Here is a 288,358-nt window from a genome sequence, read left to right as displayed (position 1 = left end):
AATAACATGATACTTCTGAGGAATTTATTTTCAGTTATCGTTAGTGAGTTGATTTTGCTATGCCCCCAAAGTTCCGCCCCGTACAAGGCCGCAGAGCGAGCTTGTACTTTGTAAATCTCCAGCTGGGGACTAATTGTCTTCAGTGAACAACCATTTTGGACTTTCCTTAAACCACCTATTGTCTGAGTTAACCTCAGAATTGCCTTCTCAATTTGGGGGACCCAGGTCATTTTGTCATTCAGGGTCAATCCCAGGTATTCAAACACGTTAACTCGTCCCAGTGGAATATCATCCATGACTGGATGAGGATAGGTGGAATGCTTGGCGCTGTAGACCATATATTTTGTTTTGGTGGCATTAACCTGCAATTTCCTCTTTTTGCAAAAATCTGTGAATTCTCTGAATACTCTCTGCATCCCCATAGGTGACTTCGAGAGGAGCAGGGTATCATTTGCAAACATTAATGCAGGACATTTACAGGGACCTATTTTTGGGGAATCAAGATCTTTTGCATGATATAGGTCTTCCACTAAGCCATTAAGGAAAAGTGAAAAGAGGGTTGGTGCCAGTACACAACCCTGACAAACCCCCTTGTCAACCGAAAAGGGGGCTGTCAGTTGTGCATCTTTTCAATACCGCACTCTAGCATAAGTGCCCTCATGAAGTCGCTGCAGTTGTTAACAGAGGTATGGTGGAACCCCCATAGAACCCAGGATATTCCACAGGTGGTCTCGATCAACCATATCAAAAGATGGCTTTAGGTCAACAAACGTGACATATAAGCTCCCCTGTTCAAGTAGAACATGCTTCCAGTGGATCAGCTGTAACCTATACAATTGTTCCATTGTAGACATCTTGGCCCTAAAGCCTGCTTGCAATGGGGTTAGTATGGCCTGATCTTCCATCCATTCCTGGAGTCTCCCCAGCAATAGTCTCCCATATAATTTTTGGGGCACATCAATAAGGCTAATAGGCCTGTAATTCGATGGTTCCAGTTGGGATCCCTTCGCCATTACCTATGCTAACTGGATCGATCAGGCCTGTACTATATTGGCCCCACCTAAAAGTTGGCGCCCTTCTCGTACAGTTCCATCAGCCCCCTGGTTTACAGAGGAACTCAGGGAACTAAAGCTCGAGTGCAAAAAATCAGTACGAGCCTGGCGCAAAAATTACAGCGAAGCAGAGAAAAAGAAATATAGAGCCAGTCAGGGAATCTACAAAGAGAGGATAAGACAACTTAAGCAATCCTACCTTACAGACCGTATCCTTTGGGCTAAAAGCTCTTCTAAGGAACTCTTTCATACGGCTGTAAGCCTGGCTACACCTAAATCAGCAAGTGAACAACCAGGAACGCCACCAAGCCAGGAACTCTGAGAGAGCCTAGCTCAGTTCTTTTCGAGCAAGGCGGAAAAGATTTTTGTATCGTTGGAAGCCCAGGTGTCACAGAGCCTGCAGGTGTCCAGGTCTAGGAGCCGGACGGCGACCACATAGAGCATTAAACTGCTTGGCTTTGCCCCAGTTGAGGGAGAAGAGGTCAAGAGCCATCTGCTGAGTTTAAAATCTGGTTCACCCCACGACCCCTGCCCAGTAAGGGTTGCAAAGCTGACAGTAGCCCCCATTGCCGATGCCCTAGCTGTATTATTTAACCAGCTATTTGAGAAGGGGGATTTTCCATTGAGCTGGAAGTGGGCCTCTATTAAGCCCCTATTAAAAAAGCCTAACTTAGATATTTCGGACCCCAACAACTATCGGCCGATCGCAAGATTACATTTACCGGTCAAGATCCTAGAAAGAAATATGAACATCCAGCTTAGCGCACACCTAGGAACTACTCAAGGGCTAGACACTTCACAGCACGGGTTTAGACCCGGCCATAGCACGGAGTCCGCCCTGATTAAGTCAACGGAAGAGATCAGGAAAGTGATGGACTCTGGGGGCCGGGCGGCCCTGGTTATGCTGGACTTATCTACGGCCTTTGATACGGTCCACCATACCATCTTGGTGGACCGGATGGAAGAACGTGGGGTACAGGGGAAGGCCCTAGACATTTTGAGATCTTTTCTGACCAACAGGGTCCAGGTAGTCACGCTCGGAGACTTTGAGTCTAAATCCTTTCAACCACCTTGTGGGGTTCCTCAGGGCTCCTCACTATGTCTCGTCCTTGGCCCCGGTCATCAGCTCCCATGGGTTTGAACTAACATCTTACGCAGACGACACACAGATTGTGGTGTCGTTGCTACCAAGGAGAGAGGATGACGTGGCCAGTAAGTTCCAGGAATGCATGACGGCGGTGAGCACATGGATGGTCGGGAATTGCTTAAAACTTAATTCGGCCAAAACCGAAGTGATACTGTTTGGTTCTACGGTCAACTTTTGGGGACCGAGGTGGTGGCAGAAGAGATGGGGACCCTCCCCACCCCGGTCAATAAGGTTAAGAATTTGGGGGTCGTTATAGATGATAGACTCTCTTATAGACCCCAGGTAAACGCCTTAGCCTCATCTATCCACTGGACGCTGAAAATCCTTCGGAAGGTTCTCCGGTTTCTTCCAGCGGACTGCAAAAAAAAACAGTGGTGACGGCCCTGGTGCTTTCACGTTTAGACTACTGCAACAGTTTACTCCTTGAAGCCCAGCAAGGAGTACTAAATAAGTTACAGATATTACAGAATGCAGCAGCTCGTCTTCTTACAGCTTGCCCAAGTTTGCTTCCATCTCGCATGAACCTGTGAAGCTGCATTGGCTACCAGTACGGAAGCGGATCCTATTTAAGAGCATGTGCATTGTTTTCAAGGCAGTCCATGGCATAGGTCCATCATTCCTAGGTCAATAATTTCATTGGTACAAACCAGGTAGAGCTCTGAGGTCAGCTACTCAAGGACTGATTAATACCCCACGCACCAGGAAAGTGTGCTGGGGAGGCAGGAGTTTTATCCGAGGGGCTGCAGTGGCCTGGAATGCCCTTCCGGTGGCACTCCGATTGTCCCCCGAGTTGATGATCTTTCGCAGAGATCTAAAAACATGGCATATATAACCCACTGTCAGAAATAGAAATGACGACAACCGATGTAACGGCCATCCGTCCTCAAAGCTCTCCGTTTTAAGAGTTCGCGGAGACTGTGGCGGTTTGATCGACACCAAGGAAGGACGAATGTAGACGGGTGGGTCGTTCGGTCGGTCTGTACGGGGGGTTATTTATGCCCCCAGTGCGCTTTGAGGACGGAGGGCCATTACATCGGTTGTCGTCATTTCTATTTCTGTCAGTGGGTTATATTTGCCATTTGAACAAAAAGGACTACGGGCTCACTCAAACTTAGTATTGTGATTACCTGAGGTCTAACTCGAAACATACTGCTTTCCCAAGTGTATTCCCGAATATAGAGGTACATGTGCCAAGACTATGGGCCACTAGGACCTCCTCTGATACTGCAGGAATAAGGTTGTCAGTCTTTTTAACAACATAATATCCTATTCTCCACTGTAGAGGACTCCGGCGGGGAGGAACCCTTTGGAAAAAGTGAGTGTAATGCGTGACTAACTTGGGTATAGCAAAAATGTTCAGTGTCAGCTAGCTGGAGTTGGCGTTGGAGAGCAGCAAATGTTTTCACACCTCCCTTTTCCCACATGTCCACAATCTGCGAGATACCAATCAGGTCCCATCTATCAAACCCCTTCGACTTCACATATTACCCAGTCGCTCAGAGTCCCACAAGGGGGTAACTAGCGTCAGTCTATTTCCCCACCCGAGGGATCTGTTCGTTGTATGCCACGCATGTACTGAATGCCCAGTGAAGCCCGTTAAGTGATAGTGGACAGGTTTCAAATAAAGTGATCTATTGTAATTTCCTCCCGGGAGGAGCCACCTGTCCATACGGTATACATAGTCTTCCGGGTCACCGTAGGTGCCATGATTGATAGCTGTCAGATGTGCAGCCCAATAATATTTCTTTATATCAGGGAGGATAATGCCTCCATCATACTAATTTAAGGGGAGTTTGCCGAAAGCAATACGCAGCGTTCCAGTCCACAATAAATCTCACTGGAGACTTTCAATTCTTTAAAGTATGTCATTGGGACTGGTTCCATTGATTTTTCCTGGGCATAAAGGAAACGGGGAAGGGACATCATTTTAAAAAGAGCGGCCTTGCCCAGGAGAGAGAGGGTAAGCGATTTCCAGCTGGCTATATCTCGCTTTAGAGAATCTGATCTAAAGAGAGAAAGATTCCTAAGTATTTGAATCCCGTAGTGCTGATCTGGATCGGGCAATCTCGGGGTAGGGCAAATGGCTCTCCCTGAAGGACATACAAGTGGGACTTGGTCCAATTGAATGTGAACCCGGAATATCTGCCGAATATTGCCAATATATCCAACACGACATTAGGGATTTCTTAGGAGAAATCAAATAGAGAAATAGGTCGTCCACGTAGAGCGAAAAGCAGTCCTCCCATTCAGGAGACCAACGCAGACCCCGTATTACCGGATCTCTTCGAATCCATGCCACCAGCGGTTCCAGTGCAAAGGCAAACAGGAGGGCGGGGGGGGGGGGGGCGGGGGGCATCCCTGACTAGTTCCCCGACTAAGAGTAGATGTGTCTGACTTTTTATTATTAACCACAACTTGCGCCAAGGGCATCGTATACAGGAGACGCACCCATTGGATAAACATGGACCAAACCCCATTTTCTGGAGCACAGCCATGAGATACGGTCATTCAATAGTATTGAATGCCATGGTTGCGTCTAGGGACACAAGAATGGCTGGTTCTAGTATTGTTGTACCTAAAACACCGTGGACACGGTCTAGGTTTAGTGCCGTGTTCCGCTGTGGAATAAAGCCGGATCGGTCCGGGTGCATTAGGCTTGATATAATTTTAACTAAGCGATTGGCTAGAACCTTAGCGAGAATCTTGGGTTCCGCGTTCGGCCGATTTCTCTCCCTATATGAGGCACAGTCCGTTTACGGACCTGCTTTTGAAAGTGAAGCCTGAGCTGCTTCTCTCCTCATTTATGCTCCTGCTTGGCCCTCACGTGCGTTGCTGCACTCATCTTGATGCCAAACAGAACCATATCTAAACATTACCCGCCAAATGCTTCTGTATCAAGCAGCATGGAGTGGCTGCAACATTATTCATTGCAGAGCCAGAGGTCACATCTGACCTTGAAATAACACAGTCAAACTGGGCTGTTCTATTAATCGCCCATTGAAGCTTTTTGCAGGTGAGTGGTTAGGTCAAGCTTAGAAGACAGTACATGCGCAGTCAGCTGTGAGACAGTGTGGCTTACCAAGAACACAGAGGAGCTTGGAGCTGCCCATTGCTTATCAATGATTGGCTTTTCCTTCTCATGCTCATTTGCCTGCTTCTTATTCATGCTCCAGCTTGTAAATATTTCAGTTGTCCCTCCCATGGAGCATTGCATCTTTTACAGTCTCTTTGACTAGCATCCATTTCAGATTACACGGTTTGTGATTCAAGCACTACTTTCTTTTGTGTCAAGCATTCTGTGAGAGAGCATGTATTTCATTCATCTGCCTTGTGTAACGACCCCTCTGAACTCAACATTGCTCGGTCGATCGTTGCTCTGTCAATGCTTCTTCTTGTCCTTTCCCTCTTGCGGTCGCCCATGTACTTCTTCTCAAAGCATCCCACAACCCCGCTCTCGGTGTTGATTCCGTGTCCTTCCTGGCCTCCCTGTGTTAGGTGCTCATCCCCCTGTTGCTTTTGCGTCCCCTTCTCAAATTCTCCTTCGGTACTTCACGTTCTGCCCCATCATCCCACTTGTTGCTTCCAGTTCTCCCTGCCTTTCACAGTGTTGGTTCTTCTCAACCTGCCCACCTGCTTTTAAAAAAGAAAACACGTTTGCATTTTCTTTTTAGGTGCCCGTCCACCTGGATTGGTAAATAAAAAGAAAATAAAAACACAACACCCATATCATTGTGTATGTGCCCGCTGGTCTACCAAATGACGTGAGCGACCAAGTTAAAGGCTTTTTCTTTTTACTTTAGCCACGCGGTACGTCATCCTGAATGCTCTGCAGTGTGGCTAAAAGCCATTGGCAAAGTCAATAGGTCACAAAGGCAAGACCTATTGGCTTTGATAGTGCTTGTCCCTTCCCCTTTCTGATAGTCAGTCCTGTGGGTTTATCTGGGCTGGTGTCAGCGACGCCCTGACATGTCCTCCCACAACACTCTGGCTGCCATCCAAAATCATCTTACTTCTTAAGCATGGAGGGTTACGTAACACCCTCTGCTTAAGCAGAAAGGTGTTTTTTATAGCAACTGCTTGAGTTTGGCTATTAATGAGTAATAGGGTGGAGCTCTGTGTACACTGAAGTAGTACCTCACAATCATGTACTCTTAGTAATACAATAAATTCAATACTATTTTAAACCCTTCCCCATCTCTCACAGTAAACTCAAATAACAATGCAGTTCTTCTTCCTCTTTCCATGACTGTGAACTGATTTAAGAGTACATGAACATTCACTTTCCTTTTCCAGTGTGAACCAGACCACTGTGAGCCTTCTGCATCCCTTCCCTTTTTCTTTACTATACTTAATTATCTTCTTTATTAATGAAAAACAATTACATAAAGCGTTATCATCCTCTCTTCCTGGGTGAACTGAATAATCACTGCACAAGCCTTTAACTCCTCAATAGTGTGAGTGTGGATAAGTAAATCTCACGAAGCTTCACCTCTGTCTGCTTGAGATCTGAAATATCACCCTCCAGGCCTTGCTTTTCTTACTGCCTGGGACAAGTAGAGGTCCTTGTGTTGAAATTCCATCTTTACCGTAATGATTTATATGGGACATTTTGAATGCAGCCCGTGGGGCTTTTGTTTGCTGTTAAAATTTCTTTCCCAGCTTCTGCATTCTATTCAGTTCTGCTGAACACACTGTAATATTACAACAAGCATTTGCAATGCAATCTGTCTCGCCTTTGGGACATTATATGTATTTAGCTGTGCAGCACATTAGCCTGGGTGCTGAAACATCTACTGTTCTTAAACATGTAGGAAAAATAAGCACCAAACTGCGTGACACGCTAGGTATGGGAACACATGGAGAGAAATATTGCCTTTCAGCGGGAAATGGTATAGTCCAAAGCTCTGTTTTTAATATAAAATCAGGGCCTTCGGTGGTCATATCACTGAATACAAGATTTAAAAAAAAATATTATTCTCTACAGGTGCTCATGTAAGACAATTTCTATGGACTGGAATATAGAGAATGCTAAAGTGATTATGGTATTTTACCGACCTCTGCTGGTCGTTTTCTATCAAGAAAGTTAAATAGAGGCAGTTGAACAGAAGAAAAGTCCCTAAGCGGAAGCAGACAAGTCCTAGGACTGATCTCCAGAGCCCACAAAGTACATACACATATAAGTATATATTAAAGTATAAACAAGTGGTCTTGAATGCTCAACCTACAAACAATATCTGCATACCTTACCCCACAATGATATCACCATCCTCTAGCCGAGAGAGGCAGCAACGTCCCTTCAGTACCCCATGACTGGCTTGGCATAGAAGGACAACTTCCGAAGTGTTTCTGAGTTCTGCGGGGCACCAGTCGCACAACTGAAAAGAAGAAAAACGTGATATCACATAGGAAAAACACTATGCTTTAGCATCTCTGTGTGATCAAGTCTTATCCAGGAGCAGAGAGATTCCTATTGCACAGTTTCATGGGTTTGAACAGAGATTTCCAATGCAGCCAGTTTGGAAAAACGCTTCCTTCTTTTGTTTATCCAACACAAAAAGTTACTTAATTGCACCATCAAAAAGCCATAATGTTAGAAAGGAGGTCTATGGCCTCATCAAAAGTTTCAATTGTTAGGGACTCCCGCCATGTATAAAGGACTTAGGAGTTGTAGCGTATATTGAACAGTATTCATCTTGGGTAATAACTTGGGTCAGAAAGAGGCTTGGGACAGAGTTTAAAATGAATGAGCTTTATCTAGCATTGTGGACTAATAATGTAGCACAAATGCCTTAGACCCCTTGGATTCTGCCAGAGGGACATGAATATCAATCTCCTATCCCTCTCCCCCACCTCCATGTGCTACTTACTATATTACATACAGAAAGGAAACATTTGTGTGATATACCCGGCATAGATCAACCACTAGTTTCTAAGTCCATCAGAGCTGTATTTATAATAAGTACCTTAGGGAAATCAGGCCAAAGGCTTCAGAATAATGCTGCATACCCTGCATATGCTACACACTGGCCTCTTTCCACCTACCACACCTTGCTAACATGGTCAAAACCCTTGATCTGCTCTCACTATAAAAGATCCTCTTGTTTTGATTATGTTCAGAAGACAGCTGTGCGTTGAAAGCAAGAAACGCCATCACATACAAGGAAATTATTTAATATGTTGGTTTTCACAACCCTTGGATCAGCTAATGTGCATCTCAAACATGTGTCACCCAGCCTCAACCTGCAATTGAATACTTAAAAGGTTTCCCTAATCAGACCCGCTTCCCCATATGCTTGTACATTATCAGATCAAGGACTCAACTATTCGATTTGGATGCTGTTTAATACCTATCAACATCTGGAGCTCCTAACTAGTTTACAGATGCTCAGGGAAAACCTGACTAATCCTAGGCGACTTTGCCCCTCCCCCCTCTTCTATACTGGAGTGGGAGAGCTTCCAGTGTACAAAAGATTGTCATGGCCATCTTCATAGGCAAAAATATGCAGAGCTCAGAGCATGAGTGTCATTTTTGGTAAATACATTTGATCCAATAGTGGAAAACACCAGCCAATAATAATCAGCTTTCTCGATAGTCATCAACATCCACTATACATTCTGCTCAAATACAGAACGTCTGATTCACAAAAAGCATTTTGTAGCACATAAAGCAGTACTATTCTAGTACCGTTTACTTAATACAAGTTGCTATTAACAAAACTACGGTTGTAAACCTGTACTATTCTAGTACCGTTTACTTAATACAAGTTACTATTAACAAAACTACGGTTGTAAACCTCCATCTCTATCATTTCCACTGAGAGATCTTCACACAGCTTTACTTTTTTTAAAACGAAATGAAATATCATTTAGTATTGTTTATTAAATAACAATTTAACTTAGTGTTTTGAAAATAAATTGTGAAAAAAATATTCTAACTTAATATATTTAAATAATTTAAATATGCAATTTAAAATTAATAGCATGGTACGTACCTTCGTGTTGTACATTTTAAACATAAAATTTAACTTACATAATATTTACCACCAAAATATTGTTCGTATTTTTTCCAAGTTTAATCAAATTTTTACATTAACCCTGCCCTTTAGCATAGAGGGATCTCTATCCCGGTGGCAGAGAAAGGCTATAGGCAGAAACTTTACACTCACAAATTAAGCTCCACCCCTCAATTCAGGATGGGAGAGACATGCAAGTCTACACTTTGTAGTAAATATACTACTTTGGATAGTCGCCATTTAAAAGTGTAAATTTACCACAGATTGCAAGAGTAAATTTACATGTTGACGTGTATTTGTACCATTGTCTGAAGGGGATGCGTGGGGTGGCATCAGGTTCCTTTTTAACCGTATACGCACAGAGAGACTGTGCTCACTTCTCTCATTTTATATGAAGACAACTGTAGCCCAAAAATGTTCTGCGCTTTCAAAATTTGTGTGATCACCTTGGATTTGACACAGCAGCACATCATTATGCAGGAGAACTGGCTAGCCACCTAAATCTTCCACAAATAAAACCTACCCCTAACATGACAAGAAAGGGGCTCTATAGCTGGGGCAAATATAAGGAGGCATCCCTGTCTGGACCCCTTACATTCTGCCCACTGTCTAGATATCACATAGTTCATCACAATTCTTGCCCTTGGACTCCCGTATAGTGACGGGATTCGCCTCGTGCATTACCTACAGTAAATCTTTTCAAAGCTTCAGGTGTATAACAAATACAAACATTATCTATGCTATTGAATGCTCAGTGCTAGACTATGCTGGTCACTGCATAAATGTACTTGCTGTAACGGACATGCCCTGCAACATTAAGGGTCTACAGAAACCCTTTATCCGCCTGAACTAACAAGTCTTTAGCCTTCACCTCCTGGTATGCCAGTATGTTTTGAAGAAGCTTTAAGTCAGCAAATCATAAAGAGAGGCTTGCTGGACCCACAAGCGAAATGGATTATTTCATGGCGTGGGCAGTAAGACAATAGTTGCCTTTCTGGGACGATGCGGTTATATGCAGTTTCTCTTTCACTAATGCTTTATCATAAATCACTTACTAGCCCCTAGAACCATCATGTCTCTCCATTTGCTGTAAACGTCTACTGGGAATCTATTTCCACCTGGCGTTTCACTGCTGCTCATATTTTCAATGGCCCTCAATATCTAAGGTAGCTCAGTGTGGGCTTCTGCATCGTCAACTGAAATGCGCTGGAACACCACCAATCTGCTTACTGCAGAGATCAGAGTCGCAGGTCTCAAATGCTTGGTTGATACTCTGTGGATCAATTTCCCTAGATGTATGATGTTAAACCACTCGTTGCCGCTCATCTAGCGGCTTCCTGACATATACATTGCACAACACATGCCATGAAATGGACATTGTAGTATTCAAAACAATCAGGCATGATATCCACCACCCCCTTCCTAAAAGATACATCTGACACTAGACTTTTTCAAGTCCTTTTCTTTCTTCTCATGGTTATTACCTCCCCTGGTAATCACCTGCCCCACATCAGAGGAAGTAAACATCATATTTTAAGAAGCACCATGTCGGCATCAGAAAACATCAACACTATATTGTATCATTATCAGAAGGGAACTCACCCTTGTCCAGTAAGCTGTACTCCTGACTAAATTAAATGATTCTCTATTGAAAGTTCCACATTCTATTCAACTGGGTGAGTTATGAATCATCAAGTGGATCAAGTAACCACTTTCCTAATGGTGATGGGTTGTCCGAGCATGTAAATCTGCAGGCCTCTGGTATCACTAACCAGCAGTCCACTGCTACCTCTCTTGCCTTTGATGCACATTAGTTTGCTAGCCTATATAAAAGAGTAACATAGAGTAACATTGATACTCCCCCACATTAAGTTAGGAATACAAAAAAAAAAAAAAAAACAAGCAAAACACGAGTGCATCAATATTTGATGCATGTGAAGAGTACGGGTCTAACACATACCCTAGCAACATCCCAACACATTGTCAGGAAAGAATTTAACAAACTGCATTTAAAAGGCCGACTTAAACCACAATTAAAGTAGGAGTGCACTATCTGATCACCCGAGTTCCTGGCCAACTTAACATGTTCCTCTTTGTTTGTTGCGTCTCTTTTGACACTTGGTCGTTTGCATCCCCCATGCGCCAGATACAAAGGTACTCTGCTTTTTACAACTTTGTGACCCTCAGATAGCAGATGAATATTAGGTGTTAAACCTCAGTCACATACTACCACAAGATCTCACCAACCGGTTATGATTTTCATACTGGTGCCTTTACACAGAAGATTGTGCACAAGAGCACAAGGGGTTCCTTAACATGCATCCCACCTGCAGCCATTGAGCAACACAAATACTCTCAAATTACCCAGCAGCAATCTGAGCTCGACTAACACAAACTGAATGTATCTCATCTAACACACAGCCTCGAGCAACATGTCAAAACTTACAGGCATTTCTGCAAAAAATGCCTTCATTAACAATAAAGTGCAAATGCTTGGTCAAATGACTCAATTAGCTTGAAAGAGGTTCACAAATTAGTAAACTAGTGGGAAGCTCAAGTGGGGGGGGGGTCTAATGACTCCCAAGAAAGGATGCAAGATCGATATCCTTTCTTACCCAAAGAATAAACTGACTGCATCCACAAATAGGTAAAGAATAAATGTGTTATATTATATCCTTGCGGCTCCCTACAATTTCGCAGCTATCACCTCCAAACACAGCACCTGTCATCATGGAACAGATTCAACAAATCAGAAAGCAACAAAAGGAACTAGAACTATAACAAGCATTTACAATGCAATGGTTTTGCCTTTGTTAAAGTTAGAGCTATTGGCATTGCTCTTGACAATTTTTTTTATGTTTTTTTAACATAAATAAATGGCATTGTCATTTACAATGCCACTAGCTTTATCTCTCGCAAATGACACACACAAACACACACAGAGCCCCCCCACACACACACCCACACACAGCCCCCCTACACACAGCGCCCCCCACACACACAGCCACACAGAGCCCCCCACACACACAGAGCCCCCCCCACACACACCCACACAAAGCCTTCCACAGACACCCACACAGCACAAGCAGGCAACAGTGGCACACGGAGGCACAAGCAGGCAACAGGGGCACACGGAGGCAGAAGCAGGCAACAGGGGCACACAGAAGCACAAGCAGGCAACAGGGGCACACGGAGGCACAAGCAGGCAACAGGGGCACACGGAGGCACAAGCAGGCAACAGGGGCACACGGAGGCACAAGCAGGCAACAGGGGCACACGGAGGCACAAGCAGGTAACAGGGGCACACGGAGGCACAAGCAGGCAACAGGGGCACACGGAGGCACAAGCAGGCAACAGGGGCACAAGCAGGCGACAGGGGCACACGGAGGCACAAGCAGGCGACAGGGGCACGAAAACTGAGGCACAAGCAGGCGACAGGGGCACGAAAACTGAGGCACAAGCAGGCAACAGGGGCACACGGAGGCACAAGCAGGCAACAGGGGCACACGGAGGCACAAGCAGGCAACAGGGGCACACGGAGGCACAAGCAGGCAACAGGGGCACACGGAGGCACAAGCAGGCAACAGGGTCACGAAAACAAGCACAAGCAGGCAAAAGAGTCACAAGCAGGAATTGTAATTTAGACCGGGCTGAAGTGGAGAACGGTCCGTAGGGAAGTAGTGCGGCTGGTGCAGTGGTACCAGGCCGAAAGGTGAGAGGGGCTGTCTGCACCCCAGTTTGGACAGTTTCCACTACCTAACAGGGATTGGTGGGAGGGGGGCGTACTTCTTGCTTTAGGACTGTTACTTCGGGGACGCAGTGCACGCTCTTGTCTGCTGCCACCGGGGCACAACAACAGGCAGGGAGAGGACAGGCTGGGAGAGGGCAGGGGTGGGACAGGCTAGGAGAGAGCAGGTTGGGAGAGGGCAGGTTGGGAGAGGACAAGCTGAGAGAGGACAGGCTGGGAAAGGTCATGGAGGGGACAGGCTGGGAGGGGACAGGCTGGGAGAGGGCAGGCTGGGAAAGGGCAGGGAGGTGGCAGGCTGGGAGTGGGCATGCTGGGAGTGGGCAGGCTGGGAGATTTGGATAAGAATAAAAGATTTGGTCAAGTTGGGGAGTTTTGCTTTGAAGCTAGTTTTTCTGGTTATAAATAGCTCTATTTCTCCAGTGGATTAATATGTCCTTCTCTGGTACTTTAGCATGAAATGAAAAATGCTTAGTGTTCAACTATTTATTGACCCAATTTGGAACATACAGCTCAATAAATGGAAATATCACATGTTAAAACGTATTGTTGAGATCAGTTCCCTTCTGCAGTAGATATTTACCTGTATGTCTGATGTGATTTTAAAGATGTTTCAAAGCCTGGGCAGGATGAGTGGGTTTCTTTTAGCTGGGACTTTTGTTACAGGAAGCTTGTCAGTATGCTGTATTCTCTGCATGCTTCAAGTAGGAGTGCTGGAGGTTCATGTTCTGAGGGTAAAGGAACTCAACAGCCAGCAAAGGGATTGTGTCATTCAAAACATCAAGGTGTGTAAAAGCCTACGTTAATTAAATCAATGTCCTCAGAACTGGACTATCGAGACAACAGCTGGTCTTACTTGGCTGACAGGTAGGACAGCTTGGTTGGGTGAAGAGGGGCAGTGGAGTAGCCGGCTGTATATTGCAGGTGTCCGGCGTGCATGGGTGCATTCCTACACTGAGCGGTCTGTCCCGCTGGTATTAGGTCGTGTGATCTGCCTGCGACACTCCGATGTGTTCAGCAGGCGCATGCCCCCGCTGAGCTGTCTGCGATGCATCGTTTGGGCAGGCTGTGCTAAAAAGCTTGTTCTTTCGTGGAGTGGGCGTGGGGACAGAGGCGCGGTATGAGGTGATGCTTGTGGGAGAAAGTTCCTGACACTTGCAGAAGAGCGCTTCCAGCTGTGATGACAGAGCCGTGAGGAGGGAGGGAGACCCAGCAATCCTTTCCAGATGTGTGCAGTAGGCAGCGCCAAGCCTTGGAGTAGGCCGCGTACTGCGGCTCCCAGGCTCGCCTGCAGCGACAGCCTGGGCCCGGGGCCAGGCTCGCAGCTGCCTCGCCCCTCCCTACGGACCTTCTAGCGCTGTCTGTGCCGCCTCGGTCTTCTAGCGCTGTCCGTGCCGCCTCGGTCCTTCTAGCGGTGTCCGTGGAGCCTCGGTCCTTCTAGCGGTGTCCGTGGAGCCTCGGTCCTTCTAATGGTGTCCGTGGAGCCTAGGACCTTCTAGCACATTCCTCGCCGCCGTGGCTGCGTGCATTAGCCGGTGCAGTGCATTGCTCCGGTGTCCTGCATGTCTGCAGGCAGGTTTGCAGCCCCGTGCTTGCAGCCTCTCCGGGGCTCCGGTTTTTGCTGCTGTTTTTAAGCCCAAAGGCCGCGTTTTTCCGCTGCAGCGCACTGCCGTGTCTGGCACTCTGGGTTTTCAGCAGTCCTGGCACAATGCCGTAAAATGCAATTTTCTCCTGTGGTACTTCTGATGCATAAGAATAATTTGTTGTGCCTTCTGCTGTTATGTGATGCCTTCTGGGTCTGGTGTGCAGGGCTCGCAGCCCACGAAGTTAATTAACCCTCTTGTGGGTTCTCCGTGCAGCGCTCATTGTAGCAAATAAGTTTCGGTGACAACCTGGCTAACAACCCTGTTTGAATATGGCACGAGGTAAACGGAGGGGGGGGGGCGGAAAGGCACAGAGAGCGGGAGGGGGGTCGGGAACGGCCACACACTGACAAAGCAATAAACAAAAAAACAAAGCACTCACCTGGACATCTTCCAGCAGATCTCTTGCTTCCTGCTCTCCACTCCTCCTCCCGATGACGTGGCGGAGGCTCGGCCGGCTGGGCCAATCCCAGCGCGGCCCTGGCTGGAGGCGGACGGCTGCTTCATTCGGCTGGCCGGCCTGAGGAGAGGGAGGGAAACGGGCTGCCACGGAGCGGGAGGGAGGGGCTATCGAGCGACTTTTGTACAATCGTCCCGAGCAGGAAGGCAGGTGCCGGCAATGCCGGACCAGATTCAGGGGCGTTCCCGGCTTTTGGCTGACGTAGCATGACGTCGCCAAAAGCCAAAAATTCTCGGGAACGCCCCCGAATCTGGTCCGGCATTGACGGACAGGCCCGTCTTCCAATGGCTAGCCTCCATTTATGGAGCTAGCCAATGAAAGACGGAGGCCGTTCCTGTCTCCCGTATACATCTCAATAGGTTTTCGCCAGGCAAAACCTAAAAAGGAAGGTTTTGCAATGTAAAACGTTAGCTTAAAGGATGGCAAGTGGCTCTGGATGACCATCTGCACAGGCCACATCAACAACCTGCTACTTCATGATTCAGATGCTCCGTCCATCACCACCCCCTTTTGTACCGCTTTTGGCCGCCATAAGTGTGGCAGGGTATGCTTAGACGCGAGTCCCTTGCTCACTTTGCCACTGGATTCAAGCAAGCCAGGCTGAAGACGGCTGGAATGACAGAAACCTCTCCTCTGAAGCTTGTTTCCGGTCCAGGGAAGACATGGCTTAGCAGTTCGGGCTGGACTGTTCCCATGAGGCACAGGGTCAGACTGATTTGCATATAGCCATGTCTGAACTGGGGTGGCAGAGTGGGCTAAAGAACGGTGATGGATTAAACCCAGATCTTTTGACTGGGTGTGAGTGTTTGATTGATTCAGATGCTCCGTCCATCACCACCCCCTTTTTGTACCACTTCCTGACCACCGGCAGAGAGAACAATACCTGCTCCTATTACAGACAGCTCGGGAATGTTCAAAGCGGAGATTCCGGCAGTCCAGGACCGTTTGACCTTACTCCCCACTCATACCAGTCTGAGGGCTCCTAATATGGGGCCGCACCCGAGAGATCTGGGTGGCAGCCGGCATTTGCACGTTTGACGACATTTTAGCCAACAGGCCACTCATGTCCCTCCAGGAGCACCACGACCTCTCTGGCGGGGCCGTCCTGACTTATGGGGTGCTCAAAGCAACACTACGACATTGGAATATCGGGGAGCAGAACCAGCCCAAGACCCATGATTATATGTTTTAGAATCCTGCACAGGGCCTACCCGACCACCCAGCTCTTAAACATGATCAACTCCCTGGTTCCAGATGAATGTCCCTACTGCAAATCAGACTCAGAACATGTGTTACAAATGTTCTGGACATGCGGAGCGCTAGCGGTTTACTGGGACACTGTATTGTCAGATATATCCCAAGCAACAGGAAAGAAGAAAACTTGATATGGCACAGCACCGCCTTCTTGGCCTGTTCCCACACTCTAAAAACAACAAGGCATTGACATGCTTTATGGACCTTGTCCTTCCTGCTAAACATGTTGTGGCGATGAAATAGAAATGATCACAACCACTCATCCCTATGGCAATGGTTAGCGGAGGTATACAGATGGGCACAAGAGGCCCACCAGGTATGTAGAGGTTTTTCTGTATCAATGATTTTAGAAATGTGCAAGAAAACTGGGTGAGGGGTTCTTAGATTAAATCTACCCCTGCAACTATTGGTCGACCTGGTGGCAGTCTCCTGTCTTTGTGGATTTCAGGAGAGCGTAAAAGAATGGTATAGTTGGATTCTTGTTCTTCAGGAGATCCTTTTTGCTCTGTTTTAACCATCCCATTGTTTCAGATTCCTCGATCAGGTTTCCAATTTCAACACAGAATCTAGGAGTTGGATCTATGCTTATTTTCTGATAATTCAATTGGTCTCCCAACAATTCTCTGCATGCCCTTCTGTATGCTTCCTTAGTTTGCAGGACGATGGACTCACCTTGGTCTGCTTTTTTTTATCACCAACTCATTATCTCCATTTAGTTCTCGCAAGGCGGCCTTATCTTCCTGTGACACATTATGAAAAATGATTTTGTGTTTTTTCCAGTTAGGTCCACCTCTTTTCAGACCGCTAGCTCAAAAGGCCAGTACTTCTACTAGGAAGCTCCAGTCCTTTGTTCAGCACTCAACTGCACAGCACTCAATTGCTTAGAAGGCACGTTAACTACTAGATTGTACTTGTGCTTGTTCCTGGAGTCTTGTCTGTTGCTCGGCTTCCCACTGCACTTTGGATGCCTCCTCTTTTCTTCCCTCACTCTCTGGGGTCCTTGTCCCCTTCCTAGAAAAAGGAAACCCATTTGGTTGCTGTAAAAATGGGGCACATATTGATCCTATGGATTACCCGATCCAGGGTGATGTAGGGAATGGAAAGGAGGGTGATATGGATGTTGAAAGAAGTGTAGGGGGAAGCTATTGTAGTTCTACCATTGTTTGTTCCCTGGTCTGCACCTTTGTCTAACCCTTCTTTTGCCTCCTGCTTGCTCTTCTTCCCCACTACAAGAATCTACTTCTCTGATGCTGTATCTGCGGACAGTGAATCGGACATTTCTTCCCTTGGGCTTCAGGGGCAACATAATCATTGGCGGAATAAGGGTACACCTTCTCATGTGCAAATCTTTAAATGTCTTTTAGTAATTTCTGAATCTTTGTGTTAGGAACTCTGAGTTCTGACATTTCCTGATAGATCTCATTTAACCTTTTCTCGAACATAGTTATTTGGATAGTAGTGTTTAGATGGTTCGCACTAGTCTGCATCTCAATAGCTAAGGCATCGGATAGACTTTTAGCTGTCTTTATAAATCAAGACTAACCAATCCCAAGCATAACACAACACTATCAAGGATCAGACTTGTCTGAAAGTTGAGTCCACAAGAAACACTTTAGTGGCATTAGATAACAGTATCCCCCATGAGGCGGCAAGTATTCAGGCATAATGACCCCATGTAAACCAGTCTTAATTTTTTGTCCGTTTCAATTCTGTAAGTCTATCCTAATTCTCATCTTGGGCAATCACCTGGGTGTCGTCGGCGTAGGAGATGATGTTGAGTGCATGCAATCTGATGGTGTCGGCTAAAGGAATCATGTATGTGTTGAAGAAGGTGGGCCTAAGGGATGATCCGTGGGTGAAGCTGCACAGGATCTTCATCGGTTTTGAGGTGAAGGAAGGGAGACTGATTCTCTGGGTTCTTTAGGCGAGGTAAGAAGTGATCCATTTGATGGAGTCTCCCTGAATACCAATGTGGTGGAGTCTGTTGCTTAAGATGTGATGGGCGTGGCTTGGACGGCAGTGGCAATGACCGCTTAACCGAGAGCTCCGCACTACAGGAGAGCGACTAATGTAAATGTACAGGAATTTATATAGCGCAAATCACCGAGCGGTTTCTAAGCGCTTGCTTAGGGAACCCGTCCTGGTATTCCCCTGTGAGATAACCCCAGCAGGGTATCCGCAAGGTGAAAGCCAGGCATCCCGCCGCGAGGGGCCGTTGTGGAGATTAAGCAAGCTATTGCCCAGAGTCGCAGAGTGTGAACCCGTGAATCGAGTAGGCACCGGAGCGAGAATTATCGAGTCCATGGACATTTTAGGACTCAAGACCCAGCCGAGCTGGGAATTGAACCCTGGTCCCGGGCTGACCTCTGCTTCCAGGTCTGCCTCCTCTAACCAGTGAGCCACACTTCTCCACTAATGCCTTTTTCTCAACGATTCCCCGCACCAACTCGAGCGGAAAGCAGTGTTTTTGGGTCCTAATGTCATGCGGTGACCTCCTGCTTCCTGACCTGGGACCCAGCTCGGCTATCTACGGTCCTTTCAGCTATTTTTGTCTGCCCGCGCTCCGGCGCGAAGAAGGCTCCAAAACGGCGGCGCCCTGTCTTGGACACACTGCCTGACCACGAGGGTTGGTTACAACGCCCACGGCCGACCTCTACTCCCCACAGGGCCCGGAGAGGGAAGAAAACACCAAGACACTCCACCGGACCCCTACCAAGGTCTGTTGACCCTGCGCAGAGGCCGCTGCAATGGAAAATCGGCCCGTTGTGCCTGACTTTAAAATGGCGGCACCACCGGATTTTCGATTTTCGATTCACCAGTGAATATTGTCCCTGACTAAGTGCCTCACGACACGGTGCAGCTGAATACCGCCACAAGCACCTACTTTCGACCCCACATGTAGAGGGATGTCCTGGGTGCCGCACGGAGGGGGTTAAAAGCAGCTTAGCGTTAGACTTACCCCATGGTGGTTTCATTAAATCCTGAAAGAGGTCCACAATAGCCCCCTGCTGCCTCCACACTGAGGGTGATGTTGCTCCAGATCCAGCATCTTTGGCCACCCATGGGATGAGGACCAGCCCTACACCTCGTGTCCTTCGCCGCACGTCTGAGTGCCCCTGACCCTCACTGGTTTGTCTCCAAAGGCAAGAAGTGCACTGACCAGTCTTCCTAGTGAGCTGTGTGTGGTTCCTGCCTCCACTTCGCTGTGCAGTGTCCTACTCACTACCTACCTGCGACCGCTGCGCCCATTAATACTGGCTTCCAGCTAAAATCTCCACGCCATCTCTGGGCACTGCTGAATCTCAAACTCCTCTGTTCAACTCGCTCCGACTCCAGGCGGAGACCTGCTAGTGAGCTGGTGTCTCGGCCACACAGTATAACTTTAGCCGAATCAAACCCAACCACGTCTGGTTAAACCACAAAGTGCGGAAACCGCGGCCAGAAGACTTGACTATAACTTCAGTTACATCTCTTGTTGTGACCATCATTCTAGTCTGCAGCGATGTCGCACAGAGATGGCCAGACCCTACGATCTCGGAATCACCCATTAAGAACAAACCAGACATGGCAGCGACGATGGAAATGATCCTTAAGAAACTAGTTGACCTCCATGATCTCACTAAATCCACCAAAGCAAACACCAAATCCATGCAGCTCGAACTTACAGCGATCAGGGCAGACATGAGCGCATTGAACGCAGGATTGGGGGTGGCCGAGCAACGCATTAGCGATGTGGAAGACCTGTCGCAACAGTCAACGAAGAAAATCCAACGCCTAGAGAACACAACTGAAGCTCTGAGACGTCACAACACTGAGTTGGAAGACCGAAATAGGAGGGGGAACATCAGAATTTTCGGCGTACCAGAGAACTCTGAAAAGGACGCAGTCTCATTTGTGGCCTTCTTGGAATCATGGATCCCCATGATCACTAAAATAGACTTTCCACACATCCTCGAACTGGACAGGGCGCACAGGATCCCCACCTTCGCTAGTAAGCACGCCAAAGGTCCTAGACTGCTGATATGCAAACCGCTCAGGTTCCAGCACGTCAAACTGATCCTCCAATATGCAAGGAAGAACCACTCCATCCTTTGGGAGGGCCAAAGAACCATCTTCACACAGGATTACTCAAAGGACACAGTGGAACTGCGCAAAGGTTTTCTAGACCTACGTGTCAAGCTCAGATCCAAAAACATCACCTTCTCTTTCGCAGGACCCGCGAAATTCAAAATCATGATAGACGGCCGCCCCAGATTCGTCACGGATCCCAAAGCTCTAGCACACCTCCTCGATGATCACACTGCTCAGGAAATGGATCAATCATCCGGTCTCTCCAACAAAAGAAAGACGGCGGCTCTATCCCCTCATGATGCAGCCCTTCTGACTCACTGACTCCTTGCTCTATCAGGGTTGAGGTTTGCTGTCTAAGAAATGAAGTTGCGCCTGGCGATATGGACCTAGATCCAGGACCCACCATCCCTTCATTAAAGAACTGCAACAACCTTTCTGTGGGATCTCCTGTTCCGTGAGTTTTTTCATCGAAGTTGGTAGGACCTTGCCAATGACTTTAAGATCCAAGTTAATTGGGTTCACCGGGGCTCGCACCCCACTTGCTCTACATAGGCTAATTAGGCTACTCTGGTCCCAAAACTATATACCCTTGTGCCATACATTACGCATATCGCAACTCAGGCGAATCCATACCTACCCAGCCCTATAGTTAAATACCAAAGCCATGTTGGCTCCTAGTTCTGAGTATTCTTACCATCTCAGTTTGTTTGGTTGCTAACCAAGAACATATGGGCTCACACAATGGGTTTCCAATCTTTGCCCATCATGCCGATCCCTATACGGGATCAGTTGGTTTAATATATTCTACTCTGACCTTTGAAGCGGGACTGTATTCTCCAAATTGCATCTAACTCTGGGAATGTTACTTTATTATTGTTAATGTTACTCCTGTTCTGCCTAGCGCGGTACTGTCGTCGTACTCCCTACGTACGTATTTGGGGGAGGGGTGGAAGGAGGAGGGGGGGGTGGGGGGAGTTACTGGGGGCTAAGATGTCCCAGATGTCTAGAGCTTCTACCTATTTTTTGTACAGTTTTTTGCTTATGTTTTTTCTTTGCAGGTACAACACTCACTTTTTATCGGAGCGTAAACCTTTTGATACATGTGGTAACCTCTACACTTTACTTATACCAGCATCTCATACACTGAATTATGCAGGCTATCACGCTCTACGCACAATAAGTCAAAGATACTTCCATTTCCCGACCCGCGTGGACAACCACGACACCACACCCACCATGCACTTTTGATGCCAGACCAACTCATAGCGAACACGGCACACACCGATGTCTAGCGTCAAATCGTTAGCAGACGACCTTAACATAATCTCCCTGAATGTCAAAGGTCTTAATCACCCGGTAAAAAGACGAAAACATTTTGAATACCTTGCCAAAACAAAAGGGGACGTTATCTTACTCCAGGAGACCAAGCTGTCAGAGGAGGACTTACGCTTCTTGAACATACACTGGGTGTCACATATTCTGAGTTCCTCCGCGACACACAAAAAAGGTGGAGTACTCACCTTGCTGGCGAAAAAATCCAATTTAACTCTAATCTCACACACACATGACGCAATGGGTAGATTATCGGTGACACACCTCCTAAGAGAAGACGACCCTATACACGTGCTGAATATTTATGGCCCCAATGCTGACGACCCAGAATTCTGGGACTCAGTCTCTCGCTCGATGGAACACATTCCACTAGACGACTTACTAATAGTGGGGGGCGACTTCAATCTCCCCCTTGACCCAATCTTGGACAGACAATCCAAATGCATATTCCACCCTTCCCGCTCACACGAAGCCCTCTTACGCCTTTGTGGACGTTACTGCTTAAAAGACTCGTGGCGTCTCCAAAATCCAGATGGTAGGGACTATACCTTCTTTTCGGCCCCACATAAATCATATTCACGCGTTGATTTCATCCTGATATCAAGCCCCTTTATACACCTGATAGAGGAAACGGAAATAGCCCCTAAATTAGTTTCCAACCATGCCTGTATCCGCACCAAACTTGCGGGCTCTCGCTCGATTCTGCCCCCTAAGAGATGGAGATTTAACGAAGAAACCTTATCTGATCCCGCTAACAAACTGCTCATTACCAACGCCATTGAAGAGTATTTATTACTAAACGATGTCCCAGACACTACGCCTAATACCTTATGGGATGCACTTAAAGCTACGGTCCGTGGGGTCATTATCGGTATTAGAGCAAAAACTAACAAGGCACTAAACAAGGACCTAGAACAATGAACATATCGGGCTCCTAGAATCCAACCACAAATCCAATCCCCCGATTCCAAATGTTTAGAACTACTGACTCAAAAGAAATATGAATACAACACCATCACTAGTAAAAAGAGCAGGTGTATGGATAAATCGCTTCAACGCACTAAAATTATGTGAGGGAAACAAAGCAGGCAAACTCCTTGCTTCATATCTAAAACATAAGCAGAAGCTATCTTCCATTTCTTTGATAAAAGGACTCCACAATCAACACACATACTAAACAACCCAAAATCCTAGAAACTTTTAAATCCTTCTACGAAGACCTTTACAAAAATGATAAAACACTTGACACGGCTGCTTGTTCTGACTATCTCGCTTCCCTACAACTCCAAGTTATCAGAAGCCGATAAATCTCAACTAGGCTCCCCCTTCACGAGTGCAGAAATCACAACGGCCATCAAGTCACTAAAAAGCAATAAGGCCCCCGGGCCTGACTGCTTCTCTGCGGCCTTTTATAAAGCCTTCACTAACCAACTCAACCCTGCACTCCAAAACCTTTTCAACTCCACAGCGATCAGTGGAAACATCTCCCCCTCGATGAGCGAAGCCACAATTATAGTCATCCCCAAGGAGGGGAAAGACCCTCTCCTAACTAAGAATTATCGCCCCATTTCTTTGATAAATCTTGATTGCAAGATTTACGGTAAAGTCTTAGCGTCTAGATTAAATTCCTTCCTCCCAAAACTAATTAGCCCATCACAGGTTGGCTTCTTGAAACATCGGATGTCGAACGACAACACCAGACTACTATGTCATATACTAGAGAAAGCTAAGACCGCTACCTCCCCAATGGTGGCGATAACCTTAGATGCGGAAAAGGCCTTTGATAAGGTCTCATGGTCTTTTCTCCAACAATGTATGCACAACTTCAACCTTGGTCCTTCCTTTATCAAAATGGGGATGGCCCTTTACTCCTCCCCGTCAGCAAGAATAGCAATCAACGGCAACCTCTCCAACCCGTTCCGTCTCTATCAGGGCACCAGGCAAGTCTGCCCACTCTCCCCAGCACTCTTCCTCCTAGCCCTTGAACCCTTCCTGACTGATAATAAGCGCAATGAAGATATCGCCGGAGTTTCTTTCGGCGACACCCGGGTAAAGTTAGCAGCCTACGCTGATGACATCTTTATAGCTACAGAAGACCCTGCTAACTCTATCTCGGGACTCATGTACTCAATCGGTAAATACTCAGCACTATCAGGCTACAAACGAAATAAAGACAAATCTGAAGTCAAGCCCCTAAATGTCCACACCACCAAGGAGGTCCTGGGAAACTCGGGACTAGCATGGCAAAGGATGGCATCAAATACTTGGGAATGGAATTTACTGACTCCCTTCAGAGCACACTCAGACACAATGAATCTACTACCCTTACCAAAATTAAACGCCTCCTTGATGGTTGGTCTCCCCGGTTCATCACCTGGTGGGGTCAGGTGGAAACCATGAAAATGATGGTGTCCCCGCTAGTCCACTACCTCAGCACGATGCTACCCCTCACCCTCTCCAAAGATTTCCATGCTAGGCTTGACAAAATGATTTCCTCCTTCCTCTGGCAAGACAAAAAAGCCAGAATTAGCCTAAAAAAGCTACGATTGGAGAAAAACCTGGGGGGCGTTAATCTAGCGGACTTTAAGCTATACCAAACTGCCTTTCTGGCCAGACGGGGCTCGTTCTGGATAACGCCACAGACGGACTACACCCCGGTGTGGCTATCCGTGGAAAAATTACTTCTACAAGGCCTAGACACCTCCTCTTTTTTTACCATTAAAATTCAACCCAACCTAAGCTCAGGCCCCATCTTTAAAAATACCAAGTTAGCCTTGCTCCAAGTGAGCAAACACCTACAACACCAATTTCGTAAATCAAGGTGGGAATCGCTTTGGCAGAACAACACTTTAACATATAAAGGGAAACCTTTCCACTTTGACACATGGATATCCAAGGGGATACACTTCCCACACCAACTCTACGAGGGTTCATCACTGCTCCCCTTTAGTGCACTATCCAATAGATTTCAGCTCCAACCCATGGAATTCTATAACTTTCTACACATCAAAATGGCAGTAGCAAAGGCAGTCCTAACCGATCACACCCCCTCCCTCCCCAACTTCCTCAATACGCTCAATAGACTAGGCCATCAAGTTTCAAGAATCTACAAACTAATCAGCCCACAAAGCTCCGCCTTGAATGAATCCCTGAGATTGTTCTGGGAATCTTATTCGTCCACACCAACCTCGGAAAGTGGAGTGGGCCAGAACTTGGGAATCCACCACACGTCACAAAATCAGCCCTACTCTGTCCCAAACTATGTTCTGGCTTCTCCACAGAGCCTTCTGGACTCCTAGGAGGCTATTCCTACACAACATCAGGGACAACGACACTTGCTGGAACTGCAAGGAAGATAGTGGAGATCTCGAACACCTTATTCTTAAATGTCCATGTGTTACCTCATACTGGGACAAAATCTTTGATTTCGTCAACAAAGTCCTACACGTCCAGCTGCAGAGAGAATTCTCAACCCTCGTGTTGGGATTTGCCAAAGCCACCTCACTCAACGATAATGACAAAGCCCTACTTGACCTACTTCTGACGGCGGTGATTAAGATCATACTAAATAACTGGAAGGACACAACGAAAGCCTCCTTTCCCCATTGGCTTAACTGGGTCTCCAATCTCAGGGGAGCCGACAATATAGCCCTATCCTCTACCCCTTGGCGCCCCCCATATAGGAAACTATGGTCCTCACTGGATGCATACTTTGACTTACATAAACCACCTTGATTACATAATCCTACTACATTGTTATACATGGTCGTTAAACCATTCATATACCTTGTGTGCCCACTTGTAGACCTATCTCCATATCAGTGAACTGTTGTAACACTCCTAGACTTTATTTCTATTTCTTATTTCTCATATGTAATTCTGTATGTATAATTTATATGCACTTCACCTGCTCCTCGAGCTCGCCTCCACTATGTATTCTGGATTTCCTTCATGTATTATTTTTCTTTTTTTTGTACTTATGTTTGTTTTACATGCTGATCAAGTCTTAAACTCCCAATAAAAATTTGTGAATTTTAAGATGTGATGGGAGATGGTGTCAAAGGCAGCTGACAGACCCAGAAGGGGGAGGGCTACTGGTTTACCACAGTCCAGAAGGTTGTCTCGAAATTCGGATTGTGAGGGTCCAGGAGGTTGTTGTGTTCCAGGTGTTCTGTCAACTGCTGGTTGCCTTCTCAAGAACCTGCTCTGGAAAGGGTGGCAAGAAGATGGGTCGGTAGTTCTTCTATTTGGCTGGGTCAGTGGATGGTTTCTTCAGGAGGCGTCTCACTTCAGCATATTCCCAATCCTTAGGGAAGGTGGACGAAATGATGGAAGCGTTAAGGACCTCCTTGAGCTTGTTGGCAATCATCCTGTTCCAGAGATTGAAGACACGGTGGAGACAGGGGTCCGTGGGTACTCCAGAGTGCACGGAGTTCAAGATGGAGATTGTTGCTGGAGTTGTGAGGGGGTCCCAGTGGGTGAGCAGGTGTTTGGTTCTAGTGTTCAAATCTCTTGGATGAGTAAACATATTCGGCCGATTGACTTTCATAGACAAATTGGACTCATCTTTTTGCCATTGTTTTTGTGTGCTAAAACTCTTTTCTCATTGATTTGGATTTTTCTAAATGGCCTTGACTGAGTTATGACAATATAAATGTTCATATTTTAGATTCACATATATTGAGTGTTTCTCTTTTGTTGTGTTATCCTAATCACAGTGGGCCTCTTTTTGACATCACAGTGGCTTGTTTTGACAGGTCTATTGGGTTCACATATAACAATGGGGGGCACTTCAAAGGGCACAGACAACAAGTGAAAACAATTCTTGTGTATAATGTTTGATTGTTGAAAATGTTGCTTTGTTGTACCAGATTTCTGTCTCTGAGATTGCTGTTGGTACAGGACCTATCTCAAACTGAATTGTATTTTTAAATGTGGGAAGACACTAGGGTTACCATAATACACTACTTCCCCTCCCCTCTTGCTTCCCCCTCACACACAAACAAGAGTGTGGCCAAAGTGGGTAAGGTCAGCCTCTGGATTTCTCACACCATTGGTTAGGGATTCTACGGGGGTCATTCCCTCCCGCTAACTTCTGCCAGACGCACAAATGATACGCCTCCAGGCACCCACTTCAGAACACTTTCTGGACCTGTGGAAAGTCAGAAGACGAGTGGACCTGCTTGCTGTGTGGCCTAAGAATAGCCCTGAAGGATGGACCTGTTCTCTCTCTTGTATCCATGACAAAGAAGTGGACTCCAAGGGTCAGCAGCCTGGCCTCCTGTTAAAGCTGAAGGGACACAACAACTTACAAGACACCTTTTCCTGCAACTGCCCAGTGGCAACTGGACTCTCCTATTGGCCTCTTCCATGCCATCCTGTGAGTCCCAAAGTGCTTCCCCTGTGGTTCTAGGGAGCTTTAGAGGTGTACCTGCCTGGGCGAGCTCCCCAGCCCTAAGCAGGAGATCAAGAGCTTGGGGGTTTGGTTGGAGCAAGACCTCTCTTAAGACTCAGGCTAAGAAACCGGCAGGGGTCTGTTTCGGGCTCCTCCGTTCAGCTCGTAAAGTCTTGCCTCTCCTCCCTTTGACATCGAGCAAGCTCGTCTGCGCTCGTCCGCGCCGAGGCCGGGCCTAGGGCCACCCCCCCTGTACCACCATGCTCTCGGCCCATCACCAACTCATCGCCACTTTCCTACTCCTTCGCTGAACTCCTTAGTATCAAACCTAATGCTGAGAAAGCCCACTCCTTACCCCTCCTCAACTATAACAACCCTTGTATAGGACCGCTCAAAATGTTCCACTTGCACTGAGACTCTGCCTGCACATCCCACAATCCCCCCCCCCCGTTCAGTGTCAGCAGCACTCATAAATGTACGTTCCTTACCAAAACACAAATTCGAAATCGCTGATTTCATAGACTCACATAAATTAGACATACTATTTATTACCGAGACATGGGGAGACGATTCCTCTGGCACTGACTTCAGAGACGCCACACCTAATAACTACGGTGTAAGCAAGTTAGACAGACCAATAAGAAAAGGCGGAGGAATAGCGATTATCCATAAAGACCATCTTAAACTAACTACTACAGAGACAGCCTTCTCTGAGTGCGAGGCTCTCCTTTTTGCCATATGCCTCTCCAGTAAAACAACTTTTAAAGGCATGTTAATCTACCGCCCCCCAGGATCCAGATCGAAATTTCTCTCACTCTTAGATAAAATCACTGAGTCGTCAATTGGATCCCCACACTTTACCATCTTGGGTCATTTCAATTTTCATCTAGAATCTCTTGAAGACCCCGATACTGCAACAATACTCGGTGACCTAGAGGCAGCTGGCCTGCTTCAAATTGTTAAACTACCCACCCATACAGCAGGACATACTCTGGACGGTCTCTTCACTAACAACCTTGAGATCTCTATCACTAAGGTTATCCCTTTAATTTGGACAGATCATTCTGCAATATGCTTCTACGTTCCCATTAATTCCGGTCCCCCCCCCCCAGACAAATTCTCGGTCTACGAATTTCAGAGACTGGAAGAACATTAATCTCGACCAGCTCACTCAGATGATACATGACAGCCCTTTGTCAAACGAACAGGACCCCACAGCAGCTTCGGCTACTTACCTGGAGAATCTGAATGAAGCATGCAACAGGCTAGCACCCACAAAAACCTCGCACCGGAACAGAAAACTCCCATCAGCCCCTTGGTTCTCTGAGTCGCTCAGATTACAGCGTCAATACTGCAGAAACTTAGAAAGGCAGTGGCGCCGCCACTTCAATAACTCTGACAAAATCACCTACAAAAATGCCCTTTCTAACTACAAAAAACTCATAACAGCTGAACAAACCACCTATTACACCAACCAAATCAATCAGGCCAAAAACTCATCAGGGAAACTATTCCAGGTGGTAACATATCTGTCCAATCCTCTGGCACCCCGTTCAGAAGGATCTCAGGCCCTCTCAGACGCACTGGCCAAATTTTTTGAAGATAAGGTCAGAGCAATTTTTACTACTTTCTCGCCTGACCCTTCTTTAACCTCTATCGGGCAATCCACCGCCGATAATGCCCCAAAATTCGCAGCCTTCGAAAACACTACGGAAGAAATCATCCAACCCTTGATGGCCCGAACCAGATCTGGTTCACCTTTTGGTCCGTGCCCTCCAGGCGTTCTCAATCTCATCTCAGAAGCTATTGCCCCGTCACTAACTACCATTTGCAACGCAATGTTTACATCCGGCACCTACCCCTCGGTATGGAAGGAAGCCATTATCAAACCTTTACTCAAAAAGCCCAGTCTAGACCCTTCCCTTCCGGCCAGCTACAGGCCCATTGCATGCCTCCCATTCCCGGCCAAGATTTTTGAAAAAATCATGAACCATCAGTTGTCAACCTATATTCACAACAACAACCTACTGGATGACACCCAGTTCGGGTTCCGTCAGGGACACGGCACGGAGACTGCGCTCCTAAAAGCTGCAGACGAGATACGGTCCACAATGGACAATGGAGGAACCGCAATCCTGATACTTTTAGGTCTGTCCGCAGCCTTCGACACGGTCGATCATGCCACCCTGATCGACCGTGTCGCGGCCATAGGAATAAAAGACAAACCTAAGGAGCTTCTCGCCTCATTTTTGTCCAACCGCCCACAAACGGTAAAGCTAGGCCAATACACTTCCCAGACCTTTCTTCCTGCCTTGCGGTGTACCACAGGGATCCTCGCTAAGCCTGACACTGTTCAATATATACGTGTCCGACTTAGCGAGGGTCATCAAATCCCACGGAATCTCCCTCCTTACATATGCAGACGACACACAACTGTTGTTGTCCGTGTACGACGATTGCACAGCTGTAGCTGCTAATTTCCAAACTGGAATGAAGGCAATAAGCTCCTGAATGTCATCAAATTGTCTTAAACTAAATTCTGATAAAACAGAAGTGATGACATTCGGGAGACTGCAACCAACCTGGTCTCCACAATGGTGGCCCCATCAGATGGGACAACCTCCAGAACCAGTATCTAAGGTACGAAACCTAGGGGTTATCTTTGATAACAAATTGTCATTCCAGCAGCATGCCAACTCGGTGGTTTCATCCTTCTTCCACATTTTAAAAAGGATCAAAAAACTAATCCCTTACCTACCATCTTCTGCAGGCAAAACCTTAGTCAGTACATTAGTTTTCTCGAAAACTGACTATTGTAATGCCTTGCTGCTAAACGCACAACAAAAGGCCCTTAACAAATTACAGACAGTACAAAATGCAGCAGCCAGGACCCTGCTATCCATTCCCAAATTTGCATCCGTCTCCCCCTACATCCGACAGCTACACTGGCTGCCGGTGAGGAGCCGCATCAAATTTAAAGCTTTATGCATAGCTTACAAAGCTATCCACAACCACGGCCCCCTATTCCTAAGACAAGCCTTCCGCCCGCTCGAACACCCAAGAACATTACGTTCATCCTCGGCTCACCTGCTAAGAGTCCCCCGCACAAGAAGGGCTAACTGGGGAGACAAACGTTTCACTGTTGCCACAGCCAAATTGTGGAACACACTCCCTCTCCACATCAAATGTGCGCCAACTTTGCTCTACTTCAGAAAAAAACTGAAAACATGGTTGTTTCCAACCTAATACCCCCCTTATCCGCCAGAGAGCTCTGCAACAATAGCGCCGAGACACCCTCGGGTATTTGCGCGCTCTAAAAATCGATAAAATAAATAAATAAATAAATAAATACTTATTCAGGGGCTGATTATTTCAAGGCTCGACTATTGCAATGCTATTTTTCTTGGCGCCCCTGAAGGAACGTTCAGTAAGCTTCAGCGGGTCCAAAACGCCGCGGCTAGGATGCTGACGAACGTGCCAAGGAGGCAGTCAGCTAAACCCGCTCTGAAGACACTGCACTGGCTTCCAGTGCGGGAGAGGGTTAAATTCAAAGCTCTTTGCACAGCACATAGAATCCTCCAGGGGAAGGGACCTTCCATCCTAAGGAATTTAGTGGTGCCCTATAAAGCTAACAGAGCTTTGCGCTCCGACCAGAAACATCTGCTTCAGGTTCCTAGGGTTAATAAGGCCCATACTGGTGGTAGAAGATTTTCGGTTCACACAGCCAACCTCTGGAACGCGCTTCCGCTGAGGGTGCGCTTAGAGACTTGCTCTCTTCGTTTTCGGAAGCTTCTGAAAACACATCTTTTTCCTATGTGATGTGACTGATCTGGCTCTGTGGTTATTGTTGCTGCCTGGACAAGCGCTGGGATGCCCGAGGGTAACTACGCGCTATACAAAATTCCAAATAAATAAATAAATAAAATACTTCTCTGGTGTATTAAGACATAAGGGTCTAAAGTCAGAAGGTAAAATCTTTCACTAGGACAAACCTGATTAGTGTATCCGACCCACAATCTAGCGTGGTCAGTGTTAAATTGTGGCTAGGTTTTGTTCTACCGCAACCATAGACTATCACTGGCACTGTGTGCTTATAAGTGTAAAATTTTTTTTTTTTTTAAACTCTTGTCCTTTTGGGTATTATATTTCACTCTATTTTCTAAATTATTTTAGGATTTTTATTGTTCTGCATTTCAAATGTATTACAGTTTTAGTACAACAAAAATACCATTCATATTGGCTCTAGATTAAGCCCTTAAACAACAGCTACCAAGTTGGTGAGTAAAGGTTTATTTAGGGACTTTAGTGATTAATCCTGACATGGATTGTGTTTACTACTTGAGGTGGGTACCTAATAAACCAATTTCTTACACCCATGATAAAATAAGAGCTCAGTTTAAAGAAATAAAAATAAAATATTTCTCTCAAAGAAAAATATACAGCAAATGCTCTTAAGAAACTTTCAAAATCAGACGCCAATTAAGTTGTAAATACAAGGTCCAGAGCACACGTAATGATAGTAATTGTAGCACATATACTGTGTGATTAAGAAAGTCCCTTCAATTGCAAGAACACGAGTAAGAAAACAAGAACGACAAGCAATGGTTCAAGCTTAAGGTTTTATAAGTGGTTGTGGTCTTCCTTCAATAGGAGATACAAAGACTTTCCTTTCCCTTGACTCTTCAGGGCTGGGGGTGAAACAAAAGGAAAAGGTACAAAATATGGTAAAGAAGAAAAGGAAAATGGTAACTCCAAACGTGTTGAAAATGTGGTCGGAAAAAAACGTGGTAGGAAAAAAACACCTCCATGTGAGTGGAAACCATAAAAAAGGTAAGTGCAAGGAGCAACAAAAGTGAAGCAAAATTATTAGCTAGATAGAAACCACAGTGTGTGTATACATCATCAATGGCCAGCTGTCTGGCAGAACATTAATTTACAACATTTTTGGCAAAACCAAGGCAAAGATAATAGGGGAAGAAAGAAAAAAGGAGGAAGAAACTGTCATTTAGAACAAATGAGAAAGTATATAAAACATGTCCTGCCATTCCTAAGGGAAAATTCCTGGACATTAATTCCTAAAATCAGAAGATCAAAGTGAGAGACGTGAAGGTGGGTGATGCTAACTGTTAGACCCGGCCCTTTTGGCAGGTTCACCCCGAGACTTTTTCCTTTTTCCTAGCCTGTTTCTGGAACCTGGTGGTGGTGATTTTAGGCCTCTGCGCACTCTTTCACTGTGGTACAGTGTAAAGTGCTTGAGCTCTCTGTGTATGTGTGGTGAGTGACCTGCCCTCCCATAGGAATGAATGGGGAATATGTATGCCCATGGTAGTTCCTGATGTGTGGGGAGTGCAGGGGCAAGTTTGATATGTACGAACTCGTGAGAGTGAATGCTGCGTAATGATATATGCGGCATGACTGTGTCTAGTCTAGAAGTGCCACTTTTAGAAGTTGGCATATTTGTGTAATTTGTGTCTGGCATGTGATTGGCTGGTGAGCCTGGTCCAGGAGTGCCTGGGCCTGCTTGTGGATTGACTGTCTGGTTTGAGGGTGACAGGGGCTGGAGAGCCCAGGATGTTGTCCAAGTCAGCCGGTGGATGAAAGGCAGCATCTGCTGCCAGGGAAGTGGGAGGAGATAGCACCTGATAGTGAAGGGCTGTGCCTGCCTGACCACAATGCTGGCTCCACCTCCCGCTGGGCGACTGTCACCTCTGTCCCTGACACTGGAGAGAGTTCCCTAAAACCAGTTCTAGCTGGTTCTCACACTGCCTGCACAAAGACTTCTTATACAGAAAAAAGTCTTTGAAGGGGCTGTGTCCCCTTCCAATTTGTTTTTTTTTGGGACTTGAATCTGCCAGGGGCGTGCTGCTGCTTGGGCTCAGGGGAATCCCTGGGCGCTGCCCAGCCCCTGGACCTCTGATGGACTTTCCTGGACTCCAGGGGGGACCCCTCTGCCTTGCTTGGGCTGATGGGGGTGGACTTGGCTTTGCCCCCTGGGAATCTCTGGGACCTTTGCAGCATGGAGAAGCTGCATTTTCCTGTGGAGAGCGCTTGAGTTGTAATTCTAGCGCCTGGAAGCGCTGTGCTTCCCCCTGAGCGCCTGGGAGCGCTCTGCCTGTCTTTGAGCGCTTTATTTCCCCCAAGCGCTTGAGAGCGCTTTATTTTTTGTCCTAGCGCTGGGGGAGCGCTTTTGTGTATGGCCCGATCGAGTGGCCACCTCGATTGTTAAATGACTGAAGAGCCGGTGCCCACTCGGCATTGCCCCGTGTTCTCACCGCTGCAGCCCGGGGGCCTGAAAGTGATCAGAAGCCGCGGAGAGAGAAACGAAGGGGCCGCGACCTGATTGGCTGTTGCAGTATGCCTGTCCCCGAGAGCGGCGCTCCGATTGGATGCTTTGCCCGCAGAAGCTGGGATATCAGGGAGGCTCGTCCGTGGAGCCGCGACCTCATTGGTCTACCCCAAGGAAGCCTGTTCGTCCTTCGTTCATTGCCGGTCTCACGTGTGGAGAGGGAGACCGGAAATGCAGCCTCGCCGAGGGAGACCGGGGAAGAAGGAAGCCGCCTGCCATGTCCGCCCCGGGGCCCCTGAGTGAAGGGAGAGCCCCGGGGAGAGAGAGAAGACCGGCCGCCCGAGCCGCGAGGCCTCCGTACTACGAGGAGAGCCCCGCAGCAGGTCCGCGATCATTCGGTTAGTCTGGGTCGAGCAGAGTGGGGCAGAGGAGAAGGGAGGGGCGCTGGGACACATTGTCGGTGTGTCCCCCCCCCCCAGTAGCGCGAGCTCGCGCCAATTGTCAGTATGAAGCCACGAGGGCTTCAAGGGCGGCCCCGGTTGGCAGTGGGTTGCCCCAACGTGTGTAGAGCCCTGAGAGGCTCCGGCCCTCATTTTCAGTGATACCGAGCCCACGGAGGCTCTAGGGGGCCATTTTTGATTTACGAGCCCAGCGAGGCTCGAGGGCCATATTAGTTAGAGGGGGCGTCGGGGCACATTGTCGGTGCCCGCCCCCTCCTGCCTGCAAGGGATCTGTTCAGAGGCTCGAGGGCTCCATAGGCAATATTTGTTTACGAGCCTGTGTGGCTCCAACGGTTGACTATGCGCAGTTTTCTAACAGTGGGCGCAGTTTGCTCCGGAGGGCTAGTGAGAGCCCTGCCGCAGTTCTGCTTCACAGCTGCCCAGCAATTAGTGGGCAGCTGCACTGTTTAGGTTTTGGGATTGTCCTCAGGTGCCCAGCAAGTAGTGGGCACCTGCAACGTTTAGGTTTTGCGCCAGTGGCGCACCCTGACTGGCGCTGCTTGGCAGCGCGCCCTGACATTTGGACACAGGGCTTCTGAGCCCCAACAAGGCCAGTTGGCCTAGGGACAGCCACAGGTGGTGGCTTATGTAAGTTGTACGCAATGTGGTTATCTGCTATGTCTAGGATGGTAACTGCCTACTGTGTGTTTTTGCGCTATTGTATTGTTCTGGCACCTCTGAATGTTTTTAGGCATCATGGGTCTTCCTTTTCCCTGCGCTGCACCTCTGAATGTTTTAGGCATCATGTGTCTTCTCGCGCTGCACCTCTGAATGTATTTTATTGCATCATGTGCCTTGTTCTTAACACCGCTGAATGTGTAGGTTTATGCATCATGTCTTTCTCTTTACTACTCCTCTGAATGTATATTCATGCATCATGGGTACTGTGTTCTTGTTTATACCCCTAAATGTATTTTATTCTTAGGTGGTTGTTCTTTTAGTACAGGTGGTCCTAGTGAGGTCCTTGTACCTGTTCCCAGTAGTTACTGGATGTGATCTATAATTGTTATTTTGTGCTATACTTATTCTAATTTCTACTAAGTGCTGATTCTGACAGTGGCCCCTGTGGCCCTGTCCTGTACATAATCCCTTGTGAATACTGCCCGTGCCAGTTGGACCATTTAATTTGTGTGATACTATCTGATGTGTTTTTACAATACAAAAGTTATTTTATAATAACCTTGTGTGGAATTCCTTTTGTGGTGTGCCTAGTTTGTTGTTGCTGTTGTGTGCTGGCGCAAATGCTTTACACACTGCCTCCGAGTTTAGCCTTACTGCTTGTGCCAGGCTACCAAGGGGGTGAGCAGGGGTTATCTTGGCGTGTGACTTCCTTGCCCTGACTAGAATGGTGGTTTCTGCCTGGCTTTGGCGTCAGCCTTAGCCTACCAGAAATAGCCAGTTCTATCACTAACCAGGAAAGGAAAAAGGGAAAATAAAACATTGAAGTGTTTAGTGAAAAACAGGCTAATAACAATTTTGTCGCGTAAAAGAAACAATAATACCTCATTGTATGTAAACAATAATAACTCATTTTATGTCCAAGTTTCAGACCTGAAACAATAAAGTGGGAGACAAAACGGAGAGACACAGAGAGTACGCTTCCACTTTGAGCTAAAATAAAACGTCTCAACTTCCATAGCTAATTAAATGCGACATCGGTATGTTATTCAGTTGATTTGAGAAAAAGTATAATAGCGAATTCTAGAGTTGTTGCGCCTAAAATAACTTGTTATTGCACACGTTATAGCTAGTAGAAAACTCGAGACATTAGAAGAAAATAAGTAGTAAAGCTGAAAAAAGGGAAAGATTAGAGCACAGCGAGGGTAGGTGAAACGTGCATCAATGAGAGAAATACCTGAAAAAAGTCTATGGAGCGGTTTCTGTGAAAGGAGGTAAAACGAAATACTAATAAATGTCAGAGGGAAAAACCTTATAGACACTACAGCAAGTCTGCTAACAATCGGGGAAAACTAACACAAGGTCAAAACCACATACCGGGGGACCGGTGATATTTCCAACCCGGTCCTAATCGGGGTGTAAAGTTGCGCAATGGCAGGATCAGCCGAGAGGGTTTCGTGCAATACCATGAGATAATTAAATCTAGAAATGACGAGCAGGTAATGCAGTCATGGTGATAATGGTCAAAAGCTGTGGGCAAAAACAAAGTGGGATGCGTTAACCAGTAAGTAACACAAAGCCTATAGCTATTGCCAGTTTCTGCAAAGTAAAAAATATAATAGATAGAGAGGGGCACCTACCTGAAATGCAGCATGGAGTGGTTCGTGTTTTGCTGTAACCGGATACGGAAAGAGCAAATCCCCAGGGGCCTCCTTATAGGTGACATGGGGAAAGAGAAAAGAGACTAGACCGCTAAAGTCGCAGTCTTGGAACGGCGAATAAAATGGAAACTGAGGAGGGGAAGCGAAACGTCCTGAAAGCGAAAAGCCTTTCCCGAACCAAAATGTGTAAATGAAAGGAAAGAATAATACAAGAACTGTAAAACTTTCCCAGACACGCACGCGCTTAATTATTCTGTCCGAAGTTAAAAGGCAAGTGTGTGGCCCATATCATGGAAAGGACGACAAAGAGAGAGGTCATAGAAAAAAGGAAGAGACAGGACAGCAGGATGTCATTGAAAAGATAGTGACCATACAAGAAAAGGGAAGAGTATGTACAAAAAATTAATCATAAATACTCAGGGTCCTAAATTACTCCTCGGTAAGAATGAAAACCAGGGCATATCACCAGTATATTAACACTGCAGTATAAGTCATTGGCAAATTCACAAAACCGGAGAAACTATCCATACATCGTAATGGTTAGTGGTTACAGGAAAATACATTGAAAGTGTTAAATTTAAAGTTCTCTATACTCAGAACAGTTGCATAATGAGCGATGAACAATTAATAGTTGTTATTCCAAGAAAATCGCAAAAGAAAAGGAAACAGAAAATGAAAATGGATTGAAAAACAAAGAGCATAAATCAACACATCCTAGCCCAAAATTTGCTCCAAAATACTATACAAAATGTCTTCAAGTTTCATTCGGCTGTGTCCCATTAGTTCCAGACAGGTATTGGTAAAGTACTCTGGAAGAGAGTACAGAAAAGTGTGTACAGGGTTTATGTAATGGGTCATGGACCCAAGAAATAATGAAGCTCATGATCGGAATTCTGGCAGAGCTTCACTGTGTTCAGACGCATGATCCAGGTGGCTGCTTGTCGTCTAAGTTTCAGTTCACGATTCGCCTCAGTAACGTCAATTCCAAAGAAATGAAAAGTCTTGTGATGACCTTGTGATGGACATGTCGCCATATGTAGTGCCATTGGGTAACGTGCATCCTGTAGATGAATGGCTCTAAGATGCTCCCTAATTGGTTCTTTGAGGGGCCTTATGGTGCTGCCCACATACTGGCTTTTGCATGCACACTGTAGGATGTAGACTACATATCCGGTGTTGCAGTTGATATTTTTGTTGATAGAGAATAGACGTCTATGAAATCCTTTAAAGGTTTTGGTACCATTGTTGGCCCATTTACACACCCGCAGCATCAAAATTTGAACAAACATTTGCAATGCAATAGGTCTCGCATTAGGAAAGTGTGAGCTATTGGTATTGTAAATGACCCCTTTTTTAATATGTGTTGGCTTTGAAAATATCTAAATTAATAGCATTGTTATTCACAAAGCCAATAGCTTACACTTTCCTAATGCGAGTCCTATTGGCTATGGCAATGCTTGTTGGTAGCAAGCAAGGACAGTGCTATTGTGGTGCTGAGTGATGATGTGGTTGGGCTGAGTGATGCGGTGGTGTCCCCGAGTGATGCGGTGGTGTCCCCGAGTGATGCGGTGGTGTCCCCGAGTGATGCGGTGGTGTCCCAGAGTGATGCGGTGGTGTCCCAGAGTGATGCGGTGGTGTCCCAGAGTGATGTGGTGGTGTCCCAGAGTGGTGCCCCTGAGTGGTGTTCCTAAGTGATGTGGTGGTGTCCCCAAGTGATGTGGTGGTGTCCCTGAGTGAAGTATCCTCTTAATAGATATGTACACAAAACCCTCGTTATGTATATAACATTGATGAACAAAGCATGGGATGTGTTATGAAGAGAGACGAGTAGGCACAGATCAATACTGCAATGATTTTCTTAGCCAAGAATGGAAGTATGTATGCGAGATGAAGAGAGGGTGGTAAATTGGATGAGGAAGATGAATGAATAGGAGACAGGAACAGTAAGCGCGGTAGAGGCAAGGGAGAGAGGAAAGAGGAGGAGGGGGCCGAGATCCAAGTTGAGCGAGGGAGGAGGTTGGAGATAGAACAAAATTCATAGGAGCTAAGGCAGCGAGCAACAGAAGTGAGCCTGTATGGAAGAAAAGAGCCAGTGCAAACAATATGAAAACAACAAGGTTGAAAGCGAGACAGAGGGGAAGAAACAGAGGTAAGGAGAGAGAGAGCTGGATGAAGAACAGACCATGAAAACAAGTAAATAAAGGCTCACGAGAGCGAGGCCAGCAAGTTCGGGAGTGCATTCCTTTGAAGTCTGATGGGGGTGGGGGCGGGGGAGCGGCTTTCTTTGAAATCTGATGCAGAGACACAGACAAATGGTGGTGCGCGATGTGCACGTGGGGGGGGGCGGATGAGCGGCAGCCTTTGAAGTCGGATGCCGAGGCACAGACAAATGGTGGTGTGTTATGTGGCTGGCGATGGTGTGCACGCACATAGATCACATGAACTGTATGCGAACCGCAGCCGTTTTGGTAGACTTTTCTTTTCCACTTACTATAATCTCGCCGGAGCAGTGTGCAAGCGCATTGGCTCAGGCGAGACCAAAAAAGCCTTTGGAGCGTTCAGTTCACCATGTGTGTGTTTTGGTGACATAAGGAACAGTGGGACTGAGTCTATTTTTAAGGTTCTTACCACGACGGTATGTGATTTGAGGACAGGATGTGATGGCTTCCCTCAGGGATCTGTCAGCCAGGAGGATATTCCAATGTTTGTGAATGCTCTTCTTGACGCAAAGGCTCATATCATTGTAGTCCATAATGAGCCTTTTAGACTGTTTGGTTTCATTTTTGATTCATGAAAGTGGATTCCCTTTTGACTGTCTTGATTCTTGTCACAGCCTTGCGTAGAACTTGCAGTTTATATTCCGTTCTAGAGAAACGTTCTGTCATGTCACTGATGCAGCTCTCAAACTCACTATCTTCACTGCAATTTCTCCTTGCACGTACAAATTCTCCATAAGGGATGGTGTCTATTTGATGAGTGGGGTGTGAGCTCTTCGCATGCAAGACCGAATTGCAGGATGTCCCCTTGCCATATGAGCGGCTGTGCAGAGCATTGTTTTTAATGTATAACTCTACGTCAAGGAATGTGACATTGGTGGTACTGATGTGGCAAGTAAATCTCATGTCCATATCATTTGTATTTAAAAACTCACAGAAGTCACACAGTGTTTCTTGGCTACCAGACCAGATCAGTAGGCAGTCATCGATGTACCGCCCCCCGTATACAATGTCATCAATCCATGGTATTCCTTTGCTTCCCCAGATCCAATCAGCCTCAAGTGCCCCCATGTAGAGGTTAGCAAAGGATGGAGAGAATCTAGACCCCATGGCAACACCTTTCGTTTGCCTGTACCACTGTTTGTCATAGATGAAGAAGTTGTTTTTGAGAATAATGTCCATCATTGAGATAAGCATGTTAGTGTGCTCCCATAATGTGATAGGTCTATTGTGCAGGCATTTGGTAATTGCTATTAAGCCCAAGTCTGGTTTGATAGACTTGTACAGAGAAACAACGTCCAGGGTGGCCATGACAAGGCCTGGTTGCCACTGGATGTCTGCCAGGATACTTAAGATGTGCTTTGTGTCCTGTATAAATGAGGGGAAATTCCTGACCAGAGGGTTCAAAAAAATGTTGACATATTGGGAACGTTTTTCTGTTGCACCGCCCATGCCCGAAACTATGGGTCTACCGGGGGGAATTGTGCTGGTTTATGAATTTTAGGCAGGGTGTACAGCTAGGGATGTGATGGTCTAACTACTCTCATGTATAGAAACTCATCTTCATCAATAAGTCCTTGGGTGTGCCATTCATTAAGCTGTTTATTTAGGGTTATAGTCAACTGCTTCGTAGCAAGTAGAGTACGAGAGTTGCGTCAATATCTCTTGATGGTAGTCATCCCTGTTCATGACTACCACGTTCCCACCCTTATCCGCCTCTCTAATGATGATGTCTTGATCCATACTCAAGGATTTGAGTGCCAATCTCTCATTTCTAGTTAAGTTGTCCCATGATCTATGTTTGTGGGGATTGAGTTTGTTCTCATGATTATCAATGTCTTCTAAGCCTGGATTTTAAAAAACGTCAACAGGATTTCCACCTGGTAAAGTGGGAGTCCATCTGGATTTATTTTTTAGACCACTGGCTAGTGTCTGGTTGGTCTCTATCTCTAGGTCATTTAAGAGACTTTCAAAACAGTTGGGAGGGTCATCAAAGTCAGTCAATGAGAGTTGTAGGTGTGTGGCTTTCACATCATTAATGCTCTGTGTGTTGGAGTGGTCGTCATGGTGTATGTTCCTAATGCTAACATCTTTTTCGGGAAAGCCAGAGAAGTGTTTTTTAAGTTTCAGTCCTCGGATAAACATAAAGAGATCTATTTTAGCCCTACAAGGATCCCCTTGTTCATGAGGGTTAAAATTGAGGCCTCTGCTCAGAAGCGAGATCATGTCCTGATCTAATGGTTTGGAGGAGAGATTGACCACCTGGACCTCCTTATTGTCTCATAATCTTTCTTCTCGTTCCCTGATCTGAGTTTCTTTCTGTAGTCGTCCTTTCCCGGCTCTCTTCCCTCTCAAAGTTTTCTGTCTTAACTTAAGTTGTTATCATTTAGATGGCTTCTTTGGAATGTGTTTCACCTTCCCACAATCCAAATGTTTCCATACAATTGAATGTACTCACCCATACAGGAAAACGGTTCTCCTTAGTTATCATCAATTGCTTTTAATAAGATCAACCCTCGAAATCACATGACTTGATCTTACTTTGAGATATTCTAATTTTCTGCCTCGAGTGGTGCCCTCAGGGAAGCGCTTTCTACAGTGCATTACTACTTTTAAACCCTTTCATAACATGATTGGTGAATTTGTAACTGTCCCCCCAAAACATCTCCAGTTAAGTTAGAATAGTAAATAAGCCTCCTGGACTAATAAGGGGCTGGAGGCTGTACTTTCACAAAATATGCTATGACTGGAATTAGAAAGGTAACATTTCACCTCACAGTATGTGGCACACACAATGTTGCCCTGGGGACGCATGTCAAGGAAAAATCAATCCAAAAGGTATTCTAAGAGGAATCTCCCACCTAGTTACTTCCAACATACTTTTCACATGCAACTAAAAAAAAGACAGGGTTTTCACAAATACCATTACAAACCTGAAGCATGGGCCAAAGCATTTCATAACACTCCCAACATGTCATGGTGGGTGAGTGGTCGCAGCTCATGGCCTACACTATTTTCCATGTTTGTATCTGGGAATTAACTAGTTGATTATTTTTATCAATTACAAGTATGACTGAAGGTAGCAGCATGCAAGTGCTGTTGGCTAACAAGACAGGGCTAGTAATAATGCCTAAATTAATTAAAGAACTTGAAAACGAAATTAACAGTCTTGCTAAAATGAATCACATTTGTGAAACTAATTTTGTCTCTAAGTAGAGACATTTGACTAATCAATTTCGATTGAGAAACCAAGTGTATGAGTCACTTTTGAAATATTTATTTCTAAGGAATTAAGAAAGAGATGACCTTGATCCCTTGTTAAAGAATTGCCTTAGTGTTGCAGTGCGGAGGTACCATGGGGAAGCCTCCTTTGTGCTGGGCAAATATTTGTGTTACACACACACCCTACATACCCTACATATTCAAATAGAAGTAAAAAGTTATCTATTAAGAGCGTCTCTGACTGAAGACGATGTTTAGCAAGAGAGACGCTCTTCAGCCATTCAAGGCCCTCTGTGGTGTAAATGAAATAGCATAGTGATTTCTGATTCTGTCGTCTGGATTACTCTCACTGTTACCTCCCATCCTGCGTCCACCTATAATCTACTTCCCTCTCTTTCCAGAACTCTTAAATACTTATCTTATCCTCAGTCTGACTAAATGCTGGCTGCCCGACGGGCTCTCTTTCCAGTTGGTAAAATAAATTCTATACAACTCCACCCACAAGGCACTTCCATCTTTCTTTCACCCCACCCCATCTCACTTTCCCAAATCTCAGTCCCTTTCAGTACTTTGAGGAAACCATAAGTGGACATAATGCTTTATATAATTAATGAACAACTACAGCTACACTTTCTACGCTGGAATCTCCAAACATCACCAGATCATCCAAAACGCTGCTACAAGACCCATACTCGACCTATCACACACACCGCATCCCAGGAAGCTTCACTGACTTCCGATTCAAACTTTTCAAGCACACATAGAAAACCCTTTACTCACAGTAACTAAATACCTAAAAAGCTGCATGCATTTTTTATTAACCCTGCATCCATAAAAGCAAAACTGGAGGTCGCCTATTCCCCTATGTCGCAAAAAAAGACATGGAATGACCTCCCTCAACACATTAGAGACTCCTCCTCACTTCTTTGGGTTCCACAAGAAGCTGAAAACCTGGCTCTTTATATAAACAACTTGGGACCACACACCTTGCCCAAGCGCCTGAATACACTCAGGTGCACTATGCAAATCAACAGAACATCCTTCTAGCTTTTAAGCGTATCGTAGGGTTACTGATTTTGGCCTTAATGCTGCTGAGTTTTATGTTGCTGACACACATTACTCACCTCTACTATATCAGCTATGCTATCAAAAACATCTAAACATTTTATGAAAATGCAGTATTTATAGTGTATGCGCAAACATGCTCAGCTGTACACTACGATAGTGAGTTTATGCCGGATTGTTTGTTGCAAATATTCACAGTAGAGAATATGAACACATCAGCTGTGCTGTAGACAATTACCTCTGTAAAATGTATGAAAATGTTGCATTTATCCCGTGTGCACAAAAAGTGCTTAGTTATAAGCTACCACAGTTTGTTTATGCTTCTTTTTATCATTTTAAATAATCACAGAGGAGTGCAACGTTCTGAAACCCAAGGATGGAGTTGCGCGAACTAAAACAATAAATATATCGGCATGTTTCAAGTTCACTTCTTGGATCAGAAAGTTGGTTTTCTCTTTACGCCGCACTATTGTATTTCAAATCATATGCTTCCTTTCAGCTCTTATTACCCTCTGCGGTGTCACCTGGTATTACCCAATCTCTGTGGCGGAGACAAGGCCGCGGGGCCCTGCATTACAACGGCAGCCGCTCTCACCTGCTCCCCGGAGCTCCGAACCTCGGGGAGGCCGTCCACCGCTGCCAGGGCGAGCAGCACGGGGCAGAGACACCACCGCAGGATCCTTCCGCCGCTGGCAGCCATTTTCCGGGTTTGGATAGATCACGTGACTGCCAGCGTCACGTGACTTCTGTAGGACCGCCTCTTCCACGCTGGCAGTCATCCACCGACTCCGCGCGAGTCACGTGACCCCGTCAGTTCATCACATGACCCGGATGCAGCATATGAGAGAGTGACAGAGTGTGATTGTGTTCAATGCTGGTTTTCGGCACTGGGGAGGTGGGCCCAGGCCGGGGCCTCAGGACAATCTTCAGATAGGCTCAGTGTGTACTGCCCTGTACTGAGCACCTGAGCTTCTTTAATTTGAAGGGGAGAGTACCTGCACTTCTCAGCACTGCTGTAATACATTTCATGGGAGAGTACCAGCCCTTCTTGAGAGCAAACAGGCCTGCCAAGTACCACGCATCGTCAGACTAACATTTTAATGTGGTGGTCCGCAGCACCGCGCTGAAATGCATGAATCGAGTTCTTTTAGTGCCTTGACCACCTGCGCAGTGAGGTAGAATATAATATTCTGGTCTTTAGTGTAATGCACCTTTCCTGCTTCTCTGTCTGAAGACCTATTCTATATTTGATTCTGTTCTGCTCTATGCTTGATTCCAATCTACATCTAAGAACAGTATCACTAAAGCATTCATCTTTATACTACACCTCGACTACATGGACTTGTTACATTTGGTGACGATCTGGAAAGAATCTACGTGTGCCAGCTTTTGGATTACTAATTTTTGAATTCTAAAGAAGCTACAAGATATAGAATTTTTTTGAAACTACGGACTTAAAAAGCATACTGGCACCCCTGAGCAAGCCCCACCAGTGACCTTCCATCGGTCGCCCTTACGTAAGTGTGCCAGTTAATGTTCATCCTGCTTCCTACCTTGAAGAGTTGTTCTTCCACTTCCAGCTGCATTAGGAGAGTGCATTTTGGAAGAGAGTAATAATATTAACTCTCTTATTTATATTCCCCAAATTTTGCCCCGAGAACGGGTGAAAAAATCCAGAATCGGTGCCGGGACAAAGATCCCAGAGTCTGGACAGAGAACCCAGGTCTGGGACGAAGAGCCCAAAGTCAGCGAGGGAGAGCTGGAGCTGGAGAAGGGGGCCCAGAACCGGAGAAAAAGGACGAGATTCGGGTAGTGTTTACCAGGCTTTGATAGTGCAGGGAACCGAGCGTGACGCTCAAGAGCCTAGCTGAAGTGATAATTTAATCACTTTTCTACATTTCAAGCAAACTTTACCGATCTTACCGCTGTTTTTGTTTGTGCTCTGAGGAGTTCACTTCTCCTATTTTTTGAGGAAGAATCACCAGTTGGGGGTAATTACTGTTGGTTTACAAAAAAAAAAGTCACCTACCTTCATCACTCGTTGCCAGCGCGAGCCTGCCTCCAGTGCGAGTCTGCCTGCAGTATGTGTGAAGTTTCTTACAGTTTGCACTCTAGCCTGCAGAGTGACGCCTTCTGCACAAACGCGCCTGGAGCCACCTGGCACGACGTTGATAATGTGCCTCCATTTTAGGATGTCAGGTGTTTCAAGCATTAACAGTCTCCTATTTACCAACCACGTTCACATCACTACTGCGGCGTTTGTTTCACGAGTAAGTGACTTTTTACTCAGGCCAATGCACGGGTGTCAAGGTTGCTGCTTCGAGATCTTGTGGTGAGTTTGCTATGAAATTGACTTGCTGCAACTTTACTTGGAGTCCGGCTTACATTTATCCTTGTTGGAAGTTTGTCATTACGTTCCCGGTAATAGACTTAACATGGACTGTGTGGACTTCTGAATTACATCAGACTTTGGAGGTACATTCTATTGTTATCCAACAAACGAAGTAAACAAAGTTGAACACTCCATAAAACGCCAATACTGGAGGAGAACTCTATAACTGGGTCATACATCAAGGCTTTTTACAGTCATCTGTGCGGCGAAGTTAAGAAAGAGTTATATTTAACAATTCGCTACAAAGTGCTTTCTCATTCAATGTCGTGAGAGTTTTGCTGTTTTAGTCACCTATGTTCTTTATACTGTGCTTAGAGCACCATTTACTGGGCATGTTATTCAATAACAAAGTTCTTTATTTCTAACATGCATTTTTCCTCTTCAGGAATTAATTTGGGAATTCGGTTTGTTTGTATTCTAAACTATTGTTATGCTAAAACTGGTAGTGACTGGTAGTGACTTTACAGGTACTGCTCTGCCAAACGATCTAGAAAATGTTATTCATCTCGAGGATCTCCTGTTTCACCATGCTGACTCTCAGAAATGCCCTACAGTACCTGGGTCTTCAGTGGAAACTCGGGTGAGAAGTCTGTTGTATTCTACATAATTATAACAGGTATTCTAGCCCTGCTGCCTCTAGCTGCTCAGCCAGAGTGTGTCTTAGTATTAGAATGTTGGTGTGCCTGTGATGCGTGGAATGCCTGGGTGACTGAGTGGGATGAATGTGGCAGTTGGAGATGGGCTGAGCAGCTGGGGAGGCTGCTCCTGGTGGGGCTGGTACCACACTAGGCTGGCTGGAGTACAGAGATGTTGTTACCTTACCTGAAGACTGAATAAACAAGTCTAGAATACATCCTGGCTCCTGGTGTCATTTCCACGAACGACACAACATTATTTTTGGCGACGAGGACAATCTTGAACCCCACAAGCTCTTGGTACGGCTAAGCAACAAGGAAACTTTGAAACTGAGGAAGTAACAGAACTAGTGATTCAGCGAAGCGTCATTTGTGCGTCAACTCTCGTCTTTGCAGCAGAGAAAGTAAAGTAGGACTGCGGGAAGAGAGGGGCTGTGGTGGACAGGCGATGTGGAGAAGCGACGTTGCAGTGAGGAAGCAAGCTGGTAGTTCAATATAGTAAGGATGTCATTGAATTTAGACATTTAGCAGCACATAGCAAACGAAGTGCACAGCGCGTCTTTGGAAGAAACTGTGGTGTTGTAATTACAGCAATAAGAAAATTCAATTCAAAAATAGTCGTCGCGGTACCAAGCTTTTCTCGAAGAAGTGTAGGTGTGCTATTTAAGTGTGAAGTCGTGTTTCCATGCACATTTTATTTCTCTGCTTCATGTTACACTGCCATCTAGTGACATTTGTCAGTACTGGACTTGGAATGGAGATCTTTCATGTACGTCGTAGGAAATGTATTTTATGCATTTTAGGTTGTTCTTTTCTTGGTCTTCTGTAAACGTTTTTGGTAACACTAGTCATTTCTGCTCAAGTACTATTAGTCATTACACATCGTACTGTTTGGTATAACTTTGGGTGTAGGTTCACTTGTCACAACATTATTGTTTACACTGCAATGGGTCTTGCAATTTTGGTTTGTCCTGTTTTGTTTTCTCTTTTACAGGGAAAGTGATCTTCACTACAACCCGGGTGAGACATCGCTCACCGGTGTTTTCCAGAGTGCTTATTGTTTTGAGCTTAAAAGCAGTAGTATAAATTCTATTTTGAGTTTATGGTGTTTTCAGACAGCCTTTTAATGTTGTGATGCCACGGGTTAAAGTTTCTAGAGGGTGGTTTTCACTGTTCCCTTACATGAGGGATGGTCATAAGTGGTCTTTAGTTTAGTTACTACCACTTATTGGTTTGTAACCTTGTAACCTCTTCAAGGTGTTTGATACATGGGTCATCTCCCATGTTGCATCTTCAGTCCGTTCCCATTTTGTAAGATTTTCAATGGGAAAATGTGTTACTCCTCAGGAGTATGTAACTTCCACGAGGGGGTTGCTTCAAGAGTTTGTTTTCACAAGTTTGTACTTTAGTGTTCTCCTACGCGGGGTTGGTTGTGGGATTTAAATCCCTGTTATAGTTGTGCACAGTACCTTTATGGTTAAAAAAGTATGGGTGACGACCCATTTGTTTGGTTTTCCCTACTAGTGGGATTATGTTCAAGGTCTTTTTATCTTTAGCACTATTCTTGGTTATCCTTTGGGGTCATAGTGCTTTTCATTTACAGAGTATGTGGAAGATAAAGCTATGTTCTGAACTGAGTTAAAATGCAATGTTCTGATATGAATTAAATAATCTCGTTTAAAGGGGGATGGGGATTTTGCACTTATGTTGTATTTATCTTTTCCATCTTTCCTTTTCAGAAAGTTTTTCTCTTGTGATGTATTTTTTGTCATCGCTGCATCCTAGCGTTTAAATACGTTCTAGTAAAGATTTCTTATCGCTGCATTCTAGAGATTCGCAAATTGTTCTATTGTTGATTTTCACCTCTTTTATTGATTCCATCTTCTTTGATGCTTTTTCCATTTGCTGCATCTTTGAGATTAGTAATGTGATTGTATTGCAATGTAATTGTTTTCTTTTGTTTAAAGAAAAAGAGGTAATGTTGTATTCTACATAATTATAACAGGTATTCTAGCCCTGCTGCCTCTAGCTGCTCAGCCAGAGTGTGTCTTAGTATTAGAATGTTGGTGTGCCTGTGATGCGTGGAATTCCTGGGTGACTGAGTGGGATGAATGTGGCAGTTGGAGATGGGCTGAGCAGCTGGGGAGACTGCTCCTGGTGAGGCTGGTACCACATTAGGCTGGCTGGAGTACAGAGATGTTGTTACCTAAATTGAAGACTGAATAAACTAGTCTAGAATACATCCTGGCTCCTGGTGTCTTTTCTACCAACGACACAACAAAGTCGTTCACCGGAGAGAAGTATCTTTTATTTAAAATTGTTTTGTTCCTTATCCCCAATGCTTTGCTTATTGGATTGCATGTTTCGCAGAATATTTTATTCTCATGTCTATTTTAAAATTTAACAGTTTGCATTTCCACCTCGAAACAAATATTTGTATGTGGAATTTTTCACTGTTTCTTTCATGGATGTTGGAACTTATTTATTTTTACTCCACCTGTGCATATTTACTGTGCATGGATTCGTTCAAGGTTTATGTTGTAATAGCCTTCTGGCTATGTGACTTTCCACTGGTACGTGGATTTGTCACCTATATTGTTCTACAAGGTTTATGTTGTAATTGTGTTTTGGCTATGTGACCTTCCACCGGCACGTGGATTTGTCACCTATTTTGTTTTTATATGATTCCTTACAGTGCTTTGTCTGCAAGTTTTAGTAAGGGAACTGTCATTGATTGAAGTATACGTTTTGATAACCTACTGGCTATGTGATATTCACTTGTGTGTGGAAATATCACCTGCAGTGTTTCTACTTGTTACTTTGCTTTACGGTGCTGGATTTACAAACACAGTAGGATGTACTGCTATGATTTGCTGACTGTGTGTTTTTCACTTTTTCACATGGTACCTGTGCGTGATTTCACACCTATTTTCTGTCATGTTGGATTTATTTTCAATATCCAACAGGGTGTAGTTTTCACCCCTCTTTTACTTCTCTCTAGTTTCCTTCTCTAGGGATTATGTGGTGGATCATAACCAACCTTTTCCTCGTATGTGTGAGTAAGAGAGTCCTTCTTAGTGTCTCCCGTTTGGGAGTGCTTTTTCTTGTCCATCTCATTGTTACGCTAATTCTTTTCATTGGTTGACGTTCACTGCTTATCATCTTCATGCTAGTCTGGCCAACTGGTGTGTCTTGCTGGTAGCCTTGATGTCAAGTTCATGTTTTTATTCTAGGTTTGTTTTAGTTTTTCCGCACGTATAGTGGGACATACCCTTTTTCTCACATTCTCTTCTTTATTTTCGTGAATTCCTTGATCTATTCTGTTTCTTCTTCAGACCTTTGTTGCAAGATCTATCCGTTATTGAAATTTATTAGCATCTTGCATTTACTATTACAATTATTCATTTTCTCCGTAAAAAGGGAAAGAGACATGTTATGTCATTTTTTGTTAATTAATGCAATGTCTTCTCTCTTATGGATTATTGTATGTCTTTTCTCTAAATGCTTTGGCAGCAATATTACTTCTACGTTTATTTATGCTATTACTATGCTTACTTCTTACTTAATTCTTTTGTTGCTGTTCATTAAAGGGAGAAGGTGTGTAGTATACTGGTCTTTAGTGTAATGCACCTTGACTGCTTCTCTGCCTTGCGGCTCAGCCAGTGTGGATGTACTATGGAATGTTGTGTGTGATGAGGTAATGGAATGTTGGAATGCCTGAGTGTGGTGTGTCAGTTGAGAGGATGGGCTGAGCAGCAAGGATGTTGCTCCTGGTGGGGCTCTGTACTGAAGACCTATATTTGATTCTGTTCTGCTCTATGCTTGATACCTATCTACTTCTAAGAACTGTATCAATAAAGCATTGATCTTTATACTAAACCTCAACTACATGGCCTTATTACAGAGAATCAGAAAGTGACCGCGACCGATGGAGCTGCATGTACCGCAGCGCAGTGTCCGAGTGCAGTCTGCAAGATTCATACTGGTCGCTCAGGTCTGTGTGTGTTAATAAATATTGGCCGAAACATGTTGATAAAAGAATAATAATATAATTTTAGCAGCCTGCAACTCAGAGATGCTCACGTCCTTGGGCTCGTGCCATGGCAGGCTGGGCTCAGCTGACTGTATTCATTAGCAGCTGAGACCCTGCCACGGCTGACTGTCTGTCACACAGCCTGTAGTAGTTCCGTCCATGCTAGTCAGTAGACTACATGATTTATCCAGAGGTGGCACCTTCCCTGTTGCTATTATTCCAGCAACTGGTGCCGCTCCCAGTGTCCCTAAAAGTGACCTTTCCATTTAGCGGCTTCGGGTATGATTTTAAATACCATTGGAGAATCATGAGCGCCAGCATGATGATCACCACTGTAATACCGTATGTACTAGTTTTTCCTATCTAAGGTGTCAGACTGAGAAGCTAAAAACAGAGCACTTCGGCAATGACACACCAGTGTCCGACAATCTGATGGAAGGGTAGGTATCAGAAAAGCATGAGTAAAGGAGGCATGGAAGCACCTGACAAAGAGGCACATTCTGTCTTTGTGCTGAAAGTCTGCCGGAACCAAAGCAAGACTTCAAAGAAAAAGTGTCACTTCCTTTGTTTACATTTTGATTGAGCCAGACACTTTTAAAGAAAGTCACTACAAAACAGAGGCCTTTACGCCTCTTCATTTCTGCATGCAAATCTGCTTGACCTTTTTACTAAATTGAAAGGAAAACCCATTGCTGCACTTGCTGTTCAATTGCTACAAGCAAGCTTAAAACTCCCTTTCCTCCCCCTTCTGATTACTTTTCAACAAAAGTGGCAGCTGTGTACAGAGTCTAATTCCTGGATGATGCGATAGGTGGGTGTACGTGACGTCACGTGATTACGCCACACTGTGCTTGGTCTCAGATTAGAGCTAGTAGCTGGCGTCTTTAAAATAACTGGCAGTGGTAGACAGGCTTCTTTTCTTGACGCGCTAGGTCATTAGAGTAAGCACACAAAGCCACTGCGATGCTATGTGCTCCTCCTGCTTTCACCCGGTTCGTCCATCAAGCCTTCCAGCCAGCTGCTTCAGGCAGCAAGCAGGTGGTGTGGAAGGGGTGCTAATTCTTGACTATGCACTTTAGTGCTGTGATGCGGACCAACACACTAAAATGCGTTAGGTTAACCCCTGATGCGTGGTACTTGGCAAGGCTGCTTAGAAAACGTGGCATCTATGCATGAATGCTGCAGAGCATAGTTTTTAGCCCTTTCACGATGATGATGCAGCCTTTCTGCTTGTCACTATGGCTGCTTAGCCTGGCCTCTTGGTCTCACCCCCTCGCATTGTGTACCTAGCCTGGTTTGAGTTCTAGTTTTCCGGGTGGAAGGATGGCAGGGGGGAAAGGGGGGAATGTGGGGGGAGAGGGGTTGTAATTCCAGAATGAACCTGTTGGGAAAGTGACGCACGTTAGTGATTTAAAAAAATTTTTGGGCACTAAGGGAGTTTTAGAGACATTTTAAGGCTATTTATAGACTGTCAATCTATAGATAAGCATACATTCAACCGAACTGATTCAGGTGGAAGACGCCCAATTTCTTTAAGCCAAAATCTGCTTTATTTCTGCTGTGTCCCACCTACACTTCAACAGAAGTCAATGGGGAAAATACATTCCCCCTATTATTTTTTCAAAACCTTCCATTTTACTGCTCTGAAATGTTGCCATGTATGCATAAGGAATTGAAAGGCATTGTACTGTTACACATAAGCACACTGTAAACATGGAAATGTCACCCAAAACCAAACTGAAAACATTTGGGTTCTGGGGTGGCATGGTGCTTGCTGCAAAGGTTAGCCGGGAATAGTAATGCGATATGAACAACAATCAGAGCCGGCCCTTGCTCGTAAAGCCCCTGCGCAGAAAGAAATTTGGTACCCTCGCGGCAGTTGATGAATACAAAATGTGGCAGAAGGAGAATCATTTTTCACAGGTCAGTCACACATCAAAGCAGTGTCTGGCCTCTGAGCACAAACGTCTTGGCACCTCCCCAAAATATTATGATTCATTAACTCGATGACACTAGTGCTAAGTTGTTGGTGGTGTGAACGGTGATGTTGGTGTGTGTTGGCAGGAGGGGTGAAAAAGAGACATGTGGGAAAGAGAAGGGGTTAGTCAGGTGTAAAACAGCATCTGCGGCCAGTAAAAATGATGACAAGTAGATTAGTCTGAATCATTTGAGTCAAGTAAGAGAGACGCTGTTGTCTGCAGAACTGTAATGCAGACAGCTTTTTGAGCCTATTTGGTGCTTTAAATGGAAATGTAAAAGTGCAGGTACTCCCTAGACGGAGCACCTGTTCATAGCTGCCAAGGTTTCAGATTGCTTATGTATTACATTTTCATAATTTAGGTGTAACTATGAGTGTCATACAACGACTATGAGTGACAATTTCTCACGAGCAAAATCAAGCAATGAAGACGAGGGAAACATATAATTTTTTTAAATCGCACTCATTTGAGCAACAAGAAACTCTGAGAGCTTAAAACTGCTGCAAAGCACCATAAATGGAAGGGCACTGTGGTGTTTGACTGTTCCAAAGAGGTTGTGAGCTGCCCCAGTGAGGATGATCTCAGCTGCCTGCTAAATAATGATCATAATTCATAGCTTCCATGTTTTCAGTTTGCCAATGTTACATTTTCAAAGTGCTTATATGTGACATTTCCTGCACTATGTGTGATGCTTTGAGTGACACTTTACTAGAGCACAGTGGAAGAACAGAATGACAGGGAAAGACATAACAAAATCAGAGAGAAGAGATGACACAGATCAAAGTGGGCAAAGATACATGGAGGGAGCTCATAAAGGCGAAAAAGGATATTGGACAAGAGCATGGTGTGCATGAAGGAGACCGGGCTTCTTACGAAATGTAGGAGGGACATTGTGTTAGGAGCAGTATGCAAATCACCCTTACTGAGCACATTTGGGTGATGGTAAGTGAGAAGGGGGTCGGGATTTGGGAAGAGGGAATCTTCTGGCAGGGCCAGACCCATTGACTCACCCCAGAATTATACTCCAGAAGGCTGATGACAACCAGGTGAGGAGTCTTCAAACTTTATTGCGCTCATATTTTGTGTTCTGCAGTTTAAGACAGCATCACCTTCAACAAAGGCTGTGTCTACTCTGCAGAGCGAGAAGGTGCTTTTGAAAGGCAGCCGCTTCAGACTTGTTCAAGAATACTGACAGCAGAATCAACATCCCTGTCTAGAAATTCACTGTTTAAACGGGACCCAAACGATCCCACTTGGTTCTAAAACAACATTTTTCATAAGATGCTCCACAGAGTGCTTACAGAGCTACTGACATACAGGGCAGGTATTCTTAACAGCCAGATTCCTAGAGATGAAGGGACATCACCAGAAGTGTGCACCATTTTGCTAGGCATGCTGTGGGTCTGCCTGGAAGGCTGCGTGGCTTGCTAAGAGAGGGTGCCAACTGCAACAACAAGTTGATGGATAAAATGCTTGAATGAATCCCGATCACTGGCCGCTGCTTAGGCCGCAACACAATGCGTTGTTTTAGCCCACTGTGCCACCTCAGTTTTGACCCAGCTATATGCAAATCAGTCTTGACCCTGCTCAAATGGGAACAGTCCAGCCCGAACTGCCAAACCAGGTCCTCCCTGAAACAGAATACAAGCAACCTAGGAGCAGTTTTGCCCTTATTAGGGGCTCTTCAGCCAGGTATAGCTTGATTCCAGTGGCACAGTGAGCATGGGATCCACTTCTGGGCGTACCAGTCGCACTTAGGGCATCAACTGCAACAACAACAAGATGATGGATGGAATGCTTGAATTAATCTCAGCCTCTGGCAATGGCTCAGGCCTCATCCCAATCCATCATTTTTTGCCCACCATGCCACCTCAGTTTGGAACCAGTCATATGCAAATATCAGTCTTGGTCCTGCTTCAATAAGAAAGGTCCAGCCCAAACTGCCAAGCCAGGTCCTCCCTGACCTTGAATACAAACAACCCATGACTGATTTAGCCCTTATAATGGGCTCTTCAGCCAGGTATACCCTAATTTTAGTGGCAGTGAGCACGGGACCCATGTCTGGGCATACCCGTCGTACTTAGCGCATCAACTGCAACAAAAACTAGGTGACTGATGGAATGCTTGAATTAATCAAAGCCACTGGCAATCCCTTGGGCCTCATCCAAATCCAACATTTTTCGCCCACCATGTCACCTCGGATTGGCTCATATTTGGGTGAACTGCGGGAGTAACTCCTATGTGGTTAGGGCCACCGCTTGGATGTGTCTCATACGACATTGGCATTATTGAGCATCCATCTTCCACAAAGGGTTGTTCGACTTCACCATACAGTGGGCTATGTATTGTATTCGAGCTCATAATATGGATCTGGCTATTGGACATCACCTCTTTTGGTGATACAGCATGATTGATTAGGATTTATCATTTGGTTATAATGCTATAGACCAAATGTGACATTCATGTTGTATAGTATATTATGTTTGTATTACTTTTTACTTCATGTACAATTTTGTATCAGAAAAATGTATATGTTTCATGGTATTGGCAGTTTACATGTGACCATCGTTATCTAGAAGCATTCGATTCGTCGTGGAACACTGGTCCAGGTATTTAGTCTGGTGGGTGTTGAATTATTATCTGTTACTTGAACATTTTGGTGTCTTGTGCATCACACTTTCCGTGGTATTTGGCGCTACAAGAATTATCTTGTTGTCACTGTATGAAATAACAATGGTGGAGGTCTATCGGTTCTATGTTCTTTCTCTCCTTTACTTGATCACACACTATGGGGTCGATTCCGATTCGGTAAAATCCCCTACGAATCGCCGTACGGAGCATTTTTCCCGTACGATTCGTACAGCTTCAACGTTCCCGTACGTACGATCAAGTAAGATCCAAACTCAAAGCAGATCTCCGTACGAATCGTATCAAACACCGTACGACCAAAAAATACATACGATTTGTACTCGGTTCACGCAGTACGCGACGTCCGGACTTAAACAAGCAGCAGTTTCCGGCCGAGCAATTACGATTCGTCTCTGCGACACTCCGTACGACCCTTTTTCTACGGGAGCTGAAAACAGCCGTAAAAGCAGAGTCCGGCTCGAACCGCACCCCGGTACGCGACATACACGCCATGAACCCCATCGTCTGTGTCATCCCAGTCCTGTACTCCTACGACCTGGTGCATAGAACCGACGCAGACGGTGAGTACAAAGTACCGCAACAATGGAAGTCTACTTGTACGGTGCGTCTTACACGTTCGCCTATACCACCATTGCAATAGTGATATGAGCTGCACATACGCCATCAATGTTGGGGTACGGTGCGTTTCACGCGCTTGTGTATGGCACCATTGCAATAGTGATACAAGCTGCACACACGCCATGAATGTTGGGGTACGGTGCGTTTCACGCTCGCGTATGGCACCAGTGTAATAGTGATACGACCCGCACACACACCATGAACGTTGGGGTACAGTGCGTTTTACGCTCGAGTATGGCACCAGTCTAATAGTGATACAACCCACACACACGCCATGAATGTTGGTGTACGGTGCGTGACATCTGAGGGGTGGGTGTATATGACTCCCAGCAGTGTCCAGACAGATGAGGGGTGGGTCTATATGACTCCCAGTAGTGTCCAGACAGATGAGGGGTGGGTGTATATGACTCCCAGCAGTGTCCAGACAGATGAGGGGTGGGTGCAGAGGACTCCCAGCATAGGCCAACAGTACGGGGGTGGGTGTATATGAATCCCAACAGTGTCCAGACAGATGAGGGGTGGGTGCAGAGGACTCCCAGCATAGGCCAACAGTATGGGGGTGGGTGTATATGACTCCCAGCAGTGTCCACACATATGAGGGGTGGGTGCAGAGGACTCCCAACACTGCTCAGATATAGGGGGTGTACATCATCATCAGCATACCACAACTACATGGGGTATGTGCACATCGCTAACTTGTGACTTTCATGACAGTGCCATAGCAACACATCACTTACAGCAGTGTCCCCCTCCCTGGAGGATGGATTACTGTCACACACTGCGTGACACACCACATGTGGGTGTGATGTCAAATTCCACATGCATACCCACCCATAGAGTTTGCTGGCTAAATACACACCCGACCATCATGACACTATAGTGTCTAGTGATGTAATAGCCCACCAAACAAAGAGAGCGAAATGGAACACACACTGTCACGTACATCCCTGGGCTGATATGAATGTCCAGGTGGTGGGCAGACCACCAAGATGTAGGCTATCATGGAAGGAATAGGGTTCAAAACCCTTAAGTACAATGCTCAGATTTGTGAATCATGTGCCCAAATACCCTGCAGAACAATTTCCAACATAGGGGTAGGCTGTGATAACACACATGCATAGTGCCAAAAAGGGTGAATGTGTCCATGAAGGCATTTGTACATACTCAAAACACAAGTACAGTGAGTGTACAAAAACGTAATACCCATGCACACTCCAAATTAAATATACAGTCGTATCGTTGACGTCACGTAAAATGTTTGTTGAGACAAAGGCTAGTAACACACACGGTAACAGTTATGTAACTAGACAAATCAGGCGTTGATGTGTTATGTCTTTAATTGTTCGGACATGAAGAACAAGCCAACACGTGTTTCGTCGCGTGTGGCACAGTCTGCCTGCGACTCTTCAGGGCTGTACTAAGCAAGTATAAAACAAAAGGTCGAGAAATATGATGGGTGCGTCCGAAAGTGGAATCCCTTGTGTGCGCCGGATAACCTCACCTGGCTGTTACCGTGTGTGTTACTAGCCTTTGTCTCAACGAACATTTTACGTGACGTCAACGATACTACTGTATATTTAATTTGGAGTGTGCATGGGTATTACGTTTTTGTATACTTTCTAGTACTAACATCTGTTAGTACTTTTGCTGGGGGGTTATAGGGCTTATCCCCTCACCCTTTTTCACCTCAAACACACAAAGAACCTACAGCTGGACTCATTAGCGTTATTTCTTAGCCGTGCGCCTTCCTCTAGAGAGAAAAAACCTTTGCTCCGACCCACAGACACAAGTACAGTGAGTAGCATGGATGGCACAGACAAATGAGCAGTAGACATCTGTGAGCAGGCATGGCCCTTGCTGAAGGGAACCATCATCAAAACAGGAAATGTGCACACATGTCAGCACAACAATTGTGCAACTGTCTGCAGTGAAGATCTCAGGTGTCATAGAGGAAGGAACACTTTTTGGGACAATGTTTGTAGCCAAACTGAACATACACAACCAATGATTAATTGCAGAGACATTGTGAAGACACACAAATACCATGGTCCACCTCATGACCATCATCAAAAAATATAGTTCACAACCCCAAAACATTACCATGATACCAACTCCAGGCCCCTCATCAACGACATCAAGTACCTGAAATGCAGTAGTGTAGAATGCAAAATAAAAGGCTTTATTCAGCTTCAAAATCAAATAAGTGGAAAAATGAGTCCAAGCTCTAAAGAGTCCAATTGGCAGTCCATAACTAAGTCCTTTGGGGGACGTAGGGGAGGTTGTCTACCCCAAACTTGCCTGCACAGGAATGGACTAATGGTCTGTTGACCCGTGGGGGGCATCATCGGGTTCAGGACCAGGCACCAAAGGGACAGTAGTGGCAAGGGTAGGTGTGGTGGGTGCAGGGTGGGACGTATCGTCCTCAGTGGCTTGTGCAGCGCCAAAGGTGGAAAGGTACTCAGCGCTGCACACGGCTGTCAAGACTACCCCGTGCACCCGGGGACACTATGGGATTGGAGCTTGAGGGCTGTGCGGGTTGCGGACTGTGAGTTTGGCTGCGTGTCTGTAGTCTGACCCCAGTCCCTGTGGGTGTGCCTGCCGCCCTCTGAGATTGCGTGCCAGGAGGTGTGCGCTTTGACTTTCTTTGGGGTGTGCTGCATGTGTCCGTTGGTGTGCATGATCGTGCCTTCCTGCGTGTGCTTTGGACAGGTATGGGAGAGGGGAGTGTGGATGGGTCCGAAGGAGGGGGGGGGGGAGGGCCGCTGCAGGAGGGCAACTGCTGCTGTCAGTGAGGAGTCCATAAATGTGAGAATCCGACGTTGGTCAAACATCATAGCTGACATGCCCTCCATGAAAGACAACAACTGTGTCAGTATTTTAGACTGGCCATGGAGGACTGTCAGCATTGATGTCTGACCAACCTGAATCTGCAGGAGTAGTTCCACAGACTCCGCACTGAGGGCAGCAGGGGAGACAGGAGCAGGGGGTGCGGTGCCTGGGCCGATGGAGACATGGGGGCTGCACGGACAGAAGGGACTGGAGCAACTGGGAGATTGGAGATGGTACTGGAGGAGGTGGGGACAGACGCAGTGCTGCTGTCGGGTGTTGCGGCGTATTCCCCCTCCTCCAGGGAGTCAGAGGCGGACCCATCTGCATGGTAGGAAGTGTCGCCTTCCTAAAGGTCCGCAGGCCGACTCCCCTCACCCTCCGTGCCACTGGCTCCCTCCTACTCCACAGCGATGGTGGCACTTTTGCTGGGTCCCTCCTCTTGGTCCGTGCATGTGTCTCCTTCTGTCTCTGTTGATGATGCTGTGGGCAAGTAGAAGAAACAGAAAGGCATCAGTCACCTGTACACATCTGACACATGAGCACAAAAACAGTAGGTCACACTGCAAATCATGGCCTGCATCATGAGTAACATCCAGATAGCCCTGCACATATTTGAGACTTGTACTGCCCAGTTGGTATGGACACAATGTTACTTGGACACAAGGACCGAAAAAACACACCAGGCCACAACTTGAATGAAAATTACACATAGAGGCTACTGTTTGTTTACAGGAGAGCTGATCAATACAATGAAGTGAATGCACCTCAAATACACAAAAAAAGTAACAGTAGTGGTGACCCTCAGGGAACAATAACCCACCTCACTCCCCAATGTGATACACCACTCAGAGCCCTGTAAGTACATTGTTTAAAAAATCAATTTAAAGAAATGTTAGCATCTTGGGACTCACCACACTTTACACAATCGACATGTATTGAATGTGGTAATTCACCATCTTGTGAAGGCAACACGTATGTGCCTGCATGACAGATGTCTCACAATGAAATGCACACAAAAAAGATTTACACATTCTTGGAAATAGCTGGCACCATGTAGGATAAAACACTTAGAAACAAATGGAATTGCAGATTTGCCACATACATGGTCCAACGGAGTTCTGGATGTCTTGACACTCATTACTTTGTACAATTGACAACAAACACGTTTTATGACCTCAAGACCACTGTGGGGACATGTATATGGAGATCAAGGCACACCATTAATCACTAACACTGGACTCTTTGAAAAGCTGCCTGCTTCTTTGACGAAAGTGGAAATGTCATTTTGTGTGCACTACCTTGTGAGACAACTATCATGCGGGCACATAAGTGTCATTTACACAATTCATCATATTAACACATCCAAAACATGAACAATGTTTTACAAGTCTTGTGAGTGCCAAGGTACAATCATTTTTGTGGAGAAGTGTGGCTCAATGGTTAGAGCGGCAGACCCTGATGCAGAGGTCTGGCCCGGGACCAGGGTTCAATTCCCCGCCTCGGCGGGTCTTGGGCTCAAAAATTCTACGGTCCTGATAATTCTCGCCTCGGTGCCTATTCCAATCATGGAGTCCCACTCTGCAACTCTGGGCAATAGCTTGTTTAATCTCCGCAACGGCCCCCACAACGCTAAGGATGCCTGGCCTCCACCTTGGGGGTGCCCAGGAGTGGACGCCTCACAGGGAAAGCCAGGATGGGTTCCACAGCGGTATTCGTACAAGCGCCTTGAGACCCTTGCGGGTGAGTAGTGCGCTATACAAGTATCAATTTACATTTATGTGACACTACTTGAAATATAACAGTCCTCACATGGGTTTCCATTCCCCGATGACACAGTTGCTTGCACATAAGACCTACTGGCTGTCATGTGAAGTGACACACATGTCCCAACTCAGGACAATGCTTCAGCTAATGGGCCTGCAAATGTGATGAACAAAATCATTGCTGCATTGTGGACACACCGTTATCCCCAGGCAAAATGTCAAGGCAGAAGTGTGCGCACTAACACAATACAACATAGCATCTGAACTACATACATGTGGCAAAATTGTATGAGGCACAATCATGTCTGGAACCAAATGACATCGGCTGCCAAGCCCCAAATGAAATCACTGGCCAACATCACAGGAGCAGTGCATGGTGAAACATTGATCAGCCAATTCACACCCACAGGTCAGACCTGGCAAGGCTAAATCAGACAGGCCCATGTAGACCTCTCCTGCACAACTCCCCCATACCTCAGTCAATGTGACTGCCACAGCTCAAGAAGTGAGACCTCATAATCAGGGTAACAAAAACTGTGCAGCAACAATTCAAAAAGTAACAGTAGCTCCCCTCGTGGGGCTGGCAATACATATTACTCACAAACAACCAACAACAGATTGTTGTGAATAGGCACACAGGCACTGCCCAGTGTGAGTATGCACAAGCCAAATCTTGTATCCATGTCCAGTGGACACACGTAGCAGACACAGGAAAAATACAAACTATTCCAGTGACCAATACCACAGAGGCAGACCCATGCTGAAGCTACATAGAATGGGCATAGTGTTGGATGACACACATGATTAGGAGGCCAGGGTGTCTCAGGGGACTGTAGTGGGCACACTGATTTGTGGGTCTGGAATGAGCTGACTGTAGTATGAGTAACCGTCATGGCACTATGCATATCTCACACTGATGTACATCATGTCTGAGAACCCAACATGGGTCTTGCATGCTGCAAGGGTGTGCAGTAGAAACCTCACACTCCTATGTTGAGACTCATCATCAGTGCAAACAAATATTAAGCCAAAACACAGTGCACAGGTCATGGCACAGGCAAGGTCCCAACTCATGTCACAGACCACCCTCCCACATGATGCGGAAATCAATGTGCAGTCTTATTCCCTTGCACTCTAGATGAGCATGATGCAAATGTGATTACACACAGACCAGGGGACACATATGAAGGAGGGGAAGGGATGAAAATGAGTACCAGGTGACTATGAGTATGAGTACCAGGTACATATGGTGAACAGAAAAGACACTGCACATATAACCTGTCTGACCAGACACCACAACTGTGGGAGTGTAGCCAGGCTTCAGAGCACTTCGAAATGCAGGTGACACACTACACAACAAACATCCATGTACCTACCCCCTCCTTGCTGCTGTCTCTCCTGCAACTGCCTATCGAGGTCTGGAAAGACGACTGCCAGGACCCGGAGCATGTGGGGGGTGAGGTGACGGCTTCCACCATGCTGGCGTGGGGGCTCCAGGTCCAGCTGGACCCGGGCGATACGCCGGGTCCAGCACCGGATGTCCTGCCACTGCTTCTGGATGTTGCGCAGCAGCCGGCGATGGCCCCCCGCAGACCTGACGGCCCTGACAATCTCCAACCAGATTTTCCCCTTCTCTTAGGCAGTTACCTGTCAGGAAGACAAAGTGAAACAACATCACTACACCTGCTCCATGTCCCCGACACACACACTTGCACACCATTGATAATGTGAACAGGGCATAGGATGGTGACAGGACTTGCATTATTGTCCATGTGAATTATGCCTGTGTGCAAGCCACAATGCACTACATGGCATTGAAAGCCTACGGATGGCGTAACATGTGCAACAGACTCACAGATCATGGCACACACTGGGCAACACATGCAACTGCAGGGTTAGTGACAGCATGTGACAAGCACTCACATATCCCACTCCACTTGAGAACCCTCAGCAGACAAGACAGACACACCCTGGCAAAGATCACTTGTCTGTCACTGACAACAGCGGAAACAACCCTCACTTTGCACATGTGCCAGTTGACAATGGGGTGTCACAGGTGTCGTGTTAGCTTTGCAATTCAGGCACACAGAACTGCTTACATGTCACATCAGATGGCTGAGCAGCTGCATACGCGATGCAACAGTGGTGCAAGACATCACATACACACTCAGCCAGATGACAAGGAACATTCACACACTTCAATGTTCATGAGGTCTAACACATCATTTGGACAAAATCACCACAGGTCCCCTCAAGTCATACACATCTGTGAGTACAGTCACCTGTCACTCCTGGGGGAACACTGTTCTACCTCAGGACATTTGAGAATAAAGCCACCAAGGTCTGGCATGGCTGAAAGTGTCAGTCACTATGCAGTGAAGGTCACAGTAAGCACAATGCAAGTGAGGAGTGAACACACATGAACTACATCATGCTCTGCATGAGGGACACCACCATGTACACCCCCGGGACTCACTCACAACCACATTGCATGTCTGTCCCACCAATACACAATGCCCGTTGTGACACTCACACAACAGGTGCACACTCAAAGGTTGTGCAGTCAGCACTCACCTGCTCCTCTGGTCTCCCATACAGCTTGCTGTACTGTGGTAGAAGTGCATCCAGCAGGGCCTTGTTTTCCTCCTCACTGAAGGCTGGGGCCCCATCCACAGTACGAGCCATCATGATATGCCAGAGGATGCAGAGACAGCAGCAGTGTGGTCCACTCCAATGTTGTGCAGGCAAGTGCTCTCTCAGGGCTACATGCAGGCTTAAATCAGTGCTGCTGAGGGGATCTCAGTTTCAGGAGTACAGTGTGATAGGCCAGTTTAGTTTGCATCCTACGTTTCATCCAATCCCTTCACATATAAGGCCCTGACACACATTTGCATGGTTTAAAATTTGAGCTTCAGCTCCACAATCATTTTGCAACATTGTATATTTATGACCAACTGACTTTTGCAGGGCACCTGTAGCACACACTCAAATCTCAGTATCCATGACGACCAGGATGCATTCAGGGCCTACTACTCATCCCCTAGGTGTCCCCTAATTATTTTTTGACATACACACACGTGGTGTGTTTCACGTGCTCGCCTATGGCACGATTACAATATTGATACAATGCGCACACACGCACAGAAAGCAGGGGTACGGTGCGCTCGCGTATGACACGATAACAATAGTGATACAATGCGCACACACGCGCGGAAAGCAGGGGTACGGTGCGCTCGCGTATGGCACGATTACAATAGTGATACGATGCACACACACGCACGGAATGCAGGGGTACGGTGTGCTCGCGTATGGCATGATTACAATAGTGATACGATGCGCACACACGCACGGAATGCAGCGGAACGGTGCGTTTCAGACGGTACGTTTCACACGCTGTAGTGAATGCAGGGGTACGGTGCGCTTCAGATGGTACGCTTCACACGCTGTAGTAAATGCAGGGGTACGGTGCGTTTCAGACGGTATGTTTCACACACTGTAGTGAATACAGGGGTACGGTGCGTGTCAGACGGTACGGTTCACACGCTCACGTATGGCACCATTACAATAGTGATACGAGGCGCACACATGGCAGGGATGTAGGGGTACGTTTCAAAGAAGGATGTCTATCAAGTTCTTGTCATTGCTTACTTACATGAGCAGGCCCTAGGTGTGGCAGGCAGTGATATAGCACAGGGCATGTGATAATGTTGCACAATCGATGTGTGATGACCTGTTCACACATGTCATGTGTGATGGGGCACTATGTGGTACACATCACCTTTACACTTGTCCCATACGTATCATTATGCAGATATTGTCATGCACATCAACACCAGGATGGCACATTCATCACTACGGGCACCTGTCTCATGATGCCAGGGACTGGGGCACTTAGTCACTTGACATTTCATGCTCAGCATGACCCTATAAGACTATGTCCGGTGTGTAATGTTAAAGATTGAGCTTGCTGTTTGTGTTCCGTAAACTGCATCTGCTGTTGGTGCATCTAACATGGGTCTGTGTTGAGATGGGAATGGTTTCACATGTACGCACACCATGCCACGTGCATTCTCACGGCTTTTGGCTCTGATGGCATCAGACATCAATTTTTCCCCAGGCATACATGTCTGCATCGTGACAATGGCTGTGTTGTTTTGTTGTCACATGCACACCTTAATTGCAATGTGTTTGATATGTACATTAGACATTCCATGTGACCTGTGCGTGTGCCTTGCAGTCAGCTGTCTGGATGGGATGACAACCTTAAACTGCAGGTATCGTGACGTGTGTCACTCCCGTGATATCTTGAGCTGTTCATTCAGACCAGCCCAGCAGCTCATTTGAGGTCATGTCATGTTTATTTGTAAATCAACTGTTGTATCTGTGTTGTTGTAGGAGTGTCAGGATCTGACGGATGTGCCTGCCTGAGATGAAAGAACTACGTATCCCAGAATGCTTAGGGGAGAGGAACGGGCCACAGAAAGCATAAAGAGTCATGGGAGTCAACAACAGTTGCACGTGATTTGTCATTTCCGAGAGATAGGTAGCGGACGCCCTGTCCCCGCGGAGTTTTGTGGTATTGTCTTAGTTCCTGCTCCCTGATTGATCTGTTCCCGTTGCTTGTTTCGTGGTTGTGGAGCAAGGCGTTGCTGCGTGGTTCGGCTGAACTACGATTCCTTCTCGGCAGGTACCGGCTGGGCTGCCATCATCTGTTGTGGTGAGTGGTGGGGTGAGACGCCGGATTTGCCCCCTCTGCACCGTCTCTGATTGTCGAGTCTCGGCAGCACCGGCTGGTGCTGTCTTTCTTGAGTTGAGGTTGGCTAGACGCATGAGACGCTGGATTTGCCCCCTCGTGTCCTGGCCAGCCTACTGGTTCCTGTGGGTGATGCGAGAGACGCCGGATAGCCCCCTCCGCGCTCCCACGCAAAGACCCCTTGACAGATACCGGCGGGTTCTGTCCTCTGGTGTGGTGTGTGTTGTGTGAGACGCCGGATTGCCCCCTCCGCGCTTGCACCAGGAAGCTCTCTTTGTTGTTTACGGCAATACCGGCTGGTATTGCCATCCTTAGCATTGGGGGGTGACGTGAGACGCAAGAGACGCAGGATTGCACCCTCGGCGTTCTCACACACTCTATGCCCTCATGTTTGGCGCTCGGCTGAGCGCTCACTCCATTGCTTTTGGAGTTCTTCTCTGTTAGAGTCAAGAGACGCTGGATATGCCCCCTCTTGAAACTCTTACCTGCTCTTTGTTGTTGTTATTGAGCTCTAGACTAGCAGGGGTGCCTTTTTGCTTTCCTTGATTAATTCGGATCTTTGATCACCACGTTGGTGATTACCCAAGTGGGAGGATATTGTTTGTTTTTCTTTTCTTCTTTTTTTGAACTGAGGAATCAGCAGTTCCCATTCTCATGGAGGTCGTTATTTCCCAACGTCCCTGAGTCATTAGCTGGAGTTGAGAAGGGAAGGGGTCACCTCCTGAAAGATATCAGGTACCGTTCTGTATCTATTCCATGCATTAGTTGTCAATGTAGAGAGGGAGTGTTTCTGATACGTGTCCTCTTTTCATTACAGGACCTGATTCCCAGGGGTTGTTTAACCCCGACTTTTCCCTCGCTTGACTGCCTTCGCACTCTGTATGTGTGCGTATACCAGAGCGCCGGGACGTCTGGAGGTGGACCCCTTTAGAGAGCATCTCTCCGATCCCGAGGAGCTACAACCGTGACAGAATCACGTGCCCAAGTTACACATACTCCTCTTGGTCGGAAGGATCCTCTAACATGGCTGACATGGATGCTGTGCTTCAGGCCCTGCTGTTGGTACAGCAGGAACTTGCGACATCCAAGGCAGAGACAACAGCCCTACGGGAAAGATTAGATCGACAACAGGGGAACCTGCTAGATGCGGCAGGGGCACGGTCAATACAGGTAACAGTTCCCCCTCCTATCCCTTTGGCCAGTCCCGAAAGGTACTCAGGAGATCCACAGAAAATACAGGCTTTCCTAACGCAGGTAACTCTTCATTTCTCTTGACGTCCGGCCTCGTTTCCCTCAAACCTGTCCCGGGTGGCCTTTGCGATTTCCTATTTATCTGGTGATGCGGCCAATTGGGCGGTTCCTTATGTAAAAAACGACGATCCAATCCTGTCTGATTGGTCAGCGTTCCGTAAGGAATTCAAGAGGGTGTTCGATCGTAGAGCCACCACACTTAGCGCAGACCGAGAACTTTTGGAGCTCCGCCAGGGAGGAAGGACTTAGTCACCTATATGACTACGTTTAATCGGTTGGTGGCCGAAACTGCATGGCCAGAGGAAAAACGGATGGCTTTGTATTACCAGGGCCTCTCGGACGACCTCAAAGACGTCATAGCCCAGATCGACCCCCAACCGACAACTTGTGTAGATTTGATCAACCTCACTCTGCGCCTTGATCACAGGTTGGGAGAGAGAGGTGGTGACCGCAGGAGACATGACCGACCTTCTGGTGGAGTGGGACCGGTGTCCCAATCCATCACTAAAACCAGTGACAGCACCCCGGAGCCCATGGATGTGGGAGCAATTCGATCACCATTAACCAGGGCGGAAAGAGAAAGCCGCCGTGCCTTGGGTCTATGCATGTATTGTGGGAAGAAGGGGCATTATGTTAAAGACTGTCCCCACAAACCCAAAAAGCCCAGAAGTTTTCTTCCGGAAAGAAGGTGGCCCTTACCACCGTAGAAACCGCGAAGACAACAGACACCGACTCCTCCGGAAAAGAGCCAGAAGTGAAGGAGTGGAGACTCACCACGTTGGCATCAGCGGTGAAGAAAGAGCCTGCCACTCACCTAGTTTTATCCACATTGTTGCACGCTAAAGAACGATGCCATGCCGTGTGGAGCATGATTGATTCCGGGGCTACCGGGAACTTTGTAGATGAGGGACTGGTGCGCAGATTGGGATTGGGCCGAGTCCCCAATACAAAGCCGGAGCCAGTGTTGGCCGTAGATGGCACTCCTTTAACCTCGGGTCCCATAACTGAACATACAGAAGAATTGATGTTGGTGCTCGAGAACGAAGCCGTCAAACACGTTGAGAGCATTATTCTGAACATCATTGAGGCACCCCAATACGAAATAATCCTTGGGATACCATGGCTGGAACAACACAATCCATCCATTGATTGGCGAGCGAGAACCGTGAGTTTTACTTTAGAGGCATGTTTATCTAAATGCATGACCTCATCGATCCCACACACCATAGCTTTGGCACAGGTTATGCAGATAGCCACGGCCGCTGAAAAAGATACCATATTGCCTGCTGCTTACGAGAAATACAGAGAGGTGTTTAGTGAGGCCAAGGCAGAAGTACTCCCTCCCCATCGGGAGTACGATTGTAGGATTGACCTAGTAGAGGGGGCCGTTGTTCCCTCTTGCAGAGTGTACGCCTTATCGGAACCTGAGACTAAACACTTGCAAGAGTACCTGACCCATTTTAGCAAGATAGGTTTCATCAGACCTTCCAGGTCGCCAGCGGCCTCCCCTTTGTTTTTCACGTCGAAGGCCAATGGTGAGCTGCGCACGTGCATAGACTATCGCCAGCTGAACAAACAAACTGTACGGAATCGCTATCCCCTTCCGCTCATCCCCGTTCTACTGGACCAGGTGAGGGAGGCCGTGATTTATACTCGGTTGGATCTTAGGGGGGCCTATCATCTGGTCCGAATCCGTAGGGGGGATGAGTGGAAGACCGCTTTTAAAACCCGATATGGGCTTTATGAGTACCTGGTAATGCCGTTCGGGTTGTGCAACGCCCCAGCGGCGTTCCAATACTTCCTTAACGACGTGCTGAAAGAATACATCGATCAGTTCGTCGTAGTATACATAGATGACATTTTGGTTTACTCGACGTCCCAGGCACAACATGTCAGCCAAGTCATCCTAATCCTTAAGAAACTGCTGGAGAATGGACTATACTGTAAACTCAGCAAGTGCGAGTTCAGTGTGGAAATGGTCGAGTTCCTCGGGGTTATTTTGACGCCAAAAGGTTTTCGCATGGCGGAACGAAAAATAGAAGCAGTACGAGCATGGCCGGTGCCCACCAATGTGCGAGAAGTACAGTGCTTCCTTGGTTTCGCTAATTATTACATGCGATTCATATCACAGTTCTCTCTCTTGGCCTCCCCAATTACCAGATTGCTGAGGAAGGGAGCTCCCTTCAGTTGGACTTCCGAAGCCATGGAAGCGTTCGAACATCTGAAGAAGGCGTTCGTTACTGCTCCCATCCTAAAACACCCACAGTTGGACCTGCCGTTTGTAGTAGAGGCGGATGCTTCTGATGCAGCAGTGGGGGCGGTGTTGTCCCAAAGAGATAAGGAAACAGGACAACTACACCCAGTTGCCTTTTTGTCCAAAAAACTCAACACCGCCGAGACTAATTACACGATCTCCGAGAAAGAATTGCTAGCTATACAAAGAGCATTCCAGGAATGGAGACATTATCTGTGGGGAACGCAGCACCCGATAACCGTGTACTCCGACCACCGGAACTTACAATTCATGAAGACCGCACGTCACCTATCCCAACGACAAATGCGGTGGATGCAGTTTTTTGCAGAGTACAACTTTATTGTTACTTTTCGGCCGGGGTCGGAGAACAGGAAAGCTGATTCACTCTCCAGACAGGGGGGTGGAGCAGTCTCGCCACAAGAAGTACCACGAGCCATCATCACCCCCGACAAGGTAGTGTGCTCAGTAAAGGTGGATCAGTTTATCGAACTAGTGCAGAACGATCGGAGCCCTGCACTATGGCAGGAATGGGCTGGACAAAGCAGACTCCGAACACTAAAGCACGGTATTCCACTGCATGCGGGCAAACTGTTTTTGCCCACTCATGCCTTACGCATGAAGGCATTCAACTGGTGCCACAATGATGTATTGGCCGGACATCCAGGAAACACGAAAACTCTCCACCTGGTCAAGCGTCATTTTTGGTGGGAAAATATGAGCACAGATGTTGAGGGGTGGATCAAACAATGTGACACTTGTGCTAGGGCTAAGGGGGACCATACCATGAGTCGAGGGAAACTCATGCCACTACCTACCCCATCAAGTCCCTGGCATACCATCAGTCTGGACTTTATAGTTGGCCTTCCCATGGATCAAGGATGCAACGCAATCATGGTAGTAGTTGATAGCTTAAACAAGATGGGACACTTCATCCCCTGTAAAAACTTGCCAACAGCCAGTCAGACAGCACACTTACTGTTGACCAATATCGTGCGGCTGCGCGGCATACCCCGAGTGATAATATCGGACAGAGGACCACAATTTGTAGCACGATTCTGGCACATGTGGTGCAAAGCCCTTCGGGTGGAAGATGCCCTTTCCACCAGCTTCCACCCACAGACTGATGGACAAACGGAGAGGCTCAATCAAACACTCAAGCAGTATCTGAGGTGCTATGCGGATGAAGCCAGTCAATCCTGGGTCTCTTTACTATGGCTTGCAGAACTCTCATACAACAATGCTTGGCATAGCTCGATAGGGGAAACCCCCTTCAAGGCCAACACTGGTTTTCATGCGAACACTCTGCCATTAACCATACCCGGAGAGGTCCAGAATCATCCTACGGTGGCCTCTCATGTAAAAGCCCTGTTGCCCACTCATCGGCGGATACAGAAGGCCCTGGTTCAAGCAAAAACTACGTACAAAAGGTGGGCCGATAAACATCACCAGGAGGGCCCGCAATACAAAGTGGGTGATAAGGTTTGGCTCTCAACAAAGAACATTCGATTCCGATATCGCAGCATCTTTCACCCACGCTTCATTGGCCCGTTCGTCATCCTCCGCCAAATCAACCCTGTGGCGTATAAACTCAAGTTGCCGGGTTCCATGAGAATCCATCCTGTGTTCCACTGCAGTTTACTGAAGCCAGCTGGTCCTGCGCGGCGTAAGGCGACACCTCCTATCCTGTGGGATGGACAGTCCGAATACGAGGTACGTCGGATCGTGGACACCAGGTACCGGCAAGGGAAGCTATGGTTTCTTGTCTCTTGGAAGGGTTATGGTTCGGAGGACGATACTTGGGAGCCCAGCGAGGAGGTCCATGCCCTGCGTTTGGTCCGTCTTTTCTACGCCCGTAACCCGCATAAGCCGGGTGTTAGGAGGCACAGGGAAGGGGGGCGTACTGTCAGGATCTGACGGATGTGCCTGCCTGAGATGAAAGAACTACGTATCCCAGAATGCTTAGGGGAGAGGGACGGGCCACAGAAAGCATAAAGAGTCATGGGAGTCAACAACAGTTGCACGTGATTTGTCATTTCCGAGAGACAGGTAGCGGACGCCCTGTCCCCGCGGAGTTTTGTGGTATTGTCGGAGTTCCTGCTCCCTGATTGATCTGTTCCCGTTGCTTGTTCCGTGGTTGTGGAGCAAGGCGTTGCTGCGTGGTTCGGCTGAACTACGATTCCTTCTCGGCAGGTACCGGCTGGGCTGCCATCATCTGTTGCGGTGAGTGGTGGCGTGAGACGCCGGATTTGCCCCCTCCGCACCGTCTCTGATTGTCGAGTCTCGGCAGCACCGGCTGGTGCTGTCTTTCTTGAGTTGAGGTTGGCTAGACGCGTGAGACGCTGGATTTGCCCCCTCCGTGTCCTGGCCAGCCTACTGGTTCCTGTGGGTGACGCGAGAGACGCCGGATTGCCCCCTCCGTGCTCCCACGCAAAGACCCCTTGACAGATACCGGCGGGTTCTGTCCTCTGGTGTGGTGTGTGTTGTGTGAGACGCCGGATTGCCCCCTCCGCGCTCGCACCAGGAAGCTCTCTTTGTTTTTTACGGCAATACCGGCTGGTATTGCCATCCTTAGCATTGGGGGGTGACGTGAGACGCAAGAGACGCAGGATTGCACCCTCGGCGTTCTCACACACTCTATGCCCTCATGTTTGGCGCTCGGCTGAGCGCTCACTCCATTGCTTTTGGAGTTCTTCTCTGTTAGAGTCAAGAGACGCTGGATTTGCCCCCTCTTGAAACTCTTACCTGCTCTTTGTTGTTGTTATTGAGCTCTAGACTAGCAGGGGTGCCTTTTTGCTTTCCTTGATTAATTCGGATCTTTGATCACCACGTTGGTGATTACCCAAGTGGGAGGATATTGTTTGTTTTTCTTTTCTTCTTTTTTTGAACTGAGGAATCAGCAGTTCCCGTTCTCATGGAGGTCGTTATTTCCCAACGTCCCTGAGTCATTAGCTGGAGTTGAGACGGGAAGGGGTCACCTCCTGAAAGATATCAGGTACCGTTCTGTATCTATTCCATGCATTAGTTGTCAATGTAGAGAGGGAGTGTTTCTGATACGTGTCCTCTTTTCATTACAGGACCTGATTCCCAGGGGTTGTTTAACCCCGACTTTTCCCTCGCCTGACTGCCTTCGCACTCTGTATGTGTGCGTACACCAGAGCGCCGGGACGTCTGGAGGTGGACCCCTTTAGAGCATCTCTCCGATCCCGAGGAGCTACAACCGTGACAAGGAGTGCCAGCAAGCTGCAATATGCGTCCTGGATGTATTGCACACGCCACACTCCATAGTGACCTGATGTGTACTACCAGTTTTGCATGTGCTATGTACATTGCTATTGATGTTGGCTGACAGTTATTCTCCATTCTTCCCAAATATGTCCTGCAGGGCACCGCCTCTACCAAGGCTATTTCCAGACTTGGCTACCATGAGGGAACGTGACTGCATCCAACGTTACAGATTCACTCGACAGTTGATTCAGGACTTGACGAACAGGCTGGAACCACATCTCCAACCGCAACACAGGTATCCAACTGCGCTGAGCCCCAAGCTACAGGTGATGGCAGCCCTCCATTTCTTTGCAACAAGTACGTTTCAATTAACCATAGGGGATGTCGGGGGAATGTCCCAAACAATGTTCAGCCGTGTTCTGCGTGATGTTTTAGCTGCCATGTTGGAGCACATTGATGAATTCATCAGATTTCCAACTCCGGAAGAGTTGACAGATGTCAAGGGTGAATTCTATGCCCTGGGAGGGATGCCACATGTAATTGGGTCCATTGATGGGACACATGTGGCTTTGGTGCCACCACAGGCTCAGGAGTAGACTTACCGCAACAGGAAACATTACCATTCAATAAATGCCCTGGTGGTGTGTCTTGCTAACATGCAGATTTCCCAGGTCTGTGCACGTTTTCCAGGACCGTGTCATGATCCATTCATCATGAGGCGTAGCAGGGTGCCAACATGCCATGGCTAATGACACCTCTCCGCAACCCAAGAACAGCTGCAGATCAGCGGTACAATAATGCACACGGGCAGACCAGGCGAGTGATTGAGCAGACGTTTGGCCTCCTGAAGAGCCGATTCCGGTGCCTCGATAAGACCGGTGGATCCCTCCTATATGCCCCGGCCAAGGTCTATAATATCTTCATCGTGTGCTGCATGCTGCACAACATGGCAGTTGAGAAGGCAGTGCCACTCATCCTGGATCCTGAGGAGCAGGAACATCCACCCGTTGAGGATGAAGGGCTTGGTCACGATGCAAGTGATGAGGAGGAGGAGGAGGATGATATCCGGAGTCAGCTCATACGCAACTTCTTCTCATAATGGTGAGTCACTGGGAATGAGTGTGCAAGCTTGTAGCATTGAGTCACATGTGTTGCAATGTGTGTGTCCAGCAGACTGTATGCAATGTAACTTTAATGTGTGTGTTCTGATGTGTCAGGCAAGTGCTGATGTCATGCCACACTAAAATGTGCAATGACTGAGCTAGAAATTTACATGTGTACTACATTGTTCCAGTGTTTTACATGCCCATGTCCTTGTCAATGAATTGAAACGGTGAGCCCTTGTGTGTCTGTCATTCCCAGGTTGCTGTGCCTGTTGTCTGTTTGTGTCATCTTCATCCTCCTGCCATTCCTCATGATGATTGCAACGTGGTCCGAATCAGCATTCCATGCACGGACATGTGTAAATGTCAGTTCGGGTAAGAGATCCAAACAGGCTGTTTATGGTTTGTGTGGGAACTGTTTCTGTGCATGTTGTAGGACCATACATACATGTCTCATCACCATGGATCAAATTTCATGTTGCACCACTCCCATGACAGGACAGTCACCCTTCTTGACAGTCATCTGTTGTGGAGGTTTTTACTCTGGTGAAGCATCAAAGTCTGTAAACCTTGACACTGACACATTGCGGATACCACCAGTTGACATTGTGTGGGACATCACAACCACAGGCTCTATGGGGAATTGCAGCATCACTGTGTGCAGCTGGATGTGTTTGGCTCATCCACTTAATCTTGTGTGTCAGTACAATTGGATTTCCAATCAAACATGTTGTGAAGGTGTGGGCCAGCGTATGTCCCACATGTTCTGTCAAATGTCCAGTGAGTATGTTTGTATGGATGCATTGTTCCTTGTGCCAGTATGTCATGTCACTGTCACGTCGCTTCCTCTGGGCCAGTGTAGGACACTGCTTTGAAAGCCTTCTCGGTAAGTTGATGTTAACTTTCTATTCCCATGATGGCAGGAATGTTGCGCTGATGACGTCACAACGTTGTGCTGTAGCAAATGTAAATGCTTCCGTGGCACCAGTCGGGTGACGTGAATCCCAGGATTGTCTTGTGCCGTGCTGCATATCCTGGTCATGGTAGGGGTGGTTTTGTGCCATTGTTCATCATTACTCTCTGTTGAGTTCTGGACCAGCAGCTTGTTATGTAAGGCATTTCAAAGCCCAGTTGGACGAGCCAATGACTGTCTCTTGCGGGGCATCCTTGTGTTTACCTAATTTACTCCCTCGTTGGATGAGGTTCTTAAGGCTCATGCTGATGATGTGTCATTTCCCTTCTTGAGCCACACTGATTCCCAGGGGTAACTACGGATTGTTGTCTTTCTGTGAGTAGCACTGCAGCGCATTAGAATTTCGGTTTATTGGAGCCATATTCATACACTGTGATTTCTTGATATCCGCATGGCACTAATTGCATAGAAGCAGCCTGCAGAGCGTTATCCCCCCTTCATTTAGCTGCCAAACTCTGCTACCTTTTATGTGTCTGTGTTCAATCCTCAGATCTACTTTCATTATTACTGTGATCCCAACTAGGATACAGTGGCTTTTGTTTTCCTTTACAGGTGTAACTGTTACAGTGTAGGTCCTGAGGGATTCTGTGATTCAGTGACAAGTGTTGAATCCTTATGCTTGTTTACCTTTGTTTCAGATCTCACTCCATGCTGTTCCCTTCCTTTCCTTCCCTCGCCTGATCACTCTTTTGAGTCAGTCATTTATACTCAGACCAAGGGGCTATCGGGAGATGGACCACTTTGTGTAGCACACGTTTCTGAGGATTCAAGGATCCGACAGTCCCAGGCAGTCGTGTGCAGATTGTTTCACCAGCATTACAGGTAACCTGTTTGGATGACTGTTATTTTCTTCAGAGCAATGCCACTGGCCATGGACATTGGCTATAGCAGCATGGCCTCAACACAAACTTGATCAATTTGTGTAGTAAAAGTGTTCCCCACAGTACAATGTGCCTCATTACTATCACCGCAGATCTCTTGCCAGTTTGCATGCGTCATCTATGGCATACTTTACGATGATTGTCCATATGGGAGTATGTGTACTGTGGCAACATGCATGCAGTTTATCATGGCTAATGATCCATAATGTGCATGAGGTACATGTTTGTGAATGTATTTGTGCAGCTTGCAACCACATTGGGCAGGCAACACCTGCTGACTCTGTGTGTCCTGGGCGCAGCTTGACCTTTTGGTGCCTGATCCTGTGACCGTCATATTTGGTGATTGATCATCCATTTTCTTTCAGTGACCCATGAGTAACCAGACACTCCTTCCTTTCCATACACCTGTTACATTGTGCCTTTCAAACCTCATTGTCTTTGTGTGCTACTTTCTGCATGGTGTCTCACCCCGTTCGCCGTCATGTGTTCACTCATTCCTGCTGCTGCCTCCCCTGAGGCACCGCACCACCGAGTGCCCTGATTCTGCAACACACACGCCTCCAAGATGCTCCTCTCTCCCTCCACCCATTCTTATTGCAGGCAGCAGCTTGTCAGTGCCACTGTTGCGCCACCTCTGTGCCATAGGCAGGACCGTCAGCGCATACAAAGTCCACAGTGCCAAACCATCTGGTCCTTCCATGACGCAGGTAACACAACAGACTCATGCTCCAGCCCCTGAGGGAAAGGTTCCAGATGGCGGTTAAATGGTGATTGTGAATCTTAGAAAGGATGTTGTATTGCTTGGCGGGCAAGGGGTCAGTAGGGGAACCGGATTTACACATCTGCAATTCGAGCAGAGAGGCATCCTATGAAATTGTGGCAAAATCGGAGACCACAGAGCTGGGAAACGGATTTACTGATTGGTCCTCAGACATTGGACAACTACATCAGCATGCAGACCCTCACCTACACAGACTACATGGATCAGGGGGACAGCAACTCCTGGCTGGAGGACAACCACACCACCATCCTGCATTGGTACATCAACATTTGCATCCAGTTGTCCAAAAACAACACACTGCAACAGACTCCGCTTCAGATGCACCAGGAAAGCTTGACCAGAGTCAACACAAACTAGCTGGGTGGCACCCTCCCACAGGACACTCCAGCCAACTTCACCGCCACACCCTGTAACCGCATACATTGTATCAGCGACTGATCCAACACTCTTGCCACATTGGCTGACTTTCGTGTGAAGCACAACAACAGTTAAGCCACCAGGGAGAAGGCAGACCTACTGGACTCATACAGGTCTAGCCAGACTCATGTGCACACCTTGTAAAACAAACAACCATCTGTTACCTTTCAGCCCTGAAATACTCCACACACAGACATCACCATATCATCAGCATGGACAAGAGGACAACCTTCAGGTATGGCCTAGGCACCAACTACCACAACATGAAAGACATCATCGGCATTGTGAGTGAACAATATAACCCCAGCACTCCATCCAAAATACATCACACCCTTGCAAGGCCAAGGGGATCCCTTGCAACTTACTACCACTTAAAGCTTGTGGACGTACACAAAGTCCTCGCCACACAGAGGCAGACAGTGCTATTTTCCACAGGACATACCCCCCCCTCAGGTCCTGAACTCCCATCAGCAGCAAAGACACCACCCGGCTCATGTGTACCATCCACTGCAGCTCTCCATCAGGAGCCTTCCCACACAACATCTCAATCACAGCATACACCATCCTTGAAGCCTACATCCAGAATGTTTCCTTTGAGTATACCACTTTCCATGGGAGCTGGAGGCATTCCGATACCCAGGCCCTTCTTTGACAACGGACGTCAGTAACGCAGAATGTCCTGGATCATCACCCTGCTTCCCTACCCGGCAAATGTCATCAATAAGACAGTAACGGAGCAACTGACCATCTGCCTCCAAGCAAACATCTCCAGCCAACCTGCCCCAGAGCATCTTCCACAGTAATCACCCCACTGCAACAGCCCTCATTGCCGCCACCAACGACATCTTGGACCCTGCTCAACAATGGTGAGGCCACCACCCTCACCCCATCGACTGCTCAACGGCATTCAAAACAATGTGCTAACACACTGTCAGATCACTCATCGTCAACACTGGGATCCACAGGAAGACCCAGGATGAAATTACCAAGTACCTTCCCAGCAAGGCCCAGGGAGTCCGCATCCCCCCTTCGTCGCATAGTACACTGGGGTCATCGGTCCCATGGCCCAGGCCACATCTCTCAACGTGACAATCTACAATGTCTCCTTGACCCCCCTCTCCACCATCACATGCACACACGACCTCCTCATCATGTCCTATGCCATGGACACGCAGCTGCTCCTCACCCTCACCAAAGACCAGCCACACCCAGATCCAACATTCAAGAAGGCATGAGGTGCATTGACAAATGGATGAACATCAGCCACCTGAGGCTGGACTTGGACAAGACTGAGCTCATCATCTGAGGAATGTCCCCTTACGGCTGGGACAACTCCTTGTGTCCCACCGGCCTGGACAGCGCACTAGCACACAGTGGCCACGCACGCAAGCAGGTGCTCATCGTACACTCCTCGTTCACAATGACTATGCAACTCAACACCATCACTACCTCATGCTGCAAGTCCCTCCGCATGCTGCAAATGATCTTCAGATAGATCCACTCCTAGTCAAGACCGACAGTCACCCAGGTCCAGGACACCAGCCGGCTAAACTACGGAAAAACCCTCTACGCAGGAACAAGAGCCAGACTGCAGGGGGACTTGTGCACATCCAGGGTGCATACACACACCTCATCCTCAACATCCCCTGCCACAGCCACATGACTGTCCACCAGAGATACCTACAATTGTCTCACTGTCAACTGCAGGATCACCTTCATACTCCTCAGCCACGGGCTTGGACGCCGATCGGGATGGCGGCGTGAGCTCGCAGCTCCGCGCGGAATCCCGCTAATTCTCCTGTTTTCGGTACCCTGGGCGACCCAGAGACGACGCTCCTGCCCTCTGAAGTGTAAGGGGACAGCCGGGCACGATCGGAGAGTCGCTGGGGGACTGCTGGCCCCGAGGAGACCGAGTCGAGGAGGCGACCGAGGTGTTGCTGAGAGTGCGAAGAAAATGGCGGTGAGGAGGTCGGGCGGCCCCGAACTTCAGCCTTGAGCCGAGTTGTCGCCGACTGGCAAGAGATCCTGCAATCGGCTGATCGAGGCACTAGGATCGGCGGTGCTGTGTCCAGAGACCAGGGGACGCTGACTTGCCTCACCCGGACCTTGGGGACCCTCGCTGGCCGCCGCCCCGAGACCCATCCTTCCCCACTCAGGCTTCCGAGGGGGTCAGCTGAACGGAGTTCGTCAAGCTGGTCATTGCTCCCGAGGGCATCGGTGGCGACATTGCACTCCCCGGTGCCAGGGGGCTGGCACTGAACTACGAGCGCAGACACCAAACGGGCTCCTGGGCCTGTGACGCAGCACCCTGGAATGGCGGCGACCGGAGGGCCGATGGCCGAGGAGCGCGCTGAGGGGGACCTGGCGACATCAACTCGGCTGGGCGAGATTCCCTCCCCGGAGCTGGGCCAGGAACAGCGGCTGAACCGGCGTTTGGATGCCATACTCGATGCGATCACCTCGACCAAGGAGGCGCTGCACCAAGACATCGCCCAAGTGGCCACGGGCCTGGGGCTGCTACGCGCGGATCACACGAAGCTGGCGGACAGGGTCAAGGACCATGACCAACTGTTGCTGGACCTGAAGCCATCGGTGGTGACCGCGGAACACAGGATCACGGATATATTGGCCCGGTTGGACTCGCTGGAGCGACGGGCGGAGGATGCCGAAGGCCGCAATAGACGGAACAACGTGCGGGTCGTAGGCCTGCCGGAAAGGATTGAGGGGGAGGATGCGGTGGCCTATATGGAGAACTGGTTCCGCACTGTGGTAGCGCCGGAGGGGCTTACTCCTTTTTTCACTCTGGAGCGAGCTCACCGGGTACCTGCTCGCCCGCCGGGGCTTGGCCGCCCCCCCCGACCGATGGTGGTGCGGCTCCTCCACTACAAGGACCGGGATCTCCTCATCCAGCGGGCCAGGATGTCGGGCCCATATGAGGTGGAGAACAGTAAGGTCACGATATTCCCGGACTACACCCAAGCGGTCCAGAAGAACAGGGCATCGTTCCTAGCGGTGAAGAAGGAGCTCAGGGAGGAAGGCATCCAGTACTCCTTGCTCTACCCGGCCCAGCTGCGGATCATAATGGATGGCACTACGCACTTTTTTCAGACTCCGGATGAAGTTTGGCAATGGCTGGAGTCGTATAGAGCGGGGACGGACAGATCGCATAAAAGTAGGCGAGACCAACCTAAGCCGCCCCGGGTGAGGCAATCGCAGCGCATCAGGTCCCGCAACAGGCGCCAGCGGGAGAAACGGGAGGCTCAAATGGTGGCGGAGAAGAGGGATGCACTCGCAGCGACGGCGGCCATTACGGGGTCGCAACAGACTAGTGAACTGGCAGAATCGGACTCAGGCGGGGAAGGCAGCAGGACGGGAGAAGAACTCTCAGAGGCGGAAAGCTCGAAGGGGCCGATAGTGACCCCACAGACATCGGATGGCATATTTTGCGGCTGAGACTGTTTTGGGACTTGATCGAGACTTCATGGTAGGGTGGTATCCTGTTGGTGGAGGGCGGGTTGCCGGGTGGGGGGGCTGAGTGCTTAGTAGGGGATGAAGGCGCGGGGCGCGGGCTCCGCTAGCTGGGGTCGGCGGTAACTCACCCCCCTTGGGCCCTTAAGGCCGACTGTGGTGGAGACCACAGGGTAAGAGTGTGGGAAGTTGGTTCAAGGTTTGGATGGGGGCTGACATTGGGTTTGTGTGCTCTGTCCTGGGGAGTGGGGTTTGGGGAGTTTTTCTGTTCTGGGTATGTTCGGGGGGGGCAACTGCATTGGGGGGGCTATGAACCTTCGTTATTTGAATCGGACAGTTCGAAGTTGGAATGGGGACATTACCTAATTTGAAATGCCTGACGTGGAATGTCCGGGGGCTGCGAACTATGGTGAAACGTCACAAAGTCCATGCATACCTAGTGCGTAGGGGGGTTCAGATCGCTATGCTACAGGAGACTCATCTCACCAAAAAAGAGTGCGCTGCTTTGCAGAAAAGATGGCGGGGCCAGGTGTTTGGCACCACTTACTCAGCGTATGCCAGGGGGGTGTTGATCTGGGTGAGGGCGGAGATACCCTTTCAAGTGCTGAATCAAGTGGTGGATCCAGATGGCCGGTTTGTGGCGGTGGAGGGGAGGTTATATGGAAGGGATGTGGTTTTCTGCTGTGTGTATGCGCCGAACACTGATCAAGCTCGATACTTTGATGGCCTCTCGGGGTCCTTGGCCTCTTTCCTGGCGGGCCCGATAGTGTTAGGGGGGGACTTCAATTCGATCACGGATGTGGCTCTGGATAGGTCCCATCCCCCTCTGGTGGACTCCCCGGTGCGCAGGTTGGCCGCGCACAGGAAGGATTGGCAGGATAGATGGGGGTTACTGGATGTCTGGAGGGAGCGGCACGGGGAAGCCAGGGATTATTCCTTTTACTCTGCTCTCCATGATCTGCATGTCAGGATTGATTCGGTGCTCTGCGGTGGATCCCTAGCCCCATTGATTTCTCATGCGGAGTACCTGGCTAGAACCATCTCAGTTCATAACCCCCTATTGGTACACATTCAGTGGCAGCGGGAGCGCTCAGTGATACCAACATGGCGGCTTCGGCCGGAGACGCTTGAGGATTCTGTGTTCAGCGACGCGGTCCAGCAAGGCATTGATAGCTATTTTGAAGTGAATGAGGGCACGGCCACGAGTAGGTCCACTGAATGGGATGCAATGAAAGTGGTGGTGAGAGGGGTGTGTTTGGGTAGGTTTTCGAATGCTCGCACGACTGTGTTGAACGCACTCATGAAAGCGGAAGAGACTTTGAGGGACTTGGAGCGCCGCAGGCCGGCTAGGCCGGATTTGCAGACCCAGTTATTGGAAGCGAAGGAAGTGGTTGCCACCGAGACGGAACGTTTAAGGTGCTACGACTACAGGCAGTATATCATCAGAGCACATGCGGAAAGGGACAAGGTGGGCACCCTCTTGGCCAGACTAGCTAACCCGGAACTTAGGGGCTGCCCGGTCCTCAGCATTAGTAATGCGCGGGGGGAGATGGTGTACTCCCAGGCAGCGGTATTGGAACGTTTTAGGGGGTACTATGAGGAATTGTACCAGAGTCAGCTGGGAGTGGGGGTTCAGGACATTGCGGAATACCTGGGGGAGAGGCAGCTTCCGGTCCTGGACGAAGAGGACGCGAAGGAGCTGGGTGGCCCGATCACGCTCACAGAAATACGGGTGGCCATCAAACATATGGCCCGTAACAAAACGCCCGGGGTGGACGGACTGCCGATTGAATTTTACCAACAGTATGTGGACAGCTTGGCTCCCAGGCTGCTGGTGGTGTATATGGAAGCTTTTGCGGCTGGGGAATTGCCTGGGTCCATGCGAGAGGCCTTGATTGTACCGCTCCTAAAGCCTGGCCGGGATGCAACGGATGTAAGGTCCTATCGCCCGCTATCCATGCTGATGGTGGATTACAAGATTCTGAGCCGAATCCTAGCCACCAGGCTGGCCCCACACATGACGGGCTTGGTACACGGGGACCAGGCCGGGTTTATACCCACGAGGAGCACGGCGCTGAATATTCGCCGTCTAGTGGGTATAATGGACTCCATCTTGGACCGGGAGGGAGCTCCGGCGGTCCTGTCCGTGGACATCGAGAAGGCCTTTGATAGTTTAGAATGGTCTTTCCTGGATGGAGTGTTAGAGAGGTTTGGCATGGGCGAGGGGTTCCGCAGGTGGACGAGGGTCTTATATACCTCGGCGACGGCGAGGGTGCGTTTGGGCGGCCTGGTGTCTGCGGCGTACCCGGTGGGCAGGGGCACGCGACAGGGGTGTTCCCTATCCCCCCTATTGTTTGCTCTGGCGATGGAACCTTTGGCGGTCCATGCGAGGTCGGGTGACAGGTACGCGGGGATAGCCAACGGCGGGCAGTGGCATTATATATCGCTATATGCGGATGACTTGCTCCTGTACCTCGCTGACACGGCGCGGGCATTGGACGGAGCGATGGATCTGTTGTCGGAGTTTGGCCGGCTATCGGGCCTTAAGGTCAATTGGGCGAAGACTTGTGTGTTTCCGCTGAGAGCGGGATCGCCCGACCCCGGCGGCGATTTGGGCGTGGTATGGGAGCCATCTTGTTTCACCTATCTGGGAGTCCGCATCTACCACGCAACTGCGGACCTATTGGAGGGCAACATTGGTCGATGTGTCCGGGCACTGAGGGGCAGCTTGTCTTTCTGGTCGACCCTCCCGCTGACGGTTCTGGGTAGGATCGCACTTTTAAAAATGGTGGCGCTCCCCCGCTTCCTCTACTATTTCCGGACGCTGCCTGTCTGGATTCCTCAGGGGGTCTTTAGAGACCTGAGGTCAATGATTATTGGCTTCCTATGGGGGCATGGCCGCCGTAGAGTGGCCCTGAGCACGCTACTTCGCCCCAAGATAGAAGGGGGCATGGCTGTGCCCGATTTCGAGCAGTATTATCTAGCGGCGCAGTTGCAGGTCCTTACGCAGAACGTGGCTAGGGTGTTTCGGGGTCCAGAGGAGGACCGGGATCGGGGGATACAACACCACGTACTGTCCTATATTATCATGCAACAGAGGCTCGAGTTGCGGGGTCTCACTATGGAGGAACGGACGCTCCGGCTGTGCTGGCAGAGGAGCCTTCGGAGAGCGAAGGCGTCGCGGCCTTATGCACCGGAGATCCCGATCGGCATGCTGACGGCCTTGCCGCACGGGGGAGATTGGTCCCCATTGCTGGATTGGGAAGAGGCGGGACTACAGGTAGTAGGCGACCTATACATAGACGGGGCTTTGGCACCGTTCGAAGCGCTCCGGGACCAGTTTGGGCTGCCCGACGGGGGGTTCCTCCTGCACGCGGCGGTGGTGGCTGCCATACAGAAGCACTGGAAAGGGGGGCTCATGGAACCGACAACGACTATGGCGTGCCAGTATGTGGTAATGGCGGCAGGTACGTTCAAAGCTGTGACGTGCCTCCATAATAGGATGCTGAATGAGGGACTGGAACCGCTCCAGGGGCTCAAGACTAAATGGGAGGAGAGTGTGGGCCGGCCCATACCGGACACGGCATGGGGCCACATCCTGCGGCGCACGTGGAAGGGCACGAGAAATGCGCGCTTTCAGCAAGTACATTTCTATGTGCTTCATAGGGCCTACTTAACCCCTGAGAAATTACAGCGGTACTTTCAGGTGCCGTATGCCCGATGCCCACGGTGTTCGTCTCTGGGAGCGGACATGGACCATTTGTTTTGGGGGTGCTCGCACTTGGCGGCCTACTGGGCGGAGGTAGGGGACCTCCTGAACGAAGTGACTGACAGGGAGGTGGAATTCGATATGGCGGCATGCCTGCTGCTCTGGTTCCCGCACACCAAACACACCAAGGTGACGAGCAAATTCATTGATCTGGGTCTGATATTGGCGCAAAGGGAAATATCGTGGCATTGGAAGTCCAGGGGGGGACCCTCACTGCGTAGATGGAAGAATGAATTGCTGCGGTGGTCTGACTGCGAGAGTGTGCTCCGGATGAAGCAGGCCGTCAAGATGGGGAATGAGAAGGCATTGGATGCGGCGCGTGCATGGGAGTTAGTGGTGCAGGCCTTGCGTGATTCTTTGGTAGAGAATGAGGACGGTGAGAATTAAGCCGGTGGACACCGCGGGGCGAACACAAAAAGTATCATAACCCGCACTGTAGTGGATCCATCCAACTCGACGGGACGAGGCATACACCTTAGCAGTTGCCAGGGGGGGGGGGGGGGGCTTTGGGGGGGTTGGTTAATGGGAGTTTGGGGTGGGTCGGAAGCCAATAGATGGTGGCCCGCCAGGGCACCTTGAATCTAATAGGATGGTGGGGTACTGTGTGGAGTGAGGAATGGCTGGGGGGAGCGGCCAGGCACGATAGACCTATAGCACCTGGGGCAGGTCCCGACATGGGCGGTACCTCTGATTACCACTGGGATGGCTGACGGGAGCGATGTTGAGGGTGGGGGGGGTAAAAGCAGATACGTAAAACGACATTTCAACCATGGTCCCTATGGGACGTGCACCGTGATGTTTTCCTATTGAGTGGAGTGTTATGCCGCCCGGCCTCCGGGATGCGGGCTGAATGGCTGTGTACGATCTGTGTTTTATTATTGAACGGGGGGATGTCACGAGTGAACTGGCTGACTAATTGTATCCTGTGGTTTATAACTCTGCAATAAAAATATATTTAAAAAAAAAAAATACTCCTCAGCCACACTCAGTAGGCACTCCACAACTCCAGCCCCAAAGACGAACATGGACGTCTCTCATCCAACACCCCGTTGCCCCAACTCCTTCCAGCCACCCGTGCCCTGGGCACCATTAATCACATCCACAGTATAACTGCATGCAGGAGATAGTTCTCCCACATCGCCAAACAGACATGGTACTCCCTCCCTGGGCACCTCATCATGACCCATGACCTCTACACCTTCATGAAACTCTTCCAGAACTGTCTGTCAGAGCAGTATGGCAAGGCCCCCCCACCCCCCCCTCAGCAGATTGAAACCGTCACAGGTGACTATTGCGCTCCATGTATGTATTTGATGATACATTGTGACCTATGTGTGTCCTCAACCGGACTCAGGTCCCAGTGTATTAATAGCTTGAGTTTGTTCCACACTCTGGCATACTTTGACATATACCCACAGGTATGTTGTTGACTCATGTAAAAAGAATGCAACATCAAAATATATTGTGTTTTATTTGTTTATTTTTCTATCTTGTGTGGAAAGCGTGAATAAGTGCTAGGCGCTGTACAAAAAGGGGGGAATCCAAAGTTCACAAAGGGAGATGTGATGCCTTGCAGTTTGAGTCAACAGAGTCCAGACCACAGTGCTTGGCATCTTTGGTCAGACTGCAACCAGCAAGTCCATGTGGGTGAGTGGGACAGTCAATAAGGTGATGCTGTTGCACACAAAGGCAAGATGCCAGACCAGGTGACCTAGGAGATGTGCATGGCCCACTGCCTCTCACGGTCTTTTGCGTGGACGACCCACCTTCTTTGGGGGACCCTCATATGCAGGCCTTGACGATGCATGGGACGCTCCGTCGGACGATTCCTCCTCCTCCTCCCTCCCTGTGCCTGGTGGCGGTCTTCGCCTCGATGTTTCTTGTCTGGTGACACAGGGAGGGTGCTGCATGTTGTCAGTGATCCGACGGAGTGAATGGCCCTGTGCACCGCCAAGAGCTCATCCAGTCTTGCCCTCTATCCGCCCTTGCTGTTCTCGTTGACTGGCGTGTTGCTCGGCCTGCAGTTGAGTGAGGGACCCCACTACCTGGCTGAACTCCCTGGTGTCCCGCCGGTATGCCTCCATGATGTTTCGTAGTTCAGACATACTGGGCCCTGCAGCTGGGTAGTCAGGTTCTCGCCTCCGCCTGGTGCCACTCCCACCAACCTGCCCACATGAGCCTGGCCTGCGGTTGTGGGCACATCCGGTCGACATGACCCCTGGGGGATGGCAGTGATGGTGATGTCTGCCACATCCTGGGTACCTGGCGAACCTTGTCCCTCATTGTCAGACTGGCTCAGTTGTGGAGTGTGGGGAGGGCTCCAAGCTGTTTGCTGGGATGTGGCAGGAATGAGTGTGGTGGTTGGCGCAGATGTCCCTGATCCAGCTGCTGCACGGGTTTGGGCTCCAGAGTTGCCAGGTTAGTCGGGGTCATCCATGGAGTGGTGAGAGGCATCGCTGTTGGTCCTGCGTAGCTTGGTATTGTGATTCATCTCCTTCCTCATTGGAGGTAGATTCAGCACGTTGCCCTGTGGGTGTGGGAGACAGACAATGTTAATTCCATTTCATGCAACATCCAATTTTCATATACATTGTCGTTGGCACTGTTACACCTGGTAGTTGTCTATGCTTTGGATTGTTCTCAATGTTCACTTGTAGATGGGTATGTTGTGGGGTCAGATTGATCTATGCTCCGGAGTCATTGACATGTGAGTGACTATTTACAATAACTGGCACAGCCATGCATGTCAGCAGTGATTGTGCACCACAGCTATGCCAGCATGTATGCAACACCTTGACACTGCGTAACACCATGGTGGAACAACGGCACAGCTGCATCAGGCATCTGTGCCATAGAAGTGACACATTGCTGGAGTTGTGTCGCCCGTGCAACGCAGATCTAGCAATGTTCTGGGTGGACCTGTCTGCACAATGCTTACGTCTGCTTCAAGCATGCACAGGGTTTTGAGGCAGCATGTGCATCAAAGCGACTGAGTGAAATCTTGAATATTTCAATCAGCCACTTTTGGGAGGTTATATTGCACTGTGACCACCCTCCCCCCCCCCCCCATCTCTCTCGGACCAGTACACCTACTTCTGGCGCAGGGCTTTAGAACGTGGCACATCTCCCAGATGCATCACCTTGTAAATACCCAGCACCATGGCGCAACTTTTGTACGTCCTCTGCGTCACCAAGGTGAAGCAACGGCGCCGTGAAAGAAGTGCAAGGGACTTGTGAATCAGCACCGTGTATTGTTTTTGCTTGGATGCTTCATCTAATCTGTATTTGTTTTGTTGTGTTACATGACGATTGTGACAGTGGGCCACTCCTTTGCCTGTCCCAGGAGGCTATGTTTATGTAAGGGGTGTGTGTGACAGGCCGTGCTGGTAGTTGGAGTCTAATTTGGAAGTGGGCGTCCCTCGTGGTGTGGCTGTCCTCCCATGGAGCATGCTGCCATGACAGTGTTTTTGTGTTCCTGTCCAAGATATCGGACCTTGTTGTCCTGGTGTTAGTGTTTGCACTGGTCACAGGAGGGCCTTGTGCTACCTACACCAGGGCCCAGTGTCAGCTTTCTTGTCAGTACTTTCCCACTCCCTGTGTATTGAGCATGGTACATGGGTGTGTACATGGGCCATATGGGATGAGTGCAATTGGCGTACACAGAAATGTTGATGGGGGTGGCCCAAATTTTAGCTTTATCACCACCCCCCTTATACCCTCCTCCTCTCTGCCTTGCACCTTTCTGGCCATCCCCTTGCACCCTCCTCCCCTCTGCCTTGCACCCTTCTCACCCTCCCCCTTGCACCCTTTGGGCCCTCTGCCTTGCACCCTACTCCCCTCTGCCTTGCACCCTTCTCGTCCTCCCCCTTGCACCCTCCTCCCCTCTACCTTGCTCTCTCATCCCCTCTGCCTTGCACCCTTCTGGCACTCTGCTTTGCACCCTTCTCGTCCTCCCCCTTGCACCCTCCTCCCCTCTACCTTGCTCTCTCATCCCCTCTGCCTTGCACCCTTCTGGCACTCTGCTTTGCACCCTTCTCGTCCTCCCCCTTGCACCCTCCTCCCCTCTACCTTGATCTCTCATCCCCTCTGCCTTGCACCCTTCTGGCACTCTGCCTTGCACCCTTCTCGTCCTCCCCCTTGCACCCTCCTCCCCTCTACCTTGCTCTCTCATCCCCTCTGCCTTGCACCCTTCTGGCACTCTGCCTTGCACCCTTCTCACCCTCCGCCTTGCACCCTCCTCCCCTCTGCCTTGCACAATTCTTGGCAACCCCCTTGCACCCTTCCCACACAATGGAGAGGGCTGCCACCTGGGACAATGGCACCATTTCAAAAGCATTTTGGACTAGGGTCGGCCCTGACTTTGCCCACACCAGACACACTGGCGATCCAGGGGGGGCCAAGAGCCACCCTTGCCCCCCTGCGGACGCACATGCAATTGGGTCTTATTTGGAGTCCCATGATGCATTTTATGACAGCCACCCTCCCAGGATACCGGATGTCCATTCTTGGGTTTGTGCTTCCTTGAGCATGGTACCTAGCATGGCCTTGGTTTGTCAATGGGGCATACACATGTTAGTGGCATTAGCGTAATTTTGGCCTGTACGTATGGGTGGCGGGTGCTTGCTACTTGTTGCAGGCATTTTTTGTACTTGGAGTGTGGATGCCATTACCCCCATGTTACTTGAGTTGTTTGTATACTCACCAGACTCCACGACTCCTTCAATGCCATGTACTCCCACCAGTGGTAGCAGGGCCATGACCTTCTCCTCCCAGGGCTGGTAATGTACTGGTCTGCGGGGACCACCACCTCCAGTGTGCTGGCTATTGGCGTAGTCCTCATCCATCTTCCGCTTCACCATCCTCCGCAGATCGTACCACCTGGACTGGCCATCCTTCCTGGTGCGCCTGATGGGTGCAACAGCATTGACCCTATTGAAGATCCTCACCCACAGGCGTGTTTTGTCAGCTATGCTGGTCTGACGGACCAATGCGTCAAGCAGCTGTGGTTCGACTCTGATGACTTCATCTACAAGGATCTCCATCTCCTCCTTTGTGAGCTTTGAATTCTTTAGTGCGGACATGGTGTGGGGTGAATGTGATTGGGGGGGTGACGGTGTGTATGGATGTGGGTGTGTGGGTCTGAATGTGATAGGGTGGGTATGTGTGAAGGTGGATGTGTGCAGTTGTAGGTGTGTTGTTTCTGTGTCTGTAGCTAAATGGCTATGTTGCAAAGGATGATGGTTTGTTTGTGGGAGCCATTTTTATTGGTCCATTTGTGGGTGGGGCTTAGTTTGAACATTTTGGTGGGTGTGTTATAAGAGGTGGGTCTGAGTTGGGACATCTGTTTGCCTGTTTGGATCTGGCCAGGACATTTATTTCCAATGGTTTGTACACAGGAGAAATGTTTTGGGTTGTTGTGCGAGTCGTTTTCACCCTCCTTGTGCTGTTTTTAGGGGTTTGTGTGCGCTTCGTAAAGGGCGGGTTCGTTTCGTATTTGATAGTGTGGCTCACTCATAAGCGACGTTTTTACGGGGTTCGTGTGCGCTTTGTTATGGGTGGGTTTGTTTCGTATTTTGTTGTGTGGCTCGCTCATACGTGAGGTTTTTACGGGGTTCACGTGCGCTTTGTTAAGGGGGGCTTGTTTCGTATTTGGTTGTGTGACTCGCTCATACGCAACGTTTTTACAGGGTTCGCGTGCGCTTCGTTAAGGGAGTTCGTATCGTATTTGATTGTGCGGCTCGCTCATACGCGATGTTTTCCTTACAAATTGCAGTTCATACTCGCCGACGTTTTCCCGTACGAATCGCGTTTTCGGTCCCCGGACTGGATCGTACTTGTCGGGTCGTACGGCATGTTTAGGAATTGTACGGTTCACTTTCCGAGTCCGTATCATATGGATTATCACTTGTTTTTCGTACGGTTCGCAAACATTCGGACGTATTTTTTCACAACGGATCGTACTACACGATTCGTACGGATTTGTACGATTCGTACGGAAAAGGCTACGTATACGAATCGTTGGACGGTTTTCTTTCCCGAATCGGAATCGACCCCTATGTGTGCCCGGCTTACATGATTAATAATATTTTGTAATGATTGATATCTATTAGCACTTAGGGTGTCTACTTTTCTGGCATCCTAAACAACTGATTTTAATACACGGTGTCTTCTCTTTTATTTTTTCTTCTGTTCTGGGAGTAATTGGTCCAGGCAAGACTAATATGAATAGATTGTATTTGTGTATATATTGGCTGTTTAACAAAATAGCTTATGGAGGCTATGTAATGTTTATATTGCAGCCTTGAGAAAGTCTGAATACATATTTGTACAGACGAAACATCAAGAATTGCTGGAAATTTGCCGCATACAACTAAATAAAATTCTGATTTCTTCCCTTGTGATTGGTGGATGGTCCTTTGTAAAACAACGGTGGATTGAAATAGGACACGTTCGCCTATGGATATTGGATTTTTTGATATATACTGTTTTGATATATTCTTATTTTGGGATATATGTTCTGATTGAATTTATTGTGACTACTCAGGGTGTGCTACAACTGTATTGCTTAATATCACCATGTCACCTCAGTTTGGACCCAGTCATATGTAAATCAGTCTTGACTCTGCTTCATTGAGTACAGTCCAGCCCCAACTGCCAAGCTAGGTCCTCCCTGAACTGGAAACAAGCAACCTAGGACCTGTTTTGCCCTTATTATGGGCTCTCCAGCCGGGTAGAGCTTGATTCTAGTGGCACCATGAGCCTGGGACCCATGTCTGGCCGTACCTGGTGTACTTAGGGCATCAACTGCAACAACAATAAGGTGATGGATGGATTGCTTGTATTAATCTCAGCCACTGGCAATCACCCAGGCCGCATTCCACTCCATAGCTTTTCAAATACCATGCTACCTCAGTTTGGGCTCAGTCATGTCCTGGTCTCAGCTTGTCTGGTGGCACAAAAGACTAGTGTGAAGCCCTTTGTGAGTTTGATGAAGGAGAGTCTTTGTGGTATCAAGTCAGAGATTGCCCATCCTGCTAACACCTATTCCCCCTTTGTCTCACTGTCTGGGAATAATACTGTAACGGGGTCGGGAAGGGAGGCCGGGAGGACTGGTGGACCCCTGATCATACTTCCCCTTCTACCCTGCAGACCGGAACAGAGAGAGAGAATTGGGTGCTGCAACAGGACACGAGCGGAGAAGCGTCCCCGGGTTCCTTTAAGTGGGCGTGTGGAGACGAAGAGGAGGTTCCGCCTACTGATGACGTGTATACACCCGGATGGATGAATACGGGGGAAGTCCTCTACACGGCGTGTGACGACACCGGGAGAGCGAGGACCGGAGAACGCGAGGAAGAGAGAAAGGAGACGCGAGAAGAAGACGGAGGAAGCGAAAGACCAGACTGTGGAGGAAATCCAGGAGGCCAACGATCCTACGTTCCGCCGTGCCATACTCCCGAGGGAGGAGTATGGCTTAGTCAGGTACGGCGGCGTTTGGCGGGCTGGCTGGGGAGAAAGAGTGCCCCTGTAGATAGTGTATAGCTACCCTCGTGTGTGTCTGTTCTCCGTGTTTACCCGACCCCATTTCCCGTTTCCCGTTTCCCGTTTCCCGTTCCTTTTCCCTACCCGTATTCCGCACACCTCTCCTCCCTCACTTGAGCACAATAGAGTGGCTGAAATAGCACGGGTGCTCCCACACGATTTCCGGGTCCCCTTTGGGTGTACACTGAATAGAGACCAACGGCTAACGGTCTCCCTCTGTCCTTCTTCTTTCCCCACACTTGGGTTCCTGAGACGTTACGCCAGGGAGAGACGATCTCGGAGGAAGGCCAGCGCCCAGGGACAACGAGGCAGAGAAGACCACTACCACGGACAACTTAGACTTTGCCAGGGAGAGACTAACCTATAGAACAAGCCGAACTATAAAAATAAAGCCCAGTTTAAGAAAACATTCTAGTCAGCCTCTTACTGCTGCGGCACCAGTTCCTACCCTAGAGACAGTCCTTGGCCCCCCTCCCACGCCTACAAATACATAAAGACCAACTGCCAGCTACACCTAGTTATGTGACCTAAGATTTAGGCTTCAGGCACCAAATGGGTCGGACAAAGCCAGCATCTGTAAATCTGGCATTTTCAGATCTGTGACTTAAAATCCAACTTTACCATCATAGAGGGATTCAAATTACAATTCTTTAGATACCAAAACTCGACATTCCTACCAGCTCCCAATTGAAAGTTATCACTAATTAAATGTAACATGGTAACACCATGTTATCATGTGGGAGAGGCAGGCCGTGCATTAGTGAAAAAACAATGTAATAGTTTTTCACTACCAGGACATTTAAATGTCAAAAGTACATGTTCAAACTATTAGATACGCTCCACCCTTCCCTATGGGCTAGTTATGGCCTTCCCTAAGGGTGACGTACATTTATTAAAAAGGAAGGTTTAGGCTTGGCACAAGGTTTATTTTGCCAGGTCGAAAAGGCAGTATAAACTGCACCCACAGGATGCAATGGTAAGCCTGAGATATGTTTAAAGGGCTACTTAAGTGGGTATACCAGGCTGATGATCCCATAACTAGGGTAGATCTGGTTCTGGGTTGCTTGTGCTCCCGTTCAGGGAGGTCCTGTTTAAGCAGTTTGCACTAGAATGTTCTCACAAGGAGCAGGGTCAACACTGATTTGCATGTGACTGGGCCAAAACTGAGGTGGCATGGTGAGCAAAAGAACAATGGGTTGGAGTGCTACCTGAGCTACTGCCAGTGGTTTTACAAGCAGCCTCTCATCATCAATTGTGTGTTTCATGCACTGCCCTAAGTGGCATGGGTATGGCCAGACATGTGTCCCGTGCTCACTGTGTCACTGGAACTAAGCTGTGTCTGGCTGCTGAGTCCATAACTAGGGCAAAACCAGTACTTGGGTTGCTTGTGTTCTGGTTCAGGGAAGACGTGGGTTAGCAGTTCAGGCCTTACTGTTCCTATTTGAGCAGGGTAAAGACTGATTTGCATATAACTGAGTCCTAACTGAGGTGGCATGGTGTGCAAAATAACGATGGATTGGGAGGCAGCCCGAGTGATTACTATTTGCTGAACGAGGGAGCGGAAGGAGTGCTTTCCCTGCAGGGATGCAACTAATCTAGCAAGAGCAGCCTAGCCATTGTGCCTGCTCTGGGATTACAGCCCAGAACATAGGATGGAATCCTAGCAGTTTAACCGACCTGAGTCTGAATTCGGTCTTCCAGGTTTTATCAAGCTTCCTGACCAAGCTTCACTGGCCTGCAACGCTGAATGTGGGAGTTTGCATATGGCTTTTGTTTTTTCTATTGAATTACCTCACGGTTGAGGTGGATATTTGGGTGTTCCCTAATATTTTCTTTTCTGGTGGCCATCTCCATTGTGTTGCGAGCTATCTGACTGTCACCTTAAGAATCAGTGTCCCTTCTGAGAGGTTCTTGAAGGTTTAATCTCTGAAGGCACTCATGCATGGCTAGGTCACTTTTATATGAACATTTCTTCTGTGTAAAGACAATAAACATCCGATCTGTCAGGTAGCTAGACTACTTTACCAGTAAGGTTTGAACCTTGACATTAATAATCTAGTGAAAACTTCTTGCTTAACCCACAGGTCTGGCCACGTCCACCAAAACAGCTCAATTTAAGACGCTGATATGTAAGCCCCTCTGATTAATTGCCCAGTTGTTCTATGCTCTTTCTGGCATCTAGCCTGTTAACAACGAGGTCCGAACCACAAATGCATCTTTACAGTGCATTCCTTTACTGCGCAAGTCGTTAAAATGGTAATGAGACAGATTATCGAGGCAAAAAAAAGAACTACGTTAATAATGAGTTGGAAATATCGTGGAATGGAAATATTGAGTGCAAGAATATTGTTGTCAAGAATATCGATTTGAAGGTAAGTAATACCAATTTTAAAAATATAGAAGTCATTAATATCGTTTGCAAACATATAGTTGTTTAAAATATCGACTTTTTAATTAGTGCTATGTATTTTAGTATATATTTCAAATGTATATTTTGTAATTTTATTGTATACGTATTGTTTATGTTTTTTAATACATCCGTTAAATTACTAGTAGTTATAACATTTTAATTTAACTACATTTTGCGTCTTTTAGTTCCGTAGCTGGTTGTTGGTTTATAGGGGAATAGGGTGGGAAGTAATTTAACTATAATAAATTAATTATTATCTTTTATTTAATTATATTTATTTAACTGATATTTAATAGTGTTAATTGTGCTTTAACATTTTTTGGGCTAAATGTTATGTGTCGCTTGTGGGGTTTGATAGGAGTTAAAGGTGGAAAGTAATTTATTTTTAATTCATTAATAATTAGTTGTTAATTAATATTAATTAATCGATAGTGAATTATGGTAATTGTGTAGTTTTTTAGGTGTGAGTTGTGGGGCTAACAGGGGTAAAGGGTGGGAAGTAATTTATTCGTAATAAATTAATAATTAGTTGTTAATTGATATTAATTAATTGATTGATAATTCATTATGGTAATTGTGTATTCTTTTTTGGTGCAGGTCGTGGGGTTAATAGGGGCAAAGGGTGGGAAGTTATTTATTTTTAATTAATTAATAATTAGTTGAAAATTAATATTAATTCATTGAAAATTAATTATGTACATTTTTTATTAATTTTTTGGGGGTGTGGGTTTGGGTTTATAGGGGTAAAGGGTGAGGAGTAAATGAATTTACTTAATTTATAATTAGCTGTTAAATACTATCAGTTATTCAATTGAAAGTTATTTTTAATTGTGTAATGAAGGTCATTATAGTTCAATTTTAGGTGTGGGTTGTGGGGTGCAGACTATAGGGGGAAAGGGTGGGAAGTTAATTAATTTTAATGAATTATAATTTCGTTTTTTTAACCTCTCCGCTGCGCCAAACGTCCTGCGCTCCTGCGGAACGTTCTATTGCGCGGGCAGGGCCGGAACGTTCAGCGGACGTGCGCAGCACTACTGAGGTAGTGCACGCGACGTCCGCTGAAAGCTGGAAGTAAATACATTTTAAGCAATTAACAATTATTCAAAAATTATTATTAATTAATTGTGTTGTGTGTTTTGTGGGGATATATTGTGGGAAGTACAATAATTATAATTAATTAATAATGAATATTTAATCAATTAAAATTCATTTATTGATGAATATTTATATTATAATGTAAATAATTTTTTAGGTGCACGTTGTGAGTTTTGTGGTGTATTAGGGTGAGAAGTAACTAAACTAAATGTATGCAATAATTAATGATGTTGCTCATAAATAATTTCGAAAGAGAAATATTTATTTGTATGAAAATCATTTTTGTATTTCATTTATAATAATATTTGTAGGTATTTGTGATTTGTATTTAACATTATAAAATTTTTTTTTAATATATATTTTTTCAACATATTCATATACATTTTTTTCACTTTATTTTTAAAATATTTTTATTTTGATTGTTTTTAATAGTGAACAGACTGGTGTGGGAGTAGTAAATTGTACCCTTCCGCTAGCCATCACTTTCCCTACTGTTGCATTTACTGGAGTGGGAATAGAAAATGTTAATCCCTCCCCCCACCCCCCCGCAATCCAACGCTTTCCCTACTGTTTTACTGACTGGAGTGAGAATAGTACATTTTACCCCTCCGCAATCCAGCACTTTCCCTACTATTGCACTGACGAGAGTGGCAATAGTAAATTTGACCCTTCCGTAATCCAACGCTTTCCTTACTGTTACACTGACTGGAGTGGGAATAGTCCATTTTCCCCTCCGCAATCCAGCGCTTTCCCTACTGTTGCACTGACTGGTGTGTGAATAGTAAATTTTACCCATCTGCAATCCAACACTTTTCCTACTGTTGCACTGACTGGAGTGGGAACGGCTTTTTTGTGTTACTTATACATTTTATTGTTGTGTTAAGTGTAGTGGAAATACTAAATTGTAGTATTTTGTTATGTTATATTTTATGTAATTTTATATTTATTATAGTTAGAATAGTAAATCTTATTTTTGTGTGGTGTAAAATATTTTGTTACTGTTGTGTTGTTTTAGTTAGAAGTAATTATGTTTATATTTATTTAGTAGAAAAATGTTTTATTTTTAATGTGGTGGGAAATGTAGATATATTTATTTTAATTTGTAATACTTTATTTTATGTTGCAATTTATATAATTATCTGTTTGATTTATTTTATTAATAATATTATAATGGGCAATATTTTTTTTGTTTACAACTTATTTTTAATTGCATTCCAAAATATGTGTGTTACATTTTTATTTTAAATTAAACTGATTCCCTTTTTCAATATTTTATGTTTTCGGTATATTTAAATAAGTTTATACAAATTTTTGATAATATTATGCTATTTAAGATTTTTTTAAATTATATTAATTAAAATACTAGTTTATATTTTTTATATACGTATAATTATATATATTTTTTTATATAGATATGTGTGTGTGTTTTTTACAATTCTTTAAAGAAGTTTATTTGTTAACTTTGTTCTAATATATATTAATTATATTTTTTTTATAAATGAAAGTTAGTATTTAATTTATGTTTATTTTAATATTTTAAATTTGATATCTAATACAACTACATGATTTTAAACAATATTTTCTTTCGATATTTTGGTACTTATCTGTTTAAGTATAGGGAGTCGATAAGTTTTGCGTTCTATATTTTTTCCTCAATATTATTTACATCTATATTTTTGTGGTCTATATTCTATCAGTGAACCCGTTTCAATGACTTGCCTTAAGGAAAGCATTGTTGACTGATGTTGGACTTCAAGTCCAACACTTTCCTTACCATTGCGGAGACTGGAGTTGGAATAGTAAATTATACTATTCCAAAGTCCAGTGCTTTACCTAAGGCAAGTCGTTGTAATACCTGTGTGGTAAAGGATTACGTTGTAAAGATGCATTTGTGGTTCAGACCGCGTTGTTAAGGCAGGCGTCATGAATGCTTGAGAGGTTCTGACATATAACTGTATGAATGACCTTTTGAATGGGGTTTGATATACCAGAGAGTAGACCTAGGAGGCAATCATTGGCTCCCCAAACTCGCAGAGTAGTTCACAAAGTAGTTTTACAGACTTGAGAAAATAAATTCTCTGGATTCTTTCAAGGGCCTGGTGGCTGTACTAACACCGCTTGCCTGCCTTGAAGACTTTAAGGGTCTCAGAGAGGCATTCCATTGATTTGGTTGGGAGTCATTGGGATGGTCAGGTCTGTTGTTACATCACTTGCTGGTGCAATTTTACAGCTTCTCTGCAAGACCAATGCTGTTTCCCCTTTAGCATGTCCCAAGCTTTCTAGTTTACAAAGTCACTCTGAGCAGCAGTGCCGGTGTGGGCTAACACAATGTCTCTGGCCATGGCCCACTTTGTTGGAGAGTCAAGCTTCAAGAAAAAAAGGAAAATTCTTGTCCGCTGATTCATCTTGGTCGTAGGAATTCTGGCAAGATGATGGCTTTGGAGAAGGAAGAATGGTACCTAAAAAGAAGCCTGTTTCACATAAATTTCAGTTTTTTATGAACATATGAAAAGGTACAAATAAACAGACAGAAGTTTAATTTCAGAGACATCTGTAGGGAAGGTTTGCTAGATGCATGGTGGTCAGTGGTACATAACAGCTTCCTTCATGCCTTCCTCCTGAAGCGGATGCTGGCTGTGTGATAGAAAGGTGTTCTGATTCATAAACATGAACGAGAAATTTAAACGGCCCCCGCGGCGGGATGCCTGGCTTTCACCTTGGGGATGCCCTGTAGGGGCTATCTCACAGGGAAAAACCAGGACGGGTTCCCAAGGCAAGCGCGGAGATACCCCTTCGGGGGTTGATTCTGGCGCTATATAAGAAATATAATAATAATAATAATAATAATAAATATATTGTGCCCCACCAGATTTTCTACAGTGTTTCCCACCCTTTTTGGGTGGGAACCCCTGTACCACATCGCCATCATGAATGTTGCATGGTGCAGCATGGTGTGTCAGTTCTAAAGAATGTGCTGACAGCAGCAGATGGGCGAGCTGCTGCCACAAAATTAAGAAGCATCTAAAAGGAAAATTACACAGTCCTTTGGTTTCCTATGCGCACAACACCCAAATAATCATTTCCATAGCAGATGACATGCTGCTGGTTGTAGAAAGGTTCAAATGCTGTATGCCTGAAATATGCTACGGAAAAAAACGATGGATTTAGGCCCAGATCCCTGTACTGGGGTGAATGTATGACATTGTTCTGCATTCTGTCCATCAATTGTTGTTTTTGCATTTGTCACCCCGAGTGGGACGGGTATGCCCAGACGTGGGTCCCGTTCTCTCCATGCCACTGGAGTCAAGCTATCCTGGCTAAAGCGGTGTGAAACCCCGATACCGGTCCTAGGGTGCTTGTTTCCAGTCCCGGGAGGACCTGGCTTGGCAGTTCGGGCTGGACTGTTCCATTGGGCACAGGGTCAAGACTGATTTGCAAATGGCTGGATTCAAACTGGAATGGCATGGTGAGCTAAAAAACGATGGATTTAGGCCCAGATCTCTGTACTGGGGTGAATGTATGACATTGTTCTGCTTGTTTTTGCGTATGTCTGAAATAGATATCTGGATGAAAGAGAACTGATTAAAACCAAAACAGAGATTTTGATCTTTGGGGAACAGACTTCTGTATGGTAAGAACTGTGGTGGCCCGTTGAATGTGACAATACCCTCACTTTCGACACCCAGGTTAAGAGGGCAGTGAGTTCTTGCTTCTTTATTATCGAAATCTTTAAAATGTTTTTCGCTTTATAAGTTGAGTTGAGAGTGGCAGTGGTTATTGTGCTTATTACATCCCGTCTGGACTACTGCAATGCTCTGTCTCTAAAAATCAATAAGTCTGTACTGAATAGACCCCTAATCATTCAGAATGCGGCAGCCCGATTGGTTTTGGAGGTACCCAACCGGGTGTCAGTCAGGGAGGATATCCGTTCCCTATACCTCAAAACTTGGTTGTTCTAGTCTCCTTCTTAATCTCTCCTCTTTTCAGGATAGCAGAAAGCGCCAGGACACCCAAGGGTAATAGACGCGCTTAATAAAATAATTAACATAACATAACATAACATAACATAACATATACTGGTTGCCAGCCAGGAAACAAGTGATCTTTAAAGCCCTTTGTTTGGCTCATACAGATCTTAATCTCCAGGGGTCGCTACTACTGAGTACTGCTTTTCATTAGCACATCACAAAGAGACAGCTGTGATCTTCTTCCCTTAGAATTGTGACTGTACCTTGATTTCAGAAATCTAGGTTGGATGGTCGCTCTTCCTCGTCGCAGCTACTAAGCTGTGGAATACGCTGCCCATTCATATTGCGAGCTTAACTTCTCATGTTGCCTTTTGTAATCCTTTGAAGACATGGCTCTTTTCCCTCTCATGATGGTAGTGTTCTGGTCTCTTTCTATGTAGTCTGCTGCTTACCTTTTTGCTAGTGCTTTGACACCTTTGGGTATAATGTAATGTATAAATACCAAAAATACAATACAAATATAACACCAGCCGGTGCTCTCACATGTAAAGGAGGTGAGCAAAGCACAGCGGGTAAACTAAATAATTGTATTTGTTGTTCCAACTTAAGAGACGTAAGAGTTAACAAAATTCAAACAGTGTATTGTAGATCTGTTTATTGTATTTCATGACATCAAATTCTTCAAAAGCTCCAACACAGCCAACACGTGTTTCAAGGTTAAAAATATATTTTTGAAGGAACAGAATAGTAGTACAGACAGATCCAGAGAGATGTAGTTGACTGAATTATTAACTCCTCCAAGTCCCTGTCCTTAAACTGCCCTTTCCATATGTTTTAAAAAATATTTTCAAGACCTGGGTACTGAGTCTCCGAGCCCAGTACATTTTTTATTTTTCAAGAAATCTTTTATCGAATTTTGCCAAACACATCAGTCACAAGCAGTGAGGTGTGAACATAGACCTACAAGAGGGTCGTGGAGAAGTGTGGCTCAATGGTTAGAGCAGGCAGACCTTGATGCAGAGCTCTGGCCAGGGACCAGGTTTCGATTCCCGCCTCAGCGGGTCTTGGGCTCATAAATTCCTCTGACCGGATATTCTCGCCTCGGTGCCTATTCTAATCATGGGTCCCATGCTGCAACTCTGGGCAATAACTTGCTTAATCTCCACAACGGCCCCCACAGCGCCGGGGATGCCTGGTTTCACCATGGGGGTGCCCAGGAGTGGACACTTCACACGGAAAACCAGGAAGGGTTCCCTTGCGGTATTTGTACAAGCGCCGGGAGACCCACTGCGGGTAGCTGTGCGCTATACAAGTACAAAGACATTTACATGACCCTTATGCACAGTAATTCTACAATGCTGCCATTGCAGGTTTTCTATTGTGTTACCTCAGTAGTCTTTTCATCACATCACATTATATGTATATATATATATATATATATATATATAGAGAGAGAGAGAGAGAGAGATAGAGAGACAGAGAGAGAGTTAGTCTACAGGCACACACACCTACACAGACACACATGGTTAAGGTTAGAAGACTTATAACGAAAGTACCTGTGAACTAAAGGCCTGCAAAGTAAAAGACAGAAACATTTCCGGTGATGGAAATACTACTGAGGTAACGCAATAGAAAATCTGCAATTGCGGCATTCTAGCTAGAGTGTTGTCTTCCCTTGTACAGAAGGTCCGCTTTCTGGTTCTTGCTTCCATGTCATGGTGACTCTCGAGTAGATCCATCATAGCCCCCCCCCCACACATTTAGGTTAGTCAGAAGCTGGTGGAAACACAGGTGGTCTATTCTTTCACATTGCTGATTCCATAAAGCTGATGTGGTATATGTAGCTGGCATTGTGATAGTTTGTGGCATCCTCATGAAAATCTGCTCTGCCTGCCATGCTGTGCAGGTGCTCCTGCTGGCACCAGTGGGTGCCACCACCTGTCAACTCTGAGCTTTCCTGTAATGTGGTGGATGCTTCCACCCAAGGATAAGCCGTCTACCGTTGGCTAGAAACTTCCATAATGAGGTCCATAAAGTGATAGAACAAGATTTTTCCATCCTGCTGTCCCAGTGCCTGGCATTGGTACCCTACTCTTGGGAGTGAATCACTGGGTGCTGTACCACTTCTACCCAACAGTGAACACTGACACCAACCCCCGACAAGTTGTATAAAGCAAGCTAGGAAACTTTGTATTTGTGTATATTTTCATTATTGGTTTCAGGTCAGTTTAATAAAAAATGACATTTCAAACTCACTAAATATCAGCTATTGAGAATCATCAGTTAAAATCACAGCCCTCATTTACGTTTGCTACACAATGTCACTTTATTCATTACCTTTGTTACTGTGTTGGCTCTTTTGCTGGAGTGATGTGCATTACATACTTGTCAACATTTGTAAATGAAATACCACGCCATATTTCATGGGTTATTGGTTTAAAGACCTCCGGGTCCTAGAACTGTTTTTTTGAAAGCGTTCTGTGATTTCCTAGAAGGAAGTATTCATTTCAGTAATTATTTACCCCCAGATTCATCATTGTCATGTTTTGCGAGTCCTTAATAGCGATTATTAAGGAGTCGCTATTAAAGACTCGCAAAATGGGATTCATGTAGAAATCACAATATTTATTACGATTTCGTCAGCTTCCTTATTTGCGATTCGCTAATTGCTAATCGCAAATAAGGAATGACTCCCCATTCATTCCTATGAGCCTAAAGACCCATAGGAATGAATGGGGAGTCATTCCTTATTTGCGATTAGCAAATAGCGATTCGCAAATAAGGAAGCGATTTCAAGGGTGCCAGGGTGTCCAAAGGACACCCTGTAGCACACCTGAAATGGTAATGTACACAGGTGTTGCACACACACACATGTCCAAAGGACATGTGTGTGTGTAACATACAACTTAGAAAAATGCACGTTTTCGCTATTTACCACGTAGTTGGACTTCGCGGGAAATAGTGTCCCCAGATTGCGAATTTGCAATTTTAAAATGGTTCATGAATTGCAGTTAAGGAATCTCAAATTGAGATTCCTTAAATGCAATTATTCGCAATTTAGCGATTTTTAGAATTGCGATTTTTGCATTTGGGATGATGAATCCCAAATGCAAAAATAGCGCTCGCAAAGGGCCAGATTCTCAGAATCTGGCCCTTTGCGAGCCGATTTCGGCTTCAAGAATCTGGCTGTTAGTCTTAGGGAATTTCAACTCCCATCTAGATGAACCTGATGACATGGATACTAACACTGCTTAACAATCTCATGTGATTTGAGCTAAAACTAATGGTTCTCGTCCCTACACAGCGAGCTGGGGACACTCTGGATGGGATTTTTACAAATCTTCAAGAGCTTCAAATTAGCCATATCCTCTCACTCACACGGTCTGATCATAAGGCATTTTAGTTTAATTTTATCATTAAACTTTTGAAAGACCCTTCCAACTTTGCTTCCCCGACCAAATTGGTTAGGTCTTGGGATAATGTGAAGAGAGCTAATCTCATTAAGTATCTCAAGACCGTTCATTCCCCTCTTGCGAACTCCCTTAACATCGATGCCTCTCGTTATCGCACTCGGCTACAAAAAGCTGCAGATATGGTGGCCCACTCAAGAATGTCGCTAATCACAAAACTAGACCATCGGACCCCTGATATTCCTTCAAATTAAAAGACTTAAAGAAAAATAGCAGTTGCAAGAGAGAACTTGGAGAACTTACTATGTCTTAGAGGAAAAACTGAAATACAAATCATTGATTAACAAATACAAAAACATGATAATCTCAGAGAAAGCCATATACTTATCGGAGAAAATCAGGTCTGCCTCTAATTCTACCAGGGATCTCTTTCAAACAGTAGATAATCTTACTTTACCCCCTAGTTGTGCTTCCTCCTCTACTCCTCAGTTTTAACAATTTTGTGATAGCCGAGCTCTCTTTTTCCAAAACGAAGTGGAACTATCTCCCTCGCAGCATCACGACTGATCAGAATCCCCCAATCTTACTTTGCTGTACAAGCTTTCTGGGCCTCGTACCTCACTCCATTAATTAACCAGGTTTCTTCTTGCAACTCAATTCCCACATCTAAGAGAGGGAGTGTGCTTCACCCCATTTTCAAATTTGTCTCGTGGACCAACCCAGCAAATTATAGACTAATCGCTCTGATCGACGGCGAAGCTAAACTGTACGCCTCCAACTTACTAACAGACCGTGAAGCCTGGGCTTCATCCAAGAGCATCATCCCGATAACACAGACGGGATTTAGGGCCGGCATGAGCACTATGACCAATCTTTTTGCTCTCAGGCTTCTCACTGAAAAAGCAAATCACAAATCTTCAAAACTATACACTTGCTTTGTTGATTTAAAAGCAGCATTGGGCACAGTTCCGAGGGACTGTCTTTGGTTAAAGATGGCCAGATGGGGTGCACTCCCGAAATTACTGGAGGCCATAATTAACTTGAACTCTGACACCTGGGTGCGGGTCAAAATAGGCAAGGGCGATAGAACAACAGCGAGATCCCCACACAGATTGGCGTAAAGCAATGGTGTGTCCTTGCACCTTGCCTATTCAACATATACAAGGCAGACCTGGAGGCACGATTATCAGAGGTACAGAGTGATCTACCAAAACGGGCAAGGAGACCAGTGCGGATCCTACAATATGTGGACAACATTGTCTTATGCAGCCAGACTACAATCCGCCTCCATCACCTGATAAACAGCGACCTTTTATTATAAGTCAACAGACAGTTAACAGCACAATAGGGGCATAAGGACTTACCATCACGTCCTGCCATGCCAAACTGCGCATCTGTCTTAGAAACACTTGTATTACATTTGGTTATGGTGCGTCTTCCATGTTCCAACAGTTTTAAAACCTGTGCACATTTTAAACCATTTTAAACCATAAGGTACAATATTTTAGAAACATTTCTATTACGCTTGGTATTTATGGTTATGGTCCGTTTTTCATGGTCCAACAGTTTTTAAACCTGTTTACATTTTAACCATAAGGCACGATGGGGGCATATTAACAAGGGCGTTATCTCAGCTTTTTTGGCTTTAAAATCCAAAAAAGCGAAGATAATCTTTTCGCCCTATTTACAAGTGGGTGCTAACATTTCCCTTCTTTCCTCTTGTGCCATTACTGTGCGCTTTTGCCTGCGTGCCCTTTTTGCCTTCTGTACTCCGCGCCGCTCCTCACTCCTGTTTTCCCGCTGCTGCGGTCCCCTGCGGCCCCACCCCCGCTCTCCCATTCGTCTGCCCCCACCTCCCATCGCCTTCATATGGCAAGCCCGTCTGCGCCTGGACCGCGACCAGCACCAGAACCCCTGCCACCCGCAAACACTCTAACGCTGCTACGCGCTAACATCCTCCATGCACTCAACACCGAACGAGCACATGCCTGCTTTGTCTGGCTGCCCCGAAGCGCACCAAAGGACCCTTATCATGTCGGAACTACAGCTTCACCAGTCTCCAAACCTCCACCCGCCCACCAGGACAGAACGCAACCACCTGAGATGTATACTACTGAACACCAACTCCGTACGCAAACACGCCGTCGAACTCTGGGACCTGCTCGACGCATCCTCCCCGGATGTAGCCTTCCTGACAGAAACCTGGATGAATGACTCCTCGGCACCTGACATCTCCATAGCCATCCCGGACGGCTATAAGATCACCCGCATAGACCGCACCAATGGAGTAGGAGGCGGACTCGCCATCATCCAAAAGACGACCCTCATGGTCTCGACCAACTCCGACGACACCCTCAGCACCGCCGAACACCTGCACTTCCAGATCCACACTGATCCCAACACCACCCTCAGAGGAATGCTGATCTACAGACCCCCCGGACCCTGACCTCAGTTCAGTGACTCCAACGCCGACTTCGTCAGCACGCACGCCCTCACCTCCGCAGACTATATCCTCCTCGGAGACATGAAAATCCACCTCGAGACCAACAACCACACCAACTCCACCACCCTGACCGACAATCTCGCCAACCTCGGACTCAGACAGCTTATCACGGCACCCACCCACTTCGCCGGCCACACACTTGATCCCATTTTCTCCGCAAACCCCCACGTCTCCTTCAGCCACACCACCGAACTACACTGGATCAACCATCCCTGCATCCACTTCACCTTCCAGAAACCCACCATGCACCACCACACCCAACAGGTCCCTGCCGCAGCTGGAGCAAAATCACAGAAGACCAGCTAAACACCGCCCTCGCCCGATGCTCACGTGCCGACCCCACCGACCCCGACACTGCTGCCAGCAACCTCAGGCGTTGGATCGACAACTGTGCCAACACCCTAGATCCGCTCAAAAAACCCACCAACAGACATACCACCAAGAATGCCAGCTGGTTCTCCGCAGAACTCCAGACCTCCAAACAAACCTGCCGAAAACTAGAGAAGAAATGGCACTGCGAACAGACACCAAAGAACCAAGAAGCCCACAAGACCGCCATACGCCAATACCATCACTTTATCAGAGCCGCCAAAAGGACCTCCTTCATGGACCACCTCAACAACAATGCACATAACAGCAAAGAGCTCTTCAACATCGTGAAGAAACTCTCCAACTCCAGCTCCAACACCAACGATATCCCACCATCGCAAGACCTGTGCAACTCCCTTGCCACCTTCTTCCACTGCAAGACATCCACGACAGCTTCAACAACCTGACCACCCCAAAACCAATGACACCTCAGACCCCACAACCACCACCCACTGCGACCCCCCTGCTCACCTGGACCCACTTCAACGACGACGACACCATCAAGATCATGAACACCATCCACTCCGGCTCCATGCCCACACCACATCTTCAACAAAGCCAGCGCCACCATCGCACCCCATCTCTGCAAGGCCATCAACATCTCTTTCGAGACCGCGACCTTCCCAGGGAGCTGGAAGCACGCCAAGACCAACGCCCTGCTCACAAAACCCAAGGCGGACCCAAGAAACCTCAAGAACTTCTGGCCCATTTCTCTGCTCCCGTTCCCGGCAAAGGTTATCGAGAAATCCGCCAACAAACAGCTGACCCGCTACCTCGAGGAGAACAACTTCCTGGACCCGTTCAAGTCTGGATTCCGCAGCAAACACAGCACCGAAACCGCCCTCATCGCCGCCACCGCTGACATCAGGGCCCTGCTGGACAAAGGCGAAACCACGGCCCTTATCCTCCTGGACCTATCAGCTGCCTTCGACACTGTCTGCCACCACACCCTACACAAACGCCTCCACAACTCAGGGATCCGAAACAAGGTTCTGGAATGGACCACCTCCTACCTCTCCGGCAGAACCCAGAGCGTCCGCCTCTCCCTTTCAGGTCCGAGGAATCCAAGATCATCTGCGGCGTACCCCAGGAACATCCCTCAGCCCGACATTGTTCAACATCTACATGGCCCCGCTCGCCCACAATGCCAGACTGCACTACCTCAGCGTCATCTCCTACACCGACGACACACAGCTAATCCTCTCCCTCACCAGGGACCCCCTCACCGCCAAAACCACCCTCCACAAAGGAATGAAAGCCATCGCTGAATGGATGAAGAACAGCCGTCTGAAGCTGAACTCGGACAAGACAGAGGTCCTCATCCTCGGCTCAACCCCCTCAGCCTGGGACGACTCCTGGTGGCCGACCGCCCTGGGAGCAGCACCAACAACCACCGACCTCGCACCCAACCTGGGGTTCATCCTCGACTCAACACTCTCCATGACCAAGCAAGTTAACGCCGTCTCATCCTCCTGCTTCAAAATCCTCTGCATGCTCCGGAAGATCTATAGGTGGATCCCAACCGACACAAGAAGAACGGTCACCCAGGCCCTTGTCAGCAGCAGGCTGGACTTCTTCTACACGGGAGCCCCGGCCAAACTGCTGAAATGACTGCAACGCATACAGAACGCCTCTGCCCGCCTGATCCTCGACATCCCTCGACAAAGCCACATCACACCCCACCTGAGAGACCTGCACTGGCTGCCCGTCAACAAGAGGATCACCTTCAAACTCCTCACCCATACACACAAGGCACTCCACAACACCGGATCAGCATACCTCAACAGATGACTCACCTTCTACACCCCGAACCGCCAGCTCCGCTCCACCGACCGTGCACTCGCTACTGTTCCCCGCATCCGAAGAGCGACCCATCCTTATACAGCAGACCCAAGATCTACTTACCTTCAGGAGACTACTCAAGACCTGGCTCTATGAGCAGTAGTATCACACCTCCCCCCCCCCCCCCCCCCCTCCCCAGGCCAGAAGGGAGAGAGCCTGGAACTGGTAAAGGTGCTTTTTCCATAGAAATTGCAGGAATGGCTGTTGCATAACCGCTATCGGAATCGTGAAGTAGGCATCCTTCAAATCTAGTTTGACCAACCAGTCCTCTTTTTGGAGAAGATCTCTCAGGAGATGTATTCCTTCCATTTTGAAATGCCTGTGAAAAAGAAATTTGTTGAGGCCCTTCAGATTTATGACTGGTCTCCAACCTTTTCCTTTCTTCTCCATGAGGAACAGTGTACTTACGAAAGTTAAAGAATCCAAAGGAACTTCTATTATCGCCCCTTTTTGAAGCATAGAGGAGATTTCCTCCTCTATTATTTTCTCTATTTCTAGGGAAACAGGGATGTCCCTTGGAAGGAAGCTTGAAACGGAGTTTGAACAAAATCTATCATAAAGCCTTTCACTGTGGACAGAACCCAAGGATCCCGGATTATCACCTTTTTGAAAAAAGCCTGAGTCTGCCTCCCACCTTTAAGGGGATAGAAGGAGAAAGTAAGGGTGCAGGACTTACTTGGAGGATTCGATGTGAATGAAGCTCGAGATCTTGCCCCTCTGGCTCGGTTTTCTCTTCCCCGATTGTAGAAGTAAGGGGTTTTGTAGTTATATTGTTGATAGCCTCTTCTGAAGGGCGTGATCTCTGGTAGGGCCTCTGGTTAAATCGGCCAGAAGAAAGGCCCCTTCTTCCGGCCCTACCAAAAACATTATTGTTAAGCACTCTCCTGATGTTATGTTGGGCTTTATCACGTGCTGTGAAAGTAAACACGTACTTTCCAAGTGATTTTATAAGCTCTTCCCCAAAAAGAAGGCCTTTCGGGTTTGAGGAGGGCTCTTTTTCCGCCATGTAAGAGATTTTAGGATCGAGCTTGTAAAGAATCAGTCTACGCCTTTCGGCGTTAATACTCGCATTAGCGTTGCCTAGAAGAATGAGAGCTCTTTGACTCCATCCCCTAATCAAATCTGTATTGAGGGGGGTACCGTGAAGGTGGCACTCTTCTGCAGAGTCAAGTATTCTGGTAAGGGGGCCGAGGACATCTAATAGGCGGTCTTGGCACCCTTTGAACGACTTTTCTAGGCCTTTCCTGGGATCACACCCAAGCCTGAAGAGGAACTTTGTCAGCTCTGGATCTAGATTAGGAGTATAGCATGCCTTTTCATCAATGGAGGGCCTAGAACATTCCGCCCTTAGTATATTCCTCGTCTCCCTTTCAAGAGGGAATCGTATCCATTTCTTAATGAACTTCGAGACATGCTCTTGGGGAGACCATTGTGATGAGCGGGGGTGCTTTAAAGTGAGGGGGGAGACCATCTCCTGCCCTAAGGGATCTATAATACTGTCTTTCGAGGAAGAAGGGAGTTCATCCTCCGTGTCGAATAGGCCAACATCCTCATCATCCAGGTCCAGAACATACTCGTCTGGATCGTCAGAATTATCATCATTCGAGTCCCCGGTATAATGCTGAGCACCATGAGATAAAGAGCCGCCAAGGGCATCCGAGATATTTGGGCCGCGAAGGGCACCCAAAGCTGACGTGTCGCTAGGGACAACCTTTTTGTTTGAGGTGCGAGGACCTCCCAACTGCTTTGAGGTGCTAAGACCACCCATATTGCTAGCGGTGCTAGGACCCCTGTGCTCGCTGGGACATGAGGAGTGGTATAATTAGACTTCTTGGTGCGTTTGTCGCTCACAGGTAAGCCATCGCAAGGCATCTCATCAGACACATCTTCCTGAGAGGGAAGGAGTCTTTTTATAAGGTGCGACCTGGCCAAGTGTCTTCAACATACAAGACTTCATCTCTCTTTGAATTAGAAGTCTAAACCCTTCCCTATCAAAATTAGGGAGAGCGGTATTCAGTTCTGACTCAGAGTCAGATAAATGCTCCATGTTAATTTTCTTCTTTTTTTTTTTAAATATACAAAGATAATTAATCACCCCCTTTTCCTTATTTATATAATACTAGCAGCCCACCCCAGCATTGCCTGGGGCAGAAAGGGGCTGGGGGCAGGACACCCGCTCCCGCCCGACCCCCTTCCGCACCGACTCCCTCCTGCCCCGACTCACTCGCGCCCCCCTCCCGCCCTGACTCACTCGCGCCTGCCCTGACTCACTCCCGCCCCCCTCCCGCCCCGACTCACTCGCGCCACCCTCCCTCCCCGACTCACTCGCGCCCCCCTCCCGCCCCGACTTACTCGCGCTCCGACATTTTCATTTACTGCTGCCTCCTTCTTGCCTCCCCCTACATCACACAGTCTCACTTTCCCTTTCCTTACCTGTGCCGCCGCTCCTCACTGCACAGCCGCTCCTCACTGCACCGCCCTCCTCCTTCGTCATCACGCACGTCGCATAGCGGCCAGCGCTAGGTCCCGGCCGGCGCTACTTTCAGGGGATTACTTTGTTTACAAACTTAATTTTTTTAATTTACTTTTTTAATTTTATTTATATAGCCTATGTCCATCTACACACCCTGACATTTTCATAGATGTATCGGGTGTGTAGATTGGCGCTGTGGTTCCCGAGTTTACCTGGCCAAAAGGTGCAAGTTCTCTCTTTATAATAGTAGTATAGATATATCTGATAAATCTCCCTTTCATATATTATATATATAGATGTTGCCTCTCTTTTTCCTTCAGTTATAAAGGGTTAATGACATTGGGCAACAACAACAACAATATCTCTATTTTTCCTTAAAGGGTTAATAACATTTGGCTTTTTAGCAACAAGGTCTCCTATTTCTTTGTGTAAATCGATGTAACGGCGTTAAAATGCTGAGTAGATGGCCCGAGCAGCTGACTCTCCAACTGCCGGTGTTGAAAGAGGAAAGTCCTTTGGCAAGACACGCACAAAGCGTGTCTCCTGCCAAGGACTATTCCTCTAATGCGTCTTTGTCGAAGGAATGGGCTCGCCACGGTGATCTTGTTAAAATCACTCGGGTGATTCTCCTATTAACATGCCTAGAGAATCTAGATTTCATTAAAGACACGGAGGCTCACATTATCCCGCCCATCCCATTCCCTGTTTGGTATTTGGTGTCTCATTATTATTCTCACTTATAATATGATTGCTCATGTTTTTTCATTGACATGTTATTACTAATATGTTTGCATTGACATGTTATTTAAATTGTTCAATTTGCTTCTCTTTACATGTTTTGTGATTACTTTGTCCTTTTGGAAACAATTTTCATTGCCTTCTTTCTTTTCAGATAATCCTTCTACCTGAGCTTTGTTGGCGGATTTCTCATTGGCTGGTTGCCTTCTTCGGCTCTCCTTTGGATTTCATTTTTCGGGTTCTCTCTTTTCTACTGGATCTTCTCTTCGCCTGATATAAAAGAGGCAGATGGTTGCTATGTTATGTCTCTTAGTTTATCTCAATGTTCTTTTGGAACCTTTGTATTATGACTCATGCGGCTGCTTGGAACTGCAATTAAAAGTCATTGCATAATGTGAGCCTCCGTGTCTTTAATGAAATCTAGATTCTCTAGGCATGTTAATAGGAGAATCGCAATTCCCTGTCATCTCCCCAGAATTGTTGATGGAACTCATTAAAGCAACTAAATCCGGAGCTTTCTTGGACCCCTTTCCAACTAAAGTACTGCTTGACATTGCAGATTTTATGGTTCCTTCTATGAGTTGCTTAACAACATTTTAACACCTTGGCTGCTAGGTGTTTTCCCCCCCTGTGCTGGAAATTACTCTTCTCCTGTATTCATGACGAGCTCAGCTCGTCATCAGCACAGCTCAACTGTGCATCATGACGAGCTGAGCTCGTCATCAGCATCGAAAGGGTTAAATCTTGGCTGCTACCCCACTGAATGGAAAAAGGCTTCAATTTAACACTTCCTCAAAATGCAAAAACCCAGCCTCTAACCAGCGTCAAAAGTAATCTACCGCCCAATAGCAAGACTTCCTTTCTTTGCGAAAGTGTTAAAGAGACACCTGAATACCACTCTCACCATCTTTTTGGAGGAAAACGGCATTTTAGATATTTCCCAATTTGGCTTTAGGAAAGCACACAGTACTGAAACTACATTGATTTCAGTGACTGAAGAGGTTACGGCTATTTTAGATCGAAGTGACAAGGTAAGCCAAACAATCTTGAAACAGCGACTGATTGAGATAGGTATCCAAGCATCTGCCCTGCAGCTCCACGGCTCCTTCCTAGATGACAGGGAACACGCAGTGAAATTAGAAGACTTTAGCTCAAAGCCTGTCTCGCTGCCTTACAGTGTTCCTCAGGGCTCATCCTTGAGCCCTACCCTGTTTAACATATATGTGGTCCCACTCATTAGCCTTATAAGGTCATTCATCTTTGTTACTGTGTCTTACGCCAATGACACTCAAATTATTGTCCCCATAAATAATGACATTGATGAGGTGGGCACGTGTTTCAGCATTTGCATGTTGGCAATTTTCAACTGGATGTCTTCCCAGGGTCTAAAATTGAATCCCAAAAAAACTGAGGTTCTCTTTGGAGAGGATATATGTTTTTGGAACAGCTTATGGTGGCCACCGGGGATTGGCCCTCTTCCTACTTCTGTGGCTAAAGCAACGAATCGTGGAATTATTTTTGATTCCAAGCTTTCTTTTAAGCATCAAACCAGTTCTTTGGCCTCTTTCTGCTTTCACTCCCTAAATATGCTGAAGAACATACTTCATTTTCTATCTTCAGACTTGCAGAAGGTAGTGGTCACCTCTCTGGTGCATTCAAAGTTACACTATTGTAATGCTCTTTACATGGGAGCTCAACAGAATGTTTTGAATAGACTCCAGAGGCTGCAAAATGCAGCAATCTTCCAAAAATCTGATCCCGTTTGCAAAGCCAGGCATGATCTACACTGGCTACCCATTAAATAGAGAATCGCTTACAAGGCGGACTGCATGGCGCATAAATCATTCTATCATATGGGCACCGCCCTGCTTAGAGACATAGTCAGATGGCACATCCCAAATGGACTTTTGCGCTCACCTTTAGCTAACAAAATATTGGTCCCAACTATCTTCAAAGCTTCCTGGGGAGGAAGAAGCTTTTTCCATGCAACCCCTCACCCCTGGAACCAGAACATTTAAGGAACATTCCTAACCATTTGGCTTTTAGAAGGATTCTGAAAACCTGGCAGTTTACCTGTGCTTTTTAATCTTCTTTTTCATTAGTTTCAGTCATTATTACTCCGGGTAGTGCCTTGATGCCTTTTGGCAGATGTTGTGCTTTATAAATTTAAATCAAATCAAATCAACATCCCCTGTGGCATGAGAGTAACTTTCAGATTGCCTGATCTTTCAGCCAACAGCTCTAAGCGTGCTGGGATTTGTGGGCCTATAAAAGGAATATTAAAAAATTACAAGTCTCAAAATACTTAGTACCCTAGTCCTTAGAATTCTGGTCTCAGTTAAATTTAAGCCCACAACTTAAGTTTAACTGAGACAAAAATCTAACTTTTCTATTCGTAAATGTCCTTTGTGAATACCGAAAGTTGTAAAATGTAACTTTCATCTTAGTTTACCTTTGTTAAACGGGCCCTCTGTTTGCAAAGCATCTGAAACTCATCCAAACCAGTGTGACAATACAACAGGGAGAGGGGAGGGGGGTGAGGAATTAGGGCTGTGACAATGAAGACTAGAATTGGATTAATAAAGATTACCGATATTACAATCATTATCTCCTCGTCTGTCTTCCTTGCCTTAGTTCTTACCAGATGAGCTGCACCCTTGCCAACCACTATACTTTCCTTAGTGCTTCTCAATTATATATTTAATATTATCACTTTTTTTCAAAGAAGAACAAAAACATATTAAGTTTATGAGTTAACTAGCAGCCCGTCCCGACGTTGTCCGGGTATGAATTGCTGCCGGCCAGTAGTATATTGTTTTGTAGGATTTCGTTTTGATAGCATTTCTTATCTGTGACAGGCCTGTGAAACGCTCCGATTCACAGTGCACTGCTGATGCACTTAAGAGTGCGCGTTCACTAGTGTGTGAACTCGAGTTTCCCTACTTTATTTTTCCTTGCAATATTATATAGCGCGAACTCGACAACATGGCATGAGCACAATTTACATTACAGAAGAACACATTCATTTGTGGTAAGCACGGGGAGACAAAGCGATTTCCCTGGAATCACAGGATGTTGAGCTGATGCCGAGATTCGAACGTAGCTCCCCAGCTCTAAAGTTCGCAATTCTAGAACTTGTGGCGGGAGGGGTGTATAAAAGTTTATGTCGGTGCAGGCCATCAATGAGAGAGACCTGTGCATTTTTGAAATGGGTGGTGAAAAAATATGAGTATGTTGCTGGAGATGTGGGCCGCCTTGCCACCAATGTACTTACCGGGGGAGGGTAAACACAAATATTCCGCAACTTTCTTTCCGCATACCATCACTCTGCATACTTTAATTACGAAAGTACCATGACTCCGCAATGCCATTATAACGCATGGCATTACATTTTTTATGCTTTTACCACGCATACATTTACAACGAAATTTGTTGTAAATGCATGAATGGTAAAAGCATGTTTTTTGAAAAATGTTTGGATAAGGTAAGTATGGGTATAGGGGTATATGTTTTGGGGTACTGAGGTATATGTTTTGGGGTGTTTGGGTATTTTAAGGGTTCAGATATAGTTTTGGGTTATGGGGTACAGGGGTAGTTTTAGGGTTTAGGGATAGGTATGGGTTTTGGGGTACAGGGGTATTTTTAGGGTTCAGGGCTAGGTTTGGGTTTTGGGGTATAGGGGTATTTTTAGGGTTCAGGGGTAGGTTTGGGTTTTGGGGTACAGGGGTATTTCAAGGGTTCAGGGCTAGGTTTGAGTTTTGGGATACAGGGATATTTTTAGGGTTCAGGGCTAGGTTTGGGGATTGGGGTACAGGTTTATTTTTAGAGTTCAGGGCTAGGTTTGGGTTTTGGGGTACAGGGGTGTTTTTAGGGTTCAGGGGTAGGTTTGGGTTTTGGGGTAGAGGGGTATTTTAAGGGTTCAGGGCTAGGTTTGGGTTTTGGGGTATAGGGGTATTTTTAGGCTTCAAGGGTAGGATTGAGTTTTGAGGTACAGGGGTATTTTTAGGGTTCAGGGATAGGTTTGGGTTTTGGGGTGCAGGGGTATTTTTAGGGTTTAGGGATAGGATTGGGTTTTGAGGTACAGGGTATATTTATAGGGTTAAGATGGGTTAGTGTTTAAGGGTGTTGGGGTATTTTAAGGAGTACGGGTGGGTTATGATTATGGGGTGCAGGGGTATTTAAAGGGAGCAGGGTGGGATTAGCGCACGATATGAGACATGGCATGAAGGGTGGAACGTACCACACGCCCCCAGCGTTTGCCACGCCCGCAGCACACGCCCACAGCACACGATATGAGACATGGCTTGAAGAGTGGAACGTGCCGTTTGTCACGCCCCCAGCACACGCCCACAGCACAACGCAGACACGCCCACAAGGGACTTCTTTGCTGGCACGGTTCTTATACCTTTTAAATGTATATGGTGGCCGTCTGCATAGCCTATGTCCTTCTGCTGCAACTGCCCTTTCCATCGCTGTATTGGGTGTTGTGATTGGTGCTGTGGTTCCTGAGATTACCCGCCTCAAACGTTTGGGCTCTCTCTTTATTATATTAGTATGGATGGCATTCAGAGCACCAGAGGCAAAATTTGTAGCACAACCACAACCCACTTGCAAAGGATAGTGTGACATGAACTGTTGCGTAATAGCCCAATCGGCAGCAATATATATCCCTTAGAGATGCTCCGTTTAAAGCTGTCTAGAAAGTAGCAATGCCTGTAGATGAATGGCCCTGCACCACCGCAAGTAAAGGAACCATCTTCACCAGATACACAGTGGAAAGGAAAAGTTGATCCATTTACTAGAGATAGCTGAAGCTAGATGTCTTCCTTGACGTGAGAGACCAACTGTGACAAATAAGAAGCTTATCTTGTGAAAAAATTAAGGGGCATATTACCAAGAATAAGCGATAATTATCTCTTAACACGGTTAGCGGCAATATTATTATCGCCGAGCTCCGCCGATTTTTATCGCAGATAAACCTTGCTATTATCAAGGTTTATCTCAAAAGAGATAAAAATCGGCCGAAATGCATGAATATCGCTGAAAAGTCTGCGATATTCATGCTTTACAGAGCTAATGCTCTTAGCCATGTTATCCACCTACCATTGGATAACATGGCTAAGAACTGCTCTGGGCAGGCGTTAGCTTTTGGAGATATTCGTGCTTAGCGCTAATATTTCCAAAAGTACGCCATTGTAGGTAATAGGAGATAGAGATGTTCGAGACTGTTTACAGTCGCTAACATCTTGGCACGCCCACTTTGCATGTCATTAGCGATAAATATTGCTGACATGCAAAGCGGGCCCCAAGATGATCGTTATCTCCTACTAGCTGTCGCTAACTGGTGTTAGCGACAGCTAGGTAATAGGGCGATAAAATTATCGCCGCTTTAGCGGGAAAAATTCCCGCTAAAGCGGCGATAAGGCCCTTGGTAATATGCCCCTAAGACCTTTTAAATAAAGAAAAAGTGTCCTATGCACATCTTATTGAGGCATGTGTTATTTGACCCATGAAGTAGGAAGAGGGAAAAACATGGAACAAACAAATAATGGGTGTAGTGGAATATTGAGAACATTTTTAGCAAAACTACAGAAGAAGGTCATTAAAACTACCTCATGAGGAAAAACAATTAGGAATTATTATTCACATGGAAGTGCTCCCAACTTTCTGGCCTGAATAAATTGCCAGTAAACCAACACTTTGGAAGATGAGAATTTTAGATCCACTGATTGCAAATGTTCAAACTGGCTTCTTGAAGACCCTGAAGGAACAAGCCTAAATAAATCCTAATGATCATTTCAAGACAAATCTCTTAAGCAATCTGGATGCTAATTCATTTTTGGGAAGGACATCTAATGCCCTAAAGGCTTCGATTGTGGCCCTTCGGCTTGTCAGAGTGGAAACAGCTAAAACCCTCTAAGAAAGAACCCATCACAAAGGAAGTGCAAATCTTAGTTGGATTACAATAAGAGGCTTGTAAAGCACCCACTAGTTTGCCGACACGCTAACTTGATTAGAAGTGGGTACCAATGCCCTCTGGGCCACCATGGCATCAGCCGCAATATCCTGACCATCTCATCCTTAACTTTCCTGGAAACCTGGGGATTTAGGGAAAGAGAGGGAAGATTTATAGAATGTTCTGATGCCATGCAATCAACAGAGCAACTATTCTCTATCCTTTTGGAGATTGAACCAGAGAACAAAGGTATGGTAGAAGAGTGCTGGAATCCCAGATCTTTCTATTGGTGACCACACTGGGACAAATCTCATGAAAGACTAACAGGCATAACCTCATTGTCACTGAGTTGGGTAAGGCCGTGCTCAGGTAGTTGGAAGGTCCATTCTTCTTCTGCGGGAGATAAACTGCTGTAGGTTGTCAGATGAAGGAGATTTTCTTCTATTTAACAGAAGATGTCATGAGCTAGGGCAGCCAACAACAGCTTCCAATAGCTCCCTTGATGATTAATGCACAAGTGGGCTACTTTATTGTTCTAACATTAACCACATATCCCCAAATGTACTCCATGGAATGTAGTAAAGCGTTAAGTATAACAGCCGATCCCTTCCAATGAGAGGATCTTTGACCCTCCCCCGGTGACCATAACCCCAGAACACAGGAGTCCCCCAGAAGCAGTCCAACCCCTGATGCTAGCATCTATGGTTGAGATTATTTGGGTTGAGGGAAAGAAGAACCCTGTCGTCCATGTTCCCCTGTAGAAGCCACCATCGAAGGGCTTGATGAAAGTAGACTGTCACAGGAACTGTCTCATAGTGTATTGAAGATGGACTCCAGTATGATAGGGGATGCTGTAGCAAGGGCTGCAGATGTCTCTGATGCCATGGAACTACTACTAGGGTAGGAGCCATCTCTCCCAGCACCCTCAACCATTTCCTGACTGTTGCATAATCTTCTTCCACAATAGAGGCAGGTGGAGGGTCTGTTTTTCTTTTCTCAACTGAGAGAGAAACACCTGCCCCAGATCTGTTTTGAACGCTGCTCCGATAAATTGGAGATTCTGGGATGGACCAAGGTGTGACCTCCTCAGGCACATTATCCATCCAGAAGTCTGTGCCATCTGGCATACTTCTTGAACATCCTGGTTCCCTTGGAAAGAGTAGGTGCAGAAATGAGACAGTTGTCTAAAAAAGCAAAACCATTTAATTTACCTTAAGTAAAGAACTCCCACCAAAAGATCTAAAACTTTAATATAAATCTTTAGGGCCGACTAGAGGCCAAATGGAAGGTCTATGGAGTGAAAGTGAAGTTCCAGAACACAGAGCTGCAGAACTCTTTGGGATTCTGGGAATGAGGGAAAAAGCAAAGAAGTGTATTTTATGTCTAAAGATGCTAACCAGCCCCTTTGGAACATTAAGAGATGGATGGATTGAACTTTCACCATTTTGAATTGATGTTTCCCAGATCTCATACAGGCAGAACGCTCCTGACCGTTCCTGGACAGAATCAGGGTGGAATAACCCCTGTCCAGTAATGTCTACCTTCAGTGAAAGTTTTTACATTCTTTGCAGAAGAGCCTGTCAACACACAGGATGGTGAGGAACATGTGTATTCTTGACATTGTCTGAAGGAGGATAGAGAGCTAAATTCTGTAACTAGGATACATCGTTTGGAGAACTCAAACATATAAAATAAAATAATCTAAAATCTTGGCAAACTGTTCCCGCTGAACCCTCCCCGAAAATTATCAGATAGTCAGAGTTTTGTTGTAGATGAAAGAGCTGAGGAGGGAGCTCTGCACCGGGCTTTGTCAGGGATTAGGATCACTCGGGCTTGACCTCCCCTCCTGCGAACAGGCTTGTTCTTGCTCTTTGAGGTTAGAGAAGCACTAAAAACTCTTCTAGAACCGGTGCTACAGTCCTTAAAATATGGATGGTACCAGTAATTTACAGTCTTGTAATGGTTTATTTGATCATTTCCAAGCAGAGGTTCAAACACATTTGAAAATGGAGTATGCATTGAAAGAGATTTTGGCAAGCTATCAGCCCTCCATGAGCACATCCATAGTGCAGCCTTGAAGAACAAGAGGGTGCAGCGGCAGCACCTGAGTTAAATGAGATATCTGAGAGGAAGTACACTTGTTGCTCAATCATAGATAATATATAAGGGTGTACTCATTTCCCTGTTGTAAACAATGTAGAAGATCTTCAAAGTACCCTAAAAGAGATTGCACAACATAAGTTGCACAGGTGCATAAGACTATCAACTGCAGCCTCAACCTCTTATCCACTTGGTCAGCAGAAGATGCACCCTAAGAGATGATAGAACCCTTCAAAGACAACTCCGCCATCAAAGAGTCGGCTTTCCAACAGGAGGGAACTCTCCATTGAATCCCTACAAAGGGTTCGTTCGGGAAGGGAACCTTGGAAAGTGTGGTTTCTCTACCTCCTTCCATTTCTGGCCAGAGGTTTACGTAGAGCATTATGAAGAGGGAATCTTTCAAACTCCTTTTGTTGATATTATTGAAAAAAGATTTCTTCCTTTTTCTCTGCCACTGCATCTAGAAAGACAAGGCTCTCCCTAATGTGTTGGAGAACTGCCTTCAAATCTGTCCCTTGTAATTACCATCCCCTAATGCTCTTGTCCAGGCTCATCGGGGCTTGTATCACGTACCCATCTTGGTAGTCTGACAACAAAAGTCTTGCTTGCAGGGCAGATGCCACAGCTTTCTTAAAGTTTACAAGGCTTTGGCACGTGAAATTCCCCCCTCACAAATTCTCTGCGACCAAATCGCCGACTTCTTCGAGGAGAAAATTCAGAATATCCATAAGGACTTCCCCTCTCCACCCACTCCTACCCAAGAACCCGACTCAACCACGCCCCTACTTAGTCAATTCACACCAGTCTCCCTACAGCGAACGCAAAAAGCCATTTTGGCTTGTAAATCAGGTGCCCCCACGGACTCTTGCCCCCCAGTCATCCTTCACCATCTCATCGAGGCCGTTAATCCTCTAATCAATGCTATTGTGAATCAATCTCTCCACTCCGGTATTGTTCCCTCTGACTGGAAGAAGGCCATAGTCAAGCCCCTTATGAAAAAGCAAAATAAATCCCCTACCGATTTGACTAATATGCGCCCAATTTCCCTTCTCCCAGTACTAGGCAAAATCACCGAGCAATTAGTCCATGAGGAACTAAAACACTTTGTGGAAAATTTACATATCTTGCACCCACAGCAATCTGGCTTCCGCCCCGGCCATTCCACAGAAACCGCTCTGATTGAGTTATCTGACACCATCAAGTTCTTGCAAGATGAGGGCAGGCAGGCTGTCCTCATCTTGCTCGACCTAACCGCGGCCTTCGACACCATCTCTCATGCTATTCTTATCAATAGGATGCGTGAGATTGGTGTCTCGGGCTCCGCGCTTGCTTGGATAATTTCATTTCTGTCCAACCGCTCTCAAACGGTTTCCTTAGGCCCTTATCTTTCTGGCGAACGCCCCATTACCTCAGGTGTGCCTCAGGGTTCCATCTTGAGCCCTCTCTTTTTTAATGTATACATGGCCCCCCTCCTTACGTTGATTGAGTCACATGGGATTCTAGTGACATCCTATGCTGACGACACTCAACTCGTCGTCACTATTGACAAAAGAATCCCTGACGCTGCCATCAGATTCTAAAATTGCCTGTCAGAAGTCTTTTCCTGGCTCAACCTGAATCATCTGAAATGCAACAGCGCCAAAACCGAAATAATACCCCTCGGTAAAGGTACACTCTTTTCCCCTAAAGAGTGGTGGCCTCATAACTCCGAAGCACCACCAAGCGCGGTTGTGTCAGCCCGCAATCTGGGAGTTCAATTCGATGCTTCCCTCAGCTTCGATGAACATGTGCGTATCACCGCAGGGCGCTGCTTCAGCTTAATCAGGCAATTAAAGAAATTCTTTAATTTCTTGCCCATTTCAGCCAGGAAATCAGTCGCGGTTGCGCTCATCCTTTCCCGGCTGGATTATTGTAATGGCCTCCTAGCAGGCATTAAGAAGTCCTCACTAAAAAAATTACAAACTGTTCAACACGCAGCGGCCAGGCTCGTCCTGAAACTCCCCCGTAGGTCTTCGGCCACTGCAGCCCTTAACGCACTCCATTGGCTGCCCCTCCACAAGAGAATCTTGTTCAAGCTTTTAGTCACCGTCTTCAAAGCTAACAAGTGTACGGGCCCAGCTTACCTGATCAAGCGCTTTCAGCGTTATACTCCAACTCGCTGCTTGAGGTCATCAGGCGCTAATTTCATCTCTGAACCCCGAATCAAATTAAAAACAAAGGGTGGAAAGACCTTTTCATTCCTTGCTGTTAGGGCATGGAATCGCCTCCCCCCTAATCTTAGGCATGCCCCCTCAGAAAACCTTTTCAGGAAATCCCTGAAGACATGGATTTACTCTCAATCCGACTCCTCAGTTCTCGCAGCTATCTGATCCATGCTATCCAAGTAGATCTGCTGTGGGCCTAGCGCCAAGATGCTCCCTCCGGAGCGAAAGAAGCGCTTTACAAAAACCAATAAATATCAAATAAATATCAAGTGCTGACGATGGAAGCTGTGAGTGGATAGCAGCAGAGCCTTCTTTGATTTCTTTAGAATGGGAACTGGGTTCAGCAGTTTGTCGGTGCTTGCATTTAGCAGAGCATTTTCTGGCTCCATTATGGAGAAAGAAAGGAACTTGACAGAGTTTCTCAAATGGGCACCACTTTCCACTTGGACTCTATTTCAATTTCCAAGTCTAGGAGTCGCCGCCTAGGCTTGCGATACCTTAGAACAGGCAGATGGCGGCAGACTCGGACTAAGAGCGTAGATTGGCAAGACCACTTAGTGAGGACCTTAACTAAAGGCGGTAAGGAGAGGTCTTCTTCGAAGAGGCTGCTGACATAGGCCATGTACGGAAGAGGGCGTTCAAAGACATTGATCTCTGGCTGTAGTGCTGCAGCTCTGGCCTATTTGAAATCAGTGAAAAATGAATCGCTGAAGCCTAACCCATGGAATATAGCAGCATAAATAAAAATACTAAATTGATCAAATATAGTTAATGCACATATAGAGATCTTAAACAAAGTTCACCATCTTGAAGAACATGAGACAATAAAATTTAACTTGCCTCAGGGTTCTTACGTTTTAGTTCCCATGTAGTAAGGAGTTGTCACAGGAAATAGGCATTTTTTGATCAGTCAAATTGTGCCTGGGGCTTAGGATGGGCCTGGGCTCACCTGGTAAGGACTGCGATGGACGAAGAGGTAAAGATCCAGCCTCTGGTTGTTGAATAGCAGTTTCCGCCTTGAGCAGGGTGGCATTCTGTCCTTGGGTCCGAAGACTTCTTATTTTGCTTGATGTCTTGGAATCAGAGGTATCGCCTGTGCCAAACAACATGTCAGGTCTGGGTCTGAAGCAGTCGTTGTTCGGGTCAGTGTAAACACCTACCCCATCGAAGATGATAACATGTTTGATTCTAGGAAAAGTAATAAAAACATTTTGACTCTGGTTTGTTGAAGAGGCAGACATCCTGCACCAGAGAGCCTCTTTTATTGCTGGTCTGTTACATTTGTGTAATGTGGCCTCTGACTCAAATATTGCACTTTTTTTGTAATCTTATCAAGGTGTTTTCATCTGAGCACAAATGTTGTGTAATTGATGAATTTCAGCTAGTCCTCCTTTACCATCTGGTGGAGGGCCAGGTGCCCCAGGGCATGTGAATGACGTTTGGAGTCAGCAGTGGGCACAGAGACCTGGGTGAAGCTGAGATGCAGCACGTTTACATTTGTGCAAACACCAACACTCTCTTAGGAAGGCATGCCTACCAGTAGAGTACCGTCATGAAGAGGACTTATCAATGTGAAGAGCTCTCGAGGTCATGTCCCCAGTCCACAGGAGCAGCCCCACCGCCTACAATGGGGGGTAATGAGATGTTCTACCGGAAGGCCGCATCTCCTAAGTGGTTGGAGGAGGACTAAATGCATCTCGTGGAATTAATCATCGTTCATTAATGATACGACTCACATTGTAGACAAATTTGTTTTCCTAAAGTTTTTACGCGCAGAGAAAGCGTTAATAGATGCCTCTTCTGCCAGACCAACCCACCAACAAACGACAACAGAACTTTAGACATGAATGATATTTTATTTCACTTTTGGTCATTTTGTGTAATTATTTACAGCCCTATAGTAACCTGTTGCATGTGACATTGTGCATATATTTCCAAGGGAGGAAGAGGAACATTAAAGCAAAGGGACGAGAAAAAGCAGACATTCTGCAGAAGGGAGAGGAGCCGTCATGGTGGGACAACAGAGGGTTGTTTCTATTTGAGTCAGGAATGTGTTTCTATCAGCATCTCCATGGGGTGAAACTTCTTGCTTCTGTCCAGTGGGCACCATGGAGCATTAATTGAGGTGAAGAGACGCACAGCCAAAGACAGAAGCCATTTTATTGTGAAACCGGAAGGGCCTTTCTATAGAGAGGAGCGCCGTCAATGTTGGCAGAGGTGGGATCATCAAACTAGTAAAAGTACACATTGGATTTCGTCAGAATAATGGATAAAGGAAAAAAGAACTAAAGGTGCATGTACTGAAGCTGAAGGCTGAAGTAAATCTTCTGCCTCTGAAGAGTTTGCAGCAGGAAACCAAACTGTCGAACGGATTGATGGAAAAGGTCTCCGATCCGGACGGACAGATATTGAACTGGATTTAGAGTTTGTGGCAATGGAGATCAGGGTGATTTGTGTAGTAAGTGCCAATGAGAATCTGCTGCCAGTATAGCCTGTGCAAAAAGGTGGTATGGCTGAGCTACTCACCCCACGAGAACACTTCAAGGGAGCATACTGGACTCACACCACAAACTGGAGAACTTACCGTTGCTTCCCAACTCTAAACCCAGCTCACAGCCTCTGCTTTATCCAGGTCAAAACTGCTCCCAGTCAATGCTACACACACCCACCCCTCAGAGAGTGCAGCGGAGGCAGGGGCTGCGAGGGCTATGACATCACACGCAGCCCATCCATTGCGATTCTCAAGACACTTGGCATGATGGAAGTTCTGTGTGGAATGAGCAGGTCGATCGCCCACCCCTCTGTTCCAAAGGGATGGGTCAAGTGCCACGAACAGTGTGTGCTCATGACGTGCTTCGGCGGCATCGCTCTGTCATGCGGGCGCCTTTCACTGTGTGCAGGTCATGGAGATGCATTATTACTGGGGCACTGTTGTCGGCATCAGAGGTGTCTCTGCTACTCACCTTCTGTTAGCCTGGATGGAATCAACAGAAACACGGACACACACGAAATACACTAGCGAGATATCTAATCCGGCAAGCGTCAGCCAGCGAACACGTCAATAGCCCTTTAGTCCAAATGGACATTTGTGTTTTGCCACAATGCAGAGTTTTCTGTATCAGCCCTCAATCATATGGAATCCAGAGGAGAAAATCTATACATATCTGTATATAATGTCCTTGACAATAAAGTGGTAGTCAATATACTAGATATAATAATTTTATAGGTCGATATGAAAAACTCAGTATGTAGGCAGGCGGTTTATTGGTGTGGCTCAAAAGGAACATTTGCTCAAGGATATGGGTACTCAGGTAAGGGAGTAGACCTCTTCCAATATCATTAGACATCTATATGGACATGTTAAAATAATGGCCTGGTACCATTGACCCTGGTGAATAAATTACACCAGCATTTTCAGATTGCTGGTAAAACCCAGATTCACTCGTCCTTTTAATTACTCCAAGAAATTGACAGCTAGAGGTTCATCAAGTGTTTTTTTATTTGAACTCAAGTGGCTGTGTTGGTGTTCCTCATGTTCTTCTGCTTCCTACATCTCCTGAGTTTGTCTGCAACCTTTTGTCCAAATCTTTTCTTTTGTAGGGTCAGATACAATGTTCTTTTACTGGCTTTCAGACGTCGTGCCATTGGCTGGACCGTCGCTGCCTCCCAGACTCTAGTCATCATCTGCTATCCCGATCACGTCTGTCAGGCTGACCCACCTGCAACAAGGAACCCTGTCGCAACGATAACTGTGAAGCTCCTAGAAGTAGGCAAAGTCCACCCTACCAGCACTACAAAAGAGACCTGTTAAACAAGACAAATATCAGTATTGTGATAGTCAAGCTCAGGAAAGCCAAACGCAAGGATAGATCTGCTCTTTTTTAGGGCACAGTTTCACCAGCTGTGCAACCTACAAACTTCACACACAGGATTATCAACTTTTGCTCCGCAAACCACAGTGGTTAACACCAGACGGAGCCCGTAGCCACCTTGGTTCCTACAAGGTTATACGCGCTTAATCTAAGTTCAGAATGATTCCATTCAGGATGTTTGCTTCCCTTGCTTCTCTTGTTTAACATGATCTTCTGGCTGACTTGCTATTCTCGCTTTTATTTGTTTCCACCCCAAATCTCAGAGCAGTTGATCTCTGAACAGCCTCTGCTCTGTTGTTCTTGTCTCTCTTTTCAGCAGCATGAAGGTGTTGTACGTCGACTTTATTTGGAACCTCAGAGACTTTTGAAGCTCCTTATCTAAGCTCCAAATGGACATTCTCTTCATGGGACCCACTCCATGCAACGTTGAAGAAGTTTTAGTCTCTGTATTTGCTTCCAACAAAAACATCAATCCAGTCCGGAGTCCTTGAATTCCCCATCTCAGTCTGAAATGGAGATGTCTCTAGATTTGCTCCTTGTAGGATTTTTACTTCCATTCTCAACGAAGAGTAGAACCTGGAAATGCAACATTGAGCGAGCACCTCTTGCGTACTCATCAGTACTAGGAGCGGTCAACCATCGGCATGAGACCCTCTCAAAGCCTTTCGATGTCACGATACTTCTTGCGGAGGATGGAGACCTGGTCTTTGAAGAGGACGGGGTCTAGCCGTGTCTGGGAGTGGACCAGGGGCATGGCACCAAACCAACTGGCAAAGGAATTCATGCAGGCCTGGCGCTGTGCAAAGTGGTCCGGATCAGCCCAGCGAGATGTCTTTGAGCCCTGGAGAAGGACAGAAAAAAGAGAGGAAAAGTTCAAAACACAAAAATGTTAGAAATTTGATTGATTTTAGGTAGTTATGGAAAGGAATTATCAATATCTCAGTTTTAGTTTTAATTACATTCTGCTACCTGACTTTTGCGAACACAAATTATCTCAGAGAGAATGATTAACAAAGCCACGCATATCAGATTAGGGTAGCTGGTGTGGGATTGTTTCACAAAAAGTAATTCAAGACAGTGCATGGCGCTGCCGTGCGTTACTTTGCATTTGGTATACGTTCCATGGGAGGAGCATGGGTGTGCGTTCCATGGGAGGAGCATGGGTGTGCGTTCCATGGGAGGAGCATGGGTTGCCGTTCCATGGGAGGAGCATGGATGTGCGTTCCATGGGAGGAGCATGGGTGTGCGTTCCATGGGAGGAGCATGGATGTGCGTTCCATGGGAGGAGCATGGGTGTGCGTTCCATGGGAGGAGCATGGGTTGCCGTTCCATGGGAGGAGCATGGGTGTGTGTTCCATGGGAGGAGCATGGGTGTGCGTTCCATGGGAGGAGCATGGATGTGCGTTCCATGGGAGGAGCATGGGTGTGCGTTCCATGGGAAGAGCATGGGTGTGCATTCCATGGGAGGAGCATGGGTGTTCCCATGCATCCACCCATGGAGTTTGGTGCATTCACAGATTCACTAAAGCTAGTAAACTGTTCTATGCGTGATGCATTCTGCAACATGCATAGAAAGAGGAGAATGCCATTAAGGATTGTTTTTGTGCAGCTAGTAAACTGTTCTATGCGTGATGCATTCTGCAACATGCATAGAAAGAGGAGAATGCCATTAAGGATTGTTTTTGTGCAGGAAGGTGTCCCAACATGAAACAGCCCTTCGTGTACTGCAGGTGTCCTTGCACCGTGATACGAGGGTGCTGGCATTGGTGCTAGGCAGCACACAGTGCACCAGCGATAGGAGGCAGCACAAATACGCCATATCTTAGTTGCTATGGCGCAATTCTGCTGTCACCCTTTCACACATTGCTCTGCATTGCATGAAATGTAAGTAAATATGACCCTCAACACATGGGAAAGAAAAGGCCGGAGTCCTACGAGACTGGCTAATCGCCAGAATCAAGGTATAGACATCCTTCTCATGGCTTGTATCAGCCTGAGGCTATAACTTTAGTTAGTGTACGATTTTCCGAGTGGAAAAAAAAAATGTCAGCATTTTAGTAAGGGAGAATCAGACATTGTCATTGCATACAAGAGTACTGCGGTTTGTCCACATCTTTCTGAGGGCCCCAAGACATGTCCTTTTGTGAACGTAAACCTTCTTGTTTATACAGGTAATTGGGTTGATTGACCAGTCAATAGCTCCTCTCGTAGCCCTGGGAGAATGTAATCAGCTGTGGCGGACCTCTGTCTTTTATATGTTATTACTTGAGTAATAGTAATTACTCACCAGTACGTAACTGTGCGTGATACTGTAAAAAGAAAGTTTTCAGGGTTCCAACTAGCGGGCCCTCAGGCTCCAGGTTGCTTGCTCCTGGAAAGTTGGATTTTGGCATCGCAGAGCGCTCTGGGCAAATCCAGAAGGCAACCATGTAGCTCACTCCCTTCGGATTGCCCACACGATTGTCCACTTGTACCAACTTCAGCGTTCTCCTTCCCCTCACACTCCTCTATGATACGGATTGCTATGAGGGTATCCGCAATGGTGGGTGGAGTCCTTGAACACCGACTCAGTTCCTTGAAGCATTTGTTTCATCGACCATGCTCCTTGCCTTAGAATACCTCTTTGGGTTAGGAACTCCACGTAATTCATGAGCCATTGTTCCACTGCCTCGAAGAGGAACCTTACTTGAGAGAGAAGCAGATAGACTCACTGCTACACCTGCCTTCTTGCGCACCCTTGCAGCACATCTCTAGATGAGTTCGTTCTTGTGTCTCCGGAATAAGATCAAGGAAAGAACCAGGTTGGTGGGCAGCTGGTTAACGTTAGAGCACTGACATTGTGTTGGTGTTCCAGTCCCCGCTATAAGCTAGCTCCTGGGTGCCATTGCGGTTAAACAATTTGGCAGATCTGAGCTTGTGGTTGTCAACCTCATTGCCCCTCTGGGTGATGGCACAATGGGCTATGCTGCCTCTTCCTCTGTCTCGTGTATGCACACAACCCTCTGCCTGGAAGCTGCACTGGGTTCATGAACCTGAATGTTTGTGGCTGGACATGTGTATTCACCCCACTTTTTAAGATGGGATTGCTATTCTGAATAGCATCAAATCAGAAGGTAAAGCTAAACTACATGGATCTTCTTAGAGAATCGTATGGGTCTAGTAGTGTTTTATGGTCGAGTATCATTTATGGAGCAGTTTCCTAAGTATTTTTATGAATTATTTTCTGGCACAAATTATTTGGGCTGATGGCATCTTCATTTGGTTCTCCGAAGGCTGTTGTGTTTTTTTTTGCTTCCTAGTCCACTTGTTTATTTATGTGCTTTCTTAAAATGCTCACACCAGTGGACATCTGTTGCAAAGAATGGATAATGCCCAGGCGAGCCAACAGAGGGTCTGTGGAAAGTACAGGCCAAGGTGTGTGTCTTTCGGACCCCACATGTCGCACAGGTTTCAAGTTAATTTACTGCACCTTGTAGACAAAGTCTCCATAGCTCTGATACTGGTATCTGCTGATGATGTCAGCATTGAGGGCTGGGAGTTATGATGTATACAAGAGAAGGTAAGCCTTCAAAAGCTGTTGCAAGCTGCAACCCAGTGCTAACCCTTCGGTATTTGTTCTGAAGTGAATATCACTAAAATTTTCCAATGCCACCTGTAGTGCCAGGTCCCCCCTGAAGACAGGTAACAATCTCCTCCCCCACTGTTGTAATTTGACAGTGATCGGGGTTAGCATCTAGCTGAAGCCATCTTGGATTCGGCAGCCATCTTGTCTGCCATGTGCTTCCATGTGCTCACCATGTGCCCTGTCCTTCCTTACTGTTGTTTGCTCTTGTATTCTGCCCATGAACAACCCATATTTAGCTTCTTCTACTCTGCACATGCTCAGTGGAGCTTGCAGCTGTCCATGCAGCTGTACTTAGTCTGTAACTGTCAGGATATGTTTGCTAGAATTAGCAATTGCTAGCTCCTCCCTCTTGTTGACTGTGCATTTTCTGTATGACCTTATAAGTACATAAAACCTTCTTTCTGTATTTGTATCGCCTTCTTCTGAGCCCCTGTGTGGGTATAAAAGGTCCATGTTCCTTCTGCTCAGTGTGCTACTTCATACACTACCGAAGGGTGTTGTGTGAATGTAGTCCCACCTCATGAGGTTTAATAAACTTTTTTTTATATTCCAGTTTCTGTGCCAACATCTATTCTATTGGTCTGAGGACTTGTGCAGAGAAGGGCGAACCCCTAGCACTGGTAGGCCTTGCTGAGGCCCACCACAACACCATGTGAGGACGTGAGCCTGGCTGAACTCCACAGTACTAGTGTCACTTAGCTCCCCACTGGAGGCCACCCTAGCATACAGACCACCCAGACCATGAAGGAGATTTAGTAGCCTCTTCTCTGACTTCATCGCCTCCCTCGCCATCAACTCCAAGGACTCTCTACTCTGTCATTTCAATTTCCACCTGGAAGACCCATCTGAACACTGCTCCACTGAGCTCCTCAAGATGTAGGACTTTCCCAGCTCATCATGGACTGCACGCACAGGGCAGGATACACTCTAAATGCAATCTTTGTCTCCGGCAACGGCACCTGCTACCTCTCAGCCTCAGTCTCACATAGACTGATCACTTCATCATCCACTTCAAAACCTCCACGCCACAAGCTAAAGCTCGTATCAGTACCAACTTAGCCATATGGTACTGGAAACAAACAATGGAAACTGACATGCACAGTACACTCGAAACAGACTAACACAACACCACCGACTACTTACCCGAGGACATCACCAACTTCAACCAGTGTATCTCAAACTGTGCAGACGATCTTGTACCCACCCAAACCCATAAACATTGCAAAATCAACAAACCGGCCTACTGATACATGGAAGACCTCCGGGATGCCAAAAGATACTGTAAACTGCTGGAAAGGGAATAGAGAGCCAACCATAACGCTGATGACAGATCAATCTACAAGGCCACACTCCGGTACTACCACCACCTTCTAAGAGACACCAAGAAAATATCCCCCACTGATTGAAGCTTGCTCCAAAAACAGCAAAGAGATTTTTGTTATGATCAAGGAGTTCACTACCCTAGATTTGTCAGCCAACTCAATCACCCCCTTCTAGGAACCTGTTGGCTGTCAGAACTTGGTCCAAAATCTATACCCTGTAACCATGCAATAAACCTGAGAATCATCTTAGGTGATAAACATAACATGGCCTCAGAGCGAACGTAGATAGCTCCTACTGATTCCGCATACTATGCATCCTCAGAAAAATCTTCAAATGGATTCCCATGAGCACCAGGCGTACTGTCACTCAAGCCCTAGTCACCAGGAGACCAACGTACAGCAACCCACTCTATGCCGTCTATGTGGCCGCTCGCAATAAGTACAAGCTTGCCATCTCCGCAGCCAAAAAAGCCTATGCTTCAGAAAAAATCCTATCAGCCCCCTGTAAGTCCAAAGAGATTTTCAAAGTTCTCAACGAATTTACCTCCGATCCCAGGACGCTCCCGACTCAGGCCCCCACACAGGAAGCTTGCAACGCACTTAGCACCTTTTTTATTCAGAAAATTGTATTGATCAAGGACACCATCCCGGTCACTCCCCCTGGCGCTGGATCCGTCTCCCCCCCCCCACAACACCCTCTCGCTCACACAATTCCCTCTTCTAGATCCTACTTCTTTGGCCACTCTGGCCTCCCGCACTAAGTCTGGATCTCCAGACGACTGCTGTCCCCCTTCCATACTCCGGGACATCTGCCATTCTCTACCCGACTGCATCCTCCCCCTGCTGAACTCTTCTCTTTCCTCCGGTACGGTGCCCAGCTCCTTCAAGGAGGCCGTGCTGGTACCTCTTTTGAAGAAGCCTGGGGCTGACCCCGCCGTCCCGGCGAACTACCGCCCCATCTCCCTCTTGCCCTTCTTTTCTAAAATCCTGGAAGCCCACGTCACCGCCTGTCTCTCACAGTTCATCGAGAGCTCCAACTTTCTCGAGGCTAACCAGGCCGGCTTTAGACTCGGCCACTCTACGGAGACAGTGATCTTGGCCGTGCTGGACGCCCTGAGAGACGGCGTTGACTAGGGTACCCCCCAGGCCTTGGTATTATTAGATCTGTCAGCCGCTTTCGACACGGTGGATCATAACATCCTCCTCCACCGTGTCGAGCAGGCTGGCATCCAAGGCCTGGCGCTGGCTTGGGTCAAATCCTTCCTGACTGGGAGGTCTCAGACTCTCAGCCTGGGCACTTTCAGGGCTCCCAGGGAACACTCGCCCTGTGGGGTCCCCCAGGGCTCCTCCTTATCCCCTCTTCTCTTTAATCTTTATCTTCGACCCCTTCTTTTCTCTCTGAGGCAGTGGGACGTCACCGTTTTCAACTACGCGGACGACCTGCAACTCATCTTTTCTCTCAACTCCCCTTCTGCTATTCCTAACTTCCAGGCAGCTATGCCCCACATTCTCCAGTGGATGGGCCAAAACCAGCTAAAATTGAACCCCGGTAAGACGGAGCTCCTCCTTCCCGGCAGGAGCGCCACCTACTGGGGGCCGCACTTCTGGCCGGCAGAACTTGGCCCCTCTCCCATCCCCGTGGCCTCGGTGAAGAGTCTCGGGGTCACTATTGACTCCGGTCTATCCCTTGGGCCCCAGGTGGGGACGGTGGTCTCCTCCTGCATGTACCAGCTGCGCAGGATTAGAAAAGTGGCTTACCTCCTTACACCTGACGCCCTCCTGCAAGTCATCATGGCCCTCGTCCTCTCCCGCTTAGATTTTTCGAACGCTATCTATCACGGTCTGCCTAAAACATCTCTTTCCAGACTGCAATCTGTTCAAAATCAAGCGGCAAGACTGGCCCTTGGGATCTCGAAGTGGCAATCCGCCAGGCCCCTCCTTGCCAAACTGCACTGGCTCCCTGTCACTTCGAGGGCGGCCTTTAAGATCGGCTGCCTCACTTTCAAGTCGCTAGCTGGGCCCTGTCCTGCCTTCCTGAAATCCCTCATCAGGCCCTACTGTCCATCACGTAACTTGAGATCCTCCCACCTTCACTTCCTGACCATCCCCTCTTTTAAACTTTGCAGATCTGGAGGCCGGAGATTTGCATACCTGGCCCCCAAACTTTGGAACTCCTTCCCTCTCTCTCTCAAAACCTCCAACTCTCTTATTCTTTTCCGTAAATCCTTAAAAACCTGGCTCTTCCCCCAATCTAGCTAAGTCCCCCTGTCCCCTCTGCATTCAACCAGCGCCAGGAAACCCATGGTGTCAGTGCGCTTTACAAGCACCCCTTACAATACAATGCCTAAATCTCTAACCACCTCCTTCACAACTTTAGACCATCAAGAACACCACAGCTAGACTCCTCCCGGACCTACCACATCAAACGCACATCACCCCACATCCCAGAGAACTCCACCGGCTGCCGACACACAAACACTGTTAATTAAAGCTTCTCACGCATGCATACAAAGCACTGCACAGAATAGGACCAGCATAGTTTAACTGCTGCCTTCATTTCCATCAACCCGCCAGGCTCCTATGCTCAGCCTCTCCATCCTTCGCTCACACACCCTGCATCCACAAAAACAGAACAAGTAGAATGGCCTTTTCCTACACTGCACCCAAAACATGGAATTACCTCTCTTCACACATCAGGGCCTCCTCCCTGCTTTTTGAGTTCCGCAAGAGGCTGAAGACATCAGTCTTTGACCCGTTTACCACGGCGGCAATTACACTGAAGTAGTGCTTGTGACGGCCGTTGGCCGACGAACGCACGCAAGGGGTTAACTAACCTCCAGCAGACGACCTGCACACCTGCTCCAGGGCCTGGATATTCTTTCTGCGATAAGTCGTGTTCTACAAATCCATATAACATAACTTAACACCTGTAGGGAGGGAGTGGTCAACGTAAGCTCAACGTAAGCTAAACTGAACTCTACAGGACATGGGCCGCTAGCTGCACTTAACACCTATAATGTGCGAGTGGTCAAAATGAGATGCAATAGTTAAGGAATGTTGTTTTCTTGCAATTAACGCGTACATGATTTAAATCTAGGATGACAAGCAGCTCAAGGCCTATTGCTACTACTTTTTAAACATATAGATAGTGTGCTTTGGCTCCACCCCTCGAGTGTATGACCCTCGCACCTAATGCTATTGTCTGCTAAGTGTATCCTTCCACCTCCCATGAGTGCTCACAGTGCGTGAATGAGGGACTATCTTACATCTCAAAAGTACACGGAATCATCACACATTGAAGAATTTCATTCATAGATGCACTGTATTCGGAAAACAGTCAGTTTTTTGCACCTGAGCAAGTTAATAATCTCAAGATGTTTAGGATCGGACATTTATCTTCATTTATTTTGCTCGCTGACTACTTAAGCAGCCATGCTGACGCGCAGCGTTCACGCGCAGCGGGGACGCCGTAATGACGCCGGAGTTACGCCAGAGTTCAGCCCGTCTGTGCCCGTCCGGGCCCAGACGGGCCCAGGGCCTGCCACCATGCCCGACTCTTTGGCACCTTCTACTACCAGGTTCCGATATGGGAGGGACGCCCTCATCGCCTTACGCCCGCCCCACCCTACTATTTGTAGCTTTGCACAGATGGGAACCATTCCATTTTTACCGTGTAGAGCCTGTTCTTCCGGCCATAATTCTGTGGCTGTGAAATCCGTTCTTTCCATGGCTTTACTAAATTGCCGGTCCTTGCCGAGCCATGCCATTGAAATTAACTCACTCATCCTGGACCACGAGCTCGATGTGCTGTTTCTTACTGAGACCTGGCTCTCCCCCAGCTCTGGCCCTGACATGGTCAGAGCACTCCCCCCGGGCTTTCACATACTCCACCTTGATAGACCCAAAGGGAGGGGAGGAGGAATTGCTGTTCTTTACAGAGACACGCTCGCTTGTAAGATCCAGAATGGAGGGGTGACCGATTGTGAGAGCTTACAGTTCTCCCTTCGGTTGTCACCTACAGTGTCTTTGGTAGGCTTGTTGATTTACCGCCCTCCTGGACCCTTGGGTAGCTTCCCTAACTCTCTCTTAGAAATTACTGCACTTCTTGCCTCTTCAACTGCCAACTTCGTTGTTCTCGGGGATTTCAATATCCATCTTGATGACCCTACTAATGCCGCGGGAGTCGATTTGCTCGATGATCTCAATTCTTTTGGAATCAATTTGGTCAACTCGGGTGTGACCCATGAGAAGGGCCACCTGCTTGATCCCATACTCTCTAACTTGGACCATCTTATTCCATCTCCGGCTCTTGCCCTGCCTTGGACAGACCATTTTTTGGTGTCCGCGACATGGCAATTCGACAGCCCAGCTGCGGTGGTCCCAAGGGTTCACACCCTGGAGAGAGCCTGGTCGAGGCTCCCAGTTGACACCTGGGCGGCACACCTGGAGGCTACGCAGCCCCCTCAGGGAGCTAACCCGATAGTTGCTGATGCCAATCTACATACCTGGCTCGTGGATTCTCTGGACACTCTCCTACCCAAAAAGAAACAACTTACGAGGGGGAAGAGAGTGGGCTCTGCACCTTGGTATTCGTCGGAATTGAGAACCCTGAGGAAGGGATGCAAGAGGCTAGAGCGGTCCTGGAGGAGAGACTGGAGTGAGGCGAGTCGTAAAGAATATCGTGCGGCTCTGAGCAGGTATAAATCCGCTATTCGGGTGGCAAAATCAGGATTCTTTGAAGAGCGTATAGGCTCTGCGGCCAACTCTTCCAAAGAGTCATTCAGGGTCATTAAGGAGCTACTGAATCCCCCCGAACCTCAGGTTTTCCACGAGGACCCTCGCAAAAAATGCACAGAACTGGCCTCGTTTTTCAAAAGCAAAATTGACAACATATTGGCTTCCCTTCCCCGGCTAGGCGAGGTCTCTTCCTTGGATGATAATTCCAGCTCTCAACTTAAGATGCAATCGGTGGAGCTGGCCTCCCTTGGTCCGGTCACTAAGGAGGAAGTCCTGACGGTTCTGAGGTCTATGAAGAGTGGCTCCCCGAAAGACCCAGCACCTATTAAATATCTCAAACAGGTGTCATCTACAATCGGCGGCCCTGTGACGGACCTGATAAACCTGTCTCTCGCCCAAGGGGTAGTCCCCCCCAGTTGGAAAGGGGCGGTGGTTAAGGCCCTTTTGAAAAAGCCTAACCTCGATCCCGCCGATCTCGCCAACTTTCGGCCTATCTCCTTGCTGCCGGGTATCAGTAAGGTGGCTGAGAAGCTGGTGAACCGCCGCCTCTCGGACTTCTTGGAAGCCAATTCCCTCCTGGGCGACTCCCAAACGGGTTTTCGCCCCGGTCAGGGGACTGACACCGCCCTGCTGGCGGTCGTGGAGAATGCAAGGAGCATGCTGGATTCGGAGGGATCAGTGGCAGTGATCCTCCTGGACCTCAGTGCTGCTTTTGACACCGTGGACCATCAGGTGCTTCTCCAACGGCTGTCGGGGGTGGGGGTGACGGGTCTGGCCCTCAAATGGTTTGCTTCCTTCTTGGAAGGTCGTACATTTGAGGTGTGGGAAGGCCAGGAAAAATCATCTTCAACCCCTCTCCAGTGTGGTGTGCCACAGGGCTCTTCATTGAGCCCTACCTTATTCAACGTTTACATGGCCCCCCTGGAGAGTGTGGTACTGCCGCTGGGTATTAAAATCATCAGTTATGCTGATGATACTCAGCTGGTGGTAGGCCTTTCCCAGTCGGCGCACCATCCCGACCGGCTGCACACGTGTCTTGAGAAGATCTACACATGGATGTGCAGCTCAGCCCTAAAGTTAAATGGCTCCAAGACGGAATTGATGCTGCTGGGGAACTCTTCTCCATCTCTGCCCCCCAGCAGCTGGCCTGACTATCTGGGACCGGTACCCCCCCCCCCAAGCAGGAGATCAAGAGCCTGGGGGTATGGCTGGAGCAGGACCTATCGTTTAAAACTCACGCCAAAAAGACTGCTGGCGTGTGCTTTGGCCTGCTCCGCTCAGCCCAGAAGATTCTGCCTCTGCTCCCAGTGGCCACTCGAAGGCTTCTCATCCAGGGACTTATCATCTCGCGGCTGGATTTCAGCAATGCGCTATTCCTGGGTGCACCCGAATCTACCCTGAACAGACTGCAGCAAGTGCAGAACACGGCTGCCAGGCTTTTGACGGGTCTCCCCAGGCGTCAATCTGCCCGCCCGGCGTTGAGGACACTGCACTGGCTCCGTGTGAGGGACAGGGTGAAATTCAAGTCACTTTGTATCGCCCACAAAGTTCTGCACGGGGTAGGTCCACCTATTCTGGAGGAGATGGTCCAGCCTTACAAGGCCCCTCGTTCTCTTCGCTCTGACCATCAACATCTCCTTCAGGTTGGCAGGGTGAAAAAGGCAAGAACCGGTGGCAGAAGGTTTTCAATAAATGTGGCCTCCTTGTGGAACTCATTGCCCCTACAACTGCGCTCGGAAGCTAGTCTTCTTCAGTTCCGTAAACTTTTAAAAACTTTTTTGTTCTCCGTTTAATCCATGCCTTCTTTTAGTAGTGTTATGCTCTGGTAAGCGCTGGGATGCCTATTGGTAACCAGGCGCTATACAAAACTCAGAATAATAATAATAATAATAATTAGGATTGTTTTTAGAAACATTGTTTCAATATTTTATTTCCGAAATTAATTTCGTTTTTATATCTTTTTAAATATATTTAATTCAATTGGAGAGATACTATATCCCCTTTTTCATTTTCCTTATTTTCATGTTGTTTGTGACTTGTTGAAGTGTATTCATATTTTCTTTTATTGTTTCGCTTTTGCATTAACTTGTGTTTGAGCGCCCTCTGGTGTGCTTTTTGCATTCCGTTTTCACTCTCAGTAAAGTAGATATGAACGCGATCCATTGTTATGTCCGTCTTGGTTTGAGCTTAAACACAAGTTTGACATGTTTGATCAATTTGGAGTGTTGTGTGCTGTTTCACTCAAGCCCTCCAGTGTGATCATGTATATTTGTGCCCTAAACTCTTATTCTTATTCAATGTTTTTGAAACTCTTGCCCCCATTGCCCCGATGTTTTTCATTTTCAATGTATTCACATAGCACCTCCATGCAGCTGAGACCAGAGTCTGGTTCTGACGTCATCCCAGCAGCCTCCCCCACACCACATTCCGGAACCCATCACTACCCCACAGGTGCAGAGAAGACATTCGAACAGTCACTCCCGGGACCCCAAGAGTGAAATTGCGCCACCCCGGGGCAGGGGCTGCAGACATGGGCCTAGAGACGCAACACCTGCCGTTCGACGCCTACGAATACCCGTGCTGTCCTGGGAGCACAGAGAGATGGCGCCGGCGTGAGTGCGTGACAGCGGACACGTGGGACAGGGCAACATCCGCCACTGGGCCTGCCGAAGAGAAAGATGTGTGTGACCATGAAAGGCACTGCCCACACGGCATCATCGGAGGAGCCAGTCCAAGCTACAGCCAAGACTTCACTCGGGAGATAGGAACTTACTCTGTAGTTTGCAGAGAAGAGAGAAAACACTATAAAGTCTCGATGGAATGTTGGTCCATGCAGTGCTTTAAATGGGCCGGTACTGTCCGGTATGGAGTACCTGCCCTTTTTAGGTCGAGACTGGCATAGGCTGCGCACATGCGCAGTCTCGCCAGCGAGACTTAATGACTCTGAGTAAATCCCGCCCCTCTTCTCCATTGGCTGGCCTCCTAAACGGCGGCCAGCCATTGGAGAAGAGGTCTCAGTGTCGTCAGTCTCTCGCTGTAAGCCCCGTCCTTTTTGGATTGGGGGGCGTGTTCTTTCAGTTTGTTCTACCCTCTTCTCCATTGGCTGGAACAGTCAAAAACACACCGGCCAGTCTGAAAAGGACGAGGCTTAGCTCTGGGTGGTTGTGAAACAACGTGTTCACGTGGGTGCCTACCCCGCTTAATTGCCGCTTTTATTATCAATTTTGTGGGAGCCTACCCCGTAGTATCCCCCTAGCGGGTGCCCACCCAGCCAGGGACTGTTGCGTTAAAACTGGTGCCTGCCCATGTATGGTAACGAAACTCACCGCCGATCGGCCCAGGAGCACCGGCTAGCTTCCCGCTGACGTCAGAGGGGAGCCGCGCTGTGATTTTTGCTCACGCCGGTAGTAGCCGGCAACAGAGGAAGCGTCCTCAAGGGCCCCCGAAATGGCTGCCTGATCGAGGCTGCCGCGTCGGCCCCGTGTGCACTCGGTCTGGGTCCCGTGTGAACTGCAGCCTATAATAGTGCTGTTGCCCCCCGGGGGCTGAAAGGGCGCTCGAAAGGATGGAGGCGGTACAGATGCGGAGTCACCCGCGTAGGTAAGAGCAGAGCCCGGAAGCCAAACTACACGAATGAATGAATAGGTCTTGTAAAGCGCAACTTAGCCCAAGGGCATCAAACTACCTGAAATAACCGCACCGTTAGTATGCAACTGCACAGCCAGAAACAAGTCTTTTACACCACCCCAGTGCAGCTCACACCAATGCCTGTTCGACAGCCCTTCGGGGGCCTGGCTTCGCGTGCACATTTCTGCCTTCTTCAAACTGCCAGTGCCTTAGAGTGCTTTCTGACACTAAACTCGCGAACTTGCAGGGTCCTCCTACTCACAGTCGCTTCCACGTAAAGACTGCCCTGAACATCTTGCCCCATGTTCAGATCTTGCTCTGCTTACACATTCCATGCCCCTGCCTCGGCTTACTGCCCCTGCAAACCAGCACAACGCTCCTTCCAACCCACACTCCATCAAATATCCTACACACACTGCTCCAACAACTAACTGACCATCACACATATTCCCCAGCCCAGCACGTACTTTCTAAGCACTGTTCACCTTTCCTTGCACTGTAAGGCCGCATTTGCCCTACATGCTGTGCCCTGGATCCCTGCAAAACAAATTCCTGTTTAGGTTTCCGCCATACTCAGAGTAACTCTGTGTAGCATCTTTGCCACTAACATTTTACCCAGACCTTTTAAATAACCTGCCCCAAGTTCCCTACACATACAGTGTTTGCCCAAATCACGTATATGACGTATGATTGCCTTGTCCAACTCCCACGGCACATTTTGCTCCATCCCAAATCCTCAGTGCACTGCAACGTTTTCAATGTTCATTGTGCCCCAAGGGCTTCCTGTTCGTCCCCCCTCCCTATGTATGCTCTCTTGCCAAGGTCCTCAACACACTTTCCCCTTGGCCATACACTACCAATGGAGTTTGCCACTCCGCACTGGCAATCAAATTAAGGTTATTGATATTAAATTAGGGAGTAGGTATGTTTAGAAAAGTGTATGAGGTAATGGGAATTCCCAATGGACTTGGTAGGTAATAAAGTGATGTTGAGTATGTACAGCTCAATTTGACTTGGTGAGGCCTTCAGGTGAAGGAAGAAGCAAACCACTTTATTGTGGCAGAGTCCAGGCTGGACACTAAATAGAATAAGAATGAACAGCAAGGTGGCACAGCCAATATCAACAAATCTCAATTTGTCACCACAGAAACCTTCATGGACCATCTCTTTTCCATGTGTAGGCCTAAAGCCTGATAAGAGAGATGGTAAAGCCAGTGATATTGAGCACAAAGTTTTGAAGTTGTCTTATTATTACCTTCTTTTTCAGTCTGGGTCGAACTGGTAAGTTGGTGACGGCATTAATTACTTGGTGTCCTAGTATGGTTTCTTTAATAAAGGTACTACTAGGTCTTTTTTGAAGACTGCTAATAGCGATCTGATAGGTATATTTTTGAGAACGCAAGCATCTAAAGTGGATATTTTTGGTTTGAAATTGTAGTCATTCAAAGGAATTTGGTCATCAATAGGTTTTAAGGAGAGGTGGTGAACCAGCAGTAGTGGGTGTAGTGAAGAAATAAGAGTTACTAAAGAGCATGTCTGCTAAAGAAAAGACAATATTATAGTTTCACTTTAGGTTATAATTGGGCAAACGTTATCCACGAAATGGCTGTTAAAGCATGTGCATAGTGCTTGGGAGGCTGGTGTTGCATTATGTGGTATAAGACTGATTACTAATGGACTGCATTATATTAATTAAGGCTCCTGGACTGATTGGATATTTTCTCAATTGAGAAGGCCCACGTGTATTGTTTTGCTGTTGACTGTTTTGTAAGGTTTAGTTATGAAATATAATGAATCTTATCTGTGGGCTTGTGATGGTTGCTCCATCTAGCCTATAGTCTGCGGCTGCACCGGATTTGTTTTTGTTTTTTCTGTTCCTGGTTAAACCAGAGAAAAGAATGAGTTTGATGCTTGACTAGAGTTTATGTACCGTGCTTGCCAATGATGTCACACTTGACTATGGAATTAGTGAAACTAGATAATTGAACCGTTCCTGGCGTTAAGACTTGCAGAGATGAACTGTCATATTATATGATTACTAGGCAATATTATTTCGTTGTCATTATTGCATGAGTGAGGTCTTTTTGGCATACTTTTGTGAATTCAACAAGACATTGATAGGGTGTAATGCTCTCTAAGGGCAAGACAAAAAAGTGTGCATTCCAGGAGGGACGTTTTACATTAGGTGGGTTTATTTGAATGAATAATTTCCCATATCTGCAAGGGTAGATTAATAAAAAATAGGGTAAAGGGTGGTCTGAATTTTTAACCAGAGTTCTCTTATGAGGCAGCAATTGTATGCACAAATCGCACACTGTGCTGTTACAAATTGAATGAGTGTTAAAGCTTTGATTAGCACGTGTTGCATGGCCTCCACTGTGATCCAGTGAGTGTGAGTTGCTACTGGCGGTGTGGGCTTGATGTTTTCTTGCAAAACAAGGTGATCTCAGTGACAGAAGCAGGGTGGTCTCCGACTCGTGTCGTGCTCTCAACTTTTGTTCCTAATTGGGGTGAGATTGAAAGGGGCTGTTGACGCTTGTTTCCTTCATAAACTCAAGGGTTCTGGACTATGGGATTAAACATTTAAGGCACTAGTAGTGTTGCTAAATGTCCATTGTAAACCCATTAGTATACTATTTTGGGTAAGAGTGTGTGTGTGGCTCTGTGTGTGTGGCTCTGTGTGTGTGGCTCTGTGTGTGTGTGTGGCTCTGTGTGTGTGTGGATCTGTGTGTGTGTGTGTGGCTCTGTGTGTGTGTGTGGCTCTGTGTGTGTGTGTGTGTGTAGGAGAGTAGGGTCTGCTATCCTATGGTCACCCCAATTTTTGCTTTTTGCTTCACTGGTTTCCGACTTACTGAGGCTGTGGGCCTGCTAATCAGACCCCCAGCCTGCTGTTCTCTCTCTAAATTTATAATACATGTGCTATAGGTACATACCACAATTGGAAATGGACGCCTTGTCAGCCCCTGTACCATGCACTATAGGTGCTCAGGGCATAGGTGCCACCAAGGCCTACCAGGGGCTGAAGCATAGCTTTTGCCACCCCTGACTGGTTCTTAAATTGACACAACTGGCTGATCACTCAGCTGGGGCAAGTGGGTGTAATCACCCCTTGCTTAGATATAGTATACCTATATCTAAACCTATATCTGGACACATATATAGCCTGTAAGCCACTCCTATGGAAGGCCTCATCAATCCTGGAGGCAGAGTGCGTGGTTTTATGTGAGATGGAGCTCTGGCATGAGCTGAGCCTGTCTGCAGCTGTTGGGAACAACTCCCTAAGCTGATCCGGGATAATGCCATACCATATACTCTTAAGCGCCTTATAATCCTCGCGGTTATATAGCAACTTTGGTTTGGCTTTATCAAAACATGTCGTGTAAGGTGTCATACGAATTGGAATACTACCCCCTCGCCAGTTCTGGCGACGGGGGTAGCATTCCACCCTTCTAGAGGGAGAAGACATGTTACTTTACTGAAACGCAGTTGATTTAAAATGAGCCTCAGATCCACAAAATGGATGCCTCTGCCACAGACACGGGTCTGGCCTCCTGCTGCTGACCGAAACTCAGCATATGGTGGCCTGGACAAAGAGTTTCCTGTCGCAGGGCGGTGTCAAACCACCCTAGACAGGAGATAGTGGATTGTAGTAGGGAGGTTTCAAAGAAACCAGACACTGCCTGGGGAGCACAAGGCTGCCCCTTGCATAATCCGGCCAAACCGGTTCTGGGGCCTCCCAGCCCCTGTCCCAGCGCGGCCTGGATCAAAGGAAAGGGGTGTAACCACCCCCTTCCTGGGTCCCACCCATAGGAGGGGACCTAGCAGGATGTCCAGCCCACCAGATTCGAATAAGAGTGGGAGCAGTGCCAATGCAACTCAGATCATCCTGAAGAAACATAAGAAACAAATTCTGGACCCTTCGACTTTCTACTCAACGCAGAAGACTGAAGAATCTCCCTTGTGGTCAAGGAGTGACCACCCTGTGCAAACAGGCACCATCCAGCCCTCGACCCTTGCTTTGTTGCAGTTCCCGCCGGAACTCGAGAGACAGAGATCGACGAGATCAAGCTTGCCTGCCTTCTCCAAGCCCGATCCACAGTCCCTGCAGAGCTGAGACCAGTGGAGGCGACCGGAAGCGTGGGGCACGCCATCTTGAAAAGGCCACGAGACGCTGACCGTGCAGCCCACGAGTGATCCTCGAAGCTGTGCACCGGGGTTTGAGAAGCCCCTACCCCGAGCTACACTTGCACTAAAGCTACCCCCTCCACACTCGACGAGTGCTGCGTGGGGCCCTTCTGCTTGTGGCGGCTCGACGCGTTGGCCCGGTCACTTGCCAGCTGGCTTGTGGCCCCTGTGCCAACGAAAACCGAAATACGACTTGCTTTTCTGGTTGCTCCAGATCGGCACCAGCTCCTGTGAAAAGGAGCCCCCACTCTGACCCTCCTGGTTCGAGTGATAAGCAATCTACCGGTTCCGCGTGGATTGCTTTTGCCAAGTGCTGTTTGCTGCAATCTTGAAGCCGACGGTGCTGACGGCGAGAGCCTACGTGGGACAGATCGTGACCCGCTCCTGGACGTCGCAGATGCCCCAGAGCCCACTTGACAGCGGAGAGAAGCCTATCGACAACCACCTGATTGCGCCCGACATTGCCTGGTTCCGTCCTAGTTCCACCCTGGTCACTGCTGAGTGACCCAGACTCTGTCCCCTCTGCTTTCAGGTACTTTTCTACTCCGATCCACCCTTGGATCGCACCGGACACTTCTGCTTCACATCGCCTGCAGCTGCAACAGCTTCAAGCACCAAGAGCCTGCGTGTCAAAACCCGACGCCACTTCGACCCTGTGCACCCACGGCCTGTGGGTGAGGTAACATTGCAACGCCGGTGTACATACACTGGTACACACCTCTAGGGTCTGTATCTAAAGTTTTGTTCCTCTAGGTTCAGCGGAAGTATCTTTTAATTCACTTTATCTAACTTTTACGCACCATTGACATTGCATTGGTGCGAGCCGCACTTTCGGTGCTGCACCCGTCTCCTGTGGGCTACTCCCGACTTCAGCATTGCTAGTCCTGACTGCTCCCAGCGAATCTCTAGGCCCTAGGCCTAACCACTGTTCGAGAAGTGTTACTTATACCACTTTTTTAGTATATGGTCTGAGTGGCCACCCGCCCTCATCCATAATTGTGCAACTTTATATGTTTTACTGTGCTTTTGATTTAACGCTTGTGCCCCTTTCCTCATAAAGAGTACTGGGGAGTAATTTAGAAATAAATACATATATTTTTATAATATATACTTGTGTGGTGTCCTTTCATTTGATTACAGGATTGTATGTGGTAAAACAGCTCGCTTAACACGACCTCTTAAGTTAAGCCTTTAAGGCTGCTTAGTCCATGCTACCTCTAGGATAGCTTGTCTAACAAGGTTGACTTACAACCAGACATCTTTGGGGTTTGTTTGGACTGATACCAAGTGGTTCCAGAATTGGAAACACTACATATCAGGCCAACTTCTCACATTGGTGTGCAGCGGTGCGGATTTGAGCTTGCTGTTTGTTTTACCATTGCAATCTTTACATCAAATTGAAAGATCACATCAAGTACCTTAGGTACATATAAATCAAAAGCGTAGCATATTAAGTTCTACTGAACTTAGTAGTTGTAGATTAAAGGGATTAGCACACCCTGACTACAACTCACTAGCAAGGTACAGTAGGAAAACACTTAGTGTAGGTAAGTGCATCACTTACACCTCACTAGCAGTCATGTCTGATACAGGTAGAGCCTCAGGCTCTGCTCCTGTAATAGTTGATCCTATAGGGACAACATCCAGATATGACAACCTTAGCCACAAAGACCTGAGTGCCTTGTGCACAGCCAGGGGGCTAAAAAAGGGCAGAGGCCCTACCATTCCTTCCCTAGTAGCTCTCCTAGAAAAGGATGACTTAGATAAGGTGAGTCAGGCTCCCTTAGAATCAGGTGAAGGGATACACTCCCCTGAGAATGAGAATCTTCCAGAAGATGAAGAAGAGGAGGAGGAAGAGGAAGAGGAAGGCTCTGATTTAGAGGAGCCTGAAAATCAGGATCAGAGGGGAAACCAGGTACAGGTTGCCAGGCTTAACCAGGCCAACCTGGACCTACATGAGAATGGAGAGGGCCAGCACCACTCCAGATCTCATAACCAAATTCTCCCAGGTAACAGGAGGGTGAGATCTCAATCAAGGGACTCTCATCTTTCTAGTGCCTCAAGAGAATCTCAAAGAGGGATGACTCCCTCCCAGAGAAAAGAGCATAGGGCCAGGATGAGGGCTGTCCAACTCCAAATAGAAAGGGAAGAGGTAGCCTTGGCTCAAGCTAAACTTGCTTTAGCAAGAGAAAGAAAATTGTGTGGCTTAGATGCCACTGGTGGCAGCAAAGTTCCTAAAGAAAAAGACAGGGCCTATGACAATAGAAACCTGACAAAAATTGTGCCCCCCTACAAGGAAGGGGGTGATATCCACAAGTGGATGACTGCTCTTGAGAGGGCCTGCATGGTACAGCAGGTCCCTGAGGATCAGTGGGCAGCAATTTTATGGTACTCCTTTTCTGAGAAAGGGAGGGACAGGCTCCTCACTGTTAGACCTGAGGATGCCAAAAACTACTCTGTTCTGAAGAGTGCTCTTATTGAAGGGTTTGGCCTAACCACTGAGCAATACAGGTTGTTGTTCAGAGACACCCAAAAAGCACAGACTCAGGACTGGACTGATTTTGTAGATTGTGCTACTAAGGCTCTGGAGGGTTGGCTGCAGGGAAGTAAAGTTTCAGACTATACAGGATTGTACAATCTTATGATGAGAGAGCAGATCCTTAATAACTGTCAGAACCAGCTGTTGCATCAATACCTTGTTGACTCTGATTTGACCTCTCCCCAAGAATTGGGAAAGAAGGCAGACAAATGGGTCAGAACAAGGATTAAGCAGAAAAACCAGAACCAAGGTGACCAGAAGAAAACAGACCAGAAGGGTGGGAATCAGAAAGATAAAGAAAAGGACCAGAAGTCTTCAGGCCCCCAAACTAGCAATAAGGAGGGGGGTTCCCAAAATGGAAACAAGAAAAAGAAGAATGATGGCCCAAAGAAACCTTGGTGTAATACCTGCAAATCAGTTTCACACTGGGGCAGTGAATGCACTAAGAAAAATCCAGTCCCCACCACTGCAGCTCCTAAAGCACCTGCACCCCCTAGTACAGTTAACAGTGGTGGTACACAGCCAAAGGGTTTAGTAGGGTTGACCCTGGGTACTGAGGTGGAATCTGGCCTAGTCAGAATCCCCACACAGGCAGTTCTCCTATATGATGTGGACTTATCTTTGACCACTGCGGTAAGCCCCAGTAACCTGGGCAAATATAGGCAGACTCCCTTAATCAATGAGAAACTGGCTCAGGCCTACAGGGACACTTGTGCCAGTGTCACAATGGTGACACCTGACTTTGTGGACCCTGGACAGATTGTACTAGGTGAAAGTTACCTAGTGACCAATGCAAGCAACTCCACTACTTCCCATAGTGTGGCTGTTGTGAACTTCTCCTGGGGAGGGGTAGATGGCCTAAAGAAAGTTGTTGTGAGTGCAGACCTCCCAGTAGACTGTCTGTTAGGCAATGATCTTGAAAGCTCAGTTTGGTCAGAAGTGGAGTACAGGACTCATGCAGAAATGCTAGGGATTTCAGCTCATGTCCTTGCAGTGACAAGGTCTCAGGCTAAGAAGTGCCTTCCTGAACCAGTGGTGGATCTTGAAACAATAGACCAACCACAACCCAAGAGAAGGAGCAAGAGGGTTAAGGCTGTGCCTTCCCACTTGCCCCAGGTTGAGGATCAAGTTTCACAGGAAACTGATTCTGCAGTCCAAGAGGAGACTGTCTCAGAGGAGCTTGAACCTGACCAGGTTGAGTTTCTGGGGACAGGGGGACCCTCAAGGGCAGACCTGGGGCAGGCCCAATTAGATTGCCCTTCACTTGAACCCCTCAGACAGCAAGCTGCTGCTGAGGCTGCAGGGAATGCTCAAGGTACCCATAGAGTGTATTGGGATGAAGGGCTCCTTTATTCAGAGGCTAGAGACCCCAAGCCTGGCACAACCAGGAGGTTGGTTATACCTTTGAAGTTTAGGGGTTTCCTTCTTACCTTGGCCCATGATATTCCCCTTGCAGGGCACTTAGGCCAGAATAAGACTTGGGACAGGCTTGTTCCACACTTTCACTGGCCTCACATGTCAGAAAATGTCAAGGAGTTTTGTCGCTCCTGTGTCACTTGCCAAGCCAGTGGTAAGTCAGGTGGCACAACAAAGGCCCCCCTGATACCACTGCCTGTGGTGGGGGTACCCTTTGAAAGAGTTGGAATAGACATTGTGGGTCCCATGGATCCTCAAACAGCATCTGGGCACAGATTTATACTGGTGGTAGTGGATCATGCCACCAGGTACCCAGAGGCAATTCCCCTGAGGACCACCACAGCCCCTGTGGTGGCAAAAGCCCTCATTGCAGTTTTCTCAAGAGTGGGCTTTCCAAAGGAGGTTCTTTCAGACAGAGGTACCAACTTTATGTCTGGATACTTGAAAGCAATGTGGAAAGAGTGTGGAGTAAACTATAAGTTTACCACACCCTACCATCCACAGTGCAATGGGCTTGTTGAAAGGTTCAACAAGACCCTAAAGGGAATGATAAAAGGTTTACCAGAGAAGCTTAGGCGGAAATGGGACATCCTTTTACCCTGCTTGCTCTTTGCTTACAGAGAGGTCCCACAGAAGGGGGTTGGCTACAGCCCTTTTGAACTTTTGTTTGGCCACCCTGTAAGAGGTCCATTGAGTTTGGTGAAGGAAGGATGGGAGTTACCTCTCAAAAAGCCTAAACTAGACATTGTGGACTATGTACTTGGTCTCCGCTCCAGGATGGCTGAATACATGGAGAGAGCATCCAAAAACCTTGAGGCAAGTCAAGAATTACAGAAAGCTTGGCATGACCAAAAGGCTGTTCTGGTTGAGTACCAGCCAGGGCAGAAGGTGTGGGTGTTGGACCCAGTGGGGCCAGCAGCTCTCCAGGACAAATGGACTGGACCCTACCCTATCATTGAGAAAAAGGGAGAAGTCACCTATGTGGTTGACTTTGGCACCCCTAGGAGCCCCCACAGGGTGCTCCATGTAAACCGTTTGAAAGCATTTGTTGACAGGGAGGACATGAGTCTCCTCATGGCCACAGATGGGGAACAGGAGGAAGAGAGTGACCCTCTCCCAGACCTGCTTTCCCAGAACCCTGATGATGGTTCAGTTGATGGAGTAGCCTTGGCAGGCAGCCTCACTGAGCAGCAACAGGTGGACTGCAGACAGGTGTTGCAGGCCCACAGACATTTGTTTTCACTCACACCCAGCCAGACTAACTGGTGCACCCATGAGGTGGACACTGGTGACAGTCTGCCTGTGAAGAATAAGATCTACAGGCAACCTGACCATGTCAGGGATTGTATAAAGGCTGAGGTGCAAAAGATGTTGGAGCTTGGAGTGATTGAGCCATCAGAGAGCCCATGGGCTAGCCCAGTGGTCCTTGTGCCAAAACCTCATACCAAAGATGGGAAGAGAGAAATGAGGTTTTGTGTGGACTACAGAGGTCTCACTGCTGTCACTAGGACAGATGCTCATCCCATTCCAAGAGCAGATGAGCTCATTGATAAATTGGCTTCTGCCAAGTTTCTGAGCACATTTGATTTGACAGCTGGCTACTGGCAAATCAGACTAGCTGAAGAGTCAAAAGCCAAAACAGCATTCTCTACCCCTAGTGGACATTATCAATTTGTGGTAATGCCCTTTGGTTTGAAGAATGCACCTGCCACCTTCCAAAGGTTGGTGAATCAAGTCCTTGCTGGGTTGGATGACTTTTGTGCAGCATATCTAGATGATATTGCTGTCTTTAGCTCCACCTGGGAGGATCACCTGATCCACCTGAAGAAGGTTCTGGAGGCCCTGCAAAAGGCAGGCCTGACTATCAAGGCTACTAAGTGCCAGATAGGGCAGAGCAAGGTTGTGTACTTGGGCCACCTAGTAGGTGGGGGTCAAGTTCAACCACTGGAGAGCAAGATCCAGACCATACAGGACTGGGCTCCTCCAACTACCCAGACACAAGTCAGAGCCTTCTTGGGCCTGACTGGGTATTACAGAAAATTTGTAAAGAACTATGGGTCCATTGTGACACCATTGAATGACTTGACATCCAAGAAGATGCCCAAAAAGGTTCAGTGGACAGTTAGCTGTCAAAAGGCATTTGATGACCTGAAGAAGGCCATGTGCTCTGCACCTATCCTGAAAAGTCCTGACTACTCCAAACAGTTCATTGTACAGACAGATGCTTCTGAGTTGGGGGTGGGAGCTGTGCTTTCACAACTTAATCAAGATGGTCAAGACCAGCCCATTGCTTTTATTAGCAGAAGGCTGACCCCCAGGGAGAAACGTTGGTCAGCTATTGAGAGGGAGTCCTTTGCTGTGGTTTGGGCCCTGAAGAAGTTGAGGCCATACTTATTTGGTACTCACTTCCTAATTCAGACAGACCATAAGCCCCTCTTGTGGCTAAATCAGATGAAGGGTGAAAATCCCAAATTGCTCAGGTGGTCCATTTCCCTACAGGGGATGGACTTTACAGTGGAGCACCGCCCAGGGACTGACCATGGTAATGCAGATGGTCTCTCCAGGTACTTCCACTTAGAACATGAAGACTTATCTGGTCAAGGTTAAGTTTAATGTCCCTGCGTTTGGGGGGGGGGGGGGGGGGTTGTGTAGGAGAGTAGGGTCTGCTATCCTATGGTCACCCCAATTTTTGCTTTTTGCTTCACTGGTTTCCGACTTACTGAGGCTGTGGGCCTGCTAATCAGACCCCCAGCCTGCTGTTCTCTCTCTAAATTTATAATACATGTGCTATAGGTACATACCACAATTGGAAATGGACGCCTTGTCAGCCCCTGTACCATGCACTATAGGTGCTCAGGGCATAGGTGCCACCAAGGCCTACCAGGGGCTGAAGCATAGCTTTTGCCACCCCTGGCTGGTTCTTAAATTGACACAACTGGCTGATCACTCAGCTGGGGCAAGTGGGTGTAATCACCCCTTGCTTAGATATAGTATACCTATATCTAAACCTATATCTGGACACGTATATAGCCTGTAAGCCACTCCTATGGAAGGCCTCATCAATCCTGGAGGCAGAGTGCGTGGTTTTATGTGAGATGGAGCTCTGGCATGAGCTGAGCCTGTCTGCAGCTGTCGGGAACAACTCCCTAAGCTGATCCGGGATAATGCCATACCATATACTCTTAAGCGCCTTATAATCCTCGCAGTTATATAGCAACTTTGGTTTGGCTTTATCAAAACATGTCGTGTAAGGTGTCATACGAATTGGAATACTACCCCCTCGCCAGTTCTGGCGACGGGGGTAGCATTCCACCCTTCTAGAGGGAGAAGACATGTTACTTTACTGAAACGCGGTTGATTTAAAATGAGCCTCAGATCCACAAAATGGATGCCTCTGCCACAGACACGGGTCTGGCCTCCTGCTGCTGACCGAAACTCAGCATATGGTGGCCTGGACAAAGAGTTTCCTGTCGCAGGGCGGTGTCAAACCACCCCAGACAGGAGATAGTGGATTGTAGTAGGGAGGTTTCAAAGAAACCAGACACTGCCTGGGGAGCACAAGGCTGCCCCTTGCATAATCCGGCCAAACCGGTTCTGGGGCCTCCCAGCCCCTGTCCCAGCGTGGCCTGGATCAAAGGAAAGGGGTGTAACCACCCCCTTCCTGGGTCCCACCCATAGGAGGGGACCTAGCAGGATGTCCAGCCCACCAGATTCGAATAAGAGTGGGAGCAGTGCCAATGCAACTCAGATCATCCTGAAGAAACATAGGAAACGAATTCTGGACCCTTCGACTTTCTACTCAACGCAGAAGACTGAAGAATCTCCCTTGTGGTCAAGGAGTGATCACCCTGTGCAAACAGGCACCATCCAGCCCTCGACCCTTGCTTTGTTGCAGTTCCCGCCGGAACTCGAGTGACAGAGATCGACGAGATCAAGCTTGCCTGCCTTCTCCCAGCCCGATCCACAGTCCCTGCAGAGCTGAGACCAGTGGAGGCGACCGGAAGCGTGGGGCACGCCATCTTGAAAAGGCCACGAGACGCTGACCGTGCAGCCCACGAGTGATCCTCGAAGCTGTGCACCGGGGTTTGAGAAGCCCCCACCCCGAGCTACACTTGCACCAAAGCTACCCCCTCCACACTCGACGAGTGCTGCGTGGGGCCCTTCTGCTTGTGGCGGCTCGACGCGTTGGCCCGGTCACTTGCCAGCTGGCTTGTGGCCCCTGTGCCGACGAAAACCGAAATACGACTTGCTTTTCTGGTTGCTCTAGATCTGCACCAGCTCCTGTGAAAAGGAGCCCCCACTCTGACCCTCCTGGTTCGAGTGATAAGCAATCTCCCGGTTCCGCGTGGATTGCTTTTGCCAAGTGCTGTTTGCTGCAATCTTGACGGTGCTGACGGCGAGAGCCTACGTGGGACAGATCGTGACCCGCTCCTGGACGTCGCAGATGCCCCAGAGCCCACGTGACAGCGGAGAGAAGCCTATCAACAACCACCTGATTGCGCCCGACATTGCCTGGTTCCGTCCTGGTTCCACCCTGGTCACTGCTGAGTGACCCAGACTCTGTCCCCTCTGCTTTCAGGTACTTTTCTACTCCGATCCACCCTTGCATCGCACCGGACGCTTCTGCTTCACATCGCCTGCAGCTGCAACAGCTTCAAGCACCAAGAGCCTGCGTGTCAAAACCCGACGCCACTTCGACCCTGTGCACCCACGGCCTGTGGGTGAGGTAACATTGCAACCCCGTTGTACATACACTGGTACACACCTCTAAGGTCTGTGTCTAAAGTTTTGTTCCTCTAGGTTCAGCGGAAGTATCTTTTAATTCACTTTATCTAACTTTTACGCACCATTGACATTGCATTGGTGCGAGCCGCACTTTCCGTGCTGCACCCGTCTCCTGTGGGCTACTCCCGACTTCAGCATTGCTAGTCCTGACTGCTCCCAGCGAATCTCTAGGCCTAACCACTGTTCGAGAAGTGTTACTTATACCACTTTTTTAGTATATGGTCTGAGTGGCCACCCGCCCTCATCCATAATTGTGCAACTTTATATGTTTTACTGTGCTTTTGATTTAACGCTTGTGCCCCTTTCCTCATAAAGAGTACTGGGGAGTAATTTAGAAATAAATACATATATTTTTATAATATATACTTGTGTGGTGTCCTTTCATTTGATTACAGGATTGTGGGGCATATTATCAAGCCTGTGCGCTAAAATTATCGCCGCTTTATCGGCCGAAAACGGCCGATAAAGCGGCGATAATGGGCTTGATAATATGCTCTGTGGAATTCCAATCGAAGCCCATGTTAGATGTCTTCACATCTAACATGTGCTTCGATTGGAATTCGATAGAGCATATTATCAAGCCCATTATCGCCGCTTTATCGGCCGTTTTCGGCCGATAAAGCGGCGATAATTTTAGCGCACAGGCTTGATAATATGCCCCTGTATGTGGTAAAACAGCTCGCTTAACACGACCTCTTAAGTTAAGCCTTTAAGGCTGCTTAGTCCATGCTACCTCTAGGATAGCTTGTCTAACAAGGTTGACTTACAACCAGACATCTTTGGGGTTTGTTTGGACTGATACCAAGTGGTTCCAGAATTGGAAACACTACATATCAGGCCAACTTCTCACAGTGTGGCTCTGTGTGTGTGTGGCTCTGTATGTGGCTGTGTGTGTGTGGCTCTGTGTCTGTGTGTGTGTGGCTGTGTGTGTGTGTGTGGCTCTGTGTGTGTGGCTCTGTGTGTGTGTGTGTGGGGGGCTCTGTGTGTGTGTGTGTGGCTCTGTGTGGGTGTGTGGCTCTGTGGCTGTGTGTAGCTCTGTGGCTGTGTGGCTCTGTGTGTGTGTGGATCTGTGCTGTGTGTGTGTGTGGCTCTATGTGGGTGTGTGACTCTGTGTGTGTGTGGCTCTGTGTGTGTGTGTGTGTGGCTCTGTGTGTGTGGCTCTCTGTGTGTGTGTGTGTGGCTCTCTCTGTGTGTGTGTGCAAATGCAATAGATCTCGCATTTGCGAGATATTAAGCTATTGGCATTGTAAATGCCAATGCCATTTATTTATCTGTTTTCAAAACCAACACATAAATAAAAAGTTTGTCATTTACAATGTCAATAGCTCTAACTTTTGCAAAGGCGAGACCGTTGCATTTTAAATGCTTGTTTATTTTGCAAGGGAGAGTACCGGCACTTCTCAAGAGCGACGTAATGCTTTTAATTGTAGAGCACCGGCACTTCTCAGAAACAAGCAGGTACTCTGCTACAGAGTACCTGCACTTTTATTTTTTCATTTCAAGCACTGAGTCCATGTGTAGTTCTAAGAAAGTATCAAGGCATTTCTGAATCTGGAGGCTGCCACTCGTAATCAGGGCCGGCTTTAGCACTGGTGGCACCCTGTGCGACAATGTCTGTTAGCGCCCCCCCTAATGACCACCTCTGCCACGGTTTCCCTCACTTGCACCCTTTAACAGTGCCCCACAACTCTCCATAACCACTGTGTCTTAGATTAATTTAGTTTTTTAGCGCCACTCATACCAGTGTAAAGTGTCGCAGCACTTTACACCACACACATGGCACAGAGACAATCATATGTGTGTAAATCAGTGTGTATGAAATGTTACATCAGACAGGACTACAAGGTGTAGTGTAGGAGTAACATGTCATCGATACTAGTAGGCTATATAGTTTGAGTCCTTATTCTGGAAAAGCACAAATTCAGAATTTAAAATGTAACATCATTGTTAGGGGTTCTCTTTAATGATATGAATTCTTTTCAACCCAAATGAACCCCTTTTCACAAAATTAGGACGATAAAAGACTGGGCAAAAAAACATATAGCTCAGACATATACCTTGCAGTTTGCATGCAGCTTTTTTATGACAGTTAAAAACTCAATGTTCCTCGCCCCTCCTCTTTGCCCTCTCACTCGAGCCCCTGGCCGCGTGGGTCAGACAAGACCTATCCCTGAAAGAAATACGTTGGGCCGACGGATGGGAGGACAGGATCTCCCTCTACGCGGATGATGTCCTGCTCTATCTCACCAAACCTCGTAAGTCCCTTATAGTGGTTATGGATATTATCAACAACTTCGGGAAAAACTCAGGCTACAGCATCAACTAGGGCAAATCCGTCCTTTATGTCCTACAGGGCGAGGCTCCGTGCTCCTGCGGAATTGCCCCATCGCGGTGGCCACCGAGGGGTTCCGCTATTTGGGGGTATTCATCTCCAAAGAACTGAATGTAAGATACGAGAAGAACCTTCTCCCACCTCTGCAGCGATTCAAGAGGGACGCTGCCTCCTGGCAACGACTCCCGCTGTCCCTCCTCAGACGGGCAGCACTCTTCAAAATGATGACACTGCCTAGGTTCCTCTACGCCTTACAAAATTACCCGGACCTGGTCCCACATGCCTACTTGGCTTCTATTGAGGCCACCCAAAGGGAACTGCTGTGGTCTGGAATGCCCCGCATCTCCATACAGAAATTGACCAGGGGATGGTTTGATGGCGGTATAGCACTCTCTGACATCCGCAAATATTACTGGGCCGCGCACCTCTCCGCCATCAACCAGTGCACTTACAGTGATGGTAACGACCCGGCATACGGAATGGACCGCTGGCTTTTACCGGGCGGAAACTTCGAAGCGGCGCTCTACACCAAACCGGGACGATACTCGCGGACGGGGCCCATGCAACACTCGGTGCAGTTGTGGCATGTTGTACAACGTAAACTGGGTTGGGCTGACACCCTCACGATGGCCACCCCCCTGTGGGTTTCGGAGAGGCTCGGAAGGCTTGGCCACACCAAGGGGTTCCGTAACTGGGACCTCATAGGCATATCTCATGTCCGAGACCTATGGGGCCCGAAGGGGATAACATCTTTTGCCTCACTCCAACACACCTACGAACTAGCTCACTCGGAATATTTTAGATACACGCAGGTCAGACACTCCATCCAGGCCAACATTCCAGCAGGAATGCAGCCCCCTTCCTCCTCACCGCTGGAGGATAGACTCCTCGATGGCCACCTCCCCGAACATGCCATATCACTCCCGTACAAAAAAATCATTAATTATTCCCCTGACCTATTGCTCCCCCTCAAGGGTAAATGGGAAGCTGACGGCCTAGAAATTGATGAGGAGGAATGGCAATCTGCACTAGCCTCCCCTAAGGAGGTGGCTATTTCGGCCAGACTCTGGCTCTTTCAACTAAAAATCCTACATTGTGTCTACCTTTCAGGGACTAGACTGCAGCGAATGGGCCGCAGTCCAGATGGGGTTTGTAGACGGGGATGCGGAGAGGTAGGGACCTTCTTCCACATACTCTGGGAGTGCCCGCGGCTGAAGCACTACTGGACCCGAGTGACAGATGTATGCAGGAAGTATGGGGGGTGGAGATCAGACTCGAAGCTAAAAGGTGCCTGTTAAACATCTGGGAACCTACAGACCTAGCACATGGTGGGAAGCTGTGGGCCACTCTAGGATTTACGATCGCCAAAAGGAACATTGCTAGGCTGTGGGGGGCGGTTCGACCTCCTAAGGTCGGCCAATGGAAAACTGACATGGACTGGTGCATGCTCCAAGAAAATACGGTATACGAGGCACGGGGATGCCCTCGGAAATGGACACAAATATGGACCACCTGGAACGAATACAGAAGGAACATTTGTGAACCCCCCCAGAACGCTGTAATTGACGAACCGCTGGTACTGTGAATGTTACTTGATGTACTTTTTTTATGCCTCCATACTGTGAAAACTATGTATGTCCTGAAACTCCCTGCGCTTGAATGTAGACGATTACTGTCTTGACTGTGATGATTGCCACCTGTTTCCCTGTTGCTAATAAAAAGAAATTAAAAAAAACTCAATGTTCTATATTAGGATTTTTTTTTAAAACAGATTTTATTTGTCAAATAACAAAGATATCGCAGAGCACTGTAACCCAGCAACTCGTGCACGGAACTATATTAGGATTTTGACTTATAAACAACAAGTTACAAAATGAGCTCTCTTACAGAAGCAGTAACCCACTGACCTATTTACATTATATGCACTTTGTTATCTGCCTAACACACGTTCTTAGCAGCAGGCATTTTAACCCTCTGCGCTACCTTAGTATGAGTCAGACTTCCCCAAGACAAACCTCTGGTCTCTTTCCAGAAAGTCGATTAATCAAGGGAGTTATCCTGACATTTTAATTAATATCTGAAAATTGCTGGAGGCCAGGAAAGGGGCAGCAGGTGCTTCTAAAATGAAAATATACATTTTCAAAAATGACGCCCCCACCCCAAGTCAACGCCCAGTGCGGTGGCACCGATTGCACGGCGCTAGAGCCGGCCCTGCTCGTAATGCCTACGTGGCGTAGGTGCAATACTGTAACCACCTACGTCCTGTGTGGTGAACTGTGGAGTACCCCAAACAAGAACACGGGAAGCAGGCATCAGCATCAGTGGCCCGTCACTGGCCCCCGTACTCCTCCCCAGAAGGTTGTAGAGCCCGCCTCCGTCTCAATGTGGAGCCGTCGGTGCAGAGACCGAGCAGGAGTTCCGACATTGGCTGGGAAAGATATCACCATCACCGGAAAGAAATCCCAAGTTTTCCAGGTCAAAGGGTGGAGCTAAGGGAGGTGACAGGGGCTTGTGTACGAGTGCCACCGGCACAGGCTGTTGCGTTGCAAGCCTCGGCATCAATAATCGTGTACCTTGGGGAGTACCACCAGCGTGTGTGATGTGATGTACTATAGAGTGCAGAACTCCATAAAAGGTGCTGGAAGTTTTAGCAGCTGGTTCCTGGGCTCTTCTGCCTCTGCAGTTTTTGGGTTGAATAGCAGAATAAAGGGGCATATTATCGCCGTGCCGCTAAAGCGGTGATAATGGGCTTGATAATATGCCCTTGAGAATTCCAATAGAAGCCCATGTTCTGGTGTTAACATTGGCTTCTATTGGAATTCTCTACGGCATATTATCAAGTCCATTATCTCTGTTTTAGCTGCAGTTTCCTGCCGCTAAATCTGCGATAATTTTAAAGCTGTTCCTTGATAATATGCCCCATAGTACTTCCACCCACCTGCATCGGAGTACTTGTCTTTACACAGACCCCGAGGACACTTTCAGACTTTCACGAAGTTGAATCCCTTGCTCCAAGTAGGTCAGCCGGAGAGTCAAGCCTCACTCAGGGCGCTCAGTTCCTCTAGGAGTGAGCCATCCCAGGTAGCACAAATGCAAGTTTTGCTGAGGGTCAGTCCACCGTCCACCAGGGCCTGCCATCTCTGAAACTTTTCAGACTGCTCAGCAGCGCTGACCCCAGAGCACAGCCTGTGACGACCCAGGACTCCAGCAGCTCCTTGAAGCGCCATCAAGGCCAGAACTGCCACTTCTAAGCTCTGGAAATAACAGATGCTCCCCTTACTCAATTCATGGCACACAACATCCCCACTGGAAGGGATAGAAGCTGGGTCAGTCCTGCAGCGATTCAAAGGCATGGCCTTCTCCTTTTGGTATTGGTGAAGGTGCAGCTCACTGAGCCATCCTCCCAGCTGGGTGAAGAGGTCTGACAGGTTAGGGGCTGATGACACCAGGGCTGTGGGCCCCCTAGCCTCCAGTCAGGCCGCTCGGTGTGAGCCTCCTTGCTCTTGGACAGGCCCTGGCATGAGAACTTGGCTCATCATGTTTAGTGTCCCAGGACTCAGGGTCTTCAGTTTTCCTCACTCTCGAACCCCCCTGGGTATCATCGGACTCCACATTTGGTGCCCTCCTCAGCACAGACAATGCTGGGGAAGGAGAACTACCAAGAGGGTCACCAGGGACCTTGCTGCCTCCCCCGGATGCTCATCTGAACCCCATGAGACAAATGTAGCCCCCGGTGCAAAGCTACCATAATCCGAGCTGGGCGGGAGCTTCATAACTGGAATCCACAGAGCAAAGGGGCCCGGACAAGCACGAGGCCTGCATTGTCCCCCAACTCAGTTTGTTGTTTTAACATCACACTGAAGCCAAAATAGAAGTAGGGGCATGTCTATGGCCAGAATGATTATGAAAGGGAGGAGCGTTTTGTCTCTCACTGATTGGCTGGCCAAATTGTTTGTGCCTTTAGTGTAGAAGATCATTTTCTGACTGTGATTCAGCACCATTTTAAGTTGGGAATAGCAGAAGTGGGGCCCCTACTTCGCGCTCCGATGCCATAGGCATGTATGTTTGTGCTATTTATATTAGCAATCAATCAATCAACGACACTTATAGAGCGCGCTACATACCCGTAGGGTCTCAAGGCACTGGGGGAGGGGGGGTGCCGCTACTGCTCGAACAGCCAGGTCTTCAGCTTCTTCCTGAAGGAGAGGTGGTCTTGGGTCAGGCGCAGGTCGGACGGGAGGGAGTTCCAGGTCTTGGCGGCCAGGTAGGAGAAGGACCTTCCTCCTGTAGTCGCTCTTCGGATGCGGGGGACGGCGGCGAGGGCGTGGTTGGCTGATCGGAGGTGGCGTTTGGGAGCGTAGAAGTTGACTCGGCTGTTGAGGTAGCTCGGGCCTTGGTCGTGTAGGGCTTTGTGTGCGTGGGTGAGGAGGCGGAAGGTGATTCTTTTGTTGACGGGGAGCCAGTGAAGGTCTCTCAGATGTCCGGAGATGTGGCTGGTTCGTGGGATGTCGAGGATGAGTCTGGCTGAGGCGTTCTGGATCCGCTGGAGTCTCTTCTGGAGCTTGGCGGTGGTACCGGCATAGAGGGCGTTGCCGTAGTCCAGTCGGCTAGTGACGAGGGCCTGGGTGACGGTCTTCCTGGTCTCGGTGGGGATCCACCAGAAGATCTTCCGTAGCATGCGTAGGATGTTGAAGCACGCCGAGGAGACGTTGTTGACTTGCCTGGTCATGGAGAGGGAGGAGTCCAGGATGAAGCCCAGGTTGCGTGCATGGTCTGTCGGTTTGGGTGCGGTGCCCAGGGCGGGAGGCCACCAGGAGTCGTCCCAGGCGGAGGGTGAAGAGCCCAGGATGAGGACCTCCGTCTTGTCAGAGTTCAGTTTCAGGCGGCTGGTCGTCATCCACTCGGCTACCTCTTTCATCCCTTCGTGCAGGTTGGCTCTGGCGGTGGCGGGGTCGTTGGTCAGGGAGAGGATCAGCTGGGTGTCGTCGGCGTAGGAGATTATGCTGAGGTTGTGTTGGCGTGCGATGGCCGCGAGGGGGCTCATGTAGACGTTGAAGAGGGTGGGGCTCAGAGAGGATCCTTGAGGGACGCCGCAGATGACTTCGGAGGCCTCTGACTTGTACGGTGGTAGGCGGACTCTCTGTGTTCTTCCGTCGAGGAAGGAGATGATCCATTCCAGCGCCTTGTCCTGGATTCCGACGTTGCTGAGGCGCTGTACTAGGGTGCGGTGGCAGACAGTGTCGAATGCCGCGGAGAGGTCTAGGAGGATGAGGGCCGCTTTTTCTCCGTTGTCCATCAGGGCTCGGATGTCATCGGTGGCGGCGATGAGGGCGGTCTCGGTGCTGTGATTGGCTCAGAAGCCGGACTGTGAGGGGTCGAGGGATCCATTCGTCTCGAGGAAGGCGGCCATCTGCTTGTTGACGGTCTTCTCGATGACTTTGGCTGGAAACGGGAGGAGCGAGATGGGGCGGCAGTTCTTGAGTTCGGTGGGGTCCGCTGTTGGTTTCTTGAGTAGAGCGCTGAGTTCGGCGTGCTTCCAGCTCTCAGGGAAGGTGGCGGTGTCGAAGGATGTGTTGATGATGTCTCGCAGGTGGGGTGCGATGACAGCGTCGGCCTTGTTGAAGACGTGGTGAGGGCAGGGGTCGGTCGGTGATCCGGAGTGGATGGAGTTCACCGTGCGGATGGTGTCTTCGGTGCTGATCGGGGTCCAGGCGTGGAGGGTGGTGGTGGGGGGTGGTTGTTCGGTCATGGTGTGCGTTGGTTGGTTGTTGAAGCTGTTGTGTATGTCCGCGATCTTGTTGTGGAAGTATGAAGAGAGGGAGTTGCAGAGGTCTTGCGATGGGGTGATGTCGTTGTTTCCTGCGCTGGGGTTGGATAGCTCTTTCACGATGTTGAAGAGTTCCTTGCTGTTGTGTGCGTTGTTGTCCAGCCGGTCCTTGAATGCAGTTTTCTTGGCGGCGCGGATCAGCTGGTGGTGCTTCCGAGTGGCCAGCTTGAGGGTGGTCCTGTTGTCCGGTGTAGGTTCCCTTCTCCAGACTTTCTCGAGGGCTCGGCAGTTCTTCTTGGAGCTCTTGAGTTCGTCGGTGAACCACGGGGCTTTCTTGCTGCCGGGTCTGCTGGGCGGGGTCCTCAGCGGGGCGAGCTCGTCCGCGCAGATGCTGATCCACTTCGTGAGGTTGTCGGCGGCCTGGCTGGGGTTCGCTGAGCTGGCAGGAAGGTGCTGGCTCAGGGAGGTGGCGAGCTGGTCTGCTGTGATCTTGTTCCAGCTTCTGCGGGCGGCCTGTTGCTGGTGGTGGTGGGTCGTCGTTCTCTTGAAGGTGAAGTGGACGCAGCTGTGGTCCGTCCATTGAAGCTCTGTGGCGTGGCTGAAGTCGATGTCTGTGCTGGAAGAGAAGACTGCGTCGAGTGTGTGTCCGGCGAGGTGGGTGGGGGTGGACACCAGCTGCTTGAGTCCAAGATTGGCGAGGTTGTTGAGCAGGGTGCTGGTGTTGCGGTCGTTGTTGTTCTCCAGATGGAAGTTGAGGTCCCCCAGGAGGATGTAGTCAGCGGAGGGGAGGGCATGCGGGCTGACGAAGTCGGCGATGTCCTCGCTGAATTGTGTGCGTGGTCCCGGGGGTCGGTAGATCAGGGTGCCTCTGAGGGTGGTGTTCGGGTCGGTGTGGATCTGGAAATGCAGGTGTTCGGCGCTGGTCAGGGTGTTGTCGGTGCTGGTCGTGAGACGGATGGTGTTCCTGTGGATGATGGCGATGCCTCCTCCCATCTGGTTGGCGTTGCGGTCCCTCCGGACGATCTTGTAGCCCTCTGGGATAGCGATGGCGATGTCGGGAGCTGAAGAGGCGTTCATCCAGGTCTCCGTGAGGAAGGCAACGTCAGGGGCTGTGGCGTCTAGGAGGTTCCAGAGTTCGATGGCGTGTCTGTGGACGGAGCGGGTGTTGAGCAGGATGCACTTGAGGTGGGTGCTGCTGGTGTTCGACTTGGCGGGTGCTGGTGCGAGGCAGGTCCGGATGCAGGTGAATTTGCAGGCGTGGCAGCTGAAAGGTCCGTGGGTGCGTCGTGGTGTGGCTTGGTGGCATTCTGGGAGTCGGCCGGTGTTGAGTGCGATGAGGGTGGCGGCGGAGTACGTCAGGCGGGTAGGTCGGGGTCTTTGTGGGCCAGGGGTCCTGGCGCTGGTCGCGATCCGGTCGCGGACGGGCGCAGACGGGCTTACCTTTGGCGCGCCTTCGGCGCACAATCGGCGCACCCGCTGCGCGTGACCGCTGCGCGTTTGCACGGTCTCCATATAAGGCGAAGTGCGCGGGTGGGCGGAGCAGCTGGGAGGCGGGAGCGGGGAGGGTACAGAAGAGAAAAAGGGGCGGGGTAATCGGCGGTGGCGGGAAGCGGGGAGGGAGAGCGGAGGGCGGCGAGGTAGGCGGGCAAACAGGAAGGAAAACGTCAGCAAAACACCACAAATTTACAAGGAAACAAGCACAAATGTAAGGCAAAACAAGACAAACGCAGTCAAAAGCGAAGGCAGCCGGCAGGCGAGCGCGGACCACGCCGCTCGGAGGAGGGGGCGTGGTCAGCGGCAGCGAGGCAAAAAGCGAGGCAGTATAGGCAGGGCAAGGGGCACACGCAGCAGCTGGTGGCCGTGCGGCGCGGGGGTGTCCCACAAGTGGGTCACACTCACCTGCGTCGCACGGTCTCCATATAAGGCCAAGTGCGCGGGTGGGCGGAGCAGCTGGGAGGCGGGAGCGGGGAGGGTACAGAAGAGAAAAAGGGGCGGGGTAATCGGCGGTGGCGGGAAGCGGGGAGGGAGAGCGGAGGGCGGCGAGGTAGGCGGGCAAACAGGAAGGAAAACGTCAGCAAAACACCACAAATTTACAAGGAAACAAGCACAAATGTAAGGCAAAACAAGACAAAAGCAGTCAAAAGCGAAGGCAGCCGGCAGGCGAGCGTGGACCACGCCGCTCGGAGGAGGGGGCGTGGTCAGCGGCAGCGAGGCAAACAGCGAGGCAGTATAGGCAGGGCTAGGGGCACATGCAGCAGCTGGTGGCCATGCGGCGCGGGGGTGTCCCACAAGTGGGCAAGCAGACATCTTCTGCTTGCTGGACCTAAAAGCGCCCCACATCTCTCTCATTTTGTAATAAATGTGCTATTTATATACAATGAACCAACCTGAAAGGCAGCAGAGCACTGCACAAGGCCCAAAGTAAAGACACACTCAATGCGAGATCAGCGTGGTACCTGGTTTCTAAGAGTGAACGTGGACTGTTAAAGCATCATAATGTAGAGTTCTTTCAAGAGACATGTCTTCACCTCTTTCCTACTTCGGATCTGGGTTGAGCCAGTCCTATTGAGTACTGGAATGTCATTTTAGATCCTGGTTGAATAGACAGAGAAGGCCTGCCGTCCTATATTTTTCCTCTTATTCGTCTCCTCTTGGATGGTTTCATGGCTGCGATTTGAGGTAGAGCCACCTTAGATGGTGAGCTTGTCAGCCAGATAGACAGGGGCACCAATCAAAATGGCTTTGACTGGAATTGTGGTGACCGTGCGAGGCGCTTTGAAGTTTGTCGCTAGGCTCATTCAGTGGCTGTAAATCCCTTTGAATAATTGGAAGATAAGTCGTTCAAACTCATAAAGCAGATTTAAACTACTGACCTCTATCTTTCATAAAGCACTGGATTAGAAGTAGACAAAGTGGATTTCACAGCCTTCTGAACTGATTGAATAAAGTTCCACAGCCTTCTGTACCTATTGAATGAAGCATCAACGACGCTAATCAGCAATATTAAATCCGCCCCTGAAACAACATTGAAGGGTCTTCAGAAAATATTATTTGTCCTGAAGATGGTCTCATCGATCCATCAATAGAGACCGAAACGTCGACTCACGCTTTTTCTTATCTGATTGTTAGTCCAATTGTAGGAAAGAAGAAAAGCGTATACAACTGTTTCAAAGAAGTGTTTTGATCCATTCCTATGATATATGCTTCTTGTAACGTTGTTATTTATTCTGTACCCTTTTTAATTTCTACAGTGTATTAAATACAAACTTTTTTCATATACACCCGCACTATTTTTCTTCATTCTGATCACATATGGTGACTTATCTAGATTAATTGATTAATTATTGTTACATTTTTGTACCATTGACCTAAATTGTGACGGGTCACTAAACAGAATTATCGGCCGCTGTGCTGTGAATCAGGATAAACGAAATCCCTTGAAGGTATCTTCACCCTATCATATTTACTGGCCGAACCCTCAAGGGTATATTGGGTTGCTCGCTTTTTGGTTATTATTGTACAGGTTGCATCTGGTTTTAATATTGTTTTGTGCTGTCAAGAGCATCCAGTGGAGGTCCATGAGGGCAAGAGTATGTGGCGAGGCTCTTGATGAGACAAGCTGCTGCATGTACGGTGACCTTACGGTGCCAGGGTGGTCTCTCAGAGGTCAAAGGCTTGAACAGCAGTTCTGAAATCCCTCTTTGTCTGGAACTGCTTCTTTTCCTTTAGTAGAAAGAGCTGATACCAGGCCACCTTGATTTTGATGGCGGTGTTCCTTGAGGGTGCAGTCAATGTTTGGGGTGAAACCAAGTGATTTGGCACGGGGTGAAATTAGGGTTTAGAATTCAACCAAGTTCATGCCATAAAGCCAGGTGTAGACCAGATGTTACTTGTTACTCTTGGTGAACAACAGGAATTCTTCTATGTTGGGGACGGAGATGGTAGGAGACAGTATAGAGCCCCGGGGAACTCTGCAGGTGAATATGACTTTCTGGGACCTGGAGGCCATCGAAGAGTACCATCCTGGGACTGGAGGGGACAGAGGAGAGTTACACAGCCCTCGTGTGGCTGGATTATGCTGAGTACCACCTGCCGTGTGCTTCAGTCAGAAAGCTGGGAGGACTTCCTTGACCATCCAGCCATTACTGCGTTCACTGGCTGATTGAGAACTATACCTCATATAAGACGCTGACCAACCAGAATCATCTCTTTAACTTTTTTTTATTCCAGTCATTTATGGCCCACAGTTATCAGGGGACCCTGGCAATACTTTATTTTGGCAGTGAGAAAGGCCATGAGCCCTAAGTTTGGACACTAACAACTATCTGGTAAATACATTACCGTACCAGGAACAGTGCTGTAAATGTAACTGTAGAAGTGCAGGGACTCGCTCTTTAGAGTTCGGTTTTGCTCCTGAGAAGTGCAGGCATTCTCCCATTAAATGTATGGCAGTAGCACTGGTACTCTCCCATTAAATGTACTGCTGCAGTACTGAGAAGTGCAGGTACTCTCCCTTTGAAATGAAAGAAGTGCAGGTACTCTCCCTTTGAAATGAAAGAAGTGCAGGTACTACGTAGCATCAAACAGTCCCATACGGGGCTGGCTTTGGCGCTGTTGGTGCCTGGTGCGACAATCATTTTTGGCACCTGACGTCCCCATGACCTCCTCCTCGGATTCTCTCATGACCACCACACAAAAGTGCCTCTCATCCCTCTATAGACACTCTTTCACATACATTTAATTTGTTTTAAAGCACTGGTAAAGGCTGACGTTACTAATAATAATGTACATCTACCCAAACAACCCCCTTTCAGCAACATTAGGAATAGATAATGAAAGATTGGGGGGAAAACCATAAAGTTCGAACCTATTTCATGCAGTTTGCATGCAGCCTTTTGATTACAGTTCGTTCTTCTATATTAGGGTTGTGTCTTATGAAGAGCTGTAACAAAAGGGTCTCTGTGAAAAAAGAAGTAATCCACTCAGCTACCCAGACACAATACAGATCTGTGATCCGCATAGTGCGAGTTCTTTGCAGCAGGCATATTAACCTTCTGGACTACTTTATGGCAGGAGAAAGCTGCCACTAGACAAAACTCTGATCTCGCTCTATAGCAGGAACATTAATCACAAGAGCTATCTCGACATTTGTAATGCTGCCTGGAAACTGGACGCACAAGGAACTTTACAGCAGGTGTTTTTAAACCATATGTTACTGCTAAACACATCGCCCCCGAGGTCAGCGCCCAGTGTGGCGGCATCAGTCGCACTGCCCTAAGGCTGGCCCTGGTCCCACACCATTTAAAGCACTGACTGGGAACGTTTTAGTTTTGTCCGCAGAGATGGGGGCCTGCATTCTTCAAATTGCACAGGAATGTTTTATATTTCAGGAACATGTAATGTTTCTAGAGGGATCTCTCCACCCATTAGGAGATTTTTACTAAGGAAGGCTCTTCGACTTTGCAGCTTGATCTCAACTGGTCAGACCTCATATTGTGCACTTCCGGTCAGACCGCAGACGTGTACTTCCGGTCAGCACTCATCCACGCACTGACGGCGAGACCTCACGCTTTTAAGCTGCCTCCAGGGGGTGGGGCTATTATTGTGAACGGTGTCTGACTTTGTCACTGCAGCTCAGCGCCCTCATAGACAGAAATATCTCAGCCCTGCACCTCTGACATCACACCCATCGTCATCACCAATCATTTCCATCATCATCTTTCCAGGGTCTGCACATTCTGTGAGCACCAACATCATCACCCTCTGTAGTACCACACCTGTGTGCGCCCTGATATACCAGAGCCATCACGGGGCCGGTGTGCACTATCCCACCCTTCTATGGCTGAAGCCATATTTAATTACAAGTGTGGTAAATAAATGTATTATTCCATGTGCACTTTTCCCCTGAAGGTGTTATTCTACACTGCCTTGTTCTTTTAGAGTTATAGTTTAGTTTGTATTTGCCTGTGGTGTAGATCACGCACCTTACTGTGACAATGGGACTTATTTTTGTGTCTGTGCACAGTGTGTGTCGTGGCAGTAAAAACTCTGTCAGGTTGCCTGCAGTCGGCAGGTAACTCTTTTGCATTGCATGCTGGGATACTGCATCTGACTTGAAAGACTGCCTGGATGAAACATCTTGGAGACCATTTACAGAGTGATTTCTTCAGTGTAAATATATATTTGCCAGTGTTGTACTAGAGAGCCTCTCTTTTGCTAGACCTTGCATGCTTGAAAATTCTTTGGTTAGTTGATCAAACTTCAGAAACCCTGGTGAGTAAACCCCTCTGAGAAATGCAGTACTATAATCTAGATGAGGGCTTGTTAAAGAAAAAAAGACATTACTGCTGACTGCTTCTTAGTAAAGAATACACTAGTTTCACTTCTGCGACTTATGCACAGAGAATAGATATTTGTGTGTGAAATATCTTGAGAGGATTCACAGCCTAAAGTTAACTTTGCAAAGGTGGTAACACCTCTTCTCCATGCTGTTTGCACCTACTACCAGCCATGGCCCCTACTGTGCATTTTCTAGCAGAGAGATGTGGGGACGATAGAGGAGTTGTGTTTGGTTTCCAAATACACAAGCATTCAGTTCTACCTCCCCGCCACGCCTTCAGGTAACCCCATCAGTCAAGCGCCACAGACGGTGACATTGATGGGACAGTTGTGGCACGGTGGAACAGCTGGATGCATTTGGCACACACCTGCGGCATCATGGTCTCCTTGTATTGCTTCTTTTGGGTGACTTTGATTGGAGGCAGCTTGGTAACAGCAGAAACCAGGAAGTTCATCAGAATATCCTCACAGTTGGCCATCTGGTCCACCATGCTGTGCAGGCTGCTGGGAAGGTAGAACGTGTACAGGTAATGGTAGTACCTGAAAGGGAAGAGGCTGACAGTCAGGAGAAGAAACATGCCAACAGCTTGTATGTGGAACACAGTCCCCCATCATGCCTTTTGCAATCATAAATTGCAATATTGAAGCTTTCATCTCAATGGGTCACCAGGTATCTCCTCCAGCCCACAGTGACTTTACTCTCAACATCTTTGACTTTTCCACAATGAGTAGGTACAGCCCTCTGGACTCACTCCTAACAATCACCCACAGATCACTGAAGTTGACACATTCACCTAAGAGAGGAACCCACCCATTCGAACCCCAGACCTGCACAAGCCAAACCAAACTCCAGTCGCTGATGGAATTATCAGAACCGTTTGCAAAGTCCAAGAAAGCGTTCGGTTCTCAGTGACTTGTAGACAACACCTAACTGTGCATCTTATTAGACTGGCAGCCTAGGTGCAGCCAGGCCCTCTTTTACAATCGGTCCCATCTAGGCTGAAAGAGCTTTGCTGTAAACCTGTACAGTAAACGACAAGGTGTGAGAACCTGGGCATTTCATTGCAACATGATCTCTTTGACAAAACTAAAATTGAGGACAAGATTTAGATTATTTTTCTACTATTTTACCTAAAAAACAACCCTCTCTGTTATTCATATGATGTTGATACCACTTCCATTTCTAGAGTTGTTACTTGTATAGTCCATTCAGTGCTCTGTCCAAGCGATCCCTCAGAGGGTTTGCATGAGCTCAGGAGGTGGCGGCTGGCTGGTGGTGTGAGGTGAGAGAGCAGGTTGGACTCGCAGAGATCCTTGAATTGGTCCTCAAGAAAAAACTGCTCTTAATATTTGGCTACATTACATATGTAATTGGATCTCATCAGATCTCCACAGTTTCACTCCCTCCTTCAAGCTACCCGTAGTGGGGAGAAACTTTTGGTGCAACTTGTTTTAATTCGGATACATCCAGTCACTCTACTCTACTGAAGGAACAAACCCTAGTTTCTGTCTGCAAGATCTAAAAAGGTTCTGGAATCTTAAGTCTTTTTTGGAAGAGGCTTTTGTCCTCCTTCTTGAGTAGAGCTTCAAAGAGGTTTCCCCATGAAACTCTGCCCTCAACAGTATTGACTCACTCATTCTTTATTTCGCATTCCCAGGGATGATCGACTGTAAACTCCTCTGTGTTGATTCTCTAAACAACAATCATGCCAATTTCCAGATGGGAAACAACAAGGTTCCTCCTGTAATAAATGCACATACCGCAGAGTCATGAAGATGGAGTTTATTCTTTGTAGCTGGTCTGAGGACCGCCCTTTCTACAACTCATTGCCTATTCACCAACCTGCTTCGCCAAGTTGGCAGGGTATGCCCAGACGTGGGTCCCTTGCTCATTTTGCCACTGGAGTCAAGCTATCCTGGCTGATGACGGCTGATAGCCAGAAACCGGTCCCAGGATGCTTGTTTCTAGTCCAGGGAAGACATGGCTTGGCAGTCCGGTCTGTACTGTTCCCATGAGGCACAGGGTCAGACTGATTTACAAATGGGTACATCTGAACTTGGGTGGCAAAGTGAGCTAAATAACTATGATGGATTCAACCCAGATCTGTGACTGGGGGAGAGTGTCTGAAAATTTTCGGTTCTCCGTCCGTCATCTCCTCGTGTTTGCTGTGGTTTAAAAAAAGACATCTTTCATGTTTAGATGAAATGTGTTAAGCCAGGTTTTATTCAGCTCTGTAGCATAGTTTGTGGTGTTGAGGCTCAGAAGTTTCCTTTCTTGATGAGGACTCTGTCTCTGTCAGTGCAGTGCAGCTCTGCTCCTGGAACTCTCCTTCAGCAGAGCACAGTCAGTGCTGTCCTGGGATCGCTTTCTTTTCTTGTCAGTGCTGTACAGCTCCAGTATTGTCTTACTTCAGTACAATGGAGTATAGTCGGAGCTCCACACACATCAAGCATTGGTATCAGTTCTGCGTCAGTGCGGTGCAGCTCCAGCATCATCTTCCTTCTGTAGAGCCGAGTCCAGTCAGTCCTCCCCAGTTCCTGCATTGCTATCAGTGCAGCTTTAGTGCTGTTCAGCTCCAGCATTATATTCCTTCCGTAGAGCAGAGTCTTTGTGAATTGGCCCCCATGTGTTTACAGAGTGTGGCTGTGTGCAGCATATCATGTACTCTAGGGTGCTGTTGTCTCTTTAAGTATTTTATTTTTGATATATCTGCGGTCTCTTTAAGTATTATTTATTTTTAATTTATCTGTGGTTTCATAAATCACTGATTGGGCCCTTCAAGGCACCAAAAGTTCACAGTATGATCGAAACATATAAAACTATAGGAAAACATTAATGGAAATGGACATATGGGGCCATTAAAATCCGATGGGACTGTGCAAGAGAAAAAAGACAAGTTATGGACACACATGAGAGATGAAAGAAAAGCAAACTACATGAAAAAAGTGATAATACCCAGAGATCGGGCCTCGAGGTTGCAATGTTTGTCATGAGGGGTACTGTTTCTCACACCACTGAAGAGGAGACGGCAGCTTTTAGTGTGAGGAGGAGAGGCCACCATGTTTCGGTGCTTACTGTGACCAGGTTCCAGGCCTTCATCAGGACGGATAGTCTGAGAGGCTTTACCAATGCTGTCCTGTTACTCCAAGACAAACTCTGGGTGCCAGCCACAAATCGGGTGCATTGAACACACTAGGCACAGAGTCCAGAGCCAGATTCTGGAAGCCCAGGTGATAGTCTTACCTGTGGTAAAATGCTGCCCCGGTCAGCACCATGGAGTAATCATTGGTCCACTTGGAGGTGTAAGCCCACCACGCTTTGCCGGGGTCCCAGAAATGGCTGCGCGCGGGGTACCCCACGATGCGCTCGGGGAAGCTGCACCACACGGTGAAGGCAAAGTCAACCTAGGGAGAGAAACAGAGAGTGCTTAGGGGGGCTGCCTCTGCAGGGACCAGAGGTTTGTGGGGGAAGGGTAGGCTTTGCAATGAAGGCTCTTGCACCCTCGCCTCTTTAGATATGATGTGCTTAGAAGCAACGCTCTATAACCTGCCCCAAGATTCCAACTCGCACATACTATACAGGAAACAACCCCACACATTACAAATAATACAGACGCAAACTTTCTCATCAAATTCTATCCATTTATAATCGTGTTATTTTAGATTTTCAATTCACCCAACAGAGAAGCTTTTGCACACAGCATTTTTGAAAACAGAATGGTGTGTGGGGTGCATTTGAGGCAGACAACAGAAATTAGAATGAGATGGGGCAGGAAAAGTAACTTACACTCAGACCCATCATAGCGAACTCCCTGAAGAGTAGTCTTTCACTACAGGCACATATTTACAACTGAGGCTCATGTCAAGTGATTTCCCTCTAGCAAATGGTAGCCTTATAAGCCAGACCCTCAGGTTCAAAGGTCAGCGTTTCAGCCATTAGGTCACTCCTACTGCTATAGACATATATACACTAGCATACAGCGTGCATTTTACTGACTTACAGAACAGCAAAAGAGCACGTGTCCGGCTATAATATACAGAATAAAGTAGCCCCCGCCATACATGCTAAGGTCACCCCAAGTCAACTTTGAGTTCTGTCTTATAAGGGTTGAAGCTCGTGTACAGAAGAAAGCCTGAGACATCTTCCCACAACGTGATTATTTTTAGGGTTGAGAGGAAATAGTTCAATGTAGTGTCCAGAGCCCTGTCCCATGGCCTCAATATGGGATCAGGCTCTCTTCGATCTCTGTCTGACCCTGGCCAAACCTGGAAGTTGGTCGACACATTTTGTGGAATATTTTTGGGAAACAGTGGCCGGTGTCCCAGTGTAGTGTCCTACTTCTTTAGCATTTAGGCAATTAGCTCATCTGCTTAATGCTTTAAATCCACATAGTTCTTGCTACTGTTCTATTCTATAAAGCACTTATAGCGCGCATAGCTACCCATGGGCATCCCAGCGCTAGTGGTGTGGAACAGGCTCGCTAAGGAGATTTAGAGGTCCCGTCTTGCAAAAGCTCAATCTTAAGTGATTTCCCAAATGGGGTTCCTTTTTGATCAATGGAAGGGAAGTGAGGAGGATATTCCACAAGTTGGCCGCATTGTAAGGAACAGACCGCCCTCCACAATTTACCTTATTGATAATGGGAATCTTGGCCAAATGGGCATTTGAGGATCGCAAAGATCTCCCGGGAGTGTAGGGGGGGTAACAGTGAGCGGGAGATCAAACGCCCTTGCCAAGAAGTGCCCTGTGGTTGATGCAAAGTGATTTTAATGAAATTGCTAAGGAACTGTTATTACCGTATGGCGGGGAAGGCTATGTGTACTTAGTCGATGATACACAAACAGTGAACTAAAACCATACAGTTTACCAACTAACTATGGCAAGTAGTGATGTTTGTGGTAATGCATGACCACAGGTGACATCACATATCACCTCACCCTTGACATCATCAATGCAAGCATTATGAACGCACAATTGTCTGTTTCTTTGTGTTTCTTTTCACTGATGTTGTGTTGTTACTTACAGGCTGATTTGTATGTTGGCAGAAAGTACACTCTCTTGCAACACCAACGGAGTATTCATACAGCCAACATAATGGTCCGCCCACTAGATTAAAAAGCGGGCGTACCTTTGGTGTAAGGATGGCGGAGGCTACTTTGTCTTCGCCATGGTTACACGGTCACCCCTGCGACAACCTGAGCGAGTAAGGGCTGTCATAGGTTGGCCTCTATGTCCTCCCACCTAATTTAGACAGCTCCCATGGCGAGGGGGGCTGGAGGGGGCATTTAAATATATATATATATTTTTAAAATCCTCGGTCAGAATTTTCTATTTGAAAATAAACAATAGTTTGAAAGACTTTGCCTTTAGGTTAATGGAGCCATGCGTCAAACTTAAACAAGCATTGACAAGAACGGCTGTGATGTCGACGGCTGCCAATGCTCCAGCAACATACACTGCCTCAGTGGTCATTTGGCAGGTGGCTACTCCGTCTGGGTGATTGGTGATTTCATTTGCAATAACATTTTTCAGCGAATATTTAGGTTTTTATAATGATATATGTTATTCCCTTGAGATAGGAAATACCTGCTGTGCAATGGCTTCAGTTGTGCACAGCGGGTGTTGAGCGCAGGGCCGACATGGTCATAACCCATTGTGGATGGCCTTTGACTGTGCACAGCGGGGGCTGATTGCAGCACCCAGCCCATCCCCCTTTTCACCGACATTCACACGTCCGAGGCATCTGACCCATCAGCAGTTGTGCGGGTCTCTGGCCCAGCCCTGCCCAAAGCCCCTATCTCACTGAACCCACATCACATGGCCTTTGACCATGCACAGGAACATCTGGGCATAGGGCTTGGCCTACAGCCACACACTGCACCTGCCCCTGCCCGCTTATATCCGCTGCGCATTATCTCTGCCTGCGTAGAGGCCATCTGCATCATGGGTGGAGTCCTCACTCCACCCATACCGGCTGCAGGAGTTAGGAGGATCGGATAGTAGCAGCGCAGCCCAGTTGCCTAACAGTAGCCCCCACAGCCCTCCACGGTGCAGGGGAGCCTGAGCTTCAGGGGGCCCCCTCTGGCACTCTGCACGGGCAGTGCCTGAGGGCTCCTTAATAGGTCTGGAATGTGAGGGGCCCCACCATGTACTCTGCAAGTTTCGTTACGTCATTGGCACAGCCCACTCCAGCACATGGTCCTCAAGCATATTCAACAATCACAGCACTTGACTTAGCAGTGGAGCTGGTTATTTACAAATTAATGACCCCCTATTTAACTTTGGGTCCCAATTGACTGAGCTGCAAGAAACCTGACATACTAAGATACATCTGTTAATGGTAGGTGCATGGAAAAGTTTGTGCAGGTTTGTCAAACTGCAATAAAGTTGTCAGGCAATGAAAATACTCCTTCTCAGTGGATACTGCAAATTAACCATAATATCTGCATATTTAAAATGGAAAAAATTGTGAATTCCCATAAATTTGGGCAGATTGAATAAAATATGTTTTTTCCTCCTTTCTCTATCTTTATAAAACTCCACCAAAGGTCATCATGCCTCTCAAATCTGTAATAAGATGTTTTGCAACATTCCAAATTCACACATTTCAACATGGCAAAAAAACAAATTGAAACCATTCACCAACCAATCAAAGCACCACAAAACTATTTTGATTGACAACTTCATGAATTCCAAATACAAGAATGAACTAAAAAAGATTTCTCACTAATTCATCCCTTCAAATTCTGCCCGCGCCCTTCACCTACACATATCTCAGAAAGAACAAAAAAGTTCTGTTCTGAGTAAATTCGTAATTTATTGTCAAGTTTGGTATAATTTTATTCTGTAATTTTTGCAGTAGTGATGGGGATGATAAAAATTAGTCTGAGAAATGTTTTTTTTACCCTCTTTTAACTATTTCATGCATGGACACCCAGCTCATCCTCTCCCTCACCAACAAACCAAACATCACCAATCACAACTTCGAAAGCTGTCGTAACCTGGATGAAGAACGGCTGCCTGAAACTCAACTCAGAGAAAACAGAAGACCTCATCCTCGGCTCCATCACACCGCATGGGACGATGCCTGGTTGCCCTCGGTAATCCCCCCCACCCGACGGACCCCGCACGAAACCTCGGCATCATACTCGACTCATCGCTCACAATGAACCGCAAGATCAATGCTGTATACCCGACCTACTTCAACACCCTCCGCAGGCTACGTAAGACTTTCAGATGGATACCTTCCGAATCCAGAGAAACTGTCATGCACGCTCTCATCAGCAGAAGACTGGACTACGTTAACGCTCTCTATGCTATAATCAACAAGAAACTCCTTTGCAAACTCCAGACCGTCCAGAACGCCGCAGCCATACTGTTCCTTGACATCCCTCCTGCAGTCACATCACCCAACACCCCTGCGATCTCCACTAGCTTCCAGTCGAAAGAAGAATAACCTTCAAGCTCCACACACACATGGCCCTTCACAACACCGGACCAGTATACCTGAACAACCGCCTCTACTTCCACGCACACAAAAGACACCTCCGACAAGCCTACCTCTCTCTGGCCTTCATCCCAAGCATCCACAGGACCAGAACAGGAGGGAGGTCCTTCTACCTCGCAGCCAAGGCCTGGACCGACCTCCCCCTCCACCTCTGGCAAGCCCTCACACTGCCCCAGTTCAGGAAGTACCTCAAAACCTGGTGCTTCGGATGAACCCAGCGCTCAACAGAGCCACCCTCCTCCCCCCTCCCCCCCACTCCCCCAGCGCCTTGAGATGTTAAATGTCGTATACTTGTAAAGCTCACTGAACAACAGTAGTTGTGCTTTACCAACCCTGATTGATTGACAGATCTGCATTAAACTTAACATACCAAGACATAGCCAGATGTGCTAAGTTGGCTCCGAAGGTTTTGCCGATTCGTCACAAAGTACCAAATTCATTAGCAAACAAAAAACCTTTTCAATGAAAGTGTGCTTTCATTAGAACTACAGAATCAGTGTTGCTGATTCCTTCATATAAAAAAGCTTATGGGACATACCTTGAAGGACTACTCTGCCAGAACGCATGGCTTTGGGCCATCTAGGCGATAATTCATCCTGCTTCTTGTTCATGATATAGCCCTCAACCTAAATAAAGCTCAGGTTCCTTGGCCCATCAACAGAATTGGAGGGCCTATGTGGTGACCCATGAATGTTGTCACTTCCTGTTCCCTGTTGGCTCATGTTGTGCCCTGTTGCCTCACAGATCCACGCCTCAGCAGTCCATTGGAAGAGAGGGCGACCACATGACCCTAGCGGTTTCTCCTCCCATTGGCTAATGTAATGTACGGTTTGTCCTGGGAATGGTCTCCACACAGCAGGTCCAGCAAGACAAGGTAATCATAAAGCGTGTCACTGGCACAGTTGAGGACTCTTCTGTGCTGCTATCACATGGCTCCGGTCTCACTCACCTCATTGGTCGACAGGACGGTGTCGTCATCCAGGCTTAGCACCGCCTCTGTCTGGATGGCATCGTACGGGAAGAAGCGACTGCTCATAGTCTGTGGAAGGATAAAACACAACACAGGTTGTAAATATGTCCTTCAAGAGTGCTGGCAACAGGCCCTAAGCGCCATTCACCTCTACATGTCATCGCGCGTCACAGAATTTCACCCTACAATCAAGGCACTACCTGAAGGTCTAAGTAGGAACTCACTGCGTTTGTGATAATTGAACATACATGAGAAAAGTCTGGCTCTCTCTGACAAAATAAGGCAGAAAGTCATACTTACATCCATATTCAGAACTTTTATTTTCAACACAAGGCTAGTTTGCATCTGAGTGGTCCCTGTTCATTAGGGCAGAGATGGACACAAAATGTTGGAATGTAATGCCCCAGATAAACTGCTTGTGATTCAAGCATTTCTCTCCATCACTGTTGTGGGCTCTAAGTGTAGTGTCCTAAGTGTCTTGGGTGATGATCAGAAATGGGCCCCATGCCAGCTGGGACATAGGGTTTCAAGATGTAACTGAGTTGTGGTGCCCAACAAGGCTGGAACATGTCTGGAGTTACTTGTGGGTTATTTAAGAGGGGGCGAGATATCATTGTTCGAGCCGGACTGCTCCTCTTAGGGCGAGGCCAAGAATAATTAGAAAATGCTTTGTCCCTGACTGCAATGGGGCAGGAAGAAGCGCGAAGGGTATTCCCAGATGTGGGTCTCTTGCTCACTTTGCCACTGGATTCAAGCTAGCCTGGCTGATGAGGGCTGTTAGCCCAAAACCAGTCCCAGGATGCTTGTTTCAGGTCCACAGAAGACATGGTTTGGCAGTTCGGGCTGGACTGTTCCCATGAGGCACAGGGTCAGACTGATTTGCATATAGCTGTGTCTGAACTGGGTTGGCGAACTGAGCTAAAGAACGATGATGGATTCAACCCAGATCTGTGACTGGGGGTGAGTGTCTGAACAGTTTATCATCTCCTTGTGTTTGAAATGAGGCGGATATCATAATTAGGGCTCCTGGTTTTATGATATTTATTTTTTTAACATTTCCGTCTGTATTTATCCATATTTATTTTTTGGCCCTCTTATTGGTATTTTTCCATATTTATTTTGTGTTTTTAGAATAAATGGAGTCATGAAACTGTATATTTTCATATTAATTAAACTCTTGGACGTGCACTCATACGTGGAAGCCTATCACTTTTTCGCGAATTAAGCAGCCACAAATAACATAACACTACACCCATAAGTGCATATTAGCTTTATTCTACAAATATATGTTAACATATGCCTGTATTTAAGGAAATCTGATCTTCTTTTGTAACTCCCTATCTGTCTAGCTGCTCAGTTTTTGCCTGGAATTCATGAAAGACATCATGGAGAGTCTTTCACAAAAGCACAATTTTCCGTTTTTTTCCACTTTTAAAAATAAAAACAGACAGGAAACACATTGTATTCTGTTAGCATTTATCTGTAGGAATCAATAAAAACTGACAACTGAGAGCCGTAGTCATAACTAAAGGGCAGTGGAATGTGCCCAAAGTATTTATCAGCGATACTAATTGATATACACATTTCCATCTATCAGTTTTTTTGTTAATTAAAGTGCAATTTTGCGAAGCCCCAAAAAAATCCTCAAAAAACGAGGAATAAGCCTGGGGCAGTTCAGTATGAGTTTGGCAGCTTGCTGACCGGCGCTTCAGCTGGCTAGCAAAATGGAAAAAGGAACCTTAGGGATATATTCAAAATAACAAGAAAGAAAAGAGAGGCAATTAACTTCTTTTTTCATTCAAGAATGTGAATTTTTAGACATGTTGTCTTCAGTGCTTAATTTGTAATAAACTAAGTGTCAGGGCTCTCGTCAGGAGGCCACTGCAGCTTGCACCACACATTACCCCTGCCATGCTGACGATGACAGTAACAACACAACTTTAAGGCCCCCTAAGCTATAAGAACATCTTGGGCGGCATGTAACAATTAATAATAACATATATTGAATTAATAATTAGCTGTTGCTGAGGTCATCACTAAATTAGCCAGACAGCGCCGTCGTGTGGCAGACTGTCACAAGCGCTGGTGTTGACAAATAAGTGCTGGTTCTGAGCACCGGAAAGCACCGGCTCAAACTAAGCATGTAACTTCCTCCATTCCCTCTATCCTCTACCATATTTATCTATTTTCTTTTCCTGCTGTCGCTATTCTTCCCATCCACATTCGCTTTATGTTACTTTTACCTCATTAACCTATTTTAACATGGACCTCTCTCTGTTTGTCAACAGGTTGGTTGGTGGAATGGTTTGTATGAAGTTTTTTTCTGCCCTGATGTTCTTTGGGGTTTTAAAACAAAGCTAGCATTTCTGATTGTCAAACACACTGTTTGAGTCTTTAATATGCTTTAGTTGTGCGTCTGCTTTTAGTAAGAGGACAACAAAGGCTAGTAGCCCTTGAGTCACTATCAGTAGGGCAAGACGGGCTCTTAGATACCAAAATAAAGACCCCTTGGGAGTAATAAAGGAGGGCTGTTCTGTCCTGGTGTGGGGTCCTTCAATCCCATGCATGTGACGCAAATTTTTGCGCTGTGCAGTCAATTTGAATAGTGGGCGGGATACGGTCGGCCCCCGGCCGTCCTCTGCACACGCCCACCGTGACGCATATCGGCCCAACGGCCTTCATGAGCATGCAAAGAGTTACGCCAGTGAGAGCGTAGTGTTTTTGGGTCATGGCGGGAATGAAAGGGTTAAAAGTGTTACTTACTATGTTAAGCAAGTTAATGACAGTAAATAGGGCCAGGGTCCCTCTTTTGTTCAAGAGGAAATGAAACCTCTGGCCGAATGTAGACCTGTAATTCTTGTTTTCAAGAGCCCTTTTCTCTTCAGAGCACTGATGTTGCTTGTTTTTGGCCTACACTTTACCTTCACTGCAGTTCAGTCATGCGTGTCCTTAACTTTGTGAAAACTGCAAAACCCTGAATACTGAAGAATGACTTTCAGATGGTGCTGAGAGCTCTCGGCATCCAGACCTCTCGAGTCCACTCTGGGGAAGAAAGATGCATCAATGAGAGAGACAGCAGAGGGAGGACAGATCTGGATGAGGAGGAGGCCAGGTGTGGGTCCCTTCTGGTCCCTACGAAGCTGGTGTGGTTCTGGTTTCAGGTACCATCCCGGAGTGATGTTAGATGTTGAAACAGTGACGCACAATGGGATGAAGCACTTGGGGGCAGCTAGCGTTAAGCCAGAGAATAAACAGTGTTTGCAAGTGCTGCAAAGGTGCACACATGTAGGGCTGACAGGCCTTGCAGAGTTTTCTGTTGTCCTTTCCAGGATTTAGAGCACCAGACCAGTCTCACTTTATTTTCAGTGTGTGGTCTGCTGGTGAAGTTAGAAACATGGGCTGTGGTGTCAAGGTCATGTAATGTTTTCACCAAAACTTTCCACTGGTGCAAGTAACAGGACAAATGAATTTGCACCCTTCTCGCTGCTTGTAAGACATGGAATAGAATAATCTTGGAGCAAATTGATCTTAAACTATTCATGCTGTTTACATAACGAAAGTGGATACATATGGTACTATAGTGTCGACGACGTTTCTATGCCGAACACTAGGATACATGGCATCATCTTCAGGACAATTATCGGTTCAGCGATTCCCGCGAAGCATGCCTGCAAAGCGATTCAGCTTTCGGCTGTCAATGAAGTGCCGCGATTGACTCGGCCTCCAGAATTAAGATGCAGGATCTCCCTGAAACCCGCCACTGATCGGATTTCCGTCCGCGCCGAGAACCCCACGCAAACAAAATCCATACCAGATGTTCCCCCAACACAATTGCCACGTATGATAGGCAATTGTAATTATCACTTCTCAAGACAAACATGAATGATATAATTGTCCTGAAGATGATGCCATGTATCCTAGTGTTCGGCATCGAAACGTTGTCGACACAATAGTACCATATGTTCCTTAAATGTCTCAATACTCTGTACAATGGTACTTTAGAATGTAATCATGTCTGTTCACTGATTAATAGTACGCAGACCGCCTTGTTCGCTTTTGCCTGAAATCTTTTGTTTTGTCTTGTTCCCTGTGGGTCACAGGCTGTGCCCACTTGACATTACCTTGAGATTCTCCTTTACTTTGTGTATTTTCCTGAATAAATTCCTGTCCGGCTGGACAAAGGACATACTAACTATCTAGTGTAAGTCTATTCTTATCCTGATCCTTTCAAATACTATTGCTACCATGTTGCGTCATCTTCATCCAATTCATTCCATTGCGAGACCTTCTGCATCTCCTCTGACCTTTGAAAGGCCCTCGGCTTCTTACCAGACGTTTCCTTGGATAATGAATCCACCCTCTCCTCCTACTCTCTGTGGTGTCTGGATCCAGAATTTAGCAGTCAGGAACATATTTAGTTTAAGAGTAAGCTTTAATCACAACCCCAGCCACAGGTCTAATTCGCAACTGACAAAAGGAACCTCCATGCATTCCAGAATCTCACACGAGATCGGAATACACAGAGAAGGATATTCCAACACATTAAAGGTACAGTTATAGAAATAGATGTACACCATCACACATCTCCCTTCTAAACAAAAGCATATTAATGATAAACTTAACAATAAAAAAAAGAGAAATAACATAGTAAATAAAATTAAAAAGAAACGTACGGGAGAAAAGACTCACAATGAATAATTCCTCAAATAAACAGGAGGTCTACGTACCCTTTGACTCCTGAAAGAAGATGGAGATAAATTAGAACCATTAACAAAACTGAAAGATGGATGATGTAATTCCTCTCTTCCGCACGTCAAATCTTGTGCAGGAATTCTTGATCTAACCACAACTACTCTACTCCTATTCCATATCCTTACATCCTCCGTTTTAATAGCATTCCTAAAAACTTTCACCACAGCTCTTACATCAGTATACTTCGACCAGGATCTACAACCAACCGGAGCTTTTATTCTCACAAGATCACCCACTAAAATTTTCTGTACATCCACGCATTTTCTTTTATCATAATACCGCTTCCTTTCATCCAGTTTCCTTTCTTCCTTACAACGCCACTCACCAATCCCATTATCCACCAAACCCTTGTTAACTTTCATCCACCCAGGACACAACCAAGTGTTGGGAGCCCTCCCTTTAAACAACTCAAACGGAGATCTCCCAGTTGTTGAATGTGGTGCCAAGCGATAAGCATTAATTCTCTCTTGAAGAATAGACTTCCAGTTCAACCCTGATGATCTAGCTAACTGTATTGCCTCTTTCAGCGTTTTATTGACTCTCTCAACTGCCCCATTCGACTCAGGATGATACAACGAACATCTCTTATGTACCACACCACACTTCCTCAAGAACTCCTCAAACACCCTCGAACAAAATTTTGGCCCATTATCCGAAAGAAGACTATTAGGAAAACTCTCCTTCCTAAAAGTGCATCCAGAAACTTAATCACTTCCTCCGAGGTAATCTCCCTAACAGCACTCACCTCAATCCACCTCGAATACAAATCCATTAACACCAAAAGATAAGGCGTATCACTTACACCTGACAAAGGACCAACTATATCTATTGCCAATTCATCCCAAGGATGCCTTGGTAGCAATCTCTTCACCATGGGCATCTGCTTCGTCTTTAAGATCTTATCACTAGCACAGCACTCTGGACAATCCCTCACTAATCTCTCAATCTCTAGGTCCATCCCAGGCCACCAAAACCGCATTCGTAGAATCTCCTTTGTTTTAACAATACCAAGATGTCCTGAATGTGCGTGAGTCAATAACTTCTTTCTAATACCCAAAGGTGGCACCATTTTTGTACCACGAGTCAAAAAACCACCATTCATTGAAAGCTCATCAGAAACTAACATCCAAGGCTTCTCCAACCATGAATTACTACTCAGTGACAACATCACTTTTTAATCTCCTCGTCCTTCTCCAACTCATCTCTCCACTCTTTCTCTTCAATTGCCCCCTCCGTAATCTCACATACGCTTATACAGTCCTCACACTCACCAAAATCATCCTCATCATCAAAATTTTTCTTACCTACCATCCTCGACAAACAATCAGCCGATTTATTTGACACACCCGGAATGTAATCAACAACAAAGTCAAATTCTTGTAGAGAAACTACCCATCTCCTAATCCTTGACGAAATTGCATCCAAGCCCTTTTTATCGAAAATCTCTTTCAATGGTTTATGATCTGAAAAAAGAAATACTTTCGTGCCCCAAATCAAATTCTTCAACTTTCTCAAAGCCCAGTAAATAGCAAGAGACTCTTTTTCTATCACAGAATAATTGAACTCTGATCCTCTTAAACACCTTGATGAACAACAAATCAGGAAGTCTTTACCATTCCTTTTCTGAACAAGGACAGCACCAAGTCCTTTCTCACTCGCATCTGTAAATAAAATTGTAGGCAAACCCGGTACAAATGCCTGAAGAGAGGGTGCTTTATTCAACTCACACTTAATGCAATCAAATTCGCTTTTACAGTCATCCGTCCATTCAAACACAACATTCCTAGAAGTCAGTCTCCTCAAACACTGAGTTTTATCTGCAAAGTTACAAATGAATTTACCATAAAACCCTACCATGCCAAGAAAGGATATTAATTCTTCCTTGTTCTCTGGTTCCTTTACCTTGTTAATAGTGTCCACTAACTCCTTTTTGGGATAAATTCCTTCCCCAGTTATTCTATGTCCCAAGTAATTTACTTCCTGTACACCAAACTTACATTTACTTCTCTTGAGCGTCATGCCCGCATCCTCCAAGCGTTTCAGAACCGCACACACACGACTATAATGTTCTTGAACACTGTTCCCATAAATCAGTAAGTCATCCTGATAGCACCTCACTCCAGCCAACCCTCTCAAAATTCTAGCCATTATCCTTTGAAATACAGATGTCGCGGACACAAGCCCAAAAGGCATCCTTTTATACCTATAAGTGCCCATGGGAGTGATAAATGCTGTCAGATCCTGAGAAGACTCATCCAACTCCACCTGATGATATGCGGAGGCCAGATCCAGAGTAGTGAAAAACTTAGCCCCCTCCAACGTACTCACCATCTCATCAATATTTGGTAGAGGAAATCTATCCACTACCACCTCTTTATTTAACGATCTCAGGTCAATACAAAGCCTAATCTCACCAGTTGGTTTTTTAACGACAACCACCGGAGCCAACCATTCAGTAGCTTCCACCTGCTCAATCACTCCATTCTTCATCAACTTATCTATTTCCTCCTTCACTTTCTCTTGCTCCATCAGAGGTATTCTTCTTACTTTCGCTATTACAGGAACAGCATTCTCCCTCAATCTAATGTGATGTTTATACCCCTTCAAACACCCTAAACCTTCCCTGAAAACATTTGGGAATTTTCCTGCTAATTCTCCTCCCATATCCACTTCACTCTCTTTCATTTCATTACCATCTACTTCTTGAACCAGAACCTGAGGATTAGCATTCGGATTCAAACTCACCCCAAGTTGACCCTGATGCACCCAGCCCAGTAATGTATCACCCTTCTTTGCAACATAAATCTTACCGACTATTATCTTACTCCCAAGTTCTATCTCAGCCATAAAACATCCAAACATCTTAATTGGTTTATCTCCATATCCAAGTGGTCTCAAATCAGATCTCACCAGCTTTACTTTCTCCGCAAAATATGCATTAAACAACTCCTCATCAATCAATGTTATGCGTGAACACGAATCAAACTTAAAATTTATCATTACATTTTCCACTTTTACTAAATGTGTTGGATGATCAGCCTCTTCACATTTTATTTCAAAACTAATCGTTCTAACTTGTGGCTGACTCCATCTCTTCTTTGTTATATCAGGCCTAAACACTTTGGTTCTACAAAATTTGGCATAGTGACCTTTCTTCCCACACGAGTTACACACAATCCTCAATGCAGGACATATTGATGAATTCGCCAAATGACTTATTTGTCCACATCTAAAACACGCAAATTTGTTACTTTGCCCTGCATACAAATTCTGACTTGTAAGATTAGATCTTGTATTTTGCTTCTCAAAACTACTTGAAGTCTCATTTTTCTTTACTTGACAAACCACATCTTCTACTTTTGTTTCTTCTTTTTTCTCATTTAAAGATCCTTTTTCCTTCTCCTTCTTCAACTCACCAACACACTTAGTCATATGTTCTACTTGTTTTGCTATCACCAACACTTCCTCAAGAGGCGGTTCATCCTTCAACCATAGTTCCTTTCTGATGTCATCATGTGCGCACCTCAGTACAAATTGGTCCCTAATCCGTTCATCTAAGGTCTGACCATAATTACATGAAGAGGCCAGCTTTCTCAATGAGGAAACATATTCTTCAACAGTCTCATCCTTTTTCTGCTCTCTCAATCCAAAGTGAAAGCGTTCCATAATGGTACTGACCCTTGGCAGATAATGTTTATCAAGTTGTGCAATTGCAATTTCATATTCATTCAAATTCCGTTGTTCTCCAGCCGACAAGTCCGGTAGATGTTCCAAAACGTCTTGACCTCCCCCCCCCCAAACAATGAAGGAGAAGAGCAAGTTTCCTTTCCGCACTCAAATTAGTTCCGCACACCCTCGCATAGTTAGCAAATATTTTCTTCCATTTTTTCCATTTAATATTCGGTTCTCCTGGACTCGTTAAAAAGAAAGCAGGCTGAGTTACATTCTGCATTTTTATATATATATATATATATATATATATATATATATATATATATATATATATATATATATATATATATATATATACATTCCGTCTGGCCCAAATTCGGAGGCTCTCGGGCGCTCTGGGGCGGTGCACGCGAGGCGCAGCAGGACCCGCTGCGATAATAATTATTCAGCTTTTCCCAAAGGAAGGTTTTTCCTCGTGCACTCCCGTGTGTCAGGATCAAAAAAACCACACCGGGTTTTAAGTTGATTTGCAATTTCTTTCTTTATTTGCAGCATCCAGCAAAACCTAACGCGTTTCGGTCTCTACGGAGACCTTGCTCACAGGTTAGTCTGTTGTGGGAACAGTTTGTATTTAATAAACAAAAGAGAAAAGGGGGGTAGAACCCAATAAGGTTACGTCACTTCCTGTTTGTACCACAGGCATTCTGGGACATGTAGTGTTTGTTAATTAACAAGGAGCGCAAAACGTTGATTTATATATGTTAACAGATATTAACAAAAGGACAAATCTATCAGTGTTAATCATGATTGCATTTTGGGCATATTAAATTCTTGCATTGCTTGTACAAAAATCATATTGGAGCCCTCAAGTGGGCAGACTTTATGTGCGCCAATTTCATTATACACATATAATACAGAAAAGAGAGTTCTTAATTTTAAATAAATCGTACGTATTCAGACATTTTATGTCAAATGAAATTTGTAAAAAAAAACCAATTAGTAAGGCCCTCCAGTGGGCAAAGATCGTTGTGCATCATCAACGTTTCACTATGCAATCTAACTGCATATTTTCACATGTCCAAGATAAAAAACAATTCTAGAAAAGTAAGTTTTTGAATTAACAAAGAGTCAGCATCAGTCATTGTCTGATAAGCATATCAAAACCACTTTACAGGTGGCAATGCAGTTCTTCATCCTGATTGTGCCCAAACGGGCTCAAAGTTCGAAAGTTCATAATGTGTTTGGACTCTTTTTGCCTCAACACCAGTTCGCGATCTCCACCTCTTCGATTCGGTCCAACACTTTCGATTCCATAGAAAATTAAGGACTTCCAGTCACCTTTATGTTCCTTTTCCATGTGTCTAGCCATGGCATTACTGCGATCAGAGTTAATTGTCGCACGGACATGCTCCAAAATCCGAAGTTTAAGTTCTTTTTTGGTGCTTCCAATGTATTTTTGGGAGCATGGGCACTCAAGGGCATATATAACAAACTGAGTTTTGCAATTTATCAATTGTTCAATTTTCCATGTTCTTTTGTTAGCCATCTTTATTTCTTTGGTTGTCTTTGCGATGCAGCATACTTTGCATCCTGAACATTTATAAAATCCTTTCGGTCTGCGCCAGGCCTCTGGTTTTTTTTGTTCCTGAAAGTGACTGTGAATCAGTTTGTCCTTCAAATTCTTCGCCCTTCGATAGGTTACGTTGGGATAATCACCAACAATTTGAGATACTGTGGGATCCATGTGGAGAATGTGCCAGTTTTTTTTAAGAATCTTTGTAATTGCTTGGTTGGCCGTTGAATGGGTGGTGATGAAGCGTATTTTATCTGGTTCAACCTCTGTTGATTTTTGTTTGTCCATCAATAAATCAGTTCTGTTAATCATGGTAGAACGATTTGAGGCAATTTGTATCCAAGTTGGATTATATTTTCTTTTTAAGAATCTGTTTTTTGCTAAGTCTTTATGTTTTTGCCAGTCGTTTTCGTTTGAACAAATTCTTTTGATTCGGAGGAACTCTCCATACGGGATATTTTGTAAAAGGCTAGGTTGGTGAAAACTTTGCGCATGTAAGACCGCATTTGTCGCGGTGCTTTTGCGGTGTAGTGTAGTGTGCAATACATTGTCTTTGACAAAAATCTCCGTGTCTAGAAACACGACCCTGGAGTCACTGATTGTGTAAGTAAAATGTAAACCAAAATTGGAATTATTCAAAATTTTGAAATATGTTTCAAATTCCTCATTTGTTCCTTCCCAAATTAGCAGCAAATCGTCTATGTATCTTAACCATGCTATGGTTTTTTGGACTGCTTGGTCATTTTCCGATCTCCATGCCCATGTCTTTTCCCATTGTCCCATTGTAAGGCAGGCATACGACGGACTAAAAGAAAAGCCCATCGCGGTGCCTTTTGCTTGTCGGTAGATTTCATTTCCAAATAAGAAGATGTTTTGCTCCAGGCACATCGAGATCATCTCTAGCAACATGTTGTTGTGATCAATGAGTTGTATGCTTCTGTCCTTAAGGAAGGCTTTACATGCTTCCATGCCAATTTTGTTTTCAATGTTGGAATATAAGGATATTACGTCCATTGTGATCAATTTATACGTGGGTTGCCATGGAGTATCCTGTAATCTTCTTAGCATATCGCCCGTGTCCTTTATGTAGGATGTTAGGCCCTTTACATAGGGCAAAAGGAATACGTCAATATAGTTGGCAATGGGTTCCAATAATGCCCCTTTGGCAGAAATTATGGGTCTGCCTGGTGGTCTAGTGGCGTGTTTGTGAATCTTCGGCAAGAAGTAGATTGTTGCCATTTTGGGATGTTTGGTTTGTAGATATTTGTATTCATCAATGTCCAGTAGTTTTTGTGAGAACCATAAATCTAATTTTGTGTCCAATTCTTCTTTCAGTTTAGGTAAAGGGTTGGTATTCAATGTTTCATAATATTCCTTGTTTTGGAGTTGTGAGTAAGCTTCCCGCATGTATGCCACCTTGTCCAGAACCACGACATTGCCACCCTTATCAGCAATTTTGATTTCAATAGTATCATCCTGTTGTAGTGAGTTTAGAGCCTGGCGTTCTTGTCTAGATAAATTGTCTTTAGTGAATGGTATATTTAGTTGGTAGAGATCTTTTACAACACATTCCTGAAAGAAGTCAATTTTGTTCCCGGGCGGGAGTTGTGGGTAGAATCTGGACTTCGGTTTCATGTTGGAGATTCCAGCTCCTAACTGTACACAATATGCTTGTACTTGTCCACCTCCTTCTTGGGGTGCTTGACTTAGTTCCATCAAATTTACAAAGTGTTCAGCATCTTCAATGGGAGTCTGAAAAGTTGGTTGTGTAGTTGTACTCCTGTAGTTAGCCATATTTGGTTTGTCAGTAAATAGTTTAGCAAGTTTGATCTTTCTTATAAACTTGTAAAGATCTATTCTAGTTTCAGCTAAATTCATGCCACTGGTGGGGCAGAAATTCATGCCACGTTTGAGGACCTGTAGTTCCACGTCATTTAGTTGTTTTGATGATAAGTTGATCACTTCTAGTTCTTGATCATTATAAGTGTCATGTTGAATAGTATCGATGTTTGTCATGTTTGGATTTATTTCTGAGACTTGGTCATTTTGGATTAAACATTCCATTTTTTCCTCATGTTGCGTGTCATGGTTCCTACGCGGTCTGGGCCAGAAGCTTGTGCCGTATTTTCGCTTGCCTCTCCTTGTTTGTTTTGGGGTGTGCTTCCTCGTCCTCTCCCCCTCCCTCTTCCTCTTGGGTTTGTGTATCTGGGGGGGCCCATTGTTTTTTCCCAAGTCTTTTGGTTGAAAGCCAGTTTTAAATCGCCTAAAAAAGAATTCCTCGCTCTAGCTTCTCTTTGTTCTTCTTCCCCCCCACTGAGGCTTGGTTCAGTTGAAACCACGGAGGAGACAGAGGACATACTTCCAAATTCACTATTTCTAAATCTTTCATATTTTTTGGCGTAGGTAAAAATACGTCCGTCCTCATAATCTTCCTTATCTCTTTGAAATTTTGTTTGTTTCCGGATTCTGACACTTTCCTCATGTTTATCAATGAATTTTTCCAGGTCCTCTTTAAATTTTTTCATTTCAGGATTTAAATCTATTGTGGCCAGCTCTTTTTCCAAATCCTTTAGTTGTTTTGTAATTTTTTCCAAGGCTATTTCTACATGTTTTACAAGAATTTCCATTAGTCCTAGTGAAGATTTCAAAATAAATTCACCCCATTCTGTTAACAGTTCATTGCTAGTATCTTGGTGGCTTGGCATGAGGTTAATGCGTAATCCACGCGGTATGCGTTTCACATCCAGATATTTTTTCAGGGCGGCTACCTCCCACCACTTGTTAATTTCTTTTTTTGACAATTTTTCCCATGCACGTAGTATATTCCTCACATCCGATTTGCGTGCGCCGGCTCCATTACTGGTGGTGGCTACATCATCCTCAAAACAGGTTTGTATCAAAGTTGTTCGTGATGCCTCTCTTTTATCCATGTTTTGCTGGTAAAGTAAAATGTAAGCTGATTTTAACAGAAGTTTGTGAAAGTTGTAATTTTGCACACGGCCCCTGCAGTCACTGTGAAACTCAAGTCAGTTTCATTTACACTGTGGTTTAATGAGGATCTCGTTCCCCGAGTTTCTTGTCACTCGTATAACTTGAAAACAGTGAAATTGACTGGTCAGGAGACCAACCGACAGTTCTGTAGTGGTGCAAAGTAATGTTATTGCTTTATAGGCGGAAACACGCTCAGGTCGCTTACCGGCTGCAGGGTACTTCGGACAGACTCGCTCCCCTCCGGAACCGCCGTCTCCCGTTTCCAACCTGCGCCAGCAGGTCCCCTCTCGTGTTGCTTCGCACGCTTATCTCTCCAGTTTCTTGATGTCGGCGTTCACCCGAGCCTTCTTGCAAGATACATTCCGTCTGGCCCAAATTCGGAGGCTCTCGGGCGCTCTGGGGCGGTGCACGCGAGGCGCAGCAGGACCCGCTGCGATAATAATTATTCAGCTTTTCCCAAAGGAAGGTTTTTCCTCGTGCACTCCCGTGTGTCAGGATCAAAAAAAACACACCGGGTTTTAAGTTGATTTGCAATTTCTTTCTTTATTTGCAGCATCCAGCAAAACCTAACGCGTTTCGGTCTCTACGGAGACCTTGCTCACAGGTTAGTCTGTTGTGGGAACAGTTTGTATTTAATAAACAAAAGAGAAAAGGGGGGTAGAACCCAATAAGGTTACATCACTTCCTGTTTGTACCACAGGCATTCTGGGACATGTAGTGTTTGTTAATTAACAAGGAGCGCAAAACGTTGATTTATATATGTTAACAGATATTAACAAAAGGACAAATCTATCAGTGTTAATCATGATTGCATTTTGGGCATATTAAATTCTTGCATTGCTTGTACAATAATCATATTGGAGCCCTCAAGTGGGCAGACTTTATGTGCGCCAATTTCATTATACACATATAATACAGAAAAGAGAGTTCTTAATTTTAAATAAATCGTACGTATTCAGACATTTTATGTCAAATGAAATTTGTAAAAAAACCCCAATTAGTAAGCTGAATAATATATATATATATATATATATGTATATATATATATGTTCCTTTTTTTAAATAGAATACTTTTTTTTTTATACAAACATTCCTTTTGACCTTTCTCCTCTCTTTTCTTCTTCAATTCTTTTTCTTTGCTAGTCCCACAAGATTCCTATTGCATCACAATGTCTCTTATCTTCTTTTCTTTCCTTTTTTTTATATTCTGACGTCACAATGCTGCTCTTTACACTTCCCAAAGCTTCCCTTCTTAATTCGACATTCCACACTTGAACGGCAGCGCTTACAACCTTTGTGATGTAATTTCACGTTTTTTTTTTTTTTGTCACACGCTTGGAGCACAGCGCACAATGCTTCTCTTTTCACTTCCCAAAGTTCGCTTTCTTAATTCTACATTCCACTCCTGAAACGCAGCGTTTGCCACCTTTGAAACGCAAACAGACGTTGTTTCTTCTAACGTAAGACGTCTGGAACGCAGCGCTTCCGACGCGCAGCCCAACGTCAGATGTACGCGAGTCTCCTTCCTTCCAAGTTCTACTTTCAACGCACGAGACCCTGCGCGAGAATCTAACGTTCTTCAATCCTTAATTTCCTTTTTTTATTTCATAAATTCCTGACCGGCACACCTCCGATCCACGCCCCCCACCAAACTCCTCACCGCACTTTCTTTCCTTTTCCTTTTTCCGCCGCTGGGAAGACTCCGCTTCCTTTTTTTTTAAAACAGCCGCTGGAGGAGCAGGAGCGTCGTTCTTCTTTCCCGCCTGTGTTGGGGTAAGGTTCACCCGATCGTCGCCAAATAATGTGGTGTCTGGATCCAGAATTTAGCAGTCAGGAACATATTTGGTTTAAGAGTAAGCTTTAATCACAACCCCAGCCACAGGTCTAATTCGCAACTGACAAAAGGAACCTCCATGCATTCCAGAATCTCACACGAGATCGGAATACACAGAGAAGGATATTCCAACACAGGTACAGTTATAGAAATAGATGTACACCATCACACTCTCCTGTTTTTTTTTTGGGGGGGGGGTCTTGACCTGAGAAAATCTACTATGAGTATATATATGTATATAGAGATAACTCGAATCACTAGTATATGCAGTAGACCTTTGTACTCTCTACCATTCCTATGTGACTCTTGAGTATATCCATTCGTATCTCTTCCTTGAGTGAGTTTACTATTTGTACACTTGCAATTTTTCTTTCTGTTTGTATCTCTTCTTTGTGTGACTTTACATCTTGTACATTTGCAATTTTTTTCTGTTTGTATCTTTTATGTAACACATGTAATCCTAAATCCTTATGTTTTGCAACTGGTTCTTATGTAAAGCGCTCTGACACCTTTGGGTAATGTTCGCTCTATAAAAAATATCGCATTACATTAAAAAAAAATACTGATAACACTGCACTGACACACCACACCGTTCCCTCCTATGTCTGCCTTGACAGTGCAGCTGCTGCCAGGCAGTTATGTGAGCACACTAGGGAGGGACTTTGGCTCCGCCCACATCTTAGGACTCAGGAGTACATGTTTTGATTGGGCAGAAGTTGTGTGCTTCCACAAAAAAGTACTTGCCCTCGATTCATCTGTGCTCATTTTGTTTATTTATCCAGCTCCCAGAGGTTAACCATTCACGGGCAGCACATGCCACTGTAACGCTATTAAAGTGTCTTAGATAACTGGATGCTATTTAAATGTAATGCTGCACATTCCCATGCAACATTTCTTTAAAACCAGACCTATTGGCAGCCAACGCATTTTTTCAATCTTCTTCTCGACAGGCCGCATCCCGAATAGGGAAGGACAAACATTTTAAGGGCTGGGTGCCAAATAGTATCCTGTTAATTCCTTTCTCTTCCCTATTAGTGGACGGATGATGATTGAACCTCCTGCAGACCTGGGTAATGCAGGGGGTACCGGTGTGTCTAATATAAGCGGCTGGATCTCGAGAGTGGAAGTCGGCGTTGAAGAATTTAATCCAACAGCAGGATTTGCCCGGAGGCACATTTATTAGCAGCCGTTGCAAGGAGACGACTTCATCCGCAGTTGGAAGATTGATGCACCTGGAAACAAAGCTGGGTGACAAGACGCAGATTTCGTGGTGCACTTATACAGTAGTTTACGATCTGATCCGTCAATGCACAAATAAATCAGAGGTAAAAAGGATATGGGGGAACTGCTGTTCTATCAGAGAGCAAAATCTGTCTCTGAGGCTCAGCCTTGGCTTATCCATACCACTGGCATAACGAAAACTGAGGGGGCCTCCCTGCACGGTACAAAGAGGGCCCCCCTCAAGGCTCAATCAGGAGCTCTCTGGCCAGAGTGCAGTGCCGAGCGGCCCCCTGGAGCTTTGCCCCCCCCCCCCCCCCCCCCCCGCACTCCGGGGGCTGCGGGGGCCTGTGTTACACCCCTGATCTGTACAACAAACATTGCTGCCGTCCCTGAAGTGTGTTGGAAGGTCCAGGACTGGACCTGCTTTGAATATATTGATTTCTCTTGCCAAATGATGAAGATACATCATTTTATTGGACGCAGGACCTACCCCCGCATCCTCCTACGAGAAGAAGATATCCCACCTTCTGTCCTGATGTAATGCCCGGAGAAAGGTCCTTCTGCTGCCTTTTCATTCATTGATGGATGGATAAGGGTCATAACAGCGGCGTACCAAAACTTGAGGGAGCCGCCCTGCAAAGTACATGAAGGCCCCCCTGACCCGCTCAGGCAGGGGCCTGAGCCCCGTGTGCAGTGATATAGGGCCCCACCCCTGCACCACCGGGGTCGCGGAGGCTTATATTATTCACTGGATCCCAGCCTTTCAATTTGCTTCCCAGCCTATTCCCTATTTTCCCTACCCCTACTTACTTTCCTTTCTACTGCTTCCATCCCACGTCTGCGGTGTGGAGAGGAGGGATTGAAATTTGCCTCGAGGTCTTAGTACCAACATTGGGGGAAAGGACCAATTAATATTCTAGCAGATAGGGCACCTTTGGCATCAGGCAAAAGTCCTCCAGGACCTTGCCCTCTCACGGCTGTGACCTCAGTCTTCTGCCTGGTGAACCCCCAGGATATGGACCACTTTCTAAAGCCAACCAATGGGTCATGGAGGTCTTCCATTTCCAGGAAGCATTCTCCATCAACTATTTTAATTCCACAACGTCAGCTCCTGGAATAGTGCAGTAGATGTATGACAGTGTCAAGGCACAAGTGGAAGTGACGACATGAGTGCCGCTGCCAAAGTGCAAGGGAAACACCAGCCGCAGCTAGTCCGAAGGCATAGCGGTGAGGAGGTTCCACAGCCCTTTCCTATAACTGATTGGTCCCTTGAGGATGACCGCAAGCTTCCTGTTCAAGCATTTGCCCTGGATGGTGACAAGAGGGTGCAGAATTAAGCCATTCACCGCCTGGAACCTGGGTGAATATTTAAGTATAGTGAAATGTGTGTTCTGAGCCAGGTCATATGACAATAAGGCGATGGACAAATTCTGATAATGTGCAGAGCTTGAGGGTGAAGAATGTATTAAAGGTAATGGTGCTTCTCACTAGTGTTGCAGTCTGGCTGGTAGCCCTCTTGATCTCCACCAAGATGGCGTCGGATTCCTCTGAGGTGAATTGCAAGTGCAGTTGGTCTGTTTAATGGAGCAACTAAAGTAACCGAAAGTTCCATTTACCTTAATTAGTCAATTTGCTAAGCTCTTTCCTCCTAGCATCTCTTCTTTAGCCATCAGACGCTGACTGTGCTGATGCTTGCGCGCTTCCTCAATTACTGCAATGGTGTTCACTGTGGTGCAGGCCCTACCATACACCCCACTTAAATCTGCCCGCATGCTCTGGCTTACCCAGTGGGTATTATTAGTTCCCAACCCCTCTTCTATTCTAGTCTGCACCCAACCCAGTGACTCTGAATGACGTGAGCAACATGATGTCCAGTTGTGCATGCCAACACCCATTCTCAACCTTACTCCCACCTTGGTGGCAGATAAATAGATTGTCTGGGAGGCCTCCGTGTGTAATCAGTTACTAGGGAATCTTGAGTAGCCCACCCTCCCCAACCTTGCACTGATAATGTCCCTTGGCGGGATAGATTGTACAGGGAATGTTGTGTTAACCATCTCCTTCGTATCAACCTTGACGCTAAATCTAGTAGGGGCGCTAATCTGATTTGAATGGGTAATATCTGGTTATAAAGATATAACAGTTCAATTCGCTCCAGTACTATTTACAACGTATGCGTCTGGAGCCCAAATCTTTTTCAACTGGGCATCCATCTACGCGTACCGATCTGTCACATGACACAGGAGAATTGGAATCTATTGTTGGCCATTTGTTATCAATATCACCATCACCCATATAACCAGCATCCTTAGAGTGGAATCTACCATTTATCACTAGCTCAGAATCATTAAGCACCTGGGAATACAATTCTCTATGGCTACAGGACTGATCAGAGTTTGCTCAGAATAGCAGAAGAGCCAGTCACATCATAACTAATAAAAACAGACCAGCTCCCACTGTCACTGGGGACAGAATTTAGGCAGTGGTCTGTCTTGGTCGGAGGGGGGTGGGTGAAACCCAACAACTTCCTACCTTTGTAGTGGCCCATCGATATGAAGTGGAAAATCCTCTTCTCTGTGTAGTTGCACAGCCTCTTCATTATGTTGTGTGCCAAGGGAGCGGTCTCAGGTTTGTGGATTGGGGATCCTGGCATTTCACTGTGATGTTTGTGGTCAGCAAAGCCAAGTACGGTCCTCTTTGCACCAGAGCTGCAGACCTGTCTGTCGCTGGCATACGGTTAAATGCCCACAGCGTCCAGGTTGAAGATAGTGACAGGGTTCAATCAACTCCTTTGGCGGTGTCTTATCCCTGGAAGAGGAAACCTTTAACACATTTTACTAGAGCTTGACCATAATTCGACTCAGCACCGAGTAAATGTTTATTTACTTGTGAGGAGAGTACTGGTCAAGAGGTTGGAAGTCTCATTATCCACATCTGAGAATCTCAGGTGGGATTAGCTCAGTCTTTTTGTTCCTAGTTAAGGGTAAAGGTAAGACGTCCAGCAACTTAAGGCCAGTCTACGCACAAATCATAGCTATGTTGTTTTTGAGCACCCCATTCAATCTCCCCACCTACCCTGTGGATTGCGGGCTTCCGAGAGCAGTGAAAGCGTTGCTCGATCCAGAGGACTTTCTCAATATCCGTTTATGAAAATGGGTTCCACTGACACTTTTGAAACAGAAAACGATCCCAAACCACAAAATAAAGTTAATCAATAGTATCTTTGTCTGTTTTAGCATTTGCCCTGGCACACTGATGGCCTCTATCCACCCAGAAAGCATACAACAACATAACACTGATGTAAAGTCCTAAGATTCGACTCCATTTTAAATAGGCCCGACTCGATTTTAGATAATGAATGTCGCCATCTTCTCAATTTTAGGTAAAGGAGTCAACATTTTCCTCAAATGTATGCAGAATCGCTGACATGTCTGCCATGGACGCAGATGTCATCTGACCTCCTCTTTCTAAGAACAATCTGGGACAAGTGTCTACTTATCATCATATCAAGGTCAAATAAGAACAAATACAGACATGTAACCAAAATAGTGAAGTCTGAATTGAAGTCTTTTCACCTTATAAAACTTAGCTCTTTAGTCGTAATGACTAAGGTATACTGACCACTATCTCTATCAATGTCCGTGCTAGCGCCGGGACAACCCATCCAGGGTAACTGTGCGCTTTACAAGTTTGTTTAATATTATTCTTTATGATAATATATTCATAAAGAAATGCCTGGGACGCACAACCTTGATGCACATTATCGATGTCAGATATTCCTAAACTTGATTCCAATCTCTGATAAGATTTAGTAAAAAGGGCTGCCACCTGACCACAGTCAGAAGAGGTCCTTAAGGTACAATGCACAGGTAAGAGTGTCTTCAGAACTCCTAGGTTGGATTTTAGTTGTTGACGTGTACGTTCCTGGGTTTTTTAAAGGTTTCTTATGGCTTAATCCAACTATGAAGGTTATTCTGCCTCCCTGCTCTTCACCTATGCTGTTGGGTGTGTTGGAAAAGCCTCCCTTTGAACCCTTGGATGAGATTCGAATTGGTCTTCTTTTCTATGGAGTGGTCTTTTGCTGGCTGTGTTTCCTTGAGCAGGTGGAGTGAGTTGGAGCCCCCGGCTTCATCTTGGTCCACATTTTCTTTTTACCAAAAATGATTTCTGAATTTCATTTAAATCAGGAAATCGTATTTCCAGCTTTTAAATAAGAGGTTTCTTCATCTTCTTTGTAATTTACGGATGTCTGCAGGACTGTACTACGTTATCGGGCGTGTACTCCAGATTCCAGAGCATGTGATGCTTTGTTTGTTAATTGTGGTTCTTCCAGAAACCAGCAACATTAGTAGATAAGATTAGGAGATAAGACTTCTTATTACAAAGGTGCATTGCTTGCAGGGCATTCAGCTCCTTCCTGTAAGTCAAGGCTGCTCTAGCAGGGGTGTGCCAGCATCGTTGTCTTAGGCTGGGTGTTTTCCTCTGCTGTGTATAGATACTCAGTTGACAAGCCCGCCTACATGTAATGTTCATTACTGATAACACTTTTCTGACGAGTCAGCAGTATTTGTGGAACAGTTCTGTCCTCTGCTGGAAATTGACTGTTCCTTCCTTCCTCTCTCCCTTCATTCAGTGTGGGTTGAAGCATCAAGGTGGAAGTTCATGGGGTGCTTTCTTCTTGTGTGGTGTTCTGTCTACTCTAAATCAACATGTAGTTATAGGGTACATCCTCATGATATAATGAATATGCAAGAAGGATGCAACACGACGGTACTGTTCGCCTTATGTATGGTCATCATCATTATCATATGTAATCCTAACACTTTGATTGAACCCGCTATTTTTGCAGCTGTGTAATGTTTCGGCATATGGCCCCGGAGATTAGACTTTGCGCACTATATGGTGCGTCACTGGGAATATGGGAGTGGTGCCCAGAGAAAATGCAGGCCACTTGTGTTTAAGAGCACACACCAGCATGGTATACTTTGCAATGTGCTTTGTTTTCAGGAACTGATAACACCTGCTCATTATTACTAGGAGTGGGCTGAACCCGGGGAGGGTTACCAAAACACTCTGCAAGATTCCGTAGAGTTCTGCAAGCAGGCGGAATCCGGCACATTGCGCTGATTTTTAGCGTCAGGAGCTTGTCCAGCGCTAACAGCACCACACAGCGCGCCAGAGGGCGCTGCTTCTTTCTGCCACTCGAGTAGATTTTCTACTCGAACGGCAGCTTTGAGAAATCTCGCTGGGTGTCATTCTAGTGCCTGAAACTCACGCTAGGGGACTCGGTTCTCGAGTGCCAACTTAATAAGAGAAAAACTCTGCCATGTGGCGGTTGGTGGAGTTTTGCTACAACTCTGCATTACAAGCATAACGTGGAGTAGGTAAAACAGTGAGACTTCCGCCGGTGTAGCGAAGTTTACCGCCCATCCCTAAATATTATCCAAGCCAATGTCATAATGTTGTCTCCCGCAGGAGGGTGTAAAGCTGAGTGGACCTCCCAGGATTCAGACCTTTGACCTTCAGGTTGCACTTAGATCTCTTCAACGGATGCATTAGTCCAAATAGCTTATTACTGACCCATACTTGTCACTGTGCTGATTTTAAGACTTGGTGAGAACACTAAAGCACCAGAGATGTTTAAAGAAATGGGCAGGGCCTTTGGCTCCCATCGTCCAAGGGTCCTCCCCCCCCCCCGCAACCGAGGGAAGGCTACTTTTCTATTGCTATCACCTCTATTTCTCAAACTAAATGTATTTCCCTCTCTCTCTTGGTCTATCGCCGACTGTGCCTCTCCCTAACCGGTGTCATTGTCAGGATTTTGGGTCCCCAGCCAAGCCGCCTTATTATAGCTGTTTTTATGGGAGCCCCTGTTCAGAAAAATTGAACTTGTGATACAGGTATTTTTGGGCATCGTGCAAGCTTAGCTTGAATTATGAGATAACTGGTAATAACATTTAATCCAGTTGAGAACAAGAGTCCCAAAACAATGCCTTGCCTAGGAGCATAAAAATATTTAAGCTGACACTGCACTCACCTCTTTACTTGCAGTTTTGGTTCAGAGTCCGGGGGTGAGGGGAGGGGGCGGTGGGAGTCTCCACGCACTGTTTCGCAACAACCAAAGAACTGCACATTTAGAAATTGGTTGAGTAGAATTGATAGCATAATGAACGCGGGCTCCAATTTTGAAGGGACTCGGCTTAGTTTATCTGGGGGCAGATGTATCAAAATACCTATTTGCGATTCTCAAATAGCGATTTTTTGAGAATCGCTATTTGAGAATAGCAAAATGGAATGTATGTAAAAATTCGCTATTTTTTAGCGATTTCTTAAAATTCCTTAATTGCGATTAGCAAATTGCTAATCGCAATTAAGGAATAATTTCCCATTCATTTCTATGGGCCAGGAGGCCCATAGGAAGGAATGGGAAATTATTCTCAATTTGCGATTCGCAATTTGCTAATCGCAAATTGAGAATAATTTCAAGGGTGCAGGGGTGTCTTAAGGACACCCTGCTGCACCCCTGAAATTTACATGTGTGCCCATATGGCGAGCGCCACATGGCACCTTTACAAATGTCAAAAAGTGCATTTGTAAAAGAATTCGCAAATTAACACCAACAACAAGTTGGTGGTAATTTGCGATTTCTTAGTGTAAATTCGCAAAACCTGAATGCTTCATACATAACATTTAAGGAATCACAATTTGTGATTCCTCTGACGCAAACTTAAGGAATCGCAAATTTTGCGATTCCTTAAGTTTGCGATGCGATTTCAATTATACATCGCATTTTCCGAATTTTTTGTCGCAAACGTTGCTATTTTGCGATTCGCCGCGTTTGCGACAAAAAAACGTTTGATACATCTGGCCCTTAGTCTTCAAAAACTCTTTGCCTATAAACTTCAATCACCAGTGCTTCTTATTTAAGACACTAGATGACAGCATTGGACATAAAATAAAACAAATCTTTATATCAATGTTCTGTTTTTTTGGTCGAAGCTTCTCTAGTTGCTAACAATTTATTGGGGACATTGACAATCTAAAAGCTGACCTAAGACTGCATTCCGCCCATTGCTTACCATTGGCTCTGTGGTTTGTAACTCACATTTGCTTACTTTCCATTTTCTGGCTTTATTTGTTTGTTTTAGGCTGTGCAGCTTAAGTTCATCCCGTGAAGAGCATTCCTTATTTACTGTATGAGTTTACTGTTTCCTTTCGAATGCTCTCTTTCTGTAAACAGGCATTTAAATCTTGTTCTGATCCTGTCACATTTGCTCTGCATTCAAAGGCAGAGGTCACATTTCAGGCTTCATCTCCTGAGGAAGCTCCTGTTTACTTTTCTTTCTCTGACTTCAAAGTGAGAGGATTCATGTGACAATCTTGCTGTGAAAGTATTTTTTCTAGCACACAACAAAGTTTAAACATCTGTGAGGAACTATGTGGACATTTCAGAAATATAAAAATTAGGGAAGCAGAAGTAAAGCAATTTTTTTGTAATTTGTGAGGTGGAAACAAATATTTCAATACGATGAAAACAAATCAATACACTAGGTGATTGCATTTCCGCACATTATCGCTTGTGCGCTGTATGCTTGTATCAGTAAAACTGTATGTCTGTGCAAATGTAATGGGCATTTCAATTGAAAATGTGTTGTCTGTAATGGCAGTTCGCTACCACACCATGCATACACCACTATTCCGAACTCCACTCTACTCTACACCACTCTGTGCCACTTTACTCTTAATCACTGCACTCTAAACCAATGCATTCCTCACCACTCTGCTCAAAACCAATGCACTCTATGACACTACACTCTTCCCCAATCTAATCTGCACCACTGCACTCTATTCCACACTAGATCACTCTACGCTACTGCACTTTATGGGGGGACAGCCTTTACCATGAAGTTTTTATCATGAAATGAAAGTACAATGCATTTTTTACATCGGAATTACTTTTACTACGCAAGTCTTTACCACGCTAGTCTTTACACCGCATATATGTTTCAATTTGTGACTATGCGGTATTTAGTTTATATATATTTTAAGGGTAAAGAAAAGGGGGTTGGGGAGTCTCCCCCCAAAAGCAATCCTGTATTCGACATAAATGTAATTTTTTTTAAATACATAATTTCGTTTACAATATTGTTTTAAAGTTATAATTTTTGAACAGTAGATGTCAGTGTTAGACTATGACTGGATTTTTATGCAACTGTAAGCATGGTAAAAGTGTGCACGGTAGTGGTTTGCGTGGTAAAGGTATGTCAGATGTGAGTGAATTTAAGTGCATGGTAATGACATACAACCCACTTTATGCCGCTCTTCACCATTGCTATCTATGACATTGTACTCTGCACCACTGGAGTCAATGCCACTCTACACTACTCCGCTCTACTCTACACCACTGCCCACTCTACGCCAATGCCACTCTACACTACTCCGCTCTACTCTACACCACTGCACTCTACGACACTTCACTCTCTGCCAATGCATTCTACATCACTCTACTCTGCACCACTGCCCACTCTACGCCAATGCACTCTACACCACTACACTCTACATCACTCTATGCTACTGCTCAAGAGGGGAGGAAGCACACTGCCTCTCATCCTAGCACATTTCACTCCATTGCATTCTGGTAAACATAGTATGTTTACTTCAAAGTTGCTGTTGTCTTTCACATAAAGTGTAGAAGATGTACTCAGCAGGAGAGCGGTAAGTGTTTAGTATGTAGCCAGTGGTGCACTTTGGAGCTCACTGTCACAAATACATTACTAGGCATCGTGTGGCAGTGGACTGTATTTTACAGACACCACACTTTCCATTGAAATGGCCACTACGTTTGCGCAGAGATACAGTTTTACTGATAAAATGAGATTTCACTTTTCCGGCGCAGCAGCCATATTGTCCTACCTTGCGTTCTCCTTCAATGATGGTCATAGGCACTGCGGTGGAGGGCCACTTGTTCTTTGGCGGTACCGGCTTGTCACAGTTCCACAGTACTATGATCTGTATTGTGAGCAAATGAAAATACCTTGAGTATCTGAGACAGAGGAAGGGAGAATAGTGTTTGTGAATGGGATTTTGGGAGGTCATCCATTGATGACTGAAAGGGCCACTGCTCTGGAGCTTTCATTACTGGCACTGTGTCCATATTTCTTTGCTTAGAGAGAGAGAGAGAGAGAAAGAGAGAGACAGAGAGAGAAAGAGAGAGACAGAGAGACAGGGAAACAGAGAGAGAGAGAAAGAGAGAGAGACAGACAGACAGAGAGAGAGAGAGAGAGAGAGAGAGAGAAAGAGAGAGACAGAGAGAGAAAGAGAGAGACAGAGAGACAGGGAGACAGAGAGAGAGAGAAAGAGAGAGAGACAGACAGAGAGAGAGAGAGAGAGAGAGAGAGAGAGAGAGAGAGAAAGAAAGAGAGAGAGAGACTGGACACATGCAGGGGTGAGAACTGTCCAAAGAGAGAGGCCCAATAAAGGACATGCAAGAAAATTACATATGAAGTAAAACCTAGAGCAAGATAAGAACACTCAGTTCTAATTATTACATCTTTTAGTGCATAATTGGGACCAGTGCTGTGTCTATGAAGGCACCAGTGAGCACTAGCTCTAGAAAGGCTTGTTCATTAATGACCTTTACATACACTCTGTCATAGTGCATGTGATAGCTGTCTGATCTTTAGCACTGCGGTGGACAGTATGCGCTGGAGTGGGAGGAGAGGTCAGACAGGCAGCGAGGCAGGAGGCCGGCCGTATCTGTGTCCAGTACAGCAGGGCATGACGTCTCACTCAGGCTACCTATGACAAGCAGAATTGACTCCAGCGTCTTCTTCAGGCCCCACACTTGGAAGGCTATAGGTAGAGACATCAGACATACTCTTGATGTCTCCAGCAATGTTCATGCTGTAAAAGAGAAAATCCTCAGAACCTTATCTAATCAATCAATCAATCAGCGCAGCACTGTCACCCCTAGGGGTATCTGGACACTGTAAGTGTGACGTCAGAATAAAGGTCAGAAACGGGCAGAGAGAGGCAAAATAAAGATCCGAAGCAAGCAGAAGGAGGCAAAATAAAGATCAGAAATGAGCAGAAAGAGGCAGATAAAGATCAGAAGCGAGCAGAAAGAGGCAAAATAAAGGTGAAAAACAAGCAGAAAAAGCTGGGTAGCGAGAGGAGGGAAACAAAGAGAAGAGGGAACTGGTGGGAAGAGGGAGAAAACAGGCAGAAAGAGGCAAAATGAAGGTCAGAAACGAACAGAAAGAGGCAAAATGAAGGTCAGAAACGAACAGAAAGAGGCAAAATAAAGGTCAGAAACGAACAGAAAGAGGCAAAATAAAGGTCAGAAACTATCAGAAAGAGGCAACATGTAGGGCTTGAGTAAGCAGAGAAAATGCAGAAAAACGAGCAGACAATGAGCAGAGGCACAAACCGAAGGCAGCAGAGGGTAGTGGACTGCGAGAAGCTGGACTGCAGGACTGTTGCAGGGCGAGCTGGCACAAGGCTTACAGGGTGAGTTGGCGTTTAACCTACACACAGTAGGAGACATTGTCACCATGTTTATATATATTGCTCAGAGAAAGAAAGGCAGGCAGGGTTTTGTGGAGAGATTTATGTGTCCCACATATTGCATTATGAAGACGAAAAATGTCTTAGAAAATGTTTGCGCCATCAGTGGAGAAGTGTGGCTCAGGGGTTAGAGGTGGCAAACCCGGAAGCTGAGATCGGCCCTGGACCAGGGTTCAATTCCCCGCCTCGGCGGGTCTTGGGCTAAAAATTCCACGGACTCGATAATTCTCGCTCCGGTGCCTTCTCGACTCACGGGTTCACACTCTGCGACTCTGGGCAATAGCTTGCTTAATCTCCACAACGGCCCCTCGCGGCGGGATGCCTGACTTTCACCTTGTGGATACCCTGCCGGGGTTATCTCACAGGGGAATACCAGGACGGGTTCCCTAAGCAAGCGCCGGGAAACCCACTGCGGGTAGCTGTGCGCTTTATAAGCTCAAATACATTTACATTTACATAAAGGGGAATTTTGTTAAAATTTGAAAAAAAGCAACTCTTGCAAGCTTAGGAATACCTGATGATACATGAGAGAACTGTTAAAAGTTCACAGATCTGTACTAGAAGTGATGTATCACCTAATGATGTTTTCCACATCATTTTTTCATGGCTCTGCTTTTCACCATTAAAATATTTTAAAGTTAAAAGTATCTTCAACCTGATTACATTAGGGATGTAGATGGGACAGTCTCACTTCATTCTAAGATAACTCTGTTATGTTGGGTATACAATCATTCCGTCATATTGAGAAGATCGGACACCAAAAATGGACACCACATATCCTTTTTGCATTACAGCATTATTAACAAAATGTTAGTATGCTGCTAGAGTCCAATGCTGGACTCTAGCCTTGAGCCCAATGCTGGACTCTAGCCTTGAGCGTCCTTGTTTCGTGCCAATAGGGGTACGTTAAGGTGCACTTACAGTGAAGAAATGTCGGACACAATGAGAATTGACAGAGTTAAGATCATGGATGGATGTCTTCACAGTGGTAGACATGGATGTGCCTTTGTTGTTAGGGATCCACAGAGTACAGCAGAACTTTCCCATCATCCCTTGCCGGGGAGGGTCTGACACATATCCAAAGGGCAAGTTTTTCCTGGAAAGATTTCAACATCTTCTGTCATCTGGCTTAATTTAATTGCCAGTACGGCGAAATGTATTATTTGTGACTTCAAACACTTCTAGTTATGTCACCTGTCGTGTTGGCGGGATACGTAGATGCAGTGATAACTCAAGAAGACAATTCACCCCCATTTGAAGACTTGCTCCCCCGCTGGATAGGCGCGAGCCGACTGTCCGCTTGATATTTAAATGTGTCATGGCTTTGAAGTAAACAGATTTGGCTTCTGGAAAGATCTGAAAACAACTTCCAGTAGCCAGGGTAAGAAACGTTCTGTTAATACAGACCCAGCTACCTATGTTGGGTCTGTGGCTTTGAGCACCTTATTGGCCTCTTTTGTTACCTATAGCTCCTGAGTCCAATGCAGAAGCTCTGTGTCCAGCTGAAGTCACCAATGCCCTTTAAACTTTATCCTTTAGGATGCCACTAACTGTAAATCGAGGGCGCCTGCTGGATCTGAGAAGGTGTTCTCTGGCATCCCGAGGGGCGGAGCTAGCTCTCCTGACCCACATGTCCACACCCATCATTAGGATGCCCTGATCTGTCCCTTGAGGCTCCCTCACTATGGAAAGTCCTTTCAGATGACAGGTGCACCACTTAATCAATAGTTCATATACGGCTGATTATATGGTTCAAAAAGCAATGGATAACAAAGATCTTCAATTTGATTTCTTTATTCCATTTTCTCGTTGTGTAGAAAAAACATTACAGCCGACGCGTTTCGTCCTTTATGTTGGAGGGAGCCTGTTGACACGACGCTTCCGGAGGCTCTGTCAGATTGCAGCTATCAGATTACGACCCTGCCCCCTGCATTTCTGGGCTACTCGTGGTTAAGCTGCCTGCTGTTCTACTATATTCGGCTGATATTAAGAATAAAGATACAGCACTTATATTCAGCTTAAAGATGATTGCCCTGTTAAACCGATTACTATTCTAAGGCTGATATCTGCCAATAATCCTCTGGTAGACCAGTTTTATGACTACAATCAAAACCTAGATGATAGTGCTTATGGAATCCTAACACCTGAGCATCCTACCGTCAATGAATTGTTGTGCCTCAGACGTGGAAAGCGCTTGTTTTGAAATTGCCACTCATATATAATTCACGTTGGAGGAGATAGAGCTCTGTATGACTGATAATACTTTCCGCCTGAGACTATATAGATATTGGAATCTTTGCCCTGAAGAAGTCCTATTGTAAGACGAAACGTGTCGTCTGTATTGTTTTTTCTACACAACGAGAAAATGGAATAAAGAAAACAAAATGAAGAACTTTGCCTTTGTTATCCATTGCTTTTTGAACCATATAATAAGCCGTATATGAACTATTGATTAAGTGGTGCCCCTGTGCTTTTTTACTATCAATTGTTAAATTCCTGAGGGAATAGGCACTGTGACAGTGGGTGCCATTCAGTGTGCACACTGACCCCCGTTAGAATAAAAGGGGCAAGATGTTGGGAGCAATAGCAGGTTAGGTGCTGGCAGTGAGAAGGTTCCACTGTCTTCCGAGTATTCTGTCTGTATTCCTTTCAAATGACCTCAGATTCTTCAGCCCAACTGTGTCCGATAACACATGCTCTTACTTTGGTAAAGACAAATGCCCATTCTCTGTTAACATGTGCAGTATTATGATAATCGGCTACTTACTGGCAACAATATATTATATAAAAAAACAAAATGAATACAAATGTATGAGGACATCTTAAATCATATGTATAATTCCCAGATTCAATGGGGGAGGGTGTTCCGACCCAAATCAAACACAATAGTCACTGTAACTAAGAACTTTCACTCACTAGCCAAATTAATCAAAATTGAATTACAGTCGTGCTTCTTGGATTAAAGTGCAAAAGAGTATTCAATACAAAAAAAAGCACTACAGATTTACAAACAATTCATTGAACTATTTTTAGTTACTGGTACCAGAGAAAGACAGAATGCTGTGTACATCACTTCCTCTAGGAAGGAGCATTACACAACTAAACGTGTTTTACTGTAGAGACTATACAACTTATCCTAAGGGTTATAAGAGTTGTCCAGCATTAATCATGTCCCGTCCCGCCCAGACTACTACATATGCAGGACAGATCACTAAACAGTGCATTACATTTTTTACGGTTTCACATTACTAAACCCCCTCTCTCTTTCTCTGTTGTCTTTTCTCTCACCTCTGAGTTGTGCCAACTCAACTTCTGTTTTAAGTTAGAATGAAATCAGAGGCACCGAGATGGACCTTAAGTGGAATATGTCAGTTTTAATCCATTCCAGATCTAGCGAGATATGGATTTCTGATTCACAGCAGATTTGGTTGATGGTTGCACCGCACTATACTTCTCACTTACCTGCAATGTCTTCCCTCAGAGGACAACCCTTACGGCCCATTCTATGTAAGCCTTTCAAGAATATGCTACAGAGTAGTAAATTATTCAGCTAGTAGTCGATTTTCTTACCTCTCCATGTACGTCTACATCTTTCCCGAACAGGAGTCGATTCTCTTACTTCTCCATGTCAGTCTAAGTCTTTACCGAACAGTAGTCGATTCTATTACCTCTCCATGTAAGTCTATGTTTTTACCGAAAAGTAGTCGATTCTCTTACCTCTCCGTGTCAGTCTTTGTCTTTACCGAACGGTAGTCGATTCTCCTACCTCTCTATGTCAGTCTACATCTTTACCGAACAGCAGTTGATTCTCCTAACTCTCCATGTCAGTCTACGTCTTTACCGAACGGTAGTCGATTCTCCTACCTCTCTATGTCAGTCTACATCTTTACCGAACAGTAGTCGATTCTCCTAACTCTCCGTGTCAGTCTACGTCTTTACCGAACGGTAGTCGATTCTCCTACCTCTCTATGTCAGTCTACATCTTTACCGAACAGCAGTTGATTCTCCTAACTCTCCATGTCAGTCTACGTCCAGGCCCGGACTGGTCATAGCGGGCACCGGGCAAACCCCCGGTGCGCCACAAGGGTGGGGGCCGGTTTTGAGCCCCTGGGGGCCGATTTTGTTACAGGGCCGTTTTTGCAGTATAGTCTACGTCTTTACCGAACAGTAGTTGACTCTCTTACCTCTCCATGTCAGTCTATGTCTTTAAAGAACAGTAGTCGAATCCTTTACCTCTCCATGTCAGTCTACGTCTTTACTGAACAGTACTTGATTCTCTTACCTCTCCATGTCAGTCTACGTCTTTACGGAACAGTAGTCGATTCTCTTACCCCTCCATGTAAGTCTACGTCTACCGCACAGTAGCCGATTCTCTTACCTCTCCATGCCAGTCTATGTCTTTGCAGAACAGTAGTCAATTCTCTTACCTCTCCATATCAGTCTACATCTCTGCAGAACAGTAGCATTTTAAAAAACAGTGGATCAGGCTGCATTTGTGTACCCTTCTAGAGTCTTCCAGATCAAGCCAGTCATCAATAACTTGGTATTGGTTCAACAGTATGTCAGCAGAGCCCCAAGAAAAGCTTCCATCACTTCAGAGCTCAAAGTTTTAGGGAAGCAGGAGTTACAATTTTTGTACAAAGCCTAACATAACGTAATTGTTCTGCTTCCATCCTACATAACTTCTCCACCCCTGGACCAATACCCACGCCTGAAGCACACGTACCCGAGCACAGAACTTGGACTTTGCGATGGCGAGGATGAGTTTCACGATAGGCTGGGACTGCGCCACCAGCGGGGACACCATGTGGATCACAGCTGTAAATTCCTTGGCCGGGTTCCGACCTGCAGGGTCAACAAACCAAATGTTAGGTTGCACTCCCTGGCTTGGCGCTACATGCGCTGGCAACATCCCACCTCCCCAACACCCCAAATGTGGACATCTCTTAAGTGGCCGCAGTTCTAAAGAGATTCCAGCGGATTCCTGAGAGTGATGCCTCCCCCAAACTGACCCCAACACCCATGTCCCACTACAGCAACCAAACAATTGCAACCTTGAGACCTGGAAATTCAAAAAAGTTACATTGTAATACTGGGAACAGTGATAAAGGATTCAGAGAAGCTACAGAGGGAGATCTGATACACTCCTTGATCCATGGAGATCTCATGACCTTCGATCCATCAGCCCTACACGGAAGGAAGCTCACTGAATACACCCGCTCCTCATATGAGACAGACTTTTTTTTTCTTTTTACAAATTATGTCATTACCTTTATTGCATTAAAAGTAGTTATTGCATTCATTATCTGAACAGCTTTAAAATAAAGCATTGCTACACCTGTTGAGTGTCTTGTAACGTTTCCTCTGACCCACTTACCAACTGCTGGGAGAAAAATCCAATTCACGTAATAATTTTTTTAAATATTCATAAGTGGGCAAATGCTGGATAGCACTTCGACTGAGGCCAAATTACATATTTTTACATCCTTAAAACTGGCAACATGGAGTATTTTAGCATTTCAAAGCCTGTGGCTCGGTCCTATAACTCGAGTTCTGGGACTTTAACAACTGGTATGGCCCTCGGCAGCAGGCTATAAGACTATATTAGAACATTGGAATGCTGGGAGCTCCATTGGTGACATGGAGTATTGTAGCAATCCACAGCCTGCGGCTCGATCCTTTAACTCAGGTACAGGGACTTTAACAACGGGTATGGCCCTCGGCACCGGGTTATATTAGAACTCTGGAATGTTAGAAGCACGATTGGTGACAAGAAGTATTTCGACATTCCAATGCTGGTCTTTCTTTTTCTCCCCATTTAATTTAGAACATCCAAACTGTGGTGCGGGAACACGCTCATAGCATTGGAGTCCAGCTACCTTTCACTTTAGGTGTCATTAGAGGCCCCCTCTCTTGTTGTATCGCCACTGGGTGTTTCTTCGATGTGTGTCTGACATATTTTGTGAGGGTCATACACCTTTCTCTGACTGCGTGTTCTTGGGGGCAAACAGTACTTTTTAGTAGGTGATGGCCCCATCTTTTCACGCTGAATGTATTCATGTGTACGTTTAAAGCCCCCGCCAGGGGCCACGTATGCGAGTTATTCAATATGCCTCAGTGCTTCAATGTTTAATTTGGGTCAGCTTGGGTCTACTGATGGGTTTCAAACATTCCCGCCATTAACGCACACACTCATAATATACACATGTCACGCATCACGAGGCTTGGACGCACACACTCATAATATACACGTCACGCATCACGAGGCTTGGAGGCACACACTCATAATAAACACATGTCACACATCACGAGGCTTGGACGCACACACTCATAATATACACGTCATGCATCACGAGGCTTGGACGCACACACTCATAATATACACATGTCACGCATCATGAGGCTTGGACGCACACACTCATAATACACACATGTCACACATCAGGAGGCTTGGACGCACACACTCATAATACACACGTCACGCATCACGAGGCTTGGACGAACACACTCATAATATACACGTCACGCATCACGAGGCTTGGACGCACACACTCATAATATACACATGTCACGCATCATGAGGCTTGGACGCACACACTCATAATACACACGTCACGCATCTTGAGGCTTGGACGCACACACTCATAATAAACACGTCACGCATCACGAGGCTTGGACGCACACACTCATAATACACACGTCACGCATCTTGAGGTTTGGACGCACACACTCATAATATACAGGTCACGCATCACGAGGCTTGGACGCACACGCTCATAATATACACGTCACGCATCACGAGGCTTGGAGGCACAGGCTCATAATATACATGTCACGCATAACGAGGCTTGGGCGCACTCATTCATAATATACACGTCATGCATCACGAGGCTCGGTTATGCTCAAGGAAGCCATGATACTCAGTCTGGCCCGTTCCCGACCTGCAATCTATTTTGAAGCTCCCGCCAGTCCCGCATGCATACTATGTATTGTATCATGGAACATTCAATAAGTTACCAGAAGTTGTATCATTCATTTATGTTATATTGTATAATAACCCTGCAGCTCACAGGGGTGTTGCCATAGGAACCACCACAAAGATATTACTAGCCCCAAGCGGACCCAATAAACATTGAAGCATTGAGGCATATTAAAAGCGCCTATTAAAAAACGCGGTCAAATAAAGGTGAATGACCTGCACAGGACATATCAGACCCATATTGAGGGAACAGTGATATTATGCAGCCTAATCACCAAGGCTGCCATGTCTGAAGTAAACAACATTTATATCTGGCAAACTCTTTCTCTATAGGCAACTCCAACCAAGGACCACCACCTATGTATTTATGACAGTAGGACAGTGTCTATCTGAATTGTATGTCTAATGACTTTTTCTCCCCCGGCAAGAGAGTGATGATAGGACAACAACATGCTCCAGACATGCATGACCCTTGAAAGACCCAGAGCAAGGGTAGCAGAGTGCGGGCATGATCGGTCTATGCAACTCTCGATCACTAAGCATGTATTTCACATGCGAGATTGCACTTTATACATTGTTTTTTTAAAATAAAACTAGTTCTGACCACCCATGTACAAACATGGAATACAGGCCAATGATACCATCACTTAGCACTTTATAATCATTTTCCACAGTTTTTTAGTTAGGGACGGTGTCAAGAGTAGTACAGCCCTGATCCCAACACGAGTATGGACAAGGGAATCACAACATGTCCCAACAAAGTTCAGACTGGGACAAACCCTAAAAAAACTTCTTTACTCAAAACGCAGGTGCCCTACATATAAAGGCACCCTTAGGGAATACATGAAGTATTTTTAACTGTATATTCTCCTTCTAGATCCCTGTTTATCTAATCAGATTTTATATATGAACTCCCATCCTTTGGGTTGAGTCCGCCCATGTGATACCACCCTACCAGTGTGTGGATAGGCGCAGATGATGAAACGTCTCACGATAAAGTGAGTGAGGCTTCTTCTACTCCAATATCTTTGGATACCCAAGAGCTACTAGGAAGCTGCTTCTTCCTAGAACAGGATCAATATTTTTCTTTCTTTTCCTAGTCCAGTTGCCCGACATCGCCATAGCCATCCCGGACAATTACAAGACCATCCGTAAAGACCGCCCCGTCCAAACAGGAGGAGGCATCGACATCGTCCATAAAAACACCGCCAAAATCACGACCAGCTCCGACGCTAACCTTTCCACCGCCAAACACCTCCACTTCCAGGTCCACACTGACCCCAGAACCACACTCAGAGGCACCCTCATCTACAGGCCTCCAGGAACACGTAAACAATTCAGCGAGGACATCACTGACTTCATCAGTCCACATGCCCTCGCCTCCGAGAACTACATCCTACTAGGAGACCTCAACTTCCACATGGAAAAGAATAACGACAGCAACACCACCACCCTACTGGATAACCTAGCCAATCTCGGACTCAAACAACTTGTCGACACCCCCACCCACATAGCCAGACATACGCTAGACCCAATCTTCACTTCCAGCAAACACATCTCCTTCGATCACACCACAGCTCTCCATTTGACGGACCACAGTTGTGTTCACTTCAGCTACAAAACCACCTCGACCCACAACCCCCCACAACCTATTCCCCGAAGAAAATGGAACAAAATGACCACCGACCAACTCCTCACATCGCTCAACCAAAACCCACCCACCCTCTCATCTGACCCTAACCAAGCTGCCATCAAATTCAAACAATGGATCACTCACAGCGCTGACGAAGTAGCACCCTTGAAAATCCATCACACCAAACAAGACAGCAAAAAGGCCCCCTGGTTCAACGATGACCTTAAAAAATCCAAGAAACTTTGCCGTACTCTCGAGAAAACATGGAGAAAAAACCCAACCACCGACAACATGACCACCATCAAGGTAGCCACCCGCAAACACCACCAGCTGATTCGATCCACCAAGAAATCAGCTCTCAAGAATCGACTCGACAACAATGCCCATAACAGCAAGGAACTATTCAATATCATCAAAGAATTTACCAACCCCACCGCAGACTCAAACGACATCACCCCCTCCCAAGACCTCTGCGATTCGTTATCCTCTTTCTTCTACAACAAAATTGCCCACATACATAACTGCTTCGAAAACAATACCAACGAACAATACTACCCACCCCCCTCAGAACCTATACCGCCCTCCAACAATCTCAACGCCTGGAACCCAATCACCACCGAAGACACCATCCGCCTTATGAATTCCATCCACTCTGGCTCGCCAACCGACCCATGTTCCCACCACATCTTCAACAAAGCAGACTCCATTATCGCACCCCACCTCCGTGATGTTATCAACTGTTCCTTCAACTCTGCTACCTTCCCAGAAAGCAGGAAACATGCCGAAGTCAGCGCCCTCCTGAAGAAACCCACAGCAGACCCCTCTGAACTCAAAAACTACCGCCCCATATCCCTCCTCCCATTCCCGGCCAAAGTCATCGAGAAAGCCGTCAATAGCCAACTCGCCGCCCTCCTCGAAGCCAACAACTCCCTCGATCCCTCACAGAACGGCTTTCGAGCCAAACACAGCACCAAAACCGCCCTCATCGCAGCCACAGACGACATCCGAACACTACTGGACAACGGAGAAACAGTGGCCCTCATTCTACTCGACCTCTCCGCCGCCTTCGACACAGTCTGTCATAGCACCCTCATACAACGCCTCAACAATATCGGAATACAAGGAAAAGCGTTGGACTGGATCGTCTCCTTCCTCGCCGGAAGAACCCAGAGAGTACGACTTCCCCCATTCAAATCAGAGGCTACCAAAGTCATTTGCGGTGTACCACAAGGATCATCACTCAGTCCCACCCTCTTCAACGTTTACATGAGTCCACTCGCATCTATCGCGCGTCAACACAACCTTAACATCATCTCCTACGCTGACGACACCCAGCTGATCCTTTCCCTCACCAAAGACCCTAACTCCGCCAAAACCAATCTTCACGAAGGTATGAAAGAAGTTGCCGAATGGATGAAAACCAGCCGCCTAAAACTTAACTCAGACAAAACGGAGGTGCTCATCCTAGGATCATCCCCCTCTGCCTGGGACGACTCATGGTGGCCTTCGGCTCTGGGCACAGCACCCACACCCACAGATCACGCACGCAACCTGGGCTTCATCCTAGATTCCTCACTCTCGATGACCAGACAAGTGAACGCCGTCTCATCCTCCTGCTTCAACGTACTTCGTATGCTCAAAAAAATCTTCTGTTGGATCCCCTCCGAGACAAGAAAAACTGTCACCCACGCACTAGTCACGAGTCAACTGGACTACGGAAACACCCTCTAAACCGGAATTACAGCCAAATTACTGAAAAAACTCCAACGTATCCAAAACGCATCAGCGAGACTCATTTTGGACATCCCTCGCCAAAATCACATTACCGGCCACCTGAAAGACCTCCACTGGCTCCCCGTCAACAAGAGAATAACATTCCGTCTCCTCACCCACGCACACAAGGCCCTCTACAAGCTAGGGCCCGAATGCCTCAACACTCGACTCTCCTTCTACACACCCACCTGCCAATTAAGATCCTCCGATCAAGGCCTCGCAGCAATTCCGCGCATCCAAAGATCCACCATGGGAGGTAGATCCTTCTCCTACTTGGCGGCCAAGACCTGGAACTCACTCCCCACCCACCTCCGCCTTACACAGAACCACATCTCCTTCAGAAAAGAACTTAAAACCTGGCTATTCAATAAATAATGAACCCCATCCCCAAGCGCCTTGAGACCCTCTGGGTGAGTAGTGCGCTATATAAATTCTTGAACTTGAACTTGTGTGAATAAGAAATTTATGATAGTCTGCCACATGGTGGAGCTGTTTGTCTAATTTAGAGACGAGCACAAGAACAGTTGTTTGTTAATTCAATATACATTAAAAATGATTCATAACTGCCAGCCTAGCCATTCTTATAGCGTAGGGGACCTGGAATAGTCTAAATTAACACATGTTGAGGAGTGTGCTGCTTACTAGTTCTGTAGGCACTGTCATAGGCACCGCTGGCAGTGGCAATGCATGGTGCCAGCTGCAGAGTCCTCCTGACGAGAGCCCTGGCACTTATTTTTTCACAAATTAAGTACTGCACCATTGGTAGCTGTGAAAACTCCTGCCTTCCTGCTCCAAAGACCTCAGTGGACCACAGCAGATCCCTGACTGGGACCAGGGCACCCTCAACACCTCCACCCTGACACCTGTCCAGGAAGGGGTGCAGTGTGGCAAAGCGCTGCCATGTGCACAGGCGTGTATGCCTCAAACGGGGGTGGGCAGCAGCTTTTGCGGGCCTTGAGCAGTCGAAATCAGACAGTGAGGAGCACAGCAGAGAGTTGAGGAGACCTCAAGTCCCACTTGCCCCTCTTGAGCATCCAGTCTTATGTCTCTCCTTCAGCAAGTTGTCCTCAAAAGCCGCCTAGCTCTCCTCTGCTGTATGCAGTGGTGCTGAGGAGTAAACAGGATTAGGCCCTTGGTTGGGCCTATGGAGCTCTGAGCACTGGTTCTAGCCTCAATATAAGGCCCTCATTACAAGCGATTACGATATGTGCGGTATCTCCTGTTGCGAGCTGGCCTGGTTTATTACTATATGTGCAGTAACTCCTGTTAATGCCTATATTGCCATTACTCTACAGGACACAGCAGGACTTAATCTGTAAAGAAATAAGTGTCAGGAGACCACTGCAGCTTGCACCACCCATTGCGCTACTAATGACAATTCAGACTTTTTATACATTCAAAATTGACTAATATCTTCCACACAAGCTATTTTGATATTTCGGTGGCAGCAATTGGTCATTTCTAATGTATTTAAAATTAGAACTTTTGTTGCGTTTATCACAAAATTAGACAAACACCACCACCATGTGGCTAACTGCCATAAGTCCCGTGTTAACAATTAAGTGCTTGGTGCTGAGCACCAGAAATCACTGGCACAAATTAAGCACTGGCTCAGTACAGAAGTATTCATTGTACCCTATGCAATGTTTGTGATCAAGGAGCGTCACAACGGACGCGGTTTTGATGCCTCCACCAGCCATTATCTCAAAAATTAAACTCCTTCTTTCTCTTGCTAGCCATTCTTGTCTCTGAATAATGTGTAACCATCGAGTCCACTGAAACCACCATGGCCACAGCACAGTTGTTCTGCCACATTTGACATGTCTTCTGATCCGGTCTCTTACAGTATTTTACACCTGGATGGACAGGGCCAGGGGTTGTGATTCTCCACGTGTTATAATGTGACAGGTTCAACTATGATAAAAAACAGGCCCTCTACAGATGCCTTTGGCCCACACTCCAGGCCCCTCAGCCCTCCTGCTCTACTCACCCAGTGCAAAGTAGTAGAAAGGGAAATCCGCAAGGTGCGTTGAGTACTGCGGCAGCGCGAAGAGTCCACCGGGTAACACGTTCCACATTAGCGCGTTCCGGCTCATGTGGGAGTAAATCCGGTCCTGAATGATCTGGAGAAGGAGTCCAAGAAAAAGCAGGGGTGAGTGAACCACTTTGCTGTGAGTTATCGTAGCAGCTTTAGGCCCACCCTATGAGAGTGGAAGACAAGGGGTCTACTTTCCCTCCAAGCCTACAACATCATTGCAAGTGCAGCAGGAGATCCCACCCAGGGTCTTTTGCTGGGGGGGATTGGCTCAATGAGGGTTAGGTGACCTCATTCCAGTGGTAGGAACTATGGGCCCCATTCACAAAGGTAAAATGAGACAAAAGTCTAACTTTACAACTTTCGGTATTAACAAAGGGAATTTACTACTCGTAAATACCTTTTGTGAATACCGAAAGCCGTAAAGTTCAACTTTAGGTATTCACAAAGGCAGGCTCGCAACACCCACTGGGATCAAAGGGCTTCAGCCCCGCCCCCATCCTGTGTGGCAGCCCGGGCTGAGACAGCTTCCCGGGCACCCACACAGTTGCACCAAAGTACTTCACAGGTCTTTAAAAGACCATTTACTTGCTAACGAGGCTTTGTTGTGTTTTCACCCCTTCTTAGAGTCCCTGCATCTCCACTCTGCATATTGCTGGAAGAATCAGCCCCCCCGAAACCTTTAGTGCCCCCCCCCCAAAATTTGGCTCTACTTGCGCCTCTGCACAAACGGCATTTACAAGTAGTAAATGCCATTTGTGAATACCAAAAGTCGTAAAGTTAGACTTTCGTCTAATTTTTTGACTTTTGTGACTCGTCTCCTAGTGGTGTCCTTTGGGAAGTCTGAGCAGGGATCACAATCCTTCTTCTTTTTGTGTGTGAGGCGAGGGTGCCTGACTTCGGGTTTATGAACTTCCGTAGAACAAGATGGTGCACTTGGAACAGCAAATTCATTGGGGGTGCAGTTTAAGTGTTTCGTCCACAGCAAACCATATTTTTTTCGCGAATTTCTTTTAGAAAAAAATTAAAATGTGAAAATGCACATTTGTGTCACACATTCAGATGCAGAGTTTCCCACCTGCTTGGAATTCCATATACAGACATGTTACACGGGGTGATTGTGGAAAGATACAACAGCCATAAAATTCCAGGAATATTCTGCATTCATGGAGTCCTCCATAAAAGTCCAAAATGCGCAGGAAAGGTAGGAAGGAATCTGCAATTTAGAAAATTACGTCCTCGCACTTTTGGGAGGTTATGGAAGCCCGCGAGCAACATGGCCTTTCTTTCGTGAAAAAAGCTCCCTTTCCAAGGGTGAGGAAGGAAAACCCCTTACCTCTAATGTTGTCATTACTATTTTTTCCACAGATGAAAAATAGGTGTCCCAGAGGAATTGCGTCTGCTGGCGGAGCGCCAAGACTCTGTCTGGACTGATGGACCGGATGATGGACGGAATCTGAGGAAAGAACCGTGAGAGAAAGAGAAGACAGACTCAATGACAAGCACGTTGGAGGAAGGACATTCATTCATGTTCTACAGGATTAACATTATTTTTGCTTTAAATAAGACTGGATGTTTTGACATTCATTTCTCAATTATTTTATGCTGGGTCCTCCTTACTAATTACAATGCAGAAGAAAACAACGTATTCTGAGTGCTGCCACAAATGCAAGTCTGCATACCCCAACACTTAACAACTATGTTACTTTCTGGCAAAGTAGAAATGTGCCGCCTCAGTCCTGAAGCGTTTACCATACACTTAAAATAGCACTTTCTTGGCTTTTAAAGTAATTCAGTGCTACCACTAGGTGGTGCCATAAGGCTGAAGCTTTACCTCTTTTTATTAGAGTTCTGTTGGAAGTGGGGGTCCTACTCACTAACTGCCGCCACCAAATGCTGGAGGTGGGAGTCCCTGTCCCTCACCGTTGTTGCCATGTGCGTAATCCGGTCTCCTCGTTTCAACGTTAGGCTAAGTGAGGACACCGTCTGCGATACCCCTCCTCACCCCCTCAGTAGCCTGGCACGAGCAGCCAGGCTTATATCCAAGGCACGAGTGTACAGTATGTGCAATCACACTCACAGCAACCCACTGATGTCACCAAAAATAGACTCAACACAAGTTTTTATAAAACGTGTATAATCTTTATATAAGAGGATATACAATATGACCACACAATACAAAACCAACAAATAATAATGGGTAGTATTCCTTCTGGTGGGGTGGTAGGTTCTAATCCCAACCACCGCTTCTAACCAAGATTTAAATTTACTTGTAACCGTTCCCAAAATGTTAGGCAGGTCGTATTGCTAGAATCACACATGTTGCAAAAGAAAAAGGAATACTGCAATACGTAACGATATACCCCTGTACTGTGCACTAGAGAAACAATGCCATACATAGCGCCACAATCATGTACTTTGCAACAGAAGGAATAATGCAATGCGTATCACAACCAGCATGCCCTGTGCAAGGAAGAAACAAATCAATGCGTCACGCTACAATCATGTACTTATGCAATGGAAAAACAAATGAAAGGCGCCACGTAATAATCCTGGACTGTGCGATGAAGAAATAATACAATGCGCCACGTTACAATCATGTACTCTGCAAGGGAAAAATACGCTGTACGTAGCGCACCCAGCATGTAGTTCGTCAGCAACAAATAAGGTCAGGCGTCATACGACAGTTCGATAGTTCGTTAGTAGCAGTAATGCAAAGTGTAATACAACAGTTTAGATGCTCCGTTAACAGTTGCCCCCAATCATGGATCAATGATGACACAAAAGTACTGCTTCTCACTCCGGCCCCAGTAATGCCCCTCCTTGGGCCAGCACGGGCCTAGATCTGAGCCAAAGCAACAGGCTTGCGCAGGTGATAGAAGCGAGAGGCCGAGAGATTGTCACTCCAGGCCAGCACCCCACTCCAGGTGGTGATCCACGTTACCTGGGGGCGTGACCCCACTCTCATCTCCTCCGCCAGTGACTTGGGCCTTGATCCAGAACTCCGTTAGATGGGCACAGTGAGCTTGGGCTGGCGGCTCAGATCCTCCGGGGCTGTTGGTCCTTGCCGCTACTGTTTCACTCCGAGTGGCCGATGAACTGACTCCTTCCGGGGGTCTCAGTAGACACCGAGACCTGCTCTCAGCCCTGTGGAGACCTACTTCGATTTCGGTGCACACACCACCCAGGCACTCCTCACCAGAACCTGTGGTTGCACCGCGACATGCACTCTGCGAGTCCGAGACTCGCCTCTTCTTCGGTGCACACAATGACCAGGCGCTCTTCACCAATGCCTCGGCTTGCACCTCGAAACACACCCTGCGCATCCGAGTCTCACCTCTTCTCCCAGTGCACACGATGACCAGGCGATCTTCACCAACGTCTTGACTTGCACCACGACATGCACCCTGGGCGTCTGAGTCTCACCTCTTCTCCCGGTGCACACGATGACCAGGCGCTCTTCACCAATGCCTCAGCTTGTACCACGACATGCACCCTGCGCGCCCGAGACTCACTTCTTCTCCTGGTGCAGACAACGACTAGGCGCTCTGCACCAACGCCTCAGCTTGCACAACGACACGCACCCTGCACGTCTGAGACTCACTTCTTCTCCCGGTGCACACAACGACCAGGCGCTCTTCACCAACGCCTCGGCTGCACCATGACACGCACCCTGTGCATCCAAGTTTCACTTTCTTGCTCAATGCACACAACGACCAGGCGCTCTTCACCAACACCCTGGCTGCACCCCGACATGCTCCTTGTGCATCCGCGACTCAGTTTACTCCTGTGTGCCCACGATCACAAGGCATGACTTCTGAGGGTCTCAACCTGCTCGTGCACACCGCGTTGCTTGGGACTTCTCCAGAAACTTTTATGTTCCTGTGTTTCCAAATAGGGAGCCAGCTCACCTCAGGCCCTTGGGGTTCAGGACAAAGCACAGTCCTGTTCAAGAAGGGGGGACGCCACCCAGTGCAATGTCACTTCAGTCTCTTCCTTAGTAAAAGCTACCAACTGGAGGCCAGCCCCAGATCACGAAGCAAGGGTCAGTCCTATTCAGTAGTCTCTTCAGCAACTCCTTCCTTGGCAGAGGTTCATCTTGATCAGGAAAGAGGCCAAAACCTTTTCAGACTCGACCTGTTCATTTTGCCATCAAAACAACACCAAATTCTAGGGGTTTCAGTTCTCTTAGTTAAACCCCTTCATGTCTTTGAAGTTCTTTGTGCTCAGGGGTCCCTGACTCTTCCCTAAATCATTTCTGGGTGTCCCCCTCCCAGTGTCACCTTTCTCCCTTTGATACTTGGGTTCTGGATCCTTAATCACTCAGCAGGAGATGGGTCAATTGTTTTATAGCAGCCCAGGCTTTTTTTTCTACCTCCCGGGCTTCTCCTCCCCCTACTCTCCAGATGCAGGGCAGCCTGGTGCCATTTCAACCCCTCCCTGGGTCAAGACCTCTCCCAGCTCCCCTCACCTCACAGATCCAGACAATCAATACACATTCAGCAGAGACACACAGAAATGTTTAATGCACAAAACTCAGCCACTTTCTGAAAGAGTGGTTTATGAACACACAGTGACAAAACCAATTTCACAGAAAGATGTGTTATGACACTGTGAGTTCATACATACTAAATTTCACCTCTCCATTATAAACTTACAGGAAACTAGACTACCAAAACACAATACCAAGCCTTCCCCATTCTGTCCTATGGCCTTTCACCAGTGAAAAACGACATTTTTTTCACTGTCAGGACATAACACACACCTCAGTAGATGTCCTGCCTTTTACCTACACTGCACCCCGCCCAGGAGTTACCTGGAACCTACCGCAGTGGTGCCCCATGTGTATGCAAAAGGGAAAGTAAGGCCTGACAAGTGGTTGCACTTGTCAGGACAACATGCTAACTTAACACTCTGCGCGTAGGCCCTACACTGAAGTCCTGAGTTCCCTTCTCTGAGTGCCTTTGCAAATACTAGCCCCTGCACACACAGTGCACATCACTAGGGACTTTATTAGTAAGGCAAACATACTAATCATGGCCACCCAACTACCACTACACTTCCATAGGAAACCCTTGTACTTTGACACTGATCAGCAGTGGCAAAGTACCCAAAGCATCTAAATTGGCAACTCTATGTTAGGAAAACGGTCTAGGGGAAAGCAAAAAGTTTAGGGAACTTTAGCCAAAAAGGCAAAGTCCTACAAGTAGCGGCTGTGTCCAGGCTGAAACAGGTTTTTGTTTAAACATTCGTGCAGAATCATCCACTCGTCGAAGTGAGCAGAGTAATAATACTTTATTTGATTTAAAACAAATCATAAAAGGGCGGACTTACCACCATGCAAGAGATATTTACATCCTAAAAACAACACAGAATAAACTTTGAGTCGAGTTAAAAATTAATAACATACTCTGCAAGAGTGGCAAAAAAAAAAGGTCTAAGAAGAGAAGAAAAAGTATAAAAGAATAATGGTTATTCAAACAAGAGGCTCGTTATTATTAACTCGTGCTGCATAAAAGCAACCATTGGAAAGAAGGGAGGAAGAGTCTGTGGTCTGCCAAAGCCTGACCTATTGTCCAGGAACCTCTTTGGATGGTGCTCTTTTTTCCAGCTCTATGGCGGCAAGGTTCAAAAATGTTATGGTTTTACATGATAGTTCTATCCAAGAACCACTTAGGCATCGTATCACCGCCGCCCTGCAAGTTCTCACCTGGGCTTCTCTTAAGGGAGATCGAAGGAGCGTTTTTCTTAGATTTTGGAGTGCCGGGCATATACATATGAGGCGCAGTAAAGACTCGGCGCCGTTGCCGCATAGGCGGCAATCGGGAGTTGCCCACTGCCGTAGCCATTTGGGAGTGAGGTCTTTGGACGAGAAGCAGCCCAACCTTAGAAGGCTTAGTTTCCTTTTATAGTGGTCCCTGAAGCATTCTTTCAAATAATCCTGTGGTTTTAGGTGGGTGTATGACGGCAAGACGATCCAGGCATGGCTTTTGCCAGCCACTGCTGCTTTGTACATGAATAGTGATGATTGTTTGACTGCTTTCTTGGTTAGCAGTTTGAAGGCAGAATATGTCATGGGCAGGCGCCAAGATTCATCTAGTTTTAATGCCTCCAGCGCTTGCCTCAAGATCTTGTATATTGAGTCTGGCTGCCCGGCCTGTTTTCGTCGAAGTGAGCAGAGTATGGAATCAATACCACGTGTGGATATAGTGTATCGGTCATGGCTTTCTCAGATCCTGCATTGAAGCTGCCGATGGAAGGCAAGCAAGGGGACTCCAGTGGGTGACTTTATAGGTTGGAGCCTAACAGGCAGCGCAGCTGGCTGGTTTGCTAAAGACATTTTGTGGACAGTCGGAAAGCTGACCTAGGAATGCGTTCCCCCATTGTTTACTATTGGCTTTGTGGTTTGTAACTCACATGTGCTTGTTTTCTGTTTGCTGGATTTATTTGTTTTCGGCTGTCTAGATTGATTTAGTCCATCCTGTAGAGCATACCCTGTTTACTGAATTCGTCCACATGGCTCACTTTCTGTAAACAGACCTTATATTTTGGTCCTATCTTGCCCCATTTGCTGTGCATTCAAAGATAGAGGTGACATTCTAGGCTCTGTCTTCCATTGGAGCTTGGTGTTTACTTTTCTTTCTCTGACTTCAAAGTCCGAGGCTTTATATGACAATCTACAGGTGTGAAAGGGGTGGCTTTTTTCCCTTTGATTCTGTGTAGGGTTTTCTCGTCTTTTTTATTTGCTCTCCCTGCCTCTGTCGCAGCTTGTGCAGCTAGTGCCGTGACACCATTGGGTATTTTGTTCTCAAATTTATTTTACTTACATGCTAAAGGCTTTTTCCTAGCACACAACAAAATCAACATGTCTGTAAACGAATTGGGCAAATATTTCAGAATATATCAGAATTAGGAAAACACAAATTAAGCACATATTTTTTGCTATATGGAAGCGTGCTGGAATCAAATATTTGAATACAACCAAAACAAATCAATACAGTGGGTGATGCCATTTCCATACAGTATCGTTTTTGCACTGTACAGTTTAATTAAAACAACTGAGTCTGTGTAAATGTAATGATCATTCCAATTGAAAATATGTTGTCCGTAATGGCAGTGAATGACCACATCATGCATACTTCAGTCTACTCGACTCCATGCCACTACTCCGCTCCACTGTAGGTAAGGTAGAAAAGGTCCAAGGATTCTAAGGCTTAAACAACGCTTTGATAAGCTGCTTTTTATAGGTGAATGGAGACACACTCGAAGCTCTGGACCTCTTGGGCTTCATGTAGAAATACAGGTTTGAGAAGTGATGAGTGTGTGCTCCATAGAAGATCACAAAGATTCTTATCAGGAATAATGCAAATGCTACTTACCAGTATGCATCTGTTCTTGGCATGTAGGGCTGCTGACATTCATATCTGTGCATAGATCGCCGCCTAGTGTTGGGTCCGGATGATTGCACATTGTTGTCCTGGAAGAGTCTTCGAAGTATCACGAGATAGGTGGCTCCTCCCCTGGACTACAGTGCGCATGGGCATCGCCTCCATCCCCAGATTGTTTTTAGCCATTGGCAGAGATGGAGTGAAGTATGTGAGTGATGACCATGCTATGAGCATATAAATATACATATGAAGGAATACTGCAGCTGCTACAGGCGCCGGGGAGGAGGGTGGGCGATATGAATGTCAGCAGCCCTACATGCCAAGAACAGATGCATACTGGTAAGTAGCATTTGCAGTTCGAGGCATGTGGGCTGCTGAATTCATATCTGTGCATAGAATACATAGCAGTCCCCCCATTAACGGCGGCTGCCCGTGCCAGCTGCAGCAGTCTGAAAAAGTGTTTTGAGAACAGCCTGACCAACAGCTGCTTGCTGTTTGGAATGCACGTCTACACAGTAGTGTTTAGTGAAAGTATGTGTGGTAGACCATGTGGCTGCTCTACAGATATCTTCTAAGGGAATGTTACCTAGGAAAGCCATAGAGGCCCCCAACTTCCTGGTGGAATGGGCCCTTGGTGGGATAGTGAGAGTGCGCTTAGCTTTAGCGTAACAGATTTGAATGCATTTCACGATCCACCTAGCGATCCCAGCTTTGGAGATAGCGTTTCCCTTGTGGTGTGTGGCAAAAGCAACAAAAAGCTGCTTGGTTTTGCGGAAATCTTTGGTCCTGTCTACATAGTACATCAAGGCTCTCTTAACATCAAGGGTGTGGAGCATCCGCTCCGCCAGCGTTTCAGGGTTTTGGAAGAACACCGGCAACTCAATTGACTGATTCATATGGAATTGAGAGACAACCTTGGGTAAGAATTTAGGTTTAGTGCGGAGCACAACCCTGTTAGCATGTACTTGGAAGAAGGGTTCTTGGATGGTGAGCGCCTGCAGCTCGCTAACCCTCCGTAGCGATGTAATTGCTACTAAGAAAGCAACCTTCCAAGTCAGAAACTGCAGTTCACAGGAGTGCAGTGGCTCGAAGGGAGGACCCATTAGTCTAGTAAGAACCACATTGAGGTTCCACTCTGGAGCTGGTGGGGTCCTTGGCGGAATGACTCTTTTGAGTCCTTCCAGAAAAGCCTTGATAGCAGGAACCCTAAAAAGTGACAGGTGTTGCCTGTTTTGAAGGTATGCTGCCATAGCAGACAGATGAATGCGGATGGAAGAGTACGCCAAATTGCATTGATACAGGTGGAACAGGTAACAAATGATGTTTTGAATGGAAGCATCTAGCGGGTCAATATTGTGGTTAACACAGTAAACGACAAACCTCTTCCATTTAGCCGCATAACAAGCTCTAGTAGTGGGCTTCCTTGCCTCCCGAATGATGTTCATGCAATCGGGGGGAAGATTGAGGTAGCCAAACTCTAGGACTTCAGGAGCCAGATCGCCAGGTTGAGCTGTTGCGGATCTGGGTGCTGAATGTCGCCATGGCTCTGCGTCAAAAGGCTGGGAGTGAGATGAAGCCTTTGATGCGGTACTACGGACAGTTCTAGAAACGTGGTGTACCATGGTTGGCGAGCCCACGTCGGAGCAACCAGGATGAGTGTAATCGAGTGCTGCCTGAGCTTGCGTGCCACCAGCGGTATCAGAGGTGCTGGGGGAAAAGCGTACGCAAATCTGCCTGACCAGTTCATCCACATCGCATTGCCCTGTGATTGCGGGTGTGGGAATCTGGCGGCGAAGCTTTGGCATTTTGCGTTCTCTTTTGTGGCGAACAGGTCTATCTCTGGATGACCCCACCTTTGGAAGTACGGTTGGAGTACTGATGGATGTATCTCCCACTCGTGCATTTGATGGCTGTGCCTGCTGAGCAGGTCCGCCATCTGGTTGTCCTTGCCCGGGAGATGCTCCGCCATGAGGAAGATGTTCCTCTGAATGGCCCACTTCCACATGCTCTGAGCCAGATGAGACAGCTGCGGAGAGTGTGTGCCTCCCTGCTTCTGAATGTAGTACATGGCTGTCATGTTGTCCATCCGGATCAACACGACCTTGTTGCACAGATGTACTTTGAACGCCTTTAAGGCCATGAAGATTGCCATCAGTTCCAACACATTGATGTGCATCTTCCTTTGCTGTAGTGTCCATAGTCCCTGCACTGTGTAGTGGAGTACATGCGCTCCCCATCCCTGGAGAGAAGCGTCCGTCGTCAGGATAATCTGTGGCACAGGCTCCTGGAATGGTCGGCCCTTGCAAAGGTTTTGTGGATTCCACCAATGCAGAGAGCTGTATGCCCGACCGCTCACCAACACTAGGTCTGTCAGTTGCCCATGAGCCTGAGTCCACTGACGTGCCAGGCACTCCTGAAGCGGACGCATATGTAGCCTCGCGTGCGGGACAATGGAGATGCAGGAGGCCATCATGCCTATCAACTGCATGAACACCTTCGCTGGAAGCGAGTGTTGAGATCTGAATCGTTGGATCAGCGCTTGGATACTGGCGATTCTCACTGAATTTGGCTGCGCAGTGGCCGCCAGAGTGTTTATTGTCGCGCCCAGATACTGTCGTACATGGGCGGGCTGGAGATGGGATTTGGGGTAGTTCAGAGAGAATCCCAGATCGTGCAGGAGATGAATGGTGCGGGACACGTGGTCGGCGCACTGTTGTTCTGTTTTTGCTTGAATGAGCCAGTCGTCCAGGTAAGGGTAGACGTGGACGTTCTGGCATCGCAGATGCGCCGCCACCGTCGCCAGGCACTTTGTAAAGACCCTTGGCGCGGTGGTGACTCCGAACGGCAGAACCCTGAACTGGTAGTGCTGATTCTGGATCGTGAATCTGAGATACTTCCTGTGGGAAGGATGCAGGGGGATGTGAAAGTAAGCGTCCTTCAGATCCAACGTAGCCAGGAAGTCCCCCTGTTGAAGCAGAGGGAGCACCTGCTGTAGCGTGAGCATATGGAAATGCTCCGAGAAAATGTACCAGTTGAGGGGCCTGAGGTCCAGAATGGGCCGCAGGGAACCGTCCTTTTTGGGGATCAGAAAGTATAGAGAGTAAACTCCTGTACCCCTTTCCTGCAGTGGGACGAGCTCTATTGCGCCTTTTTGCAGCATGACCTGAACTTCCTGCTGCAACAAGAGCAAGTGCTCGCCGGACATAGGACGGCTTCTTGGAGGTATGTTCGGTGGAGTGGAGGTAAGTTCTAGACAGTAGCCGTACTGGATAAGAGACTTGACCCACCTGTCCGTGGTGATGGATCTCCACGCGGGCAGGAACTGTTGGAGTCTCCCCCCGACCGGTGTTGTGTGGTCGGGGGGCAGTGACAAGGCGTCACTGCTTGTTGGCGGCGGTGGACCTGGAGCTGTTGTTTCCACGTCCCCTGCCTTTGATGTTATTGCCTCTGTAGCCACCTCGACCCTTGTTGGTGTATGAGGTCTGGGCATTGCCTTTGTAGTACTGAGTGGATTGCGCTGCCTGACCCCTGGAGGCGCCTCTGGTATTGGAGCGGCGAAAGGAGCCACCCCGAAACTGCTGAGATTGAAGGGCCCCCATAGACTTAGCTGAGTCTGTGTCTTTTTTCATTTTCTCAAGCGTCGCATCCACCTCAGGGCCGAACAAATGGTCAGGATTAACCGTCTGGTTTAGGATGGTTGTTTGTATATCAGGTTTAAACCCTGAAATCCTAAGCCATGCATGCCTTCTGAGCAACACACTAGTGTTGATCGCCCTGGAGGCCGTATCAGCCACATCTAGCGCACATTTAATGGAAGCATTTGTGATGAGCTTTCCCTCTTGAATTAACATCTCCCCTGCCTCCTTGTAGTGGTCAGGCAAGTGTTGCAGTAGTGCCTCTAGGGTGTCATAATGAGCCCTATCGTAGCGTGCGAGTAGGGCCTGAGTGTTTGAGATGCGCCAAATGTTAGCTGCCTGTGCAGCAATCCGCTTCCCTGAGGCCTCAAATATTTTCGACTCTTTGTCCGGGGGAGGAGCGTCACCAGTTGTCTGTGAGTTCGCCCTCTTGCGAGCGTTGGAAACGACCAAAGAGTCTAGTGGCAAGTGTCCCTTGATATATGTTGGATCCGAGGGCGCTGCCTTATATTTTTTATCAATGCGTGGATTGATAACACGTGCCCGAGTGGGCTCCTTGAAGACCTCCTGCGCGTGCTTGAGCACTCCCTTAAGCATTGGCAGAGTTTTGATTGACTTTTCGGCCACAGAGAAAGTATCAAACAAAAAGTCTACATCCACAGGGTCGGAGTGCAGCTCTACATCGTGGTTGCCTGCAGCTCTCTCGATTAGCGCGTTGAAGGCAGCAGAGTCCTCCGTTGGCGAAGTTTTTGGCGCAAAGAGATGTGGTTCCTGACCCGACTGCGGGTCCTCGGGGTCGCCTCCGGCAGACCAAGGTACATGTTCCTCCTCCGGATCCGAGTACGCCGGATAGTTGTACTCGACCTCTTCCTCGTCGTCATCCCCCGCGGTAGAGCGAGATGGGGAACGCGGCAGGTCACTTGGGGATGCCGGCGCCGGAGGTACTGAAGCACCGGCAGAGTCCCTTTTATTTTTTAGAGGAATGCGAAAGTGTTCTAGCACCGGCTCCGTGGTGATTTTCCTTTTGAGGAGGGACAGTTTCCCAGTATTGGCGTCGATGATGACTTCACGACGTTCTTCCTCCGCGAGTGGTTGGAGCCGAGGTTTAGCCACCACCGGAGACGCTTTTGGCTTCGACACCTCCTTCGAGGGCACCCCAGCCACCGGCTTTGGAGCGAAGGCCTTCGGCGTCGACTTTGGCGGCAGGGTGAAGCGGATAGGCTCTTGTACCTTTGACGGCTCCTGCGCGGGCTTCGACCCGCCAGCTTCAGGGTCGGGAAGCTCCCCGACCTTCCGAATCCGCTGCAGGGACTCCTGGACCTTCTTAGAGAGGGCCGGAGAGGGAGCGACCGTATCGCTTGATTTCCTTGATTTTGGAGTTGTGGTGGCGAGAGGCAGTGTCTTCGGAGTCGACGCGGCACCCTCCTTGGCTTTGGCGGCCGGGGCCGGGGAAGCCTGAGCCTTGGGATCGCCTTGAAGTTTTTTTGAAGCCTTCTTCGGGTCGTCGACCGCGACCATCTTAGGCGCCGACGCAGCCGCGTCGGACGACTTTGCTTTCGGCACCGAGCCAGATGCCTTCGGGTCGGCCATCTTGGCTGGACTGTGCATGTCGGCCATCTTGGATTTCTTAGGTTTTAACGCCTCCAGAGCCTTCTGTACGGCTTTCACTTTCGGTTTCGAAGCCGGAGCTGTTGAACCCGAAGGCTTCACTTTCGGTTTCGAAAAAGTGAGTGGCACCTCCAAAATGTCCGTGGCCGGGCTCGTAGGCGGGGCTGCTGGACTTGTAACAGGGTCTTGGGTAAGGCCCGAAGGCGATCCCTCGACCTGGGCCGTAGGCAGGGGTTCGACCCCTGAGTCAGTCCGGGGGTGCTCGTCCTCAGAGCTATCCCCCACAGTGGCAAAGGCCGTACCGTCGTCCCCTACCTCGTCGTCGGCTTCGTCAAACTCCTTGTCCCCTGCGTCGTAGGCATCCCCCTCGGACGCAGGGCCAGAGTCCGAAACCTGCTGGACATCGTTGTCTCCGACGTCTTCTTCGAAGATGTCGTCCGGCGGGGCGCAGACAGTTTGGCCTGGAGTCTCGCAGCCCGACGAATCTTGAGGGTCTTTTTGCACCGGAACTTCGAGCAGGCCATGCACTTGGCCTCGTTGTGGTCCGGCGACAGACAGGTGTTGCACACTGGGTGCACGTCGAGGTGCGAGTACTTCGCGTTGCAGACCGGGCACCGTTTAAACGGAGTCCGTTCCATGGCTGTAGCGTCGAGTGGGCCCGTCCGCGCCGAGAGCACGCGGAAGGGCAGCGAGAGTTCGGAGCTGGAGAAAACAGTAAACCCGAACGAAAACGATACCGGCGCCAAGCCTAAAGACCTTTTGGTCTCGAGTTAAGTGAGGTAACAACTATCGGTTCCGACAGAGGGAACCGACACACATCCGAACCCAATGGCGGAAAAAAACAATCTGGGGATGGAGGCGATGCCCATGCGCACTGTAGTCCAGGGGAGGAGCCACCTATCTCGTGATACTTCGAAGAGTCTTCCAGGACAACAATGTGCAATCATCCGGACCCAACACTAGGCGGCGATCTATGCACAGATATGAATTCAGCAGCCCACATGCCTCGAACTATCCGTTCTTTCAAGTCTGTATACAGAGGACAGAACTATTTCTGGTTGCAGTATAACATCTTTATTATTTTTTGTGGAACATGGACAGCCGACACGTGTTTCGCCCCCTCTTGGCGAGTTGCGCCGGGGCTTTCTCAAGGCTAATTTCACATATATAGCGTATATAATTATGGTTCCCAATTTTAGTAATATCCAAGGTACAGGGAGTTCAATACTCCAGGAGCAGAAGTTCTTCTTTAAGTTTTGTTGGGCTTATTCCGCGTTCGGTCCCTGCTCCCAGTCCTCAGTCTTCGGATTAGTTTACGGGTTAAGTGGACTACGCCACTCTCTGCCTCTTTTGGTTGACGGTTCTGTAGTTAGATTTTTTTACATACTGAGGTAGCTAGCCCCACACATAACCCTCTTCCTTTCTCAGCTGGACTTGCGACCAGCCTGGCGCTGAGGCCTCAACGCTGCCTGCAAGGAGATGGGTTACACCTGGAGTCAGAAAAGTCCAGGACAGAGATGGCTGGAGCGTCCTTGTTGATGGTCTATCGCCCAGAAGGGGTAGTAGGAATAAATAAGTAATTACTCTCCACCCCTCTATTCTATGTCACTCCACCCAATGACACTCTACTCCACTCTACTCAACACCACTCCACTCCACGCCACTCTACACCACACTGCACCACTTTATGCCACTTAACTTTAGACCACTCTACTCCACTCTGCGCCACTCTAAACTACTCCACTCTACTGCACTCTACAACACTTTACTCCACACTACGCTACGCCCCTTTACTCTACTCTTTGCCCCTCCACTCTATGACACTCTATTCCCCTCTACGACACTCTAAGCCCCTTAACTCTACAACACTTTACTCCATTCCACAATATGCCCCCCCACTCTATGCCCTTTCACTCTACGCCCCTCTACCACACTCCATGTCACCCCACAACAATCCACAATACTCTATGCTACTCCACGCTGCTCTGCGCCACTCTACTCTATGTCACTCCACAACACTCTATACCACTTCACAACACTCTATAACACTCTACTCCACTCTATTCTACTCCACTATATGTCACTCCATTCTATGACACTCCACTATGTGACACCCAACTCCACTCTTCTCCACTCAGCTCTACTCCACTCTATGTCACTCTTCTTACTACACTCTATTCCACTCTACTCTATGCCACTCCATTCTACAACAATCCACCCTGTGACACCCAACTCCACTCTACAATATTCCACTCTCTGACACTCTATGCCTCCCCACTCTACGACCCTCCCCTCTACAACACTCCATATCAATCCACTCTAAGCCATTATGACACTTCACAACACTTTACACCACTCCACTCTACTCTATGCCACTTTACTCTACTCTACAACACTTTACTGAACTCTATGACACTTTACTCCACTCCACTCTACGCTACGCCGCTCCCGCCCCTCCATTCCACTCTACAACACTCCACTCTACGACACTCTACTCTACTCCACTCAACGCCACTGCACTCTGCGACACTCTACGACACTCTACTCCACTCTACGCCCCTCCACTCTATGACACTCCTCTATACAACATTCCACTCTATGCCACTATACTCCACTCTTTGCCTCCATACCCTATCCTACTCTACTCCACTCCACTCTACGCCACTCTACTCGATGACACTCTATGGCACCCCACTCTACGATCCTCCATTTTACACCACTACACTCTGCAAAACTCTCCGCCATGCCACTGTACGACACTTTGCTCCACTCTATGGCGCACCAATCTCCAACTCTCTATTCCAATCTACGCCCCTCCATTTCACTTTACTCCACTCTACGCCACTCCATTGTATTAAACTCCACTGTACGACACACTACTGCACTCCAATACTCCACTCAACGCCATTCCACTCTACCCCCTCCCCTTCATGATACCCCAGTTTATGACTGTTGGACCTGGCCCTCTTTTTAAAGACTAACCCCTAAACTTTGCGAGTCATTTACCCTTTTCTCTAACCTATTTGGGTTCCTTTGCTACATATCAGACACACCTACGGTCGGCCGTGGGCAGGGTGTATTGTTAGCTGAAGATAAGTCATGCCCTGATCTGTGTGGCATGACCTAGTAATTAATTACAACCATTTTCGTTTTTACTGTAAGGATACCTGCCTCCCGAAGGCCAGAATGAGCAGGCTTGATTATTGCATCGGATGATCTATCTGACCCAGGGAACATGTTTAAAATATGAGACTAGCACCCCTGAGATCCAAATGTAATAATACATTCCTTAGGAAGGATGCTTTCTAAATTCTACGCCTGGAAATATTACGTCTAGGGAGTGACTGATTCCTATTCCAACCTTGCTGTGTGCTACTGCTGGGATGAGTATTCCCCGTCTAGGGACAGGGCCTGGGGAAACTCCAGCATTTGGTGTTAGCTGTCAGCCGTGTAGATTAGGGGGAGGAGTGGTTCCTGGGTTGTGTCCTGCTCTTCACAATGCCGACGCCACTTCCTGCTGGGCGGCTGACGGCCCTACCTTCCTGCGTCAAGGAATGAGGTGTCCCATGACGGGAGACACCCACAACCGGGATCTGGGGAGGGGAACTCCCTGCCTACATCAAAGACTTCAAAGACATTTCGCTGGATAAAAGAAAGACCCTCGGACTAGAGGGGCAGACTACCTTTGAAAAACCTCAAGAAGCCTGCTGGACTGCAGAGGAGAGGACTTTAAGCAAAAGGACTTTTACTTAAACATTTGAGGAAAGGAAGATCTCCAAGGGCCTGGGACTGAGCTGGCCCTCTGACTGAAGTCTCAGGAGCAGTAGACTTCACCTTTCTGCCTTCCCCTGAAACCCCTTGCTGGGGGTTTGGAGTGCCAGCTGCTGCTGGAGTACTTTCCAGTGACCCCTTGTCACCGGCAGACTGGAAGCGCAGAAACGCAACTGCTTCAGGAGGCCTGCTGACCTCGTCGCGGCTCCAGACCACGCAACTTCTTCAAGAGCCCTGCTGACCTCGTCGCGGCTCCAGACCACACATCTTCTTCAAGAGCCCTGCTGACCTCGTCGCGGCTCCAGACCTCGCCACTTCAAGAGCCCTGCTGACTCAAGACCGTCTTCCTCATCGAACCACAAGTATTTAAAAAAAAAATCTTTTTATTGAAACAAAACAGCTCCATCGAAAGACACATCAGGTATTAGCGAGAAAGCAGTGGTCTTCATACATTAACAAACCACAAGTATTAGCGCAGAGTACGCCTCGTACTCACTGCACGCACCCGCTGGTACGCGTCGCATTTTCCAGCCTTCCTGATCAGTTGAGTACGCCTCGTACCCATTGCATGCACCCGCCAGTGCGCATTGTCCTTCAGCCTGTCAAGGGATCCTCGAGTACGCCTCGTACTCATTGCCCGCACCCGCCAGGGCGCACCGTATTCAGCCTGTCAAAGGGATCCTCGAGTACGCCTCATACTCATTACACACACCCACCGACGTAAGCAGTACGGAGCATCGGAGTGTGAGCCATACATTGGGTACGCCTCGCCCCGGCACCAGCAGCAGTGTGTCCCGCTCGCAGCTTGAGGAGTGAGAGCCGAGCCAGGACGACACGCACCCACCACCGCAAGAAGTACGGAGCCCCGGAGTGCGAGCTGTACACTGGGATCACTGACAGAATTTCGACCTCAAAAATATCGACCTACAGAAATATCGAGTCAACAATATCGAAGGCAAGAATATCGACATCCTATCTACAACATGGTAAGTACAAAAATATCGAAAAAATAATATAGATGTAAAAAATATCGATGTTAAAAATATCGGTTTTTTTCTTTTAATATATAAATGTAAAATTAAGTATATAACACTAATAAATTAAATCTACATATTTATAAGTATCTAATAATGTTTTAAATAAATAAATAATACATATATATTAATAATACATTAATTAAATATATACAGTAAATATATAATATATATGTACTGAACAATAAGTATTAATAATTATTTTACTAATTTATAAATTAATAAAATATATTCTAAATTACTAATACATTTACAAACATAAAAAAATAACATAAATAAAATGTAACTAATATAAAAAATAAAATAAACATGTAATTTTTTTACAATTACTTATATAAAACGTTGGATAGCGTAAGGGTAAAAATTACTATTCCCACTCCAGAGAGTGCAACAGTAGGGAAAGCGTTTGATAGCGTAGGGGTACAATTACTATTCCCACTCCAGAGAGTGCAACAGTAGGGAAAGCGTTGGATAGCGTAGGGGTAAAAATGACTATTCCCACTCCAGAGAGTGCAACAGTAGGGAAAGCGTTGGATAGCGTAGGAGTAAAAATTACTATTCCCACTCCAGAGAGTGCAACAGTAGGGAAAGCGTTGGATAGCGTAGGGGTAAAAATTACTATTCCCACTCCAGAGAGTGCAACAGTAGGGAAAGCGTTGGATAGCGTAAGAGTAAAAATAACTATTCCCACTCCAGAGAGTGCAACAGTAGGGAAAGCGTTGGATAGCGTAGGAGTAAAAATTACTATTCCCACTCCAGAGAGTGCAACAGTAGGGAAAGCGTTGGATAGCGTAGGAGTAAAAATTACTATTCCCACTCCAGGGAGTGCAACAGTAGGGAAAGCGTTGGATAGCGTAGGAGTAAAAATTACTATTCCCACTCCAGAGAGTGCAACAGTAGGGAAAGTATTAGATAGCGTAGGGGTAAAAATTACTATTCCCACTCCAGAGAGTGCAACAGTAGGAAAAGCATTGGATAGCGTAGGGGTAAAAATTACTATTCCCACTCCAGAGAGTGCAACAGTAGGGAAAGCGTTGGATAGCGTAGGAGTAAAAATTACTATTCCCACTCCAGAGAGTGCAACAGTAGGGAAAGCGTTGGATAGCGTAGGGGTAAAAATTACTATTCCCACTCCAGAGAGTGCAACAGTAGGGAAAGCATTGGATAGCGTAGGGGTATAAATTACTATTCCCACTCCAGAGAGTGCAACAGTAGGGAAAGCGTTGGATAGCGTACGGGTAAAAATTACTATTCCCACTCCAGAGAGTGCAACAGTAGGGAAAGCGTTGGATAGCGTAGGGGTAAAAATTACTATTCCCACTCAAGAGAGTGCAACAGTAGGGAAAGCATTGGATAGCGTACGGGTAAAAATTACTATTCCCACTCCAGAGAGTGCAACAGTAGGGAAAGCGTTGGATAGCGTAGGGGTAAAAATTACTATTCCCACTCCAGAGAGTGCAACAGTAGGGAAAGCGTTGGATAGCGTACGGGTAAAAATTACTATTCCCACTCCAGAGAGTGCAACAGTAGGGAAAGCGTTGGATAGCGTAGGGGTACAAATTACTATTCCCACTCCAGAGAGTGCAACAGTAGGGAAAGCGTTGGATAGCGTAGGAGTAAAAATTACTATTTCCACTCCAGAGAGTGCAACAGTAGGGAAAGCGTTGGAAAGCGTAGGGGTAAAAATTACTATTCCCACTCCAGAGAGTGCAACATTAGGGAAAGGGTTGGATAGCGTAGGGGTAAAAAATGCTATTCCAACTCCAGATAGTGCTACAGTAGGGAAAGTGTTGGATAGAATAAGGGTTAAAATAACATACTTATAAATAAACGATTTTTCTAATTAAAAATTTTTTTTAAATAAATATAAACTATATACAATACCTATACATAAATATAAAATACATGCTTAGCTAAATATATTTCACCTTAAATAAATTAAAATTAATACCATTTAATAATATTTAATTGCCAAATAATAATTAATTAACTATTATATTATTAACAATACAATTAGTTTTAATACATTATTAATTATTTAAATTTACATTACTTCCCACCATATTTCCCTATAAAACCACTACCCACAACATAACACATTTATCCATTTATGAATTAAAGAAAAATAATTAGCAAATAATTAAAATTAATTAACTATTATTTAAAATTAATTACCAATTAATTAAATTTATTTTATAATTCCTACTAATTATTAAATAATTAACCATAATTAAATTACTTCCCACCCTATTCCCCTATAAACCCATATCCCGCTACAGAACATATATATCAATTAATCAATTAATTTAATTTTTTTCAAATTAATTAATAATAATTAGCAATTAATTATAATTAATTAATAAATCCTACTAATCATTAATCAACTTACCATAATTAAATTACTTCCCACCCTATTCCCCTATAAACCCACAACCCGCTACAGAACATATATATCAATTAATAAATTAATTAAAATTATTTTCCAATTATTTTCAATTAATTACCAATTAATTATAATGTATTAATAAATCCTACTAATTAATAATCAATTTACCATAATTAAATTACTTCCCACCCTATTCCCCTATAAACCCACAACCCGCTCCGGTACTAAAATATACAATTTTCTTATAAATTAATTTATTATTATATAAAATTAATACACATATAATAGTAATCATTTTAAATACTTAAGTTAAACATATAACACATACATAATAAAAAACTATAAAATAATACAAATATCGATATTAGTGTCATCGAAATTAGTAACATCGATATATATGCTATCGATATTACTAACTTCGATATTACTTACATCGATATTAAGATTTTCGATATTACTTACCTTAGGGTCGATATTCTGTCCAACGATATTCTTGACTTCGATATTATGCTCCTTCGATATTTCAGACTCGATATTATAGTAGGTCGATATTTCCAACTCGATATTTTGTCTGTGTACCGTACACTGGGTACGCCTTGCACCTGCACCAGCAGCAGTGTGTCCCGCTCGCAGCTCGAAGAATGCGAGCCGAGCCAGAATGACACGCACCCACCACCGCAAGCAGTACGGAGCCCCGGAGTGTGAGCCGTACACTGGGTATGCCTCGTACTGGCAACAGCAGCAGTGTGTCCCACCTGCAGCTCGAGGAGTGAGAGCCGAGCCAGGATGACCCGTACCTGCCACCAGGTGCAGCATTGAGCGAGCTGGTTGTTGGGGACACTCCGCACGAGAGGTATCAGCGTAGCATGCGGCTCGAGGATTGAGAGCCCTACGCTGGTACCCTCCCCATCTGCCATTTGACTTACACCCCCTTGGCTCGAGGATTGGAGCCAGCAGCCCCCCATCTATTCTCACGGCTCAGCAGACCCGAGCCCAACGTGGGGTACCCTGTGCCCGAGGACTGGCAATCCCCTCTCCTGGTGGGCTGTGAGTCTGACCCCCGATTCTAACATCCGACCCCACCAAACTGTCCAGTACTCCTCCCACGACTGCGGAAGTCCTGGCCCCCCTACCTGATTGTAGAGTGTAACCATGTGCAGTGCAAGTTTGATAACAATTGTGATATAAAGAACCTTTTCTTCTTACCTTCACCTGGTGTGGCATCCCTCTGTGCTGTGGCGAGATCTTACTGTGCACCCCTACAAATGCCTAACCCTCCTCTCTGAGGGTCAAACTCAAAGCGCTCAGCACCGTTCCTGGAGGAAGAGGGTCCCTGGGTTTACAGAGGTAGCTACCCTTGTCCTCCAGAGAACCTCCCCTTCCAACAATGACACTCTATGCCTCTTCACTCTCTAACACTCCAGTGTACACCCCACCACTTTACACCACTCCACACCACTCCACTGTACTCTACACCACTCAACTCTGCTCCATTTCACTCCAGTCTACTCCACGACATTCCACTCTACAGCACTTCAGTCTACTCCACTTTACTCCATAAAACACCACTCTACAACACTGCATGACGCTCTTCTCTGCTCTACGCCACTCCACAACTCTCCACTCCACTCTACGCCATTCCACAACACTCTATGCCACTGCACTCTATGGCACTCTTCTTCAGTCTATGCCACTGCACTCCACACCACTCTCGTCTAGGCAACTAAGTTTTAGCCATGTTGAACAGCAGCCAAGCTGGTGTTCGATATAGGTAAATGCATTGGCAAAGCCAATAGGTCTTGCATAGGGGAGATATATTGGTTTTGTCAATGTTTCTTACTGTATTGTGAACATTTTATTTGAACATTCAATGCATTTATGAATTTCGAGTTTTTTGGAGAAAATTACCAAATGAGGTCACTATTAATGTATTTAGTAACTGTGATATGAAAATATTATTGTTTTTGTGTATGGTTTATAGCTTATATGCACCTAATGTCTAATAAATTGAGCTTTAAACAAAACAATTTGAATTTTAGAAAATGAAGAAAGCTGCTTTGAAACAGGGAGTCATTAATTTAGGGGGCACCATGTTTCAGAATGTATGTGGAATCTGTACTTGAAAGTGCCCCAAGGAGGAGGTCCTGGCAATAGTTGACGAGGATTAGAGAGTTAGTCGTTTTTGCAAGGTCTTCAGTGCAACAGGGGAGGAGGTGTCCCACATGCTGTTCTTTTTAGGTTGTGGGGTGTGTGATATGGTACGTGTTATTGGCATGGCACATGTCATATTCTGCTCTCCTCTCTGTCCCATCCTGCTTCACCCCAAATTCCCTGTGAGTCGGTGGGATGTCAGGGACGAGGGACCCACTGCCCTCCTTTCCTACCTTTTCTACGCCCCCTTCTTTCCACAGGTCCTCTTTTCTTTACTACCACTCCTTCAGGCTTCTTCTGTCCTGGTCCACAAGCCAGGCTTCTACAAATCCCAAATATAACCCCTTAATTTAAAGTTCATTCTCTGTCTTATTCCATCAGTCCCTCCTACTCCAACGCATCATGAAACTGTGACCCATGCCTGGGTAACGACTGTGGGATTCCCCGCGTCATCCCTTTGGTACAGTACCTTGAATTTGACAGGTACTGACTATTCCGTGTTCTATTGGACACCAGCCGGGAATGGCAAACGCAACGGTCCCCGACCCAGGTTTATAGATGCTCCCTTTCCCTCTCTCTTCCATAAACTGAAACCTATCCGCTGTACACATATTGTTTTTCCCATTGCTACCTGTTGGCCCAAAAGATCAAGCACATCATTCTTTGGGCATCTGTTCCCACAGTAATGCGCTGTCATCATTCCTGTGCCCCATGTCTCCTTGGGCCATGATCCAGGTGAAAGTAACAAGCTCATGCCAAGACTCGGTCAAAGAAACGTCATTAACCCCTCCCATGCTCATAACGAGCTCAGCTCGTCATGAGCCACGGTGCTTGTGTGCTCATGACGAGCTCAGCTCATCACGTCCGTTAGAACGCTCACACGCGGGGATAATTCCCCTGCTGTGCTGAGCGTTCTATTGAAATGGGCGTGGCCGTGACGAGCTCAGCTCGTCATGAGCACACGAGAACCGTGGCTCATCATCATGAGCACCGGAGCGCAGTGCGCACCCCCCGCCCCCCAGCACAGCAGGAGAATAACACCTGCGGCCAACGGGTTAATGATGGCGGAAAGCAGGAGGAATTCATTGGACATGCTGCCTCCTTACCACTGTCAACTATCCTTGTCTCTCTTATGGATTTAAGTGTTATTCAAAGCAAACACAAGGAGATGATGGATCGAGCGCTGAAACTTTTCAAACACTCACCCACAGTCACTGATCTGGGTTGTATCCATCATCGTTCCTTAGTCCACCCCAGTTCAGAAACAGCTATATGTAAATCAGTCTCGACTCTGTGCCTCATGGGAACATCCAGCCCAAACTGCCAAGCCATGTCTTCCCTGGACCGGAAACAAACATCCTAGGACCGTTTTTGGGCTAACAGGTCTCATCAGCCAGGCTAGCTTAAAGCCAGTGGCAAAGTGAGCAAGGGACCCACGTCTGGGCATACCCTGCCAACTTAGGGCGAACAAACAAAACACAAGGAGATGATGGACGGAACGTTGAAACTTTTCAGACACTCACCCCCAGCCACAGATCTGGGTTGAATCCATCATCATTCTTTAGCTCACTTCGCCACCCCAGTTCAGACACAGCCATATGCAAATCAGTCTTGACCCTGTGCCTCATGGGAACAGCCTGGCTGATGAGGGATGTTAGCCCAAAACCGGTCCTAGGATGCTTGTTTCCGGTCCAGGGAAGGCCTGGTTTGGCAGTTTGGGCTGGACTGTTCCCATGAGGCTCAGGGTCAGACTGATTTGCATACGACTGGGTCTGAACTGAGGTGGCAGAGTGAGCTAAAGAACGATGATGGCAGGTCACTTCTCTTCCCTGGCTCACCTCTGTCCCCTGAATCAGGCAGGTCCTTCTTACTGCTATGGCAACGGACAGCATCTCCTGGCGCCCGTGCAACCTTAGTGTAGACAAGGGCAGACTGGCTTGCGTTTGGAACACCTTGGGTGAGCCACTGGCACGGCCATGTCGTGTTTGCAATTGAGCTTCAGAGGGCTTGCACTTGCCTATACTCGCCTACTACAGGTAGACTGGAGCACTACAGTAGCAAACATGTCCGCCGCATCATAACCAACCAGGACGTTGGGCTTTCCTCTAAGATGTCCGACGCAGCCCCTGGTTCCTCTGTGAAAACACCAGCTGGAAATCAGGTGTGCCCGCAGCAGAGGTGGCAGACTGTATACGCCCCGCCCCCTTCCATGAATCTGCCCGACAAATATCACCTCAGAGCTCCAATCAGAAACCAAAGCGTGTCAGTGCAAAGAAAATTGAAGTAAATTGATACAAAGACCAATTAGTAAAAAGGGTCCTTTTTTCCTGAAAGACATAAAGAGGAGCAGCCTGGCCACCTCTGTCCACCCTCACCTGCAGGAGGAGCCTTTCGTCCCCAATGATGGCCGCCTTCTTCCAGTCAATGACCTCCGAAAACGGCAGCTCCCAGCCATTGCTCAGCAGGACGGGCACGCAGGCGGCCTGAAATGGGATGCAAAGGGTTAACGCAAAGACTGGTGCAAGACACAGGTGAATACCACAGTAGGGAGTAATGCAGGTGAGTAAGTGCACAGTAATGGTACCTCTGAGTGCTGAACACCAGTTCAGACACACATTGTGCTGTACTGTAATTGCATTTATATAGCGCCTTCTACCCCTGAAGCAAGCTTGGGTGAGGAGCATCATACCTGGCTGGTAACCCAGAGTTAGCGGGCAGTTCTTTATGTAGATAATTGTTTCATTCATTAATTGTTCTTTCAGATAAAAACATTTCATCCAAATGATAAAGTTGCTGCAAAGATCCAAATGTGGGTTATTGGTGGGGAGGAGTGGACAGTTTGGAGGGGTCGAATGTACCTGAAATGTCCCCTGCAAGTAGTACAATCCAACTATAGAGTCATCTGATTGGTGGATGTGGAATCTTCGAAAACTCTGAACACTAGACCACTCAGTACAGGCCCTTGCACAACTCACGTCCGGGATCTGACGTCATTCCCGGATCCTTGCTGGGTGGCCAAGCTCTACCTTAGAACAGGTTATTAAGATCATTTATTAAGTTACACAGCAGAGCAGTAAGCCTCACGGCTGACCAGATCATCAACTGCCAAGGCTGGAATCCTCACATACCAGGTATAACAGTCTTAGGTTAGAAGATAGAAACACTAAGAAAGTACTACAGACACCGAGTAGCCATATTGAAGAAAGTATGAATATACAACACTTTGTTCACACCTGTGCCTCATTCCGTCACCTGTGTTGTTTTCCTCCTGTTTGAGTCCCTTGGTGTTTCCATTCCCTTGCCTCTCAGTAGTCAGTGGTTCTTTTGTCAGTGCCTTGTTTTCCCTAATTCTCACAATTGGACCGGTATGTTGTTAGCAGCCTCCTGGGGCGGTCAGCTCTTTCTACATCGGCTCATGCTGGTTGCAGCCACATCCATTGTGGAGGTCAGTCTCCCTACTGTTTATATATATGTGGTGTTCCTATTTCATCATATTTACCAATCTCTTCCTGCATACAGCTTTGTCAACTCTGCAAACTCCGTCAACAACTGTCTGTAGGTCCCGCCCCCTGGAAAGATTGCTGAGGTTTCGAAAGAGTCCAGTCAGCAGCCAATGGAATGGGAGCAGGGATTTCAACTTGGCTGAGCTCTACTTGGTGCGGTCCAGGAGTAGGGATAGGCTGGAGGCTCTTTGGCATTGGCTTGAGGCCGGTGAATAGAATTGGCTACATGAAGCTCCTTTATGTGGTTTATTCACACCCTCCTGTCCTTCTTTGCACCAGGCAGTGGTGGCAGGATTACTGTGAGAGTACCTTCTACCCCAAGAACTGGCACATCTGTCTGTAGCATGTTTCAAACGTCACTTCGACAGTAATCTGTTGCAGAATGCGTTCTCCCACATTTAGGACCCACCCGTGAACAGCAGCTTTACGTTCAGTGAACTCAGAGTCTCAAAAAACCCTCTTGTTTTTGAGCTTCAGATGCAGCACATGTGGAACGAGGAGGAAAAGAGGAGAAATACAGATATTTTTCCTTGTTACAACTCCCCTGGGACGGTGTAAGATTTTGGCTCATCCCAAGATTTACAAGTTCTTTTAAATCTGAGGACACATTAAAATTCACAGGAGTTGCGTGGAAACACCCACACAACGCCCAAGGAACGCCTTCCCAGGGCGGAGTAAGTCAACACAGAGAATTGTCCTGCATTGCATCACTCCAGATTTTTTAAGCCACTCAGAGCCATGCGAAGTGGCTTTGCGGGGCTTAAGAAAGCTGTCTGAAGCTTTGCGTCGCTCTTGCACCATGTTGCGTTGGATTACTAACATTTGTATAGACTTTGGAGTGAATAATTTTCTCCATTTCAGGTACCCTTTTTCTTATAAACAAAATTCGTATTGCTTTTACAATACTTACAGGCATAAGTATAAAAATAAATAACATAAATTATTACAGCATCTGTATATATAATTCAAGAAAGTATGGTGTCAATAATACATTTTCAGCTGACTAGACTCGGTTTTATTCATAACCAATCAGTTAGTTAGACAGACACAGTCTTAACAGTTGTTGTGGTATTTGGCTGGGCTTGGAAGTCTCCTGTAAGCAGCTCTAGTCCACCTGGGTTGTGTATGTTTGATTAATCATGTTCTTGAATTTCCTGTCATGGGCACCCCATAACTTTTCAAATTCTCGCTGGCATCCTATTGCCCTACACACCACCTCTTCAGCCTGCACGCATCAGTCCTTTTTTTACCCATTATCCCACTTTTGGTATTTCTTCACTCCCCCAAGGTGTAACCACATCCTTTTTGGCCACTGTGAGGGCAGCATTCCAGGGTACTAGGGTGAATTCAGTAGTCTTTGGTCTTTCCAACCACACTTCTGGTTTGATTACTTCCCTCTCTGAACCAATGGCTCTTGCTACAGTTTGATGTACCCCGGACCAAAAGAGTCGTAGCCGCGGGCATTCCCACAACGCATGTAGTAGAGTGCCTTTTGATCTATTTCTAACTTACCCACCTTGAAGAGTTGTGTGGGAGTGTGATAGGCTCAGTGCCATAATTAAGCTGTATCAACGAACAATCAGATCTTATTGCAATCTCCCTCAGCTATTCTTATCAGGTACCCTTGGTCAACAGGTAGCTTCAAGTTCTCAGCAAACAGCATTGGAGTACTAAAAGTGATTTGCTTGGAATTGTTTCACTTACTACCATCTTTAGAGAAGCAGGAGTTGTGTGCTCAGGATCTCCATGGTAGCAAAAGACACACACTTACCATGTGTATTTGTAAAGCGTAAGTTCACCACTACGGGTTTCTTGGCGCTGAATAACAGATGTTTATTGTTACTCAACGGTACTCATTTTATCGACCTCAGATGGATGAAAGGCTGAGTGGACCCACCGGGATTCGAACCTGTGACCATGAGGTCGAACACAGGCCCCTGCAGTGGACGCATTAGTCCACTGAGCCACCAGACCCGGCTTGATGGACAGAAGGCAGAACAAATCAAAACATTCACCGCCAGTCAAGAGATCTGGGTTAAATCCATCATTCTTTTGCTCACCATGCCACCCCAGTTTAGACCTGTCCATATGTTTTGAGCTGCTAAGCCAGGTCCTCCCTGGACCAGAAACAAGCATCCTAGGACCGGTTTCGGGGTTTCACCCCTCTTCAGCCAGGATAGCTTGACTCCATTGGCATGGAGAGCACGGGACAAACGTCTGGGCGTACCTGGCGCATTTAGGGTGAGGAAGCAAAAGACACACAATTGATGGGCGGAATGCAGAACAAATCAAAACATTCACCCCAGTCAAGAGATCTAGGTTAAATCCATCATTCTTTTGCTCACCATGCCACCCCAGTTTAGACATCAGGGGCCTTATTTATGAAGGCCTTGCGTCAGTTTTGCGCCGCCGGTGCGTCACTTTTTGTGACGCACCAGCGGTGTAAAAAATGCGCGTCGTTGCGCCATATTTAAAAAGTGACGCATCTAGGCAGATGCATCACTTTTTAAACCCCTGCGCCACATTATACCTGCGTCAGGTATAATGTATGCAGAGGGGGCGTTCCCCCGCAAAAATCCTCGTAATAGTGACGCAGTGAAATCTATGAGATTTCACTGCGTCACTTTTAGGATGCCGTTACGTCAAAATCTTGCGCCTGCCTCACAGCTGTGGAGAGGGCACAGGAGGTGTTAGGCAAGGACAGGGTCTCAAGTCTAGGAGGGAAAGGAGTGATCAGCTCGGGACGAGCACAGATCACACTCACCTGGAGCGCTTCCAGAAATCTGAAGGATCCCAGCCTCCTGCCTCGTGGCACCAGGCAGAAACTTGAATTGTGCAACAGCTCCTGGTAATCGTACCTGCACGAAAAGGATAAAAGAACTGCATGAGGCATGGGTGAAGGTACATGCATGTTTTATGCACAGATACAAAATAACAGTGATAAACAGAGCCTGTTTCAGAGCACTCGAGCTCAGCAGTTCTTCTGAGGAAGAGCGAGGTAATGTGAGTCACCCCTGGTCACAGAATCTAATTAGCTGCAGTGGCTTGCGTTACCCTGCTGACGCCTCAATTGAAGAATTCCGCAGCAGATTTACAAGCCCCTTGCGCTGCCAGTACGTCACTTTTTGTGACAAACTGGCAGCGCATTTCTCTGCCCCATATTTACAAGGACAGGAAAAGCCATCCTGTGTGGCTTTTCCTGTCCTTGTAGATATGGCCCCTTCACACGCAGCACTTTGCATGAAAGGTGTGTTCCATGGGTGTTGCTGTGGGTGTTCCCATGCAACACCTATGAACCAGACACGTGTCCTGATTTACGAGAAATCGTAAACCTGGAAATGCGTCAGATTGCTACGCCACCCTAGGGGTGGCGTAGCCAGGTGTCATGAGTAGAAATGTTTTCAATTCTCCTCGTTTTTCCCTCTTTCAATGCGTGCTGCATTCTACAGCAGGCATTGAAAGAGGGAAATGTCCGCAGTGATTGCTTTTGTGCAGGAAGGTGTGCCTTCCGGCCCAAATACAATCATCCCATGGTGCAAGGGTGGCTGCGCCGGCCGCATGGCAGCTGTTTGTGCGCCAGCGCAGGGGGAGCACAGGAATGCGACATATCATTGTAGATATTTCACATTCATGTGCTCTGAAAGTGCTGCAGCGTGGCGCAGCCAAAGGGCTTGCGGAGCTGTGCTGCGTCACTTTCTTGTCGATCTGCCCTTAGAGTTTGGTGGACTGAGCTAACTCAGTTGGCATGGCGGTGGACAATACCGCCACCATCCCAAGGCACAATTGCTTACCAAATTTAGAGTTGTCTGCCGGCCCAGCCCGAACTCTCATGGCAGTTCCTGTCAATGTTGGAAAAGTCTGACGGAAGATACTGGCAACCATGATGGTCGACCGTCACAGTTTTCTAAAAGTTTTTTTGTTTCCTTCTAAAGTGGAACTTTGTTTTTGAAAAATGAAAGAAACTATGTTTTCTCCCAGGGAGTGGGGCGTAATTTTGTTTTTTCTTCTCCCTTACCTCCAGGTTTTTCCCAGTGGGACAACCAGGGGAAAGAATCGTCTTTACACTGTTCACCCTAAATAGGTTGGATGACGCAAACTCCTTTCTTCGGTGGCCCCTACTTTGTTGCGCCGTTTGAGGAATTATTCTTTCAAGGAAATCAACTGAGGCTCCGCCAACAGATTACATATGGTCCGCCCAACTCTAAATGAGGCAGGAGTACTGTCATTTTGGCGAACAGGGTACGCTGTCGCATTTTATAGTGAAGTGCTGTCCGCTAAACTCTAAATCAGACCCTTTGTATTTGTATGGTCCAATTAACCCATATAAACTTTCAGTGCCTCAGGGTGCAGGGACCACTATGCATATTGACGGTGCTCAGCGTAAAGACTCACTTAGGCAACCAACTTAGTACATTAAAATATTCAAAAATGTTAGGATAAGCCCTGTTCACATATTTGTAAATGTATTTCTATTTCCTGGTTTGAAATACACTTGGGCAAGGTCTTTTTTTTTTACAGACCATTTATACTGTGACACATGTTTCGTCTGGTTCGAGACTTTCTCAAGGTTCCACTGGTTTTCTCATGGAACGCATTTGTGTTTTCATGACTTTCAAATCTTACTGCTGTATATTGCACTGTGCACTGTCTGGACACTCTCTCCCTGCTTGGCGAGGAGCTGCCTAGTTGACCACCAGGAGACCCAAGGACTCCAGGCCCTGGATCCAGGAGGTGATGTTACTGCTCGCCGAAGAGGTAGCCATGGACTTCTGCCATACAGAAGGGGAAGGAAACAGAGGCAAAACGGTACAAAGTAACATGAAGTACTCAAAGTACACTGAGTGGAAGGTGAGCCGGGGGCGAGAGCTAATTTGTTGTAGAGGCAGAAAGTTTTCAAATTATTTTGTGGCTGAAATCTGCCAAGGACGACCAAAGAAAAGATGATACGAAGATCTCAGATGAAGAAAGAGAGCCCTGATAAACATACATTTTCCTTAATTATTTTAATCCTCTAGACAATCAATGCCCTGTTAGCACCGGGAACGCCTGTGGTTGCTGAATCGCTATCGGTGTGCTGTTGTAGCCGTTAATTGACACGGACAACTTTTGATTTGAAGAACTTTCCTCCATTGGTGCTGGATTGCTGACTTGAATGAATTTATACTGATTTCAAGAACTCTGCAGATCCCTGCGGCGACCTATTTCCACCCATTAGCTATATGAATTTAGCATTTCCACCTCCATCACATCCTTTTAACGGGCTTCCTCTGCAATATACAATTGTCCTGATGATGGTCTTATAGACAACCGCAACAAAGTCCGAAACGTCGACCTTGTCATCATCTCCAAAGCAATTTATGTTCTTAAGAGCAACTTTTGTACATTGATGGACTTAGTTATTCTTATTTATCTATAGGAGCTGATGTTTTGCTATGAACTGATTTGCTGATTAATTTACACATCTGTTCGTGACATTTTTGCTTATAATTAACCATTTGTTGTATCCCCTTTAATTGATTTCTGACATATATAATACAATATATTTTCATATAAACAGGATCTTCCGTGTGTTTTTTCTATCCTTATCATTGTGATTAATATCAATATATATTATGGTTATCCTATGGATACATTGGAGTTAGATTGTTGACAACGAACTCTAAGATTCACGCTAGCAAATCAACTGAATTAGTATACAAATAAAATCCCTTGCAGACAATCCTTACCCTATACTGTTCACTGCCCAAGCCTACAAGGGTTTATTGGGTTACCCAAATTCTTTTATATACAGAAGGGGAAGCAAACAGAGGCAAGACGGTACAAAGTAACATGAAGTATTCAAAGTACACTGAGTGGAAGGTGAGCCGGGGGCGAGAGCTGATTTGTTGTATAGGCAGAAAGTTTTCAAATTATTTTGTGGCTGAAATCTGCCAAGGACGACCAAAGAAAAGATGATACGAAGCTCTCAGATGAAGAACGAGAGCCCTGATAAACATACATTTTCCTTAATTAATTTAATCCTCTAGACAATCAATGCCCTGTTAACAACGGGAACCGCCCACTGGCAGCGGGTCTGCTTTATCCAATCAGGACGAGGATGTAGGTTGCCAGTAACGTTGTTTGCCAACAGATACTCATCAAGGGAACTGCCCTCGCGCGCCAGCTGGTATTCATTTTTAAATGGGATGAGATGTTTTGATGCATTCAGAGTCAACCAGCGTGTCTACTTGTGCTCATTTAAATTCAAGTGGTTTGCAAGCCTTTTCTTCACAGTAACAGTTTGGTGTCCAGATGAAAGTGTTGTTATGGCTTCAACTTCAGACCTATGACTTCATACTCTGGAAATATTGAACTAATGAGGAACGCACATATCAACACAAAGAGTGATAGGTAGAAATGAATGCAAGATAACTTGTTATAATACATGCGATTCTGTAATCCCTGTATATTCGCCTGTCCCGAATTTCTTTATAATCAGTGACTTGTGACTAAAGAAAAGACGTCAGACCTCGACTATTATCAGTAAATACAGTTGGGTTCGACATCACAATGCCTGCTGACAGAGCCAGCAGACAAGGTGAAAGGCATGGCAGGTCACAGAGCAGAACTGAAGCAGCTGTTTATTTCTACTCTGGTTTAATAGCTTAAAATGAATTCGGCGCTCGTTAGAAAAGCTAGAATCTTTCTGCCCGTTTCTACACATTCCAAGCAACTTTTTTCTTTCTAAACTGGCTCATATTGAACTGTTTCTAATATCTACAACAAATATCAAACAGGTTTTGATGTGTCTAATTTTGCACAAGAGGTTTTATTTTCATTCTTAATGTTTGCAAACATGCTTGCTGTTTCATATGAAAGAGCTTCATACCAAGGTTTTAAGTGGGATGTGAGAAAGGGGATTGTGTGAACATGTATTATTTGGGTTAAACTACCCGCTGGCGCACCTGATAAGGAATTTGCAAGTCACTGCAGAGATCCATAACCTTATAAAGGAAATCGACCTTCGGCCTCGTTCCTTTGTATGGTTATGGAAATCCTCAGTGACTTGCAATATCTTGTAATGTACGGCAGAGGGTACTTAGCGCCAGATGTACGTCCGTTTTTTGCAATTTTTGCAAAATAGGTCGGCCCTATATACAAACCCTATTTTACATGTCGCTAACCAGGGCCGGACTGGCTACCGGGCAGTTGTGTGTGCTGCCGAGCTGGGGGCTAATTTCTCTGTGGTGGGGGCTTATTTTGGTGATGGGGACCTGTGTGCGCATTGAAATAAAAAAAGCAAAACGAATTTCGTTTTTCACACGCAGGTCCCTATCAACGAAAACAGCCCCCAGGTCGGCAGCACTCACAACTGCCCGGTAGCCAGTCCGGACCTGTCGCTAACCTATTACCGACTCGCAAAATACGGTTTGCAACTCGCTATTAGGAAGGGGTGTGCCAAGCTGTTCCTTCCTAACAGCGAATTGCACTTCAATGTAAGATTGTTTTGCAACCGCAATTGCGGTCGCAAAACACTTGCAGTTTACCACTTACTTCAAGCAGGTGGTAAGCCACTCGCAAACGGACCACTTCTCCTTTGTGAATATTTGCGTAAATATTTTTTATAAGAGCAGGCAGTGGGTCCTCGGATCACTGCCCACCCTTAAAAATAAAACAGAAACATTTAAATTTTCTTTTTTTAAATGCATCCCATTTTCCATTAAGGAAAACGAGCTGCATTTGATAGATAAAACTGCTTTATTTAAAAAGCAGTCATAGACATGGCGGTCTGCTGACCCCAGGAGGCCACCATTCCTGGGAGTGCTAGCCATTTCCAATGGGGTCGCAAATTGCACCTACCTCATGAATATTAATGAGGAAGGCTATTTGCGACCCCATTATGAATTGCATACAGTGTCTGAGACACTGTTGTAAAGTACATTTTGCGACTCGCCAAACGACACAATTTGCGACTTGCAAATTGCAAGCGTTGTACATCTGGCCCTTTATGCATTATATAATCCCACTGGGAAGCTGGCCGCTTTAGAGTCTAGCCCAGCGCCTGCAGGGCACTAAATGGAATGGGGATTTTGTGCTGTCATTGTTAATCTCTTTCACTGATATGCCTGGCTCAGTTGTGAAGGCTTTGGGTTGGCAATCGAGGGAAATTGTGATGCAGCTGAGTTTGTTGGAGTGCATTGCACCACACATCTCTTTAATATTCATTAGTGACCCTATCATTAAAAGAAATTTGAGTAGGGTAAAGACCACTATCAGTCGCCCAACATCGCAGAAAACCACAAACCAAAAAGGGGGTGCATTGATCCTCCCCTGAGGTGACAATTAAAAAAGCTTTGATTAATAACACTTTGAAATCGCCAAGAAACCGACCTGGTGTATGTGCGCTACATACATGCTAGTAACATAACATATACCACTTGCAGCACATATTTGACACATAATATTACACAGACAAGTTCTCCTTCAGAAATGTAGCATATTGTGCAAATGATTTGAGAGATGTGGGACTCCAGCAAAAGGAAGTTCAGTCCAAGGGGACCACAACAGTAGTTTCCCATCTTCTATGGATGGGGGGGGGGTGACGGTTCCTATCGATACAAACAGCGACCATTGATCATTTCAATTTATTGCTGTAAATCATTCGAAAGGAAGTTATTGCCTTTTAAATTGTGCTAATATATTAAAAAATATTTGGAGAATGTGATCACTTGTTTAGGATTACGTCTAAAAACACAGAAGCAGTTGAGTTTGTAAATTAAGATGAGGGTCTTCAACCTAAAGCCACCTGTGTCATGTGAACTGAGCCTCGTCTCCTATCACAGACATTCGACAAAACAGAATCTATCGTGAGTTGGCATAAAGGTGGCACACCCGCGCACGGTTGGGTGTCCAACAATATTAAGAACAGATTCTAGTCGGAAGGTCTGAGAATCAAAGATTGATCATGAGTCCTAAACGGTAAACCCTCGATGAAATGTTTGGCCAATCAATGATTACTGCCATTTTCAACTGCAAGGGGGAGTCTGACTCTGATTGAACCCTCTTGAGTGGACACTGCACGATTAATTAGATTAAATCCTAGAACTATAAATACTGATGGTAACGCTAACACAGGTGATCTCGAAAAGGATACGGCATGAATGTGAAAGGCGATTTATAGTAACGCACCCAGGGGTACAGTCAATGACAAGGACCAAGGGAGAGAATGTGGCTGCAGCTATGGTCTCGGCACCCATTACACCAGCCCTGAATGAATGACGCATAATAATTGCGACATTGACCTTTTCCAAAATTGTCCTAGAATATTGGAGGCTTTTATGATGATACTGGATTTTTATAACTATTAAATTACGCAAACGTTGTCAGTCTATAGGAACCCTGGCACACGAATGAGGGTGTTCTCAATGAAAATGGAATCTCTGAAATGGACCGAGTAAACCTTGAGTACGGAGAGTTAAAAGTGGTTAAATCAGCCATGTTTCAGTTGCCTCCCCTCCAATAACCTTTAGATTAAAATTCTCTGCAGAAGTTGGCTTAGTGGTTAAGATCACTGGATACACTGCAGAGAGCAAGAAGTATGTATTTATTATGCAAAATGCCTACTTACTTCCAAACAAGATACAGGAGAGACGACTACAAAAGAGCCTATGGACTTACTGCCTAAATTACAAGTCAATCTTGAGATCATAATTTATTGAGCATTGAGAACAAAGATTCCTATCATGTAACTCATTGTAAGGGATTTCTGACTCAAAATGTATTGGGTGGTCTTGTAAGATGGGGACCGGTGTGCTGAGTTACAACTTATTATCAATGCAATTAGGTTATGCAATGGTGTTTTTCTGAAGAGCAACCTGCATGATCGACTGATGTCTCTCCCGGTGGCAGAAATAATGTCCTAGGACACATTTTGATTAGGAGTCCTGGTTTCATTTAATTGATTACTTTAAAGTTGGCACTTGTTTTCTTAGTGGTCATTTGCTATTGTACTGTGCTCTAGCTCTCAACGTTGAATCTAATAAAAAATGGTTTGTTATTGACTGAGAACGAGCAAACAGATATTGAAAAGAGAATTAGATGGTCTGCCCGCTTACCGGAGAAGGTGGATTTGTGAATAAAGGGTTCAGTTTATAAATTGATAGCACTTTTAGATTCAGAAAACAAACTTTATGGAAAAAGCCATCCTAATCGATCTGGAGGATTTGATTTCAGCAAAACCCTTAATTCCAGTGATACAAACAGGATTCAATTGCGGTGTGGGCACCGCTGACAGAGTAACTTCTCTATTTTGTTTGACTCTGACTGCCCATTAGCGGAAGCTGCACTGGTTCTTTGTCGACCGTGCGATTTTCGTTAAGGGAGACAGATCTATCCTCTAAAAGAAATTAATGATCCCAGGCATGTATTTGTCATTGCTGGAGCTAGAATGCACACTACATTCGGAGACCTGGGCACAGATCCATGTGGATGGACGTGGGATCCTCACGAATGAAAGTAAGACAGCCAATGGATTGAAGCAAGGATATACTCTTACCACCTATTTATTTAACCTCTTCATGCCAGGTTTAGAATCATATTTGAGATCTTCCAGATGGTCACCACACAGTTAGGAGATATACACATCTGTCTCTTAGTGCTACAGTTAGGGCAATTGGTTAATGATGAATACCACCACAACAAAGGTCATGACATTGGAAAGGAAAAGTGCTCTAATCACTCGCATGCGTATGAGCTTCTTCCGGAAGCCATCTATGAGCACAAGTATCTGACTTTGACAGTATCTTAAATTGATAAACTCAAATTCGGGATCAAACTGTGAGAAATAATTGAGGATTTTCTCGCTTAATGTCCACATGTTACGGAGGAGCTTCTACACCCGTTTTTGAAGCAAGGATTGTTTCTTTACACCTTTACCCGGTCTTTCTCATTTATGTAAAGACTTCCGATCGAAAATCTAGATAACATCATAGCAGCTGTAATGTGGAAGGCGCTTGAGAATTCCAAATATCCATCATTGCTAGATTTTTACAGATTTTTGCTACTAGACAATTTGTCATAAGATTAAAATACTCATTGTCGTGGTAAAACAAGTTTCGAAGGATAGTGAAACAAAGAAAATTCCAACACAGTTTTAACACTGGTCTGTATTATTTTCAAAACTCCAAATTGGCCCGCTTTGAAGGGAGGGGCATGTGTCCCTGTCCACTCAAGTATATCTCCCTGTTAGCACTAATCCATTTACTACTACCGTTTATGAGTTAATAGACAATGTATGTGGTCATGAATGAGAAATTCTAAATTTTGCTCAGTATTTTAAATCGCGATATACGTGCTGGACTTGCTTTGATCAGAAATTTAGATTAGTTGCAGCTTCAGCAATACACTCTGAATAAAATAATAGAAGGTTATCTGAGAAATCAAAAAAAAGGAGTCCGGTATGTTCGTACGGAAGAGGAAATCCGGTTATTGTCTATGACCGGTGAGTGCTCAGAGGGACGCACCCCCACATCCTCTGAGGTCCAGCTTGTCTGTTATTTGGGTTACATAGAATTTTAGGAGGACATGTACCTAGGTCAAATGCATACAGAAGCATTATCATGTATTACTGATATCTGTCTAAGCCTCAAGTACCTCTGAAAAAGTTACTTGCACCTATTTTTAAAGAGCATCAAGTGCCCACTTGCCAAGTGGCCAAGACTTTATGCTGATAAGCAAACACAAGTAAAATTGGACACTGATGGAAAAAGGTTTGTTTTAGAGGCCATGAAACTACTAGGACCCTTTTTAAGAGTGGCCCAGAAAATAGGCAGGCTTTTCCCACCCCAGACTTGCCACTACCAGGAGTATTGTTAATTGTAGGAGTGAGAAAATCCGAAGAATTACAAGTTGGATCCTGAAAGTCTACTCAGAAATGAAGAATTACCAGGGGAATTGATAATTCTGAATCCAATCCCACCCCCATAATTACTTATCCCCCGGGTTTTTCACAAAGAAGTTTCAGCTGCTGAAAGTCGCTGGACTTTCCCTGGAAAAAAAACACAGATCCGGGGAAACCCTGCAGATCTCATAATTCCAATGGAGTTAGTAACTGCGGTTACCAGCCCCAATAGAATTAAGACTCCACTTGTAATGAGAGCCTAAGTGTAAAACTAATGCTTATGTTGCATTTTTAATTGAATGATTGGGTTTTCGCAATTTTGATCTGATTTGATGACTGTTATATGTGTTATAGAGTTTGTTTTTATAATTAATTGGATTTGTGTATATTTTATAAACTTTTAGCATGTTTGTTTTACAGTTTTATGAATGTAAATATTGTGCAATGATTTTAATTAGTCATGCAAACTAGAACAGAATCTTTGACTGCCTATGTTATGTGAATTGTATGAGTGTTACTGTTGGCTGATGCATTGGTGACCAGTGACATTCTTTTAGTTTCTCTAATTGTCAGGACTCGCGGAAGGATTCCGAGATGGCTTAGAAAGAAGAAATGTTCAGAATCTTTCAGTGGAGACCGGCTCATAAGTGGCTGGTCCTGAGATGCAGGAGGTGGGTCTTCCAGGTCAGTCAGAGGAAGATGACCAGTCATGTCAAAGGGAGGACTGCTTCCCAGCAATTTTTTTACGTTTGAAAGAACTTTATTGAATACAAGTAGATACAAACTAAATAAAGCAGCATGAACGGTGGAACAAGTCGCCTCGTAACTGATTAGTTGTACGGTTCCAGTTAGCTCCCCTTGCTCACCGCCTGCCATATCTCTGCACGGTTGTTTTGTTCCTCCTTTTTCCTGGTGTTTCCCTATCTCTGAGATTCATATTTCTACAGATCTCTTCCCACCTAGATCTACATTTCCTACTTTTCTTGACACACCTGCCATTCTTCAGTGTCATCTGCCATCTAGCCTCCGACAACCTCTTATACTGGGCTTTAGGAATCTCAGCGCCATGATGCTCCCTCCGGAGCGAACGTTGCGCTCTAGAAATACCACTTCAAATATCAAATATCTAGCACTCCCAAACTAGGGGTAGGTCGCGAGGTGCTTCCTGAGCTCGTTACCCGCCTTGTCTACTGAGCATCGGATAAGGAGGAAGGGGATTGGGACTAAATGTGTTGAAGATTACACCATTTTGAGAGTTTTTTAACTGTCTCATTTAATTCGTCAGACCATACCGACGTGATATGGGTGGGCCATTTAAGACCCTAGTACGAGACAACCTTTTTTTTTAACATATTTTTTTAAAACAACTAAACATATTTTTATTGGCATTTCAATATATATTTATCATCACATATCATTGTTCAAACATAAAACATATAGGCTCTCTTACATTTGAAATATTACAGAGGTTGGTATGGTTACTAAGCACTTTAAGTCCCAAATGCGTCTTCAGAGAGGGGCATAGTAGGCGTGGTACCCATTGCTTATGATTGCTCATACCGCCTATACCAGGGACTGGAATTAAAATAACTGCTCCCATGCCCATCTCCCCCTTTAAGATTTTGTGCTTTTTTTTGCAGCTCGGGATAACTATGTCTGGGTGCAGGGGCGGCCTTAGGCAAGTGCAAGCTGTGCACCTGCACAGGGCCACCAAACCCCAGGGGCCACCACGCCAATATATATCCTTAATATAATAATCCTCTGAGGATGGATACATATTTGAGTGGCGGTCCCAGGCAGGGATTTGGTGGCCTCCGGCTCTGTTCCACTTCCAAACACCCTGACCCCCCCTCCCCCCCTCTTCACTGGCCTCCGCGCTCTGCCCCGCTTGGACCCCCTCTTCCGGGGCCCCCTACCTATGCTCCGTGCCCAGGGCTGCCATGAGCCTAGAGCCGCCCCTGCTGGGTGCGTGGTGTCCCAGTACGAGACAACCTTAAACCAAGACGTACCGTCGACCTGCTGAGAGACGTCCCATCTGCTCTGTTGTGTTTCTGTCCTCTTTCCCATTTTCTTCTATTAAGTTGGGGTGAGATTCCCTGTTCTCCCTTTACGGTTCTTACAAGGTGGAGTTTGTGGACTAATGTTCAAGGGCTGCTCCCCAACACACTCTCCGCGGAATTGTGACATTATTAATGGCCCAGTGCGTCAGCCACAAGGCGATGAGCCGGATATTTTTTACGCACGTCTGTACATACAATATTTTCATGTTTTCAATCCAAATTTTACATATATGAATATGTTTTAAAACTGATTGTTCATTGTCTTTACAAATATGAAAGTTGTGATTTTTCATTTTTTTGTCATGCATTTGCAGCATAGTAAGGACTGTATTTTCCTGCATGCAAATAAAGTTGGATTTCATTTGATTCTTATGGAAAGTTTTCTGGTCAGTGCTGATCAATGCTTTTGCTGTTACATCTTGTTCATGTCTGCAGCAACAACTGCTTCAAAGGCCTGATTTATAAATTCTCATTCAATGTGATAAGGTGGTGGTCGTTGTTATGAACTCCAGAAATATATTAGAGTAGGCGGAACTCGCAGAGTTTCACTTCGCAGTATCTTGCGGAGTTACATAAAAAGTCTGCAAGACCCTCCGGAGTTCTGAAAGTGGGCGGGATTCGGCACGTCACGCTGCTCATGTGGATTTTAGGCACCGTTCCATGCTGTAAAATCAGTGAGAACGGCACCACGCAGCGTACCGGAGAGAACTGCCGTACTCGAGCGGCAGCTTTCTCAACGTGAACAGCCGTGACCTGCCGCGACTCCCCGCATTGAGAAATCTCGCCAGGACGAGTTGTAGCGCCCAAAAACTACAACAGCGGACACACATTCGCGCTCGCCAGCTTAATGTTGGTGAGCCACGTGTGAGACAAAAACTCTGCCACACGGCAGTTGGTGCAGTTTTGCCCGAACTCCGCGTCCAAGCTGAATGCAGAGTGGGCAAATCTCTGCAAACTCCGCTGGCGGAGCGGAATTATTCACCCAGCCCTAGAATATATGATGTTTGTTTAAAATGTATCTTGCTAGGTGGTCAGAACAATGTTCTTTTGTGTTACCATTTCCATTTTGTGCCAATGGTGAGTCCATCTTTTAGTTTCAGTGAGCCAATCACGGAGCTCATTCATAGAGGTGTAGCCACACCAGACTTGTTTCTCCCTCCTTGGGGCACATCAGTATGGTGTTTCCTACATCTCTTGAGAGTCAGGCCCCTATGTAGAGTCGGGCGGATGCTGTACATCTGATAAAAGGTTGCAGCTCTCCCGTCTGGAGTATTAAGAGGTCATTGATGTTAATTAGGGGTGTGTGAAATTGCCTAATTTGCTTTCTTGTAATTATGTGAAATTAAGGCAAAATTACAGGTTATTATGCAAAATGTAAATCTGTGATTTTGAGCTATATTTTATTGCAAAATAGATCAATTTTTTACTCAAAGATGCAGTTAAAAAAAGCCCCACAAACAACAGCTGCTCGCGTTCTGTTGTTCCTGTGCGTTCGCAGTAAATGTCTACTGTGAATTGTGCATTTGCTGTAATTTTTTACTGCCAGTGGCATGTCATTATTTGAAGTGCCATCATTTTGGGAATTCCCACCACAAGCATAATGTGAAATTCCCGAAATTACGCAAATTGCATCGGATCTAATTTTGACCCGGCCTAATGTTAATGGATGCTATTTAAATATGATGGGCAGAACAGGCACACATTTTTGGCGGATGTGGCTGTGGTCCAAATTCAAATGAGGTCCTGTATTCTATCCTCTTCCTTTCTGTCTCTTCTAAAAGAATGCTGTGAAGTCCACTCACAGGCCCCTCCCTCCCTCTGCATATCTTGACTCCTGGCTGCCTGTTTTGCTCTATGCTTCCCACATTGAATAATGTCAACTTTTATTTCCCTCAGTGCCAACGGCTTTGCTGAGGATGGTGCAGTAATGTTGATCTGTTCCTCAGGTTTGGGAGACCTACCCTATGTTATATTTTACATATACACTGCGCGCGTCATCCATCGTTCTGTCTGACACACAAGTAGTTGGAGGACCGGTCAATCTCAACACTGACATCTTCCAAAGCTATCTCTCTAGTGGGGGCATGCTCAGGTCCAATCGCTGTGCTCTGTTCTTGTGATCTCCAGCCCTCCTCTCCTCACCTGTCACACCCTACAGAACCTGCATGGGATGTCCGCGTTTCGGGTCTTTTCTTGTTTTTGATTGAACCTGCATGGGATGTCAGAGTTTCTGGCCTTTTCTTGTTTTTGATGGAACCTGCATGGGATGTCCGCGTTTCGGGTCTTTTCTTGTTTTTGATTGAACCTGCATGGGATGTCGGCGTTTCTGTCCTTTTCTTGTTTTTGATGGAACCTGCATGGGATGTCTGCGTTTCTGTCCTTTTCTTGTTTTTGATTGAACCTGCATGGGATGTTCGTGTTTCTGCCCTTTTCTTGTTTTTGATGGAACCTGCATGGGATGTTCGCGTTTCAGTCCTTTTCTTGTTTTTGATGGAACCTGCATGGGATGTCCGCGTTTCGGGCCTTTTCTTGTATTTGATGGAACCTCCAACGGATGTCCGCGTTCCTGTCCTTTTCTTGTTTTTGATGGAACCTGCATGGGATGTCTGTGTTTCTGTCCTTTTCTTGTTTTTGATTGAACCTGCATGGGATGTTCGCGTTTCTGCCCTTTTCTTGTTTTTGATGGAACCTGCATGGGATGTTCGCGTTTCAGTCCTTTTCTTGTTTTTGATGGAACCTGCATGGGATGTCCCCGTTTCGGGCCTTTTCTTGTATTTGATGGAACCTCCAACGGATGTCCGCGTTCCTGTCCTTTTCTTGTTTTTGATGGAACCTGCATGGGATGTCCGCGTTTCTGTCCTTTTCTTGTTAATTATTTTGGTGCGGTTAAAAAAAGGATACCACATGGCGAAATGCTACTTACAGAAGATAAGTTCTCGGCTGACTAAAATGATTGAACAAACCTGGATAACGATACCTAAGACTTTACTATGTCTTCATGAAAAATGTTATCTGTTAATATTTGTGGCCTGAACGATATAAATAAACCTCAAAATGTAGCCATCTGGCTTCAATCAATAGGGGCAAACATAATATGTCTACAAGAAACCCACATCGAGGCTGCTCAAACCCACCTTTTAAAATCACTCGGGTTTAGGCTTGTATGCGCCACCACTCAAGGTGTTAGGACTAAGGGGGTTGCTATTTTGTTCAAGGGCCAGGGACACACATTCCCGAAAAGCAAAGTTGACAAAAATGGGCGATGGGCAATCACAGTGCGACAAGATACTGAAGGGAGAAAAATGACGATCTGTACTCTTTATGGCAGCAATGAAGATGATCCCTCAAGCATCCACGAAATCTCTAACGAACTAGCACACTGGCCATTACCGGTTATACTGTGTGGTGACTTTAACTTAAATTTGCCTTATGATTGGTCGTCAAAAGACCACTGGGTATATAAGGGCCGCAAACCAAAGGTCTTTAGGGCAGTAAAAGATCTTTGCAATATGCATGGATGGGTAGATGGATGGCAATCCACCACACAACTTCCTCACGATACTGGATATACATTTTACTCATATCCACATCACACGTCTGCCAGAATAGATTTTTTTTTCTTTCTAACTCTTTAAAAACTATAAGTAAAATTAATAAACTAACCAAAATACTCTCCGATCACAATCCTTTAATTTGCATGGTGAATATAGGCACATCTGAAAAAACAATAAGAACATGGACCTTTGAAAAAACTCTGTTACATGACCCTAACTACTGCTCACATATGCGAGAGTGGATCCCGAATTGTATACAGGAGAATTTGGGTAATACAGGAATAGATGTGGTCTTGGATGCGTTAAAAGCAGAGATTCGGGGGGAAACCTTACAATACTCCGTAAGACCAAATCGTTTATCTCACATTAAATCTCGGACTCAACATGAAGAACTTCGACAGGCAGAAGAGGGTCTAATTGAGACTATCAAAGCGCATGCTGGGACAGAAATAATTGAAAGAAATCAAATCTAAGTCGCAATAGCTAGAGCAGTAATTATTGATGATATTACAGCTAAAGCGGTAAAAAGAGCAACTGCTAATCGGGAGATGGTATACGAGGTAAACGAACTTGTTGGTCATCAACTAGCGGTTCGTATTCGTCAACTAGAGATGGCCAATACTATTCAGGAGATATCAGACCCAACAAAAGGTATAGTTACTGATCCCGAAGACATTAAGGAAGCCTTTTTTCAGTTTTATAGCTCATTATATACTGAGGGAAGTGAGGATAATATAGAAAATATGATAAATGAGTATCTTAACCAACCTAACACGTCAAGTTTTGATGAAGCAGACCAATTGGTATTAACGGATGATCCAAACTTAGAGGAGATTCAACTAATAATTAAGAACTTACCAAAGGGAAAGGCGACAGGTTTAGATAGTCTACCGTCGGAAGTTTTTTTAACTTTCCTAGCCGAACTTCAACATATAATGGTGACTCTATTTGGATATATTTTCAGAGGGGGAACCCCTCCTAAATCTTGGTCCAGTGCAAAAATTATAATATTTCCAAAAAAAAAAAAACCCTGATCAATTAGGCTCATATAGATCAATTACCTTGATTAATGTGGACTCTAAAATATATTCCAAACTACTAGCAAATCGCCTGGCCCCAATTATTCACTTAGTTATAGCCAATTACCAACATGGCTTTGTCCCAGGAAGATCTACCACTGATCACGTCCATAGAGTTATTACACTTTTTGATCAGTCACAAATTACAGGAGACCCTATAGCCCTCATACTTTTAGATGCGGAAAAGGCATTTGATAGGGTCTCCTGGAAATTCCTTTGGGCAGCTTTGAGAAGAGTTGGAATCCCTCCAAGCTTTAATTCGGCAATACAACAATTATATGTCAACCCGACGGCTTTGGTTTCTGTCAATGGCAATCTTACCAAATCGTTCAAGATATCGAGAGGGACGAGACAAGGCTGTCCCTGCTCGCCATTGCTATTTGCCCTCTATTTAGATCCCTTTTTACAAAGATTGGAAATGAATTTGGTAATAGAGCCTATTATATCACGCGATCTCTCCACTAAAATTTTAGCCTATGCTGATGACAAAGCAATCGTCACTAAGAACCCAGCACCTACTATGCTTGCTATCGTTGTTGAAGCCACCAAATTTGGAGCAATTTCCGGATACGCCCTTAATCAAGGTAAAGCCCAAATTGTGATTAATGATAATGTGGCTTTTGCCGACCCGAGAGTTACTCAAAACGCAACATATTTGGGGATCTCTATCACCACCAAACTAGAAGATCTGGTAGATATCAATGTAAATCCTGTTTTAAAGACAATGCAAAAGGATCTCCACCTGCTAGATAACCTGCACCTTTCCCTGATTGGTAGAGTAAACGCCATTAAAATGACGTTTTTCCCTAAATTGCTATATTTATTTAGAGCAATATGCTTAGAATTTCCGGACTCCTGTTTAAAATCAATGGAACACACCTTCTCAAAATATATTTGGTCATATTCCCAACCAAGACGTGCATTAAAATTCCTTGCTTTACCAAAGGAATGGGGGGGTTTAGGCTTACCAAATTTGCGGTTCTACTACCGGGCAGCAACCCTGATTAACAGTCAAGAACTTCTTCTAATTGAATTAGCGAATGTAGCATCACGAGGTGTGCAACCATCCATTTATAACCTATTGCTAGGTGAAAAAAACTCTGGATATCTATGGCGTCATCTACACGACAGTTATCACAAAAAAGTAAAATTTAAGCCGCTTCTACATTCTTTTAAAATATTTCAAAAAATAAGAAATCTAATGGATATTGGGCGAGTCTCATACTATACACTTTTTAAAGATAATCTAGATCTGCCCGCTATTTTCAGAGATAGCTGTATGAAGAAATGGGAAGCAGCCGGAATTATACACTTTGGCAACCTCTGCTCTTCTACGGGCCTTCACACATTTGAGGAACTAAGAATGAAATATCAAATTAACAACAGAGACTTCTTCAAATACTTACAAATACGGGACTTCATAACAAAAAGAAATCTCTGTGAAATCATCAGCACAAAATGTGAGATATTTGAGACACTGTCGTCCAGTAAAATAAACACCATTAGTGAAATATATATCCTATTAAGCAACTCGGCACCTGATGATATAGGAAAGATAGCCTCGAAATGGGAAAACAAAATTGGTATACCTCCAGCTGAAATTGAAAGAATAATGGCAATGTCACAAACTTATCTGCTATCAACTAAATTACAAACGCAATTCTATAAAACCCTCTATATGCTATATTATACTCCCGACAAAATTGCAAAATGGGGCTCGGGTAAAGGAACTTACTGTCCCCGGTGCCATTTCTCGAATGCAGACTGTATACATGTTTTTTCTACCTGTGACGGCCTATTCCAAATGAAACTCGATATTGAGAGATTTATATCAGCGGTGGTGAAAAATCCTATTACCTTGACTATTGAAATGATGCTTCTAGGAGTGACTGACCCAAACTGGAATCGACAAGGGGCGGAATTTATATTGATCTCAATGGCTGTTTTTAGGATGTGTATTGCATCGGCCTGGTTAGATGAACTGGCACCCTCATTTCAGCAATGGCTTGCCAGATTACTAGCCGCATTTAAGTTGGAAAACCGGGAAACCCTTGTTGGGTAGCTGAGCGCCATACAAATACATAAAATAAATAAATAAATAAAAATTGCAATCTATAAAGGGAAATGTAGAAGGAAACGCACTGCTGGCCTGAAAATCTGGGCTCCACTACAAGAATGGTGTGATAATCAAGGCAATAATAATAATAATAATAGGCAACTCCTTCAAACCAAACCTAGATCTATTGGTGTCACTCTTAGTGAAGGCTATATATGGGGTTTAACTATTAAACCATGTAGTAACTGGACAGAGGAACTGGTAATTGCTCTTGTATCTGTATTTGAACCGGCAATGGCCTCTGTATTCTTATTTGAAGATGTTTATGTTGTGCTATTATTATACATGTGTCTAGCTTGATGTAGCTTGTTTTATTATTTTCAAATGCCAGTTCTGTGATTGATTTCTGGGCACAGCACTCAGGTATTATATGGGGCCAAACGATGCATAATGTGGTATTCATAATGTATATTCTTTTTTCTCTATCTTCTCTTTTCCTATAGAAGCCTGCCAAACTACGGGGTGGGGGGAGGGCTAGGGGGTTACGATGAACTTTCTTAGTGTAAATTTATGTATTCCATGATTTTATACAAAAATCAATAAAAATCATTTAAAAAAAAAAAAGAATAATGCCAACTTTTATTTCCCTCAGTGCCAATGGCTTTGCTGAGGATGGTGCAGTAATGTTGATCTGTTCCTCAGGTTTGGGAGACCTACCTTATGTTATATTTTACATATACACTGCGCGAGTCATCCATAGATCTGTCTGACACACAAGTAGTTGGAGGACCGGTCAATCTCAACACTGACATGTTCCAAAGCTATTTCTCTAGTGGGGGAGTGCTCAGGTCCAATCGCTGTGCTCTGTTCTTGTGATCTCCAGCCGTCCTCTCCTCACCTATCACACCCTAGAGAACCTGCATGGGATGTCCGCGTTTCTGTCCTTTTCTTGTTTTTGATTGAACCTGCATGGGATGTCAGAGTTTCTGGCCTTTTCTTGTTTTTGATGGAACCTGCATGGGATGTCCGCGTTTCGGGTCTTTTCTAAGCATGGGCGGAAAATCCGTTACGCTCGCGGATTTTGCGGATTTTCGGTAAATTCGCAATCCGCGAACGCTCGCGAATTTACCGAAAATCCGCAAATTCGCACGCAGCGGATTTTTTTTCTTTGCGGTGTAAGTTCGCAATTGCGAACATGTAGGTGCGGCGGGCAGCAACAATCTCGCACTCGCGAAATTACAAAAATTGCAATTCTGCACAATAAATCTACTAGCAAGCAGCATAGACCTTCTGAAAATGATGATTTTTATCAGAATAACTCCTCAGGTTGACATTTGCCTGCACTTTTTTGGATTTGAGGCCTTTTGATTTTCTTTGGATAACTTTTGGATTAGAAATCAACTTTCTCATATAAGCTTGGTGGGGCATTACAGTTGCTGTAATGCTGTTCTGCAGAAAAACGAGTTTTGCAAAAGTGAAAGCAGGTTCAAAAGTTCAAACTCATCATTAGTAACCGTTCCCTGTGGTGCTTCCTGACAAGGGCCCCTCCAGAGTTCAGTTGCTAGTTGCAACAATTGTATGACCCTGCTCTGACCCTCACAGCAGGCTCATAGAATAGCTACAAGTAGGCCACAAAGGTCCTGGAAAAAAAATTGCACTGCAACAGAAAGCAAATTACAGATAAGGAAGCAGGTGCCAGACTGGAATTTTAAAACAGTGACACATTAATAAATCAACCCCAAATTAATTCATGTCAGTTCAAGCAGGCAGGTGTGCTTGCTTTTTCCACCCATAATCTACAGTGATGATGAACCAGGGGGTGACATTGATGTACCAGAGGGTGGCATGGGTGAAACAGAGGGTGGCAGGGGTGAAACAGAGGGTGCTGGGAACCTGTGATGATGAACCAGACGCAGAAACAACATAATCGTGACCGTTGCGAGCCGACATGTAAGTTCGCAATTGCGAACTGTTACAAAACCCTCGCGAACCGTCAGAAATCCTTGCGAACTGGCAGAAATCCTTGTGAACACACAAAAAAAAATCCGCAAATTCGCGAGAATTCGCGGATTTTGCGGATTGCAAGTTCGCAAATTCGCAAAATTCGCGAACGCCAGATTTGCAAAATTCGCCCATGCTTAGTCTTTTCTTGTTTTTGATTGAACCTGCATGGGATGTCCGCGTTTCTTTCCTTTTCTTATTTTTGATGGAACCTGCATGGGATGTCAGAGTTTCTGGCCTTTTCTTGTTTTTGATGGAACCTGCATGGGATGTCCGCATTTCGGGTCTTTTCTTGTTTTTGATTGAACCTGCATGGGATGTTCGCGTTTCTGCCCTTTTCTTGTTTTTGATGGAACCTGCATGGGATGTTCGCGTTTCAGTCCTTTTCTTGTTTTTGATGGAACCTGCATGGGATGTCCGTGTTTCGGGTCTTTTCTTGTTTTTGATTGAACCTGCATGGGATGTCCGCGTTTCTTTCCTTTTCTTATTTTTGATGGAACCTGCATGGGATGTCAGAGTTTCTGGCCTTTTCTTGTTTTTGATGCAACCTGCATGGGATGTCCGCATTTCGGGTCTTTTCTTGTTTTTGATTGAACCTGCATGGGATGTTCGCGTTTCTGCCCTTTTCTTGTTTTTAATGGAACCTGCATGGGATGTTCGCGTTTCAGTCCTTTTCTTGTTTTTGATGGAACCTGCATGGGATGTCCGCGTTTCGGGCCTTTTCTTGTTTTTGATTGAACCTGCATGGGATGTCCGTGTTTCTGTCCTTTTCTTGTATTTGATGGAACCTCCAACGGATGTCCGCGTTCCTGTCCTTTTCTTGTTTTTGATGGAACTTGCATGGGATGTCCGCGTTTCTGTCCTTTTCTTGTTTTTGATGGAACCTGCATGGGATGTTCGCGTTTCTGTCCTTTTCCTGTTTTTGATGAAACCTGCATGGGATGGCGGCGTTTCTGTCCTTTTCTTGTTTTTGATGGAACCTGCATGGGATGTCCGCGTTTCGGGTCTTTTCTGGTTTTTGATTGAGCCTGCATGGGATGTTGGCGTTTCTGTCCTTTTCTTGTTTTTGATGGAACCTGCATGGGATGTCCGCCTTTCTGTCCTTTTCTTGTTTTTGGTGGAACCTGCATGGGATGCCCGCGTTTCTGACCTTTTCTTGTTTTTTATGGAACCTGCATGGGATGTCCGCCTTTCTGTCCTTTTCTTGTGTTTGATGGAACCTGCTTGGGATGTCCGCGTTTCCCTTCTTTTCTCGTTTTTGATGGAACCTGCATGGGATGCCCGCGTTTCTGACCTTTTCTTGTTTTTTATGGAACCGGCATGGGATGTCCACGTTTCTGTCCTTGTCTTGTTTTTGATGGAACCTGCATAGGATGTCCGCCTTTCTTTATCCGCGTTTCTCTTTTTTTCTTGTTTTTGATGGAACCTGCATGGGATGTCAGCGTTTCTCTTCTTTTCTTGTTTTGATGGTTTCTAGGGTACCACCCACAGGGAGTAACAATGCTTGTGGCCATGGGCATGACATGACTCAGTCATGCTACATTGCAGTACCCGTGTACCGCAAGCTCACCATCATGGTCATGATTTACAATTTAGAGGGAAAATATACACTCAAAAAAATCAGCTCTAGGGTAATATTTTTTAACCTGCGCCATCTTTACCAATCATAAATTCTTTCTTTACCTATTTTAATTTTTTTGTATGCCCTCCTTTTAATTAACCCGTTCTCCGTTGTGAACTGCCGCTTTGACACAGGAAGTGACGACAGAGAAGTAGTATTTTCGTTTTCTCACTTGCTGCAGCAATGAAGCTAAAGGTCTGCACATGCTGCCGTCCTCTGATGTCACTTCCTATTTCTGGAGACAAAGGCAGTTCGAAACCGGAGATGGTCGGAAAACCATGTTTACAATAAAGCGGCAAGTAAGAAAGAATACAAAATGTTTTTCAATGAGAGTTCTGGCAGAAGCCAAAGAAGTAAAAACATTTTCATTCTGAAAGTAAGTACAAAAAGTAGTATGTGGCAGGCAAGGCATTTTTGTTAGAAGTGCCTTATAGCAAAGCGCTTCAAGAAGATCCCCACCTGCGCACGTGATGCCGAGGCTTAGATCTGATACCTTTTTCATTAGAGTAAATCCACCCAGCCGAGCCATAAATGCCAGCTCCCTGCACCTGCAGCCACCGCGCGCCTGGCATTTCACAGAAGGCCAGCTTTATTTGAGAAAGGCGCGGAGAGTCAACAGGAGGGGCACAGCCTGACCCGTACCAGTGCTCCGAGCCCTCCCCCCCCAGGCAACAGCCTGGGGCCTCTGCTTACTGGGGTGCGTGTCTACGAGCAGAACCTCTACGCCAGGAGAATAATGCACGTGCATTGGCCTAGCTCGTGCCTAGTTCATGACATGCACGTCAGGACATCTTAAGGATTTTGGGAGCCCTGGGCCAAACTTATTTTGGGGGTCCCAGTTTGGAGCAGATATCAATTTATGATCCAATTTCAGCTTTTTAATGTAGTTTTTGGCTAGGTCATTGACACTGCACAGACACACTGGTGCAAATTCTAAACGTGTTTCCATCTAATATTCAGGGGTAGTGATGTGTGTTTTCAATATATAGCAGCGGCGACTCACTAATATCACTGCAAATAATCTCTGTGAGCCACTGTCCTTTCTGAAATGTGGGGTCCTGTTTCGATCTAAAAGAAACTTTTTTTAATGGATGGTGCTTGGTGCTGAAAATCTAACACAACAAAAGTAATCTGGACAAAATCCAAATGTTACGACTTTCAGTATTCACAAAAGGCATTTAGGAGTAGTAAAGTTAGGATTTTGTCTTAAGTTTGTCTTAAGTTTTGGTCTTAAGACAAAAGTTAGGATTGTGTCTTAAGACCAAAACTTAAGACAAACTTGAGACAACATCCTAACTTAAGTTTAACTGAAGTTAGGATTTTGTCTTAAGACCAAAACTTAAGACAAATTTAAGACACAGTCCTAACTTTACTACTCCTAAATGCCTTTTGTGAATACCAAAAGTCGTAAAGTTAGGATTTTGTCTCAAATTACTTTTGTGAATCGGGCCCTATATTTCTCTGCATAATGTCTGTAAAAGAATTCCACACATCACCCGTATTAAAAGTAAACTAAAAGAAAGTAGTATTTAAAACAACCTATCTTTAAGAATCATTCAAGGTCATCAGGACAGGACTGTGTTGAGAACCGAGCCGGATCTATCAGCCACCCCCCTCCCCCTCCCCAAAAAGGATGGGGCCCTGGGCCAGAGCCCACTTTGCCCATGCCTTAAAACGTCTCTGCATGTGAAGTGTCTTAGGTCATTAACAATAACACAACTTGGGAACTCAGGCCTTTTGCATTTCACAAATTGCAACTCACAAGGAGTAATCTATATGATTACATGCCGTGCAATCTATATTATATAGGGATGACGACTCACAAAATTAAGACCATACTTTACAAACATTGTGGTGACCTGAGATATGGGCACGCGACCACCAAAATGTCAGTCCATTACATGGAACAAAACGGTGAAAGACTCTCACTGGGTCATCCTTGAACAAATCAAAAAGCAATCCCAATTGTTAAAAAAAGAACAACATTGGGTATTTAGCTTGAAGATACACATAGAAGGACTGAATGAAATCATACCTTGGGGACAATTTATTAAATAAACCCCTATTTGGATACACATTATACCTGACTGCCATCCCCTTCTGGGTTGTCTCCCACCAACAGCCTTTCTTCAGCTGACCAAGACAATTGTCCTGTGAGTAGAAAACATCAGAATATGGTATCCAAGTGGGTTTGTGTTAAGACAAATAGTGTTTTGTAAAGACAATCAGTATTTGAATAAGAATCATGTTTTTCTAAATAAATTCTTCTGAGGCAACAATTCAATGTACAGACAATATAGAATATCCCCCTCAACTTCGTTACTGCACTCGCGATCTGTATCACCGCGATCGCTTAGTGCAGAGCATTGATTTTCACATCTCGCTAATAGCCTCATAACGGATATTTTGGGCACTTTGTTCTCTTATTCTTCCATACAGAGTTTGACTAAAGGCATCCCTTCCCCCCGTTTTGGGCTCACAAAGCCTCATTTTGGCTTCTAACATATATGTCTCCTTTACTCATTAAGTATCTCAGAAAAAATACCAGCCATTCATAATTATCGATAAATATGTGTCTGTGTTATCGTCTGTGCATTATAAATGTGTTTTAATGTGTACAAAAGGTTCATGAAACACCTTGGTAGCACCTAAAAAATGTCTTCACATCATCAGGAGGAAAATATATCACGTGTTCATGGATATTGATGTGCTTTCATATTGATATATGGTCAGAGTATCGACATACTAATCTTTCCCTTCATATTTTAAGTCTTACAGACATATTACCAAGTGAGTACTGTATGTATATGTATTTTTAATTTTGTATCTAATTCATCTACATCAGAGTGAACTTAAAATTTAGTTTTTCCGACAGCAGTGGTATCGAGGAGTGTTCCTTGGTCCTGATGAAAAGCCTTGGGGTAGGGTTTAAACATGTAGACCATAGAAATTCATGAACATAATTCTATGAGTTTCCCACGTTTCCCCAATTTTTAATCATACTGGATAGAGGCAAGAATAAAATTGTTTCCTACTAAGCCAGGTATTTTTAGTTGTTCAACTAGTTTAAACCCCCTACTCGTATTTGTCTCTTCATCCTTTATAGTATAACATCAAAAGTGCTCCCATGTAACCTGTCGGTCGTAGCCCGCCACTGACCGCAGCAGAACGGGAATAACCCAATGATGAAGCATGCCACCAAGGTGAAACCCTGGCGAGCGAGGGTTATTAAAAGAAAACTGTACGGTTTCTACCCAAATACCTGAAGTGGAAAGGTAGTCCCATATGTCCCATGGTTACTACATGTCTAATTCATGACATGCTTTGGAGTGGCAGAGATCACGTCTAACCTAATTCATGACATAACACTGCAGTGTTTTAGGCCACGTCTTATTCATGGCATGCACATGCAGTATCTTAGGTCCTGTCTAATTCATTACACGTCTTGTCTTGTTCTTCGCATGCATCTGCAGTATCTCAGGGGAAGCAGCTCTAGCTCCAGCTCAGGTTCGGAGCTCTCAGGCAGGGGCATAGTTTAGTCAATAATGTTAGTCTGAGATTTTCCAATAAGCAAAACGGTGTATCCAGCTAAGATAGGTCGGGCTGGAGCAGCTGGCCATGTTAATGTGTTCATGGTACCAGCATGAGCAGAGCACGTTTGGGGCGGCAGTGAGTGCGGGCTAGCAGTAGCCCATGGGTCCAGGACTGCAGATCTTCAAAGAAGATGGGGTCGCGCACTGGGAGCTCACACTCAAGATCATCTGCTTAGAGCCCATACCCAGATGCACATCTTGAACACCAAAAGGTGGATATACATAACATGTGTGTCTAATACTTCTAAGACAAAGGAAGGGCAGTTGCAAGCTTCGCTACCTTACATAATAGGTGCAGCACACCATCAGCGGTGTAAGCGCCCCTGATATAACTGGCCATAGGCGGTGTAAGTTTCACTCCTTCACAGACTAAGTACAACACAGTAGCTTGAGTGCAAGCTTCACTCTCTCACAGAAAAGGTCTAGCAACATATTTGCAGTTTTAGTGTCCAATCCTCAAAGGATCAGCACAACACAGCAGCAGAAGTGCAAGCTTCACCCTCACAGAACATGTATAGTACACCATCATCAGTGCAAGCAGCCCTCACAGAACAGGCACAACTGGGCATTAGCAGTGCTGTGCAAGCTTCCCTCTCTCATGAACAGGCACAACTGGGCATCAGTAGTGCTGTGCAAGCTTCCCTCTCTCATGAACAGGTGTAACTGGGCATCATCGGTACAGTGCAAGCGTCCCTCTCTTACCAACAGGTGTAACTGGGCATCAGTGGAACAGTGCATGTGTCCCTCTCTCACCAACAGGTGTAACTGGGCATCAGCGGTACAGTGCAAGCGTCCCTCTCTTACCAACAGGTGTAACTGGGCATCAGCGGTACAGTGCAAGCGTCCCTCTATTACCAACAGGTGTAACTGGGCATCAGTGGAACAGTGCAAGCGTCCCTCTCTTACCAACAGGTGTAACTGGGCATCGGCGGTACAGTGCAAGCGTCCCTCTATTACCAACGGATGTAACTGGGCATCGGCGGTACAGTGCAAGTGTCCCTCTCTTACCAACAGGTGTAACTGGGCATCAGTGGAAAAGTGCAAGCGTCCCTCTCTTACCAACAGGTGTAACTGGGCATCAGCAGTACAGTGCAAGCGTCCCTCTATTACCAACAGGTGTAACTGGGCATCAGTGGAACAGTGCAAGCGTCCCTCTCTTACCAACAGGTGTAACTGGGCATCAGCGGTACAGTGCAAGCGTCCCTCTCTTACCAACAGGTGTAACTGGGCATCAGCGATACAGTGCAAGCGTCCCTCTCTTACCAACAGGTGTAACTGGGCATCAGCGGTACAGTGCAAGCGTCCCTCTCTTACCAACAGGTGTAACTGGGCATCAGCGGTACAGTGCAAGCGTCCCTCTCTTACCAACAGGTGTAACTGGGCATCAGCGGTACAGTGCAAGCGTCCCTCTCTTACCAACAGGTGTAACTGGGCATCAGCGGTACAGTGCAAGCGTCCCTCTCTCACCCACTGGTGTAACTGGGCATCAGCGGTACAGTGCAAGCGTCCCTTTCTTACCAACAGGTGTAACTGGGCATCAGCGGTACAGTGCAAGCGTCCCTCTCTTACCAACAGGTGTAACTGGGCATCAGCGGTACAGTGCAAGCGTCCCTCTCTTACCAACAGGTGTAACTGGGCATCAGCGGTACAGTGCAAGCGTCCCTCTCTTACCAACAGGTGTAACTGGGCATCAGCGGTACAGTGCAAGCGTCCCTCTCTCACCCACTGGTGTAACTGGGCATCAGCGGTACAGTGCAAGCGCCCCTCTCTCACCAACAGGTGTAACTGGGCATCAGCGGTACAGTGCAAGCGCCCCTCTCTCACCAACAGGTGTAACTGGGCATCAGCGGTACAGTGCAAGCGCCCCTCTCTCACCAACAGGTGTAACTGGGCATCGGCGGTACAGTGCAAGCGTCCCTCTATTACCAACGGATGTAACTGGGCATCAGCAGTACAGTGCAAGCGTCCCTCTCTCACCAACAGGTGTAACTGGGCATCAGCGGTACAGTGCAAGCGTCCCTCTCTTACCAACAGGTGTAACTGGGCATCAGCGGTACAGTGCAAGCGTCCCTCTCTCACCAACAGGTGTAACTGGGCATCAGTGGAACAGTGCAAGCGTCCCTCTCTCACCAACAGGTGTAACTGGGCATCAGCGGTACAGTGCAAGCGCCCCTCTCTCACCAACAGGTATAACTGGGCATCGGCGGTACAGTGCAAGCGTCCCTCTCTCACCCACTGGTGTAACTGGGCATCAGCGGTACAGTGCAAGCGTCCCTCTCTCACCAACAGGTGTAACTGGGCATCAGCAGTACAGTGCAAGCGTCCCTCTCTTACCAACAGGTGTAACTGGGCATCGGCGGTACAGTGCAAGCGTCCCTCTCTTACCAACAGGTGTAACTGGGCATCGGCGGTACAGTGCAAGCGTCCCTCTCTCACCATCAGGAGTAACTGGGCATCAGCAGTACAGTGCAAGCGTCCCTCTCTTACCAACAGGTGTAACTGGGCATCGGCGGTACAGTGCAAGCGTCCCTCTCTTACCAACAGGTGTAACTGAGCATCAGCGGTACAGTGCAAGCGTCCCTCTCTTACCAACAGGTGTAACTGGGCATCAGCGGTACAGTGCAAGCGTCCCTCTCTCACCCACTGGTGTAACTGGGCATCAGTGGAACAGTGCAAGCGTCCCTCTCTCACCAACAGGTGTAACTGAGCATCAGCGGTACAGTGCAAGCGTCCCTCTCTCACCAACAGGTGTAACTGGGCATCGGCGGTACAGTGCAAGCGTCCCTCTCTCACCAACAGGTGTAACTGGGCATCAGCGGTACAGTGCAAGCGCCCCTCTCTTACCAACAGGTGTAACTGGGCATCAGCGGTACAGCGCAAGCGTCCCTCTCTTACCAACAGGTGTAACTGGGCATCAGAGGTACAGTGCAAGCGTCCCTCTCTCATGAACAGGTGTAACTGGGCATCGGCGGTACAGTGCAAGCGTCCCTCTCTCACCCACTGGTGTAACTGGGCATCAGCGGTACAGTGCAAGCGTCCCTCTCTCACCAACAGGTGTAACTGGGCATCGGCGGTACAGTGCAAGCGTCCCTCTCTTACCAACAGGTGTAACTGGGCATCAGCGGTACAGTGCAAGCGTCCCTCTCTCACCAACAGGTGTAACTGGGCATCAGCAGTACAGTGCAAGCGTCCCTCTCTTACCAACAGGTGTAACTGGGCATCAGCGGTACAGTGCAAGCGTCCCTCTCTTACCAACAGGTGTAACTGGGCATCAGTGGAACAGTGCAAGCGTCCCTCTCTTACCAACAGGTGTAACTGGGCATCAGCGGTACAGTGCAAGCGTCCCTCTCTTACCAACAGGTGTAACTGGGCATCAGTGGAACAGTGCAAGCGTCCCTCTCTCACCAACAGGTGTAACTGGGCATCGGCGGTACAGTGCAAGCGTCCCTTTCTTACCAACAGGTGTAACTGGGCATCAGCGGTACAGTGCAAGCGCCCCTCTCTCACCAACAGGTATAACTGGGCATCGGCGGTACAGTGCAAGCGTCCCTCTCTCACCCACTGGTGTAACTGGGCATCAGCGGTACAGTGCAAGCGTCCCTCTCTCACCAACAGGTGTAACTGGGCATCAGCGGTACAGTGCAAGCGCCCCTCTCTCACCAACAGGTATAACTGGGCATCGGCGGTACAGTGCAAGCGTCCCTCTCTCACCCACTGGTGTAACTGGGCATCAGCGGTACAGTGCAAGCGTCCCTCTCTCACCAACAGGTGTAACTGGGCATCGGCGGTACAGTGCAAGCGTCCCTTTCTTACCAACAGGTGTAACTGGACATCAGTGGAACAGTGCAAGCGTCCTTCTCTTACCAACAGGTGTAACTGGGCATCAGCGGTACAGTGCAAGCGTCCCTCTCTTACCAACAGGTGTAACTGGGCATCAGCGGTACAGTGCAAGCGTCCCTCTCTCACCAACAGGTGTAACTGGGCATCAGCGGTACAGTGCAAGCGTCCCTCTCTTACGAACAGGTGTAACTGGGCATCAGCGGTACAGTGCAAGCGTCCCTCTCTCACCAACAGGTGTAACTGGGCATCGGCGGTACAGTGCAAGCGTCCCTCTCTCACCATCAGGTGTAACTGGGCATCAGCGGTACAGTGCAAGCATCCCTCTCTTACCAACAGGTGTAACTGGGCATCAGCGGTACAGTGCAAGCGTCCCTCTCTCACCAACAGGTGTAACTGGGCATCAGCGGTACAGTGCAAGCGTCCCTCTCTTACCAACAGGTGTAACTGGGCATCAGCGGTACAGTGCAAGCGTCCCTCTCTCACCAACAGGTGTAACTGGGCATCAGTGGAACAGTGCAAGCGTCCCTCTCTCACCAACAGGTGTAACTGAGCATCAGCGGTACAGTGCAAGCGTCCCTCTGTTACCAACAGGTGTAACTGGGCATCAGCGGTACAGTGCAAGTGTCCCTCTCTCACCAACAGGTGTAACTGGGCATCAGCGGTACAGTGCAAGCGTCCCTCTCTCACCAACAGGTGTAACTGGGCATCAGTGGAACAGTGCAAGCGTCCCTCTCTCACCAACAGGTGTAACTGAGCATCAGCGGTACAGTGCAAGCGTCCCTCTGTTACCAACAGGTGTAACTGGGCATCAGCGGTACAGTGCAAGCGTCCCTCTCTCACCAACAGGTGTAACTGGGCATCAGCGGTACAGCGCAAGCGTCCCTCTCTTACCAACAGGTGTAACTGGGCATCAGCGGTACAGTGCAAGCGTCCCTCTCTTACCAACAGGTGTAACTGAGCATCAGCAGTACAGTGCAAGCATCCCTCTCTTACCAACAGGTGTAACTGAGCATCAGCGGTACAGTGCAAGCGTCCCTCTCTCACCAACAGGTGTAACTGGGCATCAGCAGTACAGTGCAAGCGTCCCTCTCTCACCAACAGGTGTAACTGGGCATCGGCGGTACAGTGCAAGCGTCCCTTTCTTACCAACAGGTGTAACTGGACATCAGTGGAACAGTGCAAGCGTCCTTCTCTTACCAACAGGTGTAACTGGGCATCAGCGGTACAGTGCAAGCGTCCCTCTCTTACCAACAGGTGTAACTGGGCATCAGCGGTACAGTGCAAGCGTCCCTCTCTCACCAACAGGTGTAACTGGGCATCAGCGGTACAGTGCAAGCGTCCCTCTCTTACCAACAGGTGTAACTGGGCATCAGCGGTACAGTGCAAGCGTCCCTCTCTCACCAACAGGTGTAACTGGGCATCGGCGGTACAGTGCAAGCGTCCCTCTCTTACCAACAGGTGTAACTGGGCATCAGCGGTACAGTGCAAGCATCCCTCTCTTACCAACAGGTGTAACTGGGCATCAGCGGTACAGTGCAAGCGTCCCTCTCTCACCAACAGGTGTAACTGGGCATCAGCGGTACAGTGCAAGCGTCCCTCTTTCACCCACTGGTGTAACTGGGCATCAGCGGTACAGTGCAAGTGTCCCTCTCTCACCAACAGGTGTAACTGGGCATCAGCGGTACAGTGCAAGCGTCCTTCTCTCACCCACTGGTGTAACTGGGCATCAGTGGAACAGTGCAAGCGTCCCTCTCTCACCAACAGGTGTAACTGGGCATCAGTGGAACAGTGCAAGCGTCCCTCTCTTACCAACAGGTGTATCTGGGCATCAGCGGTACAGTGCAAGCGTCCCTCTCTCTTACCAACAGGTGTAACTGGGCATCAGCGGTACAGTGCAAGCGTCCCTCTCTCACCAACAGGTGTAACTGGGCATCGGCGGTACAGTGCAAGCGTCCCTCTCTCACCAACAGGTGTAACTGGGCATCAGCAGTACAGTGCAAGCGTCCCTCTCTCACCAACAGGTGTAACTGGGCATCAGCGGTACAGTGCAAGCGTCCCTCTCTTACCAACAGGTGTAACTGGGCATCAGCGGTACAGTGCAAGCGTCCCTCTCTTACCAACAGGTGTAACTGGGCATCAGCGGTACAGTGCAAGCGTCCCTCTCTTACCAACAGGTGTAACTGGGCATCGGCGGTACAGTGCAAGCGTCCCTCTCTCACCAACAGGTGTAACTGGGCATCGGCGGTACAGTGCAAGCGTCCCTCTCTCACCAACAGGTGTAACTGGGCATCAGCGGTACAGTGCAAGCGTCCCTCTCTCACCAACAGGTGTAACTGGGCATCAGCGGTACAGTGCAAGCGTCCCTCTCTTACCAACAGGTGTAACTGGGCATCAGCGGTACAGTGCAAGCGTCCCTCTCTTACCAACAGGTGTAACTGGGCATCAGCGGTACAGTGCAAGTGTCCCTCTCTCACCAACAGGTGTAACTGGGCATCAGTGGAACAGTGCAAGCGTCCCTCTCTCACCAACAGGTGTAACTGAGCATCAGCGGTACAGTGCAAGCATCCCTCTCTCACCAACAGGTGTAACTGGGCATCAGCGGTACAGTGCAAGCGTCCCTCTCTCACCAACAGGTGTAACTGGGCATCAGCGGTACAGTGCAAGCGTCCCTCTCTTACCAACAGGTGTAACTGGGCATCAGCGGTACAGTGCAAGCGTCCCTCTCTCACCAACAGGTGTAACTGGGCATCAGCGGTACAGTGCAAGCGTCCCTCTCTCACCCACTGGTGTAACTGGCATCAGCGGTACAGTGCAAGCGTCCCTCTCTCACCAACAGGTGTAACTGGGCATCAGCGGTACAGTGCAAGCGTCCCTCTCTTACCAACAGGTGTAACTGGGCATCAGCGGTACAGTGCAAGTGTCCCTCTCTCACCAACAGGTGTAACTGGGCATCAGTGGAACAGTGCAAGCGTCCCTCTCTCACCAACAGGTGTAACTGAGCATCAGCGGTACAGTGCAAGCATCCCTCTCTCACCAACAGGTGTAACTGGGCATCAGCGGTACAGTGCAAGCGTCCCTCTCTCACCAACAGGTGTAACTGGGCATCAGCGGTACAGTGCAAGCGTCCCTCTCTTACCAACAGGTGTAACTGGGCATCAGCGGTACAGTGCAAGCATCCCTCTCTTACCAACAGGTGTAACTGGGCATCAGCGGTACAGTGCAAGCGTCCCTCTCTCACCAACAGGTGTAACTGGGCATCAGCGGTACAGTGCAAGCGTCCCTCTCTCACCCACTGGTGTAACTGGGCATCAGCGGTACAGTGCAAGTGTCCCTCTCTCACCAACAGGTGTAACTGGGCATCAGCGGTACAGTGCAAGCGTCCCTCTCTCACTCACTGGTGTAACTGGGCATCAGTGGAACAGTGCAAGCGTCCCTCTCTCACCAACAGGTGTAACTGGGCATCAGTGGAACAGTGCAAGCGTCCCTCTCTCACCAACAGGTGTAACTGGGCATCAGCGGTACAGTGCAAGCGTCCCTCTCTTACCAACAGGTGTAACTGGGCATCAGCGGTACAGTGCAAGCGTCCCTCTCTTACCAACAGGTGTAACTGGGCATCAGCGGTACAGTGCAAGCGTCCCTCTCTCACCAACAGGTGTAACTGGGCATCGGCGGTACAGTGCAAGCGTCCCTCTCTTACCAACAGGTGTAACTGGGCATCAGCGGTACAGTGCAAGCGTCCCTCTCTTACCAACAGGTGTAACTGGGCATCAGCGGTACAGTGCAAGCGTCCCTCTCTTACCAACAGGTGTAACTGGGCATCAGCGGTACAGTGCAAGCGTCCCTCTCTCACCAACAGGTGTAACTGGGCATCGGCGGTACAGTGCAAGCGTCCCTCTCTCACCAACAGGTGTAACTGGGCATCAGCAGTACAGTGCAAGCGTCCCTCTCTCACCAACAGGTGTAACTGAGCATCAGCGGTACAGTGCAAGCGTCCCTCTCTTACCAACAGGTGTAACTGGGCATCGGCGGTACAGTGCAAGCGTCCCTCTCTTACCAACAGGTGTAACTGGGCATCGGCGGTACAGTGCAAGCGTCCCTCTCTTACCAACAGGTGTAACTGGGCATCGGCGGTACAGTGCAAGCGCCCCTCTCTCACCAACAGGTGTAACTGGGCATCAGTGGAACAGTGCAAGCGTCCCTCTCTTACCAACAGGTGTAACTGGGCATCAGTGGAACAGTGCAAGCGTCCCGCTCTTACCAACTGGTGTAACTGGGCATCGGCGGTACAGTGCAAGCGTCCCTCTCTCACCCACTGGTGTAACTGGGCATCGGCGGTACAGTGCAAGCGTCCCTCTCTCACCAACAGGTGTAACTGGGCATCAGCGGTACAGTGCAAGCGTCCCTCTCTTACCAACAGGTGTAACTGGGCATCAGCGGTACAGTGCAAGCGTCCCTCTCTTACCAACAGGTGTAACTGGGCATCAGCGGTACAGTGCAAGCGTCCCTCTCTTACCAACAGGTGTAACTGGGCATCAGCGGTACAGTGCAAGCGTCCCTCTCTTACCAACAGGTGTAACTGGGCATCAGCGGTACAGTGCAAGCGTCCCTCTCTTACCAACAGGTGTAACTGGGCATCAGCGGTACAGTGCAAGCGTCCCTCTCTCACCAACAGGTGTAACTGGGCATCAGCGGTACAGTGCAAGCGTCCCTCTCTCACCAACAGGTGTAACTGGGCATCAGCGGTACAGTGCAAGCGTCCCTCTCTCACCAACAGGTGTAACTGGGCATCAGCGGTACAGTGCAAGCGTCCCTCTCTCACCAACAGGTGTAACTGGGCATCAGCGGTACAGTGCAAGCGTCCCTCTCTCACCAACAGGTGTAACTGGGCATCAGCGGTACAGTGCAAGCGTCCCTCTCTCACCAACAGGTGTAACTGGGCATCAGCGGTACAGTGCAAGCGTCCCTCTCTTACCAACAGGTGTAACTGGGCATCAGCGGTACAGTGCAAGCGTCCCTCTCTTACCAACAGGTGTAACTGGGCATCAGCGGTACAGTGCAAGCGTCCCTCTCTTACCAACAGGTTCAACTGGGCATCAGCGGTACAGCGCAAGCGTCCCTCTCTCACCAACAGGTTCAACTGGGCATCAGCGGTACAGCGCAAGCGTCCCTCACTTACCAACAGGTGTAACTGGGCATCAGCGGTACAGTGCAAGCGTCCCTCTCTTACCAACAGGTGTAACTGGGCATCAGTGGTACAGCGCAAGCGTCCCTCTCTTACCAACAGGTTCAACTGGGCATCAGCGGTACAGCGCAAACGTCCCTCTCTCACCAACAGGTTCAACTGGGCATCAGCGGTACAGCGCAAGCGTCCCTCTCTTACCAACAGGTGTAACTGGGCATCAGCGGTACAGCGCAAGCGTCCCTCTCTTACCAACAGGTACAGCATGTTAACATCAGTACAAGCTTTTTTCTCTGATACATAAGTTGTAGCCCTACAGGAAAACAAGCTTCCCCTATATTTATAAAGTTTTATATAGCGCAAACATGATCCCGAGCGATATCAGAGAGCTTCACAATTACGGATGATCGGTTTAGGCAGGCGTCAAATACATATTAAAGGAACCAGTTACAACGGGTGCAACACAGCATCACAATAGTTGTTTAAAAAATAGCGGGACTAGGAGGGGAAGAAACGATTAAGTAAGGGGATATAATACATCTGCAGGAACAGTAGAGTAGAGTGTGTTTCAACAGTGCCAGCACCCTAACCTATTTCTAATTGGATGTGTATGCTTTTGGGTGGCTGCGTGGATTGGTAAGTGTACAGATAGCTCAGTGGATGAACGGTTAAATGTGGTGGGTAAGTTAGGGGGGAATCGCTGTATCACAATATGAGTGGCTGGATGAGTAGATGGTAGGATGGTGGGCAGTTGGGGGAGTCAGAGGTGTGATGACTCAGATTTATATTCGGATGATTGTTGAATTTGTATGGATGAATAGATGGATGAGTAGACATTTGTGAATGAAGAATGCATGTTAACTGATGATGTCTGTGGATTCATAGGTATTTGTGCAAAGGTGAGCCAGGGCCAGTTTGTGTGTTTACGTGTGGATTAACGGTCACTTTGTGTGTGAGGTATATCTACGGTGTGTGGTTGGGTGCATGTGTGGACAGATCACGTGAGCGTGCACACGTGCACGTGAATCCATGTGCCTTGATGCTGCTGCACTTGGCTTTGCTCTCATTGGCACCTGGTGAGCAGTTCAAGAGGGCCTGTGACGTTACACCTGCCTGCTGGGCAACAAAGCACTGTGATTCACTGTCATCGAACAACACAGCATACCACTGGGAATCCTGATACCACAAAATGACTGTGGTGCTGCTTTTGTGCACTTGTGCGTCAGTGTTAGAAGATTCTGAAAGTGACAAACATGATATCTTTCATGTGATACTGTGATCCTAAAACTGCTGGCTGAAAGATGGAGCCATGACACAGAAAAACTCAGGGCCTCATTTACGAGACTCCTTGCGCCTCCGGAATGTCACATTTGGTGACGTTCCATCGTGCAGAAGCCTGCGTGATATTTATCAGGGAGCACTAAGCAACTTTTTCTGGCTTAATTCTGCCTGATAAATATCAGTCCCTTTAACACAGTGTTCTGTGTTAAAGGGGCGTTCAATGGGTGTTGCTGGGGGCGTTCCCAGCAACATCCATGGCCTGTGGACACTGCCCCAGATTTATGAGAAATCGTGACTCTGAGGCAGCGCCAAAAGCTCACGCCTCCCCAGGGGAAGCGTAAGGGAGGCACAACGAGGAGAAATATCTTTATTTCTCCTCGTTTTTTCTTTTTCTATGTATGCTGAATTCTGCAGCACACATAGAAAGAGGAAAAATCCTCTTGTGATTATTTTTTGTACAGAAAGATTTCCCTTCCTGTACAAAAATATTCATCCCGCAGTGCAGGTACCCTCGCACCATGGTGCAAAGGAGCCTGCGCTGGCGCACGGCAGCCCATTGTGCGCCAGTGCGGCGGAAACGGACAGAAATGAGGTGTATCTGATAGATACGGCGCATCCCTGCCCTTATCTTTTGCCGTAGGGAAGTGCAGCAGGAAGTCCTGCGGCGCTGCCCTACGGCAAAACCTCATAAACGAGGCTCTCATAACTTAAAGAAAGAAGTGAGCCATCCCAGAATGAGGTATAACATGCGGTAGCACTGTCAACAAAGGAGTGACATGCGCATTCCAAGAAATGAGCCGTCCCAGATGAGGCACTACACAGGGTAACACACATACAAAAGGGGTGCCATTCACATCACAAGAGGTGGGCCGTCTCGGAATGAGGAACAACACAGGGTAACACACATACAAAAGGGGTGCCATTCACATCACAAGAGGAGGGCCGTCTCGGAATGAGGAACAACACAGGAAAGTGGTGTCATTCACATCACAAGAAGTGGGCCGTCTCGGAATGAGGAACAACACAGGGTAACTCACAAAAAAGGGGTGCCATTCACATCACAAGAAGTAGGCCGTCTCGGAATGAGGAACAACACAGGGTAACTCACAAAAACGGGGTGCCATTCACATCACAAGAAGTAGGCCGTCTCGGAATGAGGAACAACACAGGGTAACTCACAAAAAAGGGGTGCCATTCACATCACAAGAAGTTGGCCGTCTCGGAATGAGGTATAACACGTTCAAGCATAGGTAACAAAGGGGTGATATGCATATTCCAGGAAGTGAACCTTCTCAGAATGAGGTTCAGCATAGAGTAGCACTGATAATAAATGGGGTGGCATGCACATTCCAAGAAGTGAGCCTGCTCAGAATGAGGTATGAAATGTGGTAAGACTGGTAACAAAGAGGGTGACAATGCACATTCCTAGAAGCATGCCATCTCAGAATGATGTACAGCATGCTGCAGTAGAAGTGGTAAAACAATGGGGTGACATACACATTCCAAGAAGTGAGCCATCTGTGAATGAGGTACATGTTATAGCACTGATAACCAGGGGGGTGTCATTCATGTTCCAAGACGTGCGCTACCCCAGAATGAGATATGACATGTGGTAGCACTGAAATAAAGTGGTGGTATGCAGTGCCACCATTGCATGCCAAGAATGCCACTGCATTCCAAGAAGTGGCTCATCTCAGAATAAATGAGGTATAACATGCAGTGTCACGGAAAATAAGTGGGTGACATGCATATTCCAAGATGTGACCCATCTCAGAATGAGGTATAAAATGCAGTGGTAATGCACATAAAGGGGTTGACATTCACATTCCATGAAGTGAGCCATCTAAAAATGAGGTATAACAGGTGGGGACAGTGAAAATAAAGGGGTTGATATGCACTTTCCAAGAAGTGAGCCATCTTGGAATGAAATATAAAATGCACGAGCAATGAAATATGGAGGCGGCATGCACAGTCCGAGGAGTGAGTCATCTCAGAATGAGGTATAGCATGTGGTGGCACGGAAAATAAAAGGGGGGTATGCACATTATGCAAAGTGAGCCTTTACACAATGGGGAATACATTCAGAGATTGCATACACACAAATGTGATTCCAACCAGGGTGTGAAACAAGTCAACATTTATCAGAAGACTCTTTATTTACAGTATTTAGGTACGACATAGCATGAAGAGCTATAAGAACTGATCCAATGTTTGCTAAGGTATTGTGAATACTTGTATTTGTTTGCACTACCATACTTAGCCTAGGGTAGCATGGTGCACAGAATTAGAGACCCAACTTTAAGTAATGAAGCAGCACTGTGTCCCACTGCCTGGGCTCGACAAGACATGGAGTGAGCGACAGGAGAGGGGCCTCTGCATCAGTCATGACAGGCATCTGAAACCGACTGGCACGGATATGGAATCATTTGAGGGGGTGTTACACCCCATATGCTCCCTTGAAGCGACGCCCCTGCTCTCAAGATCAACAATTACATGCATGAGTAACTTGTCCACTACAGCAAGCTGTTGTAATTACTTAAATGTCAGTGTTGGTACCTTCCGTCCCCCCCTCCCTTTTCGGCCCCTGTTGGGCTGACCCTTGGCGCTGTCAACATTCCAAGTACCTGACTGGCAGGGTTATGGATGCCGTTTATTCATACCTTAATAAAGAAGTTGAACTTTGTTTAGGTGTGTTCACTTTATAATACAAGCATTTCCTTTTCAGGCTGTTACTTGTAGCTGGAGGCGAGTTTTAACTAATTAGAAAATGATGCCTAATTTAGACGCGGTTTAATTAGCATTACTGGGCTGCAGTCAGCTTGCATTGACAGCTATTCAATCTTCTGAATAATAGTGAATGTTTATTTTATGTGAACGAGCCTCGCTGTCTCTCTTTATACTTGTGTGTGTTTCCATTTCAGGAAAATCATCGAAAGTGAAGCCTAAATGGTGGTGTCTATAATGTGCTATGTGCGCCTGCTCCAGGAAGCAATCTTCAGGATGGTCTTTTATTGTAACTTTCCAAGGTTTCCTGCAGATGTCCTGTGTCTGCCATTCATTAGCTGAACAAGCCATTGTGTGACTGTGTTACAAAAAATGTCAATTCATATCCTTAATTCTTTGTGCATAGCCTCATCATAAAGTGCACCACAAAGAAGTTGTCTCTAAAAGTATTGCATTTATCTGAATATTGATTGGTTTATGTGTTTGCAACATTGCTAGTTCAACCCTGCCGTGTCATACCGTATCATGAAATGCGTTTGGATCCTTGTTAGAAAGTCATCCTTTCGCCCTGTTCACCCCCATTTTTGGCTGAATTATACTGGTGGTAGCTGACTCTGACTGTGCCCTGGGCTCTGCTGGCAGGCCCAGGCCAGTGCTATGTTTAAAACTCAACACCTGCATAGGGTACACTATGTATTAGGGTGCCCTTACAATTGGCCTGCCAAACCCTATAAGTCCCTAGTAGGTAATAGGGCAAGGGGGATTCATCTACCTTTAAGCCCCTAATAGATAATAGGGCATGGGGGTTTATAAGCCCAGCACATTTAATGCACTTTGCATGTGTGCACTGCTGAGTGGCTGTCATTTCAAATGCAGCCGTGCCTTGCAGACTGCCTTTAAAAGTAAATTCGTACAATTGGCATGACCTACGATATGAGGCCCTAGTAGATAATAGGGCAGGGGGATTGAAACTACTGATAAGACCCTAGTATATAATAGGGCATGGAAGTTTAGAGGCCAACAGTCTCTTTTGCACTTGCATGCATTTACTGCAGAGTGCCTGAGGTCATTTTAAAAGCAGCTCTGCTCTGTAAGACTGCGTTTAAAAGTAGATTTACTGCAAAATCTACTTTAGTACTATGGGTACTTTAGATGTGATAATCTACATTATTTTTAAATACTAGGTACCCCCAATGTCTCCCCGGATGTTCCAGGGGTGGGGGGGAGGGCATGTAACTATAGGCAGGGTCCTTATAAAATATGTTTTTTTATAAACAATGGTGCAGTTAATGTGCCCATTTTATTTTTTCTCCATTGTAGACACTAGGCCCATAGGCTAACATTGCAATATTTTATGCCTGCATAATTATTGATAGGAAGGGAATAACACATAATTCAAAGGCTTAACGGAATGGTATTGATAAATCCAACAGATTGATATTGTTGAATTTATCATGACCTGTTCAGAGAATAAGTTATAAGACTTTATTTTCTGTGAGCCAAAATTCAGCCTTCCTGCAGTCTTCCCTGATTGGTTATCTGTCTAACAGGCTGCCTTGATTGGGTGATAAGTGCTTTGGCTGAGAAGATATCTGATGGAGGGAGTTCTGCTGCTGCAAAGGTATACACGAGTAGGGGACTGGGCCATATAGCATGAGCTTCAAAGGATAGGCTAGAATGCCAGCCAGGCCCTCCCTCTCCTCCTGCCTGATGATAGGCTTAGGGGAGGAATTTGAAGATGTGAGGAGGGGTAGCTATGGAAATGAGCCACACCGTGAGTTGGTTTAGCTAGCTCTTACTTCTCTGCTGATTTCAGCCATGATGGATTTTGGAGGAATGGTGCTTTCTGGGACAAGAAGATGCCACACTTTGGAGGAAGTGGTCATGCGCATAGGTGGCACCCTGTATCCCATTGGTCAGGGGTGCCCACCTCTTGATGCCAAGAGGCTGAAAATAAGTATATGAGAGGTGCAAAGCCTTTCAGATATGCTGCCTGAAACTACAAGAAAAAGGACTGTCCTGATGGAATCTGAATTTGCACCCAAAGGTCTAAATTCTGAATGACTGCGCCTCCTGCACATTTTGGTACTAAAACCTTGGGCACCGTGCCCTGCTTCAAGAAGAATTAAGGAGAGGAAACACTGCAGCCACTGGTTAACAACGCCCAGCGGCATCATCGCCACCAAGAGTCCCCATCCTGGAGTGTGCCCAGTGGTCTTTAAGGATTTAGTCAGGTGCACTGTGGGAACTGTGGTCCAGACCTTCCAAAGACCATCCAGGAGATTTCAGACCATGGGATTTGTGTTTGGGACACTTTGAACCCACAGGGAGACTTTTAGGAAGCACCTCCTGAAGTTTAGAGAACTTTTGGGAAAATGTTCCATAAGGTGGCTGACCCGACCGCCAGAGTCTAGTTGGCCACCTACAAACGTGATCTGGCCAGGATTTCAGGTTCGTCCTGCTAAAAGCTCCAGAGCTCCAGACTTCCAGGATTTGATCAGGGCCTCGCTAAAAATCAAGCCTGTGAACCCTCTCCGAATCTGGCCTGCTGTGGAGGGTCGAGAGCCATCGGAAGAAAAAGCTCCAGAAGAGTTTCTAAGTATGAAGGTCAAATTTGCCAGTATATCTGACCAGTGCGCCATCGCGGTCGTTCTGTAACTTTGACTTTGTCCTGGTCAAGTGCGACCAGGTGTCCCAGAGTGGTGCTATAGGTTTTTAAGCACTATAAAGTGGTTAATCTTTAAAAATTCATATCTCCGATTCGCTGCATTGGATTTTTGAAATGTTGGTGTCTATTTGTTCATAAAAATATTTTCTATTTTTATAAATTGGTATGGTATTTTTATTGTGTGTTGTATCTTACTTATTTGATGTACTTTTGTTTTTAAATACTTTACACTCCTGTCTCCTAAGTTAGCATTACTGCTCGTTGTCAGCTACCAATGGTTGAGTAAGAAGCTAATTTATTTACTGAGACCTTTAATGGACCCTATACCATTTTAGTGGGCTTATTACTAGTGGTAGGTGCATCTTACTCCTACCAATAATGTTTTTTGTTTTCCCTTGCGTTTTCTTCAAAGGAGTACCTTCTGTTAGTCTTCTTGCAGGATTATACTTTTCTTATTCTTTTAACATGTTAACATGTTAATTTCTTATTGACTAATTACATGTGTTTCCCCTGCAATGATCATATTTCTTAATAAACTCATGAAGCTTTAACCAGGAATCCTTGTCTCATACAGGTTTGCTTACTTGCCTAGGACTAAGGAACAGATTACAAGTTAGGTGGTCCATGGGACCGCCGAACCCATGGTGGTGCACCACACCGGTCGCCTGACACTCTATTTTGAGTTTGGTGGTTGGACAGCCACAGGACCGCCACAACCACAGGGGATCATGGATCAAGCATCTGTGGCAAAGCGGTCAGAGACCGCAATATGCTGGCAGTGCCGATACGGCACAGCTGAGCATATTAAGAGTTGGCTACCGAGACCCTTTCCATGGCGGTGAGCCCCGGAATAAAAAGGATGGCGGTGAGGCAACTCAGGGGGCCCTTACAGGGCCCTCTGTAGCCTCTGTGCAAGGGAGTGCATGTTGTGTCCCCTGCATGTTTGTACCCCCAGTTCCTGCAGAGGAAGTAACGCACAACATGGTGTATTTCTCGCTGTGCAGGAATGTACTGCGACGCTGCCTTTCTGTGGCTCTCCTTTGAGCCTTAGAAAGGCACCACCATGGGACCGATGCTGCAGGACCACCTGCTAGACTTACAACTCATAATTCGGCGAGCAGGTTTGGCGTTTTGGAACGGGCGCTGGTGTGGCGGCAAGCTCCAAGACTGCCAAACTCGCAACCAGGCCCTACGTCTTCTGAAAACTAACGCAGTCTTACAAAGACTTAAGACAGCCCTGCTTTGCATCAACCCTCTCAATTAGATAGTTAGCGAGTTGACGTAGCCTTGAATTTTTATTGGAATAAACAGTACTATAACTACAAGAATGGACTGCACTGGATGAGCCTCTTACGTGTGTAAGCGGGAAAGCAGAGAGCTCAGCAAGTTTAGTATTCGAAAGGAACCATCACAGCAACTCAAGATTCACTTTCAATGACTCAAAGAAGACAGTGACGTCAGAGAGACTTGTCTTTTCTAAAGAGGGACTGAATACCCTTTCATGATGCAGACCAAAAACAGCTCTATCCGGCCATTCTAGAGTTCAAAGGTTTCTATTGTCGAGCCACATTTTACAGTTTCCCTCTATTCATTACTTTTGATTACAGCAGCTAATACAAACAAGCATTTACAATGCAATAGGTCTCGCAATGCCATTGTTTTGAGCTATTGGCATTGTAAATGACAATGCCTGCTATTTGAGCTATTGGGATTGCAAATGAATGTTTATTTATGTTTTCGTTTTTAAAACAAATGAAAGGCATTGTCACGTGCTTAAAATACAACAAAACAGCTGCTGTCTAATTAAACAATAGCTGGAGAAGGCTACACTTGTATACAGAAACATATTTGTAAGACTCATAGTCTGTAAGTACCACCCACCCCTAGATATATTTGCTTGGAGTAGGTATTACAAATTGTAATGTAATAATAATAACAGACTATCTAAGTAACACAGCGCATAATGCATTAGATTTACATACATATGTATATTTGGATACATTATATAATCTAATCCAAACGTACGGGCATTTGCCATGCATGTGAGCTCTTTGGACTATATTTACGCAGGACAATTTTTGCCTTTAGCAATTGCAAGGTGAAAAGTGCATAGGGATGGGCCGCTTTATGAAATGTGATGATGACGCAGCCACAGTAGCAGGCGCCGCATCAAAGAGAGAATGACTGAGATGTTTATTTTTTGGGTTTGCAGAGCTTTGTTTGGGGGCTGACGTCCTCTGCTGTGACAAGCCTCATCACATTTGCATTTGTAGCATCAGTCATTCTGCATTACCTGTCAGCTCACGGCTCAGAGAAATCACGTGGAAGGGAATAAACAAATATAATATTACACTGGCGTGGGAGAAACGTCACAGGAAGTATGCAAGTGTTTCTAAACAAATACTAGTCTAAGTTTAATGTATTCTTTTTGGCAACACTGCTTGTAGGCGGGTTTAACTGCAACAATCCTTTATATCTCTAGAAGCAAAAAACGCAAAATGCTGTATTGCAGTTGTCAAATAAAAGCTTCTGCCCATTACCAACAAGCAATTTGGATAAGAGGGTGCAGTGAGACTTCCCGTGGGAGCCTCTTTCGTGTTCTGTGGAAACCACGTTTTTTGTAAATAAACATTTGTCATGTATATGGCTCCACAAGACAAATATGTCTAATGAACCACGCAGCCGAGCACATCAACTCTGATGTGAAATGGAATCATCCCGTCGAGCATTTCATGTATTCTATAATTTTGTACACACTCTAAAGATGATTTGCTTTTCATACAGCAAGCCTTACTTTAGTGAGTGACTTGCTCATTCACATATTTACTTTATTTGATTTAATTAGGAGTTTTTATATAGTGCACCTGTAACACTGGAAGTCTGAGGAACGCTTCACATAGAAAAAAAAAGAACAAGGAAAGCAAAAGTAAATGCTGTGCTGCACGAAAAGCAAAGCGCGTTTGTTAAATTCAATAAAATAAAGATGATGGGTCCTTGTTGTAATGTTCATGTAGTATATTTATTCTTGGGATTAGATAGTCAGGTACAGCATTCAAGCAGGAATGTAATATGGTAAGAAACCCCACCGGGAGCAGATAACTTCCTGCTCAGCCTCCAGGTAACTGATAAATCCCTTGAACAGCAACAGGTAGAATCCTGGATGACATCACAGATAGAAGGTACTGCACTCAGGTAGGAATGTAATATGGTAAGAAACCCCACCGGGAGCAGATAACTTCCTGCTCAGCCTCCAGGTAACTGATAAATCCCTTGAACAGCAACAGGTAGAATCCTGGATGACATCACAGAGACATGACATAGACAAGCAGACACTAAGGAGGGACAAAGAGAGAGGAAGAGCACAAAGAGAGAGGAAGAGCAGGATATAACACACCTCCCTCCTTTAATTGAAAAAATGGATAAGATGAAACAGATGGCAGAAGCAGAAAGGCAGAAGAAAGAACATATATGCACCAGAAAAAAACACTCTCTTCAACATGATGGAAATAAGAGTATCAAAGGGGCGCAGGTACAAAGGTTGTACAAGCACCGTAAGCTAACAAAAGAATGTAAGCTTAAATGAAATGTAAACTGAACATCTCAATACAAATGAGCAAAGGTACAGTATGGCTCAGTACCGTAGATAGAAAATGAAATATCAACTCCTCAAATTCGAATATTTTCGATTCCTCTAAAACAAAGCACAATAAAAATGAGCCCAACTCCTCAAAGTAAACACATGAACTCCTCTAAACATAGAGCACAGTAAACGTGGTTCATGACAAAACAGCTCTTCATAGAAAATGCGCAACTTCTCTATCAATAGAATAAAACTGAGAACATGCAGCTCCTCACAGTAAGTAACAGAAAATCAGCAATAAAACTGAGCCCTGTGGCTCCTGACAGTAAATAGATGAACTCCTCTAACCATAGAGCACTATAAGTGGTTCATCTGAAATGACAATAAAATTGAGCCCCTATGGCTTCTAATAGCAAGCGCATGAACACCTCTAACAATAGAGCATTATAAGTGGTTCATAACAGATATAAACATCAAAATTGAGCATCACTCTAGCTCATCATCACTAAGAATGAAAACAAACTGGAGTACCCTCAACATAGTTGAGCACATAAATGACCCCAATAAGCATAACCCCTACAAATCATCACCAAAATGAAAGCAAATGAGCACCTCAACAAAGGTGGAGCACAAACGTGGCTCCAGTAAAGTAGGCAATAATAGAATAAATTATTTCAAAATGTATCACTTGCAAATCCACACAGAAAAGAACATGTAACAGCATACATACATAACCTAGAAACAAAATTCTAAGCATTGAGCATATAAATTGATATTTAGCACACCACAGAACTTAGAAAAAATGCACTCAAGGGTAAATTACAGAGCAAACTACCCATTGCATAAATTAGGAAATATGCAAAATTGTTCACAACATCTTAAACATAACAAATCAAAATAATAAAAGTAGTCACCGTTGTCATTTGAATGAAGGGAGACACAAACAGCTCTGTAGAAATCTCCATGGGAAAATGTAAAGAAAATCAAATAGTACCTTGTTGGAGAACACCCTTTTGTTTAAGGAAAATAAATAAATAAATAATTTATGAAACAGCAAACACCGGTGAGCGATCTCTCACCCGGGTTGTAGATCCAAACGTAGTGAAATGGTGTGCAAATCAAGTTCTCGAAGTCAGGAATGTAGACAGACTCCCAAATGGTGTAGAGCCAAGCGCTGGCATGTGAATTCCAGCACAGTTTGCAGAGTATGCTCAGGACGTGATTGGCAGAAATAGGCATCAGATCTCAGCGTAGGCCACACGGCAAGCCAAATAACAAAGTAGAATAGCCGTCTCTTCACTCAAACTGCTAGTGCACAACCTCCACGGTACCGAAACACGGAGTTCACACAGATTGATGCAGGCAGACTTTAATTTTAAGTGCAGGTTGTAACGGTCCCAGTAAGTAGCGCTTTTGTAAACAGGAGACCTTTAAACAGCAGGTTGGCACAAGTTGTGCAGGCAATAAACTGAAGTGACAAAAGTGAGCTGACAGTCTTTTAAACAGCAGATTCCAGAAATAGCACAAGCACACTTTCATTTAAACAGGAGGTTGCAGAAGTAGCACAGACACACCTAGGACAGACAGCAGCAGCAACGTTACTCACGTAAAACGCTGACTCACTAGATGAAAACAGGGAGTCCTTTAAGTTTGCTCTAGTGCCAGATGATATAGTAGTAGTATTACTTCAGCAAAGGTTATTCCAATGCTCTGGGTTGAGGCTGTGGGTTGGATTCAGACACCGGTGGGGCACCCAGAAGCAGGAAAGTAACTTTAAACGTTTCTCTTCTTGTCTTTGGTTGCAATGATGACCTCTTTAAATTCACTGAAGTTCCTTTTCTTTTAAATGGGTCCTTTTTTACCTCGTCGCCAGTGTTGCATTCAGTAAAATAAAGCTGAAGGGTCCTTGTTGTAATGTTCATGTAGTATATTTATTCTTGGGATTAGATAGTCAGGTACAGCATTCAAGCAGGAATGTAATATGGTAAGAAACCCCACCGGGAGCAGATAACTTCCTGCTCAGCCTCCAGGTAACTGATAAATCCCTTGAACAGCAACAGGTAGAATCCTGGATGACATCACAGAGACATGACATAGACAAGCAGACACTAAGGAGGGACAAAGAGAGAGGAAGAGCACAAAGAGAGAGGAAGAGCAGGATATAACACACCTCTCTCCTTTGATTGAAAAAATGGATAATATGAAACAGATGGCAGAAGCAGAAAGGCAGAAGAAAGAACATAAATGCACCAGAAATAAACACCCTCTTCAACAAGATGGAAAGAAGAGGTAATACCAAGGGGCACAGGTACAAAGGTTGTACAAGCACCGTAAGTTAACAAAAGAATGTAAGCTTAAATGAAATGAAAACTGAACATCTCAATACAAATGAGCAAAGGTACAGTATGGCTCAGTACCGTGGATAGAAAATGAAATATCAACTCCTCAAATTCGAATATTTTCGATTCCTCTAAAATAAAGCACAGAAAAAATGAGCCCAACTCCTCAAAGTAAATACATGAACTCCTCTAAAAATAGAGCACAGTAAACGTGGTTCATGACAAAACAGCTCTTCATAGAAAATGCGCAACTTCTCTATCAATAGAATAAAACTGAGCCCATGCAGCTCCTCACAGTAAATAGATGAACTCCTCTAACCATAGAGCACTATAAGTGGTTCATCTGAAATGACAATAAAATTAAGCCCCTTTGGCTTCTAATAGCAAGCACATGAACACCTCTAACAATAGAGCATTATAAGTGGTTCATAACAGATATAAACATCAAAATTGAGCATCACTCTAGATCATCATCACTAAGCATGAAAACAAATTGGAGCACCTCAACATAGTTGAGCACATAAATGACCCCAATAAGCATAACGCCTACAAATCATCACCAAAATGAAAGCAAATGAGCACCTCAACAAAGGTGGAGCACAAACGTGGCTCCAGTAAAGTAGGCAATAATAGAATAAATTATTTCAAAATGTATCACTTGCAAATCCACACAGAAAAGAACATGTAACAGCATACATACATAACCTAGAAACAGAGTTCTAAGCATTGAGCATATAAATAGATATTTAGCACACCACAGTACTTAGAAGAAATGCACTCAAGGGTAAATTACAGCGCAAACTACACATTGCATAAATTAGGAAATATGCAAAATTGTTCACAACATCTTAAACATAACAAATTAAAATAATAAAAGTAGTCACCGTTGTCATTTGAATGAAGGGAGACACAAACAGCTCTGTAGAAATCTCCATGGGAAAATGTAAAGAAAATCAAATAGTACCTTGTTGGAGAACACCCTTTTGTTTAAGGAAAATAAATAAATAAATAAATCATGAAACAGCAAACACCGGTGAGCGATCTCTCACCCGGGTTACAGATCCAAACGTAGTGTAATGTCAGAAATTAATGGTGTGCAGATCAAGTTCCAATTCTCGAAGTCAGGCATGTAGACAGACTCCCAAATGGTGTAGAGCCAAGCGCTGGCATGTGAATTCCAGCACAGTTTGCAGAGTATGCTCAGGACGTGATTGGCAGAAATAGGCATCAGGTCTCAGCGTAGGCCACACGGCAAGCCAAATAACAAAGTAGAATAGCCGTCTCTTCACTCAAACTGCTAGTGCACAACCTCCAAGGTACCGAAATATGGAGTTCACACAGATTGATGCAGGCAGACTTTAATTTTAATTGCAGGTTGTAACGGTCCCAGTTAGTAGCGCTTTTGTAAACAGGAGACCTTTAAACAGCAGGTTGGCACAAGTTGCGCAGGCAATAAACTGAAGTCACAAAGTGAGCTGACAATCTTTTAAACAGCAGATTTCAGAAATAGCACAGGCACACTTTCATTTAAACAGGAGTTTGCAGAAGTAGCACAGGCACACCTAGGACAGACAGCAGCAGCCACGTTACTCACGTAAAAAGCTGACTCACTAGATGAAAACAGGGAGTCCTTTAAGTTTGCTCTTGTGCCAGATGATTTAGTAGTAGTATTACTTCAGCAAAGGTTATTCCAATGCTCTGGGTTGAGACTGTCCGTTGGAACCAGACACCGGTGGGGCACCCAGACGCAGGAAAGTAATTTTAAACGTTTCTCTTCTTGTCTTTGGTTGCAATGATGATCTCTTTAAATTCACTGAAGTTCCTTTTCTTTTAAATGGGTCCTTTTTTACCTCGTCGCCAGTGTTAAATTCAATAAAATAAAGATGATGGGTCCTTGTTGTAATGTTCATGTAGTATATTTATTCTTGGGATTAGATAGTCAGGTACAGCATTCAAGCAGGAATGTAATATGGTAAGAAACCCCACCGGGAGCAGATAACTTCCTGCTCAGCCTCCAGGTAACTGATAAATCCCTTGAACAGCAACAGGTAGATTCCTGGATGACATCACAGAGACATGACATAGACAAGCAGACACTAAGGAGGGACAAAGAGAGAGGAAGAGCACAAAGAGAGAGGAAGAGCAGGATATAACAGCGTTCATATGGTTTGTCATTAAAACCGTAAACAGAGCGCATGCATATGTTTTGTCCTGCATGCGCACAGCTAAGCTGTTAGCCGTACATGTGCCCCCAAGCTGAGTAAACTTCACTAAAGAGGGGCTTTTAGGCCATTGCGTGCAGCAGCCGCGGCCCTC

At 46.5% G+C, this 288,358-nt stretch overlaps 2 protein-coding genes across 2 annotated transcripts in view; both read right to left on the bottom strand.

Moving 5' to 3' along the window:
* ATRAID (all-trans retinoic acid induced differentiation factor) overlaps positions 1–43,381 on the bottom strand; it is an 84,369-nt gene extending 40,988 nt beyond the window's left edge. The window contains exons 1-2 of the mRNA XM_086928143.1: positions 43,276–43,381; positions 7,447–7,574 (exon numbers count right to left, since the gene is read on the bottom strand). Coding sequence (XP_086784269.1) covers positions 7,447–7,574; positions 43,276–43,380 — 233 coding nt within the window. The 5' untranslated portion in view covers position 43,381. The remainder of the gene's footprint in view (positions 1–7,446; positions 7,575–43,275) is intronic.
* A 79,744-nt stretch (positions 43,382–123,125) lies between these two features.
* Positions 123,126–253,433, bottom strand: LOC147709625 (exostosin-1-like). Its single transcript, XM_086926059.1, has 11 exons — positions 252,670–253,433; positions 239,354–239,447; positions 235,462–235,569; positions 212,450–212,569; positions 211,069–211,201; positions 203,420–203,538; positions 197,041–197,136; positions 172,064–172,153; positions 166,851–167,011; positions 163,975–164,146; positions 123,126–123,773 (listed from the first exon to the last, which is right to left on the bottom strand). Exons 1-11 carry the CDS (start codon positions 253,431–253,433, stop codon positions 123,588–123,590), a joined length of 2,043 nt encoding a protein of 680 aa, XP_086782185.1. The 3' UTR covers positions 123,126–123,587.
* Positions 253,434–288,358: the final 34,925 nt, after the last annotated feature.

This window comes from Lissotriton vulgaris, chromosome 6, assembly GCF_964263255.1.
Source record: "Lissotriton vulgaris chromosome 6, aLisVul1.2, whole genome shotgun sequence".
Taxonomy (NCBI): Eukaryota; Metazoa; Chordata; class Amphibia; order Caudata; family Salamandridae; genus Lissotriton; species Lissotriton vulgaris.
Note: the sequence above shows the minus strand (reverse complement) of the source record. Positions and strands in the feature narration are given on the sequence as shown.

Coding starts and splice junctions, on each gene's coding strand:
- LOC147709625 (XM_086926059.1), bottom strand. CDS start 253,433: ATGTGGTATCCTTTTTTTAACCGCACCAAAATAATTAACAAGAAAAGG. Junction 235,570..239,353: donor GATTTCTGGAAGCGCTCCAG/GTGAGTGTGATC, acceptor ATCCCATTTCAG/GCCGCCTGCGTGCCCGTCCT. Junction 211,202..212,449: donor TAGTAATGACAACATTAGAG/GTAAGGGGTTTT, acceptor CTCCTTCTCCAG/ATCATTCAGGACCGGATTTA.